The sequence below is a fragment of the Cheilinus undulatus genome, linkage group 1 (genome assembly GCF_018320785.1).
Source record: "Cheilinus undulatus linkage group 1, ASM1832078v1, whole genome shotgun sequence".
Classification (NCBI taxonomy): domain Eukaryota; kingdom Metazoa; phylum Chordata; class Actinopteri; order Labriformes; family Labridae; genus Cheilinus; species Cheilinus undulatus.
In genome coordinates, this window is record NC_054865.1 from 19,306,941 (window position 1) to 19,568,582 (window position 261,642).

The 261,642-nt window shown below is 39.5% G+C and overlaps 4 protein-coding genes across 10 annotated transcripts; 1 reads left to right on the top strand and 3 right to left on the bottom strand.

Moving 5' to 3' along the window:
- Nucleotides 1–3,030: 3,030 nt before the first annotated feature.
- ss18l2 (ss18, like 2) lies at nt 3,031–5,468 on the bottom strand. The gene is made up of 4 exons (XM_041790757.1): nt 5,326–5,468; nt 4,990–5,066; nt 3,369–3,453; nt 3,031–3,264 (listed from the first exon to the last, which is right to left on the bottom strand). Exons 1-4 carry the CDS (start codon nt 5,392–5,394, stop codon nt 3,211–3,213), a joined length of 285 nt encoding a protein of 94 aa, XP_041646691.1. The 5' UTR covers nt 5,395–5,468; the 3' UTR covers nt 3,031–3,210.
- A 5,482-nt stretch (nt 5,469–10,950) lies between these two features.
- lsm14ab (LSM14A mRNA processing body assembly factor b) lies at nt 10,951–26,227 on the bottom strand. 2 transcript variants are annotated; one of them, XM_041785403.1, is made up of 10 exons: nt 25,888–26,227; nt 24,813–24,976; nt 24,090–24,243; nt 23,447–23,641; nt 23,197–23,280; nt 17,584–17,763; nt 17,181–17,346; nt 13,586–13,612; nt 12,998–13,238; nt 10,951–12,860 (listed from the first exon to the last, which is right to left on the bottom strand). In XM_041785403.1, the coding sequence occupies exons 1-10, from the start codon at nt 26,009–26,011 to the stop codon at nt 12,837–12,839; spliced, it is 1,359 nt and encodes a 452-aa protein (XP_041641337.1). In that variant the 5' UTR covers nt 26,012–26,227; the 3' UTR covers nt 10,951–12,836. The 2 variants fall into 2 exon arrangements, with proteins under 2 accessions (XP_041641337.1, XP_041641345.1); XM_041785411.1 differs by having other exon boundaries at nt 17,584–17,760; nt 25,888–26,224.
- A 1,815-nt stretch (nt 26,228–28,042) lies between these two features.
- si:dkey-219c3.2 (transcription initiation factor TFIID subunit 4) lies at nt 28,043–180,449 on the top strand. 5 transcript variants are annotated; one of them, XM_041793668.1, is made up of 15 exons: nt 28,043–29,409; nt 32,789–32,955; nt 54,728–54,880; nt 60,026–60,178; nt 60,937–61,059; nt 64,245–64,334; nt 65,305–65,514; nt 77,098–77,173; nt 78,260–78,374; nt 91,690–91,859; nt 104,078–104,208; nt 110,926–111,051; nt 119,531–119,587; nt 137,274–137,396; nt 176,214–180,449. In XM_041793668.1, exons 1-15 carry the CDS (start codon nt 28,044–28,046, stop codon nt 176,385–176,387), a joined length of 3,234 nt encoding a protein of 1,077 aa, XP_041649602.1. In that variant the 5' UTR covers nt 28,043; the 3' UTR covers nt 176,388–180,449. The 5 variants fall into 5 exon arrangements, with proteins under 5 accessions (XP_041649602.1, XP_041649593.1, XP_041649620.1 ...); XM_041793659.1 differs by lacking the exon at nt 176,214–180,449 and adding an exon at nt 167,298–167,759; XM_041793686.1 differs by lacking the exon at nt 54,728–54,880.
- Nucleotides 180,450–181,251: 802 nt separating this feature from the next.
- On the bottom strand, nt 181,252–230,193 carry LOC121514904 (BTB/POZ domain-containing protein kctd15). 2 transcript variants are annotated; one of them, XM_041795335.1, is made up of 5 exons: nt 229,474–230,193; nt 226,661–226,836; nt 214,137–214,281; nt 205,449–205,754; nt 181,252–184,431 (listed from the first exon to the last, which is right to left on the bottom strand). In XM_041795335.1, the coding sequence occupies exons 1-5, from the start codon at nt 229,480–229,482 to the stop codon at nt 184,273–184,275; spliced, it is 795 nt and encodes a 264-aa protein (XP_041651269.1). In that variant the 5' UTR covers nt 229,483–230,193; the 3' UTR covers nt 181,252–184,272. The 2 variants fall into 2 exon arrangements, with proteins under 2 accessions (XP_041651269.1, XP_041651260.1); XM_041795326.1 differs by lacking the exon at nt 229,474–230,193 and adding an exon at nt 229,133–229,434.
- Nucleotides 230,194–261,642: the final 31,449 nt, after the last annotated feature.

Here is a 261,642-nt window from a genome sequence, read left to right on the forward strand (position 1 = left end):
AATGTGACCATAGGGACATGTTCAACCAAGGTGTGTCCTCTAATTAGCATCACAGGTGTCTACAAACTTGTAATCAGTCAGTTGGCCTATTTAAAGGGTGACAAGTAGTCACTGTGCTGTTTGGTGACATGGTGTGTACCACACTAAACATGGACCAGAGGAAGCGAAGGAGAGAGTTGTCTCAGGAGATTAGAAAGAAAATTATAGACAAGCATGTTAAAGGTAAAGGCTATAAGACCATCTTCAAACAGCTTGATGTCCCTGTGACTACAGCTGCACATATTATTCAGAAATTTAAGATCCACGGGACTGTAGCAAACCTCCCTGGACATGGCCGCAGGAGGAAAACTAATGACAAATCAAAGAGACAGATAATATGAATGGTAACAAAAGAGCCCAGAACAACCTCCAAAGACATTAAAGGTAAACTCCAAGGTCAAGGTACATCAGTGTCAGATCACACCATCCGTTGTTGTTTGAGCCAAAGTGGACTTAATGGGAGACGACCAAGGAGGACACCACTGTTGAAGACAAATCATAAAAAAGCGAGACTGGAATTTGCCAAACTGCATGTTGACAAGCCACAAAGCTTCTGGGAGAATGTCCTATGGACAGACGAGACAAAACTGGAACTTTTTGGCAAGGCACATCAGCTCTATGTTCACAGATGCAAAAATGAAGCATACCAAGAAAAGAACACTGTCCCTACTGTGAAACATGGAGGAGGCTCTGTTATGTTCTAGGGCTGCTTTGCTGCATCTGGCAGGGGGTCTCTTGAATCTGTGCAGGGTACAATGACATCTCAAGACTATCAAGGCATCTAGAGAGAAATGTGCAGCCCAGTGTCAGAAAGCTTGGTCTCAGTCACAGGTCATGGGTCTTGCAACAGGATAATGACCCAAAACACACAGCTAAAAACACCCAAGAATGGCTAAGAGCAAAACATAGGACTATTCTGAAGTGGCCTTCTATGAGCCCTGATCTAAATCCTATTGAACATCTGTGGAAGGAGTTGAAACATGCCGTCTGAAGAGGGCACCCTTCAAACCTGAGACAACTGAACCAGTTTGCTCATGAGGAGTGGGCCAAAATACCTGCTGAGAGGTGCAGAAGTCTCACTGAAAGTTAAAGAAATCGTTTGATTGCAGTGGTTGCCTCAAAAGGCTGTGCAACAAAATATTAAGTTGAGGGTACCATCATTTTTGTCCAGGCCTGTTTCATGAGTTTGTTTTTTAAAATAATTCTGTTGAACCACAATTCAAAAGCAATGTCTGATTTTCATTGGTTAATTTTCATTGAATTTTTATTTATTATCACTTTTGTCAGATTCAAGTTATTTCTGTGACCATTGTGGGTTTTTCTTTCATTAACAGAGGGGTACCAACAATTTTGTCCACGTGTATACCAATTTTCTTCCTAATATGGGAGATAAGATATTTGAAGTGTGGACAAAGAAAGGGCTAACAACATATCTTTGATTTATACATAAAGGTGCATTGCAGAACTTTCAGTTATCTTAGACATGGCCTGGAAGCAGAGGATTTTTAGGTACCTCTAACCATGCCATTATTTTCACCAAACATGCCAATTAAAAGATTTTGTAACAGCAGAAAATTATTTTTACAAATCTTAAACTCTGCTTTCTGCTGAATAAATGTATTTCTAAATTATAATGCTCTACTTAATGCTAAAGATGATTAAACCTGACACATTAAAGAGAAGAAAAGGAAAGCTACAGGAATAAAGCTCTCAGTAAAAAAACTGATAAGAAATGTGTTGTTTTCAGTGTTCATTAACAAACTCAAGGGACTGGAGGGAACACTGCTAGAAAAATATTTCTATGTGCCTCAAGACACCAGACCAAGAGAAATATAGAGATAACAGTAGAAAATGTTGGAGTGTGGCTCAAGTGAGGCGAATCACTTCCATATAGTCTGGGATTGTCCCAAACTGACTTTATATTGGAATGGTTTTCATACAACATCAAGTAAGGTATTCAAAACTCAAATGCCTTTGAATTCTGAGTCTTTATTTGGGTCACATTTTATGTCTGAAGAAGAGGAGTGACACAAAACTGCTGCAGGCTCCTTCTGCAGCAATAAAAAACGTATTACAAGAAAATTAAACATAGTGGCACCCACTTCAGAAGACTGGTATGGAATAATTCTGTAAATATATAAAATCGAGAAGTTTGGGCCCAGATGGCCAAGTGGTTTAAGGTGCGCCCCGTGTACGCTGACAGCCTAGGTTCAAATCCGGCCTGTGGTGCTTTTCCTGCATGTCTCCCCCTTCTCTCTCATCCCTGTCCTCTATCAATAAAGGCACAGAAAGACCAAAATAAATCTTTATAAAATGGAGACACTGACTTATCCTTGGGGATTCAAAAACAAAAATTCTACCAAATTTGGAGTAAGTGGATTGAATTTATTGCACCAATACTAGTCACACACCTTCTCCTCCCTCAAATGGGTAACATCATTGTTATAAGCTCCCATGGTCCTTGGGTAAAAAGTTAAACTTTTATTTTGTGATTAGAATAAGCAAGAAATGTTAATGCACACACCTGAACGCTGGAATGTAAGTTGTATGTGCTTTGTTTTTTACAGACTTAACTCGTGTGTATATGTAAACTGATTGTGTGATGGACAATTTTGGAAGTAACAACAAAGAACTGATGGACTGAAGCTGAAGTGAGTGGATCCATGGCTTGACACGGTTGATTCCTTTGCATAGACTAATAAAGACTAGAAATGGTGCTGCTGTATATTTTGTGCCTTTTCAAATTGAAATAAAATTACAAAAAAATATAAAATAAAAAATGAATATCTGAGACAATAGACAAAAATCTGGTGAAATCAAAGTTCAGAAAAAAACTATGATAAACACCACGTGCATTAGAAATTGTGCTACATTTTACTCACAAACGGTTTTCGGTGAGGAAAAAACACTTTTCATTTTAACGAGAAAAAAAGTGTAGTAGTGCAATATCCCTATACTGGTGCATTTTAATAACAGCCATTAGGAAACCAGTTTTTAAAATAAATTTCTCTTTAATAAATCAAATACAAAAAATACTAAACACTGGTAATGTAAGAATGAGAAATATTTCTACTTCATTTGAATAAATACTGGTATGATTTGTTATGAAAAAAATAATCCTTCCAAAAATAACTAGACAACAAATGTTTGTTCCACTGGCAGTGGCAGCCATCATGTCACCTCATGTCCATTCACAGGAGGAGCTGGTGCTTCACTGGATGTAGACTGAAACAAACAAAACAAAGGAGGAAGTATTAGTATTATGTCTGAACTTACTTTTACATGCCCTCAGGAGACAGTGAAGATAATGGCAAGTGGTCTGTCCTTACACTTGAAGCAGGGGGTGTTGTGTCTGGGCTGGCATCAGCTATAGTTGCCAGATAGACGATGTTTCGATGCAGGATCTGTTGGTATCTGGTGGATAATCAGACATCAAAACTGTTATTACACTACACCACAAGACACAAACATCTGCAAACATAAATTACAAATATTACTGCAAATAGATGTGACATCACTCTGCTAGCCACTAGAAATTAAGACTGTCAAACCTGTTCATACTTTGATAGTTTTTTATTCCCACAGGTTGAAAAAGTGTGAGACTATTGTACTCAAGTAAAAGCACAGTTACTTTAGTAGTAGTAGTTGCACAGTTATAGATGATCTTCCCTAATTGGCATAAAAACATGAGAGTATGGATCTCCAACCTTTATAGTTAAGTGGAATGCTGAAGCTGTTTTAGGATGTAATGTGGACTCATTCTCTGACATTTGCTACTGACCTTTATGTGTAGTCGAAGCCAAACAACTGGCCAGTTTTCTGTCATGACAGACAGCTAGAACCTCCTCATTTTGACATGTATTTCATTTTATCTTTCTCAGTAATAGATGCTTTTTAAAATGTATTGAAGTGCAAAACTTTCCCCAAAATATACTTAAGTACAAGTAAAATTTCCGATTTCAAAATATACTCAAAAAAGTATAAGTAAACAAAAAAGCTTCTCAATTACAGTAACTTGAGTAAATATTATTTTCCGCCTCTGCTGATGCCACATATTTTTAAGGACACATTACTTATATATGATATCTTATTGGTCTATAGCGGTGGTTCTCAACTGGTGGGTCAAGACCCAAAAGTGGGTCGTGAGGCCCCTTTAAGTGGGTCGCAGGTGTGTGCATGGGGAAAAAATTGTCTATAAAACTCCATAAAGCACGCACGTTATGCCCTGTTTCATTGTTTTCTTACACCCTTTGTACTGTCTTAGGCCCAAGCTCTACTGTTTCTTATTAAATACTTCTGACTGATCAAAAAAGTCTCCAAAATTTGGGTTGCAATTCTCCTTGAGGAGTTCAACGTGGGTCCCGTGACTAAACTCAACCACTGGTCTATAGCATTGGTTCCCAACCTGGGGTCCAGGACCTCCTGGGGGGCGCCAGAGATCTCAGGGGGGTGCCAGGCTTTGTCTGCTCTGAGGCTGTCAAGATTAAATGAGCATATATTATCTAAAATCATGGCAAACCTTTACTTAAAGAGTTTATACAAATGTCTTTTGGTATAATAAACACATATAAACCTATTTTCTTTGAGTTTTGTCTATGAAACAATGAAAAATGACATTGATTTTTACAGTTAAGACTGTTCTGGTGTGACTGTTTGGCTCTGAAAACAGGATAATAATAAAGAGGTTTTGTGAAAGTAGCTGGCATACTAGAATTTATGTTCAGTGTTTGGAGGAAAAGGAGGAGGTTTAAGAGAAAACAACAAAGTACCCAACACTGGACGCCTGAAATGTGTATTTATTTTTTACAGGGCAATCAAAAAAGGTATTGATATTATTTCATTTTTTAGTATTGTAGCAAAATTTAAAATTCTGCGATGGTGACAACAACTATAAATAAATGTATGTCTTGGCTACACAGGTGTCCGGGTCGTGTAGATGTACTGACTTACTGTACACACTCCACTGCTCGTCCTTTCTGCATGTATTCAGTGATGCATCTGATTAACTGATCATTTTCATCCAGCAGCTGTGACACACAAAAGACAGACATTCCTTACACTGCCATTCAAGCAATGCCAAATAATCAACAAGCATAATAACAAATGAATGATGTCTCTCAGGATTAGCAAGTACAAGATAAAGACGGGCTTCAAGGAAGATAACCGATAACTGCTACACGGGCTTGTGGCTAACCGCGTCTCTCCGCACCTGTAGCTGTATTACAAATAAAACATTATGTTAAGGTTTGTTATCGGCCTCAGGGATGCTTTATGACACCGTCTTACCCTTTGTATTGTTTCTTGGTTAATTTTCGCTTTTCCTCGTAGTTTCTTTGGTACAAAAACGATAGACATGTTGAAACATTTACCACTGTTTCCAAGCCAAAACTTCCGGTTACGGTCCTTTTTCTTCTTCGTTGGTGTTGGATTTACCCAGCCGTTTCATTGTTGTTTGACTGTTGCCATCTTGTGGAAAGAAAACCTCGAACTAACAAAAAAAAAAAAACATATTTGTTTTGTTACATTGCGTGTCCTTCCTTCAAACATCTGTTTTCATTACTGCGTTTTCCTTACAGAAAGACATGCTGAGTTAAATGTAATGTAGTGACCACATTACATTTCTTCTGTAGGTAATAACAATGTAAGTGGTACAACAGTCCCAACGATGGCTTGTGCTCTTGCGCCACCCACAGGCCAAAATGTCAAAAGGCTGCCCTGTCAGAGTACGTCTACGTCACCGTTACAACTAATGGGCGATTTTAACATAACGACACGTAATTATCAGCCTACCATTCCATCAGAATACGGCCGGTAAATACACAGATATGCCGCATAATGAAAATAAAACGTTAGAAATGGCTTCTATGAACTACAGCGTTTCTCGACCTAAGAAGGGTACACTGTCAACCAGAGGAGGAAAGTCACTGATTACATTTAGTCAAACTGCTGTAGTCTACTTTTACTTTTGAGTCTCTTTTCAAAATAAGCACTTTTACAACTACATAAGCTGGTTTAACCAGAGTAACTGTACTTTTACCTGAGTACAATAGTCTTATAGATACAATTATGATAATGATTCCGCATCTCATTTGAAACAATCAGGGGTGGGAAAATTACACATCCAAATAAAATAAAAGTATAGTTAACCTGGTTTAAGATTATTTAAGTAAAAGTACTGGACTAGTAATCTACTCAAGTAAAAGTAAAAAGTACTTCATTTAAAGTTTCGTCTAAGTTCTGACAAGCTACTAGGGCTGATTGATTTGGGAAAATAATCTAATTGTGTGTTTATCAACCTTATAATTTTAAGTAAGATTTGTCTGCCAGGCCACTCACCTCAGCAGTTTGGAAGTGAGGCATTGCCCTGCCCACCATAGAAACCACTTTTGGCTTACAGCTAATGGAAACCCAAAATTTAGTCTCTCAGAAAATTAGAATATTGTGGAAAAAGTTCAATATTGGAGACTTATGATGTTACACTCTATCGGCCGATTAACTCGAAATACCTGCAAAGGTTTCCTGAGCCTTTAAATGGTCTCTCAGTCTGGATCAGTAGGCTACACAATCATGGGAAGACTGCAGACTTGACAGATGTCCAGAAGACGATCATTGACACCCTGCACAAGGAGGGTAAAACACAAAAGGTCATTGCTAAAGAAGCTGGTTGTTCACAGATTGCTGTTTTCAAGCACATTAATGGAAGTTGAATGGAAGGAAAAAATGTGATAAAGTCACTCTCGAACCGGAGACAACATCAGAGGTGTCTTATCTGGGCTAAGAACAAAAATGATTGGGCTGTTGCTCAGTGGTCCAAAGTCCTCTTTTCAGATGAAAGTCAATTTTATATTTAATTTGGAAATCAAGGCCCCAGAGTCTGAAGGAAGAGAAGAGAGCCACAGAATCTGCGCTGCTTGAGGTCCAGTGTTTTTGGTTTCCACAGTCAGTGATGATTTGGGGAGCCATGCCATCTGCTGTTGGTCCACTGTGTTTATCAGGTCAAAGGTCAGCACAGCCATCTACCAGGAAGTTTTAGAGCACTTCATGCTTCCCTCTGCTGACCGGCTTTATAGAAGTGCTGATTTCATTTTCCAGCAAGACTTGGCTCCTGCTCACACTGCCAAAAGCACCAGCACCTGGTTTAAGGAGAATGGTCTGCGTTTGATTGGCCAGTAAACCCACCTGACCTAAACCCCGCAGAGAATCTGGGGGATTGTGGAGAGGAAGATGACAGACACCAGACCAACAACGCAGAAGAGCTGAAGGCCACTATCAGAGCTATGAACCTGGGCTATATAACACCTCAGCAGTGCCACAGACAGATCGCCCTTATGCCACACCACATTGCTGCAGTAACTAATGCAAAAGCAGCCCCGACCAAGTATTGAGTGCCGTACATGTTCAATACTTTTCAGTAGTCCAACATTTCTGTGTTCTAATAATACTTTTAAAATTGGCTTTAAGTAATATAGTAATTTTCTGAGGTACTGAATTTTGGGTTTTCATTAGCTGTAAGCCATAATCATCAAAATTGAAAGAAACAAACACTTAAAATACATCAGCCTGTGTGTAATAAATCTATATCATATATGAGTTTCACTTTTTGAATTGAATTATGGAAATAAATCAGCTTTTTGATGATATTCTAATTTATTGAGATGCATATGTATATTATGTCTATGGGTGTGCATGCATGTGATGGGCTGAGAAGTAGCTCATCTGAATGGCTCGAGAAGATTCCATGTTGAAAAAGAATAGAATAAAAGACAAAACTTGCATATTCTTCTCTAGGGACATTAGGAGAGTCTCAAAAATCTCACACACAAATGCAGCATGATTCACAATTATGGAGCGCTCTGTAAATGCATGTAACAAAGTTTGTACTTAAATGTCACAATGTATGAAAATGGTTTGGATGAAAAATACAAATATTTTCAATGAAAATATTTGTATTTCAGTTAAAATATTTGTATTTCTTGTCTGTATATTTAGATTAAAAACATTTGTGTGTGCATCATAAAAACATTTTAAGGCACATATTCTTTTGAGCATTGAAAAACATTTTTCTGAAGCGAGTCTTTTATATGTCAATTCTAAAATATCTCTATATAAATCCAAATATATATTTGTGAATCTTTTGTGTGCATTAATTACTTTTGAGACTTATTAAGCCTAAAAAAATAACAGACTGTTTGTGTTCACTCAGGTTAATTTATTATGTTTTGTATGTTTTTTTTATGCACCTGACATGCAGTTGAATCGTCTACCCATATTCAGTTCTATTTTGGAATTGACTGTTTTTGTAAGTGAAGCTGAATTCTGCTGTTAAAGTTCCTTTCTGTAGTGACCATGCTCAGAGTAAAATTCAAGCTTGGAAGAACTTAACATAGGAGGACTGTTTTCATTTGACTGTTTCATTTCCATCCATCCTGTCATTCATTAACACTCATTCACATGTGTTCCTTTCCCCACTCTGGTCATAAATTCTGCCATGACCTCTCCTGATCCAATCCTGCTGCTGTTGTCTGAAAACTAAGGATGCACGATATTATCAGCCGGATATCACTGCATCTGTACTGGCAGATATTAGCTTAAAAAGTAAGTTATTGGTATTTGCAGAAAAAAAATAATCTGCTGATAATTTGGCTTTTAAATTCAGCTTATGTCAGCTGTAAATATCAGCAGTAAGAACAAATAAGTCGGTGGAGTTTTAGGCTGGACCAACAGACCTACATCGGCTGATGCCCTTTTCTTTATTCATCATCATTCCTTAAACTTTAAAGTCTGTTTGAAAGACTTAAATGTATTAATTTGTTCATCCTCAAACTTTATATTGTTTTTAAAGGTCTGAGGTTTAGGTCTGAGCTACATTTAAATATCAGTATCCACTAAAATTATTTTATAAATATCAGCATACTGGCAATCATCCAACATTGTGCATCACCACTTAAAACCTGTTCCCCTCTCCTCTGCAGTCAGTCTGTTGTGCGACTGTTGCAACCTTCCTCCAGCCATCTCTATTATAATGTCATCGGTTTCCAGCTCCTTCTCTTCATCCTGCATCATCTCATCAGTTTTTGGGTCAGGCTCCTCAGAGCTCCACTTCTCATCTTATCCTACTCCTTCCATCACCACCACCAGTGTCTTGACTCCATAAGGGGGGATCCTAGCCTGCTGTCAGCCTTAATACCCATTTAAATTTATAAAGATATCACAGTGGAATCTCTCCACCAAAGACATTTCACATTTCCAAACATGTAAAATAAATCACTCATATCACAGCTATCCTGATTGAAGTACTCTTGTTTGACTGAGACAGGTTACACAGGATGACAAAGTTTTTGATTTTACAATTTATTTCTCCAAACAAGGCAAAAAAGGCAAATAAGGCAAACAGGAAATTCAATATTTTCAAAAAAAACATTTGAAACCAAGGCTCGAGAAATTATTTAAAGTGGTTTAAGGTGTGGGTCTCTACTAGAAGGCTAACAGAAACTTGGAAGAAGAGGAAAAATCTCCTAAAAATGAAATGATGACACATTTATACATGTATTTTATACATTATCAGTAAATATCTAGATCTACACGAGGACAAAATTTTTAGCCCCATATGAAAATTTCAGTTTTTCTCCAGTATTTCCCAAGTGCTGTTAGAGTGGAGAATTTTTACCACAGCTTTACTAAACATCCTAGTTTTATTTTGGATGCTTGCATTATTCTATTTTGCACACAAAAATAAAATTATTTCACAAAAGAACAAAAACTACCAGGGTCAAAATTATTAGCCCCCTTTAGAACTAACCTTTTAGTGGAGCCATTGCAAAAACCTACCTAGAAAAACTTCCCTTTTGCAAGAGAGACACCTTGAAGCCAGACTAAAGTCTGCTAAGGACCACCTGGAGAAGGATTATGAATACTGCAAGCAAGTCCTTTGGTCAGATGAAACTAAACTAGAGCTCTTTGGCCACAGACATGTTGGTGATGTTTGGAGAAAGGAGGGAGAGGCGTGCCAACCAAAGAACACCATCCCCACAGTGAAACATGGTGGTGGGAGCATTATGGTGTGGGGATGCTTCAGTGCATCTGGAACGGGAAACCCTGTCAAGATGGAATGAACCATGAAGAAAGAAGGATATGTGGAGACTCTGAAAGAAAACCTGAAGCAGTCTGCATCAACACTGGGTCTTGGTCGTTGCTTTTTCTTCCAACACACCCTGGTGAAGAACTATCTTCAGAAGACCAAAGTGAGCGTTGAAGTGGCCTGCACAAAGCCCTGACTTCAATCCCATTGAAAATCTGTGGGGTGAACTGAAGACCAAGGTCCATGCCAGAAGACCATCAAATCTGGAGGAGCTTGAGAGATTTGTCAAAGAAGAATGGGCTGGGATTCCTCAGAAGATGCGTCAGAGACTTGTTGAAAACTACAACAAATGACTGCAGGACATAACCCAGCAAAAAGGAGACACGGCTGACTATCAGCACCAGGGGGGCTAATAATTTTGACCCTGGTAGTTTTTGTGGAATATTTTCATTTCTGTGTGCAAAGTAACATAGCTTCAGCACCCAAAACAACACTTTGATGTTTGAAAAAGCAGTGTAAAAAGTTATTTGCTTTGTTTAACAGCACTTGAGAAATACGTTTAAATCAGTGACATTTTCATGGGGAGCTAATAATTTTGTTCTCATGTGTATGTGATCTGTTCTATGCATATTTACAATTTTAACAATAGTAGCCTTTGAATGTCAATTACACAAGAGAAAAGTTTTGGAAGTTGCACTTTTAGTTCTTGATATGCTTATGTACAAGTTATTTAAGAATTTTTGACATCATGGCAGGATTTTGTATCCAGTTATTTAAAGCAAACACTGTGAAAACTTAGAGGCATGCAATTAAACACAAATCAGTGATGTGAATATTGTACAACTCTTTATTTCACGTAAAAACTCAATTTTATTGATATTCTCAAGAAAACAATTCCTGGTTTACAATTCCAGTGACTGGAAGGAGTAACAAACATATGAAAAAAACATGTCAGCTGTGATTAGTTCAGTAATAAGTTTTGTCTCAAATTCATTATCGCTGGTTATCGTGGAGCCTGTATAAAGTGATGGGTCATGTTGGCTATCATGCAGTGATCAGCAATCTGTGAAATACCCATTAAAACAGCACTTTTTCACTGGGGCTGCTTTCTTCCAAACAACCTCAGTTATTAAGAGATTTACTTGTAGTGCTATTGATACTCTGCAACCTTTAAGTTAAAGGGAGAGCTGCAGAAAAAACCCTCTGAAGGCAGAAGTACTCTGACATCTCTGAAGTACCAACAAATCAGAGCAAAAAAAAGAGAAAAACAAAAGAAAAAAATATTCACCCTCCCTCCATCACACTGGCACCACATCCAGTTCTTGTCCCTTTCATCACAAATGAGTAAAAAAAATAAAGTGTTTACTCCAGAGAACAATCACATTGACAACAATGCAACAAGAGGAGCTACAAACAAGCCAGTGAGCAGATACGGAGCAAAACTTCTCTCCATTTGTACTGAACGTACTCTTTTTAGACATTTTTCTATTCATTTACAAGAATTCCCATTTTCAGTAAACAATCATGACACTACTGCAGTGAAAACAACGACAATGCAGATGACACTAACTGTAAGACAAGTTTAAGGATGCTGATAACAGAATGTTTAACAGACGGCTCAGAATGTTCTGGACAGAAGAGAAGAAAGAAAAGGTAAGTACTAAAATACGGTACTTTGTGAAATTTTGTTAATTATTTAGGCTATGCTTGATGCTTTTGAGTTCCTTTTTGGCAAAATAGCAAAAGTAATTTTTAATGCAAATTAACTTGTCAAGAGTCATCCTGACTGCAGGTTTTGCCTAATTAAAGTCCAGGCTTTCTAAAGGCATATATAGTAACGGATGTCTTACATTATCAGATATAAATCATAGAAATTCTCCTTTATTAGAGACCAGTCAAAAAATCTACAGCCAACAAATATTGCTAAAGCTATTTCTGTAAACCCCATACATCAATCCAAGTTAGAAACATCAAACAGAAAGCAAATTCATCTTAAGCTCTGAAGTGGCGGGTTGAAGGGTCACAGTATGATCTAATGACTCTAAATACTGAATGCACATTTCTAAAAACTAAACTAAAATTGTTTTGAGAGTCACAATTTGTTGGGGGGCACAGAGTGGAAAATATACATTCATTTATAATAATATTCAGTTTACGGTGTTTGATTTAGCTGGCTTTACTCGTGCTACTTCAATGTGAAATGTCCAAAAATAAAATTTCCTGCAAACTAAGAGAAAAATACTGAATGAATGGCAACCAAACTGAATAAAGTCAGAGCAGAGAGTACTACAATGATGCAACAGATGGTAGAGTGGGATTTGGTGCCAACATATAAGTAATAAAGCTATTGATCACATGAGCTGTGATCCACTCACAGTATCAGTGGGCTTATGCACTCAGCTGTTGTTATCAAACACACCTTCAAGAAAAAATTTACTTGATTGATGCAAAAATGCAGGACTAGTCCAAAGAAATGTATATACACATGTGAGTGGGGTAAATTTAAGAAGAAAAAAAAAACAAAACAAAAACAAAGAGCCTGTTTCTCAGAGAGGAGGACAGGGAGCTGCACTCTCACCCCCTGTGTAAAGCAGCCGACCCTGGTGCTGGTGACTGAGAGGATGTCTTTATTCTGTCAAATCCTGAAGCCAAAAACCCTCTTCAACAGGAATGATTTCATGATGAGGGCCAACCATTCTGTAGATCTGTCAGAGCTGTACTACGCCGCCACCTTGTTCTCCTTCTGAAATAAAAAAAAATAAAATATATATATATAATCAAACAAATCCGATTTCAGACAAGCCTCTAAATGTGATTGTTCAACATGGTGCACTTTAATTTACTTTGCGATTTGTGAGCACATTAAGCTGGAAGATTTACCCTGTATTCAAAGTCAGAAAAGTCCCGTCCTCCTCTACCACCCCTGAATCCGCCTCTGAATCCAGGTGGAGGACCCCGGGGTGGTCCAAAAGAGCCTCTGCTAAGTGGCCGCCCCCTGCCTCCTCTGGGTCCCATGTAGCCTCGGCCACGGTAACCTCCTCTTCCTCGATTATGTCTCAGAGGGATGCCGAAAGTCTCAGAATTCATCCGTCTCTCTTCAGCCCAGGTTGGCCTTCTCTCCCTGCCATACAAACACCCAACAGGATCCAGATTTTAGGAAGCAAATTTACCTCACCAGAAAATAACATGAAAGCATAACAGGTTGAATTGGAAATTTTATCTCAACTTTTATCCTGAAAAAAAAAAAAAAAAAACTCTGATGAGGCTGAAAACAAAAATTAACATTTTTTTATACTTCATGTGTGAATTGCTGTAGGTTAAACTGCAAAAATTGAAATTTAATAGCAAGTGACATTTGAATATTTCAGATTCTACTCTCCTCTTAAAACGGTGAAACCAATAAATAAGCATGGTAATAAAATAACAGGAGAGAGAGAGAGAGAGAGAGAGAGAGAACGTGGGACTAACCTTGAAAATCCTCTATCGCCCCCTTTACTAGAAGAGAAAAAGACCCAAATGTAAGTATCATTGGCACACATTTCAAATAAATGTACTAAGTTCTTTGGCTATTTTGTTGACTGTATTTAGGCATATGCAGACCAAATTGAGACTTATAAAAATATTTCACCAAAATCAAAAAGGCTGTGAAGTCACAATCCTAACACTTTATATCAATACAGACTCCGTTGTTGCAACCGTGTTTTCTTTGGCAGCATGATAAACTGTATGAAATCATAACTGACTGGAAAAGTCTGTCTGGTGCCAAATCATAACAGACTCTCACTAGCTATACTTCAGCTCAACCATAGCCTAGTTTGACAATGCTTCTAATTCAGGATGTTTTACTCTGGCATTTAAGGTAAAGCACCAGCTGAGATTAGGGGTGGGTAAAAATACTGATTAATTGATGCATCGCAATATTTCCCCCCTCAATTCAATATCGATTCAGCAAATCCTCTGAATCGATTCACCTCCTGGCCAGTGGAGGTCGCTGTGTGTGTGATTCACGTTATATGGACAGAGGTCGCACTCGACCAAACAACAACCAACCATAACCACGTTATGTGAGATTTAGCACAATTTCCAAGAGGAAAGAAATATTATTAAAGTTTACATGCACTTTAATTTTTCAGTGTTTATACAGAACTGGCATGTTTTTACTTTTGTACACCTCATGCACAAATTAGTTATTACTGTGCAAATTTTTATTTTCAGATGTTTTATTGCTAAAAATGTGAGGTGACCTACCACATATGTTCACATGGGCATGAAAATAATTATTAAAAATTGTCAACAGGTCATTTGTGTATTTCTACTTCTTACTGAATCAACATCAAAGCATTTAAATCAATATCGAATCGATATCGAATTGAATCTCAATCTAAAGAATCGAAATTGAATTGAATCGTGAGGTTCTTAGCAATACCCAGCCCTAGCTGAGATGGTTCTGACTACATCTTACACCTAGTTCATAGCAGGTGTGTAGTCTTCTGTAAAATACTGCAATCATGGTGTATTGTTTTGATAACTGACATTTAGGAGAATAAGGATTTTAAGGGGTTTTAAAAAGGTTTTTAGCTGTTTGGCATTGGCAGTGGGTTCTTTCTAATAGGTTACATCCCTTGAAAAGTAAGACAACTGTGTTACGACTCTTTCGTTGGTTTTCCATAAGGAGGGAAAATTTAATCTGTCCAGTGATAGAGTACAGATATATCACCTTATGCAAGTTGATTGTTCACCACTGAGGTCTCTGTTATTTAATAAGAGCTGCAGACTAAAATGTGCAAGCTGTAGTTTTTTCGCCAAATAATTCTTTGTTATAAACTTGGCACAAAAAGAGAGGAAATTTATATTTGGTAGATTATTTCCCTCTTGTAACAATGCTGCCTGGCAATAAATCTTATACCGATGGAAAGCCTGTTTATTACCCTTTTAAATGGTGCCACATTTATAAGGAACATGCATTTGTGGGATGAGCAGCAGAGCTGAGTATGTGGGTTGGGCCCATGAAAAATTTGCAGAATCTTCTCTGCCAATGCCAAACAGCTTATTTTGCTGTTGCTATTGACTCTTGTTTGGTGTTTGGTGGAGTGGATGATTGAAATTTGAAGAACAAGACATATTGGCAATTTAACAATTTATTCATTTAACATCCCATTCTTCAACCAGCATTTGTCGCAAGTCAGCCAGTGTGGTTGTGTTGGCCACTCTGGCACGAACAGCACGCCCAAGCTGATCCCACAAATGTTCAATGGGGTTAAGGTCAGGACTGCTGGCAGGCCATTCCATCCTCTCCACTCCTAAATTCTGGATTCTCTGATAAACCCCACTCTGTGGGGGTGAGCATTGTCATCTTGGAGGATAGACTTTGGTCCCAGACTGTGGAGATATGGGATTGCCACTGGTTGCAGAATCTCATCTCCATACTCTCTGCACTGAGACTGCCTCCAATGATGACAAGCCTTGTTTTTCCAGTGAGGGAGATGCCGCCCCACATCATCAGACTGCCTCCACCCAAAAATGTTACTCTATCGATGCAGCAATCAGCATAGCGTTCTCCACGTCTTCTCCACACTTTGAGCCTATGATGCAACTGCCATAGGCAGAATCTGGACTCATCCCTGAACACATCCTCCACACATTCAGGTTCCAATGCACATGTTGCTGACACCAGCGCAAACACGACTGATGGTGAAGAGCAGTCATGGCAAGCCTCCTGGCAGCCCTATGAGACCGGAAATTGGCTGCTTACAGTCTGTTCCGAATTGTCTGGGCAGACAGTCATATTGTCCTGCAAACCTTAACTGCAAATCTGTACGAGACAGCCTAGGGTACCGAAGTGCTGACAGGGTGAAGACAGTCGTCTTAGGGTGGCACCCCAACTTCGCAACCTGTCCCTGACATCCCTTTTATATGGAACTTGGCCTTCAGTTTGGAGATGGTGCTAGGGCTCACTCCAAATAATGTCGCAACTGGAACACCAGCTTGAAGTTGCCCTATCACACGGGCCCTATCCAGATCAGTCAAATGTGGCATGCCGATTCTTTGAGCAGACATCTACTGACCACTGTAGCAGGGCCCATGCTCACAGGTGCTGCCAATCAGGTGCCAATCAGGCACCTGATTGGCAGCACCTGGGGGTACCAGAAGCTCAAAACAAGAGTCAATGGCAACAGCAAAATAAGCTGTTTGGCATTGGCAGAGATGATTTGGCAAATTTTTCATGGGCGCAACCCAGATACTCCGCTCTGCTGCTCATCCCACAAATGCATGTTCCTTACAAATGTGGCATCATTTAAAAGGGTAATAAACAGGCTTTCCATCGATATAAGATTCATTGCCAAGAAGCATTGTTACAAGACGGAAATAATCTACCAAACACAAATTTCCTTACTTTTTGTGCTATGTTTTTTAGTCTCATTTGTGCTTGTGCAGAGGCAGCAGTTAACAGGTCATTTTCAGCCATTAGTTTGTTCGGAGACAACAAGGTGTGAGAGGCAGTACTTGTTAAGCCTGATTTATACTTCTACATTAAATCTACATTGTAGCTATGCTGCAGTGACATGTGCCATTGGGAGAACTGCATACTTCACCAGTTTGTCCCCATCGCTCTGCGGTACTCTGCCAAAATGCTAGTCTGCAGAGTGATTTCTATGCTAGTTTTATGCCAGTTTCTGGTCCCATCATGCTTTCTGCTAATTTGTGTACAGGGACCACGGCTACTACAACGCATATGGAGCTGAAAAATATTGAGCAGCTGTTGATTTACTGCTATTCTTACAAAGAGGAAAAAAGAGAAGACATCAGAGAAGAATGACCACACAGTCACAGCACTAGTTTGGAAACAATTATGGAATTTGTCCCACTTGATTGGCCACTGAGGTGTAAAAGGATTAGGGAATGCACAATACCTCTGTAGACATTACCCAGAGACTGCCAGTCACTGGTGCTACCCAGTCGACCAATTCAGAGTCAGCATTTAGAATTAACTCCCCTTTGAAATTCAGCACTAGGATTGTCCTTATAAACAACTATTTAAACCAGGGACATGACTATAGAGTACCTTGGATCATCACAGGACAGGTTATCAAAGAAGGACTTGGACTTGTCATAGTAACATGTGTTTATCACAGCCTCCTCCTCCTCATTGGGCCCCTCAGTGGCTGGATGTTCTGAATCAGCGGTTTCTTCTCCATTTAGTGCCTTGTCAGCCTTGTCAGCCTTGTCATCTATGATTGAGGATAAATTTGCAACAAATTAGATGCAGTCGCCTGATACCAATTGATAGAAAAACTTGTATTATGGTGCAAGTAATTCAATGAAGGTGTAAGAAATTCACAGCGGAGGGCTTTTTTTCCCCTAAACTGCAACTCACATCAGTGGTGTTTTAAGAAAGTGTTAATTTGAGCCCATATCAAAGCAAAACAAACACTTCTCCCTTGTAAGGTCTGTGTTGGCATGCGTACCTTTCAGCTTAAGCTTGTTCTGAAGTTCTTTGTCAATCTCATCTTTGTGGAACAGGGCATTGGCAGTCTCAAAGTCAAAGTCTTCGTCAAACTTCATGGGTCCATCTCGTCGCACATTCATCTTGCCTCTGCTGCGGTTTCCTCTTCCACGGCTGCGGCGTGCTGACTGAGCAGCAGCTGCTGAGAAACAGAGGAAATCTCAAATCCAGCAATGCTAAAACAAGCAATATCTTGGAACAGTTGATACTAAAAAACTCAGAGACAATAGGGAATAGCTTCCTACTCAACACATCGAATTTAAAGTTCTGCTCAAGTGTTTCATTTTGGATGTCAACACTGATTCCAAATGAACAGTGTGGGACAGGAATGGGCTATAAAACAGTAACATCGTGTCCTGGGATTTAAAAAGGCACAGTATTGCCTTAACTACCATCTTGCAGATGATGCTGAGTGGTGAGCGTGTTTATATTAAATAAAGTTCTTATGACATGTGCTGCTGACCTCTTGCCCAGGTCACCCTTGTGAAAGAGATCCTGATCTCAACAGGTTTTTATATGGTTAAATAAAGGTTAAAAAAGAAGAATATGTGTCTTTTCCATCACTTCTTGTATGTCAATATGCTTTAAAAGCAATGAAAGAACTCATCGACAATGTGGGGACAATTTTCCAAATGATGAATGTGCACATATACGCTGGCATATATATTCTCGTGTGTCAGAGCATGGCACCGCCTGGCACAGCACTATGATCTTCTCTTAAGTCAAACTGTGCACCACTGGTTGAAATGTGATCCACAGCAATGTTTAGAAACACTTTAATTATTCTTCTGGGTGTAAATCAGTAATGAGAAATGATCTTAAGTTTATCTTTTAGACAACCATACATGCTCCGTGCAGCAGCAGCAACCTCAGGTACAACCATCAACAGTTTTTAAAAGTAATTGAACTTATCTCAGGGATTAAAGCAAAAAAAAAAATCTTTTGACTGAAATTTTTTTTCGACACCAAATCATATTACCCGACCATCAACCTACCATGCCACACATGTAAGAGCCTGTTTTTCTGCCTATCAGTCACTTCCCAGAGGTTTTCATGTAAAAAGGAGCATACTGTGTACATGCCCTTAGCCCAAGGGCATTTACACAGTATACTGTTCTCTAATAAAGCATTCGAGTTGTAAAAAGACTTTCAACCATCTCCATAACTTTTTAGTGCAAGTTATTTATTTTACTTTGAACAGCCATATCACTTTACAGAAAAAAAAAACTCACAGCAGCACCAACAATTAAGGACAATTAAGTGCATTTGTGTAAATGGCTATCCTGCTTTTTATTTCGTCTGCTTTTTGTTAGTCAAACCAAATGCCTCAAGTGACACCCATTTCTGGGGTCTTTCTGAATGGGCTACAGGTTTTGGGGCTCTGACTCCAGCAGTGGAGGAGAAGGCTGTAGCACAGGGGTCTCAAATTCATTTAGGGTAGGGGCCGGATTTGCTCCAATGAGACGTCCTGTGGGCAGCACAATTTTTTTTAGCAATATCAGCACGACCAACAACTGATATATAGGCTGCTGTGAGTTTTGAGTGCTGCATGTTTGCACACTAAATGGTTAATTAGCTACCTTAGAAGGAGAATCTATTTGCAAGTAATCTAAACAGGTCATGCAAGAATATGCTGTCCTTATAACATATGACAAGTTTTACAGATTTTAATCTTTTTAGAATCCACTGATGATGAATTAACAAGACTGGAATATCATTCAACATGACTGTTTATGGCTTTAAAACAGCAACCTATTCACAAAACCTGATCTGAGCCCTATTTCACCTGGCCTGGGCCTGCCTACACAGAGTCCAGAGAGGAGAAAGAGAGAAAGGAGGGAGGGATGGAGAGAGAAAAAGAGAGAGAGCACCTCATGCTCTTTCATGCAGAGATTCGCGCACTGCTGCCCTGCTACTGTTTGTAAAGCTGCAAACCCTCACCTGCTGAGGGAACACTTGACTTTAAACACATGTATGAGCCCTACAGCCGTTCTTCTGCATGTCCACTCTATCTGAATCCCCGACGTCCCTGCACAGGTCATGAACTGGGGCATCTTGGTGTGTAATTTAGCGCTGTGTCAAGATCAAAATTGCTGGCCTCTCATGCCTCATGTCTCATGCCTGGGTCCAGATTAGGATTAAGTGTTCAGTTATAAAGTTTTGTTTTTGTTGTTATGAGAGGAATTTTTACTATTTGACGAGACCTGGAGTTAAATACACCTCAGGATTTATAAACCATGTCCCGTTTAAACTTAAGTGATCATGACCATAATTTCACTTCCTGTTGACATAAAATTAAAACATATGTAAAGAAAATTAGTTGATATTACTTTGGTATAATAGATTGTAATAATCAGGGATTAAATCAGACAAAAGATTGAACTGAGTCCCTCACCAAAGCGAGATACGATGTCCGCATCACAATTAGGGCTGCAACGATTCGTCGACATAATCGTTTGTGTCGACTATAAAAATTTGTCAGCGCGGGAATTCAAGTGTTGACGTGTTGTATTATTGTTTTTTATATTGGTAAAATCTAGTACCGGCCGGTAAGGACTCATCTGTACTTGCAGTTCACTGCAGGAAGTGGTGGGGGCAGTATCGCTCCCACTGTTTACATTATTCACAGAAACTGAGAAGAAGAAGTTAAGCATGGTGGAAAGCACAGAGAACACACCAAAAAGCTGACCCAGAGCTTCCAAATATTGGGAACATTTTATAGAAAACAAATTGGCGAAACAAGTCAACTGCAAACTGTGTCAAGTCAAACTCTCATACCCTGGCAGCACTACGGCAAGGCACAAACACCTGAAAACGTAAACACACTGTAGCTGCCGCATCTTCAAATACCGCGAGTGGGCAAGTTTGCAAGGTGCATGAGTATCTTTTAGATCTTTTGCATTTAGTCATTGAGCCCTTTGTGCTTCAGGCACGAGGATTAATTCCAGTAGCCTACTTATAACATTGGTGCCGTACGTTAATCAGTCGGAAAACCATCTTTGATATTTGTTAGGGTAATGGTTTTTTCAGTAACGCTATTTAGTGTGCAATTTACTTTAGTGTGCAATTTACTTTAGTAATCAGTTCAATACTTTTATATTAGAGGAAAAACAAACCTTGACGATATAGCAACTTGACATGTCAAGTCAATTTGCATCTTCAAATACCGCGAGTGGGCAAGTTTGCAAGGTGCATGAATATCTTTTAGATCTTTTGCATTTAGTTATTGAGCCCTTTGTGCTTCAGGCACGAGGATTAATTCCAGTAGCCTACTTATAACATTGGTGCCGTACGTTAATCAGTCGGAAAACCATCTTTGATATTTGTTAGGGTAATGGTTTTTTCAGTAACGCTATTTAGTGTGCAATTTACTTTAGTGTGCAATTTACTGTAGTTATCAGTTCAATTCTTTTATATTAGAGGAAAAACAAACCTTGACGATATAGCAACTTGACATGTCATGTCAATTTGCTAAACCATTAAGTTTTCACGGGTGTGCACGCATAAGAAGGCGAGTTAAAACGGGGATCCAAAATAGTATGCCAAATAGCCACGATTAGTCGACTAACCGCAAAAATAATTGTCAGATTAGTCGACGTAAAAAATAATAATTTGTTGCAGCCCTAGTCACAATTACGCAGGGAAAACATTTGTCATCCCAAGCGCAGCTGTTTTGATCCCACTCAAGAGAAGTTTGGTTTTACAAGGCAAAAACCTCTGGATGCCTTTATAGACTTTTTTAAACTCCTATCCATATCTCTGACCCTTCCTGTCACACCAGTGATCTGTGATGTCTGCGTCGTTTAAAGAATGAGTTGAGGAACAACAGCAGCAGAGAATCTCAGACCAGCACCTTGGTAGCCTACTGCTGGCACTAAACTCAGACATAACCTGAGCCCTGGACCAAGCAGGAATCATTGATGCCTTCACCCTTAACAACAACTGGAAGATTGTTTATTATGAAAACATCAAACTAGCGTGTTTTTCGGCTGCAGTGTGTTAATTAAATGCATTTGTGGATTAAGGCACCTGCTTGAATTGTTCTCATCTATTAATGCTTATTCATATTATGAATATAAGATGAACTGGGCCTTTTGTTGGCTTTAAAGCTGCAGTGTTGGCCTGCAATTGGCCCGCGAGTTTGAGACCCATGGTGTACTATAACCCCTACCCTGTCTTCTTCAACAGTACATTAACTTCACAGAGACGTCAATAAGTAATGTGTAGTTTCCCCCCCCTCTCATTTCCAAATGACGGAAATCCGTCGTGGCGACAGAGAACTTTAATACATGTTATTTTTACCCCGTATATGTGAAATTAAGATCAAGTTCATCTATGCTTGTAGGATATTTTATGTAGGTGCTGAGGTAGTCTAACTTTTTAGAAGCTTCAAGCAAAGTGAACTCACGACTGGATTGAGCTGCCTTTGATGCCTAATGCAGAAATAAATAATGTTCAAGGCCTATCTTCATGTGTTTAAAAGCACATGAAAAATTATTTCACATTCCCAGATCCTGTCTGATAATAGTTTTGGTTTGCCATTTCTCATATTACCTCTAAGAGGAAGAGAGCGAGGAAGGAGAAAAGAGAGCACGTATGTACAATAAAGGGAAAGGAAAAAGGGACAAACGTAATTTGATCATCTGTCCTGATATCATTCAGTTTAGCTGTAAAGCAATACTTCAACTATAAATCACTTTCAGAGCCCAGTCCTAATGTCTGTAAACATGTAGATGAGTTTAGCAGTATCTGCAAAAGTATTTTATTGTATCTGCCTTTCATCCACACCCAAAACGCTTCTTTTTGAAACCAGGTACCCAGAGTGAACAAATTGGTGTACGCTGCGCATTTTTGTCTCCTTACTACAACCAAACGCGATTACGTCACAGCCCACTTAACCCGCATGTGTGAGCCCTGCCAACAACAATAATAAAGGCAGATTATATGATAGTGTTTATGCTGCAGAAGCTACTGATCTTCTACTCCTCTACTACCACCGTAATCAACAAATGGTCTTGGAGTGCAGCATATGCCACATGTTCTTAGATCCACCATGGAGTATAACCAGCAGGGCAGCCAAGAGAAAGTTTTGAGTGAGAGAAAAGTTTATGTGCGCTTGCTCCACTTATCGCTACAATGCTGTGTTTTCAGAAAATCAAAACAAAACAGAAATATATTGTTTTCGTGGACAAGGCCCTAGTGTGGGAATTGTATCACTATCAATCTTTTTCAGGCCACATCCAACAGACATCACAAAACATTCTATAGCCTTCCTAAATGCTTTTCATCTCACAAAACCCTTCAAACACTGATAGCAAACATTTTAGTTTACAACACATGCAGCGTATTTGTATACAGAACACACACACACACACACACAAAAAAAAAATCCCCACAACTATCCAAATAACGTGGAAAAATGTTTCATCCTCTCAAACTTTACACATTAATCCTGTAAACGTTTGTCAATTTCTTTGGGAATATTACAATTTCACACAACAAACTATAGACATAGCATTGGCTGTATCCAGGGTTTTAAATGAATAGTCATCAGAAAAGTTGTTAAACTACATACCGCCAAGTTGATGCTTATTGGGATCTCGATTTTCAACAGCTCCATGCTCATTATCAGGCTGTGACACTTTTTGAACCTCTGGAGCTGAGTAGAAAAGACACAAGTACAGCCACAAGTTTAACCATACAAAGAACTACATCACGAGTAAGTGATGGCTAAGCACCTATATAGAATACAACTGATGTTTTCTTCAACACATATTAGATAAAAACTACTACTTAACAAACATTTGCCTTTGGGCCACCTTCACCTTTTCTCTGCTCCAGGAGGTCAGGGGGTTTCTGACCACCAACGGTGTTGCTGGTGGGTCGAGAGGCTGCAGCTGCAGCCTGACTCCTCTGTCCAACAGGTGCAGGAGGTGCAGATGCAGCTGATGAAGGAGCCTTCACTGCCTGCTCCAGGGTGGGACTTTTTCTTAAAGGGTCCAGCTGAGGACTGGTGCATCCTGCAAAGACAGCGAAGTATTAATCAAAGATGTGGCTTTCTTTAAAAAAGGGACAGCTGCAGTACTAGTCTGACAGCAGCTGACAGAGGCTTCGGGTGTTTGGTTGAAGATCTGATGGTGAATGTCACAAAATGATTAACTGTGGTCAAAGACCAGGAAGTTTTCCTGCTTTTAGAACTAAGAAAGTTCTTTGAATTAACCTGTTATTGAAATCTCTCCAGTTTTTTTTACACATTTTATAGATATAAATGCCTTCAGTTTTAAAAATGAATCACACCAGAGAAAATTTCAGCACCACAAACAGCATTAACACATTAGTAAAACTACTGGCTTTATATTATATTGCTTAACAATTCATATAGTTGAGCGGGGAAAAAAAACATTCTTCTTTTTATGGCACATCTTTTAAGCTCTGTGTAGCCTTTGAATTAAAAATACCACTTCTTACCTCCAGGTGCAGCGGATCCAAATTGCTGAGCTGCAAGTGATGTCACACCAAACTGGCTGTATGGCTGAACAGGAGCTCTGCTGTATGGAGGAGCAAAGGGCCCTGCTGACTGGAATGAGGATGCTGCTGCAGCACTACTGGATCCAATGGATGACTGCAAACACAAATAAAAGAAACATTCACAAACAACCCTATCAAACAACATAGTTTACTATCCCAAATATTTACATGTCACAACATAAATAGCACAGGTATTACAAACAACTCTGGCACTAGACACACTTGATTACTAAGGCTGAGTTAGCTGTAATTAATGATATTTGATGCACATGTGCAATTCCTGTGTTGAGTTAAATGGTTCTCAGTGAAATGGGTGTTTCTGAAACTGTGCAAGTAAAGGCTGTAGGCTGAAATATTACACTTAAGAGCTTTTGTGTCCACATTTATGTTGGTAGGGCCCAATAACGCTTTACTGAGATAACTGCATAAGTTTGTCATTGTAACTGTGCAAATATGACCTTAAAACATAATCTTTAACTAGTTGTATTGAGCAAAGGTAAGGTACTGAAATGATGTTTCCCCATTAGAAAGCTAGTGATACAATTAACATTAAAGGTCATTACATTTATAGCCCTTCTATGAATTTTGTAGAAAATATAAATACGAAACAAACTCTCTTTAATGCAGGAATTTTAGTACAGGGATGAAAACCCAAGAACTTACTTGAACAATGGCAGGGTCCTGAGGCAGAGAGCTAGTGGCTTTAGGTGGCTCACATACTGTAAGATCCTTAATATCACTTCCTCTGAAAATTATGTACTCAAACACTTCATCCCGAGGTGGAATGGGTCTCTCAGTGGGCCGGTCTTCAGTGCCAAAAGAACGAACTGTTGATGAAAATACAAATATTTTAGATTTATTTACATAATAAATCCTTTGTACGACTATAAAAAACATGGACTTCCGTGCATATCCTTACTCTAGAAAGCTTAAGCGCAAACCAGTATAATGCTGTGATTCATCAAAAGAAAACGATCTAGAAAATTATACATCAGCAAAACCTGTAGATGGGCTCGATTTGATTTAAATGGCTGATTTCTATCGAGTTTTTCCTATGAGTAGGGGTGTTGCAATGCTTTACAAGACTAGTTAAACATGTTTGACAAAAATATAAATCGCAACATTTTTTAATCAGCAGAGAGTGCTATCAGCTTTGGGGGTCTCGCACAGTCATTTTCTACACAAACTTTGAAGGCTACGACAATTAAGTGTTACATCCTTATACAATTACAGGCCATCCATGCGAGAAAGCAGGGCAAAAACCACGCCAGATTACCCCACAGTGACTTTAAAAGACCAAAGTCTGACTAAAGTGATCAAAAATGATGGCCGAGTGGGTTTGTAGGGGTATGGTAAGGTTGTATGATCAACTCCGTTATCCGAGTTTCATTGATGATTCAGCCCTTCAAAGGGAAATTATGTTCCGCCAACAAAGCTGCTAATAACATTTGGACATAATATGTGTCTTATAATAGCAAAACATTAACTTTCTAGAATTAACTAGGCCATTTTGTCTCGACGACAACGGTCAGTGGTTTAACATTAGCACAAACAAGGTAAACAAAGGATGGCAAGTGTTAACTCCTGCACCTCTTGGCAAGTAGTTTGCTATACAGCTAGCTAGCATTGCTAACTAGCATGCATTTCTTATCAATATTCCTACTACTTAACCACCCTTGTTAGCACTCTAGGGTGCCTTTAGTAGTAACGTGGTCCACATATTGGCTACTTAACTTACCTTTAGCAAGAGCTACGGTCGAGTTCTCCGTGTCAATGGTGTACAAAATTCCTTCATAGCGGATCTCGGCCTTGGAGATTAGGCTAATTTTGCTGCCGATGTACGGCGTCCCTCCTCCGCTCATGTTTGTCCGTTCAATTTAAAAACGCGTGAAATCTTACTGAATTCGTGTTCTGTCAAATGAAACTGTAGATAAGCTGTTTCCAGAGCCGCGGTTAAAGGCTTCATGAAACGAGAAAGTAAACTACGCAATGACTCGGTGTCGTTTGTTTGAGGACTGAGCTCTAACACGACATGGCCGTTTACATTTTACTCTGCACGCCGCTAAGGATGCTGGGAAGAAAAGGCCTGTCTCGTTCGTCTAAAGTTGCCTCCTCTTTTTGTCACTTTTGTAATTTTCGCATCGTTGTAAAAATCTAATGCTTTGTTAAAAAGAGGGCGCGTGGTTGTTTTTCCACGTTTTACTGTTCTTTCCACGGGAAAATAATTTTCATTTACTTTCAGTGTACTTCACGAGGGGCTGAGTGTCAGCCGTACTATCGCGAGAATTCGCAGGCTAGCGCTTGTCACCTACCCTGCCCCCATTACCAAATAATACACACATAGACGTAGATATACTACGTTATTACTGCAGTACATGGATTCTTAGCCCGGCATGCAGATGGGTAGGGAAGATGTCCTGTGTGCCACGTATCCTGGATTTGATTGTTACCGTATTGTAGCCTACTTGGCTACAACGTTCAATGTCTCATCTTAGATTTGAAAGAAAAAACAAGATTATTTTCCCCACAGGACTTTTTCGAAAACTTTCGCCCAAACATACATGAAAGACCAGCAAGAATAAAAGCTAGGGAACCCAGGGGTAGCTAAATAATAATAATGATGATGATGATAATAATAATAATAATAATAATGTTGTTGTTGTTATTATTATTAACATTATTATTATTATTATTAGTAGTAGTAGTAGTAGTACAAGATTCATAATAGTCATAATAATAATTATTATTATCATTATGATTATTTTTATAGATTCAACAATGTCGGCAGTAAATAGGCAATTCATAGTCTGCCAATGCATAAACCAATGCTTTCTTAAGCTTTTTTTCTTTTAAGGGCATATCTTTTGAAAATAATTTGTTTGAATTTTTCTTTAGAAATTAATAAGTTTAATTCGTTTTCAGCACTGTGTTGCTAGTTAAGTTCATTAACACATTTTAGTTTAGGTTTTTTTTTTATTTCAGTGATATATTCTTAATATTATAGGATATTATGGGTGAGCCCTGAAATGGATGGAAAAAGTAAACATCATACAATTTAAAAAATACATTTAAACAATCCTTACTCCTAATTTTATTTGTACAAATTTAATGTCAGAAAACAAGTCAAAACCTAAATTAACTATTACGTAAAGCTGTTTCACACTCCCCAGGCTTGAGTGTCAACATGCTGTTGTCAAATACTTTTTTTTCCTGGTTAGCTTTTGATTAGCTTTCACTTAACAATATATGTGCCTTTAAAACGTACAAAAAAAAAAAAAAAAAAACAACTTTTAAAATGTTTTCAATATTATAAGATATTTCAGACACTGTAGGTATTTTAGTTTTTTTTTAACTTTGTTAGATTTACTTTGTAACTGAAGTTTTAAAAAGTGCTTTATAAACTCAATAATGTTATTATTGATATTGTTATAAATAAACTAAGGACATTTTGTTATTAAAGTTAGTTTTGTGAGCAAACTGTACAGTTTTAATTCACTAATGCCCCATTTTATTTTTGTTTCATTTTTGTTTCAGCCATGCTTTTTAAATTTAAGTTTTAGTCATTTAGTTGGTTTGAGTCAACTATAATGGCCTTTATATCGATGTATTTAAGCGTAGTTTTCCCGCGTTTCTAATTTCTAACCCATTAACTGCAGGATTCCGTGATTCTGTGATCCAAATTATTAGATATTTGTCGGTTATGCTACTACATGGTAATTAACCTCTTACTGTAGATCAAATTCTTAATAAGACTTGAAAGAAAAGGGAAAATCATGGAAGTACAACTAGAGACCCCCTCCCCTCCCCATCCAATGACGTAAGATTCATTCCCACAATGCCTAGTAACACGCAGGCGCACTGTAAAAAAAATACAAGAGCTATCTGTGATCAGAGATGGCGGGCGCCTCCGACCCCCTGGAAGATATGCTCTTTTCAGAGGTGGATGAAAAAGCGGTGAGCGACCTGGTGGGCTCGTTGGAGTCACAGCTTGCTGGCCAAAGCAACCCAGCAGGTAAAACAGACGAAAACGGAGGCTCTGGCTCAGTGCCCCCCGCAAACCATCACTTAGGAAAAACGCTACCAGCTCCAGTGGGCACCACAACAGTAGAACAACAACAACAAGGACGGCGGAATAAACCTGAGATGCGCCAGGAGATCAACTCTAAAGAGGTTAGCCCGGATAAAACTGTCACGTCCCCTTCTCTGGGCTGCACGCCTTCTTTTGACCAGCCTTCCTCCACTTCAGCTGCCGGTGTGAACGCCACTAGCAGCGGTTCGCAATCACATGGAGCATCCATCACAACACTGACTGCATCTGGTCTGTCAACTTTGGCAGCTACGCCAGGCAGCATCAGCACCACAACCAACCGGGGGTGTAAGGTTTCTTCAGGAACAGGTGAGGCGTCAACAGAGACTAACCCACCGAGGAGACGCATTACCACGCCGCGGAGGAGCGCTTCTGCTCGGGTAAAGAGTTTGAACGGCGCCGCTGTAACGACAAGGAGGAACAGCAGCACACCGGTGTTGGAAAACGTTAGCTCTGTGGATACAACTACACTAAACTCTACTCGGGCGGTGACATCCGCTATTAACACTTCCACTTTCACCGTCTCTAACGCTAGCCTCCCTGTAGGTCAGTCTGCTATTGCACTGGACCGGGGGACTCCCACCATCGCTTTGCATAGACTTCCCAGTCACATTGTGGCCAGCATTGCCCAGAACGGCAACGGGACCAGTGTGTCGGCCTTGGTCCAGCAGGGCGCCCGTATAGCACCCGTCACAACCTCAGCTTCACAGGACAACCACAGCAAAACGCTCACAGACACCGAGCCTTCCAAAACAGACGATTGTCAGTCCAAAATTGTAATGTCAAGCCAGTCTGTCAATTCTGTAATAAACACTGTATCTACTGCACCTTCAATTGTCATACCAACATCATCAACAACAACAGCAGCAGCAACTACCACCACCACAGTAACTCAGCCTCTGAGCTCTCCCACAACTGCTGCTTGTGTTACTGCAGTGGTGGCAACAAGTTCTGTTTGTGGAGCTGCTCAAACTACATCAGTGACAACTACCACCATCAGCATGGTCAGACCCACAGCTGCCTCCCCAACACCTGCTGTGGCGGCCTCTGCTCAGTCTCAACCCCGTCCTGGACTCACAGCACCTCAAAGGATTGTAGCCCCCCAGCTAATTGTCAGACCACCTCAGCAGCAGACAACCATTCAGCTGCCCCCTGGGTTTACCATCCCACCAGGTATGGTTTGCAGGAGTAGGCTAAAAGCAAGAAGGCACTGTTAATAGCCTTTAAAGCTTATGTATGGTACAAAGTCTGATAGACTGTCTTGAGTATAAGAAGGTTGTATTTATGATGTCCTTTTCACAGTGTGTCTGTTTGGTGTAGAGCCAAAGTAGCGTTTTCTGGCACAACTTTACCAACTTTCAAAGAGGGTGAAAAACGTGATGAAATCAGAAACCTACAGCAACATTTGTAGTTAATGGAACAACTTTATCTTGTTTGGAAGAAAAATATGCCTGTTGATAATACATGCTTTAATTCAAAGTAGCTGTGCTGTGAATTCATATGTGTGGCCCCATGGGGAATCAAACACTTCACACAGCAGTGTAATGATGTGCCAACTGAGGCGTGCAAATTGAAATATTTACACCAAGCATCCCTGACAGTATACAACAATAATACCACATCTGTGCAATAAATTTCTACAAACAAGACATTTACGTTGGACTTATGTTAGAATAAGTTTATCTGTATAGTTCAGCTGTCTAAATGATGTCTAAATCTATCACCCATGACTCCATAAGTGATTAGTGTTGAAAACTTGTTGCGTTAGAAATGTGCATCCATATTGTAGGAAGACACTTAAACTTATTCATATGGAAAGACCAGTTTCAAAACATTGTTCATTTTAGTATGAAAAGTCTGACATATTTTGCATCAGGAATCCTTCAAAGAGTGCTGAATAAGAGATGATACAAGACAGGTGTGATTAAAAAAGTTGTGTTTGTTTAAAAGCAGGGCTGCTTATGCCAGTATACAAAACTGGTTTAGGAATCTGTAAGGGACTTTACTTATGCACATGTTTTTTCCCCTTCTTATCAGACTGGTGTTTGTATTATTAATATGAACAGGGTAAAAAAAACAGCAGCTGTTCCCTCATATCAACTTTACCTGGGCCTCACACATTGGTGAAATAAAAGTTTATTTGTTTTAAGAGATCATTGCGATCTGTGATTTATCAATAAGTGCACAGTGTCTCCTTACTCTACCCCTCCTTCTGTTCACTTTGACAGAAGCACACTCTGTGCAGAGATGCTTATCATGTTTCTGTGGTAAATCCACTTGTTGTAGGACATCTCTGTTAAACTTCAGTATCTGTCATTATTTAGGAGGGAAATATAACTCTTTGAAGTTACTGCACTGATTCTGAGCAATGTAATGTACAATGTTACATCATGTGCCTTACTAAAAATCACTGTGTAATTGAATGAAAACAATGTATGCAGAAGACCTTGTACAAAATTCTGCTTATAGCCCCACTGGCCAGGGGCTGCCCTGTTTAAAACATAGTGGCTCTTGCTCTTAAAGTAATCTTAAACTTTTTTGAATAATATAATTACCTTTCAAGAAAAGACGAAATCACTGGAGACCATTTATCATTTACACCAACTGTCTCTTTAGGTAAAACTGGGGATGCACAAAAAGTAATGGCACTTATTAGTTTAAAAAACACTTTTGGTCAATTTTTAGGACTGTGGTAAACTTATTTTTACCACACTGAGTTAGAAATCTGTATTATTTTGGTACTTCCAAATAATAATTACAGACATGATATTTGGCAATCAAATAAGATATGTGATCATCAAATAATACATTAGTTTTAACCTAAAATAAATAGAAATAATTTGTCTTTCCCACATGAAAGTATCAATCCCTACATTAGAATCTACCACACAGCATGTCCCTAATATGGCAAACCGGTTGGCCAAGGACAAATACTCTGCAGAGCTCCTACCCTTTGAATTACTTAGATAAAATGATAGCCGTGAACAATGTTCATGAGATTTTAGTGCTGCTCCACTACTTTGTTTCATACTACCCTGAGTGCCCTCAAAAGTTAAAGCTCAGTCAGACAGCCGTGATAATTACCAGGATATGACGACAATATTGTTGATCTCAAGTTTTGTTTACAGATAAACAAATGTGTCATGAAATATTTTGTCATGGCATGACTGGCGTTTTAATAACTGTAATATATTTTTACAAATTCTACAAAAAATTTACATTGAATCTGTACTAATGGTCAGTAGAATTTCTCTGGTTTCTTTTTATAGTGCTTTTATAGTCTGAGCAGTATTGACCAATCACTGTACATATGAACAGGCTTTGTTGTATACAGGAGAAACTGTCTATTATGCAGCAAAAGGCAGGTGGACTGCAGGGCACACTCATGACATCCTGGCTTCCATCTGCGATGTTCAGACTCTGTAGTTGTTTTCTACTTAAAACAATGATACAGAGGTTTATTGAGTCAATGCAAATTAAAATGAATTGATTTATAAAATCATTTCAAATAGTATAATACTGAATAAAAAGGAAAATTCTACCTCAATTTTAATATGATGAAACAGCAGGAAACAAAGCAGCCCTAGTCATCAATCAACCTCACTGATTTTTCTTTTTTGATGGGTCATTAAAGCCTATCAGTGTTTAAATTCTTGGACTACTTGGAAATGAAATGCATCAGAAATTTTCTATCCCACCTCCATTCAACAAACCTGTGCACCTGTGGAGCGGTAGAGTAACGTCTTGGAGTAGTAGCACTGCTGCGGGATGTTACAGACCAAAAAAAAAAAAAGGAAGTATGGGTTGGAAATCTTGTAAGGCTGACCACTGGCTTCACCAGAATTACAGAAAAATTAGTGTTCATTCACAGTGGCAGGTATCACCATCAGATCATCTATTATCATTTCTGACAGGTTTGGGGACTGAAATATCTGTAAGCCTTGCATATTAAAAATATATAAAAGGGTTTGAAGACAAAAGCTATAACTAATCTCTTCAACCAAGTATGTAAGACATCTCTGATCTTGACATGAAAACTTTAAAAACATGACTTTGTATGCTGTGCCACAGTACAATACAAAAAACAATAACACAATGTGTTGTTCTAATTATGGAGTTAGCTGAGGAGAGGAGATTTTTGACTTTCTTTTTAAAATGCATTGTTTTTTTTAACCTGTGGTCAGTCTGGTTTGTGAATAGTAGTTAACATTTTAACTGACTGCTGGTTTAGAGTATTTCAAATGCAACGCTCCCAGTGAAATATTCCTTATTGGCATGAATATCAGCAATACAGTCTTACAAATGGATGGAAGAAAACAAACACTATTCATTGATAGCACAGAATAAAAAATAAGTGGATTAGTTAAACAATAAACTTGATTGAAAAGAGTGTCTATGTGTATAAAAGATTGTGTGATATGTCTTTTTTCAGTTCCTTCAACGCCGTGTGTTAATGTTGCAATCTATGCATGACTCATGTCTCCTTTCAATACCGTTCAATGACTGAGAAGTCGTTTTGTTTCCTCTGGTAATGTTCTATGTGATTCTTCAGGGATGGTGTTGGTACGCACAGAGCTGGGCCAGCTGGTGATGGTTCCTCAGCAGGCTTTGGCTCAAGCTCAGGCTCAGGCACAGGCACAGGCACAAGCCCAGAACAACATCTCCCCACGACCTGCCACTCCCACAACAGGAGCATCCTTCAGAGTCACTACTCCACAGGTGAGAGTCTGCTACACAACACACAAAGGAGGTGCTACTAAAACACTTACATTAGAAAGACAACAATACACAGTGTTGCTAGCTACAGCTAGACTATAGATCATGTATTAAGATGGATGGAGAAACAACTGCTTGGGAGTGAAGCCAAAAGATTTAGAGCTCCACAGACACATGACTACTATGACATTACTCACTACAAAGAAATACAAAAGTACTGGTGCTGAGGCTTCATTTCAGTCAGTTACATTCAAGGTTTATTTCTGAGCCGTAAAAGTAACAGAAAGTAACAGGAGTAGTCTACTTAACACAAATGTGTCATCACAGGGGCTCTCACAGATAGAGAACCTACAAAGACCAGACGAAAAAAGGTGCCATTCATACACAGGCAGTGATCTTTGTGTATGTAAAAGTCTAGATGTCTACATAGCTGTCCTTATTAATAGCTCTTTGTTACGTTTCTAGTTAAATGTCAAAAAAGGCTCACTAGACATGTACATATTCAGTTCATTTAGTGCTCCTGCAGTCAGCAAGACATTGCTACAGAATATACCGTTTTCATAAAAGGATTTCTATCAGAAATGTTGTGTTTGTATTTGTTTTAAAAATATATATTACAACAGCATAGCATCATCTGTGTTTGACATCTAGAGTCTGCTCTCATCATTGCTTTCAGATTTATTTCACTTGCAGGATTTGAAGAGTGACACAGTAGTATGCCAAACTCTCATCAGAGGTAGATACGAGGGTGGTGGTGGGGTTGAAAGCAAGAATGCAGTACTGATACAGGCCAAAGCTGGCTATGGCAACACAGAGAGAGAAAGACTGGAAATCTTGCAGTTTAAATAGACAGCCAATAGAGTGGTGCAGGAATGAGTCCTAAAACGCAGAAGTGAGTTAGCATTTTAGCACTTCTGGTTTCCTCGTCTGAAAGTCTATGGGATTTTTGACAGAGTTTTTGGTTAAATGCCTGAAATAAGGTCTGTGGTGAACACAAGCTCAAGAGAGTTTAATGTTTTATCCTACGACATAAAATACATCCGAAAAGTACCCCACCTTTGAATTATATATCTCTTCAAGTCTTAATAAAGACGGTTGCTAAAGGAGAGCTAACTAGGGCTAGAGCCGAGACCGAATACGTCATCACCCCAAGCGCGGCAACTGAGCCTACACGTATCCTCAGGTGATGACGCTTAATTCAGTTGACTGTGTTGTATTTCAATATAGCATGGCATTAGCTTTTTACTTTCATCAGTTATGTTAAGGAACTAGATATGATGCTTTTATTATCAGTTTATGAAGATTATCTTGGTGAACAGAATGCGTAAGTTTCATAAACTTTTATTGGACACAGAACTTATTTTGAGGAATGATCCAAAAACCCATTGAAAAATCCCATAGGCTTGCCGCCGGGGGAACCCATGGAACGCTAACTGCCGGGATTTGCCTACAAAATTACATCATGACTGCACCACCCTATTGGCAGGATGTTTGTCGGGTGATTGGATGATGATGCATGTCAGTTGTGAAATCAGTGCAGCTTGAGGTTTTCAGTTCTGACATTTACAAGTCTCTAAAGCCCCTTTTGCACAGGATTAGTATTACATAGGGACCTATGGTAGTTTGTAATGATTGTGTGGAATATCTTTATTTTTAATTCTGGTGGCAGAAACTTGACAGCTGTAAAGTAAGCATCAAGAAGTCCCTGTCCATGTCTGCATCTCTTATCCTTTCTGGATATAACAAAGAGCTGATAAATCCTATCTGATATTTAGCACTATCGCTTGTTATGTTTTAGAGAAAATAGAGATCTCACGTTAACAAATCAGCATTTTGATATATTATTCTAAAAACTCTGACCTACCACGAGGCACGTCCCATGCATTATAGACCAATTAATAAACACAGTTACTGATAATTGAACAGCAAAACCAAGACACATCATCTGAAAAGCTATAAAACCAGTCACTGATGCAGGGAGAGAGAGTGAGAAAAGAGATAGCATGCTAGAGTTACTCAGGTTGCAAAACCTTTAAGTCTTTCTGAGCAACATTAAAAAAATGATCCAATCCCCTCTCTCAGATGAATTGCGTTTCATTTCAAAATGTTAAAAATAACAAATTCAATCATAAGCTTTACAAAGGAAATAGTGTTCTCTTTAAGTTAATGATCAATAATTTTGTATTTATAACTGAATGTCCTTCACAAAATGTAAAATATAAAAATATTCTCCAGAATATTTATACAGCATTTCCTGGGGGCCCCCTGGCCCTTCTCTTATCTTACAGTACTTGCTGTGATAAAAAAAAACTCTGTTGTGAAACACTAGTCTAATTTCCTACCATATGCTCTACCAAGCTGCCCATTACAATTGTGCAGCTCACCTTTATTTTGACAGGTCTTCCCCAACAAAAAAAGTTATTCTGCTTTTTAATAATAATGAAACAGTTTTGAATCACTTAAGCACATGTGCTAAAATTTACATATAGACAGAATAGAGACATTAAATGTACCTGAAATCATGAAATTTAGGCACTGATGGACCAAAAAAAATGCTTTGTCCTATACCATTTAAATTTTCATAAACAGTACATGAAATAAAAAGATTCAGCCCTGGTCGAGCATACCAAGAAATCTCACACCTTTCAAAAAGTGTGATTCATTCTCCCTCAGTTCAGGCCTTAAAAATGTCTTAAAAAGCTTTAAATGTGATTTTCAAAAGTTCATAGGAACCCCACTAGCAGCCTGTATTATGGTTTTCTACACATATGGGCTTTTATAGTGCTTTTCTGTCAGTTCATTTCATCATATGTTGACTATTGACTTTACTTTGCTTGATTTATGAATTTAAACTACTTTCCAGCATAGTGCTTCTTCTGTGCTTCCAACAGCTTCTCTTTACCTGTGCCTAAACTTATATCAGTATTATTTAGCATACATTTTATGCACAACACAATTTACATTTGGCTTCAACAGCTGATCCTTGTGAGGAGGGTTGTTGTGGGTGATGATCTGAAATTAATAAGGTGCAGAATAACTTCAACAGAATCAGAAAACGTGACAGATGACAAGATCAGTTCGTATTTAACGGGAGACGTCTCATACATTAATGGGAGTGACATTAAAGAGCTTGTCCTTCTTTCCTTCCTTTTCTTCTCTGTCTGATCAGCTGCAGAGCCACCCATCTTACAGATGCTACCTCAATGTGTAATTGGAGAGCCAGGGGAGATTGATCACTCGTGTATTGATTATGAACAGCTTGCAACTGGTTATAAAAATGTAAAAACACTTCGGCCCATGTTATTTATCGTGAACTCTGGTTGACAGATGTGTAGGACGGGTTATATCATTGAAAAACGTGCACGACATTGCATTTTTGTATGGAATTTAGAAATTAAAAATCACTGTATGTTTTCATTGCTGCTGTGCTACAGCACCTCCATGTTTTCCTTCAGAAATATCTGTTAATTTGACTACATTACTGATTCCACCTATCCTGTGCGAATGCACCACTGCAAACACTGATGTCAGGGGGTAATTCACAAATATTCAGAGGTCCTAAAGGGATATTTACCCCATGTGAATAGTGCTTAAACTTTCTTGTACAAAATTTGTATAACTCTGATTACCACCAGATATTAGTGGGAAAGAATATTTTTAAGCACAGGTGTTAGTTTGTAACATTTTCCTTTTGTTGTCCAGGCTAGGGTGGGACAGAAATTGTGATATCAATTAGATTCTAAATGCCGCATTCTGTGTTTGAACAGATGAGACATTGCTGAAATTAAACTAATACATCTTTCTAAAATATTAATCTGCCATGTTATTTTCCCTCATGCTGATTTATTTTGTTTTTGTTTTGTGGTAATTAGATGTTTTATGGGTAAAAGAGGGGGTATTATGTAATAATTGACAGCTCTGTTGACAAATGCAGCCCCTCATAACATTCTGGACCAGATCAGCAGATCAGAGGAGGGAAGGTGAGTTATTGAACTTCTTCCATGTGTCTACTCCAGACAGGCTCACGAACCTATTCCGCTTTGGACTGTGCTGACATGACAAACCACTGATGTTTAATCAATAAGTTAAATGTGTGCTCTAGTCAGGAAAAGAGGCGAGGTGTTAAACCTGGGGTTATACCAGCCAGCTCCCCTCTGCATGTCTTGGCTCCAAATTACATCATCAGCCCAATATATCAGTGACTGCCACGAGGGTGTTTTTGATATAACACTTGAACAATGGAGGGAGATGGAGACATGTGATTATTTATAAGATACAGTTATTGTTTTATACATAACGTATACAGCTGTGCGTCATTACATGCTTGTTTCTGGCATGAGCAATCATATCCTCAGAGGTTTTCTTTCATTGTACATTTTCTAAATTAAATGTAAATACCGTTTATTTCTCTCCTGTTCATTTTTAAAGAAGAAAGAGATTACTAGTTTGTGCACATCCATGCAAAACGCACACAAGAAGATTGTAAACTGCGGAAAACAGGAAATAGGTCCGCACAATGTCCAGCTCCAAGTGAACAACTTTATTCAACACAAGGCAGAGTTGATCTGCAAGAAATCTTGTTTCGTTTCAACATTATGATCTTGTAATGAAAATGTTGCCTTGTATTAAATAAAGTTACCTACTGGGAGGTGAACACTGCACAGGGCTTTTCTATTTTTCTCTTTTTTGAAGACACAAGTCAGAAAAATATGTAAAATGTGTTTAAAAACAGAATGCAGTGATTTGCAAATTCTTCAACGTATACTCAGTTGAAGAAAGCACAAAGACAAGAAACCTATTGTTCAAAATGTTACATATTTTGCTTTTGGTAATACACATACTGTATATTCTGAATTTGATGCCTGCAACACAAAAGTCTGGGCAGGGAAATGCTTGCAGTTCCCTAGCAAGGACCACACTAAAACAGAATGCATTTAACAGTTTAATCGAGATTGATAAGAGTGTGTAGTGAGACTATTGTCTCTTGTGATGAAGATGAGGGATGTGGGTAAGTAGTTTTAGTCTAGTCTGGGAGATGCATGAAGGCTCGACAGAGAGAGACTCAGGATGGGGGTTCCGTCTCAGGCGTCGTTCTCCCCGAGCTGATCTCAACCCAGACTGTGACTAGAATTAGATGAGTCTTGGGTGAAGCCAATGGATGAAGGAGGAGATTAATGAGTTAGAGAAGGGAGAGAGGGTGGGTTGTAGACTCTCAGACGGACGGTGTGATGTGGGTTGGCTACGTTTAAGTAGGCTTGTCAGGTGATTGAAGGTGTGGTTTTGGTGTGGCCTTGCTCCCGAACTTAAGTTAAAATAAATATTAACCCCATTTGTGTTTTATTACCTTTCTTTCTAACAACACTAAGTAAATGTCTGGATAATGAAGAATGCTATTTTTGAAGTGTTAAAAGGGGAATTTTTACCCATTCTTGCTTGACGTACATCTTGGGTTGCTCAACAGTGCAGAGTTTCTGTTGTTGTATTTTGTGCTCATAATGCGCCACACTTTTTCAGTGGTAGACAGGTCTGGACTGCATGCAAGCCAGTCAAGTTCCCACACTCTTTTTACTGTGAAGCCATACTGTTGTGAATCATCCAAAGTGTAGCTTGGTGTTGTCTTACTGAAATAAGCAGGGACATTCTAGAAAGAACTCGATATAAGCATAAGTTCCTCCAAACCTCCAAACCATACCTCTCAGGATCAATGGTGGCTTCACAGATGTGCAAGTTACCCATGGGATTAATACACCCCAAAACCAGAACAGATGCTGCCTTTTGAACTCTGCCTTAATAACAATCTGGCTGGTCCTTATCCTCTTTAGCCCAAAGGACTTGACAGCCATTATTTATTTCCTCAGTTTGACATGTTGATTCAGAAGTCTACAGCACACTTCTCCACTTTAGGTCAGTCCATCTCAGATGGGCTTGTGGAAAGAAAAGTCAGCGGTGATTTAGCGGCACTTCTTGGGTTGTTAATATGGCTTCGCTTAACTTTAATTTGTAGATGTTAACTGACAGAGGTTTTTCTGATGTGTTCCTGAGTCCATGTTGTATTATCCATTGCAGAATGATGCTGGTTTTTGATGCAGTGCTGCCTGAGGGCAACATTCAGTGTTGGTTTGGCAGTCTGGGCAGCCTTGCCCCATAAATGCAGAGATGTCCCAGATTCTCTGAAACTTTATTGGCATTACAAATGTAGATGGTGAACTCTCTAAATTCCTTGCAATAACACATTGAGGAAGTGAAGATCCTCCTACCATCTTTGCTGACTGTGTAATACAGGAGTGATCCTTTTTACCCAATCATGCCACTGTCACCTGTTACCAACTAACCTGCCTACCTGTGGAATGTTCCACGTATTTCTTCAGCATCTATCTAAGCCATAATCTAAGACATAATAGTTTGATTGAAGCTGTGCAAGGACAAATAACTAAGTGTTGCCAGATCCGTCTACTAGTTCTTAGTGCAACAGTAAGTAGCAGCACTTGTTATTTGTGCTCAGTCACCTCTCATGCACACCAGTAAAGAGTGCTAGATTGTATGCATAAAGGATGGGACATTGTAATGGGGTTTGAGCACTTTTAATAAATGGTCTATTTGAAACCAGGGTCCTCCACTGCTGTATGTGGGTAGCCTTAAAAATGTATCAACTTCAGTAATGCCTGTGATTCTCTTCTTTATAATAACAGCAAATACAGGCCTATCCACTTTCTGTGTTTTTGCTAATAGCTAATAGTACACCTCGGTGATGCCATCTTACAAATATTCTTTGAAGTGTTTGCTGTGTTTCCATTAGGGGTGTGACGAGATCTCGCGAGATTTAAACACAACGAGGTTTCTTGTCACGGAAAAATCCATCTCATTTTTATACATAGCATAAAAAAAAGCTTCTGTCGGAAAAGAAATCTGAAAGCAGCACAGTTGTTCTAGTTAATAAAATTTTTAGAAAAGTAGACTATATTCAAGATTTTGTGATAAGGAAGAGTTATATACTGAGGACAACAAAGACAAGTTTGATGACAGATGATTAGGGTCTATGGACAGCTCCTGGTGCTGAAATCAAACAGGCTGTATATTGATTTAACATATTACATTTCTTCTTGTCTCACTCTTATTTACTAAAAATCCATCTGCATTTTTTTGGAAAAAAGTGGTCTGGGTTATTTTATGGAATACCGAAGAGTTGAAAAAATATATGGTAAAAAAACCAAACACAAAATAGATACCATAAATCAAGCAATACAAACAGTTGAATTTGAGAACCACTGGTTATTCCTTTCAGACTATATTCCTTTCATAAAACACATCACAAAGTTTATTTGAACAATTTAGAAAATGAATAAAACAATTATTAAAACTGTTAAAAGAAGAAAAATATTGTTTTTCTCTTAAAGTATTTGCTTGAAGAATATTGGCCATAGTTTTTATGACATATGCTTTGATTATCTGTTTAATGTATCTGTTTAATTTGTTTAATGTCTTTGGACATTAGATGAAGAGTTGTAATTGACTGAAGTTTTAAAGCACGCAGATTTTTTTGTGAAGAAATGTTATTTATAGGTTGCTGATAGCCTAGTAGCAGAGGTGGAAAAATACACACCTTGTACTCAATTAAAAGTACAGTTACCTCACTTAAAAATTACTTTAGGTCTATAAATGTACTCAAGCAAGAGTTAAAAGTATCTAATTTAAAGTTTAAAGTACTAAGTAGCTAGGAGTTGTACAGTAAAATTTGATCGTCCTTATTGGCAAGAACAACAAGAGAATAGATCTCCAATCAGGTTGTTCAGGTAAAGTCACACCTATTTAACAAAATAGAATACACAGAAAAATAGACAGTGGTAATTAAACTCATATAGAGTTAAATTTAACTTTAAAAGCATTTATATTTGTCCACATTACATACAGTTAAACTACACATTTAAAAGTGTGTATTTTTTTACAAAATGACAGAGCTGTTGTAACTCTTGAAAATCTGTGGTAAGGTCGGTCTCTTCTGGCATGAACAAAGCAAAGAGTCAACCTCATAGGAAGGCAATGAACACTGATGAAGAATATGCACAATGCTTCCTTTAGAAGCACCTAAAGTCACAGACACTCTAACTCAGTGGATAACTTCACTCATGGTGCTAAAATTGGGAAGTTTTGGATTGAGATGTGGAATCATTCTCTGTTTATGTGCTACTGTGTAGTCAACAGAGGTGGAAAAGGTACAGGAGTCAAGTAAAAGTACAGTTTCTCTGGTTAAAACTTACTAAAGTAGAGGTTAAATGAATTCAAAAAACTACAAGTACCCCAAGAAACTACTCAGTTACAGTAATTTGAGTACATGTAATTGGTTACTTTCCACTCCTGCCCAGTAGCAGTGAGGTTGATCCCCATGGACAGAGGCAGTAGTCTCCCAAAGAGTCAGCTTAGGTTCAAATCCAACCTACAGCTTGTTTTCTGCATGCCATTTCTCACTCTGACACTTAGTAAAAAAGGAAAAAAGCCCCAAAATAAATCTTTAAAAAACAATAAAGAAACATTTTTCACACACGTGTAGAACCCCATAACCAACACAAATCAAAAATTTCTCAGAGAAGCTTGAACTTTAAATAATTAGTAAAGATTAGTTACAATAAGAAAGCTTTACAAATTGGTTTTACTGAAGTACAAACCAAATTGATCAATCTTTTTTTTTTTTTTCAATATACAATACTAATTGTGAATGCACAGCAGCAGTTTCTGTGTCTCTTTGGCTCTAAAAAGGCATAGAGTGCCATCTTCACATTCCTTAATGAGAGAACCTGAACAAAGATTTCTGATTGTTCAGGCACATTCACCACACACTTCAGTCCTTTGAGCCTGAAGGAATTTCTGTCAATGTTACTAAAGGAACCGCTGACCTTTGTCAACAGCAGAACGACTGATTCAATTGAAGAAACTCTGATCTTATTATATGTGCATACACACAGTGAATGCTGGGTGGGGACCGCCTCATTAAGATAACAGCTGAGCTCCAGAGCCTAATTGGGCGGTGATTAATATGTTAAACTGTGTAATTATATTCAGCGAATATTCCTGATTATTTTACTTATAGATTAACTGAGATTAATAGCTGAATTAATGTCCCAAGGCTCCTTAATGACTCCATGGGGTCCTCTCATCAAAATTTAACCAGCCACTGAATCATTAATTGGAATTTGCTTATTATCACCTGTGGAGACATCATTCATGGGAACACTTGGGCTTGTGCTGCTGGATCCATACCTCTGAGCTTAACTGCTTCTAATTTGATTACCGGGTGGTTGCTTGTTTACAGCTTCTCTATGAATAAAGGAGAACCGTGAATAATTCATCAGTCAGTCTTTATTTGTAAAGCACTAATTTATAACAGATTTTGACAAACAGTACTCACTCTGGATGGAACGTCTTAAACATGTCCCTCTTTTAAAGTTGGCCTCAGAACTTATGACATTAAATTATACAAACAGAAGAAAATCAAGTGAAAAAGAATCTCCAGACCAGCAGCGGCACCTGCCTGGACCGACACTTCGCTCTGCTTCATTCAAGACACACTGCAGGTCTATTTTCAGCGCTGGTTGCTGCCAAACGGTGTCAATACCCATCGATCAGAAAGCTCCAGAAGAGGAAGCCACAAGCGTAGAATATCTGGTTCTTTCAAAATACGACACAATACATGGACTCCTGATCGTAAATCATCACTATATCAACATAACGTTGCATCCTGCAGAGAGAGCAAAGGGTCACCAAGGGGTCAGTGGGTCACAGAGCTACAACGGCGCCATTGATGACTTATACCGGAAAGGATGATAAATTAAGCCCAAAAGGTAAAATAGTCCGCTGTTGACATACTATTCCTGTGTGAACTCGCAGCTCTCCCATGACCTCTTCCTACTGATTAGGGCTTCGCACCGCGGCGCAGTGCTCTAGACTGACTTCCAATGGTTGAGGTCACTCAGCTTCAGCGGGACCAAACCTGTGGCGCTTCAGTGTGCGGCGCAGTTGTCCTATGTGGAAATTACGGTTAAGGATCTACATCAGTGATACTCAACGTGTGGCTCTAGAGCTACATGTGGCTCTTTTGGGATAATTTGTGGCTCTTTTAAATCTTAATTTGTAATATTATTCTTCCAGAAAACCATACAAAGCGAAACTTTGACCGCAGAAATCATCCATTGCAAGTCACATTAGTTTGTTTCTGATTTTAATTGCAACCCGGTATTTTTGTCTGTATATTTTCATTGCCCTTATTTGACATGTTTTGCCCCTTTTTTCCCATTGTGTTGCCACTTTTAATCAATTTTATTGCTTTAAGCCTACTTTTGCCACTTCTATTTGCCACTTTTTGCCTATATTTGGCCCTTTTATCCCGTTTTTACCCTTTTTCACCAGTTTTATCCTTATTTTTTGCAATTCTCTCCTGTTTTTGCCACCTATCACTCATTTCAGCTGCCTTTTGCCATTAAATGCCACTTTTCTCCTCATCTTTGCCACTCTTTGCTACTTTTTACCTATTACTTGCACCATTTTGCTGCTTTTTGCCTGTTTTAGTCACTTTTCACTAATTTTTTTTAATTTTTCTTACTACTTTTTGACCCGTAACTTATTTTTTGTCACTTTTACCCATTTTTGCCACTTCACCACTAAGACTGTGGCTCTTGCAAAGGTATTTTTCAACAATTTGACTCTTGGTTGAACAGGGTTGAGTAACACTGATCTATACACCGCGTTCCACATTATTATGCAAACAATGTTTTTCTCTGATTTTCTAAATATCAATGCAAATGACAGTCATAATATTTTTCAAGTCATCAACAGTTAGAGTATAATTCAAATGTTTTGGAACAAACTTCATAATGATAACTATTATTTTTTTTTAAATAAAAACCTCAAAATGCACTTTTCCACATGTTCCACATTATTAAGCAGGCCACAGGTTTCAGCAATATGGGAAAGAAAAAGGATCTCTCTGCTGCTGAAAAGTGTCAAATAGTGTAATGCCTTGGACAAGGAATGAAAACATTCGATATTTCAGGAAAAATTAATCATGATCATCGTACTGTGAAGAAATTTGTGGCTGATTCAGAGCACAGACGGGTTTGTGCAGATAAAGACATAATGAGGAAGGTTTCTGATAGACAAATACATCAGATTAAGAGAGCAGATGCTAAAATGCCATTACAAAGCAGCAAACAGGTATTTGAAGCTGCTGGTGCCTTTGGAGTCCCACCAGCCTCAAGGTGTAGGATCCTCCAGAGGCTTGCAGTCGTGTATAAACCTACTATTCAGCCACCCCTATCCAATGCTCACAAGCAGAAATGGTTGCAGTGGGCCCAGAAATACATGAAGACTCATTTTCAAACAGTCTTGTTGACTGATGAGTGCCGTGCAACCCTGGATTGTCCAGATGGAGGAGTAGTGGATGGTCGGTGGATGACCACCATGTCCCAAAGAGGCCGGGACGTCAACAAGGAGGGGGCGGAGTCATGTTTGGGCTGGAATCATGAGGAGAGAGCTGATAGGCCCCTTTAGGGTCCCTGAAGGTGTGAAAATGACCTCGGCAAAGTATATAGAGTTTCTGACTGACCACTTTCTTCCATGGTACAAAAAGAGAATCGTGCCTTCTGTAGCAAAATTTTCTTCAAGCATGACAATGCTCCATCTCATGCTGCAAAGAATACCTCTGTGTCATTGGCTGCTATGGGCATAAAAGGAAAGAAACGCATGGTGTGGCCCCCATCCTCCCCTGACCTCAACCCTACTGAGAACCTTTGGAGCATCCTCAAGCTAAAGATCTATGAGGGTGGGAGGCAGTTCACATCAAAACAGCAGCTCTGGGAGGATATTCTGACATCCTGCAAAAAAAATTCTAGCAGAAACTCTCCAAAAACTCACAAGTTCAATGGATGCAAGAATAGTGAAGGTGATATCAAAGAAGGGCTCCTATGTTAACATGGAACTTGTCCTGTTAAAATGTTTTTGATTGAAATAGCTTTGATTTCAGTAAATATGACCCCCTGATGCTGCAATTTCTACAAATGACCATTTTCAGTTCTTTACAACCTATAAAATGTTTTAAAAAGCTGTTGTGCTTAATAATGTGGAACAGTGCATTTTGAGGTTTTTATTTTTTTAAAAATAATTTTTGTCACTATAAAGTTTGTTCAAAAACATTTGAATTATGCTCTAATGGCTGATGACTTGAAAAATATTCTGACTGTCATTTGCATTAAAATTTAGGAAAATCGGAGAAAAATATCATTTGCATAATAATGTGGAACACGGTGTATAATGTGATGGGCCTATGGGGGGATAATCTGCAAAAACCTTTTAAAAAAATTGGCAATAAAGGATAGATGAGTTGCAACGTGAAATGAAATAAAATGCATTGACACCACAAGACATACCCAAATACACCTAACCACTAACTATTGCACATTTCAGTCAAATTCAATTGCATTTCATTGTGTTTAACAAGAGAGTGGAACAGTGATTGACAGAATAGCTAAAAGGATTTAGAAAATAATGCACACCAATTTAATAAAATAAATGGATGGACGATTAAAAGATGACACAATTGAAAATATAAGACACAGATTTATAAGAGGATGGAATAAACATTCAGAATAAATAGAAACAAGAAGCATTAAGAATTAATGAAACAAGAGTCCTGCACTGGACTCTTTTCTTTATCCCGTTTCCTCCTGATCCTGCTGGTTTTCTGACCATTGCCACTCTCCCACAGAGAGTACCATCCACTCTTGCCTACACCTATCACACGTGTGTGGTAAATCCCACCCGCATCACACACAGACTCGGGCAGTCTATGTTAAATATTTAGAATAATAGACATTGTGCCTAATTAAATGCAATGTAATAAGTTCACTAAAGCACCACCCTGATTAAGTTTTCTCTCTGAATGAAGGAATCCTTAAGAAAAAAGGAAAAAGAGCAAACGGAATACTTTCAACTCGGGTGCATTCCCAGCTTCAGTGGCCAACTACAAAGTAAAAGGAATGCAGCGTAAGTCCCCTAATGATGACCAGTGCGACATTTGAGGAATTTATTAAAAATCCATACAAATTTATGATGTCTTCATTGCACCAGTTTCGAACCAGTACATCCAAGAGGTCCTCTGAGAGGTATCAAGGACAACTGGAGCAACAGTGTGGCGTGCAAATCAACACAGACAGACACGCCGCCAATTATAGCAGTAAGATATAATAAAGTGATGATAAAAGATTAATTAAAAATCTAAAATGATTAAATGACTATAAAATTAAACATGAAGAGATAGTCATGACAAGAGATTCAGTACTAAAACTTCTTCTGTGGAAATGGGATTCATGTATTTTATGAGTAAACAAGAAAAAAATTTCAAGGCACTCTCTAAAAACATTAAAATGCCTTCATTTACACAACATGGTTACATACTGACTATAAAAACACACAAAGACAGGTTTCACCATCAAGCTTTCATCATTTTTCTCATTTTTTCACCAAGTACTCAAACCTGTTTTAATCACTGAAATGGGAAATTAAAAGTGGAATAAAATGATGATGGTGTACGTTATAATAACTTTAAAACCATAAAGTGCTACATAAAAGCCAGTCTGAATTAATGGGCTTTTAGCTTACGTTTATAAGTCTCTATATTCTCAGCTCCTCTCAGATTTCACTATCCTCTTTCAGAAACTAAAAACATCTCTGAGAGGTAGTCTGGAGCAAGGCCATGTAGTGCTTTATAAATTAACAAAGAATTTTAAAATCAGAAACCAAAATGAACAGACAACTACTGTAAGGACTTTAAAACCAGTACAGTGTGCTCTCCTTTTGGTCTTTGTCTGTATTCTTGCTGCAGATTTTTTTTTGATTAACTGCAGCTGACTTGTAGTGTTCTCAGGTAGACCAGAAAGGAGAGCGTTCCAGTATTATAGCCTGGAAGTTATAAAAACATGCATTAGTCTGTCTGAGAAATGGTCTAACTTTGGTGATGTGTTTTTGAAGTGATATAAAGCAGTTTTTGTGATGCCCTGCACATCAGCTCCAGAATCAAAATCTCAAAGATGACACCAAGATTTCAGTCGTCTTGGCTTCGGTTGAGTCCTATTATGTGAAGTTTGGGGTCAATTTCTCTGTCTCAGCCGTTGAACCGTTAATGAGAACTTCTGTTTTGTCCTGGTTGAGCTTCAAAAAATGATCTGACATCCAGGTTTTTTATATCTAAAAGACAGTTAAATGTGAATCTATTCGTCTGTTGTCATGAGGACACAAGGCCACATAGAGCTGAGTGTCATCAGTGATGCCTTGCCTCCTGATGGCACTACCCAGGAGTGACATGTACATATCAAAAATTACATACCCTAAAATTGCTCCTTGTGGTACCCCACTGGTAACCTCATAATGCTTGAAGGAATGGTCTTCAATTGCAAAGAATTTTCTGTCTCACAGACATGAGGTAAATTAGTTAGAAAAACATTTCTGGAGAGGCATGCTTACTTATCTATCCAAAAGAATCTGGTGGTCAATAGTACTGAACCCAGCACTCAGGTCAAGTAGCACCAGAACTAAAGTCTTGCTGGAGTGAAATTATCTTTTGATTCAAGGTGTTCAACTGTGAGATTGACTGGCGAATGAGACAAACAAATGAGATGGCAAATGTTTGACTATTTGGGGTCACCCTTTGATGATGATGATTATCACCAGTATCGTCATCATCTAGTTTGTTTATTTATCAAAACAGCAGAACATCAAAGCCCAACAGTAATAACACAAAAAAGCAGTAACACGGGATGAAACAGGATGACATACCAAATAAAAGAGTTAGAAATTTAAAACATGGCTGAATAAAAGAACAAAGAGGAATTACATTAAACAATAGTTGGATGAAAGAATAAAAGTTTTAAAAAAACAGCAAAGCTGATAGACAACATAGAATTAACAGTATTGTTAATAGAACACACCTTTGAAAAAAACATTTAACAGTTATGCACAGTTTTTTTACTCATAATTAGATTTTTTTTTTTGTCATAAAAATTACAGAAATTATAAACCAGTTCTTTCTGAAATTTCCCCTAGACCTATTATCTTAAACACTCATCTTGTTTTGTGCGGCTAGCAGCCAAACACCCAAACACTGAGTCATTATTTATGCAGAAATTTACTTCATTATCACAGAGGATGATGATGGGGAATGTTGGATGGCATGATTTGATTGAATCTTGGGCATGTTTGCTTTAACTTTTGCCAGTATTAATTACTGATGATTAGTCACAGCGGGGAAGGGGCTTCCTGCTTGATAGCTCTGGCCAAGTGCTGGCTTTTGGTGCTCATTGTCTGCATGGTTGACTTGTAGAGGCCAACATTCAGGGCATAGCTGGGTTTAGGGATTTCATTGGCAAGTGCTCATCTTTTCAGGATGTAGCCACACCGGCTCGGATCCCATTCATTTCAGCAGATTTGATTATTAGCCATATTATCAGAACCAACCATTTTTCCTTGCCTCCCTCGTTATAATAATATAATTATCCTTACTACTTGAAGTGAAGAAGCAGAAGCTGAGTGCCAATGTGCAGATACAAAGGCTTATTTTTAGGTGTACTGAATATGCAAGAGCAGTCTAGTGTCAGCAGTTTATCTTTTTCTTGATGGGTCACCTCAAAAATGTGGGACATAAATTAACGACCCTGTAAAGTGAAATCCAAAGTTTTTGTCTTAACACTAGATGTTTTGGAATATGGTAGCTGTAAACATGTGAAAACACAGAGCTCTATATGTGACTGAATTCTGGATTAAGACTGTTAGAAAGTTTTTCACCTCTTTCCTGGCTTGGTTTCATGTGGGCGGGGCCAGTATGATAATGATGATGTTGTGAAAGATCCCAGGCCTTCACATAGTTTGGTAGCGCTCCATTTTTCTTTCCCTAACCCTAGCTAACTCTAACCATAACAGTAACGAGTTTTTCTACATCTGAAAATATGACTTACCTGCTGATTCGACAACATGCAGTATCACCTGGCCACCAGGGGGCGCAGACCTCCCTATCTTTCACTAACAGTGAAAAACTGTTCATCTGATGGCAATTTGGAATAAAATTAGTCACTGCATTTATTGAAAGTTAACAGTAGGTTAAATGCTGTTTTTTGTTCATTGTGAGGTAAATTTGCCAAATCTATCGGCCACGGTGGTCTATGGATCATTTAAAGCATCATATCAGAGTTTTGAGCCAGAAAACTGACTTTTTCTCTTCTCTGGAGCAAGGCAGCTGCACTCTGCTCTGCTTGATTTTATAAACTTTGAGATGTTTTATTTGACTGAAATTTGACCTGGCGGTTCTTAACACAGTGACCTGTAATACAACAAACCTGAGTACAGATTTATTTTCACATCACAGGGTCTTTAAGACTAACCTAACTTCTGCAGGCACCGCTACACCAATGAATAACACATTTGGGTTGTGATAGAAAATCAGAAGCTTTTTACAACCTGTATAAAACATAAGCGGACACAAAGCAAGGTTATTATAGTTAACTAAAACTGAAAAAAATATACAAATAATTTTAGTTAACTGAAACTAAAATAACAAGACAAAATTTTTTTTTATTATATGGACATAAAACTAAGGACAAAATAAGTTTAGTTTTAGTCTTTGACAGCAGGATACTGGCTGATATGTACACCCAAGCCTTAGGAGTGTAAAATGACTGGATGTTATTGGTCAAGACTTCACACAGTGATGATTTCAGTGAACAAAATAAGGAGTGAAGAGGAGCCTATTTGAATGTATTTTTAAAATGACATGTTGCTTACTTTTTTTTGGCTCTTTTAGGTCTTGCCCCTGATAGGATCCTATATTACTGATAAACATTAACAGTATAACTGAACTAAAATGAAGTGTTTTTGTAAAATTTAAAACTAAATTAAACTCATAAACCAGCAAAAAACAGTTTAGAACTGAACTACAGTTAAAAACAAAAAGCAAAACCAATATGAGAATAAAAGCTAATGAAACATCCTAAACTATATAACCTCGGTACAAAGTTTCTCACTTCACTGAATGCAAAAAATTTTTAAAAAGAGATTAAAATTGTGTTATTTATTGGTATGATGTTAACACTATACAGACCTTAGGGCTGGGCAATTTATGCGTATTTTACTGAAATCACAAGAGAGCCTTCTGCAATATTGGAATCACAGGAAACTGCAATGCTGCTTTAAGGTGAAAGATCCATTTCAAGCAGAAATGAGGATCTGAATGAACACCAGCAGCGTTGTCCTGGTATACATTTTATACACATCTAAGAATATTTGATGTTTTGGAAGAAATCCAAACTCATTAATAATGTTTATATTCTTTAAATAAAGATGTTTTTGAATTCAAAAGACACAAATGATGTAAATTTTTCACTCTTTTATACCACAAATCAAATAAAAATTGCAGTCAAAGTCAAAATAATCACAATTAGATTATTTTTTTAATCGTTCAGCCTAAACAGACATTACATGTTGTTTTAGATAACTCTTACCGCAGTCATACTGTCAGATAATCTTCTGCATTCACCAGGGTTGTGACTTCCTGAGACTGAAAATTTCATTTTGTTGAAGCTGTTTTTTTCTCATAAATGTTAAAGAACTAATTTCATCCAGCAGACTCTTTGTCTGGCCCATCAAACCCTGAAATAGGCCACCCAAAGATCTGATGCACTTGTTCATAGTGTCACTTACTGTGAAGACAAAAGACTGACACTAGAGGGCAGCATTTCATTGTCTTGATCATTCACATGTCATCAATTTGAATTCAACAGCATTTTAATGTTTGCTACTGGGGTTCAGCAAAACAATTTACTGCATTGAAAAGTTTTATAAACCGTCTTTACCAGAGCAAACAGGGTTAAAAATAAAGTGGTTTGATTATTAAATTTGGCTATAAATGTCCAGGAAATACAGGCATCAGAAGCAAATGATGTGTTGGTGACAGTGTTGATGTTTAGTATACCCATTATCTAGCAGCAGTATTTTCCTCAACTGTAAGATGTGTAGTTTAACATTCTCACTTTTTACTGAGCTGTCTAAGACTTTGAGAGACATCTTAAAAATAAGATTAGGAGGGCTGTCTTTAGAAATAATATTCCTCCTCTGTTATGCGTCCTATAGGAGCATGTTTCTAACCATTCTCAGCCGTCCACAATCCCTCTTTCCCCGACCTCAAGAGTCGCCCACTGGCTTCACAGCGTCTTAGCCAGCCAACCTGCATCCTTCCTGATGTGAACCCCTCTCAAAAGAGACTCGCAGATTGTCATCACCTCTCACAGTCACGCTGATGACAAATAAGCGGGCCGCGGCGTTGCCTTCTCGACAGGAAAAGCAGTAGCGAGAAATGAAAGGGAATGGTGTTTATTCCCAGAGCTCAACCCCTCTGTCGGCCTGTCACTCTTCCCACGACCCCGAGGGGAGAAACGGAAGGCATCCTGAGCTTCCTTCCTTCCATACCTGTTAAATCATTCATCATCCAACTGCCTGATTATTTTAAAAAGCTAACAAGGCTTTGGTTCTTCAGCGCGTTTGCGTGCGTCTGTCTGTGTGTGTGAGAGGCAGAGAGAGTGAGAAGAAGAGAGGCATAGCTAGCGGAGGGATGCACCCCGTGGCTCTTACCAACCCCCGTTTACCCCCACCGCTACCCTGATCCCCTCTTCCCTCATACACCAACTTCCCCCTAACTCCTCAGTGCATATTTTTTTACATCCTAAAAACTTTTAGTTGAGGGAGAACTCCCTCCTCCTCCCTTTATCCTACTTCTTCTTCTCTTCTCGTCTCTTTGTCTCTTTCCCCCTGTCCTTGGCACTGCTGTCTGTGTGTCTGTTTGTGTGTTTTCATTTGGTTACAAGACAAGTGCAGTTAATCATGTGTTTAAATGTGCGTCTGTTCTCTCCACTGTCCGTGTGTGAATGCTTTTGTCTGAGTGTGAATGGACGGCTGTGTGCCAGAGGTCAGGGCAGAGGCCCTCTTGGGTTGTCTTGGCTCATAGACAAGAAAGTAGCTTCAAAATGTGTATTGTTGTGTGCTCTTTAGTGTGTCTGTGTATGTGTTTGTGTGTAATGAGCCACTGGGCATCATCGTGTTTTTGTGGCACTTGGCACCAACTGCAGTGACACTTTCTCTGGTGTCATTAATATGCACACAAACAAAGCAGAGTCATGACCGAATTTAAGGATTTACCAAGGAGAGTCTCAATAAGAAAAACCTGTGATGTACAGTGTTGCTCATTATGATATAGCCTTAATGATCAAATATTGAAGTTTAACTCTGTTAGAAGTCTAAGTCAAATATTCAAAAATCCAGAATTGCTTTATTTTCCACTACAGCATCCTCATAAACCAGATGCTTTTCAGTTCAGCTAACATGCACGTTAATTTCCCAGTCACAACCAAACTGAGACGAATCACAGCAGTTAGCAGCCAGCTGGGGCTCTATTTGATGGATCAAATGAATGCATGGTGTAACGCTCTTTAAACTCGTTGTGTTTTAGGAAATGTTTTGCGGTAGCTTCAATGCCCATCTCCATTTTGGGTAATGATGAAAATGCAATTTATTCTGCAGCCCTAATGTCCATTCTGCCTTGAGTCAGACAAAAACTTGATCCATTTTTCCTTACTCCAGTTTGATTTGAACTTCTTCCCCACATAATTTATTTTGCACTCATTTCTCATGTTTCAAGATGCGGTTGTCAAAATGCCTGATATTTGGATACTTTTGGTACTGCATTTTTAAAACCAGTACATTTTGTTATTTTAGTCATTGCAAAGTACAGATGCTTAAAAAAATCACACAGCAATCTAGTTTTATTTTGATTCAAAGAGATAGAGAGAGAGCCTTGTCTACATCACACAATTAAACTGGCAACCTTTTGGCACTGAAACAATGCCAACGATTCAGTTTAGACAGTGTACAGGTCTTTGCTGACAATTTCTGGTGAATAAAAACTTGAAATAACCAAAATTGGACGCCTAAAGTTGCGTTCAGACTGGGTGCATGACATAGCTTGATTTTTAGTTTGTTTGCATGGTAACAGGCCTGTTATGTTTGCATTCTGCTTCTTGAAGATCCTGATGTAGGCCACGAGGATAAAATGCATCTGCAAAGTTTCTCTCTAAACTTCTACTATTTGTGAAGTTTTCTGTTTCCATTCTGGTTAAATATGTCACAGAGAAGATAAGCACAGTACAAGTACACTTCTGGTTTGTGCTTTTCAAAGTAAAAGTCCGGTTCAGCATTTATTTGGCGTTACCCCCTTCATTTTTACAGAATGCTTTTATTCTGAATCACTGGCACAGTTCTACACTGAAGTAAGTCATTTGTAGCGAGGCTTAATGAGGTAAAAATTAAAGACCCTATAAATTAAAAATTAATCTGTATTCAGGTTTGTTGTATTACAGGTCGCTGTGTTATGAACCCCCAGGTCATATTTCAGTGGAATAAAAGATAAAATTAAGCTTCAAAATCATGAAAAATGAGGCAGTAAATTCTGCTCCAGGATGGAGTGGGTGTGTCTGTTGAGTGAGCTAAAGCTACGCCCACTCCGGAGAAAAACGATCCTCTCAGATTTAAAAAATGAAAAATGTAACAATCTGAAGGGAGGAAATGACCACCACTGCCCCAACATACTCACTTCAAAATATTTATACAAAATTATCTCAAAATAACTAAGTATAGGCAAGGGCTGGCCTGTTGAACTAGCTTTTAGATGTGGTACAGTTTACACATCCCATTGTTTCTTGTGATATTATGGATAAAATCATACTTAATGCTTAATCCTGCTCTGGAAGAAGGCTGTATGTCTATTGTCAGACTAGAAGTAACAACAGCCACTGAAGAAAAAGACTTTTGTTTACATTATTCATAGAGAAGACTGACAGACAGTGATATAAATGACCAAGGGTGCTGTGAGAGATCCACATCCATCCACTATCTATAAAACTTATCCCATCCAGGTTTGCAGGTGGGCAAGAGCCAAACCCAGCTGTAATTGACAAGAGGTGGGATACACCTTCGACTGGTCCCAGGTCGTTCAAAGGGTAGGCATATAGAGACAGACAAGCATTCAGGCTCACGACATGACATCAGACGAGCAACAGGTGGTACCACTTTTTCCACAGTTGGCACTAAACTCAGGACAAACCACAGAGTCTTCTGAGGAGCTTTCACAGCAGCATTTATAGATATTAAGACAAAGACAATGACGTGCCTGAGGCTGTTTCTCATATATGTGGAACTTGTTGATCGAATTGTGGTAAAAGTCAGGAGAATTTTTGCACTTTCCCAAGATCCAATCCAGACAGTGTTCATAATGATGAGGAAGAATCTGGATTTACATAGTAAAACATATTGCAGCCTATCATACATTGAGCCAGTACCTGACCTAACTCTGTTGCCACCTCCAGCACTGCTACATGCTCCTGCCTTTTTTCTTCTTTCTGCTGTCATGATCTTTCTTCATGTGCGAGGCATGCTCCAGCTCTTTTCTTCCTCTTCTGCCTTTTTTCCCTGACGCTGTCATGATCTTTCTTTGCCCTTTACTCATTTTCCTCTCGAAAACTGACAAGGACTCACCTTTATTTTTCCAGCTTAGTCTGTTTTGAGGTGTCTTGTATTCCTTTAATTCCCCCTTTCCCTCATTCCCCACCCACTTCTTTTGATAGCTTTATGCTCTCTTTTTTCCCTTGTTCCTCTTTTCCTTCTCTCTGCCTCTCCTCGCTCTTTTTCTTTCCTGCAGTCTCCGGTGACCTCTCAAACCACCCGGCAGTGTTCTTTGACCCCGGCCAAGATGGTACCGGCTGCCCCTCCAACTCCTTCCAGCCCCGCCCTCCAGACCTCCTCCTCTTCCTCTTCTTCTTCCTCCTCCTCCTCTTGTCCAGCACTCCGTCCAGTGAGAAAATATGTCTTACTTGCCCATTTTATTAGTCTTTTAACTCACATTTTCTTTCGTGAACACCCCTGACAATGCATTTCAGGAACCAGTGTTGCATTTTGGTGATTGTCCAGGCAATATTTTGTAGGTTGAAAACAAACTAGGAGGATGTAGGTGACATATTTATACACCTTTTTTATTCATCTGTCAGTAGAGAAAGTGTGAATCTAGTCCTTACTTTAAAAAAATACCAATCTGCTTAGCAAATCTATTCTAAATGAGTGGTAGGAGAAAAAAAGCTTCTTTTTATCTGGAGTAAACATAAAATCGACCTTTAATTTTTACTCTATGACTTACCTTACTTATACCTTACCTTACTTATTTTTCTGTAGTATAACCTTGTGGAGTCACAAATGTGTTTAGGGGCTATTATGAGACATGTCACAACTTCTTCTAAAGATGCGTCATGGTTTTTTGTAGCGATTTGATTTTTTTGTACCTTTTATTTAATAAATATTGTTCCATTTAAAATGCAAAAAAAAAAAAAAAATCTCCTTTAAAAAGGAGTCCCTGCCAAGAGAGGAGGAATTGTTTCACTCAAAGAACAAACAAAAGACCTAAAAAGTGCAAAAATGACATCGGGACTTGTTATAAACAGAAAATGTTATCTTGAATACCTCTTTGTGTTGTCTGATGAGCATATTTGACATTTGAATGAAACTCTAAACAAAGAGGGATTTGCGTGGACAGCTACAAAGTCATCAAGGCTTTTGTGTGCTTGAAGATCACTGCCTGTGTGGAGAGAAATGTTCTGTCTATAAGTTTCTATGAACGCCCTCCAGTTTGACTCACCTCATATAAGTCAAGAAGAGAGCTAATTCTGTTATGACACTTCATGTTACTCTTATGGATCCCAAATACTACTCAAGCATAATTGACCCAAATGCATATTAGCCTAATGCAACAGTGGTACTTCTGTCGTGAATGATGTCATAGCAGCCACATGTCTGCAAAAGGTCTATACTAAGAAGGACACAACAACAGCTGCATACTGAAGCCAAAAGCCCCATAACCTGCTCTGCTTTCTGCCTGGAATGGATATGAAAAAATTCTTTTGCTAGTCATGATGGCTAGTTTTAATTAGGGGTGCACGAACACTCACTGTTGCTGATACAATATCGATATATGCACACTTTTTTTATTGTAAAGAACACCACGTGTTTCCTGTGCAAAGAGAGGAAGAGACAAGCAGAGCTGTGAAAGGCACAGGGAAAACTGTAAAATCTGAACAAGTTGAAACTGCTTTAAATTTTTGTTGAAACTGATAACATCATTTTTTTTAAGTAGTCGAAGTAAATTCTTTAAGTATTCATTATTCATAGATTTATGTAAATAAATCATAAATACTTGGAATGATTGAGCACTGTTTACTTAAAATTTTGCTCATCCAATTCAGAAAAATAGAGCTAAGGTTTTGGATTTTTAAGTTAACACTACTCTGTGCGGTCTTACAGTGAAGTAGACTATCTGTAACCTTGCAAAGCAGATGGATACGCCTGTTTCCTTGTTTCTCGCTGGCGAATCCTTCTTGCAAAGCTCCCGTCTGAACTGTTTGGGCCCAGTTAGAAAGTGACAGGACCAATCAGCAATGAGGGGCAGTACTTTCAGGCACGGAAGAGTCGTGACGTAAGCAAGCAGCAACAAGTGGCCGGTGCAATTATGGCGGAAGAGATTAGTGTGGATGCTGCTAAAGCGCCAGTTTTATCAGAACTTGACGACATTCCTTTATTAAAAGAAGAAGAAAGAACAGCAGTGAGTTGTTTTCTTTTCAAAAACGACAAAGGTCTTGTACTGGCATGTCCACAGTTGTCATGGTTCACGTTATGTCTCGGTAGCTGTGCACACGCACCTTAGTTGCAGCTACATCATGTGTTTTGTTGCTCTGATTGGCCCGTAAGGATGTTACAGACAGAACATTCATCCAATCACACTCCGAGTTTTTTTCAAAGCCTCTGCCCTTTCCCAAATGCTTAATATTGAAGGTTTTCCAGATGAATGTGTGAAACACATCCAACTGGCATGTCAGGTTAGACTATCTGGTGGTTCTTTCACATTTGGGTTTCACTCAAAATAATCAGAGCTCATGATGGGCCTTCTTATGTGTGGCACCCTAGGCTAACACCTATACATGATGGTACAGGTGTACATTTTGGAAATTGGAATAAAGGTTAATCAAACATGCAGTTGGGGTAGAAAGACGTTTTTGGCTTATCTCAAAACCTCACTAACCTTGAAAAGCAGATGGATACGCCCGTTTCCTTGTTTTTCACTTGGAAATCCATCTTGCAAAGCTTCCATCTGAACCGTTTGGGCCCGGTTAGACAGTGACTGATGCAATCAGCAACAAGGGGCAGTACTTTCGGGTGCAGCAGAGTCATGACGTTAACAAGCAGCAGCAAGAGCTGGTGCAGTTATGGAGGAAGAGATTAGTGTGGATGCTGCTAAAGCGCCAGTTTTATCAGAACTTGACAACATTTCTTTGTTAAAAGAAGAACAAAGAACAGCAGTGAGTTGTTTTCTTTTCAAAAACAACAAAAGTCGAGTACATGTCTACAGTCGCTATGTTTCTTGTTATTCCTCAGTAGCTGCGCACGCACAGCTCGATAGCGGCTACGTCACGTGTTTTGTTGCTCCGATTGGCCCGTAGAGATGCGACAGACAGAACGTCCACCCAATCACCCTCTGAGTTTTTTTCAAAGCCTCTGCCTTTTCTCAAATGTTTCCTATTGAAGCTTTCCCAGATGGATGTTTAAAAAAATCCATCTAGCGTGTCAGGTTAAAACCTCACCTCATGAGGTCAACAAAGTCACACTTGTACAAATTTGACTAATGTGTGGAAGTTCTGCACAGTACTGCATATTCACTGAAATATTGATAATAATTAATTAATAAACAGACATAAGAATCTTTTCTGCTGTGGACTGTAGACTTGGGGTAACTTTGATTTTTATCAGCTAGATTAATATATGCTTTGGTTAGCAGAAGGGGTGTGGTGCCTGTGTTTCTTGGCATATCTTGGCTCTTAAGTACTTCACCAACACAGTGTGTCAGCACCAGTCATGAGGTTGTTTTGGCTTCACTTTTATACAACAAAAGGAGATGGACATGTAGTGTCTGCATTCAGAACAGTCAGTGATCTAGCTGAGATTCAGTGTACCTTTATTACCTCCGCCAAGGAGGTTATGTGATCGGGTGGGTTTGTTTGTTTGTTTGTTAGTTTGTTAGCAGCATAACTCAAAAAGTCATGGACGGATTTTCCTGAAATTTTCAGGAAATGTTTCACACATCCATCAGGGAAAGCTTCAATAGGAATTGTTTGAAAAAAGGCAGAGGCTTTGAAAAATCCTTTGAGTATGATTGGGTGGACGTTCTGTACGTCACATCTTTACGGGCCTATCAGAGAGAAAAAAGTACGTGATGTAGCAGCTAGCAAGCTTCATGTACACAGCTACAGAGGAATAACATGGAACATGGCGACTGTAGACATGTAAGTACTCGACCTTTGTTGTTTTTGAAAAGAAAACAACTCACTGCTGTTCTTTGTTCTTCTTTTAACAAAGAATTGTCGTCAAGTTCTGATAAAACTGGCGCTTTAGCAGCATCTACACTAATCTCTTCCTCCATAACTGCACCAGCTCTTGCTGCTGCTTGTTCACGTCACGACTCTGCTGTGCCTGAAAGTACTGCCCCTCGTTGCTGATTGCTTCAGTCACTGTCTAACCGGGCCCAGACGGTTCAGATTGGAGCTTTGCAAGATGGATTTCCCAGTGAGAAACAAGGAAACGGGCGTATCCATCTGCTTTTCAAGGTTAGGCATAAGGAAGAACTGATTAGATTTTGGGACTGATCCAGATCACCGTCTGGATCCAGGAATTTTTAAAAGGATTCTTTACTATTGGGAGATAGGGCTAATGGCAGAAGTCTGTGCTATTACCACTTTACACCAGGAGATGGCGGACATGAGTAACTCCAATCCCAGCAGACTTTGAAAGATGCAGGCCTGGTCGAGGAGACGAGTCAGAGCGTAACAGAGAGAAAGACAGCGATTTGCAGTGAGAATACTCACAATGCTGGGAGGAATAGAGGAATATTCACCCTCTGCCATGACTTTCAGTTGTCCGGTGAGACCATGGGTGCTTCCGCCATGACAGTCCACACGTAGCGAAGCCATTGCTTTGCCTCACCGTGTCTCCACCCCACTGAGGAGGGAGTCATCAGCGAATTAGATTTTGGGACTGATCCGGATCACATCTGCATCCAGGAATGTTTTTAAAGGATTCTTCACTATTGGGAGATAGGGCTAATGGCGGAGGTCTGCGCTCTCTGAGTGCTTTTCTAGTTTCTGAATAGATTTTGCAGGAACTTGTGGTAATTTCAAAAGAGAAAATTGTTCACTAATATTTGTTTTAGAAAACAGGATCATTGTAGAAGATTTTCAGACTTAGGTAACATTCCTGTTAAGAACACTTCTTGTTTCAGCACCCTGGCTATGTAGACCTTCAGTTACAGTAACTACATCACGCATGTAAACATGACTCATGTCCCATCCATACATGGTTTATTAGATCCTGACATTTTTCAGTGCATTTTGGGTGTATTCACACCTGTTTTTGCAACTGTCCGTTTATGATTGTATCACATAAGATGTATTTCATTGCCAAGTGTGAACTGGCCTGGAGAAATTTCAGAGAGGTGATGAGGGGCTTTAGAGTGAGAGACCGCTGATGGCACCTAATCTGTTAAGTAAAATTTGTGTTCTGGATGTGAGATATTTTCTAGTCATTCATCCCCTCACATTTCATCATTAGAGCACATACACTCCGTGGCTTATGCTTGGCATGACCAGTAACAAGTCTTGATTGGAGCTTTGCCTTGTCAGGTAGGTGACTATGAAGAAAATCTCTGATGGCCTCTCGTCTTTCTCAGCCTCTAGCTTGTCACCACCTCCCCATCCTCCTCCTTGTCTGTTTAGCGATGTCCACAGAAGTCAGGACACCAGATGTGACAGGAGCGCTGTGGCGCCTGCCTCCTGTTCTCTGTGGCCTTGCTGCGAGCTAGGCGTCACGTCCTGTTTATCTCTCTGTCTCTTCCTTGCTCTTCCAGAAGGGCCCCGTGGCTCCAGCCGTGGCTGTGACGGCTCAACAGCAGACCCCCGTGGTTATGGCCCCCCAGGCCCCAGCCCAGGCTGCCTCCCAGCCCGTTCAGCCTGCGCAGACGGGAATCGCCGCAGCCCCTGGAGCTCCTGTCGTGTCCCAGGTCTGTTCTCTCTCTGCCCCCCCACTCCTTCCTCCTTCACAGCCCACACTCCACCCTCAAGGGCGCAGGCACTGTCACATCTGCCAGCAGGCTGGCTGTGTCACAAGCTCAGCCCCGGACCCACAGCCTCACCGCCTCCCGCAGCTGGCCATGCACCGAGAGTCTCACACATGCCCGCACACGTTTGCACTCATACATTCACACAAGTGCTTAGCAACCCAAGGACATGCAGACAGAGACATGGAGGCACGGAGCCATCATGAACACATTCAGGGACACACGGGTTTATAGGTACAGCCACATAATTCAAATAGATCATCATGTTCATAGACCATCATGACTTCTTATATTTAGAGCCTCAGAAGTCTCACAGGGGCTACACTTTTTTGCCACTGGCAGTTTGAGTGGCCATGTTTAATTTTTTTACAGAAACAATTTGGCAACATGCTAGGTTTGCACTTTCATCCTATTTGTGACTGATGCTTGGCAGCTTCTTCATCAATAGAAGTACTTGTCAAAGGAAGTCTATGTGGATAAAAGCCTGTTGCCACATTTCGACCTTAGATCTTTTAATCATAGTTCAGCTCTAATGCTGTTTGCTCTTTGCTTAAACTAAAAGCAGCATGAAATCATTCCCGTTGATGATTACTACTTCAGAAACAAATTCCTGAGCAGTGAACAACTAACAGCTCTCAGCTGACAGATTTCTTTTGTCTTTCACACAGAAGGTAAATTTGTACTTTTTTTATCCTCTACAGGAAATGCAAGAAAATGTCAAGAAGTGTAAAAATTTCCTGGCAACACTTATCAAGCTGGCATCTCACAACTCTCCGTCCCCTGAGACCTCCAAAAACGTCAAGGCTCTGGTGCAGGATCTGCTGGTAAGTTCAAAATCTGATAGATGTACACAGTCCCATGGAGAGCATCAAAGCCTTGTGGATGAGTAAGTTTTACACAAGAGGTTATTCCAGTAGAGATCAATGGGCCAGCCATACTTAAAAGGAAATTTGTTCTTAGACACACAGTATGATATTCCTTCGCCATAGGGGCTCTCAATCAAATTAATAACACACAAGGATGCGTAGAGACCAGCACTGCTCAGCTCTGCCCCATATGTCTGGTTTGAGTTTAAGACTCTGATTTCTCATAATTAAGGGGGAAAGCTGTTTATAGTGCCCTTACTGGTTTGTGCTGCAAGCTACTCACAAACTATTCAAAGATCACTTGCAGAGCAAACCAGGAAGGGCACCAGCAGCCCCTTTGAGAAATTATAGACGACTGAACTCCAGAGACTTAGGGCCAATCCCATTTAGCCCTTCCCCTTGGTTTTGCGCGTTCACGTCAGGGGAGGTGGTGTCCCAACTCTCTTTTGAATCGAGGGGTAGGGCTAAGGTTCAAGGGCTACAGTTAGTTTCCCTCTATGCACTGCATTCACTTGTAAAACGGTACAATGGACAATGTAGGAGGTGTGTAATCGAAATATTTTCGGCATTTATGAATGATTATTGACAAAAAAGGTTGAGGTTTTCTCATATATGAAATCTTTAACTACTAGGGATGGGAGTTTATTGTATTTTCAATATATACACATGTAAATGAGGGCTATTAAGCTTTATTGTCACCCCTGATGACACACTGTTGATCGGCAATGTGTGATGATGAACAGCAATCAAGTGGCGTCTCATTTCTTAAGGGAGGGTTTTCACCCCTACCCCTTACCACTCTGTTTCACGGGGCAAGGGGAATGGGTATGAAAGAAAAGGGCTAAGGGGAAGGGTTTAGGGCTAGAAATGTGATTGCCCTAATGTGATCAACCACGAGAAAGCCGCACTCAGCATAGATGAAATGAAGCAACAGAAAGGCAGCTTCCAGTAGCACTGGAAGGACTGCTACTGGAAGCTGCCTTTCTGTTGCTTCATTTCATCTATGCTGAGTGCGGCTTTCTCGTGGTTGACCACCATTAGGGCAATCACATTTCTACCCCTAAACCCTTTTCCTTAGCCCTTCTCTTTCCCACTGCATAATTAAGCAGTCTTTCATGTAACAACCAACTTCCCTTGGCAATGATAAGTTTTGTCTGTTACAGTGGCTCCATCATGACAGCCACCACAACAAAACACGTTCAGTAACAATAATTAAAAAAAAAAAAAAAGATTTTCCCTGGCTTTAAAAATTATTGGAAATATTTTAAGGAAGTGTAAGAAAAGGACTGAAAAATATGTAAAACATTAAAGTAGTTTTTTTTTAAATGAAGGAAGACATTTGGGTGCCAAAAAAATCTTGTGTACTGTGCCTTTAAAACCAGAAAATAAGTTTTCTATATGATTTTTACATTCACCAATGTTTTCTAATCTGAGTTTTTTCCATCAGAACAGAACAAAATTGATACTAATGAGCTCATTTGAGAGATGATATGCCACTGATAGATGCTACATTAAAAGCTTCTTATCAATAACTGATTAAATAGAAATTTAAATAAACTACAACTACATGGTTTAAAAACATTCAACTTTGATTAAATTATGCAATGTTTGTTCTAAACTCAAAATGTTTAATTATTGAAGTGCACACAAAGTGCAGAGGGAATTTAAACACTTACATGACATAAAAATTCATAGTAGCCCTACCTTTACACATGCACACTTGTCCATCATGTTACAGTACCAGCTTTTAAGCTTATTTAGCCGATTTGAAAAAATATGAGATATGGTCATTGCCTGTCTTCTGTTTGCAGTTGATATCCACCCAACCACATTTAACTTTTTAACTTCACCTGGAGGGGATCCTTTTCTAATTATAGGGTAACGGCATTGTCCAAAAAGTGACTCTGTTCGTCTTAATGTAGTGTATATTTTATAACCACTGCTGGAGCTAACTATCATATGAATGTAGCCTATCTGTTATAGTTTCATTGCAAGCAGCAGAAGAGGGTTAGGGTTATTTTACTTGGCATCTGATGCACGGTTGTTTTTGTTTTCTGTTCACAAACTTCTGACTTCTTACTACTTGTCCCCTTAATCCTGTGTAAAATGGACATTAAATGGACCTTAAAGGTGCAGTCCTCTGTGCTAATTAGAAAAATATGCACGAGCTTCCAGCTCATGAGGACATAGCATTTATGAGTTTGTGGAAAAACATCAGTAGTTTTAGAAAGGATTTGTGAACCTTCCCTAAGAACAAATTTAAGCACAATCTTTGAAGACGTTGGTGAATGAGCCCTAGTATTTTACAGCGGACTTTTAAAGATTATGTTTTGGAATATTTTGCCTTTATTTGATGGACAGTTGAAGAGAGACAGGAAATATGGGGAGAGAGAATGGGAGAAGACATGCATCAAACATGTCCCAAGACTGGGAATCGAGTCCCTGACCAGTGCACTGAGGACTATAGCCTCTGCCTATGGGTGCCTGCACTATCCACTGAGCCACACCGACACCTATTAGCAAACTTTTAGAAAGTATTAAGTAGCTATCTGCCCCTGAATTTGTTACTAGGCCCAGAAACATCTTGTAGTTTAGAGAACAACTTTATCGGACCATCTCTTATCAGCTTACGGCAGGAATCAGAGTGAACATGGAGAGGGCTGCAAGCCCAAATACACTGGTCTAATAAAGTTGCTCTCTTTCTGAGGTTTTCTTACTTCCTGATTACCTTTTCATCCTCCATGTAACTTTGAAGTTAGTGAAGTTGCTTCTGAAGATGATAAGACCGTAAACCTCACATTAAACATAGGATTGACACTGCCCCTTCAATTGTTCTTTTCCAAGTGTGTTTGTCAAGTTTCTTACAGTTCGTCTTGTATTCGACATGTGGACACTGACATGTGTTGTTGTATTGAACGTTTTAAACCTGTAGGTGGCAGCATAAACTCTTAGTAAAATCCTCTTTGCTCCATCATGAATTTTAATCTCCCACATAACTATATATTTATGAGCTGCTCCCTGAGGTGGCAGGACAGCTACTTGATGGGACTTTATCCTGCTGTGTCCAGATCGCCTGGCCTTTTCTTTATTACTGTCTCGTTTCTGTTGTGAAGTTTACACTATACCCACGGTCTGTCTAACAGGATGCCAAGATCGAACCAGAGGAGTTCACCAGCCGGCTGCAGACAGAGCTCAAGTCGTCTCCACAGCCTTACCTGGTGCCTTTCCTTAAGGTGACGTTTAACATACTCTCCAAGTTCACTGACTTTAAATCTGTCTCCCACAATGGCTGGAAACAGAAACTTTTCTTTGTACACATCTCCAAACAATGGTTCAGATTTTTTTCTTAATGCAGGGTTTCTTATTTGGTCTTTTAAACTCACAACACTTGTTGTTTCATGAAGTTTTTTTTCAGTTCATTGAACGCTTACATTAACAGTTGGACCTTCCCTTTAGCTTCTTTCTAAATTGACCTTTAACATAAAATTGTTTCCTGTTCTACTCCTTAACCTGCCCCTTGAATCCTTCCCAAACTTGAGTCCTTAGGCTGGCCCTCTTATTTACTGTCCTAAAACTACCCCCCCTGAAGTAGTCCTTTCATAAGCCCTGTTGATGGCCAGGCCTGACACTAGAATAATACACAAACACACACATACGCCCCTCTGGCCTGACTTCTGACTGTGTGTGACAGTGGCCCCTGCAGCTGTCCCTGCCAGTAGCCAGCAGGTTTCTCCAGCCAACCGTGATGAGCGTCACATCAAGGCGCCCTACCGCTCAACCCGGCCACAAACACATGTTGTCATGCAATGTTAGGTCGCTTGTGTCAAAAATCTGCCTGAAATAGTCTTTATGAAGCAGCATCAGCTCCTCAGGTCGGCTCTGACAGTGTGTTATTAGAAATGCCTGTTGGTCATTTTCATACATTTCATATACCATAGTGAATATGTTGATGGGTTGTTCTTCTGAAATTAAATTCAAGTGTTCCCCCATAGATATTTTTACAGTTTATAAAGTCACACACTAGTGTGTGAAAAACACAGCTATTGCCCGTGAAGTCACTACAAGCATGTTTGTGATAACATTCTGCTCAATAAGCCAGTGACGACAGCAGCATTTGTGTCTGCAGCTGGGTATGCTATTTTCTCATGCTTGTTTGTTTTGCTGTATGACTCTAAACTCTGGCCTCTCTCTGCCCATCAACAGAAGAGCCTCCCGGCCCTGAGGCTGTCTTTGCTGAATAGTCAGCAGTCCCTGACCCAACCCCCTCAACAGGGAGTCAAACCAGCGCCCGGCGGCACCCCTCCTACCATTGTGGCTGGGCCAGCTGTCCGCATACGCCACCCCAACAGCGTCAGCACCACTACGGGTGCCAGTACGCTGCCCGGCGGGACGCTTGGACATGCAGCTGCCATGGTATGTATGGAGCAACACAGCTGGAACAGAGTCCAGTGCAGTTACAGTTATCATATTTCTTTTATTTTTTTTGTGACACAAGGCACATAAGCATAATCATTCTATAAATCTCTGGCACGTACAATGCATCTAGAAAGTGTTCAGACCTCCTTATTCATTTTCAGTTTGTTATGTTACAGCCTGATGCTACAGTTGGGAAAAACATCTTTCTTATTAATCTAAACTCAGTATCTCATCTTGACAAAGTGAAAACATAATTTAGAAATGTTTACAAATGTATTAAAAATTAAAAAACTGAAATATAACATTGACATAAGTAATCAGACCCTTAACCCATAAACAGGGTTAAGCTCAGGTCCCTTTCATTGTCTTAATCTTTCCTGACATATTTCTACACCTTGATTGGTGTCCACCTTTGGTAAATTAAATTGATTGGGCATGATATGGAAAGGCACATACTTCTGTATAGAAGGCCTCACTGCTGACAATGCATATCAAAGCAAAAACAAAGCCATGAGGTCAAAGGAACTGCCTGCACAGCTCAGTCATAGGATTGTTGAAAGGCACAGCTCTGGGGAAGGCTACAAGAACTTTCTGCTGCATTGAAAGATCCCAAGAGCACAGTGGCCATAATTCTCAAATGGAAGAAGTTTATCACACCCAGGACACTTCCAATAGTTGGTTGCCCTTGTCAAACTGAGCAATCAGGGGAGAAGAGTCAGAGAGGTGACCAAGAACCTGATGGTCACTCTGACTGAGCTCCAGAGATCCTGTGTTGTCAATGAAAAAGCAGAAAGGAATTGTGCAGAAGCAGAAATGACCTTGACCCTGTGCATGCTGATGCAGATGTTGCAGGCTGCTGGTAGAGAGCAGGTAACATACGGTTTATTACACCTGTATCTAAACCCTTTACACTATGTGGTGCTAATGTAGCTCCAATAATGTATTTGTTGAAGATAGATGATACAGCAGCCAATGAAGTTCAAGTAGATAAGTAAACAGTTAAAAAGATTTTTTTTTTTATCAGTTAAATACATTATGATGTTTGACTTTAAATATGTTGGTGGTACTCACTCTTAAACCTGCAGAGACATAACATTTTTGGTGTGGAGAGACTGTGTAAAACTTTAGGCAAGTCCTGTATGGTTGGGGCATCATTACTTGGGCTCTTACCGGTGAACTCTACAGTGAAGTGTCTTGGCGTTTATATTTTACAGATTTAAGGTGGGATATTGATGTGTTGTTGTGCCAGCGCCAGCAATATGTGACACACAGTGGCAGTGTGGTGAGCTTAGATGTTTTGCTCCTGCACTGGCATCAGATGCAGTATCAGAGGAGTAATGAGGAAAAGACAGTGGCAGTAACCCTTTATAGACCCTTATTAGACGAATCAATGTAACTCATTTCTGCTGGCGTTCATTTTTGTAATTGCATCCAGAACAGCATAATATTGGTCTCCCAGTATGGGATTTATATGTTGTAGTGTTATGAAATAAAAGAGTTTGATGTAAATACACAGTGGGGGCTTTACATACTAATGCTGGCCTTACACTTTGGGGGACTTGGATAAAACTTTTAAAAGACTTTCAAAAGACTAAAATCTGAGACCCTCTCACATTCAAAGACTATTTGTCAGCAAATCACAGAGTTTCATCACTAATTACAAGATACGATTCTTTTTGAGATTATTTCCCATCATGCATCTGGCGAAAATTCACAACAACTTTTGGGCAGATAACAAGATAAATAAGGAGATAGAGATTGCATATGACTTAATATCTCTTATAATCTTATGCTTTTATATCATTTACATCAAGAAGAAACAAAAGGAAAGTTAAAGACCGAAGTAACTTTGCATGTTACTGCAACAACTGAACAATGATCCCGGACACACTTCAGAGAGTACCGTATGAAAATATGGGTTGTCTCAACCCAGGAACAAACTGATCAGACTTTTACTTTGAAGAACCCAATGGAGGTTTACCAAATACCTGTGTTGTCAACCTGTAATGAATTGACAGATAAGATGTACAGACAGCTTTGCAGAGATCTGACTGTGGCTCTGAGCAGGCAAGTTTTTCCATCAAGTTTTATGACCACCTCACAACAAACGACTGAGATCATGGGAGCGCGCTGCAACTTTAGCAAGGCTCTCATGGTTTTACTCCAACCTTGGAATTTTGTCTGCGACTTTGAAATCACTTAAAAAATCATTAGTTGTAAGGCCAGCATCACACACTCAGACAGGCACATACAGAGGGCTGTTCTGCGTTGCCTCTTCTAATGTTACACGTTGCCACTGTCATCCTCCTATTATGCCTCTCTTCCTACCGCTGATGGCAAATCAGTGACAGAACTTTTTCCCACCATTCAGCTGCCATGTGTTATACATTGCAGGCAAGGTGTCTAATGTGTAACATCTGTCTACTTTAGCACTGTGTGTGCATGTCTGACTGTTTGCATTTAAAACTCCTGCTGTGGGCTTTTACAGTACAATATGCCTCTTCTGCTTCGATTGATCCAAATGTTATGGATGCAATGTAAATGTACAGAGTGATACAGAAAAGAAAGGTTTGTCATGCCACTGTAGAGGAATTGCACTTTGAGCATCTTGTTTCTAGTTATGTGTTTGACTGATGCCCATAGATCTGCAAAGAAATGGACAATGCCGCCTATTTAGCATGGCTTCAGTGGTGACATAAACCATTCCTTACTATCGGGCAGGACTGTCGAAAAGACCAGGCTCATGTTGGCAGCTCTCTGCCGAAGCTGTGCTGGGGTGGGGTTGGAAAGTATGTTCTAAATACTTCTGTTCTAAATATTTAATATTTTGAGTGCATTCACCCTGAGAAGACAACTAATGTGCAGTGTACTACTGGCGCTCTCAGAACCATCCAAGAATTAAGTGTGGAACATTGGACAGTACGTCCCTTGGTTGTAGATTTTCTACCACAGCTTTTGGCCGCGCCGAGCCAAACCAAGCCATGCTGATTTGCATTTCCATCACCAGTTTGGCTGCGCTAAGCCGTGCTCAAAGCAGGCCAGCCCCACCTTCAAGCGTGCCGCGCTGACGTCAAAGTGCTTGACGTGAACGCCATATTGATGATGTAGCAGATTAGATAATGTTCGCATGCAAGCATGCTAGCTAACGTTTGTTTCCACAAGCTAGCTAATGTGCTACTAGCAATGGTAGCACATTTCAAGCAAGCATAAGACATTTAAGGCAAAATATGTTCATTTTCTTTAAAGGTGCATTCACACTAGTACCTCGGTCCTGGATCCAAGTACACTTGAGTACTTGAGTACTCAAGTGTACTTCAGCCACCTCTCCAAGCAGTCCCTGTTCCCATGGAACAGGGACTGCTTGGACTGCTTCATTCATGGTTGGAATGAAGAGTGAATGAAACTACGCTCCGGTACGGGACAGTTTTATGATATCATCATAAAATCAAAACTTCTTTCCCCAAAGCAGCAGTTTGTTTACGGTTTTTCTTAATAAACCATGAAAACTGTAGGAATCAAGTCAAGAAACGGTATTTTATGGCTCAGTTAGGAGTCTTGAGACAGCAAGTAGAGTTGTAAAAACAGCTAGAAAAGCACTCGGGGCACCTCACACTTTGAAAAACTAGGCTTCACATAGACTAAAAATTCAAAGACGATCATTGCTGACATCTGAAAAATTATATGAAAAATACTCATGGTGGCAGGATGGACTCTTTTGCTGGCTTTAAACATAGAAAATTTCTGCCCTGAGTGGTTGCCATGGTAGCTTCATCTTCTTTCTCCTCCTTGGCGGGTAATTTGTAAACCGGCTATGTAAACCACCACCTGCTGTATAAACCAGCCTTTTAAGCAAAGCTAGCTCCGTGCCATACAGCTGCAGAGGTTAATTTGTTTTAATACTCTGAATAATGAATTCTGGTCAGAAATGATGCAGGGGAGGAGTCAGAGGCACATCAAAATACACTGAGATTTCTATAGGAATAAATGGGCTTTCAGTTGACTTGTGCCCATACACGTGCATGAAGGGCTTCTGGTTTCAAAAGATGCTCTAGCACAAGATGACAGCCGATACGGTATCTCCGTATTTATAGCCAATGAGACAGAGCCCTCAGTGCTGCAGCTCCCACCCTCTAGAACACTCTTCCTGCAGACATTCGTAGCCCTCCATCTCTGGACATTTTCAAAAAACGTCTCAAGCACCACCTGTTCACCACAGCCTACAGTCTTCACTAAACCACCCCTCACACTCATCCTACCCCTCACATAGTTTGTCCATGTCTATGTATTCTTGTAAAGCGTCCTTGGGTTTCTTGAAAGGCGCTGTATAAATTCAAGATATTATTATTATTATTATTAATGCAACATATCACCATTAGACAACCAAAATAAGCTTTTTTACCCATTTGTCTTTTTTCTTTGAAACATGATTCCTCATGCCAATTCATAGCAGGAAAATGAAACAATAAATGAAAAGCACAACAACCAAATAATTGAATTTAAATTGAATTGAAGTCAAGGATTATTTTTCCACTCACATAATTGAGCACTCTCTGTAAAATGAAATAATTTCAGTTGCTCATTGTGATATTTCTTTAACCAGATCTCACTGGTTCAATGTTATTTTTGGATATTAAAGACTTTATTATGACTTTATTTGTATTACCCAGCAAATTTCAACTGAAAATTGAATACGAGTCAGAAAATAATAATAAATATTGTCATGACATCCTTTAACAGTGGATGTCCATGTGCTCTTGTCCCAGTTAAGCTCTGTTTGGTCAGCCTTTTCTCTTGGCATCCGGACAATAGTAGCAGAGGTTGTGAGCAGTTCATTCAGTGGCAATGTTGGTACACAGCTGAAGTATAGCCAAGTAACCTGCAGGGTCCAGCACTGGACACTGACAGCCTCACTCCAAACACAGCAGTGTAATTTTTCAGTGTTGGTGTGTGGGTATACTGTATGAGAGAGTGTGTTCAGGCGTCTAAGGATGGGTCAATGAGGTCAGACTTAGAGCAATCCAGGCAGAGGTTTGGGAGAGCCAGAGGCTTCTTTCTCTTTCTTGAAAAAATCTCCTTCAGTCTTTCTCCCACTTTCTTTCCTTTTCCCTTCTCCTCTTTCTCTTCTTTTACTCTCACCATTTTCCTCACTAGTTTTTCACTTCCACTTTCTTTTTCTCTCCCTTTCTTTTCCCCCATCTCCACACTCTCTCTCCATCTCTTTCCAACAGTTCCTCTCACTGTATCTACCCCCGCATCACTCGCTCATCTCGCTCCCTTACTCGCTCTCTCTACCCGTTAACCGTTGAAGGGTGAAGCGAGGTAACTAGGTCAGCCCCGGGTCAATTTTAAAGCAATGTGGCGGCCGCAGTCTATGTCCAGAACATGCCTCTGGTCTCTCTCACTCTTTCTCTTTCTCTCTCTCTCTCCCTCCCTCTCTCCATCTTTCTCTTTCTTGTGCAGGCACACACACACTCACACATATATATAAACACCAACATAAGCTATCACACAAAACATTAGTAAATGATCGCCCCTGGCACAACAACAGTCTGAAACCAGACAGCTAGCTGAATTAGGCTAAAAGAGTCTGCTCTTGCAGCAGCAGTATGAGTAGCATTTCTTATAGTGATATGGAAAATTCTTAAATGCAGATCTTTAATGTTTCTTTTAAGTGCAGTAACTGTTACTTCAAGTCTAAAGATGTAATTTACAGTTCCTTGTATGATCAAACATACTTCACAGAGGTTAATCTTATTATTATCATTTTTTTAAGATTAATTCACTCTAACTGAAAGTACCATGACATAGTTAAGCAATGTTACAGCAGACAGAGTGACATTAGTGTGAATATCCTGTGATCCATCTGTAGGCATGGTGACACAAATATGGAGCTGTACCTGTGCCAGTGTCTCCATAACTTCCATAACTATAACTGGTGACCAACCGTACCATATCTGATGGAGGTCATCTCACTTGCTCTGCACCGTGTCATTTTAGCAATATTCTCTAAGCATAATTCTAGGCTATTTATAGTCTCTGCATGTTTTCTTTCTCATAGTTTGTCCATACACAGCAAACATTGGAGAGTTAAAATCTCAGGGTTAAACAGATGGGAGTTGATTTTAACTCCCAAACTCATTCTGATTTTAAAGGTGTCCAGAGTTGGAGTTATTTCACAGAGTTGATCCATGAGTGTTATTTAGACTCCACCCATGTTTCTCACACTTTGCACATTGTTGGTTGGAGACATAGAAGTGTTGCCCAAAATTTCCCTTTCTAAAGAATTTCTGAAAGATAAGTGTTTAAGTCTCTGTAGTAGGGCTGTCACTTTTTATTCGAAATTCGAACATTCATTCGAACCTGAGGGCGAAAGTTCATATTTGAAATGAAATGAGACATTCGAAGTCAAAATACACCCTCTATCAGTGTATCATGCAGTCTGAAATAGTTTACCATTCAACCCAGCAGAGGGTGCCCTCAGAGAAACTTGTCCGTTGTATGCCCTCTTGACCTGCATGTATTAAGACTAATGCTATTTTACAATGGAGGGCCTTAGCAAGCGGAGCAACGAGCGGACAAATACAACACCAAAATAGCTTAGAAGTGCTGTATGGAAATATTTCGGACTCTAAGAAGTTCGAACATCATGTTTTCATATTCTGAATTCGTTCAAAGTTTTTTTTTTTTAAATAAGTGACAGCCCTACTCTGTAGGCTTATGCTTTTAAATGTTATGTGAAGAAATCATGCAAAAAATTATGTACCTTACAAAGTTTGTGTGTGTTACCAGAGCTAAATGCACAGCAAAAACTTGAGTGCAAAATTCTCAGTGTTAAACATTTCAGCGTTGATTTAAACTCTTAAAGTGTAATTTTAACTCCATTCTGAATAAATTGTCTTCAGTGTTGGAGTTATCTGACAGTGTTGATCCATTCAGTGTTAATCTAACTGTAAGGAGTCAATTGGTCCAAGCGCCCGCCTTTGTGCTGTGTGTTTAGATGTGTTTTAGATCTTTCAAATGTATTTAAATGTTTAGCTGCTTTAAGATGTTGCCTCTTGTACAGTAATCACTGGTGGGAATCCTTTCCTCATGTTTTGCGTGAATTATTGTTTTTGATGTTAAACATTTCTGCACCATGAGTGTAGTTGTCTGCTAAGTTGGTCACTTCCTAACTGTGGGAATGAGAGATCTGCCATACCATAGATGGAGTACTGCAGACTTGTAACTCAGGGTCTGCTGTAACTCTGTGTCTGTCTCACTGCTCTGTGGTTGCCATAATACACCTCAGATTGCTGTAGTAGTTTATTGTGGGGTGGCAATGCATAGAAATTTTGAGTTTTTATTGCTTGGCACTGTGTAAATATTTGAATTAAAGGTAGGTCAGATTTACACCCAATGTCAATGGAAATAACACAAAATGTAAAAAGTACTCTTTAATATGTAAAAAACCAACACTGTGAGTGTTAGAAATGAACACTTAGGAGATAAAAAAAACTAATTTCTAAAGATTTACTTGTTATGCTAACTCCATGTTGCAAGTTTAAATGGTAACTCTCACACAGTGTTAAATATGTAACTATTACACGAGTTAATATAACTCCAGAAAGAGTGGAGCTATATAAACCCTGAAAAGGAGTTAAAGTTAACTCTGTGAGAGATGATTCAACCCTAGACTTTTTGCTGTAAAGTGTGCCACGCAAAGGTGTTACAGAACTCAAACAGAGATATCTTCCCAGCATCTCAACAAAAAATAAACCTGCATGTAGGGACATTTGCTTGTGCGTATATCTTGCAGTATTGCCTGTTAATATCAGTATTACTAGTAATGTGATCTGTTTCAAAATGACAAAGATGTCTGACTTTGATACAGACATGAAGATTATTGCTCTGCAGTTTAAAAATAGGAAAATTCAGTTTCTGTTGTTATATTTGAAATTGTTTTCAGTTACACAAAGGAAACATAGGCTCTTTTCAAAAAGTCAAAAAAGAGAAACACTCCCTAAGTCCTTTCCTATCCACTTTGCCTAAATTGCATTAATTCAATCACTTTGTTTTATTCTCTGCCCATTCATTCTATCTTTGATTCTCTCTTGTTTTTTGTGAACTATTTAGGTCTACTCTGGTTCTGTCTTATGATGACAAATATAGCTAATGATCACAATATGTTAATATGCTAACTTCAAGGTCATCCAAACATCAGAAATAATGCTTTGAAATGGTAGTGATCTATCAACTCTGACCGTAAAATTTCAAAATAACAAAACAAATGCAATTTGAATAATTTGTGCATTCGCTCACCGGATGAATTTAATGTTTGTAAAAAAAACCCCAAAAAAGTAAAAAAAAAGAATTGTAAGTGGGATCATAGCCTATAGTTGTCATGTCTGTAATATTCTTCTGCTTATCTTATTTCCTCCCATTTATCACTAATTCATCAGTTTGAAAATAAAAATAATTGTTTTGTTCAGTGCAGCTAACATTACAATCATATCGACCACCTCTTTTGATAAATGTTCAACAGGCGTGCCACTTTAAATGACATTGATGCAAATAATTGTGGGTCGTCTTTCCTTCTCTCCTTTGGTAAAGGATGGTCCCTTTTTCCTCTGCTAAAAGAGGTTATTAAAGAATCAATGAAACTCCTTTATTATTTAGAGCAGTGGTTCTCAACTGGTCGAGCCCCAGAACGCACTGTCAACTCTTCAATGAGAAATTGAACTAATCAACTAATCTGATTTATTTAATAAAAAATAGTAAAGTTTGGACCTCCTACAGTAGAAAGCATATCAACAATCAAAGAGAGGACATAAGAGAGAGCATGTTTTAAAAGAGTTGCACACTTTTTAGCGCAGCTTTTGTAACCTGGAAAACATTTGTGACCCACTAAAAAGGCTCTCCACAACCCACTTTTGGATCTCGACCCACCAGTTGAGAACATCTGATTTCAAGGATATGAAAAGCTCTTATCATGGCCGGTAGTGGCCATCAGTATAGAAATTAAAAAGAACTGGGGAAAGCATCCCCCTTGTCTAACACCATTAGTTTCACCAAAGGGGGATGACACCCTATGACCCCACTTTACTTGCATTGCCTGGTGGGCATACCAGTACACCGAGATTCTCACAACACGCTTGAGCACTCCTCTTTTGGCCATTTAACAAACAGTCTTTCTGTGATTATCTCAAGAAAAAGCTGTGATGTATCATTCTCATGCATGTCTGTGCCATGGTTTTCTTTAGACCCAGACTGGTTGTCTGAAGAATTTATGAACTCTATGAGTATAGCTGCATAACAGCTTGATTTTACTACACAAATACTACCACAGTTGTGATGTACATGATGCACAATTAACCCTTTAAATCCTAGCGGTTTCCCAACGACGCGCTGCTGAAGCACACTTTGCATGACCATAATTGCATGACTGTTTGTGTTATCGGAAAAATTCAAACAGTTCCTGAAAGCTGAGAAACTGTGCTTCAAAGCCAGCATGTGGTTATTATTGTAATTTCCCCTTGTCTCACTAAGATTCTAGCATAAAGTTCCCCCGCTTTTTGTATTTTTTCATTTTAAACTGTTAAAACACTCTTAACATGCAGTAAAATGTGTTTTATCCATGTTAATTATTTTTCCGTCATCGAGTTATGATTATAAGGGTTTTCTCTGTTTTATGAACTTTTTCGGCCAGGGGCTCCTTGTTTTAGCTGTCTACAGTCTCATCTACAAACCGGAAGTCCCAACATGCAGTAAAACGTGAATAACTGCCATATATTAAAAGTTCTAAGTATTGTGGAAATATAGGCTAAAGCACGTACTCACAGGACATTTTCTGGGCCTTTTATGGTTAAAATAAGAAAAGAGTCCAGAAACTCAGGTTTTAAAGCATTAAAACAAATGCATCACTATTTATACTGAAACTTGCTGGCCCTTTCTCTCCCCTCGGGGAAAATGATAAAAGGTGAATACTGAAGAAAATTCTAGGGCATCTCAAAACATAGGAGTTTAATACTTTTCAGGCAATGTGTATAAATGCGTACATATACTGTATAGTCTAATTACACAATAATCATCTTCATATTTCTTTATCAAAATCATGTTCCTCAATTATTCAGTCAATATCACAGGCCAACAAATCAACTATAAATAGCTGTGCCCTAATAAACATGTATGCAACAGTTATTGATCATCACCCTTGGCTACTACATCCATGTGTGAACTTATTGTGCTCTAACATGTTTTGCATTGTTACAGTTTGCATAATTCACATCAGTGTGGCCTTGACACACAAACATTATAAAGTATTAATATGGATCAAAAGCAGGTCACAAAAGAGATGACTGGCAGTGACCTACATTAACAAATGTAGTTTTTCTTAGGCTGATGATACAAATCTGCAAATCTCTAAGTAATCCAAATGATTACTACTTTACACAAAGTGAATAGGTTGTTGTTACAGCTAATGCTGTATGCAAATGAGTTGCTAATGAGCTTCCAGCTGCAGCATGCTTTTTGGAATAAGCTAGCAATAAGAATACATCTTGTATGTAAAAAATGTAAGATGTCATTAAAGATAAACTGTAGATTATATGTTTTAAAGAGCTTGTAATATCGTTGGATATTTAATCACTTTAATAATTGATGTTTAAAAGTAAAAGAATTGGTTTTAAAAGACTGAACAGTGAGTTCAGTGTCCATGTCTTCCCTGTTACCCTCTAATTCTCAAACTTTCTACCTGACTTTTCTTTCCCTCTTAACTGTGTCGCCGCCTGGCCAGAGGTGCTAGCTATCTCTGCCTTTGCTGAATGTATTTTTTTTTCTTCCCTCCCACTCTCACAGGCCCCTGCAGTGGATCTCTGGGAAAAATGGCCTCTGTCTTTTTTCAGGAGCTTGAACAGTAATATAGCATGTGTCAGGGAATGGAAAACAAGGCTAAAAAATATGCAGCAAGAAGCAAACTGGTAGGAATGGATGGCTGAGCCCGAGGCCAGGCCTGTGGCCGCTACCAAGGAAGGAAGTGACTCTAATAGCCCAGCACAGCCCCAACCCCCCCTACCCCCTGCTCCTTGTTCTTCTACTACTGCTGCTTTTGCTTCTTCTAAACTACTTTTTCTCAGCGTTCCTGACTTCTTATTTCCCTTGTCTATCTGGAAATGCAAGCGAATGTAGGTCATGTACAGTGACAGCATCCAACCTACTGGTGCATTTAAATTGATCTCCTCATTTTTAGTACAGTGTGTAGGAAAAGCTGTTTATTTAAAATCCATCATCTCTGCTCTGCATCTTTCCTGCAATACTACTGCGGACCTTTTTAATATGATACAGCCGAATAGCAATCAGTACACAAAAACTTTAGTGGCTCTCGGCCTGCTTTTATACGGATCATTTCTTGCAACAAACTTAGTCTGAAAGGGGAGCGAAAGTAGTTTTTCCCCCGAGCAATTTCTCCTGGGGATGGTGTTAAAGTTGAGAAATGGTTCAGCAGGCATGCAGTTTTGTACTTTTTAATCTCCCCTCTCGCTTGTTTTATTTTTTGCAGTACTACAGTGAAGTACATTACATTGTTTCTATTTTTTGCTTTTTCAGGGTATAAAGACAGCAGGCACTGTTGGGGGCCAGGTTCGGATGCCTGTTGTGATCACACAGTCTGTCAGAGCACAAGGTAAGACATCAACAGGCCTTCTCCAACAACTATTGGATCTCCAGGTATTACATTTTCATTTAAGGCCTTCAGAAGAAGTAGTTTAACATTTTTAAAAGACCATAGAAACAAAAAGAGGTCTGCTTTTAGTTTCATCTTTGATGATGAAGTCCTCTGATACACTCTTGTTTTCTGTGTCTGGCCTTCAATTTTTACGCCCCCCCTCCTGTAGGGCTCATGCTCGAACAAGATGTTTCAGAATTTTCCAACTCAGCCTGACCTCCTGGTTAAGTAAAAAGCCAATGAAATAGGTTAAACAAAGATAGCCATTAGTGAAACTCTTGGTGTTCTCTCAGTAGGCTGCAAGATGTGTAAACAGGCAGGAGCCACAGAGAAAACAGGTGTTTTTTTCCTGTCTGGTTATAAAGCCTTCTCAAACATTTGTGCTGCTGCTTACTCACACTGATTCACAAACACTCTTCCCACAGAAGCCCACAAATATCGCCCCAACACCAACCGGGCATAACGCTCCCCTAAGAGAGCTGTGTGCTCTCAGGTGGTGTGTAATGTGTGTATGTGTTTGTACCTGTTTTTGCTTGTGCGTGTGTATGACTGTGTGTGTGCCTGCGCGATCTGAGGTGCATACAAATTTGATCTGCCCCTTTCCCTAAGATTGCCTGCAGTGAAAGATCTGTAGGTTGTTTTATGCCCATAAATTGGAATGCGGGGATAGTTCTAAAAATACTTTTCTGTGCCTCTTGGCGAGGAACATGCCTGTTAAAATCAAGTTTAAATTCACTCTGGCAGTCCTTGTGCCTCTCTGGAAAACGTGTCTCGGAGCAGGATGCGATTTAGGAGTGTAAGGAGAGCCAGTGAAGCGCAGTGATATTGACAGAGTGACGCTCTCCGCACCAACCTGGGGAGAGCGACAGTACCACTCCCCCGCTCCCCCATATCCCCCTGTGAGGATGACAGACACTGTAGAAGGTAGTCGTCAGACAGGAGGATATTTGATGCAGATAGAAAGGGACACTTCAATGATAACATTATTCCTTTCCTGATTTGTGAAGTGTTTTCTTCTTTGTGTTTTCCCTCTTTCTTAAACAGGCACATTGGGGAAAGGAGCCATCATCCAAGCAGGCAAAAGTCCCATGGGCTTAGCTGTTCAGATCTCTGGGAATCAGAAAAACAAGCTCAACGACCCTGGAGGAGGCTCTTTCAGGTACACCTCGCCAGGAGACCCCACTTTAGAGAGCCTGGTGTTCCTGGCAGCTGTCACATGGGGGCAGCATTTCACTAAGATGTCTCTGCATGACTACAGGCTACACTCTCAGCTAAGGCTATGAGTGTTCATCCCAGTTGCCTGCCTGGCCACCTGGCCGCCTGCCTGCCCGGCTGGTTGATCGGTGGTCCTTTCTCTCTGTGCCCACGACATACCTCCACCCAATAGATCACCCACACCATCTCCCTCCCTGTGTCAGTGTCACAACCCTTCGTCAGTATTACAAACGAGCTAAACCTTAATTTAGAAATAAGGTAATTGTGTCCAGATGGTTGGAATTTCTGGATGCGGTTCTGAAAATACCTTTCGGTTAAGTCAAACATACGGTATTTAGCCTGCAGCTTAGCTCTCTGTTTCTTTCTGGTCTTTTCTCTGCTTCAGCTGGGCTTTTGTCTCAAACATAAAAGGTTCATCGCCCACATGCTGGCCTTTGTGGTCCATATCTGTGTGAGTCTTTGTGTATTTGTGTTTGTCAGCGTGTGTGCAGCATATACGTGCAAGTGTGTGGATATGTTTGCATGTATGTCTCTGTAGTACTTTTTTGTTTGTTTGTGTTCCTGCTTGGGTGCACATGAACATGTGTGTATATCCTACAAATCTGAGAGTGTTGTTTATGTATGTGTCAAATATGTGCATGTGTGTGTTGACATTGACAGGGGTTAGGATTGCCCTGGTGTGACCGGGGCGGGTGGAAGAAGAGTCTGGGTCACATGGGCCAACGGGTTCATGGTAATGGCTCCCGTCTCCTGAGGGGAAAGGCAGTGCCCGAGGCTCTGATTGATAAACCAATAAATCTTTAGCTGCGTTGGTAATTAAGCTGTCAGGCTCGCTTGTTACTGACGACCTTTTTCTCCCCGCGGTGATCACAGTGGCCTTCCACACACACACCAACTGATTCACGTAAGCCCAATAACGCCCAGCAACACTGTCACGGAATAAGCATGTCACGGACATTTTGTAGCATATTTTGCTTCTATTCAGGTCAGATGTGTCAAATTAGCTATATAATGCTTGGTCCCTGATCTCTACATGTGCCTCTATCCATGTGTTTGTATCAACATGGTTACTAGTGCCTGGAAGCTTTCAGGATCATAAAGAGTTTGTGAAGGCTTTCGTACCTGAGGATATAAACACGTTGTAACGAGCCTGTTGAAACAAGGCAAACCTGCAGGCATCATCGTGTCTTTCCACAACATCCAGAAACCTGCAACACTAATGTCATGACTTAGCCTGTCGACAGTAATGTGCTTCCAGAAAGTAAAAATCATAGTTTTAACCCCAAACAATTAGATTGCATAGTTGTGTCAACTTTTTCACCACAGGTTGAATAAACCTTAGCACATAGGTTCCCAACTTGGGGTCTAGGCACCCCTAAGGGGGTCAAAAGTATATGTGCATACATTCTTTAATAATCATGATGAGAAACATAATAGACAACAGTGTATTAGGGCCACCCAAAATATAAAAAATAAAGAGGATCTGTTAATTTTTTTTTTTTTTTGAAAAAAGAAAACATCAGATTTTTTAAGAAAAAAGAAAGATATTTTTTGCATTATAAAACTGGATATTCTCAGGAAACCAGAGTTTAAAAAGCTGAAATTCATGAGGAAAAACTCAATTTAAGTTTAAAAGTTTATACATTTTAACATTATACACTCAAAAACTCAAGTTTTTAATCTTAGTAGAGTTGTAAACTTACAAGAAACCAAACTGAAAATGGCAGCTGGATAGCCGCTGCTTAGAGAAATGTCTCTTCTTAGTCCAGATGATAATGATAATGTGATGATCTCCATTATTTTCTTACTGTTCAGTATCAGTAATAAGTATAATTTGATTAGGCTCTCAACTGCAAAATGGCCTCATCTGATATATTTTTTTACACACAACTGGTTATTTTTTGACTTTTTAAGCCCAACAATCCAAAGTTTTAGTTCACATAAATATGCAACATTTAAAGTAGAAAAAATCTTTTTTTATGGTAAATTTAAAACTCTTCTCTTTGTTATTCTGTCTTTTAAAAGGGCCCCTATACAAAATATATAAATCCTCTGGCGAGAACCTGTAGGCCCAATATGTAGGAATTTTGTCAATGAAATCAATTAAAATTGATGTTTGATTTTTATCAAGTGGGCCCTTGGAGGGCTAAGCTGTTCTTAGATTTGAGAAGGGACCACCCTAAGGAGAAAAGGTTGTTAACCAATTCTTGGCATACCCAGGTTTATATTCTACATATGACATAGTTATCTCATCACTTCTTTAGCAAGTCACAATTAATCTCCCCTTTTGATGCATTTTCAAATTACACTAGTTTGCCATCAAAACTGTTTTTGTTTGTCATAAATTAAGGTAATTGACTTCCTGTTCTGATACAGGACTGCTTTTTAAAAAACAGAAAATAAGGATGTTTGGGTAGATTGAAGAATATGACCTGAACTTAATACTGCAAGTTCAACTGCGGAAATTCTGAGATGCTAGCCGTATACATCACCCTGAATGCCTCCTGAACTCGGGAGTTTCATCTCGGACACTCAGAGCATCTTCAGTACCCCAGGTCAACAACTTGTAACTGGAACTTGGTCAGTCCCAGTCCAGACATCCAATTTCCAGGGTGAAATTAACACAGCGAAAAAGGTCCGGACATGTGGAGCTCCCATTTCAGGCTTTAGTCTAAAGAAGAGCTTGTTGGCTTGAAATGTCACTTGGTTCCTAATAAATGCTTAAAAGGGTGCTCCTTGGTGTGCAGACCTTTTTGGATCCAGCACCCAGTTTACTGTTGTGCATATCTTATTTTATTTTTTTCTAAATGTAACACAGCATTGACACAGAAATGGGAACTTTTTGATTGAAAAAAGGAAATATGGGAACAGAGAAAGGAGAATGTTGTGTAACACAAGGTATAAATGACTGAGCTGTTTGTGAGTTATGGTTAAGGTTAAGTGAAAATAGACATTAAGGAGCAGTGGTGAACTTGTTTTATGTCACTGTGGCCACAGGAAGGGACAATAATGCATGTCATTAATAAATGCAATTAAAGAAAAATGCTGACAGTCCTATTTAAAAATTAAACATGTAGCTGTAAAGAAGAGAATTGATTTAAACTAGTTCATAAAATGTTAAGTGGGGTGATAACAGGGATAAGCATAATTAGAAGTAGTTTAGTGACTACTGTCATAGTGCTCTACTACGCTATAAACCTACACAGTGGACAGATGACATCTTGTATAGGTTGTTTTTCTGGGAGGTATGAAGTGATTCCTGCATAGAAAAAGGCCAAAAAAAGGTTTAGAAAACCCTCAGAGAAACGGCAGCAGATAAGAATCAAAAACATCTAAGTTTAGTATAAAAAACCTGCACTTGTCCATTTTCCCTCAGTTGATGTCCATCTCACCAATCTTTAGCCTGCTTGATGTGGCAGAAAACCTCTCTTTTAAGAGATCCAGATCATGTAGCTCAACTCAATCAAGCTGGATATTTGGCTACCAAATGGCTCTTCATTTGGTACCATTTTAGCTTTTTCAAATATGGATTGAACAACGGCAAAGGATGGAGGAAAGGAAACTGACACTCAAATGCGGCTAGCATAAAAGAGTCATTTTGTGGCACAAGCTTGTTTGTGCAATGACTCTCCGTCACTTGGTTGCTTGCCCCGCAGGGTTTATATGGCTGTTAGATACCACATCACTGTTTAGATTAAAAGTATGTTTGTGAAAAAATTTGTACTTAATGTATGTAAACATTTTCTGATGATAATAGCAGCATACAGTTCTAACTTTCCTCTGTTCCATTCATTCCTAATGGCTGTCCCTCATTGCCTGACCCCCAGTGGACATTAGGATCACATGACTGCAAACAACCTATGGGGTAGACGGATTATCAGCCTGGACAATTATTGATGCTGATATTTTTGTATTTGGTAGATAATCCATATTGCCATTTTATTTCACCCATAATCTATAAAATTAGTTTATCAATATGCTACCCCCGTGACCCCGAACGGGATAAGCGGTATAGAAAATGGATGGATGGATGGAATATGCTACCCCACTCCAAGGGTCTCTTCCCCTTTATCTTTGTTTTCACTCTCTGCAGTCTATCTAACCTAATGCTTTGCCCACAACATAATCTGACTGACTTGATGTCACACAACTACCAGCCAAACAACACTGAGACCTGGGTGTCACTGACACAGGAAGTGTATGGCATCACTCCCTGTTTCTTGCTGCTGCTGTCTTGCTCTGTGCTGTTTCTCATGTTGACAGAGTTAGCTCTAAATCGTTTGCTTTCCTTGATTTTTTTAATATGCCGTTTTACTTTTATCTCATTAAGTACAATTTGTTTGTCATAACAAATGCATATTGATTTAAAATTTTGGTTTTCGGTCTCATGCACTGCTAATTATCGGTGTCTGTCTCGGCCCTGATAAACCAATATTGGTCTTTTATTTTGGCAGTATTTTGATCTTAAAAGTAGAGATCAAGCTATATGTAGGTTGTGTCAGTTTTAACTGGTGTATCGATGTGAGAAAAGGCCAAGGTTGGCTGGGTTCTACTGGAGATGCTGTTATTCCTTGTTGAGCTGATTTATGTATATACAGTGCTTAACAAATGTATTAGACCACCTGTCATATTTGTCTCAAAGACCATCCAGCATCATGAAGTGCTTTAATTCGGACTCTTTCATTTTCAGTGAGTCAGAAATGAATCAAGCATAACATTCAACCACTAAAACTAATTTTTCTGTTCAGGAATGCAAGTAAATAACTATAATTTGACATACTAATCAAGAAATATTAATGTGCTTTGCTATTTTTTTTTATTTTTTATTGTAAATCAGTAAATTTGAAAATTCATGGATAACAACAATAGTTATATTTAAGCATTAAAAATATCATTTGGGTTAAAGAGCTTCTACATATTGGTGTGTTAACCATTGCAGAAACATGAAACATGATTTAGGTAATTACCAATGCTGTTAATTTAGGGCAGCCTTGGCATAAACCTTACTTTGGTTAGGGTTAGAGTGGTCTAATAAATTTGTTAAGCACTGTATTTCAGAGTCGTCTTAACTTTACTCTAGCCAGTTATTCTAAATTTACATTTATGTTTAATCAGTCATGAAACAGGCACCTAGGAACTTCCTGAGAATGTACCAGTGCACCAAAATAAACACTAATCTTAACCAGAGTTGATATATAAAACCAAAACAGAAAGGATCATACAAAAGGCAAAAAAGCAAACACTGAGTAGTTTTGACCAGGTCAGTCAGCATCCACTCAGCCCTTTACTCTGCACCGTACTGATTGTATTTGGGGTCTGATGTGTTCATGGCTGTCACTCTGAGCCTCTGGTCCCAGCAGACCAGCTGTAGCACAAACACACATACACACTGCAGGGCTTGTGGGGTTTCCAATGCAGCTACAGCCTTCTGTGTAAGTGCTTGTGTTGTTGTGTGTGTGTCTGTGTGTTTGTGTTTAGTTTACAGTACAGAGTGAAAGCAGCTGTCTCCATGCCCCCCCCTCTACCCCTCCTCAGCTCTCTCTGTAAACACTCGACATCCGCTGTAATCACAGGCGAGCCAGTCGAGGCCCTCAGCCCTCTGCCAACCTTCGAGCTCAGCCCCAGCCCCTTAAAGCCAGACCTGCCCTACATGCTGGACACATATCTGTCCACACAAATACACAAACACTTGAGTAGCTGATTAGAAAAGACTCGCAATGCAAAAGCAAATCAAGGAACAAAACTGCTCACTAATCACTGATGCTGATTATAAAGTCCAGAAGCCATTTTTCCATCATCTACTAGTAAAGTGAGTTCACTCTGACTTTGTGGTTGCATCATTTGCTGCTCTGTAAATTGATATTCCATGAAGAATAGGCCTGACAAATACTTATGACTCAATTTGTACTTAAAAGTGACCCCCCTAAAAATGTATGCAGTGACTAAAGTTCTGCTTAAAGATTATGTTGCCAAATTTTTCTGTGGTGTGAGGTGTGTAGAGAGTGATCAAAGCTGCTATATATCATAAATATTAAATAATCTATTTCTGATCTAATAGCCCGTTGTCCTGTCACAGACAGCCAAGCATGAACTCAGTGATTGTCATATGGAGTCAAATGATAGCCAGTTGAGAAGAGAGCTGACTGAAGAAGGAAGCGCAAACACCGCAGTAAATCAATTGTCACTCACCTCCATCTCACGCTGTGACAGCCAGTGACCATGCAATCTTCACTACTACACCCTCAATAATACTTTCTCTAAATAAATTTTTACTAAGAAGTAAATACTTAAACCAATGTTTTCTGTCCAAGAGTACAATAGTTTTTACATTTTTATCAGTTTTTGTTTTGATTTGGTTTCCACTATTTGTCTTTTGTTTCAGTTTAGTTTTGATTCAGCTGGTTTGTTGGTTTAGTTTATTTTTGTTTTGTGAAAATACTTCCTTTTAAGTATGTTTTTATAATTTTAATGTTAGATTTAGTTTTTTTCATTCATTTAGGATACTTGTCAGAGGTGAGACCAAACAGGGTCAGTAAAAGAAAAAGTCAAATCCATTCAAATATTCTAATTTTTCTAAGTAAATAAGTAGGGTTGAGCAACCCTACATATTTACTCTAATGATAGAGGTTAAAGCCAGTACAAATATTGGAGATATGTAGTAGGAAGTAGGTCTGAACAATATGGGAAAATGATCTATTTGATTTTGTCCTCCCACTATTGAGATTGCAATTTAATGCAATAATGTTTTTTTCAGTTCCTTATTTTATGTATTTCTCAACAAACAAGCAATACACTGTTTCATAAGATAAACACAATTCTTGGTAGCTTAAACTAAGGCTGAACAGAAAAAATATCTGACTGCGATTATTTTGACTTATTGCAATTTCTATATGAATTGTTGTACTGAAAGGAATGATGATTTTAACAAGACAAGTATATAAAAAAATACAAGGAAAGTCATTTTTTTGGCAAACTCTTCTAGAAAAAAATGATACTTCAATGTTTGCATGATGTGTAGAGCAAAAAATCTCTGCCCCAACAAATATATTAAACTGGTATTTTTAAAGACAAACAGGTTAAAGAAATGTTGCACATGCTGGACTTGAAAATTGCAGTGGGCCATATTGTGGTTTAATCTTAATTTTGATGAAATGCCAAGCCCTTGTAGGAAGTGTGAACACATTGTGTGCATGCAAGCTTAATGTATACGAGTCCATAAGTCACTGTCTTTATGTCCTTATGTCAAAAAGTTTAAAATTATTGAAAAAAAGCCAGTTTTCAACTTCACCTATGATCAAGCTCATCCAAAATGTAAATCATTATGCCTAAAATAAAAGGATGTGTCAGTCAGCATGTTTTGTCAAAGACTAAAACTAAGAATATTTTGTTTAGAATTTTGTTTTATTTTAGTTATTTTTGGAAGCACACAGGGCTGTCTTGGTAAGTTTTTAGTAAAGTCTTCATTTTAGTTTTAGTTGACTGAAAGGACTTTTACATTTTAGTTATTTCTTTAGTTTTAGTTAACTAAGATAACCTTGTTTCTGCCCATCATATGTCATATTTGTTTTCTCTAAAATACTGTTTGTCCATGAGCTATTTTGTGAAATTTCAAGTTTTTAGAGTCAGGACTTCTGTTGTTCATGAAGTAATCTGCCAGGTGTGGGGGGTGTGCTGTTTTTACCGATGCATGGAATTATTGGCTTGATATCGGTATTGGCAGAGATCAAAATTTCTGCTGATATTTACATCCAATATTTTGGCTTTGAATATCAGCATATATTGACCCTAAATTTTGGACATATATACTAACAAATAAGTGGAGTTTTAAGCTGGACCAACAAACCTATTCATCCTCATTCTTTAAACTTTAAAGTGTGTTTTAAGGTCTAAAGTTTGTTTTTTCCTTCATTCTCAGACCTTAAAGTGTTTAAAGGACTGAAACTTTAGGTCTGAAAAACACATTTAAATATAAGAATCAGTATTGGTATCAGCTAAAATGAATCTGTAAATAAATAATTTAAGTATAATATAAGATATCGGCAAAAAAGAATATCCTGCATCCCTACTATTTTTGTTAAATCCTTGTTCCCCACAGAAAATAGGGACAGAACTGTTTAATCTACAGTTACTTGTCTTCATATAAATCTGTCGGATTAAAAAAATCTTTAGTATGGCCTGGCCTTTCAAGATACTGCAGTCTTTAGATTAGATAATGTTCTAATTTGGGTATGTGCCTCTTTAAAAATGTTCCAAAAGATCTATGTAGATCTTTTGGAACGCCAGAAGACTTACTGGAAAAAATAGGTAACTCATTAATAGAATATATTTTTGTTGACAGCCACATCAAACCAAGCTAAATTGGCACCTTCTTGGGTGAAGCATCAACACTACACCTTGCCAGGGTTTTTGAATAATTACAGCCTGAGTGTGGGTGTTCCATTGAATTAATAAACATCTAGCTGCATCTTGCTTGTTGCTGGATTTATTTGTGCCAGTACTGCCTTGGTGTTGTCATTCTTATGAGTCATGATCACATATCCCAGCTGCTGCCCAGTGAACCCAGCTCCTGGTGCTTGTTTTGTTGAGAATACTTCTCCAGTGGGTTCTATGTCTCAGTTTGAGTATAACAACCCTGCATGGCTTGGCTGTTAGTCATAGAGTTCAATAAAGGCCTCCCGCCTGGGCACAGGGACCTTTATCCACAGGGGTGGAGGGGTCTGTGTGATGGAGGAGGGGGATGCGGTAGATCTAGATGCACCACCATCACCACACACACATGCACACAACCTCTAAATGGCAATGCAATCCTCTCACCACCTATGGCGTGCCCTCTCTGAAACACAAGCTTGATATGGAAACGACATGCATATGTATGCATGGGACCCCCAGCTCCATGTCCTCGAGCCAACCCAAACCAATAACTGAGAGGCTGCTCTTTAGCTTCTGTGGAAGCTAATTACATCTCTGCTTTATTAGTGCAGAGGTGTAGTTGGGAATGTTTTGCATTTCATATCTCATTCCCTCCTTTTAATGTCAGACCTGTCTTTGGATTCTCATTTGATTTGAGCTGCGGTGGTCTCAAGTAGGCAGAAATCAGACCATTACAGATAAAGTAGCATTCATTTTGTAGTTCATTGTCCTTGTGAAACACAGGGATATCATAATATTGTTAGTGGATTATGTAACTGTGCATTTGCAGTTGTTGCCACCCTGGCTTAACCTGTGAAAATGAAAATTATGTATAACAGGGCTGTGATTTCCCTCTGTAAGGCAAAATCATACCCTGGCGATCTAAAAACACAGCTTTTTTTATTCTTTGGTGATTGCGTGTTGCCCCTCTTTTCAGAGTTTGTTGTCAATACAGTGTTTCACAGATGATGAGGTCATCTACCCACATGGTGCAAACTGCAAAGATGCCACTACACTCTTGGTTTGAAGCTGTGAAAATACTGCGTTTTCTTCTTGACCCGAGTCAATGTGGCCTAAGGCATGTTTCTCTTCAGGACAGTTTAAGTTATCCATGAGGACGTGATGAAGAAAGGTGCACAGCCTGAGGAGCAGCACAGGGTATAATCCTATGTATCCATGCTTGTGTTGTTGTGTAGATTCCCTCTGTGAAGGCATAATTAGACAGAGTGCTTGAGGAGAAGAGGCAAATAGGAGAGAAGGTAGAGGTGTGTGAGGTTTGGAGTTGCTCTAATCGTCTTTGTCAACCTCCCGCCGTGGTGTCAAGTTTCATATCGACTCTCCGTGGTCGCACCAAGGAGCAGGAAGGCCTCTGCGGGGTGGAGTTTGCTGTTGGTGTGTGGCCACATGCATATACAGCAACGCACGCACAAGCTCTGTCGCAACCAACATCAGCGGCATGAACGTAAATGACTGTGGAGGTGAGCCAGTGAGTGGCGAGAGGCCACTCTGTGTGTGTTCTGTGGTTCTTTGTTCCCTCCGTCAAAGCCACTCTGAAAATCCTCCTGGCCTGTCCTGTAAGCACAACACGTCAGCGCTCGGCTAATTCAGCCCAGAATCAGAAGCATTACTTGCCAAGTACAATAATTGTAGGGGGATTTTTCTTGGTGACAACTCACAAAGAAAGTACAGACTCTGAAGGATGAAGGGGCCTCAGTGAATGCAAATGCAATGACCCTAACACAAATGTCCCATGTCTCTGCTAATATCCAGTAACATGTAAATATGAACACAGTAATAAGGCGTTTGAGAAATGGCAAGTCAAGAAAATACAAGCCAAGAAAATACAAATCAAAGTGGTGTGCAAATGGTGCTTTTTTGACATCATTTTATAACCAGATTCATCAACGCTCAGTGCCAATCCTCAGGAGCATCCTTACCAAGCTCTGCCAAACACTCTTCATCTCTCTGCCGGCACAAACACACCCTCAAATGGAATTTTTTTTTTTTTTTTGCCATTTTGACCCAAGCAAAATACTCTGTAACAAAACTAATGCATATTGTTATCCAAGAAATATTTCCGAATAAAAGCAAGGTCTGGGGATATGTTTTGATAATGTTATGACATGAATACTAATAATAGGTTAGGTAAGGGTGTCATGTGCAAGGCTTTTCTTTAATGCCTTAACAGAAACAGAATACTAACCTTGGAGGTGTAGACACAGGAAGACTTCGGCACAGAACTAACCAGCATGAACTGTTCTTAAAGATTATTTTAGGGCTTCTTGCCTTTATTCAGATAGGACAGCTGAAGAGAGACAAGGTCAAGAGAGTAGAGGAAGACACGCACCAAACATGTGCCGAGAGCAGAAACCAATCCAGTACATTGAGGACTATATCATCTGAATATGGGCGCCTGTTCTACCAACTGAACTAAACTGGCGCCCATAATGAGCTTTACAAGGACACAACCTCAGAGGACAGTTTCCTTGGTGGCCTTTTTCCTCTAGCACTCTTAAATCCTGACCAGTTTGCACATCTTCACACCATCATTGGATTTTTAGTATATTAACAAAAGATATCAGAAATCTTACTTGGGCTGATGCTAATATTGGTACCGATATATGCAACAATTCGTGCATAATATGATGAAAATATACAATATGCCGTAACACTGTACAATGTCCGGATGGCAATACTATGCATAATTAAGTCTCTCCTTATTGTGACATTTTTTTTTAAATCAGACATTAAACAAGACAAACAACTGTTTCTACAATAAATGATAGATATATTCATTTATTTCTGCATATAAAGTAATCTTTACAGTGCACAAAATATTTTGTTTTTAATTAGCTTGTACTTGCATATAAAATTCTCCTCGCTTCAATGGGTGTGCAGGGTGGTTTCTGAAAAAGTGCTTGAAATAACAAAAACACATTTTTCCAAGTTCAAATAATTAAACAAGGTGCAGTTCAGATGTGAAACTTTGCCGTTGAACACACTTTAATGTTTAAGGAATGAGGTTAAAAAAAGGAAAGAAATCAACTGAGTTAGATCAATCGTTTCTGCTTAATTGTAATGTGTGAAATTGGGGAATATCAGCAACACCTAACAATGAGATTCTAGACTGCAACCCTCACTTCTTATGGTAACTGTCGCAACCAGTGTAATTTTAAAAGAATGGGTTAATGTCAGTTGTTCCCTTCTATGGTACTGTAGGAACATACAAGATGAGGAAATCCAAGATGGATGACTCCATAGAGGCGACCCTTCCTATGTATGAATAAAAGGCTTATTATCAATATCTTGTTTCATTTTTACCAAGTATGTTAAATCGTTAAAACAATTCTTGCAGACTAAAACAAAACTTTACTTTGGCCACTCTTCTGCTCTCCCTCAGTTTAGTCAGAAACATCTTGTCTTACATTTTAACGTTTTAGTGCAAAATAGATCTACAGTTTTACTTGGCAGAGAAAGCTCTGCTCAAAAGTCAAGCAGCATGCTTTTACTTTAAAGGGAGCACATGGCTAGAAGCCTCCATTTGGATGGATACATTAATGACTGAATGCAATAAAATTAGTTCAAAAGCAATTAATCCATAGTAGCATGAATCTGAATATAAAGGGTGCAACAAGCTTTATGCTATAAAGGAGGAGGCTGGGGAGGAGGAGGTTAAGCTTTGCCAACAGCAGCAGCGTGGTGCATCAGTATTAATGTGAGCAGACATGAGTGAGAAGTACATCATTGTAAATTACACCACTGTGTTGAGAGAAAGAGCTGTGATTGGCTGTAGTAACATTGAGGCGATGATTAGGATCAACTGGCAATCAGCTGATCACGGCTGGGTGTTTGACTAATGTATCCTGCATGAACTAACACTAAGCTTCATTGCATCACTTGCCCTTCTCTCCACCCCTCCCTCAGTGTTCTGACAAGTTGTAGGACAGATATCCAATATCCTTGCAGTTAATAGTGTGTTTAAATAAAATGAGTGAGAGAAGAAGAAATATTAGACCTGACGTTCCTATGTCATTGCATTGCTTCTTAGCACTGATTTCCCATCCGTGCTGCAGATTTGTAAACTGTGTGCATGGTTTCTCAGTCAATGTAAATATTTCAGATGGCTAACAATTTTGTCTGATCTTCAAAAAGCATAGCTCAACTCAACTCAAGCTTGGATTATGGTGAACTAGATGTCAATTATACTCTGTATTTACATGGTCTGAAACCACGTTTTCAGGGTTCAGACCGATTCTAGTCTGGTTGACCCCTTTAAGTGAATACACCCCCAGAAGCTCCACCTTTACAGACTGCTCTACCAAGCACTTTGTGTTGTGTGTGTGTGTAGATTGTAACACTGTAAAAAGCTCCTAAGTGCTAACTGACTCCCACAGTTCATCCAGAACAGCACAGTCTGGTTGGTCAACTTATTGAAGTCTTATTTTTACACCATTACTCCTCTGCACCCTGCACTGGTTCAATATGACATGCTTCATTCTTCATTTGGGAATTTTTTCTTGAACTCCATTGTTGCACATATTTAGCTGTCTCTAAAAGTAGGATCAATCAACAACTTAAAAAAAAAACAATGGTGCTTGCTTTGCATGCTGCTGATGCCTCATGCTTATGGTCAAACCAAGACATGGTCAAACCAAGCCAAGCCAATCAGCTTTCATCCTTCATTTCTTCATTTCATTTCACAAATACCTCGTCTGTTTTCTTCCGTGCTTAACTTTGGAGGATCAAGCTTCTACTGCCTGATGTTAACTGGAAAGAAAAACAAGACTTGGATAAAGGCATCAGCACATGAGTGTTATGTATTTTGCTAATCTTCATTTCTTATATTACAGGGATGATGACGACATCAATGATGTCGCCTCTATGGCAGGGGTGAATCTTAATGAGGAGAGCGCCAGAATACTCGCCACCAACTCTGAACTCGTGGGAACACAGATCCGCTCATGTAAAGACGAGGCCTTTCTCCACCCGGGACTGCTCCATCGACGAATTTTGGAAACAGGTGAGATATTTACCCCTTTCATATCTTGTTGCGTAGAAGAAATGCAGCACATAAACAATTTAACCCCGTCTTTCCAGTCCAAACACAACCCAAAGCTGAGAATCCAGGCTGTTGGAATGATGAAATCCCTATCTGTTGTCTTTTGTGTTCGGAACATGTTGTTTCTGTATTTATAGTGTCATCACTAAAGACAGTTTTGATTTTCTCTCCTTCAGTGGTTCAGACTGAGCCTTTTCTTGTTTGGCCTCGGTTTAAATTTGATACACTTAACAATTCTTTCACCTCCTTTAATGAATTCTTCAGTGGCTGTCTGAACTCACTGGACCCCAGGCACACATATAAATACTTTATGGGTTTGTCTTTTGAAGGCTGGCTGTCAGATTGTCCTCTGGACTAAAGGAACAGAGTTTAGAGGAATGAGACTTGGCAGTGAGATTTTGATTTCTTTCTCTCTTTATAGTGGATCTTGACACTCTGATAGCACGGTATTGCATGTGCTAATCGATACAGGCGGAGAGTTCTTGGTTTGTTTGCAGCATTACATGAGAGTGATAGTGTCTTCATTACCTCTTTTTGCTACCGGCAGTCAATTTTATTGCTTGAAATATACTCGAGGCTCTCGCTGCACTGGGAAACCTGTGAAAACGTATAATGAGCATTATTACTCAGAATAAAACTGCGCCTACTATCTTGCTCCTTTGCACCAGATCAAAAAACACACAGCATAATTCCACGTGACGGGGAGTCTAGCGCCCTCATCTTGTTTCATCTCAATTAAAGTATCTTTGGAGCGAAGCACCAAGGCCTGCAGGTCATGTTTCGTTACGTGGACTCTTGGCATGGTTGTTATCCCGTCACCTTGGGGCAGAGGGGTTGTTTAAAAATATAAATCTTTCCTCAAGGGGGGCACGCAGCGTGATACAGGGCAGGAGGCTAGGGCGCCCCCTGCTGGGGAAGTGGCACTTATGCAGCTTTGTTGTGTCAGTGATTGGCCACTCCACGCTCTCAGCTGACAGCAGTCCGAGGGAGGCTCCCCCGGCCTGCCAGCTCCACTCAATCACAGAGCCTCGGCTGCTCCTCTTCATTGTAAAAGCACAGAGTTGGACTCAGCTTTGCTCTCTCATTCACTGTTGAACATCCTGCTGAAACTTCACTGTGACCTTTCCTGCCCCCTTTTCCCCAACAAAAAGTTGGGTCTAGCATCCTCCTTTTTTATTGTTTCTCTCCTGTCTTGTTTGTGAATCACTACAGCCCCGATTTCTCTTTCTTTTCTTCTTTTTTCTTTTTTTCTTGTTTTGAATACTGATTCCAGGAGAGGATGTTGGCTGCCTCTTTCTATCCCCTTCTTTATTTTCCCCTTTATGTCTCTCTGTGTCTCGTTTCCTCTCCTGTCTTATTCATCCCCTCCAAACAAACACTTGTGCCGCTCTCCTTTCCCAAGCCTCTCTTTCTTCCTCCCCTCAAAACTCTCCAGGCCGGTCCTTTGGCTGTGGAGGAGGGGGGGTCGGTTAATTTGTGAAGCTGCAAAACGACACAACACTCCCCCATCTGAAAAACAAGAAAAGAGGCACAGCTGGAACTCTCTAGAAAAGCTCCTCTAAGTAATGACAGTGGGGTTCACACACACAACTGTGCCTACAAATACTGTTAAGATTAACACATCAGTTTACACACATGGACCAACAGAGCAGATATGCAACAGGCACGACGGGACACACACACACACACACACCCCTAAATCTTTAGAAAACATCTTAAAGCGCTAACTTGTATTATATAATTTACATTTGAATATACTATATTTCTACAGTAATCTATTCTTACACCTTTTCCAATAAAAAGTAACTGATATGTGAATTATTAACCATTATTAAGGCCAATATCTAAATCCTGTGGACAAATGACAGCACTGACACAAATCATGGCTGATTGTATACTATGTGTTTCAGAGCATAATATCATGCAACTTGATCATGATTCACTTTCAAAACAAAGGGAGAGCCTCACACTGTGCCCACATTATGTCAGTTTTATAAGAAAGCTATGTTGACCTGCTACTGAGGAAAACATAATGTCAACACAACCATGTTTAGCCTTCACATCATATGGCTTTGGTAACTCTTGGTGCATCAGAAATGAGAAAACTGTTTGGCTTTGTCACAGGTTTTAGTTTCTATCAGAAGTATAATTTGTGCACAATCCCCTTAATATGTAACAATACCTTGCAGTTCAATCAAAGAATGGATGGAAACATGGACAGTTTAAATTGATTTGGAAAAATTCATAGTGCAATATTTTTTTACCAGAAGGGGGCACTGTCTGAGTCTTGTTTTAGTTACTTGCCATCTGTAGCTATGTAACAGTATCAGAATCTCACGTTATGGTATTTATTGCAGTATTAAAAAAAAACTCAGAACACCAGATGAAGACTTAGAAAAAAAAGACATCTGCATTTATTAAACAACAATTGCACTTTAAATATAAGAATATGTGAAAAAAAGTGTTGAAGGTGTCCATAGTCTTAAAAATGATTGAACATTTTGAAAACTCTTTTAAAAAACGAGAGGATAAAGGAAATAGGATGAAGTATGGGATAATGGAGACCTCTGAGTTCTTTTTTTAAAATAAAATCTGCACCAGCTGGACCTTGTTAATAAAAACATATACCTATTGCACAAAATTTAGTTTTTTCAAACATTCTTAATGCTTCTACCTATTTTATACTTTTGCTCCAGCGTGTGGCACTAATCTTCTAAAACCTTCGTTGCTCACCACTAAATGGCCACAGGTCTTGTGGCGATATATTCCGCTGTACTCCTTGTGATCTGTTGAGCCCTTGTGCTGTCGGGGGGAAGTGGGACTGCGAATGCTTCCTTAAGAGTCTTTTGGCCTGGCCGGATTTTGCTCTTCGGATCTCCATAAATCTTCTCGGGATGATTATTTATCAAGTGGCTCCTCATGTTACTCGTATTCCCCATGAAGTTTGTCACTGTGGTCTGGCAGTGTCTGCATACTGTCTTTTGTTTGCCCGTCACTTTTTCTCCTTTCTCATTTCTTGACAACAGGAAACAAAATGTTTCCACATGTCAGATTTATAATTTGTTGGAGCCAGTGTAGAATCAAGCAAGCGAGTGGAGGGCAAACCATGGTGGGTGTGCAAGTGGCGATGAGAATTTTAGTTTCAACATCCGTTAGCGCTGCTCCACTAAAAACCACACCTTCTGCCCTGAAGACATACCATTTGAAACCGTCACATGGTCAGGATGGGATTTAGACGCTTCTGGTGCTGCAATATTACCGGTACCGTTACACCCCTATCAGTAGCTAAAGTAAAGAGACACACAGACATGAGGAAGCAGGTGAAAAATTTTAGTTAAGTCTTCATTCGGATCAGGAGTGTAGACTGAAGGTGAGCAAACAGCCAACAAGTTAAAAACAGTGAACAAATATTGCAAGAAATTGATGAACTATAAGTTTCACTGTATGGAATGATGCCATATTGTGAAGCTCTGATAGTAACAACATGTTACCAACAAACACTTGGAAGTGGATTTATTTATTTATTTTAAAGATTATTTTAGGGGCTTTTCAACTTGATTTGGAAAGGTCAGCTTAAGAGAGACTGGAAATAGGAAAGAGAGAGAAAGGAACACATGCACCACACAGCGCCAACACCAAGGATCAATTCCACAACTAATGCGACGAAGACTGCAGCCTCTGTATGTGGGCTGTGCCCACTGAGCTTAACTTGCACTAGGGTGGATTTAAACCCTTCTTACTCAGACGGACCAAAGAGCCACAGATATTACAATGTGTTATTGTTTGGGGATTCTTGCAAATAATTGAAATATTAGAGCCAGGTGTAATGACCCTTATTTTCAAAACTGGGGATTAAAATCTTACACAAGGTGACAAAATGTTAAGAAAATTCAGTGCCTTTGTGCCAGAAACACTGGCTGCTATTCTGTCAGAGATTTCCTTGTTTTTGCATTACATACCTGGGATTTTGGATCTTTTTTTTCATTCTTTCTTTACACAAAACAATTCTTTGTTTTCTTTATAAGAAATAATAAAAAAATGTTGCATGTACAAAAACTTGTTCGTTAGAACCAGAATCTAGTTTTATTGCCAGGTACATTTCCACCTACAAGGAATTTCACTTGTTTTTTTTTTAAGTGCAAAAACAAATAACATAGAAAAAGAATAAAAATATTAAGAGACATAATAAAAATATTATGAGACTAATAGGAATGATCTAAGAGGCTAATGGAAATACTAAGACGCCAATAAAATATGAAGAAGCTATTGATGATTATAGAAAAACATAGCAGAGTAAAAGTATTAAAAAAGGATATTTTTGCATGGAATTGTCAAAGAATTAGAATAAAGTAATATTAATTCAGAAATTCATTTTCACTTCTCAGTTTTAAAATTAAAAAAAGATTATTATGAAATTTTATAATGAACTTAATATCATAATATGTATCACAAGTTGAGTGTATACATCTTTACAATCTACTGACCACAAAATAACCAGCTAAACTACTTAAACTAATCTCTCCTTTACTATCTAATACTGATGAAGAGCAAGGGCACGTTAAACAATCAGTCCTTTGCACCAGAAAGAAAAGTTTAAGTGGCTTAAGTGCTTAAATTGTTCTGATGGATTTCCCTTGTGTGAAGGAGTCCATTAAATCATCTTCATGGCCCTTTTCTGAAAGCAGCAACTTCCAACCCTAAAGGGGCCGAAGTGCAAGCAACTATTTATGATTGAATTTATTCATTTATTCATTTTTCTGATCTAAGTAATGTATGTGAACTGGCTAGCCTGTTAGCTTCAGTAACTAATGCAGTAAAACCTATTAATGATGGGTCTCTTTTCACTTGACATGGAAGTTAGCTACATGAGCTTTACGAAAGAGAACTACTTTACTCATTTTAAAGGAATGAATTTTCCCTAAACAGTGGGCTTTTTAACCTCCATTTTACCAGTTTCTTTCTTTACTGTTTTTTAAATTCCTGCTCTTCCCTACTTTTTATCACATGGACTCTGTATTTCCTGGTTTTGAGTCAAGAACTTAGCTTAATGATCAGGGGTACTGGGTGAGCTATGTTGCTCTTTTACTTTGAAAGCAAGGCACTGTGCTTTTTCTGAACATCCCACTAAGCAAATATATCATGCAAGTGTAAAAAAATGACAACTGACAAGCTTGCAAGAAAGTGAGCTAATATTAGTATAGATGTATTGTTGAGGACTTCACCCATGCTTACTGCAAGTCACTTTTAAGAGGGACTCTTGTTGCTGTGGATGCCATTTAGTTCTATATGAACTAGATACCAAAACATCCAGGTCTTATTGTGTTCTTAAATTTCTTTGTTTTCTCTTGTGTTAAAATTGATAAAAAGGAAAAATACAGCCTAAATAGAGATACAAAGATTGTAAAACCAGGGCCAATCCCAGTATCAGTGTCTTATTTTCCTTCATTACCTCTTTGTAGTGCTTTGTTTTTAAGTATCATCTGAGCATGTGATTGGATGTTTTGTTTGTAGTCCCTTCTCTTGAACTTTCACTGCTGAAACTCGACTTGAAACTGCGTGTGTCTGATCTGTCTTTGTCAAACCATTAATGCAAAATCAAAACAAACAAAAATAATCCTCTCTGAATCATCAATACTGTCTACAGGACCAGTATCAGCTGATTCTGAGTTTTGATGGATGTAAAGAGAACCTTACAACACTGAACACATGAAGGCATATGTGTAATTGACCTAAATAAACCTTCTTCAACAAGTGTCTGGATAAGTGGACATATTAATGAGGTATACAAATCCTAAACATGTTGACCATTCTATGTTCAAACCAACAGAAGACCTTTTCATAAGAACTTGTAGAGTTTTCTTGACATTTTCAGGTAATCTAGGTTGTGGTATTTCAGGAACTTATTTTTTAAATGTGAACCTCACAACAGGAGATTTTCTGTTTTGGATGTGCTCTTACACCTCTGTTTGTTTTGGTGAGGAAGTGTCTTTTGTAATGATGACTGCTGGCTGGTTACCAATTTGAATGTGGAAAATAATAGTACACAACAAAGACGCATGAAGATAAACGTCATCACCCTGCCTGCTTGTTCATGGTTAATGTGAAAGACATTTACCTGCTGTGTGGTGCTGCTGGTGCATAAGAGCAAGATGCTGGGTAGTTTTGGAAGAAAAAAATCTGTGTAAAATTTCATATATTTTACCTTTTTAAGACAAGTTTATATCTGTCCCAGAGGTCCCAGAAACATACCTGTGAGGTTTGTTGCTAAAAAAACACTTCAGTATTGGATTTTCGCATGTCTAAAAAACCCTGCTTTTCAGTCCTGCTCAGAATGAGCTGTTTATGTGTCTGTGGCTTTAAACGTTAATGAGCTGTCTGACTTCTCCCTCTCAGGAAATGGATGTGGCTCAATGGATCAGGAGAGAGGGACAAAACTTTCTCTCAATTGGGGAGAGCCAACTAAACCTGGGGGGCAGGGCTTACTCCCCACATGACATCATGAGGGGAAAATCTGGGAACTGCTTGTTTAAGCACACATTTTCTAAAAGGTGGAGAAAGACGGGGGGGGGGGGGGGTTCTGATTCGGGGGGGATTGTGGTCAGGCCAGGGGAACATATTTTTGCTAGAAAAGCCTGAAAAAGTGTATATAATATTGCATAAATTTGCATAATATGTGACCTTTAAGTCTAGGGGAAAAATTCAGCCTATTGTGTTCACTTTTACCCCACTTTAATAGTGGCAGGAAATTTCATGAGTGCAGTGTACTTGAAAATGCTCATTCAAAGGTGATAGGTGAGTGAAATAATGGAAAGAAAAAGGCTGATAGCCATAAACCCCTTATAGTGATGATGCTAAATGTAAATGTCAGCATTTTTCCAATGTTAAACCGAATGCTTATTCTTGCTAATAAGCACTAAAGCCATCATATATCTCATTCTTTTAAGTCTTAATTTGACAAATGTCTGCTGTTTTTTTTCTAAATATTAGGCAAATTAATTGTTTTACCCGATGGTGTTGTATGGTGAAATTATAAAATGCAAATTCATGCATATTTATGTTTAAATGTAGCAAGTCTTACCCCAGTTTACTACTTAGATACAGGGATGTTCATAGGAACTAAATTCCTTGTCAGTTAAACAGAGATTTAAATTCAGACTAGCCAACTTGTCTAAGGTGAGAGAGCACTCAGAAAGCAGTTCAAGTTGAGCACAGTTTATTCAAGATAAAGGAGGGTAACTTTGCAAAAGACATAGGTTGGCCATATTCCATGTCTGTCATCAGACAGATCCATCTTGCATATCTCCAGTCTGAAATGTTCACGCCAGGTCTGAGAATGGACGGACTAATCAGCATCATTTAAGGAAAACAAAGTGGTAGCTACCGGGGGGATGTAGTTTTCATCAAGCCAGTGAATCGCAGCTTCAAGCAGTTAGCTTGAATGTGGCAATAGTAGGAATTGTATTAGAACTGGACAACATTTCTTTATGAAAAGCAGAGCAAAAAATCACATTGAAAGCTTCTCCTGGTGGAAATATGTTTTTGTTCGTCTCCTGACCAACTTCAGCATGAGTTTGAGTCGCCAACTAGCTCAACTGATAGTGAACAATGCTGGGCACGTGTGACTTGTGTTATGCAGTTTATGCTCTGAGGTTGTGTATGACTACTACATCTATGTTTTGTGTCGCTCTGATTGGCCTGTAATGAATGTGATGGACAGAACATCTGTGTAACTGCCCTCTAAATTTCTAAATGGTTCTGTTACCCAGATGGATGTGAAATATTTCCCATGCAATGGCTTTATGAAAAAGTCTATCTTGTTTGTCAGGTTGTCTTGGGCATTTAGTTTTGTGATGAACAGAGTAATATTTTATACTGAGGGGGTTCAGAGCATCTGCATTGCAAACAATGTCATATAAGTTTGCCCAGTGCAGCTAACGTTAGCAGTTCTAGCTAGCTACAGTGCTGTGAAAAAGTATTTGCCCCCTTTCTGATTCCTGATTTTTTTTGCTGATTTATCACACTTAAATTTTTTGGATCATCAAACCAATTTTTACATTTCACAAAGACAGCCCAAGTAAATACAAAATGCAGTTTCTGAATGATAATTTAATTTTTAAGGGGGGATAAAAATCCAAGCCTATAGCTGAAAACAGATGTTTACATACACTATATAAAAAGGCACATAAACTTTTTTTACTCACCGTCTAACTTTAAATCAGATTAAACTTTTCCTGTTTTTGGTCAATTAGGATTACGAAAAATAGTTTCTGTTTGCTAAATGCCAGAATAATGAGAAAAGGATTTTTTTAGACAATTTTTTATTACTTTCTTCAAAGTCAGAAGTTTACATACAATAAGATTACTATGCCTTTAAACAATTTGGGAAAGCTCAGATGATGATGTCATGTCTTTGGAAGCCTCTGATAGGTTTATTGACCACATTTGAGTTAATTAGAAGCACACCTGTGGATGTATTTTAAGGCACACCTGAAACACACTGCTTCTTTGTGTAACATCATGAGAAAATCAAAAGAAATCAGCCAAGATATCAGGAAGAGAATTGTGGACTTGCACAAGTCTGGTTCATCCTTGGGTGCAATTTCCAGATGCCTGAAGGTGCCACGTTCATCTGTTCAAACAATTATACGCAAGTATAAACACCATGGGAATGTCCAGCCATCATACCACTCAGGAAGGAGACGGGTTCTGTGTTCCAGAGATGAACGTGCTTCGGTCTGAAAAGTGCAGCTCAACCCAAGAACAGAAACAAAAGACTTTGTGAAGATGCTGGCTGAAGCTGGTAAGAGTGTGTCATTATCAACAGTCAAACGAGTCCTGTACTGACATGGGCTGAAAGGCCACTCTCCCAGGAAGAAGCCATTACTCCAAAAGAAACATAAAAAAAACAGATTACAGTTTGCAAATGTAAACAGGGACAAAGACCTTAATTTTTGGAGACATGTTCTGTGGTCTGACGAAACTAAAATTGAACTTTTAGGCCATAATGACCATCGTTACATTTGGAGAAAAAAGGGGGAAGCTTGCAAGCCTGAAAACACCATCCCAACTGTGAAACATGGGGGTGGCAGCATCATGTTGTGGGGTTGTTTTGCTGCAGGAGGGACTGGTGCACTTCACAAAATAGATGGCATCATGAGGAAAGAACATTATGTGGAAATACTGAAGCAACATCTCAAGACATCAGCCAGGAAGTTAAAGCTTGGGCGCAAATGGGTTTTCCAAATGGACAATGACCCAAAGCATACTGCCAAACTGGTTTACAAAGTGGCTTAAGGATAACAAAGTCAGTGTTTTGGAGTGGCCATCACAAAGCCCTGATCTCAATCCCATTGAAAATTTATGGGCAGAGCTGAAAAGGCATGTGCAAGCAAGGCGGCCTACAAACTTGGCTCAGTTACACCAGTTCTGCCAGGAGGAATGGGCCAAAATTCCTGCAAACTATTGTGAGAAGCTTGTGGAAGCATATCCAAAATGTTTGACCCAAGTCATACAGTTTAAAGGCAATGCTACCAAATACTAATGAAATGTATGTAAACTTCTGACTCTCAAGAAAATAAAAAAAATTGTCTAAAAAAATGATCTCTCTCATTATTCTGGCATTTAGCAAATAGAAATAATTTTGGTAATCCTAATTGACCAAAAACAGGAAAAATTTAATCTGATTTAATGTTAGACGGTGAGAAAAAAAAAAGTTTATGTGCCATTTTATATAGTGTATGTAAACTTCTAGTTTCAACTGTATCTGACCTGATGTGAAAAAGTAATTGCCCCCCTTGTTAAATCATGAATTAACTGTAATTAACCACAGCTCTTGGAAAGCTGAGTTCAATTTCACTGGCCACACCCAGGCCTGATTACTGCCAGATTTGTTGAATCAAGAAATCCCTTAAATAGAAACTGTCAGACAAAGTGAAGTAGGCTACAAGATCTCATGAAGAAACGCATCATGCCGGGATCCAAAAAAATTCAAGAACAAACGAGAAACAAAGTGACTGAAATCTGTCAGTCTGGAAAAGGTTACAAAGCATTTCCAAGGCTTTGTTCATGCAGGAAAACCCTCCAGTATGGCTGAGTTAAAACAATTCTTTGAAGAAGAGTGGGACAAAATTCCTCCACAGTGATGCAAAAGACTCATCCCCAGTTATCACAAACGCTTGATTTCAGTTATTGCTGCCAAGGGTGGAAAAACCAGTTATTAGCTTCAGGGGGCAATTACTTTTTCACATCGGGCCAGATAGGTTTAGATTTTTACCCCCCCTTAAAAAATTGAATAATCATTCAGACACTGCATTTTCTATTTACTTTTGTTGTCCTTGTGAGATATAAAAACTGGTTTGATGATCCGAAGCATTTAAGTGTGATAAATATGCAAAAAAACAAAAAAAAAAAGAATCAGAAAGAGGGCAAATACTTTTTCATGGCACTGTAGCAGTGCAGCTAATGTTAGCAGTGCTAGCCCTACCAGCCTTGAGTCCTCCATGCAGGTGAACATTTACATGCCTGTTGTTAATGTGTTGCTTCAGCCTATATTCAAGTTTAACCTGACACAGCCTACATGCAATTTGATCTCCTCTGCTTGATCAAAATACTGCCAAACTGTGCTGCTCCTACAAGATGCTGTTCATTAACTGTGCTGGCTTACTTCCAGGGAGTAGAGGGCCCACTAGTTACATCCATTCTATGGCTACAGCCCTGGCTAGTAGAGGGTGCATGCCTTACAGTTAGACTGTAACACTGGACCATCCTCGAGAAACAACATAAATGTGTTATTAATTCTTTGAATCAACCAGCAATTCTGCTACTGATTAGTGAAGATGATGTTCTGTCAGCTAGCCCTGCCATGCAAATGTGCAAGTAGAGCTTCTTTCTGTGTCTCTCCACGTATATTTCCAATATCAGATGATCAACAACATCATTTGGCAATTGCCAATGATCTGTTAATATCTGCAGTTATTCTCTTCACGTTCCAGTTTGAAGTTGCTGAAATATTTCAGTAGTACCAACAGTTGGGTGCACAGGCTGATTTTTCTCTCTGTAGTACAAAGACGCTTATATGGATAAAAAAGCAAAAAATCAGTCTAACTGGAGATCTTTGAAGCAGAGTTTTCTTGTTATAGCTTCTTTCTTTCATGTCATAAATGAGACAAATGTATGAAAGTTGTCCAGTTCATTAGTCTGTTTTTATCTACATTACAGGGCTCTGTTTCTGAGGTGATTTGCCTCAGTAGGAGTTGAAAAGCAGTTGTTTTCGCTCACAGAAATGTGGCTCTTAAGTCTCTTAAACTTTCTTTGAAATATTAATGTCCCTGAAAGATCTTATTTTCAGAAAGCAGAAGCCTATTAGTGTTTTTCTTTGACCTTGTGACATTGCCACATGTATTGCCACTGTAATTATAAGGCTAACAGGGCTCCCTCCATCCATTTCAAAGCCTGAGCGGCTGAGGAGTATATGTATTGTTCAGCTGATTTAAATAATTGGTGTGGTTTACTTAAAAGGGTGCCAGAGAGAAAATTATGGTAATGGAATAATTTAAAAGGAAGTTGGAAACAGATAGTAACCCTACCAAAGTCTGTCCTCCTCTCTTTTGTTATGACTTCAGATGAGTTTTGCTCCAAGGAAACTAAATTATCCTTCTGCTATGAAAAGAGATGGTCAATGTCGTTTACACTCTCAGAGGAGCTTAGCTAGTAAAGCTACTCTGGAATTTGCACTAAGACTGTGAAACAAATTAACTTTTTTTTCCCCATTTCTAGGATTTAATTGCAGAGACGAATCCAGTTGCTGTTATGTGTGTGTCAGTACAGTATGTGTGTATGAGTGGAGTTATTGAATGAAGAGTGTGTGCTTGCTCTGAAACAATTACCTTCTTCATCTCTAACTGTTGTTTCCTCAAAATAGAAAGTGAAGTAAAGATAAAACAATCACTTTCAGCCTGTTTATCTGCTTTTAAATTAAAAGAGAACAATACTTTAATTTTGAATCAGGTGAGTGGTGTTTTCATTTTTGCTTAATAGGAAAACTGAATGGAAAATCTTTTTTATTTGGGTTATGATTTGAAATCACACTAAATGCACATCTTGTTTGAGAAATAAATGTGGGATCAATAATCATAGTGTAATGAACTGCTGTATTAAACCCACATGTATGTCGTTTGCAGCCAAGAAGTTTGGAGTCACAGAAGTCCCTATGGAGGCAGTAACGTTCATCTCACATGCAACACAGTCACGGCTTCGTACTGTGGTAGAAAAAGTCTCGACCATCGCACAGCACCGACTGGACTCCTGTAAGGTAAGAAAAACCCCAACACATTCACAAACATTTACATATACTGTACTGTACATGCAGATATCTGAGTTTGCGAAACAGTCCATGTGAAAGCCAAGGGAGCTTTCATATGGACTGGATGGTTGTCCTTCTGGAATTTAAGTTACTAAAGGTTGACTCCAATAAAGCTATAATTCAACTGTTTTTTTTTTTTGCAAATAGTCTGAATACTTATATAAATGTGATTTTTCTTTCTTTTTTGTTTTTATAGATTTGCAAAATATAAAATACTGTTTTCTCTTTGCCATGGTGGGTTACTTAGTGTAGATTCATGAGAATGAAAATTTTTTTTTTTTTTTTTCCTTTTTTTTTTTTTTTTTTTTTACAGTAAGATCAGGCTGCAGCTTGGCAAAATTGAAAAAAGGAAAAGGGGTCTGAATACTTTCTGAATGCACTGTGTACCTGTGCAAGAGATGATGACATAGTTGTTGAAAAGCATTCAGGGTATTTTTCTTATGACCCTAATCAGGTTCGGTCAGTTTTCTACAAGGACCTGTTGTTGCTAGTCTGAGTAAAAATTGACTTTTTCAGGTGCTGCACGCGGGCACCCTGACCTCAGCCCAGCCCATATTTGGCCTGAGCACAGATACGTCATCATGCTGTAATACGACACACTTACAGAGTTGGCACAAAGGAGAAATAGAGGGACTGTAGTTAACGTACTGACTTTCTGGCTTATTTTTAACTGTTTCGGTCAGTTACAGCCCTCTAACCCTCTTATTGTTTAAAATGTTTGTCAAGAGGAGTAGTCGTAACAATTATACTTCACTTCCACATTGAACACCCTTGCATGTGCTTGAGCAATTGTACTGCTGATGCCAACTTCTTCTATCTGTGCCAGGGCCAAGGAAGCATACCCCGCTTAAGCATACCGGGAACTCACAATAGACAATCAAACGGGACGTTTTGAGTCAAACATACTTGGGCCTGGTATGGATTGCCTAGTGTGAGTGAGCCCTTAAAAATACATGCGAACATGTTTGTATGACTGAAACAGTACTTAGCCTAATTTGCTGAAGCACAAAACCAGGGAAAGAGAGAGAACATGTCATGTGGTGAGGACCTGCAGGTAAGGTTTGAGCCTAGGCCACCTGGTTGGAGGACTGTAGCCACTGTACATGTGGTGTGACCTAAACATTAGGCTAGGCCATTGGTGCCAGAGGGTTGATTCACTGTTGCATGTAAACACCACAGTCGGCCCCAAACTGGCTTACGCATTTTGTGCATGCTCCATGTTTCCAAAGTGTGGCAAACAACAAATATAAAAAAAGCGATGTAGCAAACGTACAAAATATAAAAAAGCAGTTGTCAGTTTTCAACACTCCATGTATTACCAGTTTGCTTTTTACAAACTTGATAGTCGGTTGTTTGGTCTGTGACATACTGTAATAGGTCAATCAGAAGGATTTCAAATAGCAATCAGCTGAAAAGGGGTGTATGACTGTTGGCATACTGACACACTTTTCATGAAATCCAGTCTCCTGAGGTTCTTGTATATTGGGGCAAAGACAACAACCTCAATAATTGTTCTGGTGCAGCTTTAACTCAACCTTAACTCAACTGTGTATGCAAATGTACAATGGGTAATACTTAGTCCTTTGTCTCAAGCAGGGGAGTTAATTGATTAGTTTGTTTGCTGACATCAGAAAGGACAGCTCTTTTATTAGGCATGCTGAAGTGATGAGGCATGGTAAGTAAACAGATCACATTCAGACAGGGTATTAAATATTAACTTGTTAAACGTCAGTCTGATATGCTTTTTTCTCTTCAGTCAGTCCCAGCCCTCTTTGAAACTCACTGGCTTAAAACTGAGGAAGTGTTGACATATTTTTTTATGGAGTCATCTTGCATAGATACATAGTTACAGAACTAGATGCAGAACTAGTTGCAGGCTTGCTCAAATCCAAGTGAGCCATCCCTTAGAGGGCAGTACAGTTAATCAGAAATTTATTGATATAGCAATTTGAGCACAAAGTCTGAATTTACAGAAATAAATATGATGACAATTTTATCTGGACAATCTATGATTTCTCTTTCAACATGTCCAGATTTTACACAATGTTGCTTTTTTCACATCTTTTTGATGCTGTAAGATGACACTTTTGCTTGCTATCAGCTACTGTCAGATTGAATTGAGCTAATTAAATGGTAAACAAAATGTTTTGTTATGGATTTGATCTCAAGAGGGTCATGTTGTAAAACACGAGTATCATGTAAAACGAAACAGATGGAAGAAAAGCAGATAGACATAAAACTGAAACTTTTGTCTTGATTTTATGTAAGGGTGCTCGCATTTATTTGTGTAGGAACATTAATAGTGTAGGAAAATGGGATTAGTGAATGGAGAATGACATGCATGAAAGGAGCAACAGACCAGACTTGAACTCAGGCTGCTTGCTTGGTGGACTACAGCTTACATGGTGCATAACCTAACCACCAAGCAAATACTGAAATTTATAACTAATATTCCCTCTTGAATCGTAGTTAATTTATCAACCTTTACATGATTATAATATTATTAAACAATGCAGTTTCACATCTCATATTTTTTTCATATCATGCAGGCTTGATCCCTATCATATCAAAAGTGTGTTTTCCATTATTTGGTAATTACCACAACACACACAAGCTGCCTTCCTGTTTACATTACTGAGTGGGGAAATGACAAATCATGTCAACTGTCCTCTGTTTTTGTAAGTCAGTGTCCATTAATGCAAGCAGCTGTTGAAAATAATTTAAGTTGAAAAAAAACTTAAGCGTATGATGACACTTCATCTGGACTTCTAAGCACATAAATAATTGGAACCTACAATCTTGAATAAGGACAGTCATGCCACTGATCAGTTTATTATATCAAATATCTAATCAACCAATCCCATGACAGCATTTAGGCCTGTCGACATGCAAAACAGTCAGCCAAAGTTCAAAATAAGGATCAGAGTGGCGAGGAAAGGTGATTCAGCTGACTTTGAATGTGGTCTGGTTGTTAGTGATCAGGCAGGCTGGTCTGAGTATTTCACAGACCAGCTTAAAGACAGCCATCTTTAAGGTTTACAGAGAAAGGTCCAAGAGGAGAAACTATCCAGTGAGCTTCAGCTCTCTGTTGAAGAGAGTCAGAAATCTTTTTTGAGCTTATAAACAGGCAACAGTAACTCAAATGATGCTTGTTACAGCTGAAATATGCAGGAGGGCATTTCTGAATGTACAGCATGTCTAACCTTGAAGCAGCAGGGCTTAAGCAGCAGAAGACCACATTGAATGCCACGCTTGTCATCAAAGAACAGGAAACTGAGGCTACAATGCATACAGGCTCGCTAAAAGTGAAGACAGACGATTGGAAAAATGTTCCCTGGTCTGAAGAGTCTCAATTTGTGATGTGATTTTGAATGGTAGGGTTAGAATTTGACGTAAAGAACTTAAGTGTTTCCAGGTCACCAGCAAACATGCCACAATCAAAGTCACTTAAATCACCTTTCTTTCCCATTCTTATGCTTAGCTTGGACTTCAGCAGATCATCTCGACCATGTCTACATGCCTAAATGCATTGGTTGCTACCATTTGATTGGCTACTCTGATATTTGCATTAATGGGCAGTGGAACAGGTGCACCCAGTGGTGTTAGTGATGAGTGTAAATCACACATAAAAACAGTTGCATGCACACACATGCATCTTTCCCTCTGTCACCTAAACTCAAAGTTCTGATTTCAAGTTTACTACCTACATTAACTGTTAAAAATTAATAGGAGAAAGCTGTTTTGCCCTTAAGTTGATAAACACGAGAGCTCTGACTTCCGTCAGTCAGCCAAACTTAAGGTAGAAAAGAACTTCTAATGCCTGTGTACCTGCATACTTTAATGTTGTTGGTGACTCTACCTCTCATATCCATGTAACTTTAAAACCACATTTAATTGGTGTACATTAAAGAACAAATCCACCTCCACTAAAAGCCCAAATCTTTGGATTGTTGGGAGAACTGGGGGGAAACTTTGAAAATGTGTTTTTCCTGACACCAAGAAGATAAGACGAGGAGGAGGAAGGCAGTGCATCGCTACAGCTGTCCCCATCTTGTTTTGCGCTTCTCTTCGGATTCCTCCGTGCTCTTCCTTTTTTGTGGTTTTGTAAATGAGGTGTGTGTGAGAGTGGCATGAAGCTCTGTGAAGCCACTCTGTTGACATCAGCGAAAAGACGAAGAAGAAGAAAAAAAGAAACAAAAGACAAAGCGGCCTTAAAGAGCAAACCAGGCTCCGGCAGTGGCGGCAGGAGCTACAGCAGGAGTGCAGGCTCAGCGCTGCAACAAAGAGGAGGGAGGCTGGATGAGAGAGAGAGATGGGAGGGGGTGGAGGGGTGCTGGCGATGAGCCTCCTCTGATGTGTCTTTGTGCTCTGTGCCACCCAGCGTCTCTCATCCACTCATGGAAACACACGCACAGACCTGACGCACACACAGAGGAGAAAAAAAGCGATCTAGAAATCGAGTGCGAAGAGAGAGAGAGCATCACTACAGACATGCAGACATTAATACATACAAATACACAAACATATGAAATAGGCAATTATCCTATTAACTTTAGATGACCTAGAAAAGTTGTTTTTACTCTTTATCCATTTCCCAGTGGAGGCTTGGTATGCCATGTGCAGGCAGAGAAGTTTGTCTGCAAATAGAAAAGTTAGTGTGCAGAAGTCTGTTATTCAGATATTTGGTGTTCTACATAAACTGTGCTTACCGTTGGTTTGGTTTGAACACTGAACAGTTAAAGATAGATGGATTTCTGTATGCCTTCGGCTGGACTGTCAGACTTTATACTTTCTAGCTTTGCGTTTAAATTAGGTCTGTCAAACAATACAAGGTTTTAATCATGATAAAGGTCAGAATTTTGTAATTAATTGTGATTAATCTTCCCATCCATAATTTTGTTCTCATTATTGACACCCTGTTGTTGTACAGACCTGCTTTTATTTTGAAGGGAAACAAGGAATTTTAGGTAGATTTAAGATTATGACATGAACTTAACTGAAGAAAAAAGAACTTGTTATGGATTGAAAAGGAAATAAAGACAGTAAATGTTTGCTAACATAAGGGGCAGATGTCTTTTGACTTATCCACTGAGCTGCCTGTGAGTTTTTTTAAAACTGAATGAGACATTAAGGAGCAGTGGTGGACTTCTTTTACATCATGTGGCTGCAGTGATATCTTACAGTAACTTAACAACTTGTGCTGAAAGAAACAATAGAAGCATGTGATAAATAAAATACAAATAAAAGTAGTAGACTTAGAATGGACCCTAATTAATCACAATTAATGCATTAATGCTGACAGCCCTTATTATAGTATATTATTTTAATGACACATGCTATTTGTCTTCTTTTTTGAGCTGCATAGTGTTAAGTGTAACTAATTGGTTAAGTGACAGCCTTGCATTGAAGATACTACAAAGAGAAATTTTACCGTAATTACTGTAGAATCAAAGCAAAAACATATGGACAGATATTTTTCTTTTTATGTCCAAAAACTCATTTGAGTTCAACAAGGGATTTTAACAAAGTCTGAATGACTCAGAAAAAAACACCAACTTTAAGTTATGCACTATTTTCTTGCTATTAAGTTTTGCCAACAACTGACCCATCCTCTTAAGAAGTTTTAGTAACACTTATCTGAAACCTCATCAAATATTTTTTTTAAATATTTACTCAATTTCTTTGGCTCTCATTTGCCCCAGACTTAAAGTCCTTGCTGTAACTACAAGCAAAGTTAGTTAGTTTAGATTTATTTTGAAAACCACCTTAGCTGTTTTTAAAGCAACAAAGTTACTTTCAATCACTGTGGTAGTGCATTAGCATGCTCTTGATTCATGTATGAGTTAATTGGCAAAGGCTTTTTTTCTTTTTTGTGTGTGTGGGGGGACACCTTTGAAGATATTTATTTTACTTTTTTTTGATTGACACCTTTGGGGAGATAAGAGACATTTATTATATATTATATAAAGGGTCTAACCCACTAACCCAGGGCGGATGTTGCAGGACTTTGCAACTGTACCCAGGGGCTAATATACTATAACATCTCTAAACTGATGAAGGCCTTGTCCCCAAACGTATAAGCCTTTGTTTATTATGATGTGAGGCAGAAAAGCTAGTGAACGGTTTATATTTGGTCCTCCATTACTTGGATATTGAGATGAGTTGCTGTTTTTGAAACCTTTTAAACAATACCGTAAAATACTAAGAGCCAAACTGGAATCCTAGGGAGTTTCATTTTTCATGTGAAATGTCTAGTAATGACTCAGTCATGAAAACAGTCATTATTTTTACAGTGATACGTCAGTCTTATCAGAGTTATTTTTTATTTGTTGATCACCATGATTTTTTCCTTTGTCTACAATATATTAAAAAAGAGAGAATATGAATCATTTTGCCGAACTGTTTCCTTTTATTCGCTCTTTTCCTTTTTGTTATTTCTGAAAAAAATCTCTTTCTGTTTCATGAACTTACAATACTTTGGATGTGATAAATATCACAACAACTTGTACAAGAGCAACAGTTTTTTAACATTCAACCTGTATAGACACACTGGGGGACAACCCTGAAGTACTGAGGGCTTGTTGTATTCTATTGAAGTCATAAATGGAAGCTGTACCTTTTTCTTGAACTGCCGTTGCACTGATTGTCTCTCCATCTCACTGTCAGGACGATGAGTGCTATGAGCAGACTGCAGACGTTCGCTCTCAGCTTCGCTTCTTCGAACAGCTGGAAAGAATGGAGAAGCAGAGGAAGGACGAGCAGGAGAGAGAGATCCTTTTGAAAGCCGCTAAAGTGAGTTATTGTCACCTCAACTATTGTATGTATGTGTGACTCATAGAGTGTTGGTATGTGACCATACAACAGTGTATTTTTGTGTATTGCGGTGTGTATGCATGTGCGTGTTGCTCTTGTGCAGCACCTGACAGATAAATTAAAGTGTGACACCAGTGGATGAAGCGACCTCCCTGTGTCCTCCCAGGCCCCTGGCCCCAGGGCTCCTCTGTCCTGGCTCTTTCTCCCCGGACACAGCGAGAAGTGGAGACCCTGTACGCGATGCAGCCACCTTACTCCATATAACACACAACCTGTGGACATCCCTCTATCATAAGCCCTGACAGAGCCGATGAAAGAGATCATCATTGTGAAAAAAGGTCAAAATTTTTCAGATCAGTCTTAAAAAAACAATAACTATTGATGACAAAAGATGATATGTAAGGTATACATTTATATCTATAAATAACTTTCAGTACAATGAAAAACTATAATTTGTTTTAGCACAAGAAATCAGGGATAAATGAACAGATTCATCATTTGCACAGGATTTTCCTACCTGATCTTTACAAAGTGACATCATATACATCATTCATAGCACTTGTATTAACAATGTTACAAAGTGCCTCAGAAAAATACAAAATAAAATAAGACAAAGCCAGACAAACACATAAAATGGGAAAATGACCAAAGGGCAAGAACAGAGAGGAAGTGGAGCCAGTAAAGAGGGTAAAATCAAATAAATAGATAGATATTTAACATTAATACATCAAAACATATGTCAAACCGTACAGAGTGGTTTCATAAAGAGAAAATTTAAGAAGAGATTTCAAAGATGCAGTACATTTTGTATGAGAAATTTAGTATTCGGGGAGTAAACTGGGTGTAGGGGCTTTTGTATACTGGTACATCAGAGGCGTGACCTTCCAAAGGCAGCGTTAGGCCTCAAAGTTGGCTAAATTGCTTAATCTAGATTGAAATTTGAATATTCAGTTTTAAATCCAGTTGAAGCCAATGTAGGGAATTGATTTTCCAGTAATGAGTCAAGATGCAGTTGTCAAGTTCATTACTATTATCAATCCAACATCTGTATTGACCCTGTAAATATGTTTTTAGAGAATATCAAGTGATACAAAAAAGTAAAAGTGGGATCATGGTCAATGGTTTTTCAAGGGAATTTGGAGATATCTTGGATTTGATGAAAAGAAAGTTAGTTGCAAGATTCCCTCAACAGCAAGAGTGTCATCAGCATTAAAGCTGAGTTAGAAGTTAGAAAAAAAGCAGTCACTTTAAGTATGTCAATCTCTCAAGTAAATTAAGAGATAAAGGTAATGCTTCAAAAACTGCCAGTTAGCAATTGCAGCTTAATTAAGGAGGAGAAGCAGAGCAGACTAGGCTAAGCTAGGCTAAGTAGCCGTAAAAGCAGAAAAGGACGCTAAGACAAAAATCAGCCAAACCATGAGAGTGCATTTTGTTAACTATACATACGGGTAAGCGCACAACAGCTAAAAAGCAGTTGTGATTAGAAGTTCAAAAAGTAAAAGATTGAACAGGAGCTTGTTCAACATCATGATGGACATTCAGAAAAACAGCAAACCTGACAAAGAAGAAATGATGCTATATGCTGACCGTATGTCAGCACATCAGTCATATGGTGGATGGGGATGCGAGGGGGAGAGATGAAACGAAAAATCAGCAATTTTTGGAGTTTTATACAAAATGTAGACATATTTATGAAGTTTTTATGGTTTCAGTTTCGAACAAGTACACCCATGAAGTCCCCTGAGAGATATTCATTCATTCATTCATTCATTCATTCAACCTTTATTTAATCTCGTGATGCCATTGAGAGCATGCTCTCATTTACAATGAAAAGAAGAGATATGAATGACAATTGGAGCAACAGGGAGGTTAGCAAGGTGAGACATCCAGACAGATCTCCAATTGTAGTAGTAAGATAAGAAATATTTTTGTGTTGAGGACTGAAATAACAATGACAATATTTATTCCTTTTGTTCAATATATATTTGTCGGGCCCTTTATGACTTTATTGTTAATGTGGATAAAGACGGACACAGTTATGAGAGAGATAGGGAGAGGCATGTGAGAAAGGCGTAACAGAGCGAACTTGAACCTGGCTGCCCACGTACATGGGGTGCGACCTAGTCACTAGGCTATCTGTGCCCCAACAATATCTACTGTGGTTGTACTAGAAAAAAGAGCAGGATTTCAAATGTAAAGCACACAACTTAGTGTCATCAGCATAAAGAGGCAATATTCCTGATAAGAGGCAGCAAATATTGAGAAAAACAAAGTGGCCAAGAAAGGAGCCTTGTTGGACACCACAACCCAACTAAGATGATGATCACGTATCCTTTATTTTAAAATTCATTTGACATTAAGGTTTATTGATAAAAGTGGAGGTATCTTTAACAGGAACTGAGTATGATTTATCTTAAACCTGAACAAAAAGGTAAAATTGAATTATCATTAATTAAATTTTAAAAATCTTTAGTTCACCTAAACTACTACACAATTTATATCAAAGTCAGTTACCAGACGTGGAAAATTTATAAACCTTTGCATAGTTAACATCATTCTAGCAGTAGCCAGCTGCTGTCACCTACATTACTGCCAAGGTAGTGAATCATTGTTAATTATTACATCTTTAGGGGTGTCAGTATGAAGTTTTTTTTACTGTTCATTGTTATTTATACCCTCAGCTGCCCATAGTAGTATGCAAGTGTAAAGCCTTTTTCATACATGTACATCTGAAAATTTTAGGACAGGCTACCTCTGAAATCTGAAGGCATGGTAAATAAAAAACCTGTAAGCTGAAAAGCGTATAAAGCAGTTTTACTTTGACAATGGAACTTGTCATTTAGCAGTTTGTTATACACACCAGTACCCCCTCCCACCCACCACTTCTAAATCTTCCTGAATATTTCTTGCTGTATTCTCACATCAGCTCACCCCGACTTCTCCTGGTCAGCCCTCTTTATGTAGAGACATTTGTTTATCCGTTAAAAGGTCTTCAAACTTGGAGAGATCACCACTGACCAGAAAAAGAGAGAGAGAATCTTTTTGCAAATGAAAATGCCTTGCGGTGCAACATTAGCAGAGCTAGGTTAATTTAATTAATTTTGAATGGAGCCAATGTCCCTCAGTAAAGATTCTCATTGCAGCACACCTCACTGTCTTAATTGCATTATTACGCTCCAGTCCTGCCATGCAGGATATTAGAAATTCTCCAGTAGATGAACACTGGCCACCGAACCTCCTGACCTGTCTGTTTTTTCTTTTAGGAGAGGCACGATAGCATTGCTCCTGGTCGTGAAAAAAGACATTGGATCAGCAGGAAGCTACACTGAGGAGTGTGTTGTTAAAAAAAATGTATAGGGACACTGTTATATCCTCTGTTAGTGCCCAGCTCTGCTCGGTTGAACAGCGTTATCTTTCTTTTTTACTACTCTGAACAGTTCTCCTCATTAACAGGATAAGTGAAGAACTTTTGCAAATTTTGCCAAGTTCTTGTTGGAAGGGTGCACCTCAGGGCTACGTGGATTTCACGGGCATCGTGGAGGATAGTTGGACTTCACCTCAGAGCCATGTCTGTGGCTTTTTGCCCTTGTTGCCATGGCGTTTCAGTTGCAGAAAGTTTGGAAAGCAAATCTTTGCCTAATAGTGGTATGATATTTTATATTTAAACAACACACTGTCTGAAAACATACTTTTCTTTCTGTGACAAGAATCTTTCCATCATTTAAACATGTTCGCTATATCCTCTGCTGTATTGTTAATTGGACATTTATCTCATTCCTGCTGCTGATAAAGCTGTCTTTAAAATAAAACAGGAAAAAGTCGACTCAAACGCTATGAGATTATTGATAAATTAGTGTTTAAGATTGAAGCCAGCAGTGGTCCTGCTTCTATTCTCTTTTATTTTGGTTGTTTTTTTGTCATCAGAGCTAAGAGTCTATTTTTGTCCTACTCCCAAAGATATCTCTCAAATCCTAAATGAAATGTTTGGCATTTGTTCCCACTAATTTACATTCTCCATTTTTAGATGGCTCATTAAACAGAGAGAAAACTCCCATAAATATATATTTTTACATTAGTGCTGTCAGTTTTAATTAATTATGTTGCAATTATAGACCTTAGTCCATAATTACTGCATTGATTTAAAATGAAAAAACTCAGAGACAGCTCGGTGGACAAGTCAAAGGTTATTTGCACCTTGTGATATCCAATACAACAACACAACAGGACAGTTTGAGTTTGATTCCCAGCTCCTACAGTCACATGTCAATGTGTTCTTTGAACACAATTAACCCCATTTTGCTCCAACTGCTGCGTCGGTGTGAATCTGTGGATGCATACAATTGGGATTAGTTGATACCGATGGCCTCTCTCTGACATCAGTGTGTGAATATGGAGCGAAGGAGTATGAATTAGAAGGTATGGCCTGTGGTGTCAAAGTGCTTTGAGTTGTCAGATGACTAGAAAGGCGCTATACAATCTCAAGTCCATTTTCCTTTTCCTTTTCCATCCATAACAGGTTCCTTTTTCCGTAGTTAAGTTCATGTCATTAACCTTAATCTACTCTAGTTCTTTATTTTCTTTCAAAATAAAAGCAGATTTGTATCCAAGTAGGTTTATCAGACTGAATTTAAGATGGTACAAAAATCCAAAATGAAACAAAAATACTTTTAAATGCACCAGACTTAAAAAAGGGAGATTAATAATCATTAGCTTCAGAAATTCTCAGATTAATGTTGATTAAAAATTAAAAGTGTTTGACAGCCATACTTTACATATATTATTACTCACATGTTAATAAAAAGATGTCTTATAACTTTGATATTTAATATTTACAATTTAAAAATGATATTCACTTGCAGCATTTTATCAGCACAAGTGAAAAATAAATGTAACAGTGATCAGGAGAGCTGATAAAATAAAACTAACCTAACCTTGCATAGCTGATGGATTGGCCAGATTTCATGTCTGTCATTAGACGGTTCTATCCAGCAAGGCTTCAAGCTAGATGCATGTTCCTGGTGAGTGAATGACTGGACCAGTCAGTGTCGTATATGGAGAAAGAGGCAGTATCCACCGGTGTAGTTTTGTTGTTCTGCAAGCAGGTAAACAGTGGTGACCTGTGAAGAGATTAGCTTCGATGTACACTATATGGAAAGAAAATTATCAGGCTGCCTGACCATTACACCAACAGGGACTGCAATGATACTGTATTCAGATGCATGTACTTTAATATGAAGTCCCCCCCCCCCAGCTTGGGTTGTGTAGTTTTTCCCCAATGTAACATAAGTTTTTGTTTTTTTTTTTGTTTTTTTTTTTGTTTTTTGATTGACCTGTAATGAATGATATTTTCTGGAAGGCTCTGCCCTTCCCAAACATCATCCGTAGGATGCCATACAACATTAAACAGTGTCTCTGGCATGAAAGGTGAAACTAAACCCACTGTGGATTTAATGTTTTAAGAATATATGTGGAGTGTTCATCCTGAAATCTAGCGTACTCTTTTCACATAGGACAACTGAAAGAACAAAAACAGTACTCTGTGGGTAGGTTAGTAGGTTAGTAATAGAAGAAACTAGTCCAGTTTAAAAAAATTCAAATGCACTGATATAAAATAACTCAGATTGCTTGTTTATTGGGGGATGATGTAGTAGAATACAGAGAACAAATTTTTGAGTATATTTTACTCCACTTTCCCAAACACAAGCAGCAAGGCTTCTCAGTGTCTGCTACTCGCTCCTCTTTGCCTCCTTTCCCCTCTGTTCTCGCCTGTAAGTGGGAAAACCAGGGCAACTGACAGAGGAGATGTAAAGCATGCCAGTGGCACCGCTGCCCTTTGTAAACAGTCCATCTGTACCAACCCCTTCCTCTCCTCTGCCCCGCTGCCACCCGCCTCCCTCACAGCCTGCCTCTCGCTTGAGCGCCTGCTAATTTGACCTCTTGAACAAGAAACCCACTAAAATAATCCCCTCCATCCCCGCGTCTTGTCTCTTCTTCCTTTACAAGCCTTCCCCTCCTTCTCCTGTTCTCTGTCCATTTAAAACGTGATGCAAGTCTGGAGGGATGCTCCGGCCAACTGGAGGGCAAACACATTAGTCTTAGCTGAGATACCGACCAGTACGTGAACTGCTTGATATATTTAAAGCCAATTAGAAGGAAGGCTAGGAAGAGCAGATCTTCTACCATAAGACAAGGAGAGAAAAGAAGAGGCAGAGAAGTAATGATTTAAGGTGATTGATCCTAGATTAAAAGAAGATAAAACCAACATAGATATCAATACTCTATAATGTATCGGGTTTATGTCTTATTTCTGTCAAGGCACATTTCATTTTTTCTCTCTTTGTAGATGTCAGTATGTGCCTGGATTTGGTAGTGGAAAGGGTTCTGGTTTCTGTTTCCTGTCCAGATTGTCTCATTCAGTACTGTTTTAGTAGGCTTTGATTATACACAGGTAAACAGTTCTTATGGAAAAGGAGCAGAATAAATCCACAGTAAAGCAGTCCCAGAACCCATCAGCTGTCATATAAAGACTATTTAGCTTTAATAATTGTCTTTAAAAAGCAAACAACTGCTCTTGGATGTTGTCTTAACTCCATCTCCATATTGCTTCTAAAGTTGCTAGTTGGACCATAAACAATGACAACACATTCACAGAGACATCGCAGCTGGAAGTCTGTCAGTGCTTGCTGTTGGCAACACCAGTAGTCCTTAAAGGTTGTCCATCCTACCCATAAAATAAATCCCTGTCAGATGTTGGTTCTGAGTTTCCAGAGGTTTAACAAGATTCATGTTTGGCAGCTTTTTAAAAGTCAGTCTTTGTCATCACCTTGAGATAAATTTTCATTAAGTTTTAGCCAGATTTTAGTAGTTTTAACTCTTAAAGGTTTTAGGCTAGTTTTAGTCAACAAGGGCTCACATACAGTCATGTGCATTATTTTTAGGCATGTAGGGCGCTAAGGTCTCGACACGGGGTTGATATGCCACAACTCTGGGCTGGAGAGGAGCGGGGCATTGTTGGCTGCCAAGGTCAAGCTCAGTGGCATCTCTTTTGTTTGGGCTTCTTCACATTTGGTGATATGCCCAGAGACCACTGGCAGTTCTCGGGCCCTCGGGACATCCACTGCATGACCAAGGGCTCATTTTGACCCTACTACCCATCTGAACGGTACTCTAGGCTGTGTTTATTCGGCACATCCACCCCTTACAACGTCCTAGAAGTGTGGACTTTGTTATGTTTTCAACAGAATATTTCCCCATGCCTCTGGTAATATGCTGAGACATCCAGAGCACAGCCACGGTTGTGTCAGTCCTGCTTCAGGCTGCTCACTCGCCACATCTATGCCTGACTGCAACCTCAATTTTTGTCCAAACATGCCTAGTAGTTCTGCACAGTACTGTATTTTTAGTGCATTTTCAGTCACTAAGAGTATTGGCATTTTATCCTCTTCTTTTAGCCAAAATATTATTTACATATCAATATAAAATACAATATAAATAGAAAATTATATTTATTTCCAGTCTGTTTAGTATGGAGTGGATCCTCCTTGGCCTGCCAAGGTAGACACAGCTTCACTTAGGTCACTGGTGGTGCCACTCTCGTCAACAACTAGTTGCAATAGGAAATTCACAATTCTTGGAGGTTGACAAAGCTTTCACCACTCTGCATTTTACTGCTCTTCCCTCTATTCTTGCCATTTAACTTAAGCACGGATTATTATTATCAGTATTTCTATGGCGAGAACCTCACATCTTTATAATCAATAACCACTCTGATTTTACTTCACCTGATAATTCTTCCCCCTATAATTGTAACTGCATTATTGAATTTGATAGGTAACTAGATACGCTATTAGTTACTGCAAATACTAGCGAAGTGACACTAACAGTTCACTAAGTAATACATTACTCCTAGCCCTGGTCAGATTATAGCCAGACCAGAAATAACAGCACTCAGAGCACCATAATCTGCCCCTATCGCCCGCAGTGGTCAGCCGTACATGTGCATTTGGCTGTGTGGTGAAGGATTCCCAGGGACAAGCACATTTACCCAGATCTTCGCTGCTGATTAAAATAGCAGTGCTACACACACACACAGTGAAGGATAGCCACACTGGCTCATAGTGACACACACACAACGACTGCCACTGATACTTACCACATCCTTTGCCCTGTGTGTGTGCTGGCTCGTGCAGAATTTTTAATAACCTCTTTTGATTAGAATCCCCCTCCAGCGGCTTATTTAGGGCTGGATTTGGAGCGGGTTTAAAGGCCACCGCCCCCCGGGGGGCGCTCCATTGCACTTCTCTGAATTCAAATACGATGTCCTTGACACCTCTGTATCCTGTTCCCATTTTGCACTATTTTTGCTGCTGCAGCAACAGATGAGTAGTGAGGAGGAGGGGGAGGGGGGGCTCCTTAAACCAGCTGTTAACCTGTGTTTTTTCCCCCCTTTACTCCACAGAGTCGCTCCAGGCAAGAGGACCCAGAGCAAGCTCGACTGAAACAGAAAGCTAAGGAGGTAAGCTGCTGCGAAGATCATTACCCTTGACATTTTCCCGACTCCAGCGTATTAATTTTTCATGCCTCACTACATATGTAATGCCATTTAAAGTCAGACTTAAAAAAGTTTTAGGAATTATTCACACCAATTGATGCCAAAGTATGGAAAATGATTTTTTAAGCACTAAAGACACCTTCTTCCTCCTTCACCCTCGCCCTGTTCTTGAGCCTCTTTTTAAAGTATTAGCCTTTAAAGTTTTTTTCTTCTGTCATTTCCAAATCTGATCCCTTTTATTTATTTTTGTTGACTTTATTTTGCTATAAAACAGATGTAGTAGCATTTTTTCAGCTTCATTGCAGCTTAATGGTTTAAAAAAGATGCATATTTATTTATAAATCACTTTTTGCAAAAGTGCCAAATTGCTGTGTTGAAACTTTATTTTAGTAAGAACATTAAACAGAAAAGCAGTTGAATAGTGAATGAGATGATCCACTTTTTACTCTATATCAACTTTAACAGTTACAAAGGACTTGTTTCATTCTTTAAGCAATAATCCAATGCTTGTAATGGTACAAATGGGGAAAGGTTTCACTGATGTAGTTCACTTGTGTTGGCAGTACATAGCTTCTTCTTCTTCCTACTATGTGCAAAAATTCCCAGTGGACCCCAGAAAGTAGACCAGTGTTCTTTTAGGGGTTGGTTAATGTTGTTTACGCAAACAAAATTGTTCTGTCACAGTGGAAGTTTGCGTTTGTGTTTCTTCTTTGTTTACTCCAGAATAACTTCACTGGGTGCTTTCAGTTTTTGGCTCGCTAACAAGGATCAAGAGGACTGTGTGGAGCTTTCAGAGACTTGTCTGAGTAGGCAGGAGGATAAAACAAGCTGCATTCACCTGTTGTTGTTGTTGAAGTAGAATTTTAAGAGCAGACGTGGTTTCTTCTAAGTGTCTTACTTAAAAAAAGCCCTGTATTCACCTAGGTAAAGTTTGATAAGCATGTATGCATTTCTTTCCTGATGCTCTAATTTTTTTTCGTACACCGTTTTCCAAAAACAGATCCACAGTCAAAACAGTGTCTTTAAATTTTGGACTTTAAGGGGAAACTGCTTAAGGATGTGTCAGTGTTGTTGTTTGGCCAATGTATTTAATTTTTAGGATTTTCTCAGCCAGTCTGTGCAGTTGAACTTATGACCTTCATGTGACAAGTGGACTTCTCTTTCCTCTGGCGACTGGCAGCGCTGTGTCTCTTCTCTTCTCCTCTCCTGGACATTTTCTTTCTAGCAACATTGAGCCCTGCTGCAGTTATGAACATTCACACTAGATCTCAGCCTACCCATAAGCCCCACATATGCAAATGAAGCAGCGTAATAGGCAGCGCGATAGGTTTGCCCCAGGGGCCATGTGATCAAAGTGGATCTCCTCCCTGTTAAGTGGCAGTCCGCTCGTCATCTGGATACGGCCAGATTAGTGCCTCGTGAGGAGGCGCCGCATACACGTATGCACATATTCATTTTCAACTGGAATTTTAAGAAGGTGCTTTGGAAATTGTTACTTTATGTAATGCTTTCTCCCACTGGATAGAGACTTACAAGACTCCCAGCTGCCCCCCTTCACCTACGCACACACTCAGTACCCCCCTTCCACCCTCCCTCACCTCTTTCTTGTTTTTGCTTAATGGCCGTCGTTTCTCAGCCCCCGTACCTCTTCGGTTTTCATCACCTGAGCTGGCTGTTTGTGTCACTGCAGAGTCTGTCGGCAGCTCTCACATCTGTGCAAATTTCATCAGGATAATGAGCCCAACATACTCTTCCAGGCAACGGGCAGAGGAGCCAGCCTCTTTTAAAGCCCCTCTTGCTGATCAGAAGTGCACAAACACACACAAACAAGCACAACCACCAAACCATAATCATTTTTGGAGGGATGGAATAACAGCTTGTTATACAGTTAAGCAAGTATCTGTGTATAAATTGAGCTGGTGCGTGATTTATTTTTAGAAAGGCAAGTACCGTTTAAATCAGACCTGAGTCCCATGACCTTTAATTAATCAGCCACCAGTGAAACGATGGAAAGAATAGTTGTGGTCAGCTTCATTTAAAAGTTGACATCAACTAAGACAGTCTTTGATGGCTTTACACCATGCATCTTTATCTCCACTCTTGGCTATATGACGTAGTAGAAAAACTATGTGTAAAATAAATCAAAATAGGAGCTCAATGAATTCCAGCATGGTACTGTGATAGGATGCCACCTGTGCAACCAAGTCCAGCAAGTACAGTTGACTGTGAAATTTCCTTGCTCCTAAATATTTCACAGTCAACTGTCAGTGGTATTATAACAAAGCAACTCAGCAACGAAGTGGTAGGCCATGTAAAATGACGGAGTGGGGTCGGCGGATGCTGAGGCGCATAGTGAGCAGAGGTGGCCAACTTTCTGCAGAGTCAATCACTACAGACCTCCAAACTTCATGTAGCCTTCAGATTAGCTCAAGAACAGTGTGTAGAGAGCTTCATGGAATGGGTTTCCATGGCCAAGCAGCTGCATCCAAGCCATACATCACCAAGTGCAATGCAAAGCGTCAGATGCAGTGGTGTAAAGCACGCCACCACTGGACTCTAGAGCAGTGGAGACACATTCTCTGGAGTGACGGATCGCACTTCTCCATCTGCCAATCTGATGGATGAGTCTGGGTTTGGCAGTTGCCAGGAGAACGGTACTTGTCTGACTGCATTGTGCCAAGTGTAAAGGAGGGGGGATTATGGTGTGGGGTTGTTTTTCAGGAGCTGGGCTTGGTCCCTTAGTTCCAGTGAAAGGAACTCTGAATGCTTCAGCAGACCAAGAGATTTTGGACAATTCTATGCTTTCCCAACTTTGTGGGAACAGTTTAGGGATGGCCCCTTCCTGTTCAAACATGACTGTGCACCAGTGCACAAAGCAAGGTCCATAAGACATGGATGAGAGAGTTTGGTGTAGATGAGCTTGACTGACCTGCACAGAGTCTTGACCTCAACCTGACAGAACACTTTTGGGATGAATTAGAGCGGAGACTTAGAGCCAGGCCTTCTCATCTAACATCAGAGTGTGACCTCACAAATGTGTTTCTGGAAGAATGGTCAAAGATTCCTATAAACACACTCCCAAACCTTGTGGAAAGCCTTTCCAAAAGAGTTGAAGAATGGGATGTCATTTAAGTTCACATGTGAGTCAAGGCAGGTGAGCAAATACTTTTAGCAATATAGTGTAGCTCACAACCTGCCATAGGTAGTAATAGAGGCTAACTGGAGGGGGAGCAATGCTTCAAGTTGGCTGTGATTTCCACAATGGTAAGACACAGGATCACAAAGCTCATTGGTATGTTAATTCATTGATAGGACTCTTTAATCACTGATCTTCAGGTAACAAATGACTCACTTTACCTCCTAGCTATAGCTCACCCACTGATCTTCTGTGACAACCTATTGGTGAAACTCTGAGCCTGTATGTGTATCATTTTTAGATTTAACCATGTTGGTTTGACTTATTCCATTTGTTTCTTTAGTGGTACTATCAGACCAAATGTTCACTGTTGAACATCAGGAAATGTCAGATTTTTAGAGGCAGATTTCTGTGACATTCAGTGAGCTCATTCAGGCTCAACCAGCAGTTTGAAACTTTCTATTGTGAACAATCAATGAGCGTTCTGTTAGTGTTACCTCTGAATGTCATCTCACAAAGTTATGATAGAAATATTGGTTTAAAGAGGAGACAAAAATGATGAGATCCTTGGTTTTTACTTGCATGGGCTGAAAATGGGACTAAGAATTCACTCCAGTGCAATTTGAGAAGCAAATTTCCATAATTAACACATCATTTTCCCCACAATTGAAAATATATCTGTATTAGTACTAGAAACCTAACTCCAACCCCTGTCACCTAAAGGGCAGGCTGTTCAGGTACACACAAGCAGAGGTTTTTGTTTGACAGAGAGAGGCAGAGTGGTCTAGCACCTCTGTTTCCTCCATTCTCTACCATTTGGCCAAAAGGTCAGATGGGCTATTTCAGAAATGCCCCCAGTGAAAATCAATGGGCAAATCGTGGAGCTCAGTTCCTGTTTGTTATTGTTGTTGGTGGATAGTCTGTGTGTTCAGTCTGTTTCATCACGAAGGCAGGAGGCCGGGCGATGCCTCGTCACCGAGAGTGAGAGAATGAGAGAGAGAGAGACAGGGGGCAAAGACAAAGAGACAGAGAGAAAAGGAGACTTGGGTTGGAGAAAAAAAAAGGGAAGGCAGAGAGAGATAGAGAGGGAGTTAAGGCCAGTAGAGATACATCACGATGTCAGACACACAGACACGCTGCAGCCACAGATTCATCATCGCAACCGCGTCTGCAGGCACAACTGGACACAGGAAACGAGTGAACTGGAGAAGAGGAGTGGAGCAGGGACAGGAGAGGGGAGACAAGGGAAGAGGGGGAAGACAAATGTGGTACTACAGCTGGACAAAAGCTGGCCACAAGCACAGCTGCTAAAGCAAACCATGTCAGCCAGAAACACTCATACTCTCTCTGTAACGCTAATAAATATGAATTATTAAGGACCCAAAACGTATTTATTGTTTTTTCCAGTCTTAGACACTACCATGCAGTTGTAGCTCCACCTTAAACTCAAATTATTTCAGAAAAGTTGTCTACTTTGCTATTGTCCAGTAGGACTCTCATTTTTTGTGTGAATAATTTGTCTGAAATAATTTTTCTTTAGGCATTTAGAGATGTTTTTTCCCATTTTGATGCACCATCGTTTCATGTAATGTCTTGAACCGCGACTTAATTAATTCCACCCTAGCTAAACTTTGAACCTTGCGTAGCTCCAATTAAAAGCCTGCACTTATCCTCTTCGACTGTTCGAACATATATGTTAGAGTCTTTTGGAGAAATTAGACCAATATTCAGGTGACATTTGCACAACCTTGTTCAGTTTTAGCATATTTTGCCTCTTTGCTCACTTAATGATGACTTATTTGCATCAAGGTTTTGCATGTTATTTAACTTACAACCTCTTCGCTCAGATGGTATGCACCAGTCTTTAATGCACACACACATGTTCCCTGATTGGCCTGGCATCCTCCACAAATGGCCAGGTCACGTAGAGGCTGGAATCCGCCCACACCGAGAGCTGCATCAGCCGGTGCCTCGCACTTCTCCAGAGAGGAGAGGCTCCTCGGTGTCAGAGGACAACGGAGCAGCCCCTTAGTTTTTTATTAGGCCAGTTATATCTGTGAGTTCAGAGGCTCTCATCCTCTGGCCCTCCACAAAACTGCTCTGCTCAAAGAGGCGCTCTCCCCCATTAGGCAGGCCTGAGGGCAAAAGCCTGCTACCCTCCTCCACGTTCGCTGCCTTTTCTGTGCTGACTTTGAAAGAGAATTCCTGCTGTTCTGTGCGTCCCAGTTCATAGTTGTTATATTCTTGTCTTCTGGCCTTGCAGATACACAATACCTTCAAATGAGTAGAGCAACAGTATTCGTGGTCAGTCTGTGTGATTGTGAGGGGAATAACCCTATTTTTATGTTTTTTCCCATATTTAGAGATTTTTTTTAACCCTCTTCTTTTTAATGAATTAGGTTTTGAATATATTTAGCAGATACTAACTTATTTAAAGCAATTTCAACAGGACTTCTTTGCTGTTTTAAAGATTGAACAGGGGTTGATAGAGATAATTTAATCATCACATAATGAAGCTCTGTTATCTATGTCCTATAGAAGTGCAGGCTACTAAATAGTACACTAACCTTATTTTTATTTGTTGCTTTGTTGTCGGTACTCTCAACTTGAGTTTTTTTTTCTTCACCTCAAGACATATTACAAGGAAAAAAAAGAAGCAGGCTTTAAAAGTACCTTTGGTGTTCCTGTGTGTTTTCGAATATTACAAAGTGCTGTAATGAGAAGGAAAACAACAAAAAAAGGAGATTTTTTTTTTTTTTTTTTGCCTCAGAGGGAGATAGCGACTCGTCTCCTCGCTGTACAAGCCTGTAGGTTCACTTTTCTCTTTGTGCGCCAGAGCACTCCTTGGGACTCGAGCGACAGGGGAATTGGGCATGCTGAGCTACGCTGGTGGCGAGGTGCCAGCCTCCTTTGCCTGGGATATAAGTGAGAGGGAGGCAGGAGGCAGGACACGTTTCAATTAGGCAACAAACACCTCGCACAGAAGACGGGAGAGGAGAAAAACACCCTCACCTTCACCAGCTAACTTCTCCCTTCTGACCTCTCCCAAAAACACACTCTCCCGATCCGCTCCGCCCCACCTTTTCTCTTCGTCTCCATTGAAAATCTAAGGTGTCATTTTTGTCCAATTCATAAGGGAAGGACAGTACCAGGGGTCTTTGTGAGGTGATGCTAAGTGTGCCAGCTCGGCCTGCATGTTTCCATTAGATTGTCATGTTGGCTAATTAGAGAGCGGCAGCATGATTCACCTTGTTAATTAGGAGGACTTGCACACCATGTGCCCAGGGGCGGTGTGGGGAAGAGGAGCCCAGCCTCAGAGCCTGCTAGTCGCCTGCTGCCTATGAAGATTCCCCTTCTCATCTACCTTCCTTTCACTCCTTTTTTTTGATTTGGAAATGAATAAATCATTGAGATCGTCCTCTCTCGGAGTGTGAATATCTGAGTTCTCATCTTTTCCTGGATGCAAATTAGGCGTGATCAATAGAAGGTGACGAGCGGCGAATCTAAATGTTAAAAAAAAAAGAAAGACAGGGGCTAGAAGACTGCTAGACGAGGCACACCGGCATAGAATGAGACAAAGCGATAGAACATTTAAAGCAGGAAATTTTCCCTTAGATAAGCAGTATTTTTAATGATCACTCCTCTCCTCCTGACGCTCCGGTGAAACCCTGTTAGAATCTGCTCAACACTGATTTCTGACTCCTTTTTAAACACTATTCCTTTGCAAAATGTGCCGTGCAAATGTTATTATTTATAAAAATAATACATAATCCAAAGTGAAGGCATGAAGTCTGTGAGACACATTCAGTTTCTCCACATATTTCCCACAGTCTCCCTCAGCACAGTTTAATTCCTGCAAATAAGTTGCAGATGAGAAGGGACCATAGGGTCATAATAGTGACACTCACATAATGACCTTAGCTCCAGGGACGGCTCAGGGCTCTGAATAATTGGTCCTTGGCCTCAGAAACGCTTCTGACATACTCAGCTTCAGAGGAAAAGCAGCACTGTGAGCCAAGGCTATTAGCTCATGCATGTATTTTGAATGAATCTCCATAGGTAAAATAATATAATCACAAACAGAGTTTCTGGAATATTTAAGGGAGATGTATGAGCTAAAAGATAGTATGAAACAGAATTATTAAGCACTTTTCCATACACTTAGTCTGATGTTAATGTTCAACAGCATTGATATCAGTACAAATATGCAAAGACTACTTCTCTTATCTGATTAAGTATAGGGTATTATAATAAGTGTCAAAAAATAGGGTAAAGATGGCCTAAAAACAGCATACTGTGCTAGATCTAGGCATATATCTCCCCTGTACACCATATATATTTAACATTGAACACAAACATTTTAACTTTATACCTTTGAGGCCAAGATATGATGGCTCATAGTACAGCATTTACCATACAAATATAAGATCTATGTATATCTTCCTCTACAAATGCAGTCTTTCTTCAATATTTTCTCTTGAGAACAGCTGCCATGTGTAATTATTAACTTCTGTTTATTAGGCCCTACGTATTTCTATCACAAAGACTTGCCTACATTAGCAATTTAAGGCTGAACTCGTCTCTTTGTAGTGTCTGAGTGCAGATGGGGAAGGGAAACCTGATTGGTTACTGCAAATGGCTCTTCTCCCTGCAGCAAACTATCTGCCAGGCACTTCACATGAAGAAAGGCCTCAAGATGCAGCTCGCAGATGTTCATGTAATGTCGGCCATGTGGATGTCAGGTGAATGAGATCCATGGATAGCACACATGCATTAAACACATATGTACAATGCGTTTACACCACCCTTTGAAATAAGTAGTAATAGGAACCGATAAAAAAAAAATGGCACGGTTTTGGATACAAGCATATAAAAAGGGGTTTTAAAAATTACATTTTGCTAGTTTGTATAAGATCTGATTCCTTTTTATCAGAAAAACTCTTTCATTATTAGATTATTAAAGATTTGATCTTTATTTATGTAAAAACATAAACTAATCCTTTAGAGAATAACTTTAATTTTTTATTTACTGTGTTTTATCCAATGCTTACTTAGTTGCGATCTTCAACAGTAATAATTACACTGTCAAGGGGCTCTCAATCAGAAAATTAACAAAAGATTATGTTGGGGTAGCAAGGAATCATGGGAGTGACTGCTACACACCACACTGTGGTATCATCATATACCGCATCAGTCACTACATCAATACAGCTACACCATCGATACTGAGGTCAGCTAATGTAGCTGTCTGTGTCTGCACGGTCACAGAGCTGTTGCCGCGCGACTTAAAGTAGAGTTTAATTTCCCGTTGATACTTCAGGCAGACTTTCTAGGTGGCATGGCTTTTTAGGACTCTTGATGACCTTCCAAATAATTTGTTGAGCTAAAATGAATAAAGGGATATGTCCAGGTGCATTTTAATAATTTCAAATATTGGGGGAACAGAATTTATTTCAGTTTAGTTCAATTCAAAAGGTGAAACTCATGTATTATATAAACTCATTAACAGAGAGAAATATTTAAAGTCTTTGCTTTTTTTAGTTTTGATGATTATGGCTAAAATTCAGTATAGCTTACAATTAGAATATTGTAATAAAGTTCCATATTGTGAACTAACACACTCTAATCAGCTAATTGACTGAAAACACCTGCAAAGGTTTCCTGAGCCTTTAAATGGTCTCTCAGTCTGGGTCAGTAGGCTACACTATCATGGAGAAGACTGCTGACTGGACAGATGTCCAGAACACGATCACTGACACCCTGCACAAGAGAGGTAGACACAAAAGGTGATTGCTAAGGAAGCTGGCTGTTCACAGAGTGCTGCATCCACAGGTATTGATACAATGTTAAGTGGAAGGAAAAAGTGGTATAAAAAGATGCACAAGCAACAGGGATAACCACAGCCTTGAGAGGATTGTCAAGCAACACCCATGCAAGGATTTGGGGGAGCTTGGCTAGGAGTGGACTGAGGCTGGAGTAAGTTCATCAAGAGCCATCACACACAGACGTATCAAGGACATGGGCTACAACTGTCACGTCTTGTGTCAAGCCACTCCTGAACCCGAGACGTCATCAGCGTCTCACCTGGGTTAAGGAGAAAAAGAACTGGACCATTGCTTTTTGTTTTAAGATGAAAGTCAATTTTGTATTTCAATTGGAAATCAAGGTCCCAGAGTCTGGAGGAAGATTGGCACAGAATCCAAGATGTTTGAAGTTCAGTGTAAAGTTTCCACAGTGAGTGATGGTTTGGGGGCCATGTCATCTGCTGGTCTTGGTCCTCTGTGTTTTCTGAAGTCAAGATGTCAACATATCTGTTTGCCAGGAATTTTTAGAGCACCTCATGCTCCCCTCTGCTGACTAGCTTTATGGAGTTGAGCATTTCATTTTACAGCAGGACTTGGCAACTGTCCACTGTGAAACCTAGAGTACCAAGAGCTGGTTTGCTGACCATGATATCCCTGTGCTTGATTGGCCAGTCACTTGCCTGACCTAACCTTGCAAAGCAGATGGATACGCTCGTTTCTGTGTTTCTCACTGGCGAATCCATCTTGCAAAGCTCTCATCTGAACCGTTTGGGCCCGGTTAGAAAGTGACAGGACCAATTAGTGTTGAGGGGCAGTACTTTCAGGTGTGGTGGAATCATGACTTAAGCAACAATGACAAGAGGCCAGTGCAATTATGGCGGAAGACATTAGCGTGGATGCTGCTGAAGCGCCAGTTTTATCAGAACTTGGCGACAATTCTTCGTTAAAAAAAGAACAAAGAACAGCAGTGAGTTGTTTTCTTTTCAGAAACAACAAAAATCATGTACTGACATGTCTACAGTTGCCATGGTTCGCATTATGCAGTTCTCTATGGAGTTTACTCCTTCGGTAGGGGCGCAGGTGCACCGCTCTGTAGCGGCTACATCATGTTGCTTTGTTGCTCTGATTGGCCCGTAAAGATGTGATTGACAGAGCGTTCATCCAATCACCCTCTGACTTTTTTTGCAAAGGCTCTGTCCTTTTCCAAATGCTGTGTATGAGTGGTTTTCCAGATGGATGTGTGAAACACATCCATCTGACGTGCCAGGTTATGCCTGACCTGAACCCCATGGAGAATCTATGGAGAATTTTCAAGAGGTAGAAACCAGACCCAAAAACATAGATGAGGTGTAGGCTGCTTTCAAACATATTTATAACACTTCATTAGTACCACAGACTGATTGCCTCCATGCCACACAGCACTGATAGAATAATTCATGCAAAAGGAGCTCTAACCAAGCATGTAAGTGAATATACTTTTCAGAAGGTCGACATGTGTATATAAAAATCCCTTTTTATTGGTCTTATGTAATACCAGAGAAATCAGAGTGTGTCTGTTTTTTTTATCACTATTATTATCACTATTATCTAATTTCAGTTTTGAATAATACAATTTGAAGTTTTTATGGACTTGCTGTTCATGTTGAACACTGTGCTATCAAAATTTGGTCCAATCTGAGCTCTTAAATTTCCTCATTTGATCAACAGACACATCAATGTGTCATTGAAAACCATCCTAATCATGACTTATTTTGGCTAAATAGCAAAGTTGTGGCACAAATACAACAACACTGATGGATATCTTTTATATTTGAAGTTTTGACTTGATACAATGCAGCCTTATCCTCCAAACTTTACTGCCCCACTGCTGACACTGAATCTAATTATTTTGGTGTTAATTTGATACTGTGCTAGTGGTAATAAACAATATACACTTTGTCACTAGAGTTGTCAAAGAAAACCTTCACACTGGTTGAAATGTAATGAAAAAAGACTGGTTTGTAACACTGACATGAAAGTAAACACGTTTTTGTGCCAATTTTTAAAATAGAACATGAAAAATGTAGTGTTAAACATTTTTTAAGTTCATTATGAGAGAAAATGAGCTCTACCATGTCATTAAAGTAATGATTTTAGTTTACTTTCTGATGCAGTTTATTCTTGTAAACATAATCCAACAGACGCTTTACAATATATTAAACATAAAGGCTGCTGGTGCAAATGTCAGAGCCATATGAAGAAATTGATTTCCACATATGTTATTTCTATATATAATAAGAACCCCCTGCTGTGTCCTGCTCAACCAGAGTTTTAAAGGGGGAGGGTAAAGACTGAACTCATGGTCTGTCTTTTATTCTGTGGTCTTTGCAGGGCAGAGAGCCCTTTAGCTTCCTTCACAGCCCCGTAGCTGCTTGTGACGTCAAGCAGAGCGTGTTCTGCTCCACCAAGGACATCTGTCTGTAAGCGTCTGGGGGGCCGCAAGCGGCCCCTCAGGCCAGGAGGAGGGAGGGAGGGGGCCAGGATGGAGAGAAAAGCCTTTGTTAAAAACGGCAGAGATGGAGAAAAGCAGGTTGGCCATCTTGGCTCCTGCAGCTCATCCTCCTCTTCTCTCCAGGCGTGTCAGACTGCTCTGAGGTTCTTGCCGTCTTTTGGACATTTTTGCATCATAAGGGAACAGGCTGCAGTTTCCTATGGGTTGAGAAAAAAAACAGTTATCTGTTATTTAGGGCTTGAACGACTTTCTTACCATTCTGCAATGACACAGGGCTTGAAGCTGGGCAACATTTGGGAAACATTTAGTGGTAAAAGCAATGCTGAAACTGACAGAAACAAGTAATATTTTCACTTTCACACGTTTTACCAAATTCATGCATGTTTGATTGTTTGACCATTTCATGTCCTAAAAAAAATGCAACTAGAAGGCAAAACAAGCACCAACCACAGACACAACCAATCCTTATTCAATAAAATGTAGGTGGAGGAAGGTGTAGCTACCTACTATCAAATTACAGGGTGTTTTCTTTTCTATAAATCTTTAACATTTATCGTACACAAATAGAAGTCTCAAGATTTATAATTGATCATATGCATTTACTTTATTTTAATTTAGTCCCTGACACAAATATGCAGAGAAAAGGTTCTGAATAAGTTTAGCCAACATTTTACAGTCAAAATTCTAACAATTCCTGAATCATTATTTGTTTCCTTAAGTTAGTTTCCACCACAGTTGCATTTACTACTTTCTCAAGGGGCATGTGAAGTCAAGCTATGGCAGTCTGTATGTTAGAAATCTCTTTGTCCTCACCTTTTTTTTGGCTTGTTTTTTTCTTAGTCTGTTCATATTACTTTTAAATTGTGGCCTGTATCAGACTCTTCCATTCACATACAAAAGTGGCCTAAATCAGATTTGAAAAGATCAGATATTGTTTTGGTTGAGCTGTTTAAACTGTCACAAAAAATAAGTTTGAAGTCAAACAAACTAGCAAAAATAAATAAATGAATAACTCCTGCTGCACTCACTGGCTTTAGCTGCTGGGCAGCTATTCTAGTATCCCTGTGGAAATACAGTATGTCCACAAAAGAGAGGAATGGATGTCCTCTTTATCTCACCTACTTACCGTCAGCAACTACTACTACCACTAGCCTGTGGAGGACGAGCTGCAAGGCGGAAATTGTCAACAGGTGTGCCGGAGGAATTTCAAAATAAAAGATGAGCTTAAAGGTGATGTGTTGATTGATGTTTTGACTTTCTATTAGTCTGATGGATAAAAGATCGATATGATATGATCATGATATTTATGCCACGATTCGATTATATTGCGATTTTAAACATTTTCCAATACACAGATTATTGCGATACCATATATTGCGATATATTTCTATCTGTACCATTTTTCAACTGTTCAGCTGATTTAGCTTTAGCCTTGCCTTAATTTTATCATATTACTGCAGCATTTTATTTTCATGCAGCACTCCTTGCATACCCCATGTATCATGTCCATGTTGTTCGTGCCCTGCTTGCATTCCTAATCTTCTTTCCCTGGTGCTGCCATATTGGTTGTACTAACGTTCTCCTGCTGTATGAACGTCACCTCTACCGACCTTATGGGAAAAGGGCGCAACAGCACCATTAAGTGAACAGAAAAGCAACCAGTGCTATTTATCTAGTATCATAGACTTCAGTTCATATTTGCAATTATTTTGAAAAAGAAAAACCCAACAGTACTCTGCAGAAGATAGGATACAATATATCGCAGGGCAAAATATCATGATGCTATGCTGTATCGATTTTTTCCCTCACCCCTAGTATATGTATAATGTATTAATCAAAGCAAGTAGTATCAAAAAGAACTGAAAACTGTGAAAGGCTTATTGACAAAGTACCAGTAATTTTACTTTAAATATAAGATATTTATTGTGGAAACAAACAGAATAGTGCTCTTTGCTGCTTATCTTTATTTTTTTGAATGTAGAAGTTGTTGAAATTATTTCAAATACGGTATCTGAACTTTCTTTTCAAACCTTTCAGCAAATTATTCCAATACTGTCATGATACTTACTGAGATATTTTAGATCACTTAAGTTGTGATGTAAAAGGTTAATATTGTTAGATCTCTAGTTGTCTCTTTGGCCTGAAGTGTGAATAAAGCCTAAGAGGACCTATGACCTCCGTACATGAGGGCACAACCTAAAACAATGAGGCCATCTCTACCCCTGATTCAGCACGTGTTAAACTCACAAATCAGTCGTCTGCACTGCATAAAACAACACACATGTTTTGTACTGCATATTAACATCTCTACTTAAACTAGAAGCACCAGGGTTGTTGGAATATAGTTTTAGAAATGACCCTATGTCAGAGAATTATCAGATGAAACCTTATAATTTAATATCCAGGGTTTGAGTTTTGAAATAACATTAGATATATTTCAGCCAGATTTATAACAAGAATGCATCTTCTGTTAGATGTGCTGTTACAAAGAAGTTGTGCTCAGTAAAAAACAAAATATTTGGTACACTGCATCAGTTTATCACAGAAATTATGCAGTTAAAATCACTGATACATGTTTTTTTTTTCAGTATCATATTCAGAGCATAATATTATTACACATCAAAGTAGAGATCTCAACATCTGTAAAATGGAGGTTTGTGCAACTGCGACAAGTGTTTCCACTGAAATGTACACATTCCCATTTTCTGCATTAACCACTACATCATCCCCTGACATTGTGCTTTTTGCATCAAGACAAAAACGTCCTTCTAACAAAGCTGTAGATTGATTGTCGAGTATCATGAAATTGGTCTACATCTCCTGACCTTTCCTAACAATTTGACTTTACAAGTTCCAGTTCTGTGCTTTAAAAGGGCATACGGGCAGACTGGAAGCACTGGTATTTACGTGACTTTGGAACAGCGGATATTTATGTGGTACCATTGATCGGAGCTGGCAAATATATGCATACTGCCAGCTGATTATTCTTCCAGTCCAGTGTAAAACTATGTGGTGACCTTTGCTGTTTTTGCCTGTTTCTGTACCCAAGGCTCAACATTGCAGACGAGGTAGTCCTGGAGGCTGAGGCAGTGAAGAGACCACTCGATGCAACGATCAGATACCAACATTTATAAATACTAGGGATGCACTGATAACACTTTTTTTCAGACCAAATACAAATTCATACAACCCTAATTCCAAAAAAGTTGGGGCACTGTGTAAAATATAAATATTACAGAATGCAGTAATTTGCAAATCTTATAAACCCATATTTTATTCACAATAGAACATAAACAACATATCAGGTGTTGAAAATGAGACATTTTACCATTTCTTGAAAATATTTTCTCATTGTGAATTTGATGGCAGCAACACACACACAAAAAACTTGGGACAGAGTCATGTTTACCATTGTGTAGCATCCTTTTTTTTTAACAACAGCTTGTAAACGTGTGGGAAGTGAACTCCAAAGCTGGAGTTTTGGGAGAGGAATGTTTCAAATATTAAATATGCAAAGTAGTGTTACATGTCATCTTCATAAAACAGAACATTTATTGTCTGTAGGCTGGGCCAGTCTAAAAATAGATAAGAAAAGGCATTCAGTCATAGTACACCCACTTCTCCAGGCACCACTACATCACCGGTACCATTACCTCATGACTTAATGTCAACAGCTAACCCTGGGCATTTCAGGACTGGTATCTAGAATCAACATTCCTTCATTGCTGCTGCTTCCAAATGATAGGCTTTATACATCTGTGTCTGAAGACCTGGGTGTGGTGTTGTTTTTACATTTGAATTTTAGCTGTAACAACTCCTGAAACAAATAAAAAGCCCTCAAAGCTCACCCTAACTCTCTCTTATATCAGCACACAGCCATTAAAGGAAGGTACAGTCGGCACAGTGGCACCAGATTGAAATCAGAAATCAGTCTCCTTGTGTCACAGCTGCCTCTGTACTGATGGGAAACACAGACTGGAGGGATGCAGATGGTCAAATGAAGTCTTCATTTATCATACAGTCATAAATCTGAAAATGCAGGCAGTTGCTGTGGGCGCCGGGAGCCCATGCCTGGTGCCAACTGCCAGGCGGAGATGCCGGCATCCTGGTGCCATCAGCGAGATAGCGGACCTCTCTCTTTCTCCCCCCTCTCTCTCTCCCCCTCCCTCTGCTCTATCACTCTCTCCCAGTCCTTTTTGCTGTGGGATGCTTTAAGGTCACGCCTGAAGAGATTTATGTGTTGTTTGTGGCAAAGCCTAATAAGGTTAGCATTGATAACATGAATGCTACATTTACCATGTAGACAGAGGCACAAATCATCTTCACCCTGTTTACTACATCCAGCAGTGATCCCCAGCTCACCTCTTTATTCCCTCTGTGTCCAATTTCAAAGAGGAGCTGTGATTTCCAACCTGAGCTACTTGAATCACAAATTTGACCTGTCTATGCAATCATTCCTGTTAGCATTTCCCTATTGATATATATTTCAAAACATCCCTTTCAAAAATGGACAAATAAATGTGCTTTTGACATTCAGCTGCCTGCTACAACTGCTATTACTTCCCTTGCTCTGTGTTGTCAGCGTGTTTGAATCTTTCAACAGTTCCGCCGTGCTAAATGTGAAGTGGCAACACCCTAAAGGGCATGCCTTGCCATCGGGGTTTTTAGGGAAAAAATCAGAGGGAACTGCATGCACATTTTAGATCAGACTTTATACACCAAAGCAACCTTTTAAAGAGCGCCATCTGAAAGTAACATGAAATTTTCCCTCGATCAGACAACATACATGCCTCGCACAAACACCAGCGCCCAGCGAACGCATGCTGAGAGATAACATAAAAGAACATGAAAGACATGAAAGCGCACATTGATTGTCCCTGTTCGCTTCAACCCGGGCCTCTCTCCCCCAGCGGGCAGGCACGCAGGCAAGCTGGTGGGTAGGCATTCCCTATGCTGTGGCCAAGATTGATAGGCACGTGTGTGTGTCTGTATGTGTATGAGGAGCATGATTGCGTGTTAGAGGAGCGCTGACACCCTCTGTGTCATGGCCCAGGGCCCTCACACATCCACCCAATAGAAAGGGCAGCTCCCAGCGATGCTGGGTTACCCCTCAGCCCTGCGGCTAGACATGACATTACCTCAGGCAGTGCCTCAACACAACCTCCCCCTTTTACATCACAGACCACAAAATCACAATGGGACCATGTGACTCCGCACACATACACTCTGGTTCTTTGACAGGAGCACAGTTAATGGCTGACAACAGACTTCCATTTTGTTTGGCAGAGTAAGTCTTACAAGGTACATGAATGGACAGATCAAAGGCAGGAGAGATCTGCTTCAAACCCCTCATTTGAATTTTCACTTTTGATTCCTCTCTTGTTAGATTGTCCACATATAGCAAAGTTGGGCATCACTCATAATCTGACCATTTGGTTGCAAATGCTCAAAAAATTCTTAGAATTAACTTTTTGTGAAATTAAATAATTAGTAGCAAAGTTATTTACATTCATAATCTTTGTGCTTATCGCATTTGGAGTCAACAGTCATACATTCACATTTTTACATGACAGAAATATTTGTAATCCATTTATCTGTGGCAGCATTTTCTTCAAAGCCGAGTAAAGAAGACGAGTGAAGTTTGTAAAAACCTTACTGTAAGTCTTACTTACAGTGCGTATGAAAAGTATTCACCCCTTGGATATTTTACCCTTTCATTATTTTTTCCTGGCTACCATTACATTATGAAGATGAAAGAAAACTCCAAGCAACTCAGAGAAAAGAGAAAGAGAAAACCACTGTTGAAGAAAACTTAGATTAAATCATGACTAGAGTTTGCCGAAAAGCATGTGGGAGCCTCCATGGTCAAGTGAAAAAAATAGTGCTTTTTGGCCACAGACAAGACGCTGTGTTTGGCAGACACCAAACACTGCACATCAACACAAACACACCATCCCCACTGTGAAGCTCTGTGGTTGCAGCATCATGCTGTAGGGATTCTTCTCAACAGCCAGCCCTGGAAGGCTTGCAAAAGTAGAGGGTAAAAGTGATGCAGCAAAACAGGGGAAAAGTCTTGAGGACAATCTTATTTGTCTCCAAGAAAACTACAGCTTGAGAGAGGATTTATTTCAAGAAGATAGTGACCCAAGTCATCCAGTGACAGCTACAGAATTGTTTTAAGGGCATATTTTTAAACTTTGTGTTTTGTTTCTCCCCTAGATGCAACAGCAGGAACTGGCCCAGATGAGGCAGCGAGATGCCAACCTTACAGCGTTAGCCGCCATTGGACCCCGGAAAAAACGTAAAGTGGATTCTCCAGGGGCCACTCCATCAGGGACAGAGGTAAGAACTTCACCCACAGGAGGGGTTTGATGTTAAATGTTTTGTCTGTTGTTTGCTGTTAGAGTTGAATTCTTACACACACTTAAGAATAATTTCACTGTGAAAGGTTTTAGAATTTTATGGCACATTTTGTTTTATTTGTTTTATTGAGGGATTTCCCTTGAGAAGTGGCAGAGTGTGGACTTTCCTCTGCAAAGACCATCAATTTCTCATTATAAACCCTGTAAAACACATTATCCCGCTTGTGCCATGTTCATTTGCAAAATCAGAAAAAAGTAAGACCATTAGTTATTTTTTTTGGATTGTGTTATCAAAATATTTCTCAAGCTTTAACTTGATTTTGAGGATTTTCATTAATTCTGAAAAATCATCAGCATCAGAGTTTACGGATGACACACAGCACACAGCTCCTGTAGATAGAAGATATCTTAACGTGCTATTTAACCCACAACACCCAGAACTTTTAGTTACAGCAACTTCTCTTCAAGGAACTGACTGGTTCCTGTGGCCCATTGTTGTCTGCATTTCCACCAGGGCCTGAAGTCCTAAGAAGGTGTTACAAATCAGGCAATTGATACAACCAGGTTTTGGGAAGACATTTACTAAAGTATTATCATGTGTTATAATATCTTATACTAATAAATTTTAATGTTTAAGATTTAATTGGCAGTTCTAACTTTCACTCAAATGGTAGTTATAATTTTAACTTGATTTTTTGTGATTAACACCTTTTGATTTATATTTGGGTGAAGTGTAATGAAGGGTCTGGGTTGAGGGACAGACACAATCTATGATCTATTCTATTTGATTCCAATCTTATCAAGTGTTTTCAGTTGTTTAGTTTATTCAAAGCTTGATCTTAATGGGGCAAAGTGACTTGGCCTAGGTTGTAAGGTAGCACAGATTTCCTTTAAAAGTTCCTAGTTGCTGGGGAAGTTCCTGTGTTCAAAAGCACTTTTAGATGTGACTGAGAAAGGGGAGGTATTTTCAGTCAACTTAGCTGTAAACAAAATTTCATTACTTTGACTTGGAAAACATTTATCTTCATTAGAGATGTCCCAATATATGTTTTCTTCCCGATATCAATTCCGATACCAGAACGCTGGGCATCGGCCGATCTGATCAGATACCACTGTAGATTTTCTGGATCGACTCTGTGAAAACTGGCACGTTATTTTAGCCCTGCAGTTAACTCAGAACATTGCTCAACAAACAGAATGGTAATTTACAGCCTCTGTATGACACTTAAAAGTAGTTTTTCCAGCTTATTTTTGTGAGTTTTACTACTACTCTCTCCATTTTGCCCTTTTCAGGCCATCTCCATAATGATCTGCAGCTTAAGCAGGCACAATTCGACACAGCATGACATGATGATGGAACAGCCTACCATTGGTTGAAAGGCACTCACAAAGCCCCTCTCAAAAGCAAACAATAGTCTGTTTCATTTGAGCTTTAAGAGGAAAAAACTTCAGAGGCTGCGGTTTATGGTTAAAAAGTTATTCAACTTTTAATAACCTGTGTCACGTATCATATATAAGAAAACAGGTCTGGAAGGATTTTGAACAGAGCTGTATTAGATCGGTTAAAAAAACACATGTACTATACCAATACCCGCATTTTCAGCGGCATCTGACTGAGCTAGGAAAGAAGGCTTTTAGGTTCTCTGCTCCTTTTGCGTGAAACAATCTGCAGCCTGAATTTAAACTGCAGAACCCCATGTCTGAATGTTTTTAAATCTTTAGTGAAAACTCTTGAAATCAAACTGTCTCTATGCCACTGTTTTAGCTGATGTTTTATTATTACTGTACCTGTTGTTTATTATGAGCTGTGTGAGTTTGAGTGTTTGATTTTGAAACTGTATTGCTGCCATTCTTGGCCAGGTCTCCCTTGAAAAAGAGATCTTTGATCTCAATGGGACTAGCCTGGTTAAATAAAGGTTAAATAAAATTCCCAATACTGTATCAGAATTGGCAGTGCTAAATTTTGATAGCTAATCATTGTCACCAAATCATTGAGTAAAGGAATTACATTTCAATATCCAGGATGGTTGCAGTGTGTGTAGAGATTATTTATATCTTTAACTGTCACCAAGGTTTCTGGGTTTGCCTAATTGGGTATACTGAAGAAGAAAAAATAAATGATACACAGCCATGACATTAACTTTATTTCACATACACCTACGCACAGCTCTCCACACCAGCGATATATACCAAATACAGGATAGTCTGTGACATAATAGTTATATACTGGTGAAATAGTCCGACATTTATCTAAAAAACAGCCCTCTATCCAACCAGCTGATAATACTGTGTGAGTTAACATGACAACCCACCAGCCACAATGCTGTGTGAGGAAATGTGCAGCCAAAACAAGGTGTTTCTTAGATTTGCATGCAGTAAATTTTGTGTTTGAACTGCTTTCAATGGTAATTTTCATGTTCCTGTCATCCCTGACTGTGTGAGGTTTAAGCAAGAAGGCTTGCAAAATATGCAAAACATTAGTCACTGAATATTTATCTTCAAAACAGTGAATATGAAATGGGAATCTATAACTGCAGGTGAAGCTTCAGTTTTCAGTTTCAGCCGCTGGTCAGATAGTTTTGACTCCTGAGCAAGACAGGTTTTGTTTGAAATGCACGTTTTCCCCCTGAATCTGAAAACCCACTGTCTGTATGTTGCTTATTCTCTCCAGATATCTCCAAACTTGTCATGTGTCTGTAGGTCAAGGTTTGCAGATGGCTGTTGCAACAACAGACGGTTGTATGTCTTCAGACTATTTATACAACTGCATTCACTAGCATGGCTCCTAGGTTAATAAATCCATATTACAGAACTGTGGTGTTAGAAATAAAGATTGTACTGAGGCAAAGTCATGGTTTGAATTTGCTAGCCACCCTGCACAACATGCAGACAGTATTAATGTAGCCTACACCAAGCACCCATCAGATAGTCTTGGGAGGCTTAAAAAATAACCTTTGCTGCCAACCCTGTAAGGATGATATATGACTGCTATCATTTTGTTTGGCCTGGCTCAGATTAAACCTTTCTAAACTTTTCAGTATGTTTTATCTGCCTTAAAGCTAACTTGACATATTCCTGATATCATGGCATTGTGGCCGTTTTCACAGCCAAACCCATGGTCAATGCAATACTTCTCATTGCCTTAAAAAATCATCCATGCAGGCATGCTCGCTGTATGCTGATATCTTGGCCTTAGTCACTGCTGATAGAAAAACATGCTGAAGCTTTTGTTGAAGGAGGTGATCATGTAGAAGTTCATTTTTCAATGCTTCATTTCTGTTGATTAAGTCTTTCACAAGGTCAGCAAACTATACAAAAGTGTTCTCCAGTGAAAATGTCTTTAAAGCGCATCAAAACGGGCTTAAGTGATTAATTGTTCATGTTACGTAATGGATTTATAATTAAGTCAAGATGTCAGAATGCATAAGAACACATATAAATGCAGATTGGTAATAAAATTAAAGTTCCCCTCAGGACTTTGACCCAACCTCTCCAACAGTTTTCTCTTTGGCTGCCTCTTCAGTTGTCATGTAGGAAATCTGACAGTTTGACATATTGTGGACTCTAATGTTTCACTGACACGAACACAATGTGAGAGATTATTCTTATCACAGTATAATCTGTCCTTTATATCAAATTATATTAATTTTTGATAGGGATACAGCTGGTTGTTGGTTGATTGATTGAGTCTTCCTCAGGAAAATGTTTCCATATGTTTTCTTTTCACATGTAGCAGCAAGTTATGACAGAAAAATAGGGACTCTGCTAAAATTATGTTCATTTATAATATATCAAAAAAGAATATTTAATCATAGTATTACTTGCCAATCATGATACAATAATATAGAGGCCCTGGAGGACAAAACACAACATAATTCCAGAAAATACAACTTTTCCTAAAACATGGCATTTCATGTAGTAGAAACATTTATTATTCTGCTAATTCCAGCTTATTTTACATTGATGTGTATTGTGGATTTGTTATTGAATGTACACTGTTCTAATCTAAGAAACTCAGTAAATAAATAAATAAAATAGAATTTCAAATTTGTGGGACATATAACATAATATAAGATTTTGTGTTTAGAGATGCTCCAATTGGGAAAATTAGGGACAGTGCAGATATCTAAAAGATCTACTATGTTTTTTTTTGTTTTTTTTTGTTTTTTTAAATCTTCTGGTTTACCACACCTTGAATGCCAGCATTATCTCTTGTTTTTGACCATGAGAAAAGATTGCAGTTTTTCAAAGGGGTAAAAATTGATTCAGCCCTTAGGTATGCTAGACTAAAGCCCTGCACAGGACTCTTCCTTAATCCAGCTCCAGCTGGATTTCTAGACATTACTGTCCGCCCCCCACAGTGCATGCCATCAACCCCTGTCTGCACCCGCAACAGGTGTGGAAATCCCTCCCCTGTCCTCCCCAGATTCCCACAATCCATGTTAAATATTCAGAATAACACACAGTGAGTTTAATTAACGGCAATGATATGTTCACCCCAGCACCACCTTGATTATGTTTCCTCTCTGAATCAAGGAAACGTAAAGAAAACAACCACATCCTTGTCATGCATAACAATGCCACACATGGACTAAATAAAACAGCTGGGAGTCTCAGACTGATGTAACTCCTGGTTATGGCTTAGTAATAGCAGTGTCAAAGTAATATTTGCCAGCTTCATTTACATATCATTTATCTTAAAGTCATACAGAGGTGAAATTGTTTCGTGATCTCTAGAAAGTTTATACATCATAAAAACTGCAGCTCACTTCCATTAGCTCTCACAGACTTTAGTCTAATCTTTACTCTATGTATGCCGTGCTCTTACGTTGTCATCATAAGATGCTTAATGCAATAAGGCCCATTTGCATGGAGAAATAACTGCATAATGGCTCAGCGTCTCTACGGGCCACTGCAAGTTTGAAGTGATTGGTCTACAACACAGTAGACCAATCACTTCAAACACAGTTTTTTGTTAAGCTTTATCAAAGCATCAAATGGCTGACCTGCCATGTGATGCTGGCTACGTGGAGACAGACCCATATTCAAACATGTTTGTGCAGCACAAGCGGCTACAGCTGACAGAACAGCAATTAAACTGTAATTTCTCAGTGAATGATTCTAACAGCAACGTCTGATACATCTCCTGCATTATCTTGTTTGATATGAGCACTGAGAAGTGCTTTAAAGAGAGCTTACGTTGATCGGGGATTGTGTAGCAGGTGTAGCATCTTAGCCAAATGTGTTTCCCTGTGGGTGAGTTTCAACAAAGTCTAGTTTTTTTCCAGCTCTGTCAGTTACTTTTATAAGCTAGTAGCAAATGGAACGCATTCAACTCGGATAAGACGTCATTCCCAGCACCAACATCTGACTTCTGAGGTAGATGAAACGCAGCAGAAGTCCCAGAATGTTGACTCAGCACAACATTCTGAGAGTCTTCTGACGTGATCAAGGACAATTGGAGCAACGTTGTGGCATGCAAATCAACATAGACACGCCACCAATTACAGTAGTAAGATATGGACACAACAGTAAAACATTGCCAAGAGATGTCTGTTATACCGCATCACTTGCTAACAGCCTATGTTATTCAGCAGGGGAAAATCAGCCAATACGGCTGTTAAAGCAATGCATCACTGCATCCCGAGTTGTGTCTAGTTAAATGTGTTGTATGAAGTGTGTCTTTTGTGTGTATGTGTTTTAAATTATCCAGGGGTTTTGTGAGATATATTTGTTCTCTTAAAAATGTGTTCTAAGAAAGTGTTGTTTTCTGGGCGCGCAGATGGCTTAGTGGTTTAGGACCCATGTACATGGGCAGCCCGGGTTTGAATCCGGCCTGTGGCCCTTTGCCACATGTCTCTTCCTGATCTCTTCCTCGTTTCTGACTCTGTCCACTGTCCTCCTCTATCCTAACCCACTCATAAACAGCGATTGGGAAAGGGCAGAGGGTTTGAAAAAAAACTCGGAGGCTGATTTGATGAATGTTCTGTCCGTCACATCTTTATGGGCCAATCAGAGCAACAATGCATGTGACGTAGCCGCTACCGAGCTGCGCCCCTACCAAAGGAGTACACTCCATAGAGAACTACATAACGCAAACCATGGCAACTGTGGACATGTCAGTACACAACTTCTGTTGTTTTTGAAAAGAAAACACCTCACTGCTGTTCTTTGTTCTTCTTTTAATAAAGAAATGTCATCAAGTTTTGATAAAACTTACGCTTTGGCAGCATCCACGCTAATGTCTTCCGCCATAATTGCACCAGCCTCTGGTTGCTGCTTGCTTACGTCATGACCTCGCCACGCTAGAAAGTACTGCCCCTCATCGCTGATTGGTCCTGTCACTTTCTAACCGGGCCCAAACGGTTCAGACAGGAGCTTTGCAAGATGGATTAGCTAGTGAGAAACACGGAAACAGGCATATCCATCTGCTTTGCAAGGTTGTGATAGGTTACTGTGTTATGAACCCCTAAATCAAATTTCAGTCAAATAAAACATCTCTAAATTTATAAAATTAAGCTTTAAACTCATGAAAAATGAGGCAGTAAAATATGCTCCAGGATGGTGTGGCCGTGTCTGTTGACTGAGCTGAAGCCACGCCCACTCAGGAGAAATACAATCCTCTCAAATTTAAAAAATGCTACAATCTGAATGTAGACCTAGAGTGCAGCTGCCTGGTACTGTGCCAGAGAAGAGGAAACGTCTGTTAACCAAGCCAGGAAAGAGGTGAAAAACTTTCAAACAGTCCAAATCCAGAATTCAGTCACATGTAGATTTTAGTGTTTTCACATGTTTACAGCAACCATATTCCAACATATCTAGTGTGTTGCGACAAAAACTTTGGATTTCACTTAACAGGGTGTTTAAAGGCACAATCACCTTTGACCCAGGTGACTATGACAAAACCAATTAGGATGGTGACACAAGATACACCTCTATTTTGTTTGTCATCCCCATATTTGTGTAGCTTCTTAGTGGTTAAAGAGGACGAATTAGAAATCTGCGATTAGCTGTCTGCAGCCGGGATTGGATCTGTTTTTTGTCATATAATCTGTCTATATTCTCCCTGTGGCATTTTATTCAAGCTCTTGTGTTCCTTATCCAACACATGTTCATCATGCTTTATGTTAAGCAACAGCTAAGATTAGACATCTGTCAAATAATCCACTAATCACAATATCAAGTGAAGTAGACAAATCTGGTCAGAGCATGGTGATTTACCATGTACCTGCCTGGTCTGTTCCTAATTAAGCTGAATTGTGTTCTTATAAAGGACTGTGTCCTGTTTGAGAATCCATAAGCAGTGACTTTAGTATCATATTTCTTCAGAACAGGGTCATACATGAAGTCATGAACAGTTTCTGTACCAAGTCACATTCCCCTTTAGGCAGTGGAGGAAAACATTTTAAATTCCACATATTCATTGGTAAATATGATGAATGTAAAATAAGCCTGAATTTTGAATGTCAATTGGTCATTTTAATAACCTGCTTATCGAGTTGCATCTTCACATCCTTCGCTTAGCAGCAATATGCTGCAGAGGAGCATAGTAATGCACCCGGTAAAAAAGCATAAATAACAAAATAAAAGCATTACTTCTGGTCCTTGAGTGCAGTGCCAACCTCTTTCAGAATGTTTTACCCTGATGGGCATTAGCCTGCGACCTTCTGCTGCATTGAAAAAACGCTGCTTCTCCAAACTGCTCTCCCAAACGCAGTTACACAACATAAACATGAATATACATTATGCTGGACTACTTCTCTTTTTTTTCTTCTTTTATGCCTTTGTTTAATGTCCTGTTCATGTTTAATTATAGGGGCATAATGAAGTGAAGTCACAGTATGCCCCTCCTCTGGAGTGATTGCAGAGGGGGCGGACGAGGAATCTTAACTTATTTTCACTTCGTTTTCACCTCCTCACATTTCTTCATTTCACATGGGCTGGAAGTGCCCGCAGCGTTCTCTTTCCCTTCTCCAGAGCAAAGTGAATGTGACTTTTCTAAGGGGGTCACAGGATGCCTGGAGGCCTGTGGGTGTTACTGGACTGTTGCCTGCTCTTAGCTTCACTGAGGGGCTTGTCATAGATTTCATCTCCACAGAAATGAGCCGGGGGGCCGTGGCCAGGAGCACAAGCAGCCAACGTTATGAAGGGCCCATGCTGATTATTTCCCTCTGACATCGCATCCTGAGCTTTCCGCATTAATCCCAGACAAAGGCAGCCCTTCAGTGCTGTGCCAGAGCTCAAATTAGGAGCCAGATAATGGCCTTGTTGAGATCCTGCTCTGCTCACCGAGGGGCACAGCTCCTGTTCAAATCCTCCTCCTCAATATTCCTTCCCTCCTGCTTGTTCTCTTCCTCATCAAACCACCTTTCCACCGTGTTCGGACTGTGACGGAATTCAGGTGACACAATTTCGCCCCATTCCCCCCCAAACTATACCCCCACCCACCCTTATTCACCCACCTTTAATTTGAAGGTGGCTCGGCCGGGCTTGGGCCTGTGCCTGGATGCGGATGGCCACGGGCTGTGAAACTGATAGCCAGTCAAGACTGGAGTGTCTGTCTCCAGCCTGATCTAGTCTGCAGGAGGGAACAAAGGGGGCCTTACAGGGCTCCGCAGGGTGGATTATTTCCAAGGAGCCAATGGCTGGGGCTGCTGGCTTGCTCGCTTGAAGAGGGCCTGCTGCGGCCCCAGCGGTGGGTCACTGCACAGGCACACACACATCTCAAACACCCCCCCCCGGCTCAATAGTCCTGCAGCCTTAAAGCTCCAATCAGCACACACAGGCTTTTGAAGTTCAGCACAAAGTCAAGGGTGAGCTACCTTGAAGAAGGTGGAGGGATGGAGGGCAGTGACAAAGGGCAACTGAAGGTGGATGGATGGGTTAGACATTAGCTTGAAGATGTGGGAAATAATACTTTGATGCCTGATTGTAAATGCAACACAGAGAAGTACACATAATAATAAAATTGAGAGCTATTTTTCATTAAATTCTTTGGATGCAGCTCAACTATTAGCAGTCATACACTGTTGCTACTACCAAACAGCACCTTAAGTGGTGTCAGCTTAGGTAGACATATTGCTCATCCATAGCCATGTATGTATCGTGAACATACAGAGATTGATAAGTTTGTAGCTTACGGAAATATATAGAGAAAATCTAAGCTCCATTCACAATGACTATATTGTGTCCTATCATACAATTAATGTATATATGTTGTGTTTTCCTCCTTTTCAGATCGCAGTGCTTTAGTGTTGCTACCCTATGAGAGACAGATAGAGACTCTTCAGTACATCTAAGGTTAGCTTTAAAGGTTCTGCGATGTAAAATGTGCCTCATCGCACAATGTCCTGCAGTGTCTAACATGCTCACAGCTTTGAAACATCCTTGACACATTTACAAGCTCGTAGTTATCATCCCGCCACTGAGGCCATTTATCACATCAAAGGAAGAGCTTTGTTTGTTGACGTAAAAGCGACAATAGCAGCTAAATTGCCTCGGTTTGTGCAGCCACACTGCCTTTTTCCTCGTATCTGCCTCAACCAGGCTCTATGTAAGGGACAAAGGTAGGCGAGCGATTTAATAGTGAGCACAGTCTATTTTTCCATTTGAATTCATTTCACCTTCTTTCTTTGAGGCTGTAGATCAGAAAGAAGAAGTGAGGCAATAGAGTGAGAGGCATGGTGAGAGAGGGGGAAAAGCACAAGGAAAACTGATGCCCTTTCCTCCAGCTAAATTAACAGGAATCACGTGGAAAACAATCTGAGTCTCCAATGAAGGAGGGAGGAGGGGGGGGACCATTAAAATTAGCCCCGAGCTATGGACTGCACCCAATATCACTAAAGCTGCACTCACTACAGATGTGGAGGCTGGCTTACAGGCAAACTATGCTCTGTTCTATAGCTACAATTAAAATCAACCTCGCTGCCAAAAAATAGGAGGGGGAAAGAGGGGGTAGAAAGGCAGACATGGAACATCAAAGACAGATTGAAATGTGTAGTCAGTAATAAGAGTGGTCTCCAAGCCCCGAGGTTCTCCACGGTCCCCTTGTTAATGAGAAATTTTGACCTCTGGTTTGTAAGTTAAACTTGTAATCTCGGTTAATGAAGTAAATCAATCCCAACTCGGGAGTGTTCAGTGTCTCTCCCTTTGCCTTTTCCCCGCCAACCTCCCCTCTGTCCTTCTCCCTTGTGCTTTTCTTCCTCTCCTTCTCCTCCTCCTTCTCCTCTTACGTCGCTCCCAGTATGCCGCCTGGGAGTAAAAAACGGCCAGGTCTTCAACCAGACAAACAGGAAACTTGCAGAGCACAAGGGTTCCGGTGCTGGAGGCGGGGGCGTAAGGACTCAGAGGACTACAACCAACCAGGCTGTTTGGTTAAGAAGGAGAAAGGCCAACTGAATGCTAGCAGAAGGGACAGCTCCTCCTCTTCTTTTCCTTTACATTTTTTTCCGTCTCTGCCTACATGTTGAGGATAGTATTTGGTTTAAAAGTCATGCCTGCTTGTTGATTCAGCACAAGTAATGGTGGTGAAAGTGCTCTTATGAGAATTGAATACAGCTTCTTCCTGTTTTTTCTACCCAAATAGCCCCTCTTCCTGCTGCTGTCTTACTCTTCTCTATGTCTTAAACATTGACTGTGTGTTTAGATGGACAGAGCAACAGCTGTCTGAGAGTGAAGCCAAACAATACAGAGCTCCCCCTTCTGACTGGCTTAGGTATAGGTCATAAACCCCGCCCCCTCCATGCTAATAGATGGAAAAGAGGGAAAATATAGAGTTAAAATGCACTCCCAATAAACTATTATCAAAACTAAATTCTGTCTAGGTATCTAGGCAGATTTACACACGTTCCATACTCCTTCTGTTTATTGATGATGGATTTAACTGAACTCTGGGTGATTATCAGTGTGTGGGATTTTTTTGGTAGCCATCCCCTGACTTACACTTTTTAAAAATCTTTTCCCTGAGTTGCCTGGAGTGTTCTTTTGTCTTCATGGTGTAATGGTAGCCAGGAATACTGACAAACCAGTAACTGGGCCATTTTTTTTGTCTAAAAAGCCAAATTGCATTGAGCCCATTGGCTTATAAACTCAACAAAAGGGGAAAGCATCCAAGGGAGTGAATATTTTTTATTTGCACTGTATATACCCCTCTTCTGACTGGCTTAAGTATAGGCACATGAGTCAAAGATAAAATACACACCCAATAAACTTTTATCATATCTAAATGTTTAGTAGTAAGTTATTATTATGTTGAGTAGAAGTAGTTATTGTTTTCAGAGTAATTTTGTTGTAACAAGTTATTCAACACCAGATGTTGGCATCTTGTTTCATTATGTTATTGGATGTGGATATAGCGTCATGACAGCTCTGTTCAAATGAAGCTTCTGCATCATTTTGAACTGGGTTAGCACAGTGGAGGAGGAGCAGATGAGAGAACAAAGAGCTAAAACTAACATTAACATCATTTAACTTTTCATAGACGTTCATGTCTACTCAGGCAACAGGTCTGTTTTGTTGTAAACTACCCACCTGAGAGATCTGTGACATTTTCATCATTAACTCGTGCTTTGGTCAGCAGAAGAGACCTGGTGTCAGTTCCACTGTTTGACCAACCAGCTCCCTACTGTGCAAGTATTGTCTCAGAATTATTTCTCTAGTGTAACACATCTGGAGGTATATGAGCTTTACTTTTGTATGTTGAAGGAGATGGAATTGAGTTGCCATATTAACATAAAGTCAAAGGTCTAAACCAAACATTTAATTTAACTGTAGAAAGACAGCATTTAGCCTCTTTCAATATGGAGCTTGCTTTTGCTCTTAACCATTTGGAAACTTTTCTAAATCCACTAGATGCATGAACATTAACCTCAAATTAGCGGTATTTATATGTTTTTATCTCACCATAGTGTAATACAGCGTGGGCTCAGAGGTAGGGAGCGAAGACTTTACCATCACTTACATAAGACTGTAATGAAGCATAAGAATCCCTACATTTCTCTACATACTACATAAATATGATGAAAGAGGGCACTGGAAGGCTGCTATTGGTTTCATAATGTCAAGAAGATGGTAATATTTGTTTGACTTCACGTCTCAAGGCAGTTCTGTATTTCCTGCGAGGACACAAAGGAGACAGAGTTGAGTCTCCAGAATGGTTACAGGGGCTCCTTGGCCAGATGCCATACGTTCTTAATGCTTTAACACAGTGAATTCTGCCAACTTTTTCTCTCCCTGAACAATGCAGAGCACAGGAGTACCACCAGTGGTTATTGCTCTATGGACTATGGGTTAAAGCATTTACAGCAGCTATGTCATTAGCCTGATTTTTTTTCCATTAGTTTTGTGGAATGTATTTGTCCACTTTTATTTAGTTCTATGTTGAAAAAATCAAACACAAACTGAACAATATATGAACTAAAATACATAAAGCTGTACCTTGTTCTGATTTAAAACCCACTCTGGCCCCAGGACTACACCTCACTATGCTTGCTGACTTTACTAGTCTCAGGACTACACCTCACTATGCCCGCTGACTTCTCTAGACTCAGGACTACACCTCACTATGCCTGCTGACCTCTCTAGACTCAGGAATAGATAGCCAGTGCTGAGAATGAAGGTTTGGATTCAGTGGTGTGGAGCCACACTTCCTAAAAGTAGGTAGTAGGCATTTGCAGCTCCAGCAAATAACATGAAGTCTTGCAGGCAGAACTTGCTTTTACTTTGTGAATGGTGGAGCTTGTTGGTGGCTCAAACTCATGCCGAAACCAGGCAGGAGAAGTGCAAAAACATCTTCCCTGCCAAGAGAGGCTTTCACTGTGGTTCTTTGCTCTAGTTTAAATGGATAAATGTGGCCCAGTTCAGGTAAAACTACTGCTGTAGCTACACCCAAGCTATTAGCTCCACCAGCAGCCATTGCATACAGTACAACTAAACCCCACCTGTAACTATTCAAATCAATGCTGAAACAAGTTTCTATACTATAAACTATAGCTACATTTGAGCTAAACACAGCACCATCGGCAGCCAAGTGCAACTAAACTCGGTCCATAGTTACTGCCACATTTCCTCAAATGATGATTGGTCAGGTCCGTTTTCAGACCTGCCACAATCATTTCAGATTGGAGCTTTGCAAGATGGATCTGCATGATGTTAGTTAGAGAATCTGGCCAATCCATCTGATTTTCAGCTGCACAAAATACTACTACTATTATTACTTACAAGAACAAGAAGAAAAAGAAGACTGATAAACCACAAAAACTATGCTAGCTCCTTTGTGAGACTGTTACAGCATCAGGGTTCTTTTAGCTAATGCTAACATCAGTGGTATAGACAGTATGAAATGTGGCAGTGGCCACATTGTTGTTGAGTGGTGACACCACTCACTGATTTATTAAGCAGACATTTGAAGTCCATTAATGAACTAGGCATAATATTAATATCTCCAATCAAAATGAACATTTTAACATGGGTGGACTTACTGTGCTTTTGTAGCCTGCATCAAGTGGAAACTCAAAAAACTGCAGGTTTTGCACATTGACTTGTTTCAAACTCTGAGTCAACCACACATCACCATGCTAACATGATCACAATAGTCATGCCAACGTGTGGTTCCTTTTTTTTTTTTTTTTAACAGCAAAAGTTGTTCAACCAAACAGTCAGGTCATCAAAGATAGTACAGTTCATTTTACAGTAAGAAAGTAAATAAAGGTTACTATCTCAAGTGTCCAGTTATCATTACCAGACCATCTTAACTTCTGAATCAAGTGAAACTGTTTATCATGTGTTGCACCTTTACAAAATATTTTATATATTAAACAAAGCAATGTAATTGAGTTGCAAAGCTTTGCTAAGCAGGACTTCACACAAGGTTCAGCTGAAGCTGATGGCTTCTAATACACAGACAGATCTTTTGATAGTGGCATGTTGAACAGTCATGAAAATGTTAAAAACAAACCCACTGGAAATATATAACTTTTGAAGTCAGGTTTGCTCTGGCCATATATGATAACATTTTTTGTGAGCTGCTTACGAAATTGCATAAAACACAAGCACTTTATTGCAGACCATCTGATAGTTCAGGAAGCAGTTTACTGAAAAAATGTCAACCAGTGCTGCTTAAGGAAAAGTCAAGGATTACCAAAGTCTTTTTTGCCTTTCAAAGGGAGCCTTTGTCCCAAAGCATGTAGTGATTGTGGAATTTTTACAGGAGTTTTGAAAACTTGAATTTATAAGGGATGTTTTAGGAAATGTTAAGCGCACAGAAGTCGTGCATATTCCTCCTCTGGGAACTGTGCATTTCTGTCGCAAATTTTATGACATTATTTCCACTGGGCAAGACTTTTAGCAAAACATACTTATGGCTGCAAAAGAGGGAATGTAAATTAGATTTATCCTTTTGGCACTCGGAATGTTTGTAAAGGACATCATGGCAGTCGATTTGGTTTTGGGATATTCCAGTCTGGATGAGTGTGCCATACAAAATGACCATCAAACAGACACTGGCTTTAGTAAAGCCATGCGAGTTAGGATGTGGCTAAGAGGCACATTTTTCTCATAAAGATCCTGAGCAGCTTAAAAAACAATGTTATTCACAACATAAACATGCAGTTCTGTAGTTTAACAGAGTGATTCATATGTTTCATGCATCCAAAACATACATTTTTTAATGTTTACAATTTGAATTGAAATCTGCAGGGACATGAGATCCAAGATTTAGACTAATAGAGTTCAGCATGTTTGAATTAAAGAGAATCTCAGAATAGCCTGTTTGTTCCACTGTCTGTTCTCTACACCAGTTTGCATGTGACTTGAACTGATGTTTCTCACTGTTCTGCACATGTGTGGCATGTAAAATACATATGATGTTTGTGCCCTGCTGTTAGCGCTTGAATTGAACCACATAGAATGAGAGAGCAGAGGATTGTCTTGAGTAGTTTGAATAGCTGAGGTCTTGGTATCTGTCAGCTTGACTCATTTTTACAGGATTGTATGCCTGCACTCCTGGTGAGGGGCCAAAAATCTGTGATGTGATCAGAGTCATACATATAAGAATGCACACTGTAAAACCTTGGTCATAGAGGTAGAATTTTCTAGTTCATTAATGAATAATCAAATATTCCTAGGGACCTTTTGGCTCTGTCTTGAAACAAATATGGGAAATTGCTTTTATCTAGTCAATACTGTCTTTAAAAAACCCTTAAATTTATATAAGAACATAAATATACACATTAATGTTAACCCTGTAATCTTCCTATTTAGATAAGAAACCTCTCCATATTCATGGCAAAGTAGTGATCCGCCTCATTCCTGCCTGTAAAACTTTGCCCTGAAATAATGGTTAAATATACAGTTTTGACAACAAAGTTGAGCCCCAGGCACTTAAAAGATACCCATCTTAAAGAAATTAATTACCTCCCTTGTTAATCTTGATATAATTAAATTTCTGAAGAATGAAATTTGCTGCCTTTTTTCCCCTCACCGCCTCGCTGCTATGGAGGCGAGCTGTTAATGGCTGGCTCTCTAGCTAGCCTGCTGGCCAGGGACGTGGGGACAGCCTAACATCCTGGGCCCCATGCTGTGCTATACTGCACCGTGCAAACCCACTCACCGCATCCTACGCCTTCTCCACTCATAGGGATAGGCTGAGAAAATGCCTCAATCACTGCTTCTGCTTGAGTTTCCCTCATCCTGGAGGAGATGGAAACCCTGGGCCTCCATATTCAGAGTTTTAACATGTTGTAATGTTGTTGAGTGACTGGAGAGTTTTAACGCGCGGGTGCTGCTAATGAAGTTGTCAACACAGAGCCTCTGAAACTTACATGGTGGAGCCCTGGAGAGCCCACAGAGTTCTTTCTGTTATGGCTCACTTAAGAAACTCCTGTGTCTTTGTGTGACTTACTGTTGTTTTTATTGGACCTCCTGCGTTGCTGTTACATCTAACCCTGATTGCTTTGTGCAGAACAGCACTGTGAGATTGTAAGGGAGCACTGCATTCTGTTGTCGCAATGTATTTAAGTTTGTTTTCCTTTGACTATAAGTTTTATGTCAGCTCCATTGTCAGCTGTCAAGGTCTGTGCCTGGGGATAGAAAGTAGAAAGGGCTGGAAAGGATCTTTCATTAGATGCTGGTGGGGGGGCAGGAGAATGCCAAGGAGGCAGAGCAGAGGTGCTAATATACACGGAGTAGGCAAAATACTACAGCTAGATGGCAGAAATGCCAACATAGAGATCAATTTGAGTTTCCTGAATCTGAATCAGGACTTTTCAGTGTGGAGGTGTTTATTATGCATCCTGTAAGCAGCAGCTCTCTGCTACAAAAGTCAATACTAAATAATGGAGAACTATCTTTACATTTACTGTATCATAGCTTATCACCAGCGGCATGCATTTTCAATTTTTCTTGGAAAAACTAGACTTTTTGTGGAACATACCCACATCCTTCTGCTGTTTTTCTCTACACTTAAAAACTTGATGTCTTTTATAATATATGTCAGAATGAGATTGGAAATGAACCCTTGACATTTATATAATGCTGTACTGTCGTGAAAGGTTGAACATGGTACTTAAAGGTGATCCATTGCTTACCAAAAAAACCTGCATGGCAAAGGTTGCCCATTAAACCGTGTTTTAGAAAATCTATCAAATGTTAGAAAAATTACTTCAAGTTGATAGTAAAAATACTCAACCATAAGTCTTGTTTTGAAAAGTTATGGACTCTTCTGACAGGTAAAAATTCAATCTTCTGCAGCCAGTGATAAATTAGTTAGTGAGCTGACCATTCTTAACCTTTAAAACCACTGCCTCTGTTATTATTCCTCTCTAAGCTTTTTACTACAGTCCCTAGAAGTGCCTTTTCTCCTTTGCTTCTTACTGGGAGAGGCCATATTTTGGCTTCCAGTTACACTTTAGTTACCCCTCATAACCTCATGACCAACCACAAGCTATTTTCCTCATCAGATATCCCTTGTGGTACTGAATTGCTTAAATGATACAGTTTTCTCACCCTCTCTCTCATTCTGAGGACTATTCATTTTATTGTTCTGTGCTGGAATATTGTTGTGATACATTGTCCCCTGTTTTGTCTTTTAACAGAAAAACAGAAAATCTAAAATTAGCTTCAGAAAATGGTGAAAGAGAACAAACAAGGCAATCCATTAGTGAGGATGGGTTATTGGCTGACTTGCCTCTTCTCATGGCGGCCCATTAAAAGTGGTAATGTGTGCCTGCAGCAGTGCCCGGGGAAGAAGAAGGAGGCCATGGAAGGCATATTTCACATGCATCAGACACTGGAATTAAATAGACCAATGTTCCCTAAAAAGACTGAAGTACATCTCTTTCTGATGTGCGTCCCGGGCAAAAATTCATTGATCTTAGAATGTCCCTTGGCAATTATAAAATATTAAATCCAAGTCGCACTTTTCGGCTCGGCTTAATTTTTTTTTTCCTCGCTTTTCACTGCTTTCCATTTGACCAATTTAGAAAAAAAGTTAGAAATGGATGGCCGTGAAAAAAAAGAGACGCTGATAATAAAGACTGTGCCCACTTTTAGATATCTTTTGTTATGTTTCTGTATTGTTTTTGCAGAACATCTCAGATCATTAAGTGGGATGAAGTCCCAGCTTTGCAGAGGGAGCCTGAACACGTCTCGTTACTGCTGCATAGCAGTGTAAGCCAGGACCAAAAATGAGTGGAAAAGAAGCACACAAGGGATTAAAATTTGTGTAATATCTTTATTCCTGAGCAAAAGGTCTTCTGAGCCACTGATGTCTTTTTTCAGCACTCTGGGGATGACAAATATTTGTCAGCTGCTTTTCATTAGGTCTGTGGCCCTGCTGCTCGCCTGCCTGGCCCCTTCATGTCCCTAAGAGATTACAGAGGGTTCCACAGTTAATTGCCCAAATCATTAAATTTAACATATATCTCAATAAATATAATCAGCCAGCTGTTTGACAAGGTACACAGTTCATTAAGTCCCCTTGCTTGTTTGTCGTTTCCCTAATTAAGATTTAGAATCGATCATTGAGTGTGTAATGTACAGTGTAGCTTGGCTTGCACCGGGAGTCTCTCTGCTCAGACGAAAAAGAGAGCAGCATCCGCTCACTAAAGCTTTACCATTTAGCACACTGACTGCAATGGGAATTAGACATCCTGTGCTAATTAGGGAGGCCAATTAACTGTGAAATTCAGGCGTTTTTGACAAATAATCTCAGCAGAATACAGACATCACTGTGCACATGAATGTTATCCATCTAGAATGGAGAGAGGATAAAGGCTGGGTGCTACAGTGCTGCTGTTTTAGATGCTAGCTTATGTTAAGGGCCGCCCATAAGGGGGGGTAAAGAAGAGAGCTTTTTGGGGCCCAGCCAAATGGGGGGCTGATGGGGGTCAGCAGAATCATGGTACAATGTGAAGATATTCTGTGATAACCATTTTACCTGAATAATAACCACTTTCATCAGAGCAACAAATGCATTTTTGAAATTAATTTTTTAGCTGTGTTGTATAGTCTTCTTCAAAATCTAAACCCCTTTTCTTAAAACAGTTACCTTTTTTTGGTAATGTTAACAATGTGAAAATGCAGACTGAACTAAACAATTTTAAAAGTAAAGTAAGAATTCATAGGAAGGCCATGATATCCACAAATGTCAGGAAGCCAAAACATAAAATAGACGAAAATGAGACAACTTTAAGGGACAAATATTAAATAATTGTGACGAAAAGGAAACATGGGCATAATAAGTGGTAAAGCTAGGTCAAGAGTGACAACAAAAGGGGCAGAAATGGGTAAAAAGTGGTAAAAATAGACCAAAAGTGGCAAAGCTAGGCATAAAAAGTGGGGATAGGGGTCATTAGTAGCACAAATGGGTTAGAAGATACAAAGTTGACATAACAAGTGCAAAAAATTAAAATGGCAATGGGCATAAAAAGTGGTGAAAAGCGTTTAAGAGTGGCAAAATGGGTTAGCAGAGATGGAAACTGGTAAAAAGGGGTTCATAGTGGGAAAAAAATGGGCAGTATATTGGCGAAAAGAGGTTAAAAAGTGGCAAAGTGGCTTCAGAGTGGCACAAATGGATAGAATAGGTGGTGAAATGACATTATGGTGTCATAATGGGTTTAAAGTGACAAAAATGGGTTACCAGAGGCAAACAATTGGCGGAAAGTGGCAAATATAGGTTAAGGGCGGTAAAAATGGGCAGCAAAGTGATGAACAGAGGTGGAAAGTGGGAAAAAATGATTAAAAGTGGCAAAGATGGGTAGAAAAGGTGGTAAAATAGGTTTTTAAAATGGGTTAAAAGTGTCAAAAGTGGTCAGAGGCCCAAATAATCCTCTGGATGGGTCTACTGATGTTGCTTAAAATCCAAGTGGTATTTTGTTTATGTCTGCTAGCAGGCAATCTAACCTACTGTCTCAAGTATTTTCTGACTTAGGTCACTATACATTCCCACCAGAAGACTTGTACCTTACTTAATTTAGCATAGGTAAACACTAGGTTTGACAACTAAACTATAGCATAGATAATAGAGGGAACAATCTACATCAGTTTAGCTTCAGAGAAAGTGAATTATAGTATATATATATAGCTACTAATCTAGACTGTGGTGTCACCAGGCTTTGGCTTTAGTCTAGTGTCTAAGCTTTAGAGCAACAATATTGCAACTGGCCGCATTTGTCTTTGCAGCTTCCCACAACTTGTATTCAGTTTCCCCGAAACAAAGAATCAGCATCACCAGAGAACCTCAATGTTTCTGTGTCTCTCATTCCCAGTTTGATTCATGATCACATGTATTTTTTAGATTGCATAAATTATGTATTTGTTGGACTAATGAACGCCCTCCTCTGAGAGAACTTTGGGGAGAGTTGTGAATTGCTGGATGTGGCCTCTTTCACCCGCATCCCTGCTCTGATTACATGTCGTGGCAGTTGTGAGCAATAGATGTGGTTTGGCTGCTACAGACCTGCCTGGCCTTTTGGAGAGATTCTTATATACACATACAACAAGGTCCAGAGAGCCACAGAATGTAAACATACCTCCTGGGCTGGCCTGTGTCACTACACACACCACTGCTTTGTTGTGTGTTAGCGTAGGTGTGTGCAGTTACATGTGTGTGTGTGGTCTGACTCGTTGACAACCATAAAACAGGCCCCTGCCGTCTTTATTACCTGGCCGACCTATCCGCACAGCTTTATTCCTGCAATACGTTGAAACACATTTACCCATGCTTGCGTTGGCACTTTCTCTTCAGTTGGAGTCTAATAGAAAGCCGCCATTACACCACTGAAGGCAATGGCTGTGGGTGTAAGCTGAAGCTGTTTGGATACCAGGCAGTGCCGGAGGTGTGTTTGCTGGGCGCCAGTGGGCAACTCCTGCAGCTGCCCGCCTCAGGTGCAGCAAGAATTGAGTACTTCCTTTTACAAGATGTGTAATTATTATGGCAGACAAGGGTGTGGGTTTAAACCGTGTCAATATGTGGATAAGCATTTTATACACACACAGCTGCCTGGAAGATGATGTTGTTGTACATGGCATAATAAAGCAGGTTGCCAAAAAATGCTGTGCAGGTAGGAAGGAAGCCTTCTGGGTCTGTGGAAGAGGAACCTGATGGGAAGAGCGAGGCCTCCAGGAAAACTCCCAAAAATCTGTAATGAGGAAATCCCAAACTGGGGCCAAATTTTAGATGCTGTCTGCCATTGTTGCATCCATTACTAATTGATTGTGTGTTACTGATTGTCATGTGACACTGTAGTGCCAAATGTTCAATGCATTGACAATTAGTGTTACCATCCTGTGAAATTTTAGATTTCTGCATCTAACTTGAGTCCATCAGGAGAACTGTGAATAGTATTGCCTATGTAGATAAGAGATGTTCCTAGATTACTGATTTCTAACGTTTATTGGACAATTTAAATTCACACCTGTTGTCCAGTCACAAGGAAAGGAAACTATCAGAATGCAGTCAAAGTTCGACACAGTTTCCTGACTGATACTAGGATTGGAGCTTCTGCTGGTAAATGATGGCAGATTGGTTTACAAGCACGAATGAGACTAGCAATGCTAGCACCACCATCAATTCTCCTTACAGGTTTAAGTCCTCATTCTTTTGCTGATTATACATAGTGCTGGCCTAGTTAAACCTTCCGAAACAGATGGATACGCCTTTTTCCGTGTTTCTCACTGGCAAATCCATCTTGCAAAGCTCCCATCTGAGCCGTCTGGGCCTGGTTAGAAGTAACAGGACCAATCAGTGTCAAGGGTCAGTATTTTCAGGCGCGCCGGAGTCATGTGGACCAGTCAATTAAGCTATGATTCATCTTGGTTCACCTCCAACCAAAGTCTGGTGCAGTTCGTTTCTGGCGTGAAAGCAAAGCAGAACAATTTGGATATATACCTCGCTTGGTATCTCTGTAACCATGGCAACACGTTGTAGTCGCGCTCTCATTTTGGCTTACCTTTCTCTTCGTTACTGATTCTTCTGTCTCATGCAAAGAACAGCATGCTCGTGAGAGCTCGCTGCCTTGCTTGCTGCTCATAAATGACTCCAAAGCAAAGCAGAGATCTCAAGACAGCATTCATCTGGTGTTGTTTCATTGTTGATAAGGTGGGGATAAAAAAAACGGCAGGAGGAGGTGGATTTCCAGTTTCTGTTGGCCAGCAGATGAGCTGTTTTCATCTTCCTCTATGTGTTCTTTTCTTCTTCATCTTTATTTGTTTAGGATGATACCACCACAAAAGTAAAACTGCTTGCAATTAACCAGACTGTTAGTTCCTTTTACCAAGTCCAATGTGAAAGTGAACCAAACCACTTGAAAATAAAACAATGTTGCAATTTTTTCAGCCGCCAACCTGACCAAGTCCCCTGGACTATCAGGTGTGAAAACAATATAAAAAAGATATGGAGATATGTTTCAGAGCATATAAGTAGATGCTATTCACTACAAACTTAGAGCCACTCCAGCAAGTCCATATGTCAGTTTCCCATTGTAATTTTTCTTGCAAACATAATAATTAAAGATTATTATTAAAGAAAATATCTTGTTTCAAACTTCTGAAAGGAACAAGATAATCCAAAATATAAATTGCACTGCCTGAGACAAATAATAAGGGATGTTTCAGTTAGTCTCCTGAGAGCTGTTAGATAAAAACTCAGAGTATTTTCTCTGTAATTTGAAAATTTTAGTTTTTTAAGCACACAGTTGTAGTTAGTTTGTCTTTTTGTAAAGTTTTTATTTTACTTTCAGTTAACTAAGATTAGCTCTACTCTTAAGTTGTAGTTATTGTTGTTAGTTTTAGTTAGCTATATTAACCTTGAGGACATTGTAGAAGAATAGTTCACATAAACATAATGAAACATGTAAAAAATGTGTTTGAATATACTTTTGTGGCTGTTAATATATTTACAAGTATTGTTTTTTGTGTGGGAAACACTGCTACAAACTCTGTGAGCTTCTTACCCATGAAGCTTCTTAAATGAAAAAAATTGTCACTGAAGGTCAAAAATGTTCACAGGAGAATAAAAAAAGGAAATCCTGCTGTGAAGTTTTGGTTTTTCTTTCTGGGCCATCTATATAAATCATAAAGCTTGACTCTTTCCCTGTAGAGCCTGGATTCTAATCAGACTTTCTCTTCAGACCGCGCTCTCTTGCCTCTGATACTTAGCAGCCGTCAGATCAGGTGCATGGGGACCAGTGAGACAGAGCGGAGCCTGTGATGGCTAAATGATGTCAAAAATGGCCCCATTTATGTCAGTTTGAGATCAAGGACCGAATCATAGTGTGAACCTCCTCCATAAATGTGCTTTCTAATCTCCTCCATCTGCATATCTGCTGTGGCCCCTTGGTGCGTTCCCTTTTCTTGTAAGTGAAACGTCTCACTGCTCATGTGAGAATCTGTGTGAAGGCTGACGGTTCAGCACACAGCACATGTCTGCAGAGCTGCGGGATCCGTCATGCCGCCTTTCGGTCTCTTATCTCATTCTCTAGTCAGTATCTGTTAGTGCGTCTGTGTTATTCACTGCCATGCTATTCTGCTAGCCAACTCTTTTCCCTAATTAGGCCATTTGCAGGATGCGTTCCCCTTAGTGTGGTCATTTATGTTCAATACCACTCTGAACTGATCGTCTTTTGTTAACTAGTTGTTCCTATTTGGAGCGTTTCACAAAGACATCAAAGAGCGGACCACAAGCCTCATTTGGCAACTTCTCCCAGCTATCCATCGGCTGCAAAACACCCCGGTGCCTTGATTATTAACTCAGTCACCACCCTCTCATTCAACTTGAATTAAAAATTAAAATCCAGCAGAAATGACAGTGCCACACCATTGAAAGTAAAGTGTGCAAAACCAACAAGGGCTCATTAGTGAGCAGTTCTGAAGACAAGCATTCTGACTTGAGACTCATTACACTTCTCCTATTTTAACTCTAATTGGGTTCATTTTATATATGAAACGCCTTGAATATTTAATGTTGAAAAAGTTCTACTTCTGATACTTTATGTAGGCAAAGATACTTGGCCTGAGTTAATTGTCCAGGTTATCAGGAAGGCTGTTAGCCATGTTTTTCTCTCTCCATAGAAAGGAACAGAGAGGAAAGACATTAAAGGCATTGATTGGTCAATTTATAGATTGCTGTATGTTCTCCAAACAAGAAACCTGGATTACAAACCAGCAAAACAACAACATTAAAGTCTGGTTGTTGCTATATTTGCTGTTGCACTGTCCTGATTGTCTTCATTCATTTAATAGCAACAACCAGTATGTATACAAAATGTAAGCACACTAGTCCTATATGGTGTTGCCAGCAGAAGCTACAAAGACCAGCTAATAAAGCCTTTGTACTATTTAACAAGTTGCACAGCTAGCCAGGCTTGGAGCATTTTAATTAAACAGATTAAAAACAATGTTATGGCTTCTTCATCTGGTTGCCTTCACGCAATCTTTTGTTTCTCTCGGGTTGAAAAGAAAAAAGGATAGAGAGAGAGGGGGGTGAAGCCAGGATTGTGTTTCCAGGCAGGAAAGTTTGAAGTTCTTTGTTTGGGAGCGAGGTTCCGGGTGCAGCAACACTGTTTAGCTCGGTGACCCTGTGACTGTCTTCTGAGGAATTGTATGTGCAGCCCTGCAGAAAACTGCTCCAGGGTCAGCTTTCATCTTAGCAGTAACCTGTGGACTTTGAAACTCAGGGCGATGGAATTGCAGCTTTGTCAGTACACTACTAATTAGAAAATTCCTGACCTCGAGCAAGATGTTTTAATTATGTGTTGTGTCAACGAGTTTGCAGATTTAATCCACCGTTGATACACACTCAAGTGCAAACTGTGTCGCACATTGTAGTAGATCAAGTGGAATGTTGAAGGGGCTTTTTTTTGCTCCATCTTCCTCTGCCCTATATAACCTTACGCCTTCTCTGCATCATGTTTGTTAAGAGCCATCACATGCTTAAGTAGCCAAATTAGACGTGGAGTTAATGTGTTAGCTCGTGAAAAAGCTGGTCTGATTTGCCTCGGTTTGTGGGAGGCTGAACAATGTGACAGTATTGTGCTGGGTGTGAGCTCTCTGTTGCAGTGAGTCAGTGTGAGGGAAGGCAGGAAGGGGTTAAACAGAAATTGAGCGGGGATGCTGGGGGCAGCAGTGCTGCAGAACATAGCAGTGTTCGTGCGAAGGCAAGTCATTTCCCGAAACACTGCAGACACATGGCCTGCGGCGCTCTAAAACCTTTGGAGACCAAAATGGCTTGCAGGAGTTAGAAGTAATAAGGTGTTTTTTTGCCTTCTTTCTCCTTGACTGAAATTCTGCACGGTTGCTATGCATTGCCATGGAGCAGTGTAGCTGTTTTTATGGTTTATGTGGGTATTAAGATGCTCTGCAACCGGCCATTTTTGAGATTTGTTGTTCTTTAGCTGTGAAGCAAATGGAAGTTGTTTGTTTTGAAAGTAATTCCTTCATTTTTTCAGCCATGATCAGCATGCTAGACCTCACTCTTATTTATCCCTTTGTGATTTTCATGTTTTTCTTTCTGCTGTACACCAAATGATGAATTAACCAAAGCATTATGAGATATGAAGAAGTGGTAAATGTGCTCCATTTTTTACAAAGCACTGTGACAATGGCACTCTTTGGTTTAGACTTTTGGCAGAAAAAGAACCTGTGCTATGAACAAAGGCCATCTGTGTCGGCACATGCACATAAAGCCGTAGTATTAGTCTGCCCTGACCTCTGTTATTATCAGTGGGCTGAACCAAAAACCTTTTCATCCTTTCTCCTGGTTCTGTTAATCTTGGCTCCCTTGTCTGCTTCAAAGAAAAGCTCCAGCATATAATCTGGCTATGTACATCTGTGAATTATTATTCTAATTCTTTATACGTTTATTAGAGCTGAATAAACTCCACATCAAATACATCACTCGGGCAATGTCAGAAAGCCCGGGGCAAATCAGCCGACATCTGTTAACTCTTTCAAAATGGCCTCATCCAGCATGTCTGTGGGCGTAGAGGAGCGAGAAAACGGAGAGGCGAGAGGGGGAGAGAGAAAGTCTCTGTTGCTGATTAATGGCGGCCGTAGGAGAGGCGTTTGAGGCCGAGTTTGGAGATGAAGCGGGGTTGCACTCCCACGGCTGGGCTCCACACTGTAAACACTGTGAAGGGACAAGGCAGCGTTCCCCAACTGAAATGCAGCGTGCAGGAGAACATGTGGGAAAGCTTTGCTCCCTGGCACAAAGTCAGTCAACCAGGCAGCCAGTCCGTCCATCAGTTAGTAGATTAGTCAGCCAGTCAGTGAGTCAGTCAGGCCCTCAGCCAGTTCTTCACTTAGCCCGTCAGTCAGCAAATCAGCAAGCTCTTCAGTCAGCCCACATGTTAGCCAGCCCATCAGGAACACCTGAGTACCTGCGAGCCACGCTAGTGTTTCCACAAGCCAACAACTCTCTCTCGCATACAACTGGATCTCCAAAATAATGGCTGCCTGCCTGATGAAAAGGCCAGCATTGTGCACAAAAATCATCAATATCTGACTAGTGGCTGCTGTTAATTTCCACTCTGGCTTCAACTTGTAAAAAAACACCACCTGGTTCAGCTTTTGCTTCACTCCTTTGTTTAGCTTGTCAACAGTCTGTCTCTGTTGTGCTATATATGTCCTCTTTGCCTGCAGCACAGACATCAGAGTTTAAACGGATTTTTCAGCATCAAAGTAATAACAACAAAAGAGTAATGTTGCATCATGAACAGCTTATCTGTTTCTCAACCAACACTGGGCTAGTCTTTATCCTTCCACATGAACGCTGAGCAATGTTTCTCCCCAAAGTTTCAGTTAACAAAGTGTTTTAGCCGGGATTGGCTGCATATACCGGTACATTCGGTACACGTGTGCGTGTGTTCTGTTACCATGCAGTTCCTGTCTAAATGTTCAGCTGTGAGGAGCAGAGTGCTGAGGCAGCAGGTTGGCCAGTGCAGGGCCGAGCAGCTCTGTGTGCTTGGCAAAGTGGGCCATTAACCCACCGCCCTAAGGTGTGACCTGGGCCAAATCCAATATTGGCTCCGGCATCAAGGCACAGGTGCCACTCCGGGTTCAAAGCCACAGATCAGCAAGAACCCCTCCACCCTCCCCTCCTTTCTCTTCTTAGACAATAAAGGACTTAATGTAAATTCCTAAAGACACCTACAAGCCTCACTGCTGCCACTGCACAACTGGAGACAAGGAGTCAAATCAGGAATGTAGTAAAAGAGAAAGAGAGGATGAAAACATACATTATTAATCAAAAGTAAATTTAGTAAAATGGGAATTAATTTCAGTCCTCTGGAGTGTAAAGTGAAAGCTGCTGGTAATTGGAGGGCCGAGGACATGAAAGTGTGACCTGCTGACTTTGTCCTTCTGTTAAAAAAATCTGTTGAAATTCTCTGCACTGATGATTATCATAGATGTATAATACAACCGCTCAAATGATCATTTAAAGAGCAGTAGGAGAGGAACTCCCAGTCTTTCTGATCAGCAGAAAATATCGTTAACTCTTTCTCTGCCGTTTCCAAGGTCCAAGTCCAAGTGCATAATGTGACCTGCAGGTCTGACTATGTCACTACTAAGAATCAACTGATATCATACATTTCTAATGCCACTGCAACAAAAATAACAGTCCTGGCATCCATTATTGGACAGATTCTTGTTTTCAAATATTAGAATATGTTTTATGGATTCATTCTTCCCCTGCCCAACTGCCTTATGTCTTAAATATAAAATATATATGTATTTTTTTTTTTTTTAAGTTAAAGCACTTTCTGACTTTTTTGTAGTCTTTTGAAGCATGTAGTGTCAAAACAGATTCAAAAGTATCAAAGTAAAGGAAATTTGAAAACCTTAGTTGGTAACAGCAAACTACACTGGTTTTTGAAGGCAATTGCACAGGTTCGGAACCCAAACTCTCCCATGTAGTTGACAATAAATTGAATCAACAATGTTTCCTTAGGTCAGTTGGAAAGGGCTAAAATTCAATCCAGAATAGCTTAGGTCCAAGTTTTACATCATTTCAGAGGTTTATTTTTTGTTGCACCTATAATTAAAAGAGCTGCAATTTTAATGCAACACTACTGTAACACCTCACTCTTTTTACTAGGAAGTTAGGTTGCTAGTTAGCAGCTACTATGCTAAAGCTAACGAGCTATCATACAAGTTTAGTTTCCTTTATATTTTAAGTTTGGTTAAGTCAAGGTAGGTAGGTTGGGTTATGTGAGGTAACATGGGTTAAGTTAAGTTGTTTAGGTTAGGTTAGTTTGAGAAGGTTAAGTTGAGTTTAGTTAGGTTAGGTTAGATTAGGTTTGGTGAAGTTAGGTTAGGTTGTTTGGGCTAGGTTAGGTTTGGTTGTTTTGGTTAGGATATGTTTGGTAAGGTTAGGTTAGACTGTTTTGGTTAGATCATTATGTTGGGTTAGGTTATGTTAAGTCAGGGTAGGTTTGTTAGGTTAGATAAGGTAGGTTAAGTTAGGGTAGGTGCAGTTATTTAAGCTAAGGTAGATTAGGTCAGGTAAGGTTTGTTCAGGTTAGTTAGTAGGTTAGGTTAAGGCAGGATATGTTAGGTTAGGTTCAGTTAGGGTAGGTTGTTAGGTTAGGTAATGTAAGGTTAGGTTACTTTATTTGTATCATTAGGTAGTTGGTAGGATTAGGGGGTAAGGAGGTAGGGTAGGTTGGTAAGGTTAAGTCAGGTAAGGTTGGTTAGGCAAGATAAGGTTAGGTTAGGTTGGGTTATTTTATGGCAGATTGGGTTAGGTTAGGTTTGTTAGGTTAGGTAAGATAGGTTAAGTTAGGGTAGGTGCAGTTATTGAAGCTAAGTTAGGTAAGATGAGGTTTACCTAAGGTTAGGTCAGTTAAGGTTTGTTTAGGTTAGGTTAAGGCAGGTACGTTAGGTTAGGTTGATTTAGAATAGGTTAGTTGATTTGGTTAGTTAAGGTTGATCAGGTTACTTATTTGTACCAGTAGGTAGAGGGTTAGGCTAAGGGTTACCATTGTTTATGATTAAAAAACGTAGCTTAACTATATGAAAGATTCCCTCATTAGGGTAAAAAACAGCTGAAACCATTTGCCGCTGCCTAAAAACAGTATAATATGCTGTTGAAATCAATGACATAAATTTGTGAAGATAGATAACTATTGGCACAGACAGAACTACTAGTCAGCTGGAAAAGTTTTTTATAAGTAGCAGCGAAGGCTATACTGTCAGTAGTCATCCTCTGAGATCTTCCAAACACTTTCAATGGGCAGTTGCCCAGATGGATGTGAGATGGGTTGGAACAAGAAAAAAATGCAAACTAATGCTAGCTCTTCATCTGTATTTGGTACCAGTATTCCTCAGTAAATTAAAATGTTATCGTTGCTTGAATCATGGCCACAGGCCATTAATACAGCCTGTATTACTATTTAGTTATTGGTCAAGAGTTGGTGGCCTGTTGGCAGAATTTAGCCCAAAGTAAAGCCCATTTAGACATGTTTTTATGTAACTGTTTGATTATGTTTGTACTATGTGTTTCACCAAATGAAAAATAATCTGTTTTAAGTTGTTTAAAGAATAATTTTCCATTCTATATTGTATGAGAAAGGGAGAGCTTAGCCCTGGTCTAATGTGAAGTTCATACAGAGGACACGGTCAGTGCTTAACTGCACTGATTATGTCATGCATTCATGGTGTACCTTCATTTAGTTTTTCTGATGTGATGCACCCCAAAAAAAGAAAAAAAAAAAAAGGAAGGAAATCTACATTATTTTACTAGTTTTCAACCACACAAGCATTAAGGCTTCTTTCAGCTGTCACATCAACCATTGTGTATGGGACCCTGGTTGTGTAAAATAGTGTGAAACAGCGTGTCTGGCCCATTGGCACATTGTCATGTATGTTAACTGAACATGGCTGAAGACCAGAGTCTGCAAAGAGGTCTTATTACCCACAAATCCTCTCCTCTCATCCCTTCTCCTCAGGTTGTCTTCACTGAACACTCCCTCTCTCTGTTTTTCTCTCTGTCCCCCGCTCCAAACAAGTCAAATGTCTGAAGAGATGTATCGAAGTATCCCTGCGCGCTCTGTACGATGGATATGTCATATGACATAATGCCCCGGAGCGGCCATCACAGATAAAATGACAGATGCTGTTTTTTGCCTCATGGATCTTTCTGGGCCAAGCTGATTTTGAGACTTTCTGTTTTCTCTCTCTTTCTCTCTCTCTCTGGTGCCTGTGCGCTCCTGCCTTTTCTCTTCCTCTCACTTTTTCTTTCATCCACTGTGACCTTACAAAGACTGCCATTTTGTCTTTCATTGAATTTGCGACACAATTACTGTGTAATTGCTGGCGACAGGGAAAGTCTGCTTGTTGATGTCTCGCTTTCCTTTTTAACTGACACTCAGCCATCTGCTTTGTTTAGCGTCGGTGTTTACCCCTCCCATCCCTGTTCCCTCCTCCACAACATGATTTCCTGTGTGTGCTGGCGAGAGGAATCCGTCTCCATAGATACCAACAACATACCGGTGTTTGGGTTGCTGGCATGTGGAGGACACGTAAAGACACAAGGAGGGAGCAGAGACTGAGCTTAGTGAATTCCTGGATGAGCACTGACCTTTCCGCCTCTATTTGGATCACTTTAGGCTCGTCCTGTCCCTGTAGGGAATGAGGCATTCTGGGAGCTGAGGCTCACTACCTGGGCAGCAATACACAACTGTCCTCTCTCTCATCCTCCTCCTCACCATCACCTACCACGGCCACAGCACCACCCCAGCACTGACTGCCTGTGGCTACCACTGGCCATCCGTCCAGGTGGATGGATGGCTTTGATTGGTAAAATCTGTGTCTCTGTTGCTGAGCCGACTTGTGAGTGGCAGTAATTGGCATGGCAGTAGGCAGGCCCATGTTTCACATGTGGTCAGCCATGATTGACCTGATTAGGCTGGGGTTGCTCCCCAAAGTGAGGGCTCTGGTTTGCCCTGGAGGTGGGGAGCCTGCTGCACACCAGCATCTCAACTCCCAGCTTCCCCAGCATGGTGTGACTCACCAGAGACCATGCCAAACTGGAATAATAATCCACCTGGGAATCTAATATTAGCCCAAACTTTTTAAAACATTATACACTATATTTATTTATCTATTTCTTGTTATCACATTTATTCCCATGCATGTGTGGACTTTAGTCTTTACATTCAGACTTTTATGTTGGTCGATTAAACATTTACTTGACAATCAACTGTGCCTCTCTGTTTTAAGTGCTTTAATACTTTAACATCTGTCCTATAGATTAGCTGTCTGGTCTCAGACAAAGTAGGCAGCAGTCACATCCTTTGAGTGCCTCCACAATCAGGCTCTGAAATTCCTGGATTAAAAACAAATTACACATCATCTCTGCCCCATTTTCAGTAAACACTCATTTTACACAGTTTTATTAATTTCCCTTATGTAAAATTTGTGTTGGAATGTTTAGTTGAATGTGCTCCTCACCCTCTCTGCACTTACATAAAGAGACTACAGAGCAGCAAAACATCAGCCAGTGCAGGTCCAAGTAGAAACTATATCAATTCATTCAGTAAAACATTGTTTCCCTGGAAATCTTTTTCTATAAAAGGAGTGACATCCTGGAACTAGCTACCTGTTCCCTTGAAATGTATTACAAACTTTATCACTTTAAGAGAGCTACCAAATCCTGGGTAATTCAGCAACAAAGCTGCAGTCATGTCTGATTTTTTTGTCACTCTGTTTCTGCCAAACGTATTTTAACTGTTTCATGATTTTTTTTCCCTTTAACTGGCGGTTAAGCCACCCATGCTTGTTCACACAGATAGTTTATCAGCCAATAACATGGCAGCAACTCAGTGCATTTAGGCATAGGCGTGGTCAAGACGACTTGCTGAAGGTCAAGCCAAGCACCAGAATGGGGAAGAAAGGGGATTTTAACGCAGCATGGTTGTATGCACAACCATCTCCAGGGCTTATAGAGAATGTTCAGAAAAAGGGGAAAATATCCAGTGAGTGGCAGTTGATGTCAGAGGTCAGAGGAGAACGGGCAGACTGGTTCAAAATGATAGAAAGACAACAGTAACTTGAATAAAACACTCGTTACAACCAAGGTATGCAGAATACCATCTTTGAACGCACAACACATCAGATCTGAAGCAGATGGGCGACAGCAGCAGAAGACCATACCAGGTGCCACTCTTGTCAGCTAAGAACAGGAAACTGAGGCTAAAAATTACACAGGCTCACCAAAATTAGACTATTGAAGATTGGAAAACCATTGCCTGGTCTGATGAGTCACGATTTCAGCTGCAACATTCAGATGGTAGGGTCAGAATTTGGGGTTCACAACATGAAAGCATGGATCCATCCTGCCTTGTATCAACGGTTCAGGCTGGTGGTGGTGTAATGGTGTGGGGATATTTTCTTGGTACACTTTTGGCCCCTTAGTACCAATTAAACATGGTTTACAAGCTACAGCCTACTGTCAGTATTGTTGCTGACCATGTCCATCCCTTTATGACCACAGTGTACCCATCTACTGATGGCTACTTCCAACAGGATAATATACCATGTCACAAAGCTCAGATCATCCCAAACTGGTTTCTTGAACGTGACAATCAGTTCACTGTACTCCATCTGCAGCAACTGTGTGATGCTGTCATGTCAACACGGACCAAAATCTCTGAGGAATATTTCCAACCCCTTGTTGAAACTACACAGTAAATTTACCTGAGTAAATTTTACTCAAATTGAATAAAATTTTACTCAATAAAATATAACATTTGGTCCCAGTCTATTTGGAGTAAAATTTGCAGAGTAATATTTTCAGAGTTGTTTTTACTCTAAAATGTGTTTTTATTTAACTCTAAACTATAAAAACAACTCTACAGCAATTGTACTCACTACAGAGTAATTCAGACCATAGTTTACTCATTATAGAGCTGTTTTTTTCAATATAAAGTGCTATTTAGTTCTTTCAGAGCTGTTTTTCATTCCTCTTAGAAATGTTCTCCACTCCTTACGGTACAATTTCTCCTCCATTTACAATTGAGTAACGCTAATGTAGAACTGTGTCTTACTCTAAATAGATCAATCTTCCTCTTTATAAAGAGCTACATTTCCTCTTAATAGATAATTCTGCCTTTCCACCTATAAAGGGCATGACAACAAGAGGGTTTTTTTGCTTATACGTATTAGACATAGTGTTCTTCTATAACAATTTTACATATAAACATATGACAAGGACCCAGGAACAGAGCACGAGATGAAGCAGTAAGGTTAAACAAGTTTATTTGACAACAACAGTGCAAATGATGGTGAGCTGGCTGGTGGTTGGCAGAATCACTGGCAGTGAGATAGAGACACTGCAAAAAAAGAGGACAAAATACAGTTAGACAATGCAAAAACTCACCTAAAATCACTAGATTATCAAAGGTTGAAGAGGAGCCAGGTTACCTGATTAGAAGCTGTAGTCCACAGGTGTCTGAAAGTTCATCACCAGGTGAGGAGGTCTTGATTGCAAAGTTTTAGCTGCAGCTGAGTCACCTAACAAGCTGCAGCTGTGACCGTCCATGAGTGACGCCAGCTTCGCTGGAACTTAAGTGGGTGTGGTTCAAGTTTTATTCCAGCAGAATTTACTCTGTGTTTTTACTCCAACTCTGGCAGTGGCTGGTAATAAATACACTCAAAAAAGAGTAAATTTTACTACTTTTGAGTAAAACATTTTTTACTCTGGAAAAATTACTCCCCAGATTTTCCTTTGTATGCCATGAAGAATTAAGACAGTCCTGTTACTAGCAAGGTGCACCTAAAAAAGTGGCTAGCAAGCGCATAAATGTGTTGTTCATACCAATAACTTCAGTCCTTAAAACACACTTTGAATAATGTATAAGGATGGGCAATGAACACTGTACGACTGAACAGTAGAAAGTTGGATAAAAAATTAGTTGTGTCATCTCAAAAATCTAAAAAAGCTCTATTTTTCTGAGTTTTTAGATACACTCTTAGTTTAAGGTAAAAAATTAAAATATATATGCATATATGCATATTTTTTCCAAAATGCCTTAGGGCATTAAACATTTTTTAATTTTTCAAATACTTCTGCACCATGAGTGAAGTTACCATCTCAGCTTGAGATGTCCCGCCTGGGGAACAACTTCAACATAGCAAAATGATGAACTGAACTCTGTGGAAGAACACTTTCTGGGTCAGAGTTCACCTTTAGGTTTTTGTTACTTGTTGTCAATCAAATTAGCTTACTTTGTTTGGCACGATTGTTCAAAATTAACATACGTAAAAGATACAAGGGGAAACTGCTGTAGATAAGAAACATGTAAACTATATTTTAACATGAGTCATACTAAAAATAAAAGATATCCACTACTTAAAAACTTTTATGTAATCAGTTATGGAAGTTTTTGAGTATTTTCAGCTTGTTCAGTTTTGCAGCATAGATCTGTTGGTCCAGCATTGTCAGTTGAGTTATCAGCTGCTCGAGGAAATCCAAAATTTGTGACAGTCGATTCAGACAACATTCAAATTTGATTCCAAAAGCTAGATGAGGTAAAGAGTAAGTCAAGGGATCAATAAGTCCCTGATCAATACTTGGGAAATGAAACTTTTTTTACAAGCAGTATTATATCCATGTAGTGTTTTTTTGGTACCTTTTTATTTTGTCCAAGATTTGAAGGCTCTCGTATCTACCATTATAAAGCTCTGGTTGCTCTTAATAACAACATGTACCTCTACCTGACAGAAAAACATATTTTTCCTCTTTGTCATGCAAATAATGTGCACACAATTGTCTTGGGTTTACAAGATGCAGTATGAATACAGTATACATGCATTTGCCATTGCCAGCATTTTTTTTTAACATTTTTTCTTTTACAAAACAACACATTTTTTTAGATCAAGGCCTTCAACAGTATTTTACCTTTCATCCTAAGCTTCCCATCTCTCATACATTCAAACTTCTATTTTTAGCTTTTCATCTTACATCACTTAAAATGATGTCAGTTATGCATGATGATCAACAATGAGTTATTTTTATACTCTGTATTTTTCTTAATATTTACCTATGATTTAAAAATTACCTTTGAGAAAACTATATTGTGCCACTGTCCTGACACTTGCCCAGGTCTTAAATCCTGTAGATGGTAGGTGTGGCTGCAGTAAGTCGGTGTAACAGCAGCCAGGCTACCTCCACTCTTTACGACTTCCAGGGGTCAGAGAGTGTACCGAGGGAAATGTGAGACAAAGCCCGGTCGTACAGTGCGCACAAAGACAAGCGTATGAGGGGGCGGGTGCTGGAGGGACTTTGGTTTGCTTCTTGTAAATTCATACCCATCATATGTTTGCAATTAAGGCCTGTCTGTACTGTGTGTTTACAGAGCGGTGCAATCAATGTAATTGTGAGAGGGTGTTCCTGAGTGAAATGTCTGTCTTATTTCTCTCTGCCTGGGTTCAAGTGGGCACTTTCTGGATTCGTTCCCCAGTGTTTCTCATTTCCAAATGTAAATGCATCTCTTGATTTGTATCGGCCTCTGTATACACTCCCTGTTTTATCGTTCTCATTTTTCCTGGATCACGTACAAACAACAAGAGCTCCATTTCAGAGCAGGACGTCAGCTCAGATCTATGTCAGCAGTGTTGTTCATTTAGAGGGAAAAATCTGTTCATTTTCATAGTCAAAGAGCCGTGCTGCACACTTAAATAAATAAAATGATGGAGTACTTAGCTGGTATTTTTTTCTCCTCATGTTTGGTTTGGAGAGCTCTCTGCACCTGAAGATCTGTACTTTATTAGTCCATCTTTCTGACCTCACTGCTAATCTGCAAGTGTGATTATTTTAAGTAATTTGTGTTATGCATGTGTTTAATTTTTTTCAGTCATTCAGCAGCTATTGATATGTTTATATATATATATATATATATATAAATCTTGTTTTGGCTTTTTTGCCTTTATTGGATAGGACAGCTGAAGAGAGACAGGGAATATGAGGAGAGAGAGTGGGAAAGACATGCACCAAAGATGTGCCAAGATGGGGAGTCAATCCCACACATAGTGCGTTAAGGACTGTGGCCTCACTATATGGGTGCCTACTCCAGCTACTGGCACCCATTCTTTGCTATTTTTTAATTGCATGTTTCTTTTCAACAAAGAGAAAGTAAAAAAAAATTCCTGAAAGAGAGATTATCAGGTGAATAAAACATAAATAATTTTAAAGGCAAAATTGATACTGATTAACACTGTAAACTTATTTTTAGCTAACTGAAAACCTCATCTGTCCCAAATCCTGCTCTTGAAATAGATAGGACCCCAGATTTAACATTTTGATATTATTTATAGAGAATATTAAGTGATATTAGTACCTGTTCCAATTCTACGAGGACAAGAATACTACTTTTAGGCACCTTAATTGTGTAATTTTTTGTTTTTAATTACCAACAATTGCAGGATAATTCCAGCACTCTATCTAATTTGCTAAAATATGTTTTACAATTACAATTAAGAAAGTGCCGTCTCTCTCGTCGCACTGCAGATTTGGTCAAAATAAGAATATAAAGAGATGCATTTCAAAAACTTTAGTACTGTTTGGTATTATCAATTATTCAAATATTGGAGGTTGTATAGTGTTTTTAAGAACACCTGCTATCAAAAAGGATCCAAAACTTTGAGAACCATACCTGCTCAGTGAAGTCATGTGGGATATTTGTGTTTCTGAGGATCATCATTGTAAATGCAATGTTGATGTCTGCTGTAGAATCACTCCAAATCCTTTGCAGGGTTAAAGGTCAATGTGATGGTCAGTGTGATATTACAATCCAAGCATGGATAAACAAACGGACCTGTTGCTTAAGTCTCATGAAGAGTTAATTTGTTATAGCTAGCTTTCAGGAAAAATTGATTATCTGACTTAATCTCCCAAAACCAAAACCCAAAACCATAAATGGAGGAAAGCTATGAGGGTGCATCCTCAGTCATGACAGCCAGTGTTTGTTCTGGATGACATAACGATCACTAATGCCAGTGTGCATCATTAAAAATCTTTAGACACATTTGTGGATTTCTCTAGAGCAGCACTTCCCAAAGTGTGGGTCGGGGCCAACTGGTGGGCCGAATAAGGACCGCATTTTGGCCCTGGGATGTCATTTAAAACAACTAAAAATCCCCTAAATTAAGATAAATAAATAAATCACATTTTAAATTATCATAAAATGCTTCATCACATGTTATTCTTTTAAGTTTCAGAAGTAAAAAAACACAGCCAGACGTCATCTCTTCATTTATTTTGTTGGTGTCATGGTTTAACTGGTGTTGGATTCACTAATGACTCTGTTAAAAAATCTGTTATACCACTCGCTTTCAGATTTTAAGAGGTTTTTGAAGACATCAATGCTATTTTTTTGAAGAGTTTGCTGAGCAACAAAGAAAGTTTCCAGAGAGAAATATAATAAAAGAAAATTTAAGTGATTTTGTAGATGGCTGATTAAAACCAAATAAATGCCAGTGGCTCATTAATTTGTGGACCTACAAACACCTTCTGAGTAATTGTAATGTCTCTGACAGCAAAGCATTCACATTGAAAAGTGTTTACAAAACAAAAACATAATAAATAAAAGTCGATATTTGAGTTTCGTGTTGTGGTTGTACGAGGGTTTTTGGGAGGCCCTAGCAGATTTTCTGCTCTTAAACTGGGCCACAGCACACTGAAGTCTGGCAAAGGCTGCTCTAGAGCAGTTGCTCTCAACTTGTATAGCTTCAGGACCCACCAGAGTGTCTTCAGTTACAAACCAGAACCCAAATATAAGAAAATTTTAACAACTCATATTAATTTATATTAAATAGTTTAGATCTTGTATGGATTGAAATATTTGACTGCACAAAGAGAAGGGACAAATCAAACACATTTTACTCAATTTTTCTGTGATAACATACATTTTTTGGCAATTTTCCAGAGATCATGAGGAATTACCTGGCTATCATGGGAACGTCTCTTTTGCTGTCCCAAGAAAAACAGATAAATGATCTGAAATACTGAGAAAACATTGAAATTTACCCATTAACACAGTAGATATTAACAGTATGAATGTATATCTGCTAAGCCTTTCATTGATTCATAGACCTTTGCCTCCTTTTATTTTTTTTTTTGAGGCAAACACTCTCGATCCATTGAACACAGCTCTGCTACCCATCTTTAGGTCCTGACCCACCAGTTGAGAACCACTGCTTTAGCGATTTTCATACAGCCGTGGCAATTGACTATTTTACATTAAAATACATGGTGAAATTTTAGTGAAATTATGTATAAAATATATTTCTGTCTTTTTCCTTTGATATTTAACTCTCTTTCACAGATGCTCTCCTAAAAATAATTCTAGGAAGTTTCAGGACAGCCGGCCATATGAAAGCTCCCTGATATACCTGTCCACATACACACTTCACAGAGACTTACTCTGTCTGACAGGAGAGGAGGGGGCTTCAGGAGGCAGGACAAGACAAAGAGGGGTCAAAGTGCCAGCAGGGTTTGACTCAATAATAATAGGCATGGTTTAGTTGAAGTGACTGCAAGCTTGTAAACAAATGGCAGCCAGTGAAGAGATTTGTGTTGTGTTGATCCAGCTATAGCAGTAGTTTTATCAGAGCTGGACATTTTTTCTTTATTAAAGAACAGCAAAGAAATGAACTGAAAGCTCTTTTTGGTGGAAAAGATGTTGTTGCTCTTCTCCTGATTGGCTTCAGCAAGAGTTTAATGCACCATCTGGCTCCACTGATGGTGAAACACTGTATATTGATACAATTATAGCTGCCCGTCAAGCTCATATTAAGTTGTTTACTCCTTTGCGGCAGTGCACGCCTACTACATTGTTGCTCTGATTGGCCTGTAATGAAGGTGACAGAACTTTCTTCCAGTCACCCTCCAAGGTTTTGCCCTTCCCAAACACTGTTGGCCAGATGGATGTGAAATATACAGTATGTCCCATGTCAGGACAGGTGAAACAGACTATCTGGTGTGTCAGGCTAGGGTAAAGTTTTGCGAGAAAATCAGCCGTTCGAGTTCACACTTTCAGCTCAACCCCAAAATATTTTGAATTTTCTGGAGTTTTGTGAACACACTATGGTGACATCTTTTCATTTTAAGTACTCCTTTCTTCTACTCACATATCAAATATGTCACTCTTCAACCAGCTATCTGAGACTCTGTTTATCCCAAGCACACTGTTATGTTTACTGTTTGACACAGACTGACATGGGTTGAGTTGTTGCCATGACATGTTTTTTTGTCATGTTATGAAATCCCCCCTCTCACCTTTTGACCCCTCTTCTGTCTCTCCAGGTTTCAGGCAGCACGGCAGGCTCCCCAGCCAGCTCCTCCGCCCCGTCCACCTCATCGCGCCAGTACACACGACAACGCATCACCCGCGTCAACCTCAGGGACTTAATTTTCTACATGGAGCAGGAGAGAGAGACCGCCCACTCCCTCCTCCTTTACCGTGCCCTGCTCAAGTAGCCTCTGCTCCACTCGGCACCCACCTCAGCCTCCTCTTCCTCCTTCTTCCCCTTTGCCACGTGCCTTCAGATCAGGTCTAATTTTTCAGCTCTGTGTCTCCATACGTACTGTAGTCACGTTTGATGTAGCTTTTCGTAAGAAGAGAGAAAGAGGTAGAAAAACGTACAAAAATAAAACTGTTGTTCCGTGTCTTCTTTGTTTAGATTCACAACGTGTAGTTAGATTGTTCGGTTCAAAGGCCATATCAGATTCTTTGTGTTGAACTTATTAAAGGAACAGAGTAGGTTTTGTTTCACGGGACTTTATGCAGAACTTCCTCCATGCACGTTGGGTGTCTATTTATTTGACGTCAATGGCAGTAGCTTCAATGATCCACCTCAAAGAAAGGATTATTTTAGAGAGGGTAGGTATTTTACATGCCTCGATACAGCCTAGGATATTCTCCACGACCTATTTGTTGAACCTAGTTCAATGAATGTAGTTTAGCTAAACTTAAAAACAAGAGATTTTACTGATTTCTACACGAAGACATCATTTTAAAGATTCCAAATAACAGCGTCATGCTCCTTATGTGTAAATAGTTCTTTTTGAATTATTTTACAGCATGTATATTTTTTATCACATGTAAGCTTTGTAAGAAAAGGAATAACCCATGTGTCAATACTATAAAACCTGATGTTTTGTAAAATCATGTGCTTTGAATGAGTCAAAATTAGACGGTTTATTCTGTAGAGTATTTGTTATGAGACAGAGACCTCCACGACCCTTCTGCAAAGGTCTTTAAACACGAACCATGATGACTAAAGTTTCTGATAGGTCACCCTTGTTGAGTGAGTCAGTATTTTTATTTTTACCCACAGATAATGTGAACATTGTTTTTATGACTAGATGTTTGTAAGTTGTGTACGATCATGTGTACGATCATGCTCACTTCCTCTTGAAATTACCTGGATTTGTAGAGATTTGTACGTGGTTTGGTGATGAGGAGAATGAAACTTTTAAACTACACAGACATTCCTTCATCTTTCACTCTCACCATTCAATCTGCGCTTTAATAACTTTTTTGAAATTTACATTTCAACTGTATTCAGTTTTGGCCTCCTAGAGCCCATTTCAGCCCCAACTTACTGTAAAATCCGGAATATAAGTCACCCTGGTATATAAGCTGCAGTCTGTTCTGGTGGCGTCTCCCAAAGGAAAAATGGTAAAACTGTCTTCCTGTGTGATGATTTCCATTTTCTTCAGCAGAGTTCACACCATTCAGCTTCTGTGCAGCTGGGTCTCTCTCAGTATCATATTTTTGCCATATGGAGTCTGCACTTCTACTAGCTATAATACGGTAGTTGGGCTCTCAGCCTGCAGTGATTCTTGAGAGATAGACTAACGGCTCACTGGCCCCCTTCACTTGATACTTGATGTCTTTAACCCCTTGAGACCTGAGATTTAGCTTAGAATGCATTTTTGGTTTCTTCCTCTTGTTTGGGATCATTAGGACCTGGTAAGTTTTAAGGCTCAGCCTTGTCTTTGACAGTAATGAGTTCTAACCAAAAGTGACGTCCACAAATCTCCTGAAGGAAATGCAAAATGTTACTGTTGTTTGTTGGTCAGTGGGTCAGTTGTAGGGGGTTTTCAGTCAGTAAGAAAGGGTCTCACTCATTGTGTTTCTGATGATGGACCACAAGGACTTGTTAGGGCCAAACATGGACAAAAAAATACACTAGAAGTTCCACATTTCATGGAAAATGTCCATTCTTTATCAACAAAGAATTCCTGAAATTTTAAAGAAATTACTTGAAATTTCAGTGAAAATTCTTGGATCTTTTTAAAGTATCCATTACAGGTCTCACATAATTTTCCCAAGTGTTACATTGAAACTTTATCATTATGCCTAAACATTTCAGTAGAAAATTCAATGTGAACTCCTGGAAATGTCCATATCAAATTCCCCTAAATTACATGAGAATGATGGAAAATTCCCCCAAGCATCAAACAAATTACCTGAAATTTCCATGACAGGTTTTGAGATTTTAAAGGGAAACCTCTACACAAATACCCCAAAATGTACAAATATATTCCCATAATTAATATAAAAATGCCTGATAATTTCCAAACTTTTCCCCAAAACTCCCAAACAAATTTCCCAAATTACCATGAAACGTCAAAAAAAAAAAAAAAAAAAAAAAAAAAAAAATCCCAAAAGTTCCAAAGAAATTAAACAAATTCCCTAATATATTCTATTCCAGTTCCTGCATCTTTTTAATTCACCTAAATTTACAAATAGATGTCCCAAAATTCCTTAAAATTGATGGAAAATTTCCACAAACAAAGTAACTACAATTCAACAGTTTTTGAGATATCAAAGGACACCCTCTACACACACACAAATTCCCCAAATTTCCAAACTTATTCTATTAAACATCCAAACAAATTTCCCCAAATCCAAGGAAAATGCATAAAAGAAGTAAGCAAGGTTCCTTCAAAAGTTTCAAATGAAGTCTTCAAGATATAAAAACATTCCCAAAATGTTCATGAAAATACTTGAAAAATTCTGAACGTTTTCCCTAAAATGTCCAATTTCAGTGCCTGTAAATTTCATGACCAACTCCCCCACCATTTTAAGCCAATTATGTAAACTTGAACAGACATTATCTCTTAAATTCTAATAGCAGAAATTATTTCCATGTTGTAGGAAACCAGGATGTATGTAATGTCCTCATATGTGAATGAAGGGTCTCAGGAGGTTAAGTGGGGAGTGTTCTATGTCAAGCATGCACTCTGCAATTACTTACGGTATTCCCCCCATTTTCTTTAAATGCAAAAATATGAGCTAATGCAGGAGAAAAGCGGGTAAAAAGTGGTGCTAATCCCTGCTGGTTTGGTCTGTCGTCATGTATTCCAGCACACTCTGAGCAGTAAAGCCTCATGCAATACTCAATGAATGGGGTGAAATATCAGCTGTGTTGAGCCCATGGAGTGTGCGATGGTGGCAGCTGGATACTCTTAAGGTGACAGGGCATATGTCTCAGCACTTAATACTGGTGTATTGGTCAAAATGGTGTATAGGACGTAGCCAGCTTTTTAGATAAAATACAGATATTAAAAGCGTGTCTTATAAACCGGATTTTATGGTACTATAAAAAAAAAGAAGAAAATGAATGCCCAGCACTTGTAATTGTTTTTATTTTGATCCTAAATTAAGAAGTGTTAAATTATAAAAGAAGTATTTGACTCCTGCCTAGATTGATTTAAGACTTTCCTGTGCGTCTCAGTCAGTGTATAACTTATTCAAGAGAGGATTGGGACAAAACGCCTGCTTTTACATGTTGTATTGTCGCCTTTATCTTTCTTTCTTTCTTTTTTTACAAATTCTTTTTGTATTATGTATTGTTGTGTGTTCAGTTTTTTATATTTGACAAAATATCTTGGCCTCTATGCAGCTTTTCTTGTCTTATTGAAATTTATTTAAATTTGAAACAACTGTTGTGCATTTTACATTTTGACAGCACTTTTTTTAATAACTCTATTATCGACAACTGAGAGCTGTCACTGTATTATAGCAGAGAAAAAAAATCACTCTTTGAATTCCTAAAACAGTATTTGCCAATTTCTCTCAAGAGACTTATTTTTAACAATTAATATATTTTATTTCCCTTTTCCTTTTTTTGATTGGCTTTTATGCTTGGCACATTTTCATGAATTTTATCTCCAAAAGGAACATGTTTGAAGAACAAGCACAACAATATCAATTGTGGTGATTCCAAACACTTTTATTAGTATTTTTATGGTTTCTGGTGGTTTCACAGGAGGACATTTCTACTACTACTACAGCTTTTTAGCCAAAATAATAGGACAATATTACTGATATAACTAGATGGGGAAATCACATTTCAGTGTAAGGATGATTTGTAAATATTGTTTACAAAACTATGTGTTTATTAGAACCACGTTATTTTTGGTAAACTCTTGTACATATCCTGAAAATTTCCTGTTTGTGTGAAAAAACAATACTTATGTATTTGTACCTATTTTGTAAAGGAATAAATGAGCTGTTTACTAAACTGAGCAGGTGCTAACTTTGTCTATTTCTTTTTTTGTTTTACTTTAACAGCGCTCTCTTTAAAATGTCTGGAGGTACTGTGAAAGTCTTAAAAGAAAAATGACTTAATAAGTAAGCAATAAGTTTCCCACCGTTCGCTCCTTTCTCCTTTAAAGGAAAATAAGCTGTTATATTTTTCGCACGACAGTTTTACCAAAGTCAACGACTAATTCAGCTCGCTTCATTTCCATTTCTAACATCGCACATGCTAAGTACAAACTGAGGCAAGGGCTGCTGCTCAACTATGAAAAGTCCCCCTAGGTTTCTGCTGCTAATTAAGCAGAAACATTTTTGAAAAGACCAAACTGTTTAACTCAGTGCAAAATATTGGGGTTTGGGAGCATATTGGTTTTTTCAAGATCTCAGCCTATTCCTTAGTCCCTGTGGAGATGTCGACTGCTGATCTGAATTCAGCCCTGAAGACGACCTTTTCCTCTCTGCAAACATGAACTTTGTGCTGATATATCCTTGAGTGCAGGGAGCTTAGAAGATTTATCATCTTTCATCAGGTCAGTAACAGGACACAGAGATCAAATCGGTGAACACAACAGCCACATTCATACTTCAGTTACTGTATCTGGCATAATCTGTGCTCCATGCCTGTAAAGGTTACTATTCGTACATTTTAAAAATGTGCTGTTGCATCATTAATGAGACATTTTAGGATCAATGGAACAACACAGGAGCAATGAGACGCAGAGAAGACATACAGTACATCCTTTTATTATCGCAAATATGCAAGAAAAGTCAAACGGAGACACTGTAAATGAACACATGCCCTTTAATACCACAGTCTAATTGTTTTAAACACTTTAAATAATATACATTTGCACCTTATGATACCCTTTGAAATGTTTCAATCCATATGTACACAATGTAACGCTTTGATTTCTTTTCATTCTTTTTGTGACGAGGACTAAGAGGTCTCTTTAAAAACACGAGGGTCCTGTAAAACCCAGAGTCCTGATAGCTCAATATACAATAACTGTACAGCTGGGCCCGCCTCAGAGGTGGAGTGAATGCCATGTGAAGTGGCTGAAACCCTGACCAATACTTCATCTGGAACGGTAGCATGTAAGCCGTCGAACTGTTTTCAACCTGTCACTTCTTCGCAGACTAAGCAGGGGTGTTCCAGGTTTGGTTATTGCAGACGAGTCCAAACCTGCAGTTTTTGTTCCTTTTTTCTCTATGTGCAGGCCTGATTGGTCACTTATGTTTTTAATCATTTATGCATGACCCTTTAGCTTTGCAAAGCTGCTGAAAGCTTGTTCTGTGATTCCAAAATGCCACATCAGTGAGAAAAAATGCCTTGTTCCCTTCCTCCCTGAAGAAATTAACTCCTGCAGATGTGTGGCTGGAGTACAACACTGGTTATTTTTTACCCCCGTTTCCTCAAGAGCTAACCCAGATGAGTTTCCACACCTCACATGAACTGGATCAAAGATCTAGGGATCAGCCGCAGAGTCTCCTGGCTGTACAGTGTGTTCTCAGTACACTCACATTTGACTCATCAGTTTGTTTGGTTGGTTGCGGTGTAGTCCAGCGAGCCACAGCATAGGAGGGCGTTTTTGAAAAACCAGGGCATGGGGATGACACAGCAGCAGGGGGTGCAGCCCGAGTTTCTACTGGCACCGCTGAGCTGCGAGCCTTCGGGGGAGGAGCGCTGTGAAGAGCCCAACATGCCTCGGCACATGAAAGGCCTGGTTGACCATTCCCTTTGAGGCGACTGGATGCAAAGGCGCAGGCCACTGGCAGGTCAGAACAAAGATGGGCTTGATTGTGAGAGAGAACCCCCCGTGGGTAGGAGAGCGCAGGACTGGGAGCTAAACCGAGCTCATCTTCATCCACTCATGGGCCTTGTTTAATCAGCAGCCATCCGGAGAGAGCACATATCAAGACAATATGGTCCGAGACAACTACCAGCCATCTTTAATGAACAGATAAAAAAACAACCCCTGTTAAAGTCAAACAACTGCCTGCAGAGATCAGAATGGGCTTTTTCTTTTTTTTATCAGTCTTTTGGAATGGAAGAAACAGCATCTATAAGTTACACACAAATATAAAGCATGAAAAACTTGGCCTTTCTTGTTTTTGTCTTTGATCCAGAAATGTTGAGAATAAGACCAAAAGAATGAGAGCAGGATGGAGTAAATGCCACCCACTCGCCTCTTTGTGAACAACGCTCTGATGCTGGGAGTATAGTTCACACTGGGTTCTACCATACATACATGTGAAGAAGCATTGAAATCATCTCAGCTTAGAAGTGACAATATAGAAACAGAGACTTTTGTGCCTTCAACTTCGTCTGAAGGTACTGTGAGCTTTTCTCAACAAAAACTGTCAAAACTAGAGGCCTGAGGGAACAAACGCTGCTGCCCTTCAAATGTTTATTGTGTCTTCTTTAAACTGTAAAAGAGATTACGCCTTTTGGTTTGTACAATCAACAAAACAAGCACCTAGTCTCATTTTGTGCATTATTTGCTCTTTTGTGTGTTTTAAGTGTCATCCTGTTACAGCTTGGCTCTTCTGGGTTTAAACAGGTGTTTTCTGGAGACGTTTAAGTGCAAAGAAACATTTAGAGTACATCTCTGGCTGATCACGAGACATACTAGTAAACATCAAATCTCCACATTAAGTCTTAACATTCTTACCGCAGTACACTTTGGGAGCTTGTGCAACATTAACCTGAATTTCAGTTGAATCCAATCAGATATCTGAGATATGTTTTTGGAGCTAATATGCAGAAATTTGAAGAGCACTTTTTTTTTAATGTGTGCTGCACATTTGACTAGAGACAATGTCGAAACATCCAGGTTCTCTTCCATCCCCCGTTTGAACAATGGGACTTTTTCCGGCTCGGAGTGCACTGCCAGCCAGATCGCTTTAGCCACATAGCCTGCAGACATCTGAGTTTCTGCAGCTACTGCCAAGAAAACGCTCCCTCACAAGCTCTCAAAGCCTAATGAATACAACGCTCATACATCCTTCATATTGGAGAAAGGAAAAAGAGACATTAAAAATAATCCTATTAATAATTATTGTTTACACCATGTCATGATAAGAACAGCAAAAGGAGCAAGAAGAACATACTTTAGAAACAACAATGAAAATTGTTATAAACAATCAGTTTGGCAAATGATGCTGTTTTCGGTGAGGCCTGTCCTTCCAGTACTGTGAGGGGGAACGGGCTTTCAGGGTTCAGGAGTTGGTGGCCTTTTAGGGGGCTCACAAAATTTGATTATGTTCTTTTCCTGTCATCTTTGACAGAGTCCTGTCTGCCAAAGTTCCATGTCCCAGACTTAGCACCACTCACACAAAGCATGGGGCTCGAACAGAAACAAAACAGATGCTGAAAGAAGTGGTTTTTGGGGGATAAGTGTCTAAGAATTCAAGGACTTTTCATTGTGTCACTCCAAAAGGGCCAGGATATCACTTTTATAATAAAATTAAGAAAATTAAACCAGTCTTGGTGCTAAAATTGTTCAAGTTAGCTGCTGTTGGATCCATTTGGCATTGTTGTTCTTTCATGAGTCCCAGATTCTTTGGGCATTATTTAACATAATCAAAAATCTTGAAACGCTGATGTTTTTTTTCCTTGGTTTGGTTCTACATTCCCCTTAAGAGTTCTGCAGAGCTGGCCAGGTTAACAAGCCTCTGCTAATACTTCGGTATCTGGGGGGTGGTTATGGTTCTGTTAGGACACAGAGGGAGGGGGCAGAGGGTGAGCAGGGGGGAGTGGAAGATGAAGGATTATCAGGGTTTGGTTTGCAGTCCCTCTCCCAGAATGCTCTAGTCCAGGGGTTCCTGTTTTATCCTGATGGGAGTGTTGATGGAGAGACTCCGCCGGTCCTCACGACACAAAACGTACTCGCTGAACTGGGACGAGTCCACTCCACCTCCACAGGACGCCGCCACACTGAATCCTTTCTGGAAGAGACGCTCCAGCACCTACAGACACAATGTAGGAGAGAGGGAAGGAAGACGTTAATGACAGAATGGATGTGACAGTACAACAAATATGAACACATATCAGCTCATGAATGCAGAAACATGTCAGATGCATGTTATTGCTTTGCTCAAACTTATTTGTGTCTCAGTTGTTATTCAGATTGTCAATAATGATGAGCACTTAAAAGAGAAAGTCATATCAAAAGCCCTAACATAGACAAAGTCTATTTTGTATTTGACACTGAATTTATTTATTTGATAAGGACTATGGGGCCTCGAAGTGAGGGTGCTGAGGGTGCAGAAGCATCCTGTAAAATCAGACACCAACATGAAAATATTTCAGTTTCGGTCTCCCTGATTTTTGAGGGAACGCAAAAGTGCAAAACATGCACACAATTTTTGGGTCTCTTCTAACTCTCAATATATAGTTAATGATACTCCTGCAAGGTTCAAGAATTAACATCATCATCATGATGCTGCTGACTAATTCGATTTTTAGTCAGCAGCAAAATCAACAAAATCCAAAATGCCCATCGGTCAGCGTTTAACAAAACTTAATGCTACAGTAACTGTAAGTCCAACAGGCAGTGACCACAACATTTGAAGTATTGTGGCTTGCAGCAGTCAAACACAATGAGGTGTTTTCAAATGAATCTTTTAATCTTTATTATTATAAATTCTGATAAACATGTAAACAGGCAGTGACAGGTCACTGTGTTATGAACCCCTAAATCAAATTTCAGTCAAATAAAACATCTCTAAGTTTATGAAATAAGGCTTCAAAATCATGAAAAATGAGGCACACCCACTCAAATATGATCCTCAGATTTAGGAAATGTTACAATCTGAATGTTGACCTTATGATCAGAATGCATCTGCCTGGCTCTGTGCCAGAGAAGAGACAAAGTCAGTTTTATGGCTCAAATCTCTGTTATGATACTTTAAATGATCCACAGACCACTGTCGCTGATAGATTTTGAAAATTTGCCTCACAATGAACAGAAAAACAGCATTTAACCTACTGTTAACTTCCAATAAAGGCAGTGACATCAGCTAACAACAGACTGTACTGAGATGATCTGCTCTGTGATTTTATATTGTAGTGTTAGAGGGGTGAGGTCATTCCCTACTGTGGGTTCGTGACATCATGAGCCCACATATTGGCCCCGCCCACACTAAACCAAGCCAGGAAAGAGGTGAAAAACTTTCTAACAGTCTAAATCCAGAATGCAGTCACATGTAGTGTGTTTTCACATGTTTACTGCAACCATATTCCAACATTTATAGTGTGTTAAGCATAAAACTTTGGATTTCACTTTACAGGGTCTTTAACTGAGAAATGGGAAATGGACTTGAGCATGTGTAGCGTTTTCCTAGTTGTCCCACTATTAAAAGAGCATTTTATACTGCAGGTTGCACTTACCCATCCACTCTCTTTCACATCAATTTACACAATGGTGGTAAACTGGCCCTCAGTACTGATCTCATTCATACACAACTGATCAGCCAGTCCCATCCATATGCATTCACATGCCAAAGACGTAGCAGGGGGAGCCATTTGGGGTTAAGTGTCTTACCCAAGAGTATATTGACATGAGGGTGTTGGTAGGCATGCACAATGTTATCTACATGTTGTATCAACAGATATGATAATATCTGCCAATATTTTCAACCAATATTTTGGCTTTTGGACTAGGGTTTGTTTCTTTAATCATCCTTAAGCTTTAAAGTGTGTTTTGAAGATTAATAATTTAGCTCTATACATATTTAAATATCGGTTTTGACTAAAATTTATCAGTAACTATTGGTGTATCAGCAAAAATACTATATCTTTCATCCCTAGCTCCAAGAGCAGGGGATCAAACACTTGACCTTTCAGGTGAGAGATGACTGACTTCACCATGATCCACAGTCTCCCTACAGATGGACAACATCATATTGACTAGCTTTTTTTCCTCCAACCTTAGACTTAGAGCATCTAATGGCATTTTTAGTCTCTTTGCATTATCAATATTTGATTAAAAGATAACAAATGTAATCTAACAATACTTACATTATATATACCAATTTAATCTGGTATGAGGACGTTTGTTTTCCTTAAATAACAGAAGGATAAAACACTGATACATTTTTCTGTATTAGGCCTTGCTGCCTGAGCTGCCTTCTCATTTATGTCCTCTACTGACTCCTAAAGCTGTCAGTAGCTCTTAAATTTACACTACGCAACCCCACACACTCAATCTGTAGAGCTTAAATGTTTTGACTACTTCAGCCATGTCTGGGCTAAAGGGTCAACTTAAACTTGAGGGTTAAATTAGTTTGGACAAATTTCAAACTAGAACTAAGGACCATTTGACCATGTGTGTGTACATTAAGCTGAATGCTGATGTTGTTTTCTTGTTGGTCTGTTTTTTTTGTTTTGTGTTAAACTTTTTGTGCAGCTGTCTTGGCTGGGACTCTCTTATAAAAAAAAAAAAAAAAAAGAATCTCAGTAGGAGTACCGCCTGTATAGTAGATGTTAAATGAAAATAAAAATTGATAAATTGTGTTAATATTTTTATTTTCTTTCTTGCCAAGAGCTGTATAAGAGGCTAGATAACTGTCTGTACAAGAAGCTAGCCATTGCGACTTACTAGCAGCTTAGCAGCCCAGCTAAATTTGTTCATTTTGCTCTTACGTTTTTGTCCCAATTCAACTAAAGAGAAATAAATTTTAACCATGTAAAAATAAGTGTTGTTTGGCGCACCGGTAGTCGAGTGGTTAAGGCGCACGCCATATACGCAGGTGACCTGGGTTCGAATCTGGCCCGTGGCACCATTTCCTGCATGTCTCTCCCTGCTCTCACCCCCATTTCTGACTCTATCCACTGTCCTATCAAATAAAGGCCAAAAATAAAAATAAAAAATCTTTAAAAAAATAAGTGTTGTTTTAAGCTATCAATAACTTTGTTTTGTTGATCTTGGTGTTAGCCTGCTCCTGGTGTTAGCTACAAACTAGCCAAATGTGATGGTGCTACTAATCTTGCTTTTCTGTGTTGTATTCAAAATTTGATTTATTTTATAAATCCAGAGGAAAATTCAGGTTTTGGCTGTCTTACTTCGAGGCATGCTTCTCACACAAAGGGTGCAAAGCACAGAAAGATGTCCAAGTGAGGGGGCTGCACAGGGACTGACGCCCCAAGCAGACACCTTGCTCAAGGGCACCTCGACTGTACTTAAGAAGCTGATCTGTATTTTATTTCAACAACTGTAAAGGTATTTGATGAAGTAGCAGTAAATCGTAAGGCTATGATAGGTATCACTTTCTCAAATCCATCTACCCATCAACCTCAGATCTTCATCAGCCCTGATATCCACCATGTGTCATTAACCTCCCTCTCCTCCAATCACACGTAGTGATGGACTAGAACCAGAGGGCACTCCGACATCACACCACCTCTGCAATATTCATGCCGCTTTCTCTGGATTGGCTACTGAACCGAGGGCCATGAGCTCAAAGGGATGAGGAGAGCCGAGTGTGAGTGAGGTGTGTTAAGGGGCTGAGAGGAGCTCAGCGTGGTGATTACTGGAGCTCCTAATTTGAGTAATGAGGCTGGGGTGAGAGGAGAAGTGAGGTCCGTGAGCGAAGGAGAGAGAGGGAGAGAGGGAGCGACGTGTGGGGAATGAGGATGGGGAGTTATGGGCGATCTGTGTGAGGACAAAGTGTTGGAGCTGCAGGGAGAGAATGGGAGACAGGGATGCATGTTAGCCCTCCAGTCTGAGCATTGATACACACTTTAGCGCAAAAGCAGAAACACGTGAACTCTAAGATCACTTTTCTCTCTGTAATCCATGTGGGATGTTGTTTTTTTGGAGGGGGTATATCTAAATCCCAGTGCGAGGAGTGCTGTGTATTTACTTATTCCCCCGTCCTTTTTAATGGAGTGTGCAGTGCATGGAAATGAAAGGTCTCGCCGAGGGCCACCCCCCCTCCTGATACAGAGCCAGAGAAGTTTTCTACAAAAATTTCAGTTTCTTCAGACTCTTCTGCACACTCGCTCTCATGGCAAGGGATGACCTCTCTAATTACAGGAGCGAGAGCCTCATCGGAGGGCTGAAGTGGGGCGTTTAGGCCTCCAGGTCAAAGTGCTGCAGCCTCCCCTGACTGAGGATTAGCACAACAGAGAGGAGCAGATAAATCAAATGCAAACACACAGACAGTCATGACACCACATGTGTAGGAATGCGAAAACTTAAAAATGCAAATTCTCACATGCATATTCACAAACAAACTTGTTGAACAGACCTGAACCCCCCACCCCATAACAAGACTTCCTGATTAAAACTAAAATGTGGGCTGACGTGCAGCTTGTAAGCAGAAAGGACCACTTGGAGAAGTTACCCCCCTCCTCGTCTTCCTCCTCCTTTTTTGTCCTCTGGCTATACGCCGACGACAAACTCTGTAATTTGTGAGACAGAAGGGGCGGCAGACAGCTGATGGTGAGGATGGCTAATTAAGAGACCTGCCCAAGCATCAAACACTCCCAAATCCATGACAGACGACGGAGGAGCCTAACGATTATGGAAATGATATTACATAGCCTTCTTTGATCATTGCATCACATTGCATTTTTCCCCATCATCTCTTAACGCATGTGGGACTCTGTCATGTTCGGCAATGAATTTGGTCACAGAGGAGAATGGCCCGATCAATAAAGATAGTCTGAAAACACTTTTATCATTAATGCCTGGCAACTAAAAGACTTAAGGATATTATTACAGATAGTTGTAACTGATTCAAGAGTACTGTAATAACTATAAGAAGCCATAAAGAAAACTTCACATCCAGTTTGACACAGTGAATTAGAGCCACGGGGGAATAAACAATACATTGAATAATTAAGATAAATCCAAGCAAAAAGGTTTCAATGTCCACAGGACAATGTCCTGAAATCAGTCCCAGCTGACAGCTGAGAGTACTGCTCCCTCTTAAAAAGCTAACACATGTCCTGATGGCTCAGTTCAGCTCTACATACTTGTGACTGCAGGCTTTCAGACTCGTGTTGTACTTATGCAGATTTCTCTGCTTACTTTCCTGCCTCACTTGAGCGAAACCATAGCAAAATATACTAACAGCAGGGTTGCATGAGAGCAATCGATGGATCCAAGTTTTATTCCAAGCATGATGCTCTCACTGAAAGGGAAAATAGCAAATTAGCTTTCTTTTTGCTTCATTGTTTCTAGGGATGTAATAATACCTCACTATACACTTACAATCAATGCAAATATGGATAATGTTAATCTATTTGACAACAATAAATGCCGTTATACTCTTTTTTTTAACCAAGAGAGGGTGCTATCTACTCCTCTCTTCACTTATTTTAACATCAGTGGCTGAAAAAGAGAGGTGCACTGACCTAGCAGAAACCTCTGTGGTTTAGTGATGCTTATGCAGAAATATAAGAAAAACGACACCCCATGTGATTTTTATCAGAAATAAACATGATTACAGCCAAGAAACTATTTTATGGGGGGTTGAATCTTTTTCTGTAGTGCCTTGGTTTTGGTTGAGTAAGGATGTAAATCTATAGGGCACAGCTGGTTTGACTTTAAGCCAGCATATGATGTTGCTGTTTGTCAGGAGGTTCAATGACATGCCTCAGCTCCATCTCCTGTCTGTAATTGGTTGATCTGAAAAGTTAAGAGTGTTTTCAATGTGGCAGTCGCTACTGGCTGGACTCAAAGCCCCCTCATGAACTAAAGGGCTGACGTCACCCAGTCTTTATCCAATATGACACCATAGAACTACAATAGATTGCAACATATTACAGCCTAGTCTTACAGTATGCCCTGTTCTTACAGGACTAGAATTACCTAGGGACAGGCCTGCACACAAAATTGGCTGGGTCCCCGAAAAACCCAGTGCATGGGCTTTCCCCAGTCGTGAGTTATTGATGATATCAATGCATGTGTGCTGGATCAGTGTCATTGGTGCTCACGTCCTGGCTAACAGTTACTTCACTTTGGGGTTAAAAAGTGTGTTGAGCTATTATTGGGTTCTGAATGTTCAAATTAGCTGCCCATTGCTCCCCTATATGCCACTTTAAACATTTTTGCCACTTTATAACTGCATTTCACCAGTTTTTCCACATATTTTTGCAACATTTTTCCTTTCATGCCCCTTTAAACCTATTTTTGCAACTTTTGACCAATTTTTCCTACTCTTTAGCCACTTTTCACCACTGATTTCTGCCAATTATTTGCCACTTTTACCCAATTTTTGCCTAATTTAACTGCGTTTTTGCCATTTAACAAATTTTTGCTTTTCCTTGACAATTATCAAATTATTTTTTCCCCCTTAAAGCTGTCTCAATTTCTTCTACTTTATTCTCTTGTAGCTACATCATGACTTAACTTTTAAGTCTGACATTACTTTTCAAATGGTTTTGTTCAGTGCCCAGCCACATTGTTGAAATTGTATTTGAAGCTGTAAATAAGTATCGAAACCAAAGCATTTGCATTAAAATTCCCTGTTTATTGAATAAAAATATGATAAATTAAAGGAAAATACCCTGCGACTCCAAAAGGGATAAGTGGTGTAGAAAATGGATGGAAAGGTAAATATTTGAGTCTCATCTTTATTGATATGTCTTGATAAAAGGTGTGCATTTGCTTTTATTAGTGACTATACATACTTCAAAACTAGAAGTTACAGTTATATTTAAAAAAGAGCAGACCAGGTAGTTTTAAATTTAGAAAGAATATAAATAATTTTTAAAAAATCACTGGTAACCATTATACTAACCCACATTTTTAGCTTAAAATAAGGGTTAGTCAGTATTTCACGCATCATTTGTGAAGTATTATTAAGTATTAAATACCAGTATAAACTGAGCTATGAATGCTTCATTAGTCTGTTTGTAAAATTTGTAACCCTAAAGGCCTTTGTACACCAGATGGTTTTGTTTTTAGTGCAAATAATTCACAAAGAATTACAATTATTCAATGACTTGTGATTCAATGCAAGCTTTGACACCAGTGATGTATTTTCACCATGATAAAGAGGGAGCAGTGAAGTGAATAAAACAGTGAAAGGAAAGGGCACTGACCTCCTACCTGTTTATAACGGCCATTATGCATGGACTGGATCAGAGATAGGGAGAAGCCTCATTTTATCTATTTAGCTGATGTATCTCCAGAGGATAGTAAAAAGCACCCTGCAGACTTTCACAGCAAAAATGATTTTTAGCATGTGCATAATTTATGTGAAAAACGCATTGCTCCTGATGTGCATGGAAAGGCGAATCAAAATTGGCCACAGAATTATTTGCATTTCAGTTCCATTTATTTGGTTCATCCTTATGGTGCAAAGGACTTAACCCTTACTACACCCTTAAGGCAATACTTTACTAAAGCATTAACAAAGCATTTATAAATGACATATAAATAAGTTAATAATGCTTAGCAAATGATGAGTTCAGTGTTTACTAATGCTCTGTAGTGTTTTATTATTATCAAGTATTTCTGAATTATATTCATTTCACTGTTTATAAATAGTAGGATATAAAACAGTAATAACACGGTATAGTGAAACTTGTATTGTGATTGGGGATCAAATGTTAACATTTTTAGTGTAACTGATGTCAGATTTTCTTTCATATATATAATATAATTAATCTTGTTTTTGTTCAATATGAAATTCAGCTACTGCATTTTAAACTTATTTTGTTTCATTTTGGATTTTTGTACCTTCTATTTGTACTAAAGGTAGCTGACTTCTTGTTGGACAAAGAACTGGTTTTATTTTGAAAGGAAATACGTAGCTAAGTAAATGTTTTTTGTGAAATGAGAAATTAAGCAGGGTTGGTGTACCTATTTTTCATGACTGGTTTCAGGGAGATGATACAGAGGCTTAACTAAAGTGTGCTTAAACGATGGCAGCCCTAACTGTGATGTTCAACTTTGTTCAACTTGGAGACACTCCCTGCAGGACTGATTTGTCTTGATAAAAACGTGAAGTTTATTGTTGTTTCTTCTGAGCAGAAAGTTCTTCACAAAATCATTCCTTTAAGCACCATTTATTTTCCCAACAGGAAATCACAGTAAAACAATCCAGAGGATGTGGGAACACTTTTCCAAAGTTTTCCAGTTTCACCCTGAACTTCTGCTCCTCTATGATTCAAACAAAAATCTGAACTAAAGCATCTCTTCATCCTCTCCATCCCCAGTGATCCTTCAACATTTAAATCATAACAAACCTTTCTTTCTTTGTGTTACAGGGTCGATAGGCCGCGCTGGGATCTGCCCCCCAAACACGCACATAACATCCAACATATATCCACCTCACGGAGCTGTCACTCACGACAGGGTCACAGCGGAGAAAAACTCTCTTCTCCAACCTCCGAGCTCCCTGAATTTCCAACACAGGCAGGAATCAAAGTGGATGACTCTCATGGCTGGAAACCGGAGCACAATAAATATTGATGGCCACAGGAGTGCAACACAAACTCACAGCTCGTCTCAGGAGGCGCTAGGAGACACTTGCTCCTCGTGGCTCAGGGTTTAGAGTTGATTGACACATATGACACGCACAAACACATTAGAGCATGTGATGGGCCCTGCACTCAGGGGGTCGCTTGTGTTTAACTATGCAAAGTCTTCATATGTGACAAGGAGCGCTAACTGCACTCTCTGCATCGTATCCTCCGCTTATCACGAGCATCTGGCACAAAACAGCCGAGAAGCTGTGACTCTTTCTAATTCTCTCAGCCATCTGCTCGCTTTTTTAGGAATCACAAGCGACAAGAACATTTTGACAGGAAAATATATTCTTTAAGCATTGGTGGCACATTCTCAAGTGGCTGGGTTTTTTAAAGCTGATGAGAGGAGCTCACTATTACAAATGACTGCTCCTATTTTACTTGTCTTTAATTATGCTTAAACTAAGGTAGGTGAGTTAAGGTGACTCTTGTTGCAACAATGTCCCTAAATACTGAGCCCTACAGTACACAGAGGAAGTGGGGTTAGGTCAGCTCTAAAAGGAAACCAAGATGTAAGTACGAAAGGATGAAAAATCTCACTTCACAGGACTCATTCAGAAACATTTTCTTTCTAATCTTCATTTTTTGGCTTTCTGCTACTAGAACGGTGGTCACCAGATGTGGAAGAAACAAAGCTCATGCACTAAAGGACTATTTCCATTTTGTTACAACGGGAACAAAAATACTTTTTAAAGTCCAAAACATTATTTTCAAAGAAACAAATACTGCTGTATGCAGGTTTACATTCACTAATTCATCTAATCTTAAATAGAAACAATAATTTTAAAAATTACCATACGAATAAAGATAAAATACGACTAAGTTAAACTAAAGTAGCATCTGGAATGACAACCGCTTTTTTTTTTAACTCTGGATACTAAAAACACAAGAAAAAAATCTGATCTAAGCTATTTGTCTAATGTCTAGCAAGAAATACTGATTTACTCTTGTTTCAAACCACATTGACTTAGTAAGTTCATGCTAATTTGCTTATGTCAAGATACAGAAAGCATCAAAAAACAAGGCCTGAATTGCTGATAGTGAATCCATGAATCTGCGAAGCTGGCTGGAAAAATTCACTTGTCTCAAGATACTCATTGACTAAATTTGACCTGCCACAATTGAGTTTTTTTTTTTTTTTTTTTTTTACTTGTTAGACGCAATGTAGGCCTTATTTTGTATCTTATATCTTTTAACAAAATGCAAATGTGGAATTATTGGGGGATGATAATAAGTCTCTTAAGGAATTCATGACTAGATTGGATAAAAATATTTTTTCTCTGCTTTGCATTTGCAGAATTAGTGTTGCAGCTTGATTCAACAGTAAAGAATAAAATGCTACAATCAAACTAAAAAAAACAAAAAAAAAAAAACAAACACACACACAAAAAAAAGCTAAAATAATCAATCCGGATGCAGATTTAACTTCCAATTTGTGTCCTAATGTGGATAGAGGCACTTTTTTAGTCTACTGTTACACTGTTTTAACTTTAACCTAACATATCTAAGGAAATTTAACTTTAGGGACTGTGGATAAAGCCACAGGTCCACTTCTACTGTCAATCAGCCCACCTATATGTGATGGATTAATACAAGGTCAACAGTCATATCATTCAATTCATCACAACACTATCTTTATCACACATTATGTTATAGGCAAAGACCCACACACTTCCACACAGTTACAATAGTTGGGTGGGTCACCCAGGTATTTCTATAGCCACTCAAGTATACTTGCCAACCATTGTTTTCTTAAAAAAAAAAAAACAAACAAACAAACAAGAAAAGGTATATAGTCACCATTTCTGCACACAAGAAACACATCCACTCCCTCCTGTCATTGCACTGATTTGAGGTGCAACATCTCATGTTAAATATTAAGCTTCTTATGCTGTCATTTCAGCATTTCTCTGCAGCTTCTTCCTGTACTCCTTTACTCTAGGATGAAGGCTGAAACACACTACCACAGCATCATCAAGCCTCCACACATGCAGCTCACCTGCTGTGATTATGAAACATCAAGTGAACACTTCAAAAGGCGAGTGGCTATATTTGAGCAACTTTATACAACGCACTGTTGATGAATATGAATATTGTCAAGAGAAGAAAAAATACACATAAGGAAACAGGGGAGGATGGCCATCCCTACCACCTAAATACAGCTTCGCTCTGTGGGAAATGCAGCATACCTAAATTATACCGTACATATCTATATAAATATAGAGAGAGATCTTTATAGATGTAGATACAGATAAAGATGGATAAATATAGATGCTAATGTGGAAATCATCTGCCTAATTCTCCTCTTCCTGACTCTTTTCACTCCAGGTTATTGCCAGACTCAATCTTTAAAAAGCTCTACTTCCCACAAGCTGGCCATCCTTCTTCAAAAAAAAAACTATCCCTCTTTTTTTTTCCCACATTTTTAAGCATGTTCCTGGCACCAGCTGCTGAAGGTGTCAGCAGGCAGCGTGGTCCAGTGTTTCTCTTCACCCACTGCAGGTGAGCGCTGCCTGTTGAGCCTGAGTGCCCTACACTGTGTCACTGAGCCACACAGACACACACACAGCCGTGTTAATGTCTCATTCTGCCTCTCTGGAGCTGAGCCGGCGTGTTTGTGTGGCCCCGTCTGCTCTGATGAGCTCTGCTTTCTCTCTCCGCCTCTCCAGCTCAGGATTGATGGAGTGGCAGCGTGACATGTAAGAGAGTGTTGCGACGTGTTGCGTTCCCCGCTCGGGCGGCAGGGGGACAGGGAGGCCCTCTCTACGACCGCCTCCGCTGTCACATTGATGAAGGACGGATTGGCTCTGGTGTGATCTGAGTGCTTCATCACGGTGATGTATGAAGCAGCCGGGCCGGCTCCAGCTCTGGGACGCCTGTGTGTGTACACCTTTGTGGCTCTTTAGCTAAATGTTTTCTTTAAGTGCCTCTGCTGCTCTCTGTTTCTCTCTGCTGGATCTACATCACAGAGCAGGTGGTTTGTATTATTTCCTAAATTCCATTCATGACTTCATGGAGAATCACGCGCCAAGGTGGGGCTGTTTATTCTCACTCTCTCTCATTGGAAAACACAAGATGGAGAGTGAAGAAGGGACACATTCACAGCTTACATTTGTATAATATGACTTTTCTGCCCAGATGGTAAACTGCAGATCTATGCAACTTTTGTCAAAGTTCTAGTCGGAAACATTTTATTGCATCTACTTCAGCTACATTTACCAAAAACGTGCATATAAACTTTTTCTAAAGATATAAAATGCAAAAATTAAAGCCTGAATTGCTTATAATAGGTAAAAATTTAGGCAGTGGATGGTGCAAAAGTAAATAAGATACTATTGACAAGAAAGTGGGGGCACTCGTTGAGTCCTAGAGTGTTATGAGTAACATCCCAATACTTTCTTCCTTGTGCCACTTAAATATGTATATTTTTCATTATAGCGGTGAAAACTAAGGTAAACAAAGTAAACACATATGGTTTTTTGCCTGCTTATGGTTAAAGAAAAAAAAACTTGAATAAAGCATACGCTTATCAAGATGTAAATATTGAAAAATTAATTCATAAAGAGCCTATTGAGTCTAACTGACTTACATGTTAAAAATTTGTCTTATAAAAAATATATATTTTCCAGATATGGTGAAGTTGTCTTTAGATTCTGGCCTCTTTCAGAAGTAAGACATGATTAACTTCAGAACACTGTATAAGTCAGTGGTTCACAAAGTGGGGGTTGGGACCCCAGGGGGGGTCACAGGAAGCTTTCCAAAAAAACAGAGAAATCTAAAATGATTTAAAGTGGTTTAATTTATCCATTATTGTAAAAATATCCTGTAATGGGTTCAATTTTGAACAAAACCATTGCAATCAAGCGAGATTTGAAAGAAATGTGCACAAATACTCCTTAAAATGTAAATTCCTACATGATGCTTTTTGCAGCATTGTTTGCTTTAACCCCTTCCAGGGATGTTGGGGGTCCCCTGTCTCTGGGGCTGTTATATTGGTCTCATAGGTCCCCAAAACATACCTGTGATGTTTGTTGCTGAAAAAACACTCCAGTATTGTATTTTTGCATGTCTAAAAACCCCTCTGTTTTAGCCCTGCTCAGCTGTTTCTGTGTTTGTGGCTTTAAATGTTAATGAGCTGTCTGACTCCGCCCCTAACTCATGACCCATCTTAGGAAATAGATGTGGTTCTCTTGATTCATCTGAGAGGAGGATCAGGAGAGGCTGCAGAACATTCTTCCAAACTGGGGGGGGGGGCAACTGAACCTGGGGGCGGGGCTTACTCCCCACATGATGTCATTGGGGGGAAATCTGAGAATGGCTTTTTGAGCACACATTTTCTGAAAGGTGGAGAAGAGAGGGGGGAGGGGATGAATTATTCTGATTCTTTGGGGGATTGTGGACAGGCCAGCGGCACATATTCTTGTTAGAAAAGCCTGAAAAAGTGATTTTGCATAATATGTCCCCTTTAAAATAAAACACTATTAGAATGATTGCTATAGGAGTTGGCCAGATGTTTTAACACTGACAACATTTTACAACCCTAACGTTTTCACACTAAAATTTCAGTTTGCTAGAAACCCGACCCTAAAAAACCCTATCATGACATTTAGCTCAACTATTCACCTCTACATTGTGAGTTTCATTAACTTCTCATGGTTAGTTATAATTTCAGGGCCATCTGTTTGGGAGCAAAAGAGAACAAGACTGCATTTTTCAAGTTCTGCAGGAAACAGGAAGTTTGAGACACAGTGGGTGAGTGTTGATTGGCTGGATGCTGTAATGTCACTTTCCATAGCGTTGACTGATCTTTACTGATTGGCTGAGAAAAATCATTCCAGTTCTGCTGTATTACAGAGAGATGGGGGGAGGCCATGAAGGAAGTGGACTGAAGTGACCATATATGGTGAAGGGTTAAGGGTTAAATTAGAAGATTATGGTGCGCAGATGACTTGGTGGTTAGGTTGTGTCCCATGTATGTGGACGGCCTACGATCAAGTCAGGCCTGTGGCTCCTTTCCTGCATGTCTCTCCCCTACTCTCTCATCCCTGTTTTTGGTTGTATCCACTGTCTTCCACTGTCAATAAAGACATAAAAAGCACGATAACACATCTTTAAAAAACAGGATTATCTAAGCAGTAGATGCATCCTCCAACACTGAAAAAATTGCTGGACAGCTAATCATATCTTTATGATTGATTGGATAATAACTGAATTAAACATACTGGGAAAGATTGAAAAAGACTCATTAGAGCTCAAAGTGAGATCATCAGATGATTTCCTCTTAAAACAAACAGAATTTTGATTTCCTAGGCTACAGAAAGCAGTCTTTGAATTTAAGAAGCTGAAACCAGCAAATTTTTGACATTTCTGCTGGAAAAATTTCAAAATACTGAGCCATATATCATACAATCTGAATAGAAATGCTCTTCGGATAGATTTATTTTTTCATGTTGCAGCTCTGCTACTATTTCTCACAGTGTAACACGGATAAAAGTGTTATTCAATATGGATTTTTTTAAAAATATAAAGCCCTACATGAGAGTCCTTGAAATCTGGTAAATATCACTGAGTAATTGAGATATTTTACTCCAAAGTCTAACAAATTTTACTGACCCCGGGGTTGTTACTTTATCTCTCAGTGGATAAAAAGCGAATAATAAACTGGAAAAACTAGGCTGCAGCGTCTAGCGTACAGTACAGTATTGAGAAATGTCATGTTATCTCATTGTGACCAACGTATCACAAGGTCGAGCAGTTTCCAGCCCCGGGCCAGGTGGCAACAGTACCTTAGCTTCAGTAAAATCATTTCAGACTAAAATGAATTCTCCCCACTTGTGACATCACAAATTGAAAACAGAAGATATTTAAAAGTTGTTGCATATCCATCTCTTTCTTGTCAGCTCCTCAAAAAGCAGTCATAAATCCTCTCCTCCAGACAGCGCTGTGTTCCTCTGCCTGCTCTTTCTCTGTGGGCAGGGTGTGGCTGCATGTGTGCATGTTCCCCTGGGTCGGGGTCCAGGGCTGAAATCAGATCAGAGGCTCATTGTCTGGCGGGTAAGACGAGGATTACTTACTAACCTTCTCATACCTTCACGCAACAATGAGAGGGAGGACAGAATGAGTAAGTTGTTTAGAAAAATCTCCCCTTACAGTGAAAAACACCTCCATCTGCTCCTCGTGTCCTCATCTACATCGACTCAATGAGCCGGGCCTCTCTCAGCTGAGCTCATGTGTGTGCCTTTACTTTTTTTAAGCTGAATTTTGCGTATCTGGGTGTCTGTAAGAGGCTACCATGAGACAAAACAACTCAAGAGGCCATACAGGGAGACAAAAGGGAGCATCGCTTACAGGAAACCTGGAAGATCCAGCTCCTCTTCCTCTGAGCACTTTGTCTGAAAAGAGGATTTCAGCTCAGCTCGCCTTCAAAACAGCAGCCCAATAAAAACCTAAACATTAAAAACTCATTTCAGACCATGTTAGTCTGACGCGCTCACACTCCATAACCAGTCTCACTGGTAAACAGAGTGGGAAAATGTTGTGTTAGTTGATGCGGCCAATTAATTATATTGCAAGTCATTTAAAAATCTATAAAAGAAGTATAAACCGGTTTAGGCTGTTTGAGAAATTGTAAGTATGGTATTAAAAAATGCAATACGTGTATTTCAATCGCCCTGAGCGGTGTTATATTGGAGTCTTTTTAAAAAAGGAGCTGTGTCTTAAAAAGGAGTAAAGCGTAAATTATGCATATCATTTCCCCCCCTCTCCATTCCTCTTCTTCATTTTTTCGCAGGAAAACATGGCCGCAGTCCACACGTGCTCTGTCCCGCTCGCTCGCCTCTCCTCCCTGGAGGTGGTCTCTCACACCGGCAGGGGGGAGGTGGAGGTGTCAGAGCGCGCTAGCCTGCCTGGGAGAGGCTCCTTTTGGGTGCTGGAGGGGGTAAGGCTCCTCTATGTGTTGGCCTGTTCATCGCTGTGGGCGCCAGAGTGTGTTATATCGAGCCTGTGGTGTGAGGCTGCTATGTTTCCTCCCTCTCTCTGAGCTCTCTGGGTAACACAACTGTAAAACTACTTTTATGAAGTTTGAAAGAGTTGGAAGTCTGGAGATTGTTTTTATCAGACAGACTACATGTTTAAAAGATGATGCATTATGGATATCATATTTACTTTATAGAGCTGGGACTCAGTGGTAGAGTTGTGGGGCTCTCAGATGAAATGGCGGGGGTTTGATTCCAAGTTCCTGTGGTCACATGTCAGTCTGGCCCTGTGCAAGACACTTAACTCCAAATTGCTCCCACTGCCGGGTCAGTGATGTGTGAGTACATATGAATGGGATGATAAACCAAGTCCATAATACTCCATGTGTACCTTCTGTCACTGCTGATGCATTCAAAATGATAAAAATAAGATCAGTGTTTCAGTTCAATCAATGACCGTGCTAACTGCTGACATTCAGCTGAGTGCTGTTTGTATTTGTTTGGTTAAATATATGGCTGATGATGATATTTTGACAATATTGTTTAAAACTCCAATGGATATTCATGAGTACTCTTTCAGCTGCTGCAACAATGCTTTCTATAAACCTAGCTGGCTGAAACTCATCAGTCAACACGGTCACCAAACAAACCAATACACCAGAAGTGTTACATCCATGCACAGAGGGAAATGTCGAAACTAAGTGCAGTTTAGTCGTTATGACCACCAGTCATTTGTATTAGCTGTTCTTATGTTAATTACTGATGTTATTATTATTTTAGTTTTGATCTAAGAGTTAACATAATAATAACCTAACCTCCAGTGTCACCGTATTTGTAGTTTACATACTACAGCCTGGGCTCTCTTGTGTGCTTTCTAGAAGTATCCCCCAGTCAGTAGTGGATTAAAAATTTGGGGGCCAAAGGCTAACCCAGGCATGGGGCCCTCCACATTGTTCTCCCCCTTTTTAACCCTCAAATGTCAAAGAAAGTCCGTACAAAAACAACAAAACAAGAAAACAGTTAGTGCTATAAAGTCTTGTTTGCAGAAAAAAAAACATCTCTGTAAAAATGCATGTCATTGTCCATTTATCTGCCATGTAGGGGCGCTGATAGGACAATCTTAGATCATTAAGAAATAGAATGTTTTCATCGTCTGCTTCTTCTACACCTAGGTTTACTCATCCTCTCCCCAGTGCAGAATTGTAAAGATTTGTACCATAAAATAGATCACAGTTCAGGAAAATAAATGTTTGGGGCTTGAATATTCTGGAGAAGACTTCCAGACCCCTGTTAACGGCTGGTGCCAACTATGAAATGGCAAATTTGAAAACTATTCCATGCTTTAATCATTAGGGTTGTTGCATAATAAAAAGAAAAAAAATCTGAAAGACTTGACTTGTAAACACAATATTCATGCCCTTTAGAAAGTATATGTGGAATTATATGTGGAATTTGTTTTCTGGTCATTAATCTAATTGAATGATAGGATCTGTGATATAATCTAGAATGTTATTCTAACCATAAAAAAGTGATATTTTCTCCATGTCACTCACCCTTACTGTTAAGTGTTATCAAAGATAACCACAGTTTTCTAGCAGGATCTCTCACAGGCTACAAGGCTGAGACACTAGTAATTTATGAATTACAGGTATTCTGATGACATTTCAGCATATATGGATTCTTATTAATTAATGACATTAAAAATATAAGCTCAACTTTAAGTTTGGGTGCTCTGGGGGCCCCTGGTAGTCTGAGGACCCCAGGTGGCTGCCTACCTTTGCCTAATAGTAAAGTCCGCCTCTGCCTCCAGTGACGCACATCAAGTGGAGGCAAGTATATTTACAAGAATGCTCATGACACAGCTGGACACATGTTTGAACTCAAAGTGAAACAGAAAGTCTATTTCTGGCCTAAATGGGTAAAATGTCCCCTGCTGTGGAAAAAGCCAATGAAAGCCAATAAGTGGTGAAACACTATAAAATAAAAGCTCTGATTTCACACCATCTTTCAGCCCGTAGAGCTATGATAAAAATCTTGAACACTGTTCATTTGTATGATGATCCCTTTACCAGAACAGCTATAGTCCTCACTGACGCATGATGTCATTGGTATGATACCAGTATTGGCAGATTTTAGCTTATAAAGTTAAATATTGGTATAGGTGCATGTTAAAATTTCTGCCAGTATTTAAAGCTGATTGGTTGTAAATATTAGCAGCATAGATCATATATCGTCTTCAAATATCAGCAAGATGTGCAACTGTTCAACCATCAGGTAAGTTTCCAGACTGTCCATTTCCCCACTCCTCTCCCAGCTTGTCTCTTTGAGCAGAAAACACTTTGTGTTTTGTTTCACAATTAAAAATGTGTATTTCAAATTGGAATTGGTATCTGTATTGGCTAAAATGTATGAAAAACATCAATATCGGCCATATTCTAATGGTATCCCTAATAACCCTCCATAGTGACATCTGTCTACTGTCTCTGCTAGATCTAAATGTACGTAGCATAAATGGTGACAAATCAAGTTTTCCAGCTTATGAATATGAAAGAAAGCTCCAAGTTTTCCTCAGCAATTTACTAGAAATATTCAAATGCATCTTTTCTCTTTCTTAACCTTGCTGATGCCAAATATAATTATCTGCCAGTATAGATAATCATAAGAATTGTGTTTAGTGCAGTAGTCTCTGTAATGTTCAGCAGCTTACCAAGAGTTTGGGGTGCTGATGGCCAATGGTGAGTTTAAATGCCCTTGTATTGAGGGCTCTAATCCAACCTGTGGCTCCGTGACTGTGTGTTATTGCCCACCCTATCTCTAACTCCATGTGCTGTCCTGTCTCTAATAATGAAAGGCATAAAAGAGCCTTAAAATAAATCTGTAACTGGATGGATATAATATTTTGCTATGGTTGTTTATAGCCTGACTCAGTACACAGGGGGCTTCATTACCTAAATGAGCTAAAAAACTAAGAGACTTGCTATGCTAACGTTAGCATCAGCTCAGATAAACATCCTTCTAACCCCAAACTAGTTTGACCTAAAAGCCTAGCCAAATACCCAGAAATCTACTCACGATGTCACTGCAACCAAATTCATCATTTGATTAAACACAAACTGCTGATTGATTCGCTCCAATGTTGCGCACAAACCACACTTCTGAACAGGAAGACCTCTGAACCTTCCTTGTTAAATGTTCCAAAAAAGCAAGAGTTCTGTTAGTCACTCGTATGTGTTCTATAATATAATGGTAGTGCAAGTTAATAGTGCCTGTGTTGTTTTTACAGCAGCCATAGGTTTTACTGTTGTGAGGTGCATGTTACATTTTGGATGTTCATTGCATTTGCTGCTGCAGAGCTGAGGCCTGCTGCCTAAACCCACACTGAACCATGCACAGAAAGACCCACTGATCATGACCTCTAACATTAAAATACAGCCCTGAACTGTGTGATGCTAAAACATAGACTGACATTTAGCTTGCCATGACTAATGTTAACTCTGAGTGTTGATTTTTACTAATGTCATATGATGAGTTATATGAAAACAGTTCATCACTGCTGTCTGACATGGGGCAATAAACTGATGCCATGCACAGCAGCTGACATACATTCATTTGACTATATTTCCCCATTTTAGAAAAAAAAAATCTACTTTTCAATTGCAATACATTATTTAGTTTCCAAGTTCTCAAGTAAACCACTAACATTCTCACAGTAAAATCAATGTTATCTGAGATAACCTCATAAATAAGCTGAGATCTTGAACAGCCATAATGTATTCTTGGGGCTTCCTTGCTGTTAGCAGGTCAGCTAAAGCTCAGCAGCAACAATCAAGAGAGAACTTAAACTGTGGCTGTAAAAACACTGGATACACTTACAAATGTCAGCCAAGTGTGTGTTTCAAAGTGTTGAGGAGCGGTGGTGAAAAATGCATTGCATGCTCAGCAAAATCATCTGCAGGATAAACAAATGTTTTGGAAAGACTGTGGCAACATGCACAATAAATGTTGACTGATTTGTAGCAAAGTTTCTATCAGAAATCTGCACCCTGTAGCTAACCTCAAACACGACACTGATGCCATTAAACACCTACAGAGCTAAAGTGGCTTTAATAGTTGTAAACTACTGAGAACAGAATGAGTTTCTCTATGAGAGATGTGCTATAACAGAATTAACTTCTGCCTTCTGTTGAAAAGATCCTTAAAAAGGCATGCTAGCTACAACCTGGTTAACAATGAACTAAACTAAACTAAACTAAAAGTCAGAACTTTTCTCAAGGAAATATTCAACCCTGAAAACTGTAGCTATTAAAGCTTGCACTGGTCACTGAGAAAGTCTTCACGGCTTGCTTTGCTAGGGCATTTTCCATACATGCACTCCTGAAAATTTCAAGACAACTCCAGGATAGGCTGCACTTAAATCTTCCTGACTTGCCTGTTTACACCTCACCGCAGGAGACTGAAGGAAAGACATGACATAACAAACAGAAATGTTGGGGGATGCAACAGAGTCTAACGCTGAAATGACAGTCTCCATTATAACACTGCTTACTCAGTGTATTCACAGTATTAATGAATGAATGTTTAGAACAGTAGTTCTCTACTGATTGGGCATTAGGACCCAACACAACCATCTGATCCCACTTGCAAATTTGGTAATTTCTTGAGGAATTTATCTTGGGGAAACCAGAAGTGCAATCCAAGGAAAAGGAGATAAATAAGGAGACAGCTTCAGACAAATACTGAAATTCATTTATTATCTTAAGAAAATCTTAAAAAAAAATAAGTAAACATTTACCCTTTGTTTACTTTGGTCTTCCATATGTCGAATTTCCGCCCTATTTGTTTTTCCTGGCACACAATTGTGACCCACTGGTCAGAGCTTTGCTACCCTTTTTCAGACCCACTGAGAACCACTGTTTTTTTTACAACACACTTGCAAGCAGAAAACAGTATGAAGCCGGTTCATTAGATGCATGACAATTGCACTGGTTGTCACATGATGTAAATGTCATCACATCCACATACATGCTGGCAGTAAATTGTCCTGATTGCATACTGTGCTCTCCCATCAGCTCATCCAGACTTCATGCAAATATTTAACAAAATCTGAGTGAAGTCAGGGTAAAAAATTGGCTTGTTACTTTTGCATGTGTTTGACAACACCACAGACAATATCCTGCACTTTGTCTTGCTGTTTAAAGAGCACCAGATAGATATAACTGTAGCCAGTGTCCAGTGTTTGCAACAAGAGTCTGAATCTTGGCAATCAAGGTAAGCCTCTCCCAGCCTAGTGTGCATTACTAAAACTTTAAATTTGTGCTTGTTTTCAGGAGACCTACTGTATTATAAAATCCGAAGCATCAAAACAGCCAATGAGAATGCTCTATTGTTCCTCAGTAACCACTAGGCCAAAAGGACATTATATTTCAGCTCTTGTTACACTGTGAAAAAATGCTCTACATGAAGATTTCAATTACTAAAATGTGCATAATTGTGCTTTTAAGCCAGAGCCACTTCCTGTGTGTTACCTGGACAGAGTTGAGTCTGCAGTAGCCATTGAGGGGGAAGCGGATGACGTGCGTTGGGTCCTGGTTCCATCCAGCATTGACTGAGTTGCACATGACGTCTCCAGTCTCAGGAAATATCTCCTCGATAAGCACCTTCTCCCCACTCAGGGCGATCCTCTCGCCCAGGTCGGGCGTGACTCGAACAACCAGGCAGTCACAGGGCTGAGCCATCCGCCGCTGCTCCCGCTCCTGCTTCCAGCGCTCTAGCTCTTTGATCATGGGCGTCAGCTGGTAATAGCGAGCCTCCTCGTACAGCAGGTGGAAGTCCTATACAGTCAAAGGAGCAGGGAAATGAGTGCAATTAATTTGCATGTGTGTATAGTCCTCTTGGCTATTTGTGTGACTAACAGGCTGAGTTTCAGCGCATTACAGTTCATCACCAAGGTCATCCGGACAAAATGCCACACTTATACAGTACAGTGAAACATGGTGACGGCTTTAGAAGTATATTTACAGGGTATCCTGATGGCTTCCCCACAGCAACTAATGACAAAAGTGTCCTTGAGCAAGACACTTAACCTCTAATTATTCCTGTAGAGCTGTTCAGGCTGCTTCTGCCCTTTGACCCCTGTGCTGTAGTGAAACACCAACTGTGCACTGCAGCATGCATGACAGAACAAACAACTGATGGCACTGTGATTATCACATGTCTTAATTTCTTAGGTTGTCTTAGGGAGCACATTTCTATGTGTGTGGCAGATAACACCAGTGTCTTTTGTTCTGACTATCTGTTGTTGGAAACCATCACTGAAGAGCACTACATTCAAATTCAGTGCAAGTGACAGCTTTGGCGCTTGTCCGCTTTAGCTTGCAACACCAGAGCTTTCATACAAGCCGTGTGTGTGCTGTGTGTTGGCTGTGTTCCCTGCTGTCACAGTCCTGTCTTTCTTTATAGGTTCTTATCTCAACAAATCTCCTTGCATGTGACTTAGTTCATTATATAGCCGAACTGAGACGGTGAAATTTCAGAATAAAGGCATTCTGTATGAAAGAGGTGAGTTTTTTCACAGAAACTGGGCTTTTACTAAGAAAAGTGCAAAGTTTTAAATGACACATTCTACTTGGAAACATTCTATTCAGAAACAGAAATTTTCAGCAAATTTGGCTTGTGGCATTCATCAGGGTTAAAAAGAAATACACTGCAAACAGGTTCAACCAGTGTGGACAAACATATCTGCAAAAAAAGATAAATCTGACTCTCTACTTAGCATTTTTCTGGTCTCTTTCAGAACTGAAAAAATTGGAACACTTCTCAAGATTCTTTGTGCATACTTCAAGGTTGTGACATGCAGCGCTCATGCAGGCAGTCTGAAAGCCCTGACTTGTCAACATGTAAGCAGAAATGAAAATCAAGCTGTGATGCTGCCAAGACGTGGCCACCATGCTTCCAGTCTAAAATGGATGTAAAACAGGGGTGCCCAACTTTGGCCTATGTGGAATGTGGCCAATTTTTAATGGGTCCCTAGCAGATAAAAAAAAAAAAAAAACACTATTAAAAGAGAAAATGACCCACATAACATGGAAGTTGGGCTTGACTGTATTATACTTCTTAGCTCTGACATCAGTTAGTGCTTTGTCCATTCTGTAAACAAACATTTTGACTAGAAGAATTCATCCTTTTTCCACAATTAAAATGAGGCGTAAACACAAATGGTGAATTTGTTAACAGTAAAAATTAACAACATGATTCATAATGCCCATATGAACGAAGAGAAAAAGATTACAATGGTAAATCGCAGCATGAATGATGCTCATTTGCTGCTTCCTGCTCTGTTTCAAGGTCTGCTTTGTGAACTAAGGGTGGATCCAGAGTTTTAACCAGGTCCAACCAGGCCTCCCAAAATCCCCACTGGCTAATTGTCTTGTCAGCCATTAACAAGTCATTTAAGCATGTTCAGTCACTTAGCATATCTTGACCTACACTGGACTGGTTTTACTTACTTATAATAAATTACAGATCAGGTATACTAAAGTGGCCCCATCGGCCTGATATTCTTCTGGTCGTGGCCCTGTGTGAAAAAAGTTTGGACACCCCTGGTGTAAGGGGTCATGGGGGCTTGTTTTTGACCCATAAACTTGATGCTGAATCTCCTCACTTAAGTCTTTAACTGTAACTCCTGCACACATGGCGCCCTAATCTGAGGAAAAGCTGATGAATAAATCCAGTACAAATGTAAAGTATGACCTTTGTTTGTGCTTGCAGAGAAAAAAAAATCTGATTGACACAAATTTGCAAACACAGCAATGTTCAACATCTCCCTACCATGTCAAACATCTTTTGGAAAGAAGAACAATAAACCAGGATTAGTGATGGCCTCCAACCAGCAGGACCACACTCTCCATAAACAAAGCATAGCCATGCTGCAGCTCTCCTCCACAGTAGCTCTTGGCAGAGCCACGCTAGCCCTTAGCATGTTTCAGCGAGCCGACTCCAGAAAGGCCGTCAGTGGGGCTCCAGTGAAGTGGGATGGTGCATTCCTGTGTGCAGACAGTCTGCAGCAGATTGTCTGCCTCTCCCTCCTGGGCAGGGCTTGCTGGGGGCCATTTGCCCCAACGCTCTTGCCTCTAATTTCCCATAAGACCAGATGGCACCATCATTCACAGCTACCACTGCAAATACAGGGAGGCGGAGGTTTCGCCATTGGAGGCAGACAGGAGGTGAGGAAAAGATATGTGCAAGTGAACATGAGGACAATCATCAGCCAAGGAGGATTTTAATGTATTCCTCACATGGAGGGAGTTTTATGTTAATGAGGCTTGTGGCCCAATGTTAAGCTCCTATTAGAACAAGATTTAATTAGGTTACACCTAAATGAAACAAATCTTTCAGCTAAACAATGAGTAATTAATAAATCTGTGTTCTGATTAGTGCTCTCAGTGACAAAGAATGACAGCTTCATTCATTACCAGTTTACCCTTAGTGCCATTCAAAGTTCCCGTGCTCTTTAGCCAGTGGCTACAACTTGTTTTTTGCAAAGCACGTCAAAAACTGATTGTGCATGTTTTAACATATTTAACAGCCACTGAATTGATAGAGTTTGCACATTTTGGTGCAAAGCAAACTAAACGTCCTTGTAAAGTGAGACATGGCGTATTTGTGCTGCAGGAACAACATATGCTTCATATAGCCTGCTTCATTGGTGGCGGTTGGTGTTTGGTGCTGTGGATCTAAAAGAGTTTTTCCCTTTCCCTTCTCAGGACCACTGCTGGGTGTAGAAACAGAGCATGGCAGCAAACAGCATATTCATTAACCCTGCTGCTGCTGTCAGACTCTTTAGCCTTGAAAAGCCTTCCTCTCTGGTTCACCCCGTCATCTAAGCTGCACCTTCATCAGAGGCGAGCGAGCTGCACCCAAATACATCTCCATCTGGACAAGCGTTGACGCAACACATCTTAAGCTGACAGTCTAATATTTAAGATTTCAGAATGCAAAAAAAGGGGGAGGGAGTGGGTCCTTTTTTCCCTTTTTCTCTCCCTTTCTCCCTGTCTTTTTCTCTCCCGGCCCTCTTGCTGCAGCTGACAAAACTCATACTGAGACGCTCTCCTCCAGGCGGCTCTCTGTATCAAAGTGTAGCTCCTCATCCTTCACAGGTCTGAAGCCATGGATGGATATGTTTTTAACAGGGGTCTGTCTGCGAGGCACTTTAGTCATCCTGAGCAGCGCACAAAACAACAGAGTAATCCTAAGCGCTGAGGTGAGGATGAGAGGGAGACGGGGGCCAACAGCTCCGTCCTGGCTGCTGGAGCTGCTGCTACCGCTGCCAGCTCTACGAGACAATTCATCCCCCAATCCTGTGTCCAGACAGCCCGTTTGAGCTTCAAAATAATGATCCGACCTGATCGCCCACCGGCAAGGCAACATCTCAGGGAAGGACAGAGGGAGGGAGGGATGGAGAGGGCGGCAGAGAAAGAGAAGAAGAGGAGGAAAATGATAGAAACTGTCACTATGAGGGAGTCAGAGAACTGAGAAAGAATCGTATGTATTGGAGGAAAAATGACAAAAGCCACACAAGAAGACAGGCCACCAAGAAAAAGCCCAAGCCTGCTCCAAATTATAAAACAGCACCAACAAAATAATAAAAAACATAACCTTTCTGTATTAAATCTAAAGGATTTGATACCTAAAGAAACAAATCCTTATTGATTTAAAGTGCAATAAAAGCCTGAACACAGCATGGCAGAAAGCAGTAACTCTTAGCGGTTTATAACCATGCCCTCGATATGACTGAGCATTGCTTACACTCTTGTGATTAATTGTAGTTTGAATAATGAGATGAAGGAGGATATTAATAGTGAATATTTTGTTCCACTGATGTAGGCTGAAAAATTTCTTTTCCTATTCTGCTCAGACTTTCACATTGATTTAGCAAAACACACAGCGCCGTGGCTGCCAGCAGCAGAACAGAGCCAGCCCTCTGGCGACGGCAAGCCTGATTGTGTTCAGATAAGGACATGCTCAATTCTGCCTCGCACTATTTGCATTTTTTTTCCCCGGCTTCACGCAAATTGAAAGGTATGCAGATCAACACAGGCTTATGCGAGGGGATCGTAATGAGTTGAAACAATGAGGTCCAATGCATTTCTTCAACCACTCTGCCTGATTGGACTGTCAAGACTTCACAGAAAGGGAGGGAAAAGCATGAATAAGAAAGGAAAAACTAATCGCTTCTGAGTCAGGCCATCATTTGCTGAAAATATGCAGGGCTTTCATGTCTTGTTCTGTTGTCTGAGGTTTGGCTCACGTTCAGACTATCCGTGAGGCCCGGAGAGTTAGCCCGCGGCTCTGTGTGGCTCGGCCTCGCCTTGTTCCCTCGTAGAGAATGATGAACAAGCGGCAGCCCGGTGGAAAGGTCACGCAAGTTAAGGTGGAGTAGAAGTGAAGAATAGAATACACCTTGGAAGCAGCAGTGCTGAATAAAACCTTGAACAGGACGGAGCTGGAGGCAGAATTTATAATGATTCTGACAAAGCCACTCCAGTTGTGTGGACACCTCTGTGGCGTGTGACTAACCTACTCAGTTTGGTTTAAAGCTGCACTAATCAATATTTTTATTTCAACAATGGATTAACCGACTATGTGTAATATGAAAAGGTATGCTCCGAGTGACGAAGAAAAAGAGATTTTCCAACATTGTCTCACAGAAAAATACTAATAAAAAAAAACATGGCAGTGTCAGAAAATTAAAATTATTAGTCCCCATTTGAAACAACGGCTTAGCATAACGCAAAGTTTGGTCATGGGCCATTGGTCATTTATTTCTGATCACCTGACTTCTTATTTTTAGCCATTTCTACCCTTTATATTTTTAGTCGACAAAAACTCAAAAACATTTTAGTCTAGTTTTAATCAGATTTACCCACGGTGGAGAAATATCGTGGATTATACATGTCTGACAACAACTGAATTACATTTTAGTCTTGTTTTAGTCATCCTGATAAAAACTAAACTTACTTTTAGTCAGATTTAGTCATCAAAAATCTATTTTTGGCTAGTCTTAGTCTTTCTCATGGACAAAAGGCTGTTGGCAAACATTTTAAGTTATAGCTTTAGTCAGTGAAATTTGAAATTTGGTCTGGGTCAATAGTTTTGTAGTTGAGCAACTGAAGGGCAAGAAGTTCTTAATCATCAGAGTGCTGATGAGTGCTAAGTAGTTAACATTAGCTAGTTCAGTTCATAAGAGGATCACTCTCAGCTGTTAGTCTGTTAGAATAAATATTTCAAAATATTTTGCCTAGGTAAAAACAATATTTGATGTCAGTATTAAGAGAAGTCTGTTTCTTGTGTTGATTGGAATCTACAGAAACAGCTTAGCATCTAACAGCATCGATCCACCATTTACTGTTGGTTTTCTTTCGTTCCCTGTTCTTGTTCTTCAGAAGCATAACCAGTGCTGATCTCATGATTTAGTTCAGTTTAACAGAAGCTTTCTTTATGCTTTCTTCCCTTCCCTTTTTGAATTAAATAATAGCTAAAAAAGAAAACAGAGACCATTTACTTCTTTTTGCATAGCTGTAGGACCAAGTCCTGTCCTAGCATGGTGTGGTGCCATGAATGTGACATGATGTGAAAGCTTTGAAAACTGTAATCATATTCTGAAGGTGGACAGAAATATGATGAATACAAACACTTCATATGGATGTAAAATCTAATTCTATGTAAACATTTAAAAACAGTGGCAGCAGGTTAATTATTTTCCATGCAGGGCACAATGTCTTGATGGACCCAGCTGTACATCTTTGTTTTTTGTTAGCTTGATGCTAACACCTAATGGAGGTTGCAGTTAACAGGCTACCAATAGCAGCAATGATGTTCAGCTCAAGAAACAATTCAACTTAACAATGTGATGTAATTTATTTCTTATTAAGTTCAGAGATGCTAATCTAGTTTCTGTCCATCTCTGCAGTCTGATGTACTGCAGTTGTCTCCTTTGTCAAAAGTCAGTAGCATGTGGGCTGAAATAAACTAGCACAATGATTAGCAAAACAAGGAGGATGTGCCATTCATTCATTCACTCGTTTACAGTAGACAAGTGATAAAAGGGGAATCTGCATTATGTGGACTATCTGGACCATTTATGCCAGACATCCCTGCTTGTATTCATGTGAAATCTTGTACATTAATGCCTTAAAGTATTTCATGTTTTATACCAAGACTGTCCACATTAGCACTTTATGAGAGACAAAAAATATTCTGTGTGCAAAGATAAAAATCATTTCTGCAGATGACAAAACAGGATGCGGGTGTGCAGCCTCAGTGGTTTAGAGGACTGAATGGAAGAAAAAACGATGTGTGTGCGCACACAGATGCATGTATGCAGGAGAATGTGAGTGTGTGCATGCCAGGCACAACACTCATTATGTTTACATGAAGTTAGTAGAAGTCATTGTGTTAGCCTGACTAAAACTAGACGTCTCAAATGCTTGTAAACTTTAACTATAAACTGTAACAACGACTGGACAAAGCCTAAGTGACAACATCTATTTGGTTGCTTATGGGGGCTTTTGAGTTCAAACTCAAATTTGAGTTCAGGCAGCTGCCACATTGAAAATGCTGTCTCAAAATAACCCAAGTAAAACCTAACAACTGACAAAAAGGTGGAGCTGAGGCAGGCCCTAAGACAAACAGCTATACCATGCCAGCCTACAGTTATATCAGCCATGCCCCTAATTATGCATAAATCAATATCCTTGAACCAGAACAGAAGAATTATGAAAAAAGTCATCTCCCATAAAAGTATGTCCAAAAATCACAGACTACAAAAAGAACTGGGTCTGTGTGACATCAGCTGTTTGGTTACAATAGGTGGGCTCAGCTTTTGAAGCCAATCCGTTGCGGGCTCCATATAGAAATCGCTTTCTCAACCGAACTTTGGATCAACCTAACAGCAGACAAGAGCCCACCCACTGAGCTCCACTTCCTGTCAGCTAAGCTATCACTAAAGCTAGCCTTCTGGTGGTAGCGTCTGCCTATCAAGCTATCTGTCAAATGAGACGCACCAATCAGTGCGCAGTGAGATTTTTCCTAAATAGAATCAAAATGATTGCAGTACAACCCCTGTACACATTTGGCTTTTTGAACCAGGCTGTAAACCAGTTTATTTCTAGTTTAAAAAATGACTTTTTAACGTGTTGTGTACGGTACTTCCAGTGTTTCTGCAGTCTGCCACAAGCGGACGCTCGCCTTATTGCAATATTTTGCACTTCCGCATTGGCTTCATTTCTCTGGACTGGAGGTTGCTGCTTGCCAAAATGCATTTAGCAGTAATTTTTAAGCCGAGTTGTGAATATGATCCTTATAAAATTGGGTGTGCTAGTAACTTTCAGTGCCTCCGCAGTCAGCCTCAAATGGACACTCAAGGGACTGCTGTTTTTTACACTTTTGCATTGGCTTCATTTTCCAACCACAGATGCTGCTGTTTAGCTTTAACCTGAAATTTAAACAGCATTGATGCTAAACATAGCAGGAATTGCACAACACCATGACAGCATTTAGCTCATATGTACAAAAAGTAAAGCACAGAGTGTGTACAGAGATTTAAAGTTAGCTGCTTGCTGCTTGCAGCAGGAAGAATGTCTCCAGTAGCTCATCATCTACCACAGCAGAGGTGGGCATACTCCTGTTAACAAACCAGTTCTCCTGCTCTGCATGTATACGGCCATTTCACCTGGCCTCACCCCTATAGAAGAAACCACTGAATAAAAAGAAACAGCTCAGGGCTTTGGCACTCACATCATCAGGCCATGCTCCAGTTAGCCTGTTAGCATTTTACTTCTGCACTACTGTATAATCTAACTGAGTCTGTTCCATATTTCTTAGTTTCTTAATTACTTCTTACAGGTAATTAATGTGTTGAATGTGAGGAGGGGGAGTCTACGGTAGGGCATTGTGAAAAAAGTACTGTGTTGTGGTTTTATGTTGAAAACATCTACCCCCTGAGAGGACAAAAAACCTGAATAAACACAAACAGACTCACACTTTGGTGTATTATCTTGAGAGAAATAAGGAGTTTCACACAACACTACAGTGTCTCTGCACAGATGGCTTTATGTACTCAAGCTTTTTTTTTATGTTGTGATGCTGCTCAAACCGAGCGAGCTGATGGTGCACACTATACGCAGAATACAGTATGTTGTGTTGCGGATATGTACCTTGAAGTCATCTGGAAGGAGCAATTTGCTGGTCCTGAGGAAACTGAGAATGTAGCGGAATATCTCGCCGTCCCGATCTATGAAGTAGTGCTGCTTCAAGCTGTCCAACACGATGGGCTCGGTGCCATTGAACAGACGACTGATTCTGAAAATTGAAATACACAGACACACGAGCACACACACAAACATGCATGCACGCAGGCGGACGCACACACAATCACACAGAGAGAAAATGGAATGAGCCAGCTCCCTTCAAATGCATGAAACAATTACCCTCCATTTATTTTTCAATTTTATTAGCACTAAGCTTGAAATGCATTAGCATCCCAGGTTGAAACAAGGGGCTTAAGGCACCGTTCCTCCATTCCAGACTTGTTTGAAGTGTCCCTTCTGCAGAAAGATTACAACAACACACACGCTCGCTGCTTGTACTTACAGAAATTAATGGCATGAATGTAGCATTACAACTCTATTATTCCATCTGTCAGAGGGCTGGAAATGAAACAGAGGTAGGAAACGATGGAGGGCTACATACTAATGTGAGGGGGACATCTGGAGAAAATGTTTTACTTTTACAGTTTGATTTTGTTATGAACGTTGGAGGGATTGGACAGCTGCCACCCTACCGTACGCCATGCTTAATACAGAGTTATAGTTTGTGGTTATTTCTACCACATGCTCTGTTTTTGTTTATTTGACGAATAATCTCACCACATTATTCTGCTCATACACTGACATTTCTATTATAATTCAACGATATCCATAAGTCTATTACTGATTATACCATTTATTGAAATGGGACAACCTCAGTGGCTTTTTAAAATGTTTATTTGTCATCGGAGTGCATTTCAGGGCATCCTAATGTTCAGTCAAAATGTACTTTTGTTGAATTCAATGAGATATGTGGTTCATATTAAGGAAAAGCAAAGATTTAGAACATCTTAAGGAGAAAATTACAACTGAATAATTAAAGAGACATTACCCAAAATTACATCAATAAAGATTTCTTATTAGGAAACACAGTCATTAATTTAAAACATGTATGTTTAAGGTTTTATCAAATATTGACTATCTTTTTGCATATTTTAAAACACTTGTTGCTTCTCATAGTGTCCTATTTTTAACCCTTTAAACCAAAGTTCTGCAAGACTGAAAGTTTTAGTTGGATTTGGCTACAGGGGCTCATCAAGGCAAAGGGTGAAAATTGCTGTTATCTTTAAACTTTCATCACACTGCGTCTGTGCTGCGCCTCAGGATACCCTTGGACACATATTCATTTCCCCTTGTCTTTGTGTCGTTTTTCCTGACGCTTACCTGCAGTTTCATTTTTCTCATCCAGGCAAGCCTGCTACATTTGTTCCTACGTTTCTACATCATAATTACACCTATCAGAGCTATAAATGGAGATTCTTGGCATGTCTGAAACATTGAGGATGCAGTGAAGTGTGTCCAAAAGCTTTGTTATGTAACTTTAGTGTAAAAATGTGCTTAAAGTTTGCAACTTATCCAGACGCTAAACTTAGATTTCCCTCAGCAAGACTGGCTGTAGAACTAAAAGGGCTGAATCCCAAACTCCAAACTCTCAGGCTATGAGGCTCATTCCTCATAAATGTAAGAGTGCTTGGTGTTGTCCTGATGTGAAATCATTAAGAGCATGAGGGCTTTAAGTGTGGACTTCTTAACGGCAAATTATGCACTCTTCGTGAGTCTGCATAAGTGCAGACTTTCCTGTTTGACTTACCCAGAATTCATAGCAAACTTGGTGACATGAAGGGTCATCCAGTGCCCTGCTAGACAGGGGCGCTGCTGTGAATTATGGGGCCCATGACAGGACATCACATCAGACCCTACCACTACAGACCAAACCCACTCTGCACAGCTGATTTTGAAACACATGCAATTATAAAGTATATAAAATAATGAAAGAATTAATGTACATAAATACTGACAAATGTTGTACAAATTAGATAGCTAATCTGCAAATTCTGATGATCAAAAATAATAAACTGCAAAATTTTACTACAGGTTTCAGTGGGGTTTGATTTCTACTACAATCATATCAAAGTTTATAGTTCACACGACCACTTCGTCAAGAACTCACATGATTTGCAGCTATAAATATTTCTTTATTAGCAGTTATTAATTAATATTTATTGCTGTTATTCATGTTTGGCAGTGCGGCTGTTCTGGGATTCCTCAGCCCTTCCATGAGCCAACGTAGAAAGCATTAAGCAGGGACACCATACATTTCTACTCTTCCTATGCTGATAAGGAACGCCTAAGGCAGGGAGGGAAGCAACAAAAACCCAGAGCAGAGCAGGCATCATTAACAACAGAATGACACTGACTAAGTCAGACAAAGCATAGAGGAGGAGCTGGGGTGGAGGGTTGCAAGAGCAGCTTACGGAGAGTGGAAAACCTTAGCCAGGCAAGAGCAGTTTAAATATGGCAGCCAATAGCATGCTTAGAGCAAATCAGCTGGTCGTCAGCTAAGGGCTTGCAGGACATCAGCTGATCTCAATTATGGCAGTGCTTGACTCCATGGCCTGCCTGAGCTAACGCTATACGCATGATTTCTGGTACTATGACAACCATTTATTTTTCTAGAGAAAATATATATCCAAATGTATATTGTGCATCACCATTCAGCTGCAAAATACAGAAATCTATTAGTTTTGGTCCATGCAGTTATCACTACCTGAATGTTACTTTTATTGTTAGAAAATAAGAAAAGACTATTTTTATTGGTGAAGAGTGAAGAAAGTCATCTCTATGGTGAAAGATTAAAATTTAATAGAAACTAATATCAAAATATCTTTAGGGCCTACTTTCCTTCCCAAACCCTGCTTCTAGATGCACACAAACACAGGACTTTTTGAGGCAGTATTCAATAATGTTAAAAAAAAGGGAAACCAAATTGAGATGTTCAGTGAAATAGAAAACTGTGAGTTTACTTTTTTGGTTATTGGCTAAAAATTGAGGCTGAAGTTAGTCATAGATGTGGCGAGTTAACCCTCCTGAGGCTGGGAAGGATTGACACAACCCCTGTAGTGCTCTGGATGTCCTTGCATTCAACCAGGGGCATGGGAAAATAATCTGTTGTAAAAATAACCAAGTCCACACCTTAAGGGCACAATAAGGGATGATTTGGCAGGTAAGCACGGCATAGGATACTATCCCGGCAGGAAGTAGAATTGCCACAAGCCTCTGGTTGCACCGTTGATGTCGCAAGGACAGTCTCCAGGCGTATTACCAGGGATGAAAAGGCGCCGACATAAGAGATGCCATCGAGTTTGACCTTGGCTGCCGACAGGTGTCAAGCTTGACTCTGAGATGGGCTTTTTCGCTTATTATATTGTATCCAGGCAATGTGTAACATCTCAAAAGTATGTTTGGCTACTTATTTTTTTACTGTCTTATGGACTCACGCAATCACACAGTGCACACCTGAAGCCATTAAAGTCTGTGAGGCCTCAGTGCTTTTAGGCTTTAGGGTTCGGACTGGGATTGGGCCAAGAAGGGTTTATATACACAAGAAATCTTATGGAAGACATCCATCCATCCACCTCATTTGGGGTTGCAGGAGGGCTGGAGCTGATCCCTGCTGTCATTGGGTAAAAGGCAGGATCCACCCTGGACTGGTCACCAGTCAGTAACAGGGATGATATATACAGATAAACAACCAGTCACACTTTGAGTTCACATCTTTGGGCAATTTAGAGTTGCTAATTAGCCTAACAAGTTTGTTTTTGGACTGTGGGAGGAAGCATGTAAACTCTGCTGAAAAAGCTCTGCCCTAGTGGGGCCCTAAACCAGAAAACTTCTGGTAGTGAGGCAGCAGCACTACTCACTGTCCCACCGTGCAGCTCTGGACCTTCATTTTCTTGTGGTAAGAAAATGCATGTTGTTTACTTGAGATTTCGATTCAATATCTGTAATTCTCAACATAACAACATGGGTTCCAATGATTGAACGTAACTCAAGATCTCGAGAAAACAAGAGAACTGCTTAATTAACCAGTGGAAAACCAGCTTTTTTATCCAGAGATAACAAAATAAATGAGTAATATCTTAAGAAAACAACAAAATTTCACTTGTTAACACAGGAAAACTGAGTTTAAAAAAATCTGTTGGGGCTTAGGGCTTGTGTGAAATCTGTTGCATGAGACCTGCTTAAAGGTTTCTCTGCCTATTTCCATCGTCTTCCTGACAAACAGCTCTTGGCAGGGCGCTGCATTGCTGCTATTATCATCATAGTAATGTAATCAGCTCTTTAATCACAGTAACAGCTTCTCTGTCCGCTGACAGAGTTGTATGACAAAGAAAATTGTAAAACCTATTTGCAAACCAACACACTCATACACCCAGCCCTGCCTGAGCAGTGGCATTGTCAAACTCTATTAGAGGACAGAGAGAGGGAGCCGCAGAGGGAATGTCAATGAACAAACAGCGGGAGTAGACTCATTTTACTGGATTTACTATAACAACGTTGTTCTTTGTAAAAGTGTTTGAGCTTGTATTTAGCGCTGGTATCAGGTATCTCCTGACCCTGATGTGTCGGCTCAGCCCACTGAGGAGATCATGTCAAAGCCAGCTTCTTTCTTTTTCTTTGACTTGACTGTGTGAAGAAGCAGAGCAAAGATGGCTCTCCCTCCCTCCTTGCCTCCTGCCATCCTTCCTCTCTTTCTTTCTTCTTTTTCTTTCTTTCTTTCTCTCCCTGTCTCCATCCTTCTCCCTTGCTCGCTTTCTCTCTGGAAATCGATGCAAAATGCTTTATAAAAAACCAATACTCATCTCCCTGTTTTGCCTGAGGTGTTCCTTTCTCATATGGTCTTGCAATTCTTCCAGCTAGAATTTCACCATACCCCTCCAGGCTAACTCTGTTTTTCATCTCCACTTTTTTAAAAAGCAATTAAAATGCTGCCTGTTTTTCTTTTTCTTTCCCTCTCTTCTACTCCCTTCACTCTCTCACTCTCTCTCGCTCTCTCTTTCTCTGTTGGTCTACTCATTTTTTTTTCCACTTTCTGTTGAATCCCTGAATTGGAGGGGTGGGGGTGTTTTTAACAGGTAGGGAGAGGGAAAAAAGAGTTTGTGTGTATGTGGGGTGAATTAAGAGAAAAGACACATAAACAGACAAAGAGAGAGAGCTAAAGGCAAAGATAAAGGGAAAAAGACAGAGGAGAAAAGAGGACAAACAGTATGAGTAGTGAAGGAGAGTGGGAGAAAAAAAAACTATGACAGAGATACATAGAAAGACATGTAGAGAGTCAGGGAGGGTGAGGGGGAGGTGGTGGGTGTGGGAGGTTATCAAGGACAGGAACAGCTCAGATCTCCCACCCCAGCCGTGCCAAGTGAGGGCAGGCAGCGGGGCAGGGTAGGTGGGCAATATCTGGCAGGATGCTCGCTGCTGCAGCGGCCCCGAGCTGTGCTGGAGATACGTGTCTGCAGGAGGGAGAGGAGGAGGAGGAGAGGGGTGTAGCACAGGTAGATCTGATCCTACAAGAGCTGGTGGAGGCCTAATGAACTCCAGACCTTCAGCAGATTATTGGACAGTGACAAAACAAAGCTCAGTGCACAGTGGTGTCTCAGGTTTGTGCTGGTATGGTCGAAGATGACAGGCACCAACTTTAGCATTAATATCTAGAGGTCTAGAGACTCTGGATTCATGTGAAAGATTTTTTTCTGCAAAATCTTTGGTCTATTGAAAAGTAGGATGGCTGGAGTAACTTCTGCAATTACAACACTTCTCTGGATCAGCTTGATAGAATATGCATAATTGGCTTAAAGGTTATTTAGAACCAGTTTCTATGGAGGAATCAGAATCAGTTCTTGAAGATCTGGGCAGTAACCAATAAGTTCCCTTGAGTCTTTTCTGGTCAGCTTTGAAAAAGTAAAGGTCTTGATGACAATTATGCTGGTACCTGTTGGCGGTATTACCATGAATTTGATGTTTTGCTCACATAGATAGATCTTTAAGTACTATTTTGAACCTCTAGTTGGTATTTGTAATAGTAAACAGTGCATATTTCTGTATAATGTATATTATTTAACTTTTTGTCATCATGACTTTTAAATGTGCATTTAACAAAAGCCTTGCTCTAGCCTCGTCCTATCTAGGAGTCACTGGGCTCTTCTGCAAAATTACAAAAACAAATTTTATGTTATGACCTGAAGAGTAATCATTCAAGTCCTCAGCGCACAGAGCCATGCCATCATCACTGTCTATTTGATTTTTTTTTTCTTTTTGTTGCCTGCTGTGTGTGGTTGTTTTTGAGTTAACATTCTTTAACATTCTGCCCTGCTAGTGTTTAGTTTTATAAAATTCTGTTATGATGCATAATATAAGGACAATATATACAATCAATATTTGAAATCAATATGCATTTATCATGACATATAAAATATACTTAATGTGACAAAAGTAAAACTGCATTATTAAAAAACTAAGGAAAATAAACAGTTTAGCACTAACTCTGTCAGCACAAGTGATGCAATACACCCACTGTGTCAGTGGCACCCAGGCTTTAGTGTTGATTGGCTAGTACTCATATCACGTCCAGCCAATCAGATTGTTTTTTTATGCAGGATTTCTGTTGAGGCTGTGATTGTAAATAAAGCCAGATGGGAAAAAGTGGAGCCTATTGAGTGATTGATTTGACTGATTATCGATAAAATAAAATGATGATAATCAGCCAAATGCCAAGTACTGGTCTCAATCATTGGACAGGCCCCTAAAAGATATTATCAGCATGATATCTGTATCACCAGATAATAGTTTGAAACAGAATCTCCAGGTCTGACACATATGAACATTTTTGCTGATATTTACAACCAAAATTCCTTCTATATACTTCTATAAAGTTGTTTATAAAGACAGATCTACATATGCCAACTCTTTTTCTTTATTCATCATCATTCCTCACACTTTAAAATGTGTTTTAAGAGCTTGAATTTGTTCATTTGTCCATCCTCAAGCTTTAAATTGTGTATTTAAGGACTGCCGTTTTAGGTCTGAACTACATTTAAATACTGGTATTGATTTCTGTGTTGAATATCAGCAAAAATCCAATATCTGGCATCCCAAAAATCTGTATAACAAATAAAATGTATCATTAAATAAAATCGGCTTAATTAAGTCTGAAATAAATGCCAAACCTCTGCTGTGCCTGATTTTGATTGGTTGAGATCTGGTACAAAATATATAAACTGACAGTTACACTGTAAAAACTTCAATTTAGGCAAGAGTATTACTTTAATTTTAAGTCTTTAATATCTCATTACACTTGCATACACAGACAAGTCCAGATAAAATCTTATTTCAAAACATGAAAAGCAAAGATAGGCCTTATTTGGTTCTGCTGAATAGATAAATCTGCAGAGCTCTACTGTGTCCGGCTCTGATTGGTTGAGATCTGGTACAAGATGTACAAACTGCCACTTACAGTGAAATATAAGCACGAATATTAGGCTAAGTTGTACTCTGAAATGTCTCATTACTCTCATAAGTACAGATAAAAGTCTCATTTGAAGACAAAAACAAGAAAAGTGAGGCCAGATTTAGTCATGATAAATATAAAGATCTGCAGATGTGGCCCTCAGATTTAACTTGACTGTCCTGATATAAGATAAATGGACTTATTATGAAACAGATACTCAACAAGCACATTCTGCTTCCCCAACTAGAAAATATTTCTGCCTTGAATTAGCAAAGAAAGCCTTAATTTTAGTGTTTTATATCCTGAATTAAGATGTTTATCCAGGCTTGTTAGATGATCGGGCTTTTAACCCTTAGGGCTCACGCGGCACGAATCCGTGCCGCAGGCACACCCCTTTGTAAATTGCTTGGTAACATTTGAATTGTAAGTTGTAGACCCTAACTTGTTTTTTCTGTCAAAGCTCTGTGTTGTGTCTGTCTAAATCTGTTCTTCATTGATTTGTAGCTCTTACAGAACATTTTCTAGTGAGCCCTAAACTTGGCTGACTTCCCTGGTCTCTGAGGACGGCGTTGTCGTATACAACAAGAAGTGAAACAGTTTAGAAAAACGTTAACAACTTTTGAACCATAAGTCATAGACACTTACTTTTTCCTCTGAAAGCTGACCACTTTGCTGTTCTTTTGCTACCCTCGATGTCTCCATAGCCCTTAAGGGCGCCTTTCTAGCAAGCCCGGAACTTCGGTGAGTTTTCGGGGTCTTTAAAGATTAAATCCATGGAATTAGATCTGATAATAAGCAGATTTTTGTCTATTTTTAATCCATTTTCAATCATTTACTTTGGCTTTCTTTGGTGGGTAGCACCAAAATTTGTTGAGGGCAATGTTTACATGCAGTGCATTGTGGGAGGGGCTGTCCTCCAATAGAAAGATGTTGCCTCTCTACTGCTTAAAGGAAACAGATGAATCTAACTGCAAAAAAGCGCAAAAGTCACTTTTGTTTACTGTGTGTTATCAATAAAAATCTGTGAGTTTCATATTTCGATTTTTGTTTCTTTTGTCTTTAGAGTAAAATTACTGTAGTAGATATATTCTTAAAGTCCAGGTTGTCCTGAAAATGATGGGATGATTCACAAGCTTTTAAAGACAAAAAGTCCAGACGAGACATGATGGTGAAAAAAATAGCAGTGAGCTCTAAGGGTTATTAAGTGTAATTAGATATTCTTGACAAGAAAACAGACAAAAACACTCACTTAGATTTTGCAGAGAATCAAAATGTCTTCCAAATGCAAAAGTTGAATTCTGCCAAATATAATAATTTCAGATGATGATTGATCATGTTTCTGCATAACTCTTAATACATTTTCAAAATATCAATATTAAATCAGCGGCAGCAACAAAAAGCCTCTTGCACACTTCTATGGGAATAAACTTCATCATTCTCTCTGTTGCCTAGCATTCAGTTACCAGAGTCAAGAGTTGCAACAATAAATCAAATAAATGAATCATCAATAAAAAGAAAATTAATCTCTGAATATTTAAATTATCATTGAATTGCAGATGTCAATTTCCAAGCAAAGTATATTGAATGTTTATTGAATTTAGCCTTTAAAAGTACAGATGTAGGTGTTTGTTAGTGGGGCATCTTGGGTTTTGTTTGTTTGCTGGATGAAAAAGGAAATTTGGGGACTACACTTTAAAAACATTTTGCAACTTGCCCACACTTTATGCATTAAACGATGAATCAGTTACTCCTCCAAAGTAATCAGCGAATTGATCAATTATGAGAGTGATCCCTTGGTGCCGTCTGTCACGGTCCATGATATGAAATATTTATGAGATGCTTAAATGCACGAAAACCAACAGCCTTAATTTATTCTTGTTTTTATGAAACATCTCCACTTTCTACTTTCAATCTCTGCAGTTTAATGTCAACATGTTTCAGCTTTAATTATAAGCTTTTAAAACTTGACTTTCTCTGCATAAGATGAAGAATTAATTTGCAGTATTATGCAATAAAATTATCAAAACTAAATGTTATTAAACAGCTGATTTTATCATTTGATTTTCACAGTTTGTCGGTGCCGAATCAAGGTAACACTAACTTAAAGCTCTCCAGCTCCTATAAAAAATGACGTATAGATCTGAAATTTGATACGGATCTAGTTGACATGATGTTAAAGATGTTTGGAAATTTTCACACTTGTACCATTTATAAATTCCTTGTTAGTGCAACGCAAATAAGACTGACTAAAGAGTATAACCGGACCTCATTTCTTTCATGTTATTGCTGGTAAAAGGTTTTAGGCCTTTAATAAATGAACACATTTGCACATTTGGAGTATAGTGCATTTCAAATGAGGCCTAATTCATAAGGTTCAGCTTCAGAGTCCTTAGCTAAGAAGCTTTTAATCTATGTAAACCAATGACCAAACCAAGAAAAGGTGTTTTAAAAAAGGGTTAAAAGGCCCAAAACACTTGAGATTGAGATTATAGCAGCTTAAAGTCCTAATAATAAAATGGAATTATGATGAGAGGCAGCATACTTATTTCTGAAACTCGCATATAATAAATGGTTCAGCATGCAGAAAAGGAAGCTGTTAGATGAAGTGGACTACCAAAAGAGAGAGCATGAATCCAGTGGAGATCTGTCGTTTCTCGACACAGAAAGCTCGTCTTCAAAGAGAAAAATGTCCAGTGGTCCTTTCAAAATAGTTTCCTTGTCTGTGAAACATTTCCCCCTAATTTCCTCAGCTTCTGTTCAAGTGACTGCTCCGACTGTCCTCTGTGAGAGCCACACAGAGCGAGCATCAAACTTTCATGACCCCTGTCCCTTAATATGGCCCGCGCTGAGGAAGATGAATCGCCACACATTAGTTACTAGACTAACTTTCTCTTGGCACGCTGCATTATTTAGCGGACAATCTATTAAAAGTAATCATCAACTTTAAACTCCTTAACCCTGCTCTTTTTTTTCTTGCCGTCACCTTTTTTTCTGTTTTGTGTCCTGCTGGAGCGGACGTGGCTGAAAAAACGAGGCGTATGCGGCGATGCCAGTGTAATTGTTTTGCTTTCTGCTGTCAGCCATTATCCTAATTCACACAAAAGGGCCCCTCCTTCCACTGGCTCCAGCGGAAAGTGGAGCCCTGAGGCCAACTGTACACTGAGGAGGCTGAGAGAGAGACTGTATGCATGTGTGTGAGTGTGATCCAGAGTGAGAAAGGAACAGAAAGAGACGGGGAGAGAGAGAGCACTCCAACCAACACTCACCATGGTATCCTCTCTTTGCTCTGACTGTAAAAACACTGTTTGGTGCTCTGACATGACTCTGTTCTCCATTTGCATGGTGCCCTGTGTGTGTCCCCCCTATGAATAACCGCCCTGCACAAGAGCGGAAAAAATACAGAACACAACAGCTAGTCCCAAACACAGAAAAAAGAGACTTAAATAAAAGAGTCTAGCCCTTAGAAACACCATAAATCTTCCTTTTAAGCCGATATGAATTTGCTCCAATAGCTTTGAAAAATCAGATCTAAAAACCACAGGCTTATTCGATTAAAACATAGCTGTTGTCTTGTCTTGACTAAAGCCAATAAAATGCCAAAACTATGTGCAAAAAGAGCATCTCAGCAGCTGCAACAGTCACAGGCCCTTCTCTAGGATGAGCCTTATTTTTTCTCATGACGTGTTGCAGTCAGGAATAAAAAGAAAGCTGTCAGGGATTTCCTGTCAGCAGACTCTAACAATATCAAGACTTTATTACCCTGGGATTATGTGGTTTGTTTCCTGTAGCCAGTTTGGCAGATTTTCCAACAACCTGGTGAATGTTTACCTTGGCCCACATGGGACTCTGTCAGCAATCGAAGGCTGTTATAGTGTCATGAATACAACGCTCAGCGTTTGAGAGAATAGTCTACAGAAACGCTGAGGAATTCAGAGCAGGGATGTTTTATGATTTTATCTCAGGTGTGTTTGGTATCAGAGATAGCTTCACTGGTGTCACCCCTGTTTGTGCATGGAGCTAAAAACGTGAATAAAGTGGGAGGGTGGATTTAAAAAAACAACAACATGCACAATGTGAATCATCATGACTAAAAGTTACAAAAGGAAGGGCTAGGAAAATAAAATGCCAGTGAGGTTGGCTGAGAGAGAGAGAGAGAGCAGGAGTTATCTCAATTAAAGTTTGACTGCAATTACAGCTATTTTTGCTATTTTAGGAAGGATTAAAACAACTCTGCCTTATTATGAATACATTTTATAAAAGATAATACATGTGCCTTAAAAATGAGCCAGTTTAATCACAAATAATGACTGTCAGAGGACTAAAAGGTGCTTGTTTTGAATTTATAGAGGGGAATAAAATCAATATGATGCATCAATTACGTAGTTTTAGTAAGATTTGGTGCACATTAGCGCTAATGAAAAAAATCTGTTTCACTGTTTCATCCAAGGTTTCCTAGCAGCACCCTGATCCACTGACAAATAAATAAATAAATCATAAAAACCAGAGTGTGAAAGTGGGTGTAGTGCACGCAGAAAATGTTTGTGTGATGTGTTATTTCGCACCAACGTTCAAAATCAGCGAGTGAAGACAAAAACACTGTCACTGCCAGCTTGACAGCAGCCGAATATTCAAATACCATCGTTGTGTGAGGGGAGATAACAATAAACTAATAAATAATTAAATGAATTAAAAGCCCCTGGAGGTATTTATTAAACAATTAAAACATAACGAGGACTAAAAAAAATAAATCAAATTCAACATTTTTACAGCTGTGAGAGCTTTATAATGATTGGAAATAAATGTCTCCACATGGTCTGAGAAGATATTAGAAATGGTCAGAATTTGGAAGTCCTGATAAAGTCTGTTTTAATAGAAAAACAGCAGATAAATAAGGAAATAATGGATTTAATGACTCTATATAGCTGGACAGAAATGGGCTGATTATATTTGAAGATTGGCATCTTAATAAGAAACTTAATGCATTTTGGATGTTCTTCAAATGTCAACCAACTGGATGTAAATCATCTTCAGTAATTATTTTATAATCATTATTATGATGAATACAATGGCACACTAATAGCAGCATTACCTTGAGTCTGGATACTTGGTGAGGGTCGCCAGGCTGCTGGTGTACATGTGTCCCCCGACATCGATGTGCACCGGGGCGTTCGCCTTGGTCAGCTGAGCCGGCAGAGGGATCCCCTGAGCGGCCAGGGGAGAGACCGGGGACCGGGTCAGAGACAGCCGTGACATGCTTCTTCCCTCCTGAAAGCAAGTGTAGAGAAAAGCCATGGGAATAACAAAAAAAGAAAAAGAAAAAAAAAAAAAAGAAAAAAGAAAAAAGAAGACTATAAAAAACCACAAACAGAGTGATCCTACACAGGGAAGCAGGTAGTTTCCTCTCTGAGTGCTATCAGATCACTTCCATGTCTGTCTGGTCGCATATTTAGCCTGGAAATTATTGCCACCGCTCTAATTAAGTATGTTTGCATCTTTTCATGCAGCACCGGAGGCGAGGATAGGAGGATGCTTATTAGAGAGAGAGAGGGGGAGAGAGAGAGAGAGAGAGAGAGAGATGGACAGATAGAAAGGGAGGGAAAGAAAGGAAGAGAGGGGGAGAGAAAGAGAGGGAGGAATGCTAGGTGTCAGCCTCCAGGGGAATAAAACAAACTGCTGCTGCAATATTCTAATTAAAGGTCGCCTTATGTGTGAGACGTGATGCGCCCAGACACACCAAGCACCAATCTGAGAGCAAGGAAAACACGGAGAGGAGGGAGGGGGGCAACTTTAACTCTCAGCATCCATAACAAAAGAAGATAAAGATGAGAGTTTGACTTGAAACTGCGGACACTCGCCTAGAATACTGATTTTTACCTATGGCACACAGGAAAGAACTTTATGACAACGTGCGTAAAACCAAACAATGGAGACCCCGCTGCATATGCTTCGACAAAACGTCAAAAATAATGATACAAACAACAATATTTGATCTTTTAATCAGCTCTTGAGTCTGTTAATAAAGATGCCGGTGGCTAATACAAGCATCATGTTTCAGAGAAGCACAATGCTTCGTGGCTCCGGAGGCACAGGAGTTTGGAGCTCTGGGTGCTCGTCTGTGTTCTCTGAGGTCAGCACGGTGCTGAGATTGATTAACAGCTAAAATGTTTCCCAAAATATTTTTATTCCACTTCGATACGCCGCTTTTTAATTCCGTACTGCTCCTAGAAGAGCAGAGGACGCGTAAAAGTCCAGTTCACCTGTGCGTAATTTGTGCCCAACAGCTGCAGGTGAAGGAGCTCACCTAAACCGCCCACGTTTAAATGTGTGACTCTCTTCTTTGCAAATTATAGAATGAACTGGTGAAAATTAATGGAGGTTGTGTAACATTTGAAGATTTTTATTCTAATATAAAACTACACAAGTTTTTCTTTATCCTAATTGTTAAGCGTCAATATTTGACGACCTGAGGTGAGACCTTTCGTGGCAATGTCCTCATAAAACTTTGGAAATCAGCTGGAGCTCCACAGTTATACTCGACTCTGTCACATACTCTCCACATGGATCTGAACTAGTTCACCGGTTCATTTTCCTGTTTAACTCATGAATTAAAGGCCGATGTGAAAGTCCGGATCAGTTTCTGGGCCCTGGGAGGAAGTGCTGCTGGGTAAAAAGAGAGACCAGAGGTTTTCTTTTTTTTTTTTTTCACACGGTGTTTCCCGCCTCACAGCAGTATCATGTTCGTTTAATACGATTACAGGAGGACAGGATTACATTTCAAATCCCAGGAAAGAGGAAAGAAAAAAAAAAACTTGGAAAGACTTAAGAAGTTTGGGGTTCACACAGAGCTGTCCCGGTGACACACACTCACACAAACACACATATATACACACTCTCACCCCCCTTGCTCTCTCTTAACCAACCAATCAATTAACTAATTCAATTAAGCTGCATGTGCACGTATGAAACCGGGGAAAGGACGCGCACATCTCCCGATTCTCTCAATCATCTTCAATCATTGATCATAATTTCAACATCCTGTGTCTTTTAATCCTTCACCCCCTCCCTCTCCTCTCACATAACCACACAGCATATATGATAAATTCCGCCGCTGTAGAGACGTCAACTTTCTCCTCGGAGCTGCCGTGCTACAGCCTCCTTCACCTGACCCTGTCCCAACGTCCAAACACATGAAATCCTCATAAACCCCCCCACATTAGAACAACTATACATCGAAAATGTTGACTACATCCTGCTTTACACGACCACTACAAGCCTGAGCTCTGCCTTTATAATTCTACAATATGCTCAATATGGCGTCTTATTCCTGCGCTGCAATTAAAAGCACAATCTCGACACGTGTGATTCACCATCCTCTAAAATTACATCCAACACATGTGTTGTCCGGTTAAAGAGGAAAAAAAAAACCCACTCTGGGTCGAGCTGTATTCACGTTACTCTTCGGCACCAGTTCGACAAGACTCATCGAAAACTGCCCAGATTTGAGCCTACACAGCCTGTGCGTAAATATAAAGCATTCTGAAATGTAAAATTGTCACCCTACCGTTTCAAACATCGTAGGGAGTCCAAAGGAAATCCGTGCCGGCGGTCAGTCCCAGCTGCTGTCCGCGTAACCCCCGAAAAATTCAAATATTTTCTCCCCGAGTTTGTGGTACAACTACAGCAGCATCCAGCTCCAGCACGAACCTACACACTGCCGCACGGTAAAGCCAAGTCTCTGCTCCGTATCCCGCACTAAACTGCTTTTAAAAGACACTACGAGGCTGCGGTCGGGGAGGACTGCTTGCAAAGAGTCTCTGTGGCTTTAAAGGCTCTATTGCAAGGCTGCCTCGACCTGTCCTCAGCAAGCTTCTTTGTACCAAAGCGCACAGGAAGCGTCCTTACCTTGTACATAGATGAGATGATCTCCTTCCCCTTCTCTGCTCTTATTTGGATACGCGTAAAAATGTGCGCTCTTGTTGGAATCCTGCTTCGTATTTCGGGCTTCTTGTCTGCTTTTTTGCCTAAATGAAACTGCCCCTGTGGTTTGTTATGAGAAGAAGAAAGCCAATAATCCGTCTCTAAATAACAGAGCAGAGCTAAAAAAGAAAATTCTCGCTCCGGGCTGCCCAAGCGCCTCTGGGCCAGGGATTAGGCTACAATTAGCTCAACTCCACTCTCTCGCCCAGGCAATTTTCTCAAGGAAGAAAACGTGATACCCCTCTATTCCCGAAATTATGACTGTACAGATTTAATAACTTCTCTTATTTGTTCTTTTCCCGGCAAAAGTAGATCGTAGTGAAGTTGTGAGGGGGAAGGAAACCTAACAGGCAACTGTTAGTCGCTCAATAGATTTAGAGCAGCAAAAAGCAGATTTTAATCATTGTCACTTCGTCTGATGTAACAGCTCCCCAGGCAGTTCCAGCTAGTAGGCACACATTTCCATCTCCATCTCCTGCCTGAATGTAAAGTTTAAAAGCAGCCGAGCTGCCATAGTCCTTCACTCAGGCAACATGCAATAAAGGCGCAGTAACTTGTTGATAAAGTCCCAGCAGGAAAAATATGTTGAAAATGAAGAGATATCCTTGAACCAATATCTTTTTTTCATGCGGTGATTTTCCCCTTGTGTCCCCTCTCCCTCTGTCTCTCCCTCTCTCTCCCCTCTCTCCCTCTCTTGCCTTAATGTCTGGAGTTGTAACGCCAAATTTCCTGCAGGCCATTAAAATCAAATGACGTCCATGGACATGCATGCATGCTGCTGCAGAAAGCGCCCTCACAACCTGCCTGCAGCCAAATGCGCCATTTCAATTATAGCGCAGGGCTTAGATGGAGATATCTGCCCAGAACAACCCCCCCCCCCCCTCCTCCCCTCTCCCTCCCTCCCCTCCTCACTCTGTTAGTGAAAGCAGAAAGCCTCCAGACTTTTTTGGAAAATAAGATTTTGGGCTGATCATTGTTATTTTTTCAACATGTGAAGACACAATGCAACGTGATGAGAGCTGCTGGAGTGGTGCGCCAGTTTTTGCTCCGAGAGAAAAGGAAGTAAAGAGTCAAGCAGGTGCTCACACCAAAGAGATGATAATTTATTTATTTGCATGTTTGTTTATTTGCGGGTAAATAACTGTGAATAATTGATGCAACACTGAGCCCAGTAATTACTCTGTAACAGCATCCTAACCGAGGTGGAGGGTCGTTTCTTGATATTTGGCGCCAACCAGTGTGGGAACTTATTATTGGTCCACGACAGATACTTTTCTGGGATCTCTTTCTTTTGTTTACTGTAGGAGGAAAGTGAGATTTCTTGAACTTTTTAAAACAATCAGATGTGCGCAGGCACAGCTGTGATACAGGCGCTGTCTTTTTGGAAATCCCCCCACAGCTCTCTAATGAGAATACAACAAAACGTATTTAAAGTTAAAATAAACCAGTTCTTCCTGTGATCTGACAGCAGGACTGGTAGGAAGAGTGAAGATGCTTCTCTCCTTGAAGCCAAACTCTTCCTCATAATTAGACAGCCCTGCGCGCGCCTCTCAGCGCTCCCATCGCTCCCTCTGGCTCAGATTTGTTGTTTCCAGAGGTACAAAACCGGAGGGGGAAACTGGATTTTTTTTTCTCATTAAAGGAAACAAGCCCGGAGTGAGTTCAATTACATGAAGTATGCAGGGATGTTGTAAATTTAAAGATTTAAATAGCTTACAAAGTGGCCCCGGGCCCCATCAGTTAATTTCCTTAATTTATGGATTTTAGCGGGGTGTCTATGTGAAAGAGGAGAAGTAGGTCATCTTGAGGATTTGAAGAAAGCTTTGAGATCTCAAAACAGATGCAAACATGTGACCCTTCAGACCAACTGACCCCTGAAACACTGACGTTTATTTCTCTCCGACTGCCACCATGCACCAGAATCACGACTTTTGATTCAAGTGAAGGAAAATGAAGACGTGACTTTGATTTTTGACTCAAGTAATGAGACTACATGTATGTTTGATGTCGATGTACACATAATCATTTTTTCGTTTCTTTTTTTTCTTTTTTTTTTTTTTGTCAAATTTTCATTTTTTTGTACTTTTTCCTGTCATTTTATCCTGATTTTTTTCGTCATTTTTTCTCGCCAATTTTTTGGAAATTTTTGTGTGTGATTTTTTTTGCCATTTTCTTTTCTTATTAATTTTTTCATGATTATTTTTTGTCAATTTTATTTATGTCCAGGTTTCCATTAAGGGATTGATGTAAATGTGCCAATATTTTTGTAAATTAGTAGTAAAACTCTTTTGTAATCATGAGTTATACTGTTAAAACAACAAGAGAGATTAGAAGCAACAAATGGCCCAAAAGTCACCTGATAAATCACTCAGAAAAATCAGAAACACTTGAAAATAACTACTATTACAGTAAAAGCTCATGGGTGACTGTGGGAATGGAGCGTCTTGATTGGCTACATTTTTTCTCATCCCACAGCCTGATTGGCCAACCTCCAATCTCACACTGGACAGCTGTGGTCTTGATTGGATTATGCCCATTCTGACATTAGCCATTCATGACCCTGATTGGACGATGACATCTTTAGACCTATTATCCTGTGTCAGGTGTCTTGGATGTCACGGGTTCGATCCCCAGCTCCTGCAGTCAGATGTCAATGCGTCCTTGGGCAAGACACTTAACGCGATTTTCTCCCACTGCTTTGTCACTGGCGTGTCAGTGGGTATGGATGCATGTTGTTGGGTTAACTGATACTGATCTCCAATAGCAACCTCCGCCATCAGTGTGTCAGTAAAGCATTAATTAGTTTTTGACTCATCATTTATAAAGCATTATTAACTATCAGATATGTCATTGTAAACACAGCTATATATTCTTTATCAATGCACTAAAGTTAAGCACTGGCAAAGGATATGATTAAGATTAGGGTCAGAAATACTGTACTAATACATCAGTAAAACATTTATAGCTTTGTTTATAAATGATAAATTACTTTGTAGATGTACATCAAAAGAGCATTTACAGCATACTTTACTATAATTAATTAGGCTTTAAGGGAAGCATGTGATTAGGTGACTAAACCATGAAATTCTGATCTCTTAGTAGCTGCTGTAGCATCTCGTAGAACAGCCCTGTTTAGCACTGTTTTGATCTAGACACAAGTGATAAAATTGTCCAGCTTTTCAAAATAAAACATAGTCTGAAATGGAGTTAAAAAATGAAACGGACTAAGCAGCTACAAGTATCAAACTTACGTAGAATAAAAACACTGGTACCCTACTATTTGTGAGAACTGGTGGCATTATGGAGACTGAAGCAATATTCTAATAATTTACATCAGAGGTCCCAGGTTTGGGTCTCAGCTTGGCTAGAAGCTGTGCTACAGGATGCTAGTTAAGAACCCACCTGAACATATATTCTGTCGATAATTTCTACTATCATATAACATAATGTGACATTATAAAAACTGACTTGGAATACTTTAATGTACCTGTATACATAGGCGTAAATAAATAATAAATAAATAAAATAAAAACACAAAAAACAAAAATCCAATGCTAATATTGGTGAGTAAACTGTCAGAGGTGATAATGACTAGCTGGGGGTGCAGGGGCACCAAACTGTAATCTCACCTAGGGATTTGAAATGGCTAGAGCTGCCCCTGATGCTAGCACTGCTAATGTTAGCCACATTCTGTAAATCAACTTCACACTGTTTGGATGTTGTTTTACCATTTCAGTGTGAAGTTGGTTTACAGAATGTATTTACTAGAGCTTAACCTAGTTTTCTGGATGTAATTAGATATTCTGTTCAATCAGATAGGCAAATGTACGCCTATGAGTACCACTTCTTTATATATTCACTGCGCTATGAAATAATCATGGAACATTACGAGATGGAGATGTTTAAAAGTTAAATGCAAAGCCGGAACTACACTCCAGACATGGCTGCTGCACTGTGTCACTCCGCCCAGTGGTTTACTCAAGAAATAGTTCCGAGTGTTTGCTTCATGTTTCGTAATGACATATAATTATATGTAATTATTTCATAGCGTGGAGAATGTGCAGGTCACAACTTGTCCACGAGAGCGTTTTGGAGTTGTTGGATTGTGTATTTAATGAGTTTGTTGAGGGAAAGCAAAAAATACCATCTGCTAACATAGCATTAGCTGTGCAGCTGGTATATCGGCCCCCCCCAGATCTAAAAAGAGCTTGCACCGACAACTAAAGGAAACAAACCAATTACTAAGACTACAGGAGTTAGGGCAATGGATGAGTTTGCCAAAATGTTGAAGTATCCCTTTAAGTCAGAAATCCTGGGTGCACTGATCTCGTTTTAAAGTAGGCTGCAGCTTGAAATTTAACAAACACGTCCATTAACCATAGAGCGATGTTTTCACAGGTTACCTAAAGTAAGATGTAGATTAATAACTAATTACAGTATATAGAATCAACTGTTCTAAGGCTTCATATTCACAAAACTTCAGGATTAATTTAGTCTCACATCCATCACGGATAGATCAGGCTAATGTGAGCCTTCGGGCTCTGCTTTGTGTACTTAAAAATAGGTCCAGATAAACGTCAGAAAACTCGATTTGTGGCCAGATACCAGTATCCACAGACTAGGAAACAGTTTGGATCTCTGTTGAGTCCAAATATCCCAGATTTTAGCAGATATTAGTCCGTTTTTCTCCCGTTTATTTCCTGCTCCTCACAGCACAGACTTTTTTTGGTATGGATAGGTAAGATTAGTACCCCTACGGAAGGGTGATGAAAAGTGGGACAGTAGGGGTTGGTTTTTGGGACCCTTTCCAACTTTTGCTCTATGGAAACATAAAAAAAATGCGTGCCGTTCTGCACCGAACTGAGCCGGACCGCTTGGTGGAAATGACCTAATAGTTTTCCTCCAGGGAAAATCAAATCCTGTTTTCATTTTAACAGACAGAAGTATCACTCACTGTAAAATGTGTCTCACTTCATATGAACTCCACCCTGCCACAGAGCTTTCAGGCTGTGAAAATAACCACAGAGAAATAGTCGGTCTTTGTGTTGGTGGAGTTGTTTGTTTTTGTACACATAATAAATCATCATTAGTCATTTCAGTCTGTTTAATACACAGCAACAAACTCACAGGAGCTTTAAAAGTTCACGGTATTTCAGTCAGAGGCAGAGAGGAAGGAGTTGTGTATTTCTTCAGTAATGTTGTGACAATTTAACAGTTTATCAGAGTTTAAAGAGAGGATTTGTTGAGCTTTAAAATGCCTTTATGCTTTTTATTTTATTTGCAGGAAAGCCACTGTGTAAAAACAGGCCACAGTCCTAGTCAGGATCAATACTTTCTGCTTTTGATCTGATGGATAGTAATGTTGGATCAAAGTTGGGACATAGTACCATCTGCTGGTTAACAGCAAAACTAAGCTTGAACTATCAGACCAATGATCACTTACATGGAAGAAGTTTGACTAAATATTCAAACCTTTTGATACTGTGCATTGACACAATCTATGAGTTTATGAACTCTAGGAGCCAGATCCACCCGGCCTGTCCGTCTGGCCCATGTATTTGAAACATAAGAACATCATGGAGGAGTTTATGAGCATTCTAACACTCTATGCTGATTTAAATGTTGCTGGAAAACCACTGATATCAAAGCTAAAGTTTATAATTCTAATCTTATTGTGACACTCAGGTCAACTGCACACTGTACATGCACTTTGGTGAAAACAGACACGATACAGTCACATTTATGCTTCTAAAGACGGGCATTTGCAAGAATCTCTTTCAAGCTTTTCTCATCAACACTGCAGCTTTCCCTCCGGCATCTGGGGAAAGTTTGAAAAGAACATCCAGAACTTGCTTTTAGTAATCTGCATGCCTCGTGGAGCCGGGCTGCTGTCAATCGCTGCATTCTTCAAGCCATTTGACATTCTGCTTGATGTTGGTGTGTGTCTGAGGTGCAGCAGCGACACTTATTGTTCATTATTTGTGAGAGAGGGAGAGAGAGGGAGAGGGTAAGAGGGTGTCAGTGTATTAATAGACCGTGTGGGGTTGTGTTGCACATAAACACCTAACAAGCTCAGTGCAGAATTCCCTCAAGTGTTTCATTCAGCAATTAAGAGGGAGTTCTTCCTGTGCACTTCATACAGTGTCTGTTAGGCCTGACCCTGATCCTGTTAAGTTCACTCAGGACTGTACTTGGGTTATCTTCAGAATGAATGAGACGTTTACCAATCATCTCCTCAGAAAGTCAAATTTGACCCCCAGAACCACACTTTAGAGGACATTTAGTCTATTCACTTGACTTTGAAGCCTTTTTGGGTTAGATTCAAGTAATGTCTATTTAAATGAAACACAATGCCTAATTTTAAATATTAGTTTACTGTAAATATTAAAACTTATTATCATCTTGCACATTCATGTACAACTGCAGCTCCTCTATTGCGCCTTTTGTATGTATGAAGCAATATAAATGTTGGTATTTTCTATGAAAAACTTTTACAATGTAGCCTACAAAAAGTATTCAGCCCCTTGAATATTTTTCCTTCTTATTGGTTTTAAAAATAAATCATGGTCATAATAATTTGGCTTTTTTGACAAAACAAAGTACAAAAAACCCTCTTTTATGTCAATGTAAAAACAGAATTCTACAAAGTAATGCCAATTAAATAAAAAATTGTAATGTAATTGCAGAAATATTCACCCCCTTCAGGTCAGTATTTAGTAGATGCTTCTTTGGCTGCAATCACAGCACTGAGTCTGTGTGGACAGGTCTCAATCAGCTGGCACATCTGGACACTCCACTCTCCTTAGCTAAACTCCTCAAGCTCTGTTAGGTTGCACAGCCCTTCGGAAGTCCAGCCACAAATTCTCTATTAGATTGAGATAGTAGAGCAGAGCAGAAAAAGCAGAAAAATACAGGAGAACTCATGTATCATATCCAACATGTATAATTTTATGGAGATCGGTGAGAAGAGGTGGTCATAGAACCAGGTGTAGTTTAGAAGTTTTATTTAATAAACAGCAAATCAAGAGTTTTTTTTTTTTTTTTTTTTTTAAGAACCCACAGAGGGATTTCCCACAGAGATGGAGGGAGTTGAGTTGTCAAGTTTGGGTTTTTCTTGTTCGACTCAAAATAGTGTTTGAACGTACATCCACCGTGTTGACCGACTGGCTGCCAGAGCAACTCTTTTTATTGAATGAGCAACAGTTATGGGACAGCATTTATATTTTGGACCTGAGCTCTACTAAATAATGCTAATTTAAATCCCTTTTAAAAACAAATCTGTATTGGAAAGCCTTCTTGTGAATTGTGTTTTATTCACGATCCCTTGTCTATATGATTGATTTTTCATTGGTCAAGGTTTTCAGTATTTTATCTCATTTTTTTTTCCTTCTGTTGTATTCTTCTATTAAGTCTGTCAAACTTGTTACTACTACTTGTTGTATTCTTTTATTTGAAATTGATGATTATTTTTCTTGTTATTGTGTTTTTCACTGATGAACTTTGATGTTTATGTGAAGCATGGGAGTACTTTATTTGGAAATATTCAGGCATTTTTTAAATTAGTTTTTGGGCAGTTTTGCCTTTATTCAGAAAGGGATGCTGAGAAGAGAGACCAGACATATGGGTGGAGAGAATGGGGGATGGCATGCTCCAAGCATGCGTCAAGACTGCGAATCAATAAGTCAACCAGTGCATTGAAGACTACAGCCTCCTTATATAGGTGCCTGCTTTACCTATGGAGCTTCACCTGTGCCCATTTTCAGGCATTTTAATGCAAATTTTGGAATGTGTTTTTATTTTTTGGGTTGACTTTTGGGGGGAATTTACTCTGAAATTTTGGTGGGAGTTGCTTGAAATCTTTCAGGAATATATATGGATTTTTAAGGGGAAATTTTTATAGGAATGTTGAGGCTTTATTATAAAGTTTGACTGAAACACATTTAAGGGTACTTTTTTAAGGATACTTGAAATACATTAAAGAATTTTCATAGAAATTTTAGGTAGTGTCTTTTAGCAAATTTTGAAAAGGAACATTTCCACAAAAAAAGTATAAATGTTCATACTTTGACTTAACCAATCCTTTCGGTCTAATGACTCCCTAATACCTTTCTTAATGACTATCAGCACTTGTGACTGACTTGGGTCCCCCAACAACTGACAATTTGAACAGCACTCAACCAAAACACATGTTCTAAAACCAATCCACTGCTGTATTTTCTGCAGAAACAGGACCTCCAGGAGAGTTTTGGACATCATCTTTGGTAAAAACTAATTCCTTATAAAAAGGAAGGCTGAGATTTTAAACTGATCAGGTCCTACTGATCCCAAATAAGGGGGAGAGACTTAAAATGCATTTCAAACAAAAGTTCAGATCTCAGGAGGATATCACATACCCCGAGATGATCATACTGCCTCAGCCTCTTTAAAAAGTTAAGACACATGGAGCCACTGTTTTCAGAGGACAGAAATGAAGAAAGTGTACCAAAGTGACAGTTCAACTGTTAAATAAAGAGCCAATGTCATGACATCAACTGAGATGGATTTTGTTTGGACATTTCTGCTTTGAATCCATGCTTACATCACTATCTGTTTGCTGCCATCATGTGGTCTGAAGCTCTAATTACAGAGAATGAGCAGGCTGGAAGCAGCTCTGTGTTAGTGACAAAGGCCTTCAGGTCATAGAGAGCTTTATCATGATATTCTGAGGTCCACTATCACCACATCTGTCTTCGTTGGTATCAGCTTTTAGTCATGATTTTTTGGTATTTAGGATAGATTTATAAAAAGCAGAGAAATAAAGCATTTTTCTGTGCTCAGTCAGGCAGGGAGAGTGATATCATGTCTTTGTTTTGTGTCCACTGTGATATTCTTCACCAAACGGAGTTATTCTAAGTACAATCCTCTGTGAAAGTCTTAAAAAAACCCTCTGAAATGTGTTATTGTGCTTCAGGCTCCGACCAGTCTTACACACACCCAGCATCATGCTTTGAATGTGTGAACAGAGGAAAAATGCTCTTTTGCTTTTGTTGCTGCGACTGTTTGCTTTGCTGTAACAACGTGAACAGTGTGATGTCGCCAATCACATCTGGTATGCATCACATAACATTCCCCTCTGCTCAGCGTGCCTGCAGGGGGAGTCCCTGGCACTGCAGAGCACCCACAGTCCTCATTAGACTGCATGTGTCACTGTGGCATCAACCCACAGCCTTGACTTATGCTTTTATGTTTACAATCATCCATCACAGCTCTGTCATCACAAAAGTCGAGAACACGGAGCCGATCCTGAACCGTTTGAGCTCGTGTTTGTAACTCGTGATACGTGCGGCCTCCTCAGGGGGGCTTCTGTCTACGGCCATGTTGCTGGGACGAGTAATGGCCCCAGACCCTAACCGGAGTCCCTGTCCTGCTTTTGTTGTCCCTCACAGCGCACAGAAGAGACAGGGTTTGATGTGTCTTCTGAAGGCCTGCTGCTTTGTCAACACTGAGGCCTCCGCACTGACACCATGGAGCGCCTCAGGGTGACAGGGAGGGGAGGGGAGGGTGGGTCACTGGTAAAGAGAGACGGGCAGAGAAAGAGAAAAAGGGAGGCGACGGGGGGAAGGGTGCCAGCGAGTGTGGCCATGCAGTGCCCCAGGCTGGTGGAGAGTGCTCTGTGCAGCAGTCTGCCTGAGAGGGACTGAGGCTGCTGGCTGATGACATTTTATGGTCACAACATGCAATCCCACCAAGTTTTAGTTGGTAAAAATCCACTTTTCATGCACTGAAAGCTGGTGCGCTATTTTTTTTGTTGTTCTCACAGCCACACAAAGAGGGAAGCAGCTTTCATGTCATCACTTCCTCTGAGTTTTACTTCTTTGACAGTAAACAAAACAGCAGGTGGCCACATAACTTTATAATTTATACCACAAGGATCAAAAACAGATAAAATGCTACTCTGTAACAGTACCTTAGCAAAACAGCAGCTTATGATGTGATACAAAAGTCCACTCGCTAGCTTTTCATAGATTGTCTGATAAATGGAAACATTATTATCTTATTATAAGGGTGTACAGTATTTTATAGACAGTACCATGAAAAAAGCTTCACTCTTTCCTGATTTCTTATCTTTTGTCTATTTGCCACTCTGAAATGTTTCAGATCATCAAACAAATTTTAATATCAGACAAAGATAACCCAAGTAAAAAACTGCAGTTTTTAAGTGATTTTATCAATGAAGTTGAAAAAGTAAACCAAACCTACCTGGCCCTATGTGAAAAGGTCATTGCCCCCTAAACCTCATAACTGGTTGTCCCATCCTTGGCAGCAATAACTGAAAAGCATTCGTGATAACTGACAATGAGTCTTTCACATCACTAGGGAGGAATTTTTCACAATTCTTCTTTGCAGAGTTTGTTTTTTTGAGCCTGAACAGCTTTTTTAAGGTCAAGACAAAGCATCTCCATCAGATTTAAATATACTTTTCCAGGGCCACTCCAAAACCTTTATTTCATTTCTTTCTTCTTCTTTTTTTTTTTTTTAAATCCATTCAGAGGTGGACTTGCTGGTGTGTTTTGGATCATTGTCCTGCTGCATGACCCAACTGCACTTGATGTTAAAGACCCTGTAAAGTGAAAATGAATCTGTATTTAGGTTTGTTGTATGACAAGTGACTGTGTTATGAACCCCTAAATCAAATTTCAGTCAAATTTAAAAAATCTCTAACTTTATGAAATTGAGCTTCAAAATCATGAAAAACACAACACTGGTATCAGGATGAAACTGCTGATTTACACCCCTACAAGTTATCACAAACGCTTGATTTCAGTTATTGCTACCAAGGGTGGCACAACCGGTTATTAGGTTCAGAGGGGCAATTACTTTTTCACATAGGGCCAGTTATGTTTGGATTTTTGCTCCCCTCAATAAATAAATTATCATTTAGAATCTGCATTTTGTATTAACTTGAGTTGTCTTTGTGAGATATTAAAATTGGTTTGATGAGCCAAAACATTTAAGGGCGATAAGTATGCAAAAAAATCAGGAATTCTTCAGTGCCGTGAAATTTCACTACAATGGTGATGATGAGGATTTAATGATGAACTCTCATGTATATGATAAAAGTGTTGTGCATTATCATGATGACAAAAACACAGGTAAAACAGGGAATGTGCTGTACTGTCCTTGGTTTATTGTGCTGTAGATCACTTTACTATAGCATTTTTGTGTTTCCTGCAATCTTGTACGATTGTTCTTAAAAGGTTACCATCTAAACGTGGAACTTTTTAAAAATGAAGTGGCAAATTGTGTAAACATGGCTTTAGATGGATGATTGATGATTCAGGTCAGTGCCTCCTGCTTCATTCCTTCTTCACTCACCCCTCCTCTCTCTCCCTCTCCTGCATCGAAACCTTACTTTAAACAACATAGTTTGTCTGTCTCTGTGTTATGTGGATATCAATCATGAAAATCTAACAGATAAGGGCATAAGTTTGTAGCCTACTCACAGGTCATAACAGAGATTGAATAAAAGAGTTGTTCTCCATCTCTCCAACTTGGCTCAGCGCGCTGTGCCACATGAGTGTGTGCTGTATGAAGCTCTCTGTCAGGATGGATCCAGAGGGATTGTAAAGGAGTGACAGAGCCACAGGCTGGCAATACGAAACAATTTGCCACTTTCTACAAATTTTTGCAGTGAAGGCAAATAAAAACACAGCAGACTCAGCATGCAAAGTCTGAGTGCATTAACCTTTCAAAGCAGATGGATACGCCTGTTTACGTGTTTCTCACTAGGGAATCCATCTTGCAAAGCTCCCGTCTGAACTGTTTGGGCCAGGTTAAAAAGTGACAGGACCAATCAGCATCGAGGGGCAGTACTTTCAGGCGCGGCGGAGTCGTGGCGTAAGCAAGACCTAAATAGACCTAAATTAATCTTGCAAATAAGAATACAAACAAAATTGAGAGAGAAAGACAATTAGTGTAGATGATTATAAAACTGAAAGGTTACTATTACTGTAGTTATATTAAATAAAAAGAGACTTAAAGTTTTATTGCACAATGATGCTAAATGCTAACATACCAGCAGCTGATGTAACACCCTACCACCCCCTCTGAGTAGCATTTATCTTCACCATTTCTGCAAATCTGTGTTTTTGTAGTGCATGCTTTTAAAAGCCTGTTATCCTGTGATGTATCTCTGTTGTGCAGTGAATCACGCTCTGAATGTGTTTGTCGTCCTCCAGAGGGTAACACAGATCTGAAGCTCGGGCTGGCCGCAGGCACACATCTCTACGTGCTGGCCTGATGCAGGCTGAGGAGCTAGTGCCCCACGGTCATCGCTTTCTTTTCACAACACTTTGTGTTAAGTGGCCATAAGTAACACTGGGTTTCTATTGTGCATGCAAGCAGAGATTTGTTCTCTCACACATCATTATGGCTCACTCATGTGTGTGGTCTCAGTGTTGTTCCTCCTCTGTTTCAGCTCTGACCTAATCCTGTCAGTTTACACCTCTCATATGGAGAGATACTCCACTTCTGTGCAGATGACTAGCAATGCTCTGTCAGTTATGAGATAGTTTGGATCTTCTTTAGCTTTTATGGAAGTGTAAATCCAAGACTCAAAGGACAGTTTCCTTATCTGCATCTCTGTCTTCTTTTGTCTGAATGCCTTGTTCTATGAATTCCACTCATCTGAGTTTATAATTCTTCCCTGAAGAAGGCTGATAGCCCTCTCTAGATTTATCATTTTGTACGGAATTAGAACAAATGACCAACTAATCAACTGCTAAAAACAACTACTGTCCATGACTTTAAGGCACGTTGGGCATAATGTAACTAATAAACAAACAAGAAAAACTTGTGAGTGACTCGAGGAACATTGTCTGTCACATTCATAACGGCCAATCAGAGCAACTTTAACGCCAGTTTAACAGGCAGATGCTATCATATTAATGAACAATTCTTTACTCCCGGTGGGGCCAGTTGCTAAATTTAACACTTCCCAGAGTGAGTCAAGAGAGGAGCAAAAGTTTTCCACTGAGAAAAGCGTTTAGTGTGTTTATTTTTTGCTCTTAAAGGAATGTTGTCCAGGTCTGATTAAATAGCTGCTATATGAGGGAGATGACTCTTGTAACTTACTGTCTATCAATCAGAGCTGTGCCAGGTGTGCATGGCTGATTAACCCTGATTGGAGCCAGGTGTGGCAAGCTTATATCAGGATTTAAGCAGAGAAGCTTACATTAAATGTAATACTTTTAGGGGCCGTCCACATGGAGACGTGTTTCAGAATATCTGTAAAAGTATTTTATCCTATCAGCATGTCATCATCACAAAACCAGAGTTCTGGGGGCCTGAAAAGGAAGGTTTCAGAGTGAACTAATCTAAATACGCCAACCATAGACAGAGCAGGCAGCTGCACTCTGATTATAAGGTCATCATAAGGTCAAAGGGCAGGCTAATAGTGGGAGTGCTTTCCTCCAATCAGGTTGTAGCATTTTTTAAAATTTAAGAAGATTGTATTTCTGTCAGTATTTCGGGCGTGGCTTCAGCTCCTCCAACAGACACGCCCGTACCACCCTAGAGCAGATTTTACCACTTCATTTTTCATGATTTTGAAGATTAAATTTAGACATTTGGAGATGTTTTTTTTTTTTTATTCAACTGAAATTTCACCTGGGGGTTCAAAACACAGTGGTTTGTCAAAAAACAAACCTAAGTACAGATTTATTATCACTTTACAGTGGCATGCGCTTACCCTCTAACCAACAAAATGTCAGATTACATGATTGTGTTAGTGCTGCAGAAGCTTCTGAGCTCCTCTGAACAGCTAATGGTCATGGAGAACAGCATTCTCCACATCTTAATAGATCCAACTGGGAGTGCAACCAAAAGGGAAGCCAGGAAAAAGTTTTGGATAGGAGAAAAGTTTTGGATCTGCTTGCTCTATAAAACAACAGATCCTTTCAGCAAACATTAACTTTTAAACTTCCTAATGCACTCAACCAATGAGTGCAGTAGTCCACTGTTGACGTACTATTCCTGTGTGAACTAGCAGTTCTCCTGTGATCTCTGCCCTCTGATCAGGGCTGCACTCCACGGCACAGCGCTCTAGACTCACTTCCAGTGGGCGAGGTCACTTACTTTCTGTCCGAGCAAACCCGCGGCGCAGTTGTCCTATGTGGAAATTTCGGGTCAACGTACCTTTTTACAAATTTTGCACTTCAGCTAAACTACAAAGAAGAACAGCTTACCTTTCAGATTAGGGAAAAATGGTAAGATATTATTGCCAGTTTCAAGATATTTACAATAGTCTTTAATTCAGATTTGCACTGATGTGTCAGTGGCAGCTGATAAGCTGTAGCTTTCTAGGGTTGAGCTGCATTAGTTTTATTCCCATAAGTCTGGATGTGCTGTGAATTCTTCCAGCATACAAGCTTACCAGGCTAATGTCAATTATTAGGAAGGTGTTTGAAACTTCCCAGTTAAATTTTTCCTTTGCTCTGTGGATGTTACAGTATTTCATCACCTGTTGTGTCCAGTCTAAATGCACTCTGATTTTTTCACCATCTGCAGGAGACCAAACCTCTCATGACAAACTCAAGCATGCCACTGGTTATTATTCTTCTGTATATTTCTTAGCAGTAGTGATTCAAGTGGCACACTGTAACATTCAAACATGACAAATCCAGACCTGACGGTACAACACACACTAATGTTCACTACTGTGATGAAAGTGTGGACACAGTGGGGCATTTTATGCTGGCCTTACACCCAACAACTTTTCCAGAGTCTTGCTAAAGTTGCAGCAAGCTCCCGTGATCTCATTTGTTAGGTGTAAGATGGTCACAAAACTTGATCCGAGCAGTTTAAAGGCAGCTTTCTTCAGTCTTGCTGTGATGGGATTTTTGCTTGCCATTATTGTTGTAAGTCGTTTGTCTGGTCTTGTGCAAATTCTGTTTAGTGTAAGGCAATCATAAGTTGGACTTCACACAGCAGAGGACAAAAGTTGTTGAAAATATAAGGGAATGCCAAAAAAAGGCAATACTATGAGGTAAAAATAAATTAACTGACTGAGACCAGTAGAATATTTCTGTTTGCCCGTAAAGTAGCCTAATGTCTCCCCTTCACCTCAACACATCACTTGCTAGAGAGAGCGGAGCTTTGAGCACGCACTGACAGCTCAACACGCCAGAACACAAGTCCGTTGAGCAATGTCAGACCTTGCAGAGTTCCATAAGAATCTCAGGTGTGATTAAAATTGAATATTAAAAATCCACAGAAAAAAACTAAGTCACAAAATTCAGGTGAAAAAGGAAAATTTCAAAAGCTACAGAATTTAAGACCTCATAGTCTTGCTTTTTAGTACTTTGCAAGTGAATTTTCTGAGATTTTTTTAGTTGCTCTGAGTTTGCAGTTCATTCGTGCTGGAAGCCATTACCCAACCCTTTTTGTTTCCTCATAGCACAGAACTGGTGGCCTTTGTTTTTCCTTTAAGAATGCTTTTCTCTGTCTCCCTTCTAATCAGCTGCATGGCAGCACTGGTTTAGTTTGGCCTTTTCTGAGAGTTATTAAAAATGGGAGCTCGTTATTTTAGCTTGTTGCCATGTTGTTATTACACCAGTCCCTCAAATTTATTGTTCGTGACTTGCAGTACACCTAAACCATGCCTGTATGCCATAAACCATAAATCTAAAACCATGCCTTCATAACCTCTTTGTACTCAAATGATGCTGATAGGTCCAATCATGCACAATCCAGGGCTCAAACTGTCCAGTGAATCTGCTTTGCAAGGTTACTAGATGTGGAGTGTCAGAAAATTCTTTTTACATCAAAAAATACATTTAGACAACACAATTTTAGAAAACAGCATCTTTTGTTTTCAGCTAGGTGGTGAGGCACACATGGCAGTAGTGTATTGATATATTGGATTGGGCCCAGGTCCTTCTGGCCTTGGCAGTTCCAACTTCCATGCCCATAGACACACTATTCAAGCTTAGAGTTATCTGTAAGAAATCAGGGCTGCCTCTGGCCAAAGTGAAGCCTCAGTTAGACCCGATACACAGCCCCCTTTTAATTCACCAGACACACGTTATGACTTTATGTTACTCCAACAAAATATTAACTCTCTTAACTAACTTATAGGAAAACTCTCTTTTTAAAACCTCTTGGTCTTCATCAGCAGCTGACTCTTCAAGCTTAATACCGCCATGTCCTGCTTGGGAATGAACCGCTGTGAGCTGGCGTGGTGCACCTGCCTTCTGCCAGGCCGCCACAGAGCTGCAGCCACGCCAGCCAGCCTACAGGCACTTCTAGATAACTCCTGTCTGATTAGCTCCTTAGGAGGACATTGTTCCAAAAGCAATTCACTAGACTCCCAGTATTAATTTAGTCCCGAGAGAGAGGCCCATCCATCGTAGGTAGGACGGGCCGTGCTCGGGGCCATCCCTGCGGTCTGCTAATAGCACGGCACCTCCTGGCCTGTCACTATAAGTGATAGTCTCTGCAAGTTTGTTGCCTGGTTGTGTGTTTCTCCCATCGGGCAGTGCGTCTCCCTCCCTCCACCTTTCTCCCTCTTTTGCCCTCCCTCTCTGCGAGAGGTGGTTCAGGGCAGGTGTCTTCTCTGTCACTTTCATCACTCACACTGTTTGACGAAGGGAGGACTCAGTTGAGAAAGCAGCAGGAGCAGCCAGTGATTCATTGAAAGCTCACCTCTCTCCTTGAAAGAGAGCAGGAGAGAGAAAAAACAGGCTGGGTGCCTTTTTGGGTGTTTGTGAGAGCTGGCATCAACAAGGAAACAGGTAGAGACTGTGAAAATGCTTTCAGTCTCGCTGAGGCTGTGAGAGTTACTCCAAAGTGCTGAAAATGAGAGACTGACATGTTCTCTGATGTGTGATACACTCTATGGTTAAAGAACCAAACGCTTTAAACTGACAGAGGATCCCAGGTGGTTTATGGGAGAACAAAGTGTTTTCTCCAGCAAGTTTGTTGTTTTTATGAGGGGATACGCTGTTATGTTGAAAAAGGTGATAGAGATGTTCATGCTGCAGCTTTTGCTGTAAAAACATTAAATTAGAGTCAGGGGTGGCGCTAGGAGCATAAAATACTCTGTATTTAGTCCTTCAACTGAAAAGGGGCCCAGCTACCATGGCTGGAGTCCATGGAGGATGGCAAAAACATGTTCATTGTAACTTAAGGAAAGTAAACCAAATTTCACTTTAGCCTGCACACTTGTCATTCTTATTAGGGGAACAAAATTTTAAAATGCAGCGTATTTTAAAATTTTAACAAATTCTCAACTTTGTATAAGTCTTGTTTTTTGGAGTAGACCACTCTGCAGTTGCTATTGGCCTGTGTCTAGCAAAGACCTGAACTACAGTAGAGCTGGGATGCCAAAGAGAAGAGAGGAGATCTAGGGCTGCAAGCAGCACTGAATGGACCATTGCACCTTCATTAATGTTGGGATTTGGTGCCGCTTAATTCATTGCATTGGTTGGCGTGCATATTTTTTTGTAATGGACATAGAAGTACCTAACAGGACAGGACACAACAACAGCTACAGTATGAATAAACATCACAAATTAAAGGGGACATATTTTACTCTTTTAAGACAAGTTTATATTGTTCTCAGAGGTCCCCACAACATGCCTGTAAAGTTTATTGCTGAAAAAACACTCTAGTATTGGATTTGCATGTCTAAAAACCCCTCTGTTTCAGCCCTTCTCAGAATGAGCTGTTTCTGTGTCTGTGGCTTTAAATGTTAATAAGCTGTCTGGCTCCACCCCTGACCGCACCCCTATCAGGAAATAGATGTGGCACTCCTGATGTTACAGCCACTTTTATCCAAAGTTAAGGACCTGATTGGGATTTGAACCATCAATCTCCCAGACTAAGGTCAGCAGGGTAACCCACTGAGCTATCCAGCATCTCAGCAGGCAGGTGTAAGGAAGATCAGGAGAGGAGAGAGGAACTTTCTTCCAAGTGGGGAGGGCAGCCAAACCTGGGGACAGGGCTAATTCCCCACATGAGGTCATGAGGGTAAAATCTGAGAATGGCGTGTTTCAGCACCTTCTGAAAGGTGGAGAAAGAGCGGGAGGGAGGGAATGGATTTTTCTGGTACTTGAGGGGTTGTGGACAGGCCAGGGGCAGGGACGTAATTTGGGGGGGGGGGGGCACGGGGGACATGTCCCCTGCACTTTTTTAAAAGGCACTTTTGGTCCCCTGCAGTTTTTACCATCCAAAAACAATGTTACGCTATATTAAATGGAGACCGGTTGAGCACTAGAACCAAGCGGAAAACGGCTGCTCAAGCTGAATCCTGTTTCTCTTTAGACCGCCCACTGGCCCATCGATTGGCTTTGCCGTTTCTTGCTAACGTGTGATTGGCTGTCCCTGCTGTCACTCCATCTGGTTGTAAACAGCGCCTGGACTATAGCACATGAGCACACCGGTGTTTAGCTAGTTGGCCATGAGTCCACGTTCATCTGCTGCTGTAAGTTGTTAACATGTTGGGCATTTGTTCTGCCTGGGTCACGTCAGCTAGATGGATTTTGATATCGGAGGTTTCGTTTACATTAACATTGAATGTGTGTCTGTGTGTGTGCGTGCATGTGAATGTGTGTTTGCTAATTAGGCGCAGCCAGGTGACAAGATGTCGAAAAAAGAAAACTGGATATAAGAGACTTCTTTAAAAGTCAAAGTGTAAGTTACTCAGAGGAACACGTTACACCACAAACTCCTTCCCCTCATCCATCAGAAACTCAGACTCTCTCCCCTCCTATTATTATTATTATTATTGTTAGTAGTAGTAGTAGTAATAGTATTACTTATATTTTTTTTAAATATTCTATTATTTAACTTTATGATAAACGTATGTATTGCAATTTATATGTTCATATTATGTAATTGTTTTATTCTTGTAAAGTGTCTTTGAGTTTTATTGAAAGAGCTGATAAATAAAATATTATTATTATTATTATTATTATTACAGTAGAGCCTCAACAACACAGAGATTTTAAAAAAGCGTATATTTAAAGCCAAAGAGATACACTTTTTGATTTTTTTTTAATGTATTATTTGTGTTTTGAAAGGCAGCCACTGTTTAAAAACACTAACAATGAAAGTTTGTGGGAAAAATAAAATAAAACCTTGGATTATAAATGTGATTTTATACATCCATATTGTTTGTGAATAAATTAGACATAATGATTGAGAAACTGAGTTTTTTCTTCAGACTATACCATCAAAATCAATGATTGTTGTATCCCAAATTGTCCCACTGTTCATATGTCATCCATCAATATTTTTTTGTCAGGTGACAGATAATAGAAATCCAGAAGAAGATACAGGAGGAGGTAGAGCAAGAGAGGCTGCAGGAGGTAGAGGAGGAGAGACTGGAGGAGATGGAGGAGGAGAGGCTGGAGGAGGTAGAGGAGGAGATACAGGAGGAGGTAGAGGAGGAGAGGCTGGAGGAGATGGAGGAGGAGAGGCTGGAGGAGGTAGAGGAGGAGATACAGGAGGAGGTAGAGGAGGAGAGACTGGAGGCTCACAGGTGAGGTTGAAAGAATAAAGATATGTTAGTCATGAGACTGAGCATTGTGACAAATGTTAGGGTGATGATAATCTTATTTTTATATCTTACTATAGCTTATTATAGCTTATTTTTACTCAAAAATTAGGTATAATTTTATTTAAATGAGGCCTATTGACCATACCCCCCGTACTCAAACCAGTTGTGTCCCCCCACCTCTGAAATCAAAATTTCGTCCATGGCCAGGGGGCATATTTTGTTAGAAAAGTCTGAAAAAATGATTTTTGCATAATGTTTCCCTTTTTAAAGGCTATTAAAAAGTTTTTTAATGGTATTTTCAAACCTTAACCTGATCTGTTTCTAAAGCCTTGAAATGACAACTGATATTACGTCTGCTGACAGTTTTGAAATAACCACTGCATGATCCCTGTGTCAGAACACATAAATCTTGTTAGGTCTGTTGCTGATAGATTTGGGGTGCTTCTCCAAACGTTCAACAATGTCTTATTTTTAAAGGAATGAAAGATAGGGCTCTGACTGGTTTGATCTGAATTACTTCAAAATCACAGTCATGTATAATCAAGCCACTAAATACAACCTCTGTGCTCAGGTTCGAGTCTGAGCTGTGTACCTTCATGATAGTAAAATGAAGATGAAAATGCCCCAAACTGCTGTACAATATTGTTTTAGACAGCGCACCTTTGGCAGTCAAAACAGGGCCTTACACCTGACTCAATACATTTCAGTTATAATTTGTTTAAATTTTGTGTTTTTTTTTAATCAAGCCAAGAATCAGTGTTTTGTTTTTTGAGTTTCTTGGGCAAGAAAAATAGAAATTGCCATTAGCATTCTAAAATAGCATCTCTTATCAAGTATAAGACTGATGACAAATTAAAAGCTTGTTGGAGGCTTTGGAATTTAGTGATTGATTAGATACTGTATAGTCTCATAGCAAATGCTCACTTCCCTTTTAGTTTTATAGGCTCACTGTTGTGATGGGGTAAATATCCTTTACAGTATCAAAAAAACTTAGAACATCACTTAGAAGCTTGGACTGCAAGCAGCACTAAAGTAACCATGTGGCAACCACGGATCTGTGGGAATTCTTCCCATGCAGTGTGCTGCAGCATGGCAGAGACACCATAGAGCCTCCCAGGACTTTCTTTAAATTAAAAGAATGGGCACATTGCAGTTTGTATATGAGGTAGTACTGCTGATTAACAGTAGGTGGCACTGCGACAAAGTAAAAAGGCTGATATGTAAAGGTGAACATGCTAGAACCAATATTTGTTGTGTAAAATATTGAAAATGGGATGTACAGTCGCTAGAAAAAGTATGTGAACCCTTTGAGATTTCTTGGATTTCTGCATAAATTGGTCATCAAATGTGTTCCGATCTTCATCTAATTCACACTGTGAGTGTTTAAATGGTTTGATCAATAAAAACATGAAAACATATCATTTTTTGCACAGTTTAAGCAGACTGTATTTGTCTATTGCTGTGACTTAGATGATGATCGGAACACATTTGATGACCAATTTATGCAGAAATCCAAGAAATCTCAAAGGGTTCACATACTTTTTCAAGCGACTGTATTTAGTAGTTACTTAGGAGTTACTCTTGGTGTCTTACTACAGAAAACCATGAAATTAATATTTGAATGTGCAGAGGGGCAGGCCCTGATCATACCTGTGAAATTTTAAGCAAATCACATGTGTCAAGTCAGAATTAGGCCAACTTCCTGTGAAATTGGCGAGATATTAAAATGCTCACTATCGAGAGTGAACTGTGCGTTAACTAGATGCCAGTGTTGTAGACAAATAATGTGGCCTTCTAACAAAATCTGAGCTTGATAGGGTCAACTCTAAGAGGAGTATAGAAATGTCCCAATTGTGCCACTTCCTGTTAGCAGTCGAGGGCGCAAAAGAAGTTAGAAAAGCACTCAGAGAGTGCAGACCTCCGCCATTAGCCCTATCTCCCAATAGTACAGAATCCTTTAAAAAATTCTTGGATCTAGACAGTGATCCGGATCACTCCCAAAATCCTATCAGTTCTTTCTTATGCCATTTCTGACATTTCCTAAAAATTTCATCAAAATCCGTCCATAACTTTTTTGAGTTATGTTGCTAACAAACACACAAATTAACAAACTAACAAACTAACCAACTAACAAACCCTGCTGATCATATAGCCTCTTTGGCGGAGGGCAAAATGATAAAATAAACCTTTGAATGTATCGAGGGACTGACCTTGATCATACTTGTGAAATTGAAATAAAATCAGATATTTCATAGTAGAGTTATGGCAACTTCCTGTAAAATTGGCGAGGTATGAAATGCTCACTATTGCCAGTGAAGCGTTCATTGATGCAACATATCTGTGTTGAAGACGATTAATGAGGACTTCAGTTCAAAAATCTGAGCTTGATAGATTCAGCACTGAGAAATAAACAAATGACCTGGTTGTGTCACCTCCTGTTGGCAGTAAAGACAATATAAAATGTTTGCATGCAGGCGTGTTCAGTGTGATGCTATTGTCTTTCATTATGATGTATACAAAAGTTACATGAAGTTAATGTCATTTGGCACCATCAAAAATGCCTCATTTTGAGAATAAGATTAAACTGGTGGACTACCTGTTGGGGTTGGGTATGAGTCAAAGGCTTTTTGCAAGTTTGAGGATGACCCATGTGCATTTTTTGAGAAAAAGGGTAAAAATTTGGTGATGACTGATGTAAGCACTGCAGAGTAATGGGTAATTATTGTTCCTGGATAGCAAAAAAAGCACAAATAAAGGCTATTGATAAGTTTTGATGTTCAGTTTGTCTAGAATGTGGAAAAGAGGTTTGGAGCCAATCTGATAAAATCCCTTGGAGGAGTATGAAAAAAATTGAAACTTGTGATTCAGCCAAAAACCCTAAAACTGATCAAAAGTTGTTTTTGTGCTTTTCCTGAACATTTTAGAGGATGGTCCCAAGAGACATTTTTTTCATCTAGTCAGGATTCATATGTGTAAGGACTGTCATGCATGTAGTTCTTACCCAGTTGCCAGTGTGATTTTTTTGTGACCCAGTGTGGCCCCTGTGACTGCGTGATATCATTAGAATATGTACATTTTCCATGGGGGGATAACTTTCTGGTAGGCTTTAGTTTCTAATGCATAGTAAGGCCCCAAATTAGCTATTATTCACAAAATAATAATTGTAATTTCTGTCAGTTTCAGTAGGGTCCTCACTCTGAGGTTCAGTGCTCAGAGTACATGTCAGTACACAGTAGAGTACATATCACAGGTACTTTGACATTGTTGTGTGTTATTTAAGTCTCATTCCTTGTTCATATAATGCATTAATAGTGATTTATATCTCATTTTGGCATTTGGATACCAAGTGGTGTCCTTTAATACGTTGTGTGGACACACCTCAATGCCTACTGAAATGATCTGATATCTGAAAGCTCAGACTATACTGTCGGTGTGTGATACCTTTATCCAGATGGGTTTGGTTGAGTTGGCACAACTTGGAGATCATTTCAGGACTTGCCTGTATGAACATGTGAGTAAAGATCTATTTTTAGACAAATAAAAAAAGGAATCATGTCAGATAGAAAGTGATGTACACCTTGCAAGTGTGAGTTATTAAACATTAATTTTCATGTAGTTTATTAATCCCACTGACGTCATATATCCCTGTTCATACAACCGTCCACGTTAGCTTAGTAAACTTGATGAAAACACATGCCAAACTTTATATACCCTTTTGATCATTTGTTGTTTTATCCATCTAAGAGTTTAACAAAATCTGGGATTGATCGATAAGACAGCCTGCCTCCATCTCTCCTCCTCCCCTGTTTGCCGCTAGTGAGAAACACAAACACAAACACTTGACTAAAAGATCTGCTTAGTAATGTTCAAGATTTCTAAATATATGCTTGAGTTGTTGTCTCATCTTTCCAGTTTAACAAAAATTTACCCCTGTTGCTGTTAAAAATGCTATAAAAAGTCCCAGTGCCATTAAGTTGTACATTATTTCTGATAGTTTCATTACGTCACTGTCATGTGCATCTTTGCATTTCCTCGTCATTTTAACATACCTGATTCCTCCGCCATCAGCATCACCACCCAGATGTTCTCCTCAGCTCTTGATGCGTTTTAACATTAAATATGCATCCACAGTTTCAGAGTTGGGGGGGTATGATGGCATAAATATAAAAAAGCAAAGCACTAGATTATTTTATTCAACCAAATGTTTCATGTGTTCCCTGCAGTTGTGTCAGACGGTGAAGCTACAGCCTCAAGGTTAAAGCAGAAATAAGCCCACAGCAGCCTGCGTGATTGGCTTCATTATAGATCCTGTGTTTATTGATTCAGGTTCATTAAAGCTGCTCTATAATTCATGTCAACTCCAGCGTATAGCTTAATGAGACAATTTCATGGGTGTTTTAGTGTCTGACTGAAGCATGACAGGTGGAGAAGGCAAATTAGGTAACAAAGTGAACATTACTATACAACACATACCTCCATGTGAATGTAAACATACAGAGCATCAGTGTGTGAGAAGAGGAGCTGGTGCTGTGGTTGCTAATATTTAGGATGCAGTACTGCCATCATGTGGTTATGTGCAGTATGTCAACAGTGTCAGACACTGCACAGCAGAGCATTCAAGTGTTTCAGATAAACACTGCTAAAATGAAGGCATTAAAAAACATATTCCTCAAACACACCCATCTTCAAAGGGCTGCTTTATTCAACATTCAGCACATGATGTAAGTACTTTTAATGCTGCATTTAACATCTATTATCATTCTCCTCTCTCTCTCTCTCTCTCTCTCTCTCTCTCTCTCTCTATATATATATATATATATTGGAAAATTAACGAATTAAATGCTATTTTAAAATATAGCCTGGCTAAAATACAGTAAGTTCATGATCCATTCTTTTTAAACATGATAGTTATTTTTGTCCAGTATGCATTTTGTATCCTTGAAGATACCTCACCTGATTACAGTGCTGATTCAACATATTCCCTTTTCTTTCAAAAGTGCATGTACAATTTATGAAGCAATTTATAAAGAATTTATTAACTACTTTCATTCATGCGTTACTTGCAAAGTTTTAAATTGTGGAAAAAAAACCCTGTGAATTAGATAATCAGATACAAACCCAAATTCCAAAAAGTTGGGACACTGTGTAGAATGTAAATAAGAACAATATAGTGATTTGAAAATCATTTTTAACTTTTATTTGACTGGATACAGCACAAAAAAAAAAAAAAAACAAACAAACAAACAAAAAAACCATACTTAAATTGTAATTTTGATGCCTATAAAACATTTGGGAAAAAGAAGTTGAGACAGGGGCAAGAAAAATTGTTTAATGCTCAAAGAACACCTTGGACATCCAGGTAAGTGGGCTAACTGGTAACAGCTGATGATTGGATATAAAACAAGCACTCCTGAAAAGCTCAGTTACTCACAATCAATGATGGTGCAAGGTCCTCCACTTTTTGAAAGACTGCATGGACAAATAGTCCAACAGTTTATGAACAACATTCCCCAACATGCAATTGCAAGGAATTTAGAGATTTCACCCTCTGCAGGTCATGATATCATCAAAAGATACTGAGACTTTTGAGAAAGCTCTGCATAGGTCAAGGTTGAAAACCAACTGTGCATGCTCCAGACCTTTAATCCCTCAGGCAGCACAATTATTTACAAATGTCTCTGTTTTATATTTATCCACACTTTACACAACATCATTTTTTAGAATTGGGGTTTAAATGTTTGAAATGCCTGAAGTCAGACTAGTCATTGAATGAAAAGCATGTTATCCACTTATCCTGTTTGGTTGGGGTTGCAGTGCTGGTGTGTGGTGTCCTGAACATCCCAGCTGGGTGAGAGGGGTTACCCTGGACTATTCCTGTGTCAGGCACAGGACTGACATACAGTCCCCTCCAAAAGTTTTGTAACAGTGAGGCCAATTCCTTTATCTTTGCAACAGGCTGAAAACATTTGGGTTTAACATCAAAAGATGAATATGAGACAAGAGATCAACATTTCAGCTTTTATTTTGAGGTGTTCACATCTGGGTCTGATACACAACGTAGAAGATAGGATTATTTGTAATGAAAAAACACATTTTTAGTTGAGCAAAAGTATTGGGACAGATAGCCTTAAAATAGATTCATGTGATTGAGATGTAATATTTAGTTGCAAATCCTTTCCTTACAGCAGTGCTTTAACTCTTTACCTACTGAGCCAGCGCCGGCGCTGTGTTTTATATGTCCGGAGTATTATTACCGTGACTCTGTCAAAGTTTGTCCGATCAGAAAAATTCTAATTGCGTTGGAAAGCTGAGAATTGTGGGCATGCGCACATATATGGTTCATTATGGTACTTGCAACCATATGACGTGGGCATTCATAGCAAAACACCAGAAGTATTGTGAGACCTCTACATGGATTCTCAACACTGTAACTCCTTGAAAATTTGCTCAATCTAAAAAATTCCAACGCTGACAGAGAGCTGAGAATCTGTGCTTTCTGGCAATATATGATGTGTGGTATATATGTATTACGGTAATGTCGAACAGGACTGCGAAAGCGGCAGCTTTGGCAGAAGACGAGTGAGAAAGGAGAGTGAAGGAAGAGAGTAAAAGTAGAGCGAGTGAGAGTGGTGTTTTCTAAAAAATAGCGTTAGATAGTGGCATTTGTGCGTGTCTGTCATGTGCAATAACAATGTTACTTGAGAATGTTGACAATGCATTTTTCCACTTTTATTTGCACTAATTGTCGCCTATGTATATAGTGATCTTTTGCACACCCAGAGTCCTAGACTCAAAAAAATGACTGGTGATTGTTCTAAACATGTATAGGTTCACATTTCAAATGTCAAATCAAAACTTCATGAGCAACAACAACTTTTCTTCTCATAAAAGCCATGAAAAACAAATCTGTTTTTGTGTTTTTCTTCTTTTAAACTGCTGACAATTCCATATAATGTGCAACGATCGTTAACCAGATGTTGAAAAGTCAAGTTCAAGTACTCTTGGGAAAAGGGACCAAAGCTCTCAGACTTAGGGCATTTCCTGACTATTTTACAGCCATAATAACAAAATATGTCCTAATCGACATTTTTAGACTCAGTAGGTAAAGGGTTAAGTGCCCCTTGGTGTACTGGGACTTCTTCCAGCTTACTGGCAAGTACCGGTATGCTCTCCTGTCCTCTCCACAGCTAACAGCTTAAGTTGATGATTCATGACAGTATCTATGCATTATGTGGCACACCGCGCTCTTCCTGCTGTGTACTATGATGTTTTTATCTGTACGTGAATTCAGGTGAACTAACCTGCCACTGTTGAAAGGAAACCAGGGATTAAATCGTTCACCTCTCCTGGACAATGACGCAGTGCGCGAGCACAGCGCCGCCTCTGCCAAGGAGCTTGGTCCACTGACACCTGTTCGTACTGAACAAGACGTCAACACTAATAATATTCAATAACAGTATTCAAACAAAATGACCTATCAGACTGTTGGTGAAAGGATCAAGGGCTGTAGTTTTGCTTAAAGAACAGCTGACTCACTGACAAAGACAAAAAGTCTGGATATACGGCGCCAAAGTCAGCTCACAGACGGAGCAGAGACTCAGCGTGTCAGTGAGGACAGGGGCTGATTAATCTCTACATTTGGTGACAAAGAACAACTATTAAACTCACTGTAGCTCTTTGATATTTCTTTTTTTTTTTATCAAAGGGCCTTTTTACTTTTTATGTACATATATTTTATTGTTTATGTTGTTATTTCATAGGTTTTTTAAAGATTTATTTAAGGGCTTGTTGCCTTTATTTAGAGAGGACAGGACAGTGGAGGGTGTAGAAAATCATGATGAGAAAGTCAGGAATATTAGGACTATGAATCACTAACACTAATAGGCTTCCTGACCACAAAATTATCTGTTTCAAATGCTGAGTCTAGTGGGGAAATAACATTTCATTTTTCTTATTTTATTTAAGGAGCTTTATTGTTTAATAGTATGTCTTCCCCACAAACATGTAGTTTATTTTTTTATTAATTTTTCATGTCCATGTTGACAATGATCAGCTTACTGTTAATAAAAGTGACATTTGATCCATGTGGATTTGACTTAGAGGTGACAGTTTTTGTCATGTCTCTGTAGATTAAAAATATTCAAATATAAATCATGTATTGCCATTCAGCTAAATTACTACTATGATGTGATTTTTGCTCCATACCACCCAAATTAGTTCTGGGATTGTGTGAGAAGAGAATACCAGCACTTATTTTTTTCCACTTAAAGCACTGCCTTACAGTAACTGCATTTTGCAAGCCTGTGACCCACTGACATCACCAAACTTTTTGCATTCTTCTTCTGTGGTGCGTTTCCAGGCTTTCACTGCAGCCTCTTTCAGTTGTTGTTTGTTTTGGGGGTTTCTCCTTTCAGTCTTGTCTTTAACAGATAAAATTTATGCTCTATAGGGTTTAAGTCTGGAGATTGACTTAGCCAGCCTTAATCCTTCCACTTCTTGTCCCTGATGAACTCATTTGTTGTTCTGGCATGTTTTGAGTCAATCAATTTGGCTGCATTTTTCCTTAAATTGGCAGACAAAATGTTTCTGTAGACTTCTGAGTTCATTTTGCTGCTTCCATCATGTGTTACATCATCGATGAAGATTAATGAGCCCGTCCCAGAAGGAGCCATGCAAGCCCAAGCCATGACATTACCTCAACTGTGTTTCACAGATGAGCTCGTATGTTTGGGATCATGAGCAGCTCCTTTCTTTCTCCAAACTTTAGCCTTTCCATCACTTTGGTAAAGGTTCGTCTTGGTCTCATCAGTCCATAAAACTTTGTCCCAGAATTTTTAAGGTTTATTTCTGCACATCTGGCAAATTCCAGCCTACCATCCTGTTCTTCTTGCTAATGAGTGGTTTGCATCTTCTGGTGTAGCCTCTGTACTTTTGTTCATGAAGTCCAAGTATGGGGTATTTGTTAGCAAGTCTGTGAAAAGTAGATGGTGATACCTTCACTCCTGCCCTCTGGAGGTTGATCCTGATGTCACTGAAAGTTAAGTTTTTCTTTTTTTTTTTAACAGCTCTCACAATGTTTTTGTCGTTTGAAAAATCAATGTAATAGGAAAGGTCTGGGCAAACACAGCTATCAGTCACATGTTCCAATACTTTTGCTCACATGAAAATGGGTGGGTTAAAATAGAAGGTCCTATCTTCTAAGTTGTGTATCAGATCCGGATGTAAATACCTGGAAATAAAAGCTGAAATGTTGATCTCGTCTCATATTCACCTTTTGATGTTAAACCCAGTTTTCAGTCTACAGCCAAAATAAAGGAATTGGCCACAGCATTCCAGTTCTTTTGGAGAGGTGTCTGCAGACAAACAATCATTCATACTTGCAGGGCTACAATTAACCTAACAAGCTAGTTTTTGGTAGGTGGAAGGGAACCCAAGGATCCTGCTGGGAAACCTTTGCATGTAAGGGGAGAACATGAAAACATTAAAAAATATCATGTCCGACTGAGGATTTGAACCAGTGTTAATTTTGTCAACGAAAACTATGACTAAAAATATTCTTCAACAGCCTTTTTTCCACGACAACAACTAGACTAAGACAAACAATCAAACAAAAAATATCTTCTTTGATGACTAAAAGTGACACAAAGTAAGTTCAGTTTTCTTCAAGATGACTGAAAGTCGACTAAAATGTAATGTAGTTTTTGTCGGACATTCAAAATCTGTGATATTTTCCACTGTGGGTAAATCTGTCAAATAAAATGCATCTGTATCTCTTCTGTCTCACAGCTACAGAAAGAAGGGACCCCAGGTTTGGCAGAGAGCATAGAACACCATGATTTGGTACCAGATTTAGGCAAGAAAATAAATGCTTGGACTAAAAATGAAGACTAAAATGTTGTTGAGTTTTTGTTGACTAAAACTAAAAAGGCTAGAAATGACTAAAACTAAAAGACATTTCATCTAAAGACTAAGACTAAAATCAAAAATAGCTGCCAAAATGAACACTAATTTGTACTAAGAGCGTTGCTGCAACAGGGCTAACCACTGCACCACAGTGCAGCCCAAGTTATCAACAGTCCAAAAGACGTCTTCCTGTTTTTATCAGATAAGGCCAGAATTGCATATATTTAACCAGGGACAATGAAAAGCACCACTTTGCGCTGAAGTGTACACTGGCGAAGTAATTCACATTTAGGTTTAAAAAAAAGGGTAATCTGTAATCTGTGCCTTTATATTGACTGTCTATATAGGTGTTACAACCCTGCGTGTTGGGAAAAAGTTGCAATATAAAAACCAAATGGAATTGATAAAATAAAGTTATTTATTACAAAAGAAGTAAAATTGAGTTCTAAATAAAGGTGAGGCAAGATGTAAGGACCGGTGAGTGCTGCTCAACTAACCAAATAAAATATGATCTAAACTAGTATTTTAAAAACTAAGTCCTTGTTGAATAGAAATTAACGTATATCCAACTAACTCCACTTACTAACCAAGCCTAACAACAAAAGAACAGCACCCCAAAACCTAGAGTCTCTAAACAAATATGACAAAATCTACAAGCAAATGTGTGTTTAAAACTAAACTATCACCTGGCCCAGTCCACTGAAACAACCGCCTCAACACAGAATCGCAAAACAAGTCACAAACAGAATTTTAACACAAAGAGGCAGAGTGGTGTGCTAAATCAAACAAAAACAAAGCTGCACATCAAATGTTGGCAATCCAGCTTTTTTAAAGGGATCTGGTTGATTGCTGCCATCCTCTGATTGGCTGATTGGGTGACTGCAATCAGCTTCACCTCGCAGCACAGGTGCTAGGAATCCGCCTGGAGGAAGCAACACACACACAAACACAGACTCCAAAAGAAAGGTCAGTTACACACACAGGAGAGGGGATGTGGCTGTAACAATAGGCTATAAGGCATAAGCCATAAAACAGGTCCAAGTGACTTACAGTGCTTAACAAATTTATTAGACCACCAACCAAAGTAAGGTTTATGCCACAGCTGCCCTAAATTTACAGCATTGGTAATTACCAAAATCATTTTTTATGTTTCTGCAATAGTTAATACATCAATAAGTAGAAGCTCTTTAACCCAAATGATGTTTTTAATGCTAAAATATAATTATTATTGTTATCCATGAATTTTCAAATTTACTGATTTACAAAAAAACTGAAAAAATAGTAAAGCACATTAATATTTCTTGATTATGTCAAATTATAGTTATTTACTTGCATTCCTGAACAGAAAAATGAGTTTTAGTGGTTAAATGTTATGCTTGATTAATTTCTTACTTCTCAGATAAGCCCAAGGTGCGTTCGAAAAGTCCAAAAAATTACCTCCTAACTCCTTTCCTATTCACTTTTACTTAACCCCGACGAGAAATGTCACAGGGTCAAGGAAAGGTGGGAGTAAGAGGATAGGAAAGGAGAACTGTGGTGATTAAGGAATCCAACTGCACTTTCTCTAGGCGGATGTTACGGATGTGACGTGTGTTTTTTGTGTAAAAACTACAATTTAACGTTGATGGACTACAAAATTCGCAACTTGCACTCGGTGCGTTCTCTGTGTTATGTGCTGTGAATGCTAAAACGTCAGAGATATGAGCTCATTAAGATTTTTATATCCTAAAGTCTCTTCAGGAAGAGGAACTGTGAACATCTAGAACAGCAGAAACCTTTCTCTTAATCTGAACTTTCTACTAAGTCAATACAACGAGATGAATAATGTTCAAGTCCTTTTGTTTCATAACGATATTAAATACTTTTGCTTTATTCCCTACCTAATCATTTTTTTCCTTAATTCTCTCGTCTCTATTAAATTTACTACAGAGTCTACTCTGGTTTCATCTTCCTTTCAGCTTGTTCTGTGAAAAGCTCTATAAACTGCGTCTTTCCTGTGTAATTATAATGATAAATATAATATTCACAATATAGCAACATGCCGACTTTATCGCTTTAGTTGGTTGTGATTTACAAACTTAAAACATTTACTTTAATATTTTAAAATAGCAAGACAAATACAGTTTAAAATACTGATTGATGGTTTACTGTTTAAATAAAATGGAAATGAGAAGAAATGAAATCCTGACCATAGATTGAATGACAAAGTGTTCATGTCTGTAATATTTCTCTGTTCATCTCTACTGCCTTCCGTTTATCACGTGTATTATACATTTGACTGGATTTTACGGTTTAAATCGGGGTTAGTAAAGTTATTCTAGTTATTCAAGTTATTCACTTGTTCTGAAGAGCGGTCAACAGGTGCGTCACTTTAAATGAAGTTTACGCAAAGCATTGTGGGCTGTCTTTTCATCTTTCCTTTGGTAAAGGATGGTCCAGTGTTTCCTAGGCTAAAGGAGATAATAAAGGAAATAATGAAGATCCTTTCCTTACCATTTGGAGAATTCGAACAGTCCTTATCATGGCCAGCACTTAAATACTTCTGGGTCGTTTCACTCAGTTAGGAACCTTCCTAAGCAAAATGGACTTTTCGAACGCACCCCCAGTGAGTTGGGTATAAAAAGGTGAATTCAGTTTGGAATTCCTCATTC

Coding starts and splice junctions, on each gene's coding strand:
- ss18l2 (XM_041790757.1), bottom strand. CDS start 5,394: ATGTCTATCGTTTTTGTACCAAAGAAACTACGAGGAAAAGCGAAAATT. Junction 5,067..5,325: donor ACCAAGAAACAATACAAAGG/GTAAGACGGTGT, acceptor TGTGTGTCACAG/CTGCTGGATGAAAATGATCA. Junction 3,265..3,368: donor CAACACCCCCTGCTTCAAGT/GTAAGGACAGAC, acceptor TGTTTGTTTCAG/TCTACATCCAGTGAAGCACC.
- LOC121514904 (XM_041795326.1), bottom strand. Junction 214,282..226,660: donor ACCAAGTATCCAGACTCAAG/GTAATGCTGCTA, acceptor TTCAATTTTCAG/AATCAGTCGTCTGTTCAATG. Junction 205,755..214,136: donor TCCTTCCAGATGACTTCAAG/GTACATATCCGC, acceptor TTGACTGTATAG/GACTTCCACCTGCTGTACGA.
- si:dkey-219c3.2 (XM_041793659.1), top strand. CDS start 28,044: ATGGCGGGCGCCTCCGACCCCCTGGAAGATATGCTCTTTTCAGAGGTG. Junction 65,515..77,097: donor TTGGACATGCAGCTGCCATG/GTATGTATGGAG, acceptor TTGCTTTTTCAG/GGTATAAAGACAGCAGGCAC. Junction 119,588..137,273: donor TGAAACAGAAAGCTAAGGAG/GTAAGCTGCTGC, acceptor TTTCTCCCCTAG/ATGCAACAGCAGGAACTGGC.
- lsm14ab (XM_041785403.1), bottom strand. CDS start 26,011: ATGAGCGGAGGAGGGACGCCGTACATCGGCAGCAAAATTAGCCTAATC. Junction 24,977..25,887: donor GACCGTAGCTCTTGCTAAAG/GTAAGTTAAGTA, acceptor TTTCATCAACAG/TTCGTTCTTTTGGCACTGAA. Junction 12,861..12,997: donor TTTCTGACTTTGAATACAGG/GTAAATCTTCCA, acceptor TTTTTATTTCAG/AAGGAGAACAAGGTGGCGGC.